This window comes from Cherax quadricarinatus, chromosome 2 (assembly GCF_038502225.1).
Source record: "Cherax quadricarinatus isolate ZL_2023a chromosome 2, ASM3850222v1, whole genome shotgun sequence".
Classification (NCBI taxonomy): domain Eukaryota; kingdom Metazoa; phylum Arthropoda; class Malacostraca; order Decapoda; family Parastacidae; genus Cherax; species Cherax quadricarinatus.
Genome location: NC_091293.1, coordinates 45,028,203 through 45,316,560, shown reverse-complemented (window position 1 = coordinate 45,316,560; position 288,358 = coordinate 45,028,203). Strand labels below are relative to the sequence as shown.

At 40.4% G+C, this 288,358-nt stretch overlaps 2 protein-coding genes across 5 annotated transcripts in view; both read left to right on the top strand.

Annotated features, from left to right (window-relative positions):
• Positions 1-46,039, top strand: part of wts (serine/threonine-protein kinase warts) — a 113,111-nt gene extending 67,072 nt beyond the window's left edge. Inside the window, exons 4-9 of the mRNA XM_053782175.2 lie at positions 3,349-5,539; positions 6,787-6,971; positions 7,858-7,955; positions 32,495-32,673; positions 32,837-33,117; positions 44,555-46,039. Of these exons, the coding sequence (XP_053638150.2) occupies positions 3,349-5,539; positions 6,787-6,971; positions 7,858-7,955; positions 32,495-32,673; positions 32,837-33,117; positions 44,555-44,971 (3,351 nt within the window). The 3' untranslated portion in view covers positions 44,972-46,039. The remainder of the gene's footprint in view (positions 1-3,348; positions 5,540-6,786; positions 6,972-7,857; positions 7,956-32,494; positions 32,674-32,836; positions 33,118-44,554) is intronic.
• Positions 46,040-112,797: 66,758 nt separating this feature from the next.
• eEF1gamma (elongation factor 1-gamma) lies at positions 112,798-276,499 on the top strand. Of its 4 annotated transcripts, XM_070088131.1 has the most exons (9): positions 112,798-112,938; positions 136,395-136,544; positions 161,259-161,394; positions 187,306-187,517; positions 187,628-187,813; positions 193,257-193,378; positions 248,181-248,300; positions 259,216-259,265; positions 276,327-276,499. In XM_070088131.1, the coding sequence occupies exons 1-9, from the start codon at positions 112,924-112,926 to the stop codon at positions 276,482-276,484; spliced, it is 1,149 nt and encodes a 382-aa protein (XP_069944232.1). In that variant the 5' UTR covers positions 112,798-112,923; the 3' UTR covers positions 276,485-276,499. The 4 variants fall into 4 exon arrangements, with proteins under 4 accessions (XP_069944232.1, XP_069944236.1, XP_069944235.1 ...); XM_070088135.1 differs by lacking the exons at positions 248,181-248,300; positions 259,216-259,265; positions 276,327-276,499 and adding exons at positions 219,563-219,653; positions 220,519-220,569; XM_070088134.1 differs by lacking the exons at positions 248,181-248,300; positions 259,216-259,265; positions 276,327-276,499 and adding exons at positions 219,563-219,662; positions 220,519-220,569.
• The last annotated feature ends 11,859 nt before the right edge of the window (positions 276,500-288,358 follow it).

Sequence of the window (288,358 nt, the reverse complement as noted above, 5' to 3'; positions counted from 1 at the left end):
AACCATAAAAGCCACTCAAAAATACACCACAAAGTCGCTGTTTTAAACTAGAAACACGGTCGCAGGTTTTTTCCTCATGCACTGCGTGCTGCAGGATTTTTTTTATGCAGTGCACACACTTTCTGCATACACCCATTCTCTCATATCTAGGCTCAAATTTACTGCTCACAGCTTATCTAGGTGAGCTGAGCTAATGGCTTAGTACTACGGGACCGACACTAGCTTCAAAGTCGTAGTACAACGGGACCAACACCAAAAGGGCTAATAGCTAGTAGATAATAGTAGTGATGTCTCTTTTTTCATGTTCAGAGTTAATTAATATTAGTTTTGTTTATCTGTTTAGAGAAAATTTATTATTATGGAAATGTATGGTATGACTAAACACCATTTATTGTTTGGTCACAGCTCCATTTTACCGATTGATTTAACTTTTGTATTTTTTGCATCTATTGGGATTTATCATGACTGGTGCTGGTCTTGGGTTTTCCTGTGGCTGGTATCTTAGAGTTGTTGCACCCTCAATTTGTTGTTGTTGTTGTTTTCTTCTAAATATTAACTTCTATTCATTTCCCAGTATAGACTAAGATTATTTTTTTGGCTGAGATATAACATCACAAAAGAATTTTCTTTGATTTTGCCTACGCTGTTGTATAATACTGCTCTATGCATCACCTAAGACCCATGAGGAAAACAGCAGGTCCTGGTACTTTTGATTCTATGCCCCTTATGTATTTGTTTTTAACTAATTTTCAGTAATGCATGTTAGTTTTTCCTTGTCAAGACTTACTAACCAATTTTTTTTTTTTTTGAAGGAAGCCATTCAACAAGAATTTAAAACAAAAAAAAATTAAACTGGAGCAAAAGATTGACAAAAGTGTTCCAACATATATTTTCTTCTGATATACAGTAAACCTTCTCATTATGCACAGGTTATGCTTTTTAAAATCAGAGCTTTATGGTAAATTGTATAATGTGAGGTGAAGAACGTATGGAAAAAACAGGGTTGTTCCAGACACCTCGTAATTTGCCAAATAACCTTTTAATATTGTTCTTGGGTAAAAATTACTACAGTTTATCTTGCATTACACTCTAGTGTCATTACTTGTTAACATGGAAGTGTGTGGAGAGGGTTGATATGGCCATACTGGGCTGTGAGGGGGATGCCTGCACTTCTTGTGTAGGTGTGGGTGTAGCGTTATCAGTAGTAGATGGTTGTACTGGAGTGCCCAAGTGTACTGTAATGCATCTCTGTTCTGTTTTATCCTGCAGTACTTACAGAGCTGACAAAAAGTGCATCATAGGTGCTTCAGAGCAATGCTTCTAGACATGTCATGATTCTTTTCAGTGAAAAAAAAAAAGTCAGCAACTTTTATCAGTAATATGAAATTGCTTATATAACTGTTGCAATGTTATGTTTATCTCCATGTTCTTCCTCATCCTCTACTTTTCTTTACCTCTCTTATTCCTGGGAATTGAGCTCCTCCAGCAATTCTTCTTCAGTTGTTTTTTTGTCATCTTCTAACAGTTCATTTATGTCTTCATGCATATCTTCAAAGCCCTCATGTTTCACAGTCCTTGCCAGAGTGACAAATTCCTGGACCTGACTCCTTACTGAGGGAAATCCAGAGAAATTATTCAATACAGAAGGCCATAATTGACTCCAGCCTACATTTATGGTTGTCTGGGGCACTTCATCCCATGACACCTTTACATGCGTAAGTGCATCTGCAAATTCCACGGCGTGTAGTACCCAGATTTTGCGTATAACTTGATACCATGCTGATTCACGCTTTATGGCACGTAATATCAAGATTTTTTTTTTAGCACGCTTTGAAATTTTGGTTGCACTTTTTTAATCGCATTGCAATAAAATTGCACTATGTGATGTCGAGTTATAGGAGGGTTTACTGTATTCAGATTACAAGTTCATTTATAACAAAACTATACCCATGCTGTTTTCTACCACACCCATGGAGGTTAAACTAGGGCATTCGTATTTTTTTCAGATTGCTTTTCTCTCAAATTTCACTGATTTTTTTTTTTTTTTACTGTAAATAAATTTCTTAGCTAAAGTTGGCAAGCCTCACCACCACCTCTCTTCTTTCTGATAATTCACTCAGTCTGACTAGTAAGGAATTAATACAACCTTGGACCTGAGGGTTGATTGAGGTAATAGGTGGCAGATGTGGGTGTTGTGAAGCTCTTCTTATAGATTTCTTGGTAATTTATAATTATTAATATTTGCTCAAATAATCATATTAGTAATGATTATTTTAGCAACATTAATTATACCTGAGGTCCTACAAATATACTTAGTCATATTTGCATACTTGAATCACAGCATGCAGCTTGGGTAATGTCAGCATTTGTGCTACATCAAATTTGCATGATTCGATTATCCAATGATTTTTTCATGGTGCCCATTTTATTTTGGCTTGGTGCATGACCCTTGAATTGAAAACCAAGCACATGGTGTTGTTTAAAGTGAGCTCGCTGAAATTTCCCACCCAAATACCCTTTATTTTCTTTGGATGTTATTACTGATAAGGTTAAAGTGATAAGGAACCTGAAACACAAAACTGAAGTGAAACTTATTATACAAACAGAATTTAGTGGTACTATGAAGATTTTTAATTCCCATAAGAATATATTTTACCAAATTTTTATTATTTTCTTTGATCGATACAATATACTATATACTGTATGCTACTTTTATTATTGTACTAAAGCTAACTTAGAAACCTAACCTAACCTTGCACTAAAGTTAATGTACAGTACATAATATAATACACTATACTTTACTCCAGTCCTGCCTATCTAAGTTAAGTCTAAGGTTTTGTGAGTTTTTACAACATTGAATTTATGCTCATCTTGTTTGGCACAATGAAGCTTGCTGAATTAGCCAAGTTGGTGGGTTTGGCTGTGAAGGCATTACATTATTTTAGTATAAACTGTGTTTCAGTTACAGCTTTTTGTTCCCTCCCTTTGCTCCCATATTAGTGCTGCTTTTTCTATTCCTGATTCCTTTTTTTTCTTCTTTCTATTTTGTTGATGTTCAGTCCGTTACCATTCTTCGACTCTCCAACACATTATTGTTTTTATTTTTTGTAAAGCAGTCGACAGTTACTCTGTTTGTGTTGGGTAAATCTCTCATCAATTTTTTTTAAAGGCTTAAATGTATTTTGTAAAGGACTTACGATTGGCACTGCTAGGTGATACGTACATATAAGAGTAGAAACAGTGTAATGATGGCAAAGGAATAATTTCTTATTTTGTTAAAGGATAATTTATGAGGCAAAATATTATTTATTGGATTCATAAATTCTAATGGAAATACTTTCTTTACAGGCTTTACATCAGATAAGAGCTTCTTTGCTGCCTTATGCTGCGGGCAGCATCCCTCGGGAGAGGCTTAGCCCCATCAGCCCGGGTGCTCCATGCCAGAGCTCTTTTAATCTTGGTCCCTCAGAGGAAGATATTCAGAAGGCATACAATGGATACCCCAAGCCTACTCATCAGGTTGAAGGCAGCAAGATTATACGTAAGTCCAGTTTTGACCGGGAGCTGAATTTACACAGAGGAAGTCCTGCACTGGAAAGTAGTAATGCAAGCACACGCTCAGACAGCCCAGGCATTGGGGGACAGATATATTATGCCAATAGTATGCCTGTCAGACAGTATGCAGAATGCCCTCAACCTAGACTTGGGAGTGGAGAACCACTCGTTGGAGATATAAACCATGCTGCTGTTTCCAGGCAGTACAGCAATTCATATCCAATAGCTCCAGAAGTACCCCCTCCACCCCCACCAAGAAGTCAGGGTGCAACTGCTCCCCCCCCAACCCCGCCACGAGGCACAACACCACCACCACCACCATACCCCTGTGCCACAAGCTGTGCTCCTACCATAGTAACCACTATTGGACAGAGACCACTGTTACTCTCAAGACTTTCTCCAGGTCCTAGCAAAAATAAATCTCAAGCAAATTATGTAAATATTAATAATGTGTCACAAAGCTCAACCCCTCAGAGGGGTACTAGTCCTGTTTCATTTGGTGGTCGACAACCAGTAGTGGTGCAGAGTAGTGCTCAGGTTCAGCAGCAGCTTACTCATCAGATGCAGGCCCTGTCTATAAATAATGGCAACAGCTATGGGAACCAACTGGACAGACCACCTCCATACCCAGTAGGATCAGCTTTAAAGCATGGAGCTGTAAAGTTGACTGCCCCTCCACCTTCATATAATGCAACTATGCAGAATAGACAAAGTCCTACACAAGACTGTAGAAAAAGCCCTCCGCAGTTAACTTTCCAGGGACAGAACCCTATTATGACCTCTCACCCTGTATCACCATCATCACTATCCCCTCCATCATCTATGTCTCCAGTATCGCTTCCACGTGGAGGTCAAACAGCTCGCCAAGCTAAAACTCCAACTCCTATCATAATGCAGAGTGTGAAGAGTACCCAGGTTCAAAAACCCATACTTCAGACAGCTGCAGCTCCAACATCTCCTCCAGTGTCAGCCCCACCTCCTTCTTATGCCACCTCAATCCAACAGAAACAGGCTCAGGCTGCTGCTGTTGCCCAGGATGTGCCTAGTATAGCTTTGGCACAAATGATTTCTCAGGATAGTGGGTCATCCTCTCCTGGGCTTCCCTCTTGTAATTATCAGCTAGCAGTAACGTGCAATAGTGGAGTAGTACCCACTACTGATCCTCCAAGTTATCATTCAACAATACAAGCAATGGCAGCTGCAGCTCGTGGGTATAGTCCTGGTTATTTATCTCAACCTGTTGCTAGTATACCTGTTCAAGAAACTCCAGTGCAAGAACTGGATTTGTCTTCCACTCCTTTGGCTCACATACCAATTACCCAAGTCAGCACAGTCGATTCTATTATTACAACACATCCGGCAAGTGGAGTAGAGACAGTCAGTAGCTGTTATGACTCTCAGTTAACACACATTAGCCACCCTCCACTACAGCGAAAATTTTCTCCTGTAATGGGGGATACTGCCTCTATAGCATCTCGATCTGAAAGTCCTGTTTCTTCTGTCAATTCCCATGATACACATGCGCTTTCACAATCTCCTGTGTCGTGCCTTTCTACTGCAACATCATCTCCATCTACACAATCAGATTTAACTTTAGAGTCTGGTTATTCTTCTGGTCAGTCATGTCGAGGTATGCCTCCACCACCACCTCCAACAGTGCAGAAGACTACTCATCATTCGCCTATACCAGAGAGAAAGAAATTAAGCACAGAAATGGAACTCCAGAGGTGCGAATCCAAAGTTCGAAATTTATCTCCTCAGGCCTTTAAATTTTACATGGAACAGCACATTGAAAATGTTATCAAGTCACGGGAAGAAAGAGAAAACCGAAGAATGCAGCTAGAAAAAGAGATGAAGAAGATAGGTTTATCTGACAAGGATCAGTCACAAATGCGGAAAATGCTGTCACAGAAAGAATCCAACTTCATTAGATTAAAAAGAGCAAAAATGGATAAACAGCTTTTCTGCAAAGTAAAAACAATAGGTGAGTTGATAATTGTTGGCAGTTTCAGACAGTCTTGAAATTTTATAGTACAGTCAACAGGGAATGTGTGATGTTACCATGGTTTAACACATTATTTATAGATGGGGTCATAAAAGAAGTGAATGCTAGGGTGTTAGTGGGAGGCTTAGGACTGAAAGATAGCAAATCGAGTATGGAGTGGGAGTTGTCACATTTACTTTTTGCCAGTAACTCAGTTTTTCAAGAGAGTCAAGAAGTTGCTAAGGTTGGGAGGGTTTATGAAAGAAGGAAATTAAAAGTAAACAAAAAAGAGCAATGTGATGAAAGTATCAGATAATATAGGTAATGAGAGGTTTGATGTTAGGTTGAAGGGAAAGAGTATGGAGGAAGGTTAATGTGTTCAGACATTTGGGAGGAACTAGTCGGCAGATGATTCTGTGAAAGATGAAGTGAACCATAGAATTGATGAAGGGGAAAAAGGTGGGTGGTATATTGAGGCATCTGTGGAGACAGAACTTTATCCATGGAGGCAGAAAAGGGAATGTTCCAGAGTGTAGTGATACAACATTGTTGAATGGGCGTGAAGCATGTGTTATGAATGTTGCAGAAAGGTGGAGGTTGGAGGCAGTCCAGATGTCATGTTTGAGGGCAATGTGAGGTGAATATTATGCAGAGAATTTGGAGTTTGGAGATTAGAAGGTGTGTGGAGTTTCCAAAAGTATTATTCAGAGGGGTTGCTGAACTAGTTTTGACATTTATAGAGGATGGAGAAAAATTAGATTGAATTGGAGGGCACATAAATCTAGGGTGGAGGGAAAGAGGGGTAGGGGTTATCCTAGGAAAGGGTGGAGGGAGGGAATAAAGGAGGTTTTAAGTGCTGAAGGCTTGAATATCCAACAGGCTTGTGTGAGTGTGTTAGATAGTGGAGGCAAGTGGTTTTATTATGATTTGACATGCTGTTGGAGTGTGAGCAAGATAACATTTATGAAAAGATTCAGTGAAACTGGTTAGCCAGACTTGAGTCTTGCAGGTGGAAATACAGTGCCTGCACTCTGAAGAAAGGATGGAGATGTTGCAGTTTGGAGGTATCTGAACTGTGATGTCAGCACCCTTTTAGCAGTACTGATTGAATGAGTGACAGTAAAAGTGTTTTCTTTTTGTTGGATCACCTTGCCTCCATGGGAGACAGTCAGTGCTAAAAAAAGAATATTAATTGCCATGTTTGTTTTTATACTCTCATCATCACCTCTTAACTTCTCCATTAACAGGTGTGGGAGCATTTGGTGAAGTTGCCTTGGTCTGCAAAATTGATACCCACCGATTATATGCTATGAAGACCTTGCGTAAAGCTGATGTCCTCAAGCGTAACCAGGTTGCTCATGTAAAGGCAGAGAGAGATATTTTAGCAGAAGCTGATAATGAATGGGTTGTTAAGCTGTATTATTCATTTCAGGTTGGTATTTTTTCTTGTGTTTTAATGTACTTATCAATTACATGCAATTTCATGCATTATATCTCTTGAAATATTTTGTCATGCTAAATCTAATTGAAAAATCAAGGAGTATAGTGGTACCAACACAGTTTTATGAATGTGAAGCATGAATTTTAAACATTGTAGTGAGGAGGAGGCTGGATGTAGTGCAGATGTGTTTGAGGGGAATGTGTGGTGTGAATATTAAACAAAAAATTCAGAGTCTGGAGATTTAAGAGGTGTGGGGGTTTACCAAAAGTATTATTCAGATGGCTGATGAAGAATTGAAGATTGAGACACTTATGCAACATATGGGAATCTTTATTAAAGAAACGTTTTGCCACACAGTAGCTTCATCAGTCTAATACAAAGCTTAAATGTGGAGGAGTTTGACGAAGAATTGTTGAGGTTGTTTGGGCATTTAGAGAGGGTGGGGAAAAATAGGATGACTAGAAGGGTCTGTAAGTCTTTGGTGGAGGGAAGGAGGGGTAAAGGTTATCCTAGGAAAGCTTGGTAGGAGGAGGGCTTGGGGTTTGGACATCCAGAAGGTTTGTGTTAGTTTGTTTGGAGTGAGTGGAGTGTTTTTATTTATTTATTTATTTATTTATTTAACTTGCTGTCATAGCTTGAGCAAGGTAACCTTTGAATAAAGGATTCAGGGAAGCTGGCTAGCTGGATTTGAGTCCTTAAGGTAGGAGGTACTGTGCTTGCACTGAAGGAAGGCAGGGATGTTGCAATTTGGAGAGCTGTCTGAGCTGTGATGTCAATGTGCTTGTGGCAAGACAGTGATTGAATGAATGACAGTGAGTGTATTTTCCTCTTTCTGTCTGAGTATCATTATTATCATCATTGTTTTGTTTTCTTACAGGATAAAGACAATCTTTACTTTGTTATGGACTACATACCAGGTGGTGATCTCATGTCTCTTCTAATAAAATTTGGTATATTTGAAGAAAAATTAGCAAGGTAAGCTCTCACAAAATATGTTGGGTATGCAAATTTGAGCAAAGTAATGAAGGTGGGCCTTTAAATATGAAGCAAAGAATAGCTAAATCATAGAAAAGGATTCAAGGCCTAGCGGTTGATTTATTCACTGCAAAAATACTTCAACAGTAGAAAGATTATGCAGATCAAATTTACTTTTAATATTTACAAATGAATGGTTTTTGGGACCTGACGAGCTGTTGGAGTGTGAGCAGGATAATATTTAGTAAAGGGATTCAGGGAAACCAGTTATTTTTATATAGCCTGACTTGAGTACAGGAAATGGGAAGTACAATGCCTGCACTTTAACCCTTTGACTGTTTTGGCTGTATATATACGTTTTACAAGCCAGTGTTTTGGACAAATTAATATGCCTAAGTTCTAGCGGCTTCAAATCAAGTGGGAGAAACCTGGTAGGCCCACATGTGAGAGAATGGGTCTGTGTGGTCAGTGTGTGCAGTATAAAAAAAATCCTGCAACACGCAGGGCATAATGAGAAAAAAAAACTCCGACTGTGCTTTTGGATTAAAACACCAACTTTGAGGTGTATTTTCGTATAGTATTTATGGTTGTGTTCTTGTTTTCTTGGTCTCGTTTGATAGAATGGAAGACATATTACAAAAATAGAGATGATTTTGATTAGTTTCATGATGAAAATGGCCTTGAAATTGAGCTCAAAGTAGCAGAAATGTTCGATTTTTGCCAATCTTCAAGAGTAAACAAATCACACTACGCATCCAATACACATCAAATGTTGAGTCTAATATTCTTTCACAAGTACACTGATGTTACTTATGCCATTTTTACAATAATGCAGTAGTATGCATAACAGTAAATCTTCTATTTTATGTGTGAATAAAAAATCAAAATAGAAAGCAAGAGTAATACAGTGGTCCCTCGATAATCGTCGGGCTCGATAGTCGTCCTTTTCAGAAATCGTTGCATTATTTTCGTCCAAATATTGGCTCACAAATGGTCAGTTGACTCGCTAATCATCGTTCGTCTTGGACGCGTACTCATGGCTCTGAGCCGCCTCAGCCTCCCTTCCCAGCCAGTGTGCCATTGTTTACCAGTGAGCAACGGTCCCCTCACTTGTTCATACAAAATATATCATAATATTCCATTCATTTTAGTGCTTGCAAGTGCTAAATAAGCTACCATGGCTCCAAAGAAAGCTCCTAGTGCCAAGCCTTTGGTAAAGAAGGTGAGAAATGCGATTGAATTTAAGAAAAACATCATTGAACAAGTTGAAGATTGAGACACTTATGCAGCATATGGGAATCTTTATTCAGGAAACTTTTCGCCACACAGTGGCTTCATCAGTCCAATACAAAGAGGAAGGCGTAAGGAGAGGAGGAGTATGAGGTAATCAGTCCCTCAGCCTGGAGTCGATGTGTTCAGTCCATCAATCTTGTAGAATGTACAGCATAGGGCCGTAGACGTGGCTTATATACTGTAGTGAGGTGAGGTGAAGCAGGCGGAGGCGGGGTCATAGTGGCACCATCCACTAGTCGAAGTAGGTCTTCGTCCAAAGGTTGAACAAGTGTTGAAGAATTCTTTGTAACAAGATCCCATGATGCTGCAGTGTCTGACAGTTGTGATGAATGGTTTGAAAAACTGACAAGTTGAAGATTGAGACACTTATGCAGCATATGGGAATCTTTATTCAGGAAACGTTTCGCCACACAGTGGCTTCATCAGTCCAATACAAAGAGGAAGGCGCAAGGAGAGGAGGAGTATGAGGTAATCAGTCCCTCAACCTGGAGTCGATGTGTTCAGTCCATCTACAAGATTGATGGACTGAACACATCGACTCCAGGCTGAGGGACTGATTACCTCATACTCCTCCTGATTACCTCCTCTCCTTACGCCTTCCTCTTTGTATTGGACTGATGAAGCCACTGTGTGGCGAAACGTTTCCTGAATAAAGATTCCCATATGCTGCATAAGTGTCTCAATCTTCAACTTGTCGGTTTTTCAAACCATTCATCACATCATTGAACAATATGAAAGTGGCGTATGTGTGGCCGAACTGGCCAGGATGTATAACAAACCCTATACAACCATATCTTCCATCGTGGCAAAGAAAAAGGAAATCAAGGAAGCTGTTGTTGCTTGGAGAAAATTGTGGCCAGATTGTGTCCACAAGAGGGATTTTGAAGGGTTTGTGGATGACCCTGATGAGCCTATGTCAGTTGTGAAATCTATTGTGGCATTGGGGAGTTCCATGGGGGTGGATGTGAGTTTGGAGGATGTGGAAGAGTTGGTGGAGGACCACAACGAAGAGCTAACCACTGAGGAGCTGCAAGAGCTTCAACAGGAACAGCAACAGATCGCAGCTCAGAATCTTGCTGCAGAGGAGGAGGAAGAGAGATGGAAGAAAGTGCCTTCTTCAGAAATTAAGGAGATTTTTGAAATGTGGGGTAGGATGGAAAGATTTATGGAAAAACATCACCCTGAGATGGATGTTGCAAGCCATATCAGCAACTTGTTCAGTGACAGAGTCTTGTCCCATTTTAGGGAAGTTTTAAAGAGACGCCAGAAACAGAGCTCTCTGGACACTTTTTTTGCGAGACAGAACTCCATTGACTCTCAAGCTGGTCCTAGTGGCATTAAGAAACAGAGAAGAGAAGTATGTAATCCCAGAAAAGGACTTGGTACCTGAGGTGTTGATGGAAGGGGATTCCCCTTCCAAACAGTAACTAATCCAGTCTCTCTCCTCCTCCAGTTTTCCATACACTAAGAAGAATCGCCAATAAAGGTAAGTGTTATGCTGTTAACCCTTTCAGGGTCCAGAGGCCAAATTTCAAAGTATGCACCAGGATCCAAGAATTTTCAAAAAATAATTTTGTTATTTGTTCTTATGAAATGGTAGAGCATTTTTTTCTGAAGGTAATAAAAGAAAAAGTACGAAATTTGATGGAAAATTTATGAAATTATGCTCTCGCGAATTTTTGTGTGTCGGTAATATTTACGCATCAGCGATTTTGCAGACTTTGACTCCCATTTTAAGGCAATTACAGTATTCCAGTCTACCAAATTCTTAGCTATTTAACTAATATTACTTCTGTTCTATTGATTGAGCACAAGAAATCGCCAAGTCAACTGTATCAACAACAAAATAAAGTGACTGGAAATTAGTAATTTGGCCAATTTAATGCAAAGTTCAAAATATTCCAATTTCAAAATAGGGTCCAGGATAAACAATGCAGGCATTCCTGGCACTAAACTAACATTTCCTCTGTTATTAGTTATGTTTTGAGGCTTTACAAATGAATTCCATTTTGATTTTTTATTCACATAATGAATTTTTATTCAAACCAAAAAATAGAAGATTTACTGTTATGCAATAGTGTAATAATTGTATAAATAATATCACCACATTTGTGAATGTATATTAGACCCACCAGCTGTCATGTATTAGACTTGTGAGGTCATTTATTTACTCTTGAACATTGGCAAAAATTTAACATTTCTGCTGCTTTGAGCTCAGTTTCAAGCCATTTCCAGTACTTAAACCAATCAAAATCATCTCTATTTCTCTAGTATATCTTCCATTCTATCAAATGAGACCAAGAAATTGTAAATACAACTATAGAAAACATACAAAAAAACACTGCAAAGTTGCTGTTTTAATCGAAAATTACGATTTCAGTTTTTTTTTCTCATGCACTGTGTGCTGCAGGATTTGTTTTATGTGGTGCACACATACCATGTAGATATATTCTCTCATATCTAGGCCCAAATTTACTGCTCACAGCTTATCAGAGTGAGCTGAGCTCATGGCGTAGATCTACGGTTTGGACCCTGAAAGGGTGAATGTTTCATTCATCGTGTCCCATTGTATTGTTTATGTAGTACATCTATATTTCATGTAAAAAAAATTTTTGTTTTAATACTTCTGGGTGTCAGGAACAGATTAATTATATTTACATTATTTCTTATGGGGAAAATTGATTCGAAAATCATCTATTTCATTAATCGTCACACTTCCAGGAACGGATTAACGATGATAAATGAGGAACCACTGTATAAGAGGGGACCTGGAGACATGACTAATGAACAGAGAAAATGTTATTTTAGTGCCAGGAATGTCTGCATTGTTTATTCTGGACCCTATTTTGAAATTGTCGTCTTTTTTAATTTGTATGAAATTGGCCAAATTGCCAATTTCTGACCACTTTATTGGGTAGATGAAATTGGTAAATGGGTGGTTTCTTGTACTCATTCGATAGAACAGATGGAGTTCTAAAGAAATAGCTATGAGTTTGGTCGACTGGAACAAGGAAATTGGCCAAAAATAGTGCTCAAATTCAGCAAAATCGCCGATGCGTACATATAATTGAGATCGCTAATTTCGCAAGAGCGTAATTCTGTAAGTTTTCCATCAAATTTTGTACTTTTGTTGCCATTACCATTCTCTATCATTTCATAAGATTTTTTTTTTTTTTTTTTTTTTTTTGAGTATTTTGCAACATAGAATGACAGTTTCAGAAATGGACTTGCAACAGTCAAAGGGTTAAAGGAGGGACTTAGGATAATGGCAGTTTGGAGGGGTATGTTTTATATGCTTCTAAACTGTTGTAACTGGGTCCCTCTGCAAAAAACAGTGATTTTGTGTGAGTGAGATGAAAGTGTTGAATGATGATGAAGTATTTTCTTTTTGGGAATTTTCTTTCTTTTTGGGTCGCCCTGCCTTGGTGGGAGACGGCCGACTTGTTGAAAAAAAAAGAAAATTGATACAGCTTAGGGTAGTGGGCGTGAAATGTTTTATTAATCCTTTTGGTAGAATTTTTCCAAATGATATGTAAGTTTTTTCATTTGTTATAATTGTAGGTACTATACTGGGATAGCCAGTAGCCAGAGTACTTGTGATTTTACAAATAAATCTGGCTTCGAGAGGAATTTTTGAGGGAAGCAAATTAAAAACTATCCCATCAAGGGTGGTTCCTTGATGAGGGGCTCTTGATCTAAGAAATTGGACTTGTCCTCCCCTTCCTTGGATTGAACCTAATTCCTTCCCATTTCTGAGGTGTTGTATGACCCCTATGGCATGAAGGTATTTTTCAAGTATGCATTAATAACAGCAGTGTGCAAAAGGTAATTAACCCTTTCAGGGTCGGCAGGCCCTCTCCTAAACTTGTTCTCAGGGTTAGAAATTTTTTGAAAAAAAAAAATTATTTTTTCTTATGAAATTTTAGAGAATCTTTTCCCGATCATAATGACACCAAAAGTATGAAATTTGATGGAAAACTTATGGAATTATGCTCTTGCAAAGTTAACGGTCTCAACGATGTTTACACATTGGCGATTTCACTCACTTTGAGCCCTATTTTCAGCCAGTTCCAATGTACCAGTCGACAAAAATCATAACTATTTCACTAGAACTCCATTTTTTTCTATCGAATGAATACAAGAAACCACCCATTTACCAATTTCAACTATCCACTAAAGTGGTCCAAAATTGGCAATTTTGCCAATTTCATACAAATTTCAAAAGATGCCAATTTCCAAATAGGGTCCAGAATAAACAAGACAGACATTCCTGGCACTAAAATACCATTTCCTCTGTTCATTAGTCATGTCCCCAGGCCTCTGTTACATTTCTTTTGCTTTCCACTTTGAATTTTTATTTTCACAAAAAATAGATTTACTGTTGTGCAGACTACTGCATTAGTGTAGAAATGGTACAAATAATATCAGCGCACTTGTGAAAGAATATTAGACTCACCAGTTGATGTACGTGTATTGGACGCATGGCTTGATTTATTTACTTTTGAGCTTTGGCAAAAATCGAACGTTTCTGCTACTTTGAGCTCAATTTCAAGGTACTTTTCATTGTGAAACCAATAAAAATCATCTCAATTTCCGTAATGTGTCTTCCATTCTATAAAATGAAACCAGGAAAACTAGAATGCAACCATAAATAGCATACAAAAATAAACTACAAAGTCGCTGTTTTAAACCAAAAACACGGTGTTTTTTTTTTCTCGTTATGCACTGTGTGCTGCAGGATTTTTTTTATACTGCACACACTGACCACACAGACCCATTCTTTCATATGTAGGCCCACCAGCTTTCTCTCGCTACATTTGAAGACGCTAGAATTTATGCTTACTAGTACGGCATGAACCCTGGCGTGCAAGCCGTACTAGTACGGCACCAACCCTGAAAGGGTTAATTAAAAGTAATACTTTGTTTTCTTTGTTGTTGTAATTAAACCAGTGAATCAACATTACATATGTAATGAATATAGTGATCTGTAAATGAGAATGTTATACAGAAGTAAAGCAGATGATAATGTAGAGCATATGGGTTACATTCTAAGTTATTAGTAGCTAATCTGAAGAACACGAGGGAATAACTGAGTTATGTTATGCAGATCTCAAAGGAACCGAACAGATTTTTATTCAAAACTAGCATAAAACTAGAACCTTTTAAACTTTTATCTTGCCTTTCATAGATGATGATTCTTGTTGACTTGGAAGTGTGTAGAGAGGGTTTATATGGCCCTACTAGACTTGAGATGTAAGACTTAGATTCTTGTGTTGATGTGGATGGCTGTGATTCTTGGTTGATTTGGATGAAGAGTTGTTGGCAGTTTATAGTTGTGCTGGAATCCTCAAATTCTGTAATGTGGATCTGCTTTGGTTTTTCCTGTAGTACTTTGTACAGGCAGTGATAAGGAGTCATCATCTGCTCCAGATCTTGTTCCACAGGAATGCTTGCAGATGTGTCAGGGACCGTTTCATTGAAAAAGTCTTGTTAGGTTAGCAATAACAATTTCTCGCATGCCTATAATGTTATCTGTTTATCTTCAAGTTGTTGTTCATCATCCTGTTATTTTATCTGCCTCTCTCTCCTAACTGAGATTTGGTCCTCCAGCATTTCTTCTGCAGATGCTTCATTGTCTTCTAATAGTTCATTTACATCTTCATACATATCTTAAAAGCCCTTACATGTCACAGTCCATGTGAGAGTTACAATTCCCTTGACATAACTACTTACTGAGGGGAAAAACCTATAAATTACTCACTACAGAATGACATAATTTACCCCAGCCTACTTTTTTGGTTGACTGGGACACTTCCATGCCATTTTTATGTAGACGAATGCATCTTCAGTGTTAAAGTGAGGTCCAAACTGTGGATTAAATGACACTTAAATGTCTTAATAACTCCTCAGTTCAGTGTCTGTATCAAAGATATTATATTAGGTAGTCAAAGCAACTTTGACACTTGGGTTGGCAGACTGCAACATTTGAGAATGACTGCATGAATTGGCAAGAGTGAGAACCTTAAACACAAGAATCCTTATGATCAGATACATCTTGACTGCAGATACAGAATAATGCTTGATCCACTTAATAGAGAGAACCTGTCTTTCATACAGGCAGACAGGACTTTTAATTAACCACCTCAGAGTCTGTGCCATTGTTCTTAGAGTTTACAGTCAGGGTCTGTGCTGTAGTTCTATGTCAAGAGCTCATCTCACTCAGGTAAGCTGTGAGCGGTAAATTTGAGCCTAGATATGAAAGAATAGGTCTGTGTGGTAAGTGTGCACCATATTAAAAAAAATTCTGCACCATTCAGTGCATAATGAGAAAAAGAACTGCCCTGTGTTTTTTTGAAAACAGCGACTTTGCAATGTGAAATTGATTGATAAATACATGATTCACGTCCATGAATGACTCTTCCACAAGGGTGGGTGGGTGACATTGTGAGGGGGAGGAGTGAAGTGGTGGGTGACAGTGTGGGAGGAGGAGGAGGGAGGTGGTGCTATGCCTCCTCTCAAAATGAAACTATTATTCTATTTACCAATAAATTCAGTTGGGCAGAGGGGGGGGGGGGCAAAAATCCAGTGTACACAAATGTATGCCTTGACTAATTCTTTCACACACTGCACCATGCTCAGTATTAACATGGTACATTAGACTACTGCATACAGTAGGGCCCCACTTTACGGTGTTCCGCTAATACGGACATTTCAGATTATGACTAAAACTCGCTATAAGGATCCTCTACCTGACTTTCAAATATGATCACCACACGCCACCCGGTTTGTTTACATTCTCAGTGAGCACGACTCTCCATTATGTCTGGAAACTTTCCAAATTTTCAAGTGTTTAAAGTTAATTTCATATTTTATATATACAGTGGTACCTCAAGTTTCGAACAGCTCCCAACTCGAACAATTATGTAAGTGTATTTTTGGGGGTCTGAAATGGACTAATCTAATTTGCATTATTCCTAATAGGAACAGATTTGTTCAGTATCGGCACTCGAACAGCCTTCTGGAACGAATTAAGTTCGTAACTCGAGGTTCCACTGTACACTGATAATTATACTTATGTGTACCTGTACCTAAATAAACTTACACACTATGCTGGCCTGCAGGTACACGTTAAAATCACAAAAAGTGTCTTATTAGTCTCAAAGAAGGCATATTAATAATAATAATAATTACTCTTAGGTGCATTACACTCAAGTTTAGTGTAGATAAATGCAAGATTCTGAAGACCGGGAGTGTCCATAACCCTAGTACTTATCAGTTAAATAACATAGAACCTAGCCATACAGATTGCGAAAAGGATTTGGGGGTTATGGTAAGCAGCAACCTTAAACCAAGACAGCAGTGCCTAAGCGTACGTAACAAAGCACTCAGATTACTGGGATTTATATCTAGAAGTGTAAGCAACAGAAGTCCAGCGGTTATTTTACAGCTTTATACATCATTAGAAAGGCTTCACCTAGATTATGCAGCTCAATTCTAGTCTCCATATTACAGAATGGATATAAATTTGCTAGAAAACATCCAGCATTAGAAATCTTCTGTACGAAGAACGATTGAAGACTCTTAAACTACATTCACTTGTAAGACGAAGAATGAGGGGAGACATGATAGAAGTTTATAAGTGGAAGATGGGTATTAACAAAGGGGATATAAATAAGGTTTTGAGGATATCCCTTCAAGAAAGAACCCACAATAATGGATTCAACTTAGATAAGTTCAGATTTCGAAAGGATATAGGAAAGTATTGGTTTGGAAATAAGGTAGTTGATGAGTGGAACAGTCTGCCTAATAGAGTTATTGAAGCTGAAATGTTGGGTAGTTTCAAATTTAGGTTAGATAAATGCATGAGTGAGAGGGGTTGGATTTGAGTGAGACTTGCATAATGAGTAAATAGAATCATCAAAACTTATTTCTTGGGTAGCATTGGAAATTGGGTTGGGCAAATATTAAGTTGATGGGAAGGATTGTAAAGGACCTGCTTAGTATTGGCCAACAGGCCTGCTGCAGTGCTCCTCCTTTCTTATGTTCTTATGTCATATACTGTATTAAGTTAATACGTACAGTGGAACCTCGGCTTATGAATTTAATCCGTTCTGTGACCTTGTTTGTCACGGAACTGGGACCACTTCTATGGTCGAAATGACACCTGTGCCAGGGATGGGGTTCATTTATCCAGGGCAGGTGTGGGTTTTCTTGCTAGCTCATTTAAGGGTGTTGTTAGGACTTTAAACTAGGACTAGTTAGAGGTATGGGTTTAGAAATGGAAAATAAAGAGTGTCAAAATAGGGACTTAGGCTTTGAAATTATAAATCTTAAAAATAACGAGGGCAGTAATAAGTATAGTGAAATAACAGAAAGGAGCAGGAAGGGTAAAGAGAAAGAAGGGTCCTTAAATATATACATACATTACACAAATAGTTGTAGTGCTAGGAATAAGATGGATGAGTTGAGATTAGTTGCTAGTGCAGGTAACATTGATGTATTTGCCTTAACTGAGACGTGGTTCAGTATGAAAAATCAGGACATGCCTGCTGAATGTCACATACAGGGTTTTAAATTGTTCCAAGTAGACAGAAGTATCGGGAAGGGGGGTGGGGTGGCACTGTATGTCCGAGATCGCTTGAACTGTTGCATAAAAATGGGTATAAAATCTGAAATAACACATAGAGCGTCTCTCTGGATAGAATTTTCAGAGGGGCATAAAAAATTGATTTTAGGTGTGATATACCGTCCCCCAAACTTAGGGACCAAGGGGGACTACTATGGGAGGAAATTGTTAAGGCCACAATGCATGATAATGTAGTATTTCTAGGGGACTTAACTTTAGTCAGATTGATTGGAATTTCTTGACTGGGAATTTACAATCTAATGATTTCTTAGAAGTAGTTCAGGATTATTTTTTGAAGCATTTTGCGACAGAACCTACAAGGGGAAATAACCTGCTTGATTTGGTTTTGGCAAACGTGGAAACCCTTGTTAATAATTTAGAAATTACAGAGGAACTCGGCGCAAGCGATCATAAATCAATTACCTTTAGCATTGAATGGAAGTATGATAGCAGGGATAACGCAGTAACGGTCCCAGATTTTTGCTTAGCAGATTACAGTGGGCTTAGAGAACACTTGTTATCTGTGGACTGGGATAACGAAGAGAGCTATGAATATGACAGTTTTCTGAACACTATACATGCTGCCCAAAGAACAGTTATCCCATTTAAAGAAATTAGGTTGAATAGAAATGACCCAAAATGGATGAATAATAGGCTCAAATATCTTTTAGGGCAGAAGAAAGGAATTTATAGGTATATGAAAAGAGGTGAGGGTCTTCTTATGAATCAGTATACAGGAGGGCCCCGCTTTACGGCGTTTCGCTTTACGGCGTTCCGCTAATACGGACATTTCAAATTATGACCAAAACTCGCTATACGGCTCCCCCCACCTGTCTTTCTAATACGGTCACAGCGGCCCACCGAGTTTATTTACATTCTCCCTGAGCACATCTCCTTATTATGTCTGGAAACTTTCCAAAATTTCAAGTGTTTTAAAGTTATTGTATATTTTATATGTATTGTACTTGATAATTAAACTTGTGTACACCTGTACCTAAATAAACTTACACACTGTGCTGGCATGTAGGTACACATTAAAATCACTAAGAGTCTCTCTACTCTTGATGCAGTAATAATAATAATAATAATAATAATAATAATAATAATAATAATAGTAATAATAATAATCTCTTGGGCACATTAATGTCGCATATTACGTTAATATAGACATTTCCCTTAATCTATCTATGATATTTTTTTCAAAATTATATAAGAAACACATTATGTAACACACAAACATGATACATGCACCCACAGTATAAAAATTTATACAAATATATATGAGATGTTTACCAAACGGTTTGTAGAAGTGTCGGAAGAATTACGTTTTCTCTAGCCCGTCACCTGTTACTAGGGATAACTGTAGAAAAATATTCCTTTCGTATGCCTTCACTTTATAGCTATAATTCTGTACTAACTTGTACACAGTGTAAGAGTATTTGTTTCGTGATTTAATTATTATAATAATAATAAAAATATTATAAGGTAAAAGTTTCACAAACTCTTACAAATGTACATGAATGAACTAAAACTGGACACGTATTAATACCGTCTATTTCACCTGACCGAGTGATCGTCCACAACCTGTTCAGTTTGTTTGTTTGTTTACGCTGTCTGAGCTCGGTGTATCATTAAATGTTGTATATTACGTTAATATACATATTTTCATTAATCCATCCGTGATATTTTTTCAAAATTATATAATAAACACGATACATAACATAAATACATAATAACATATGTGTAGAGAACCTAGGATAACCCAAAAAAGTCAGAATGACTTACTTCCATTGCCTTCACTCAGAGCATCATTTCTTCTCAAAATGATGTTACATGAGAATGGGAGTGTTCTTCTTTATTTATTCTACCGTATCAATGTAGAGACAACCTGTACACAATGTAACTTGTACACAAACCAGACGTGTACACTGTTTACAAAACTTACCTTCGCCTGGTTTGTTTACATAACTCTGCGCCTGTCCTCTCTCATGCACTCATTCTTTCTCTCTGGTATGGTAGCCTGGCTGACTACCATACATACCACACTTGATTTTTTACAATAAATACTACTCATCTCACCCTATATTTTAAGGTAAGTAATGAGTGAACTGTATATACATTTTATCGCTCTGGGATGCTTAAATATCATAGAATAGTATGTGTGGGTGGGTTGGCCTGGTATGGTAGCCTGGCTGACTACCATACATACCACACTTGATATTTTACAATAAATACTACTCATCTCACCCTATATTTTAAGGTAAGTAATGAGTGAACTGTATATACATTTTATCGCTCTGGGATGCTTAAATATCATAGAATAGTATGTGTGGGTGGGTTGGCCTGGTATGGTAGCCTGGCTGACTACCATACATACCACACTTGATTTCTTACAATAAATACTACTTGTCTCACCCTAGATTAAGACTATAAATATTTTAAGGTAAGTAATGAGTGCACTATGTGTGTATTGTACTTTTTTATTGTTTTTTGATGCCTGGTTCTATTGCTAACATAATATATGTTAGTGTAAACTTGTTATCTAGTGTTTGTATGCATTTGTAAGTGGAAAAAAAGGGTGTTCCACTTTACGGCGGTTTCCGCTTTACGGCGGTAGCCTGGAACCTAACCCGCCGTATAAGTGGGGCCCTCCTGTATTGATATTAAGAGGGACGTTAAAAAGGGGATAAGAAAAACTAAATGGGACTATGAAATTAAAGTTGCTAGGGATTCGAAATCTAACCCTAAAAGTTTTTTCCAGGTGTATGGAACAAAAGTTAGAGATAAGATAGGTCCCCTTAAAAATAACTATGGAGTTCTTACTGACAAAGAGAATGAAATGTGCTCTATTTTTAATAATTATTTTTCTCGGTTTTCACTCAGGAAGACGCTAATAATATCCCAATACTGTAATTAGGTATTTTAGTGAGCCTGAAGAAGCTAAATTATGTAATATCACAGTCACTAGCGAAATGGTTATCAGATAGATCGTTTGAAGCAAAATAAATTCCCAGGTCCTGATGAACTTTTTTCAAGGGTTCTTAACCCGTAAATGGTCCAAACGTATATATACGTTCACTACCGTACTGCCCCAACTTTTTTGAGAAAAAAAAACATTGTTGTTTTTTAATAGGAAAAAAGAGCATATGGTACCCAGGCATCCCCAAGTACAGTGGACCCCCGCTTAACGATCACCTCCCAATGCGACCAATTATGTAAGTGTATTTATGTAAGTACGTTTGTACGTGTATGTTTGGGGGTCTGAAATGAACTAATCTACTTCACAATATTCCTTATGGGAACAAATGCGGTCAGTACTGGCACCTGAACATACTTCTGGAATGAAAAAATATCATTAACCGGGGGTCCACTGTATTTTAATATGGTGCACAGTGAGTGCTCACACCCATTCTCACATGTCTAGGCGACTCAGGCTTATCGTGGCAATGTTAAATGTAGGACACATAAAACGTATACATATATACGTTTGGGGCACTAGCGGTAAAAACGTATATATACGTTTGGACCGTTTACGGGTTAAGGAATGCAAAATGGAACTCTGAAGAGAAGTTGCAGAGATTGGTGGATGAATTTGGTAGGGTGTGCAAAAGAAGAAAATTAAAAGTGAATACAGGAAAGAGTAAGGTTATGAGGATAACAAAAAGATTAGGTGATGAAAGATTGGATGTCAGATTGGAGGGAGAGAGTATGGAGGAGGTGAATGTATTCAGATATTTGGGAGTGGACGTGTCAGCGGATGGGTCTATGAAGGATGAGGTGAATCATAGAATTGATGAGGGGAAAAGGGCGAGTGGTGCACTTAGGAGTCTGTGGAGACAAAGAACTTTGTCCTTGGAGGCAAAAAGGGGAATGTATGAGAGTATAGTTTTACCAACACTCTTATATGGGTGTGAAGCATGGGTAATGAATGTTGCAGCGAGGAGAAGGCTGGAGGCAGTGGAGATGTCATGTCTGAGGGCAATGTGTGGTGTGAATATAATGCAGAGAATTCGTAGTTTGGAAGTTAGGAGGAGGTGCGGGATTACCAAAACTGTTGTTCAGAGGGCTGAGGAAGGGTTGTTGAGGTGGTTCGGACATGTAGAGAGAATGGAGCGAAACAGAATGACTTCAAGAGTGTATCAGTCTGTAGTAGAAGGAAGGCGGGGTAGGGGTCGGCCTAGGAAAGGTTGGAGGGAGGGGGTAAAGGAGGTTTTGTGTGTGAGGGACTTGGACTTCCATCAGGCGTGCGTGAGCGTGTTTGATAGGAGTGAATGGAGACAAATGTTTTTTAATACTTGACGTGCTGTTGGAGTGTGAGCAAAGTAACATTTATGAAGGGGTTCAGGGAAACCGGCAGGCCGGACTTGAGTCCTGGAGATGGGAAGTACAGTGCCTTCACTCTGAAGGAGGGGTGTTAATGTTGCAGTTTAAAAACTGTAGTGTAAAGCACCCTTCTGGCAAGACAGTGATGGAGTGAATGATGGTGAAAGTTTTTCTTTTTCGGGCCACCCTGCCTTGGTGGGAATCGGCCAGTGTGATAATAAAAAATTTTTTTTTATTATCACACTGGTGTAGTGCCTGATATGTGGAAGATAGCTAATGTAATTCCTATTTCTAAAGCAGGGGACAAGTCGTTACCGTCAAATTACCGCCCAATAAGCCTAACCTCAATTGTAGGCAAATTACTAGTCAATTATAGCTGATAATATAAGAAGTCGTCTCGATAGGTATAATTTGATTAATGATACTCAACATAGTCACCAGGGGCCACACCTGTCTAACTAATTTATTAACTTTCTTCAGTAGGGCTTTTGAGGCCATTGATCATGATAAAGAATTTGATATTGTTTATTTAGATTTTAGTAAGGCTTTTGATAGAGTACCACATCAGAGACTGTTGAAGAAAGTGGGTGCTCATGGCATTGGGGGAAAAGTGCTGTATTGGATTGAGTCATGGCTCACTAATAGGAAGCAGAGAGTGTGTGTAAATGGGGTTAAATCTGAGTGGGGATCTGTAACAAGTAGCATTCTGCAAGGATCAGTTTTAGGCCCATTGTTGTTTATAATATATATAAATGACCTTGATGAGGGAATTACTAGTGACATAAGAAAATTTGCTGATAACACGAAGATAGGTAGGATAATCAATTCAGACGTTGATGTCTCTTATGTTCTTATGTTCATATGAATGCACAAGGGGTGCGTCATTGTCAGTGTTCAGCATTTCTTCGATGTCAGCTTCCTGTAACTCCATTAGCACACAGTCAAGATGAGTAAATAGAATTGTCAATGATTATTGCTTAGGTATGTTTATTCTGTTAGTGGGTTGGATCTGTGAAGAACCTGCCTAGTATGGACCAACAGGCCTACTGCAGTGTTCCTCCTTTCTTATGTTATTATGTACCCACGACACCAATCATACCCAGCCCCTCCCACTCATATATTTGTCCAATCTTTTTAAAGCTACCCAAGGTTCTATCGAAGCTTAAACCTTGGGTAGTTTCAAATTTAGGTTGGATAAATACATGAGTGAGAGGGGTTGGATTTGAGTGGGACTTGGAGAATTTAATTATTAAAGCTTATTGCTTGGGTAGCGTTTATTCTGCTAGTGGGCTGAATTTGTGAAGGACCTACCAAGTATGGGCCAACAGGCCTGCTGCAGTGTTCCTCCGTTCTTATGTTGATGAGTGGAACAATCTGCCTAGTATGGTTATTGAGGCTAAAACCTTGGGTAGTTTCAAATTTGTGTTGGATAATTACGTGAGTGAGAGGGGTTGGATGTGAGTGGGACCTACACATGAGTAAATAGAATTGTCAAAGCTTATTGCTTGGGTAGCATTGAAAATTGAGTTGGGCATATATTCTGTTAGTGGGATGGATTGTGAAGGACAGGCCTAGTATGGGCCAACAGGCCTGCTGCAGTGTATTATTATTATTGGTATGTATAATAATAATAATTATAATTTTTTTTTTTCACAAACCGGCCGTATCCCACCAAGGCAGGGTGGCCCAAAAAGAAAAACGAAAGTTTCTCTTTTTAATTTAGTAATTTATACGGGAGAAGGGGTTACTAGCCCCTTGCTCCCGGCATTTTAGTCGCCTCTTACAACACGCATGGCTTACGGAGGAAGAATTCTGTTCCACTTCCCCATGGAGATGAGAGGAAATAAACAAGAACTAGAAAGAAAATAGAAGAAAACCCAGAGGGGTGTGTGTATATATATGCTTGTACATGTACACCTACCATCTGACTTACGACCTGCTCGACATACGTCCACTCAACTTACGACCATGCATCTGGCAGCTGGGCTGGACCGGCTGATGCACACCGCTGTACAATATTTGACAATACTCGCGGTGGCAATGTGTCATGCAGGCAGCATCTGTTTGAGTAACCCTGCCCTATCAGCAGCAGCAGCATCATACTGTATTAACTGTACTAACTGGACAGTAAATTTCACCATGGCCCCTAAGATGAAGTCTGAATCTTGCACTGGAGATTGTGGCAAGAAAGGCTCTTATTCTCGAACTCTCTATTTGTTTTCACTTTTGCACATAAACCTGTCTGTATCTGTCTGCCTGTACATCTGTCTGTATCTCTGCGTGTCTGTTTATCTGTCTGTCTACTAGTATGTCTTTGTCTACCTGTGTGTCTTTGTCTACCAGTGTGTTTTTATGTCTACCTGTGTGTCTTTGTCTACCTGTGTCTGTCTGTGTCTACCTGTGTGTCTGTCTGTCTACTTGTGTGTCTGTCTTTCTGTCTACCTGTGTGTCTGTCTTTGTCTGCTTGTCTGTCTCAAAGCCACTCATTAAGAGTGTACTTGGTCTTGAAGATGCCATATTAATAATGATAATAACAATAATAATCACTGATGCGCATTAAATGTGTATAAAACATTAATATAGACATTTTGCTTAATCCGTCTATGATTTTTTTTTTTCAAAATTATATAATAAACATGCTACATAACATATAAATTAACAAATATGAGATGTTTTTCTGGTCGGCTTGACAGTGAACAGGAATCATTCATGTCCGGGCTGGTAACAACAACAACGTTTGTTTACATAACTCGTGAACATTCTACATTCTCATTCTCTCTCTCATTTATTCATTTAATCTTGTTTACTCACCTCTCACTCTACATTAAAACTACAGATATTTTAAGGTAAGTAATGAGTGGACACGATTATTATATTATAGCTTAATAATATTATTAGTACATATGTATTATTGTAATAATAATGATTATTAATATTATTAAATATTACCCTGCTCACACTCCAACAGATCGTCAGGTCCCAAGTACCATTCGTCTCCATTCACTCCTATCTAACACGCTCACGCACGCTTGCTGGAAGTTCAAGCCCCTTGCCCACAAAACCTCCTGTACCCCCTCTCTCCAACCCTTTCGAGGACGACCCCTACCCTGCCTTCCTTCCCCTATAGATTTATATGCTTTCCATGTCATTCTACTTTGATCCATTCTCTCTAAATGACCAAAACACCTCAACAACCCCTCTTCTGCCCTCTGACTAATACTTTTATTAACTCCACACCTTTTCCTAATTTCCACACTCCGAATTTTCTGCATAATATTTACACCACACATTGCCCTTAGACAGAACATCTCCACTGCCTCCAACTGTCTCCTCGCTGCTGCATTTACCACCCAAGCTTCACACCCATATAAGAGTGTTGGTACTACTATACTCTCATACATTCCCTTCTTTGCCTCCATAGATAACGTTTTTTGACTCCACATATGCCTCAATGCACCACTCTCCTTTTTTCCCTCATCAGTTCTATGATTAACCTCATCCTTCATAAATCCATCCGCCGACATGTCAACTCCCAAGTATCTGAAAACATTCACTTCTTCCATACTCCTCCTCCCCAATTTGTTATTCAATTTTTCTTTATCTAAATCATTTGATACCCTCATCACCTTACTTTTTTCTATGTTCACTTTCAACTTTCTACCTTTACACACATTCCCAAACTCATCCACTAACCTTTGCAATTTTTCTTTAGAATCTCCCATAAGCACAGTATCATCAGCAAAAAGTAACTGTGTTAATTCCCATTTTGAATTTGATTCCCCATAATTTAATCCCACCCCTCTCCCGAACACCCTAGCATTTACTTCTTTTATAACCCCATCTATAAATATATTAAACAACCATGGTGACATTACACATCTCTGTCTAAGACCTACTTTTACCGGGAAGTAGTCTCCCTCTCTTCTACACACCCTAACCTGAGCCTCACTATCCTCATAAAAAATCTTTACAGCATTTAGTAACTTACCACCTTTTCCATATACTTGCAACATCTGCCACATTGCTCCCCTATCCACTCTATCATATGCCTTTTCTAAATCCATAAATGCAATATAAACTTCCCTACCTTTATCTAAATACTGTTCACATATATGCTTCAATGTAAACACTTGATCTAAACATCCCCTACCCACTCTGAAACCTCCTTGCTCATCCGCAATCCTACATTCTGTCTTCCCTCTAATTCTTTCAATTATAACCCTACCGTACACTTTTCCTGGTATACTCAATAAACTTATTCCTCTAATTTTTACAATCTCTTTTGTCCCCTTTCCCTTTATATAAAGGGACTATACATGCTCTCCGCCAATCCCTAGGTACCTTCCCCTCTTTCATACATTTATTAAACAAAAGTACCAACCACTCCAACACTATATCCCCCTTGCTTTTAACATTTCTGTCATGATCCCATCAGTTCCAGCTGCTTTACCCCCTTTCATTCTACGTACTGCCTCGCATACCTCCCCCACACTTACATTCTGCTCTTCTTCACTCCTAAAAGATGGTATACCTCCCTGACCAGTGCATGAAATTACCGCCTCCCTTTCTTCCTCAACATTTAAAAGTTCCTCAAAATATTCTCGCCATTTACCTAATACCTCCCTCTCCCCATCTACTAACTCCCCTACTCTGTTTTTAACTGACAAATCCATACTTTCCCTAGGCTTTCTTAACTTGTTTAACTCACTCCAAAATTTTTTCTTATTTTCATTAAAATTTCTTGACAGTGCCTCTCCCACTCTATTATCTGCTCTCCTTTTGCACTCTCTCACCACTTTCTTCACCTTTCTTTTACTATCCATATACAGTGGACCCCCGCATAACGATGGCATCGCATAGCGATTTTTCCGCATAACGATTACTTTTATCGCAAAATTTTTGCCCCGCATACCGATTAAAAACCCGCATACCGATTTTCGTCCGAGACGCGTCCAATGTGCCCTCACATGTGCCGGCCGTCCCATTGTTTACCAGCCAGCCTCCGCGGTAACATCCAAGCATACACTCGGAATATTTCGTATTATTACAGTGTTTTCGGTGGTGTTTCTGGAAAATAAGTGACCATGGGCCCCAAGAAAGCTTCTAGTGCCAACCCTGTGGTAAAAAGGGTGAGAATTAGTATGGAAATTAAGAAAGATTTTGAAGGGTTTGGGGCTAACCCTGAGAAGCCTATGCCAGTTGTGGAATCCATTGTGCCTACTTCAAAGATTAAGGAAATGTGTGCAGAGTGGTTTGAACTGCAAACCTTTATAGATGAAAATCACCCTGACACAGCTGTTGCAAGCCGTGCTTGTGACTATTTCAATGACAATGTTATGGCCCATTTTAGGAAAGTCTTGAAGAAACGGGAGGTACAGAGCTCTATGGACAGATTTGTTGTGCGACAGAGGTCCAGTGACTCTGAAGCTGGTCCTAGTGGCATTAAAAGAAGAAGGGAAGTAACCCCAGAAAAGGACTTGCTACCTCAAGTCCTAATGGAAGGGGATTCCCCTTCTAAACAGTAAGAAGATAATGCTCTCCCCTCCTCCCATCCCATCAATCATCACCAGATCTTCAATAAAAGTAAGTGTCATGTAATTGTGCATGCCTTTTTCAGTTTGTGTGTATTAAAATTAACATTTCATGTGGTAAAAAAAATTTTTTTTCATACTTTTGGGCGTCTTGCACGGATTAATTTTATTTCCATTATTTCTTATGGGGAAAATTAATTCGCATAACGATTATTTCGCATAACAATTACCCCTCTTGCACGGATTAAAATCGTTAACCGGGGGTCCACTGTACTCTGCTCTTCTTATAACACTTTTTCTTTGTAAAAACCTCTCATAAGCTAACTTTTTCTCTTTTATCACACCCTTTACTTCATCATTCCACCAATCACTCCTCTTTCCACCTGCCCCCACCCTCCTATAACCACAAACTTCTGCCCCACATTCTAATACTGCATTTTTAAAACTATTCCAACCCTCTGCAACCCCCCCACTACTCATCTTTGCACTAGCCCACCTTTCTGCCAACAGTCGCTTATATCTCCCCCGAACTTCCTCCTCCCTTAGTTTATACACTTTCACCTCCCTCTTACTTGTTGTTGCCACCTTCCTCTTTTCTCATCTACCTCTTACTCTAACTGTAGCTACAACTAAATAATGATCCGATATATCAGTTGCCCCTCTATAAACATGTACATCCTGGAGCCTACCCATCAACCTTTTATCCACCAATACATAATCTAACAAACTACTTTCTTTAAGTGCTACATCATACCTTGTATATTTATTTATCCTCTTTTTCATAAAATATGTATTACTTATTACCAAATCTCTTTCTACGCATAGCTCAATTAAAGGCTCCCCATTTACATTTACCCCTGGCACCCCAAATTTACCTACTACTCCCTCCATAACATTTTTACCCACTTTAGCATTGAAATCCCCAACCACCATTACTCTCACACTTGATTCAAAACTCCCCATGCATTCACTCAACATTTCCCAAAATCTCTCTCTCTCCTCTACACTTCTTTCTTCTCCAGGTGCATACACACTTACTATAACCCACTTTTCACATCCAATCTTTATTTTACTCCACATAATCCTTGAATTAATACATTTATAGTCCCTCTTTTCCTGCCATAGCTTATCCTTTAACATTATTGCTACTCCTTCTTTAGCTCTAACTCTGTTTGAAACCCCTGACCTAATCCCATTTATTCCTCTCCATTGAAACTCTCCCACCCCCTTCAGCTTTGTTTCACTTAAAGCCAAGACATCCAGCTTCTTCTCATTCATAACATCCACAATCATCTCTTTCTTATCATTTGCACAACATCCATGCACATTCAGACTTCCCACTTTGACAATTTTCTTCTTCTTATTCTTTTTAGTAATCTTTACAGGAAAAGGGGTTACTAGCCCATTGTTCCCGGCATTTTAGTTGACTTTTACAACACGCATGGCTTACGGAGGAAAGATTCTTATTCCACTTCCCCATGGATATAAAAGGAAAAGTAATAAGACCAAGAACTATTAAGATAAAATCAAAGAAAACTCAAATGAGTGTGTATAAATAAATGTGTACATGTATGTGTAGTGTGCCCTAAGTGTAAGTAGAAGTAGCAAGACATACCTGTAATCTTGCATACTTATGAGACAGACAAAAGACACCAGCAATCCTACCATCATGTAAAACAATTACAGGCTTTTGTTTTACATTCACTTGGCAGGACGGTAGTACCTCCCTGGGTGGTTGCTGTCTACCAACCTGCACTTTAAAGGAGGGGTTTGGGATATTGGCAGTTTGGAGGGATATGTTGTGTATCTTTATATGTATATGCTTCTAAACTGTTGTATTCTGAGCACCTCTGCAAAAACAGTGATTATGTGTGAGTGTGGTGAAAGTGTTGAATGATGATGAAAAGCATTTTCTTTTTGGGGATTTTCTTTCTTTTTTGGGTCACCCTGCCTCGGTGGGAGACGGCCGACTTGTTGAAAAAAAAAAATTAATATTATTATTAATTTAGGGCACTGGAGCACAGATCCACTGTATAGCACTTTGTCTGGATTTTTTAGGTTATCCTAGGTAATTTATAAGATGTATGATAAATTGACTTACGTGTACCAGTGAGAGAGATACAAAGACAGAGCCACATTCGGTCAGCCAGTCAGCCAACTACCCACCCACCCACCCAGCCACACTCACCCACCCATCCACCCACCCATCCACCCACCCACCCATCCACCCACCCACCCACCCACTCATCCAGCCACTCACCCACCCACCCACCCACCCACCCATCCATCCACCCACCCATCCATCCACCCATCCATCCATCCAGCCACCCACCCACCCCGCCAACCACAGACCCGGCCACCCAGCCGGATACATATTACACATGTTCCAGAGTTGTTTCTCTTTACTTAGGGTATAGGTTACACAACATTCTGGCAGGATGACACTACCAGTGGTATTCTCCCATTCCACTGTGTCGACAATACATAAAGATAATAGTAACATATGATACTCTATGCGATGTAAAATTTACAATACATATCACTACCATGTATACATTATATACAGTACATAAATAATTAAAATACAACAATAGAAGTAAATTATGGTAAAAAGAATGAAATAATGATTGTACATTACATTACAGCATTATGTAGGTAGTTTATACTATAGGAAAGTTTTGACATTATGCCCTACCTAATATGTCGGCAATTTTCTAAGGTTCGACTTACGACCGGTTGGTCGGAACCAAGCTTGGTCGTAAGTCGGATGGTAGGTGTATGTGTAGTGTGACCTAAGTGTAAGTAGAAGTAGCAAGACGTACCTGAAATCTTGCATGTTTATGAGACAGAAAAAAGGACACCAGCAATCCTACCATCGTGTAAAACAATTACAGGCTTTCGTTTTACACTCACTTGGCAGGACGGTATTACCTCCCTGGGCGGTTGCTGTCTACCAACCTACTACCTAGGAATAATTATAATTATTATTTATTATTATTTTCTTTCAACGTACCAGCCATATCCCACTGAGGTGGGGTGGCCCAAAAGGAAAAACGAAAGTTTCTTTTTTTAAATTTAGTAATATATAAAGGAGAATTATTATTAATTTAGGGAAGTGAAGCACAGATCCAATTCCCTTGATCAAGAACCCCTCACCAAGGAACCTCCCTTGAGGGGAAAGTTTGCATCCTGAAATATCGTTCATATCCAGAAGCAAAAAATCGATCGAGTGACATCATATCCTGAAAAATTCGCATGGTGGGGCATTCGTAAGCCATGTGAATTGTCATGAATATTATGTCAGATTTTTCATTCTTCATAACAGAACAGTAGGAAGGAATGATAATTTGTATATCATGTTTTATCATACACTTATGTGCCTGTCTTGGAAGTCCTAATGGAACCCACAGATTTACTGAGAAATACAGTGGAACCTCGGTTTTCATCATTAATTCGTTCCAGAAAGTCTGACAAAAACCAAATTTGATGATAACTGAAGCAATATTTCCCATAAGAAATAATGTAAATCTAATTAATCTGTTCCAGACACCCAAAAGTATTAACGAAAAATGCATTTTATAGAGAATAACTACAGTTTTACACACAGAAAACAATGATAAATAAATATAAAGGACTAGTGAAATGGATAAATGAACATTTAATATCACTTTTACCTTTATTGAAGACTCTTGTTGGTGTATGGCAGACACAAAGAGGGGAGAGGGAGGAGGAGAGGTTATTGGTTGGAAGGGGAATCCCCCTGCATAAAGACTTCAGGTATCAAGGTCCTATCCGGGGTTACTTCCCTTCTTTGTCTTTTATTGGCACTGGACCCCTGTCGCACAAAAAAACTGTCCAGAGAGGTCTGTTTCTGGCGTCTCTTTAAGATTTGCCTAAAATGAGACAAAACATTGTCATTGAACATGTTGCAGACACGACTTTGTTAGGGTGATAATTCTCCACAAAACTTTGCGACTCACTCCACTTTACACACATGTCCTTAATCACTGAAGAAGGCACATTCTCCTCTCTCTCTTCCTCCTCTGAAGCAATTTCCTCAGCTGTAATCTGTTGCTGTTCCAGTTGATGGTGTTGCATCTCTTCATTGATTAGCTTGTCCCTGTGGTCATCCACCAACTCTTCCACATCCTGGCCACTCACATCCAACCCATGGACTTCCCCTAATCCACAATAGATTACACAACAAGCATAGGGTTGTCAGGGTCAGCCTCAAACCCTTCAAAATCCTCCTCTCGGACACATTCTGGCCACAATTGAATTCTATCATGTTTCTCGCCTTCTTTATCAGAGGGCTGGCACTCAGAACTTTCTTTGGCCTCATGGTGGCTTATTTAGCAGTCACACTCAATAAACAAGCACAAAAAACAATGGATTATTACGAAATGTTTTTGGATGAACGTGTGGGGTAATGCTCACTCGATGAGAAACAAAGCCAGTCTGACTCAGAATGTGTGGGATGCTTTGTGTGGACATGTTCAGTACGGCAGACCGACGAAAACCGAGGTGATGAATGAAAACTGGGACAAAATTTTGACAAAAAAAGTCATTGAAAATCGAATTCAACAAAAATCAGGGCAGACAAAAACTGAGGTTCCACTGTAATTTCTTTACCATTACCATCACATACAGTACCAAATTTGTTCAACATATCATCACAGAGATATTGGCCATCAATTAATGACAGTATAATTGTACACATGTATTAATTTTTAATATTATGTAATATATTATTATCCACTTTCCAGATTCTATATTGGGGAACTAGTGTGTGCAATAGAAAGTGTTCACAAGATGGGTTTTATTCACCGCGATATAAAGCCAGACAACATCCTTATAGATAGAGATGGACACATTAAACTCACTGACTTCGGCCTCTGCACTGGTTTCAGATGGACTCATAATTCAAAATATTATCAAAGAGTTGGTGAGTATTAAACCTAACCTAATGTTTTTCCAGCTGTATGGTATAAATATTGATTTTATTTCTACATTTCATTTGAGTCTGATTATCCTTACCTAATGATAGATTGGAATGGATTTAAAGCCAATACATCAGAATTACATGTTATATCCTGTATTTTCCTCAGGTGACCATAATAGGCAAGATTCCATAGATCCTTGTGGAGATAATGACATTGTCTGTCACTGCAATGACCTTAAGCCACTAGAGAGAAGACGTAGACGACAACACTTACGCTGTCTGGCACACTCTCTGGTCGGTACTCCAAATTATATAGCACCTGAGGTGTTGTCACGTACAGGTTACACACAACTCTGTGACTGGTGGAGTGTGGGAGTGATCCTGTATGAAATGCTGGTAGGCCAGCCACCATTCCTTGCCAATACACCACCAGAAACCCAATATAAGGTGAGAACACTACTATTTTTATTATTAGTAGTAGTAGTGCACAATATTTGATATAGACTGTGTGTTGGTGGACAAAAGGTTGATGGGTAGACTTCTGGATGTGCATGTTTATAGAGGGGAGCAACAGATACATCAGATCATTAATTGTTGTAGTACAGTGAGAGTAAGAGGTAGATAGGATACAAGAAGAATAGCATCAGAGAGTAAGAGAGAGGTGAAAATTTATAAACTAAATGAGGGGTCACAGATATCAGATTACTTTTTAGTTGTAGCTAGTGAGAGTAAAAGGTAGATGGGATAAAAGGAGAATGGAAGTAGCAGGTAAAGGAGGCAGCTAAGGTAAGATATAAACAACTACTGAAGGATAGATGGGCTAGTGAGAGTATAGGCAATGAGGTTGAAGATGTATAGTGTGGGTTTAAGAATGTAGTGTTAAGAGTGTTCAGTGGAAGTTTGTGCTTACAGGAAAGTGGGTGTGGGAGGGAGGAAAAGTGATTGGTGGAATGATGCAGTAAAAGAGAAAAAGTTAGTATGTGAGAGATTTTTACAAAGTAGAAGTGATACCAGGAGGGAGGAATATATGGAGAGAAAAAGAGTGGTTAAGAGAATGGTGAAGGAATGTAAAAAGAAAGCAAATGAGAGAGTGGGTGAGATGTCAACAAATTTTGTTGAAAATAAGAAAAAGTTTTGGAGTGAGATTAATAAGTTGAGAAAGCCTAGGGAATGAGTGGATTTAACAGTTCAAGATAGGAGAGGGGAGTTGTTAGATGGAAAGGTGGAGGTATTGGGAAGATGGAGGGAATATTTTGAGGAATTGTTAAATGTTGATGAGAATAGAGAAGGTGCGATTTTGTGTATTGGGCAGGGAGGAATAACATCTTGTAGGAGTGAGGAAGAGCCAGTTATGAGTGTGAGGAAAGTGTGTGAGGCAGTGGGTAGAATGAAAGGGGGTAAAGCATCTGGGATTGATGGGATAAAAACAGAAATGTTAAAAGCAAGGGAGATACAGATTTGGAATGATTGATTCTTTTATTTAATACATGTATGGAAGAGGGTAATGTTCCTAGGGATTGGCAGAGAGCATATATAACTCTTTTGTATAAAAGCAAAGGGGACAAAAGAGAGTGTAAAAATTATAGGGGAATAATCCTGTTGAGTATACCTGGTAAAGATTATGGTACAGTTGTTATTGAAGGAATTAAGAGTAAGATGGAGAGCAGGGTAGCAGATAAACAAGGAGGCTTTAGGAAGGGTAGAGGGTGTGTACACCAAGTGTTTACAGTGAAACATATAGGTGAACCGTATTTAGATAGGGGTAAAGAGTTTTTGTGGCATTTATGGATTTGGAAAAGGCATATGACAGGGTGTATAGGGGGCAGTGTGGAAGATGTTGCAAATGTATGGAATAGGAGGTAGGTTACTGAAAGCAGTGAAAAGTTTTTACGAGGATAGTGAAGCTCAGGTTAGAGTATGTAGGAGAGGGAGGTTATTTCTCAGTAAAAGTAGGCCTTAGACAGGAATGTGTGATGTCACCATGGTTCTTCATTATATTTATAGATGCGGTTGTAAGAGAAGTGAATGCTCAGGTGTTGGCAAGAGGCGTGGGGTTAAAAGATAAAGAATCTAACACAAAGTAGGAATTATTACAGTTGTTCTCTGCTGATGAAACTGCTTTTGGGAGATTTTGAAGAGAAGTTGCAGAGACTCTTGGACGAGTTTGGTAGGGTATGTAAAAGAAGGAAATTAAAAGTGAATGTAGGAAAGAGTAAGGTGACGAGGATAACAAAAAATTAGGTAATGAAAGAATGGATATCAGATTGGAGGGATAGAGTATGGAGGCAGCGAATGTATTCAGATATTTGGTAGTGGATGTGTCAGCAGATAGGTCTGTGAAAGATGAGGTAAATCATAGAATTGAGGGGGAAAAGGTGAGTGGTGCACTGAGGAGTCTGTGGAGACAAAGAACATTATCCATGGAGGCAAAAAGGGGAATGGATTAGAGCATAGTTATACCAACACTCTTATATGGGTATGAAGCATGGGTGGTGAATATTGCAACAAGGAGAAGGCTGGAGGCAGTGGAGATATGTCTGAGGGCAATGTGTGGAGTGAATATAATGCAGAGAATTCATTGTTTGGAAATTAGGAGGAGGTGTGGGGTTACTGAAAGTATTACCCAGAGGGCTGAAGAGGGGTTGTTGAGGTGGTTTAGACATTTAGAGAGGTTGAAACGAAATAGAATGATAGATCTGTAGTGGAAGGAAGGTGAGGTAGGGGTTGGCCTAGGAAAGGTTGGAGGGAGGGGGTAAAGGAGGTTTTGGGTGTGAGGGGCTTGGACTTCCAGCAAGCATACATGTGCATGTTAGATAGGAGTGAGTGGAGACAAATGATTTTTAGGGCTTAACGTTTTGTTGGAATGTGAGCAAAGTAACATGAAGGGATTCAGGGAAACCAGCAGGCCAGACTTGAGTCCTGGAGATGGGAAGTACAGTGCCTGCACTCTGAAGGAGGGGTGTTAATGTTGCAGTTTTATAACTGTAGGGAGAGTGTGCCTCTGGCAAGACAGTGATGGAATGAATGATGATGAATGCTTTTCTTTTGTGGGCCACCCTGCCTTGGTGGGAAATGACTGATGTATTAATAAAAAAAAAAGATATAAGCAACTATTGGGAGAAAGATGGGCTAGTGAGAGTATAGGTAATGAGTTGGAGAGATATGGGGTAGATTTAAGAATGTAGTGTTAGAGTGTGCATCAGAAGTTTGAGGATATAGGAGATTGGGTGCAGGAGAGAAGAGGAGTGATTGGTGGAATGATAAGGTAAAGAGAGTGTTAAGGGAGAAAAAGTTAGCATTAGAGAGGTTTTTACAAAACAGAAGTAATATAAGAAAGAGTTCTACATGGAGAGTAAAAGAGAGGTTAAGAGAATGACGATGGAGTGTAAAAGGAGATCAAATGAAAGAGTGGGTGAGGTGCTGTCGACAAATTTTTGAGAATAAGAAAAGTTTTGGAGTGAGATTAATAGGTTGAGAAAGCCTAGGAAACAAATGGATTTGACAATTAAAAACAGAAGAGGGGAGTTATTAGATGAGAAGTTGAAGGTATTGGGAAGATGGTGGGAATATTTTGAGGAGCTGTTAAATGTTGAGGAAAACAGGGATGCTGTGATTTCATGCATTGGCCAGGAGGTATGACATCTTTTAGGAATGAGGAAGAGCCAGCTGTGAGAGTAGGGAAGAGGTGCATGAGGCATTGGGGAAAACAAAAAGGGGTAAGGCAGCTGGGATTGATGGGATTATGACAGAAATGTTGAAAGTAAGTGCAGATATAGTTTTGGAGTGGTTGGCACTTTTCTTCAATAAATGTATGAAAGAGAGGAAGGTACCTGGGAGCTGGCAGATAGCATGCATAGTTCCTTTGTATAAAGCAAAAGGGGATAAAAAGAGAGTGTAAAAAACTATAAGGATATAAGCCTGTTGAGCATACCAGGTAAAGCATATGATAGTTATTAACCCTTTGAGGGTCCGTCCCGTAGATCTACGGCTTTATGTTCAGGGTCCAAACCGTAGATCTAGGTCATGAGCTCAGCTCACTCTGATAAACTGTGAGTGGTACATTTGGGCCTAGATATGAGAGAATACATCTATGTGGTATGTGTGCACCACATAAAACAGATCCTGCAGCATGCTGTGTATAATGAGAGAAAAAAACTGAAATCATGATTTTTCGATTGAAACAGCGACTTTGCAGTGTTTTTTCGTATGTTTTTTATAGTTCTATTTGCGATTTCTTGGTCTCATTTGATAGAATGGAAGACATATTACAGAAATAGAGATGATTTTGATTGGTTTTCGCACTGGAAATGACTTGAAACTGAGCTCAAAGTAGCAAAAATGTTAAATTTTTGCCGATATTCAAGAGTAAACAAACGACCTCACACGTCTAATGCACGCCAGCTGGTGGGTCTAATATACATTCACAAATATGTTGATGATATTTATACAATTATTACAGTATTGCATAACAGTAAATCTTCTATTTTTTGGTGTGAATAAAAATTCATTATGTGAATAAAAAATCAAAATGGAATTTATTTGTAAAGCCTCAAAACATAACTAAAGAACAGAGGAAATGTTAGTTTAGTTTCAGGAATACCTACATTGTTTATTCTTGACCCTATTTTGAAATTGGAATATTTTGAACTTTGTGTTAAATTGGCCAAATTAACAATTTCTGATCACTTTAATTTGTAGTTGAAACAGATGACTTGGCAATTTCTTGTGCTCAATCGATAGAATAGAAGTAATACTAGTGAAATAGCTAAGAATTTGGTTGACTGGAATAATGTAATTGGCCTAAAATGGGAGTCAAAGTCGGCAAAATCGCCGATTCGTAAATATTGCTGACACATCAAAATTCGCGAGAGCATAATTTCGTCAATTTTCCATCAAATTTCGTACTTTTTGTTTTATTACCTTCACAAAAAGATTCTCTACCATTTCATAAGAAAAAAATAATTTTTTTTTTTTAAATTCTTGGACACTGGGGCACCACTTCAGATTTGGGCCTTGGACCCTGAAGGGGTTAAAGAAAGAATTAATTAAGGATCATAGATGAACAAGGAAGCTTTAGGAAAGGGAGATGTGTAGACTAAGTGTTTTCATTGAAGCTTATAGGTGAACAATATTATATAAAGGTATAAGAATAAGAAGAAGAAAATTGTCAAAGTGGGAAGTCTGAATGTGCGTGGATGTTGTGCAGATGATAAGAAAGAGATGATTGTGGATGTTATGAATGAGAAGAAGCTGGATGTCCTGGCTTTAAGTGAAACAAAGCTGAAGGGGGTGGGAGAGTTTCAGTGGAGAGGAATAAATGGGATTAGGTCAGGGGTTTCAAATAGAGTTAGAGCTAAAGAAGGAGTAGCAATAATGTTGAAGGATAAGCTATGGCAGGAAAAGAGGGACTATAAATGTATTAATTCAAGGATTATGTGGAGTAAAATAAAGATTGGATGTGAAAAGTGGGTTATAATAAGCGTGTATGCACCTGGAGAAGAGAGAAGTGTAGAGGAGAGAGAGAGATTTTGGGAAATGTTGAGTGAATGCGTGGGGAGTTTTGAATCAAGTGTGAGAGTAATGGTGGTTGGGGATTTTAATGCTAAAGTGGGTAAAAATGTTATGGAGGGAGTAGTAGGTAAATTTGGGGTGCCAGGGGTAAATGTAAATGGGGAGCCTTTAATTGAGCTATGTGTAGAAAGAAATTTGGTAATAAGTAATACATATTTTATGAAAAAGAGGATAAATAAATATACAAGGTATGATGTAGCACGTAATGAAAGTAGTTTATTAGATTATGTATTGGTGGATAAAAGGTTGATGGGTAGGCTCCAGGATGTACATGTTTATAGAGGGGCAACTGATATATCGGATCATTATTTAGTTGTAGCTACAGTTAGAGTAAGAGGTAGATGGGAAAAGAGGAAGGTGGCAACAACAAGTAAGAGGGAGGTGAAAGTGTATAAACTAAGGGAGGAGGAAGTTCGGGTGAGATATAAGCGACTATTGGCAGAAAGGTGGGCTAGTGCAAAGATGAGTAGTGGGGGGGTTGAAGAGGGTTGGAATAGTTTTAAAAATGCAGTATTAGAATGTGGGGCAGAAGTTTGTGGTTATAGGAGGGTGGGGGCAGGAGGAAAGAGGAGTGATTGGTGGAATGATGAAGTAAAGGGTGTGATAAAAGAGAAAAAGGTAGCTTATGAGAGGTTTTTACAAAGCAGAAGTGTTATAAGAAGAGCAGAGTATATGGAGAGTAAAAGAAAGGTAAAGAGAGTGGTGAGAGAGTGCAAAAGGAGAGCAGATGATAGAGTGGGAGAGGCACTGTCAAGAAATTTTAATGAAAATAAGAAAAAATTTTGGAGTGAGTTAAACAAGTTAAGAAAGCCTAGGGAAAATATGGATTTGTCAGTTAAAAACAGAGTAGGGGAGTTAGTAGATGGGGAGATGGAGGTATTGGGAAGATGGCGAGAATATTTTGAGGAACTTTTAAATGTTAAGGAAGAAACAGAGGCAGTAATTTCATGCACTGGTCAGGGAGGTATACCATCTTTTAGGAGTGAAGAAGAGCAGAATGTAAGTGTGGGGGAGGTACGTGAGGCATTACGTAAAATGAAAGGGGGTAAAGCAGCTGGAACTGATGGGATCATGACAGAAATGTTAAAAGCAGGGGGGGATATAGTGTTGGAGTGGTTGGTACTTTTGTTTAATAAATGTATGAAAGAGGGGAAGGTACCTAGGGATTGGCAGAGAGCATGTATAGTCCCTTTATATAAAGGGAAAGGGGACAAAAGAGACTGTAAAAATTATAGAGGAATAAGCTTACTGAGTATACCAGGAAAAGTGTACGGTAGGGTTATAATTGAAAGAATTAGAGGTAAGACAGAATGTAGGATTGCGGATGAGCAAGGAGGTTTTAGAGTGGGTAGGGGATGTGTAGATCAGGTGTTTACATTGAAGCATATATGTGAACAGTATTTAGATAAAGATAGGGAAGTTTTTATTGCATTTATGGATTTAGAAAAGGCATATGATAGAGTGGATAGAGGAGCAATGTGGCAGATGTTGCAAGTATATGGAATAGGTGGTAAGTTATTAAATGCTGTAAAGAGTTTTTATGAGGATAGTGAGGCTCAGGTTAGGGTGTGTAGAAGAGAGGGAGACTACTTCCCGGTAAAAGTAGGTCTTAGACAGGGATGTGTAATGTCACCATGGTTGTTTAATATATTTATAGATGGGGTTGTAAAGGAAGTAAATGCTAGGGTGTTTGGGAGAGGGGTGGGATTAAATTATGGGGAATCAAATTCAAAATGGGAATTGACACAGTTACTTTTTGCTGATGATACTGTGCTTATGGGAGATTCTAAAGAAAAATTGCAAAGGTTAGTGGATGAGTTTGGGAATGTGTGTAAAGGTAGAAAGTTGAAAGTGAACATAGAAAAGAGTAAGGTGATGAGGGTGTCAAATGATTTAGATAAAGAAAAATTGGATATCAAATTGGGGAGGAGGAGTATGGAAGAAGTGAATGTTTTCAGATACTTGGGAGTTGACGTGTCGGCGGATGGATTTATGAAGGATGAGGTTAATCATAGAATTGATGAGGGAAAAAAGGTGAGTGGTGCGTTGAGGTATATGTGGAGTCAAAAAACGTTATCTATGGAGGCAAAGAAGGGAATGTATGAAAGTATAGTAGTACCAACACTCTTATATGGGTGTGAAGCTTGGGTGGTAAATGCAGCAGCGAGGAGACGGTTGGAGGCAGCGGAGATGTCCTGTTTAAGGGCAATGTGTGGTGTAAATATTATGCAGAAAATTCGGAGTGTGGAAATTAGGAGAAGGTGTGGAGTTAATAAAAGTATTAGTCAGAGGGCAGAAGAGGGGTTGTTGAGGTGGTTTGGTCATTTAGAGAGAATGGATCACAGTAGAATGACATGGAAAGCATATAAATCTATAGGGGAAGGAAGGCGGGGTAGGGGTCGTCCTCGAAAGGGTTGGAGAGAGGGGGTAAAGGAGGTTTTGTGGGTAAGGGGCTTGGACTTCCAGCAAGCGTGCGTGAGCGTGTTAGATAGGAGTGAATGGAGACGAATGGTACTTGGGACCTGACGATCTGTTGGAGTGTGAGCAGGGTAATATTTAGTGAAGGGATTCAGGGAAACCGGTTATTTTCATATAGTCGGACTTGAGTCCTGGAAATGGGAAGTACAATGCCTGCACTTTAAAGGAGGGGTTTGGGATATTGGCAGTTTGGAGGGATATGTTGTGTATCTTTATATGTTTATGCTTCTAGACTGTTGTATTCTGAGCACCTCTGCAAAAACAGTGATAATGTGCGAGTGTGGTGAAAGTGTTGAATGATGATGAAAGTATTTTCTTTTTGGGGATTTTCTTTCTTTTTTGGGTCACCCTGCCTCGGTGGGAGACGGCCGACTTGTTGAAAAAAAAAAAAAAAAAAAAAAAAAAAAAAAAAAAAAAGGAAGTTTTCATTGCATTTATGTATTTAGAAAATGCATATGATAGGGTGGATTGGAGAGCAATGTGGCAGATGTTGGAAGTGAATGGCGGCATAAGTGGTAGAGTACTGAAAGCAGTTGAGGTTTTTTTATGAGGATAGTGAGGCTCAGGTTAGGGTATGAGGAGAGAAGGGGATTCCTTTCCAGTAAAAGAAGGAGTTAGACAGGAATGCATGATGTCACCATGGTTGTTTAACATAAAAGAGGGCCCTGCTTTACAGCATTTCTCTAATGCAACAGTTTTCAATTTTACTCATTCTTCATTTATTCAGACTTCCTACAATAAATATATTCACCACTCACTGTAAGCTAAGGATGAAAATATTTTAAGGTAGGTAATATGTGAACTGTATGTACATTTTTTTAGGCTAAGCTCTATTGCTCACTTAATGTATGAAAGTGTAAACGTGTTATCAGGCTTTTATATGCATTTGAAAGTGAAAAAAAGGCTGTTTCACTTTACAGTGATTTTTGCTTTACAGCAGCAGCCCAGAACCTAACCTTCTTTATAAGCAGGGCCCCTCCTGTATTTATAGATGGGGTTGTAGAAAAAGTGAATGCTAGGATGTTGGGGAGATGTATGGGATTAAAATGTTCAGAATCTAATACAAAGTGGGAATTGTCACAGTTGCCTTCTCCAGATGACACAGTGCTTCTGGGAAATTCTAAAGAGAAGTTGTAAAGGTTGATGGAAGAATTTGGGAGGGTGTGCAAAGGAAGAAAGTTGAAAGTGAACATAAATAAGAGTAAGGTGATGAGGATATCAAACAAGTTAGGTAAAGAAAAATTGGATATCACACTGGAGGGAGGGAGTATGGAAGTGAATGTGTTCATATATTTGGAAGTAGACTTATCAGTGGATTGGTTTATGAAGGAGGTTAACCATAGAAGTGATGAAGGAAAAAAGGTGGGTGGTGCTTGGAGGTGTCTGTGTAGACAAAAAACGTTATACATGGAGGTAAAGAAAGGAATGTACGAGAGTATAGTGGTACCAACACCCTTATATGGGTGTGAAGCTTGGGTTATAAATGCTGCAGCAAGGAGGAGGCTGGAGGCAGTGGAGATGTCATGTCTAAGGGCAATGTGTGGTGTGAATATTATGCGGAGAATTTGTAGTGTGGAAATTAGGAGGTGTGGAGTTACTAAAAGTATTCTTCAGAGGGCTGAAGAGGGGGTTGTTGAAGTGGTTTGGTCATTTAGAGAGGATAAAGTGAAATAAGATGACTTGGAGGGTGTATAAATTTGTAGTAGAGGGGAGGAAGGGTAGGGATCATCCTAGGAAAGGATGGAGAGAGGGAGGTCAAAGGTTTTGTGTGCAAGGGACTTAGACATGTAGCAGGCATGTGTGAGTGTGTTAGAAAGGAGTGAGTGGAGATGAATGGGTTTTTGGGGACCTGACAAGATGTTGGAATATGAACAGGGTACTATTTTGTGAAGGGAGTCAGGGAAACTGGTTAGCTGGACTTGAGTCCTGGAGGTGGGAAGTACAGTGCCTGCACTCTAAAGGAGGGGTTTGGTATATTTGCTGTTTAGAGTGACATGTAAACTGTCATATCTGCATGCCTTTGGCAAGACAGTGATAGTGTGAGTGATGGTGAAAGTTTACTTTTTTTGATCACCCTGTCTCAGTGGGAGATGGCCAGCATGTAAAAAAAAGAAAAAGCCATACTGTACCATGTCTTATGATATACCCCATGCCAGTAACTTTAATGTACACCATAATTCCTTATGTACTTGTGAGACTTAAAACATTTGAAGAATTATATAAACACAAACTGCATTTTGAGTACTTCAGAGCCATTTTGAGACATGAGTGGTAAGGGAGTGCCATCCCTAATGTCATCTTGCAGGTAAATGTCAGCAATAGATAAAGTGCTTACTTTCAACAGAGTTTGCTCATTTTTCTTTTAAGATATGAACATTATATAAATAGTACTTGACAATTCACATGGCAGTCTTGAAAATTTTGCTTTTTATGTAAAATACATGTTTTTAACATATACAGTATGTTTGAAAATTTTTGGCATCAGTCAAATTATTCTCTTTTTTTTTTTTTTTTTTTTTTAACAAGTCGGCCGTCTCCCACCGAGGCAGGGTGACCCAAAAAGAAAGAAGAAAAGAAGAAGAAACTTTTATCATCATTCAACTCACACATAATCACTGTTTTTGCAGAAGTGCTCATAACACAACAGTTTAGAAGCATATACGTGTAAAGATACACAACATATCCCTCCAAATTGCTAATATCCCGAAACCCCTCCTTTAGAGTGCAGGCATTGTACTTCCCATTTCCAGGACTCAAGTCCGGCTATATAAAAATAACCAGTTTCCCTGAATCCCTTCACTAAATATTACCCTGCTCACACTCCAATAGATCGTCAGGTCCCAAATACCATTCGTCTCCATTCACTCCTATCGAACATGCTCATGTACGCTTGCTGGAAGTCCAAGCCCCTCGCCCACAAAACTTCCCTTACCCCTTCCTTCCAACCTTTTCGAGGACGACCCCTACCCCGCCTTCCTTCCCCTACAGATTTAAATGCTCTCAATGTCATTCTACTTTGATCCATTCTCTCTAAATGACCAAACCATCTCAACAACCCCTCTTCAGCCCTCTGACTAATACTTTTATTAACTCCACACCTTCTCCTAATTTCCACACTCCGAATTTTCTGCATAATATTTACACCACACATTGCCCTTAGACAGGACATCTCCACTGCCTCCAACCGCCTCCTCGCTGCTGCATTCACAACCCAAGCTTCACACCCATATAAGAGTGTTGGTACTACTATACTTTCATACATTCCTTTCTTTGCCTCCATAGATAACGTTTTTTGTCTCCACATACACCTCAACGTACCACTCACCTTTTTTCCCTTATCAATTCTATGATTAACCTCATCCTTCATAAATCCATCCGCCGACATGTTAACTCCCAAGTATCTGAAAACATTCACTTCTTCCATACTCCATACTTCCATAATATCCAATTTTTCTTTATCTAAATCATTTGATACCCTCATCACCTTACTTTTTTCTATGTTCACTTTCAACTTTCTACCTTTACACACACTCCCAAATTCTTCCATCAACCTTTACAACTTCTCTTCAGAATTTCCCAGAAGCACGGTGTCATCTGGAGAAGGCAACTGTGACAATTCCCACTTTGTATTAGATTCTAACCTTTGCAATTTTTCTTTAGAATCTCCCAGAGGCACAGTATCATCAGCAAAAAGCAACTGTGTCAATTCTCATTTTGTATTTGATTTCATTGAAATTTTTTTTGCATCAGTCAAATTATTCAGAAAACTTTAATTAAAATATTCTTTGATGTATCAAGCATTTATGAAATATGTTATTTATATCTTCTTGACTAGGTCATCAACTGGGAGACAACTCTTCGGATACCCAAACAAGCTAAATTATCTCCAGAAGCAAAGGATTTGATACTAAATTTTTGTACACACCCTGAACAGCGGTTGGGACGCAATGGTGCTCAAGAGGTAAAAAGTCATCCCTTCCTTGAGTCACTAGACTTTGAGGGAGGACTGCGAAAACAGCAAGCACTCTATTTACCTACGATCAAACACCCAACAGATACCTCAAACTTTGATCCCATCGATCCAGACAAGCTACGGCCAAGCGAACCTAATGAAAGTGACTTAGAATGGGTCAACAACAGCAATCAGCCACTCCATGCATTCTTTGAGTTCACTTTTAGAAGATTCTTTGACAGCACACCAGGAGGCAGTGGAAATGATGAAAAGGATAGTCAGCACCCAGTCTATGTATGATAGGGTTAATGATGGCAGCTTTAGATGTGATAGAATCAGAGTTATTATTTTTATGAAAGCTATTTTGTTTCTGGTCATGGAAAAGGAGAATTTTTGTTAAACCTTTATATCAAAATATCTGATCACATCACAGTAACTGTGATGGTGGGAGATAGTGGTAGCATGCATTGTCACTGCAGGCCAACTTAAGCAGCATATTAATTTTAGCGTGCTTGTCATAGGAGCAGCTGTGTTTTACCTCAATCTACCACTCTCTCTCAGAATTTTAGGACATATATTGGCAGAAAGGAGTAGCAATCTCGTGTTGTTAAACCCAGTGCTGGGAAAAGCAAGCTGTGATTTTGTATATTTTTGAGTGTTAGATATGGTGATATATTTGAAAAGCAGGGTATGTATGATATGGGATTTGACGAACCAAAGACACACCAAGAAACAGATTGAATTTCAGCTAATAGGGACACATTCCCAGTATCTTTCCCAGAATGCTTTAAATAATAGTGAATAATTTGGTGCCTTCTGTAGTGTTTTATTGCTTAATATATTGGTGAATCATATAATGCTTTTATCAGGATTTAGTCACCCTTATTCTTCTTCTTATTGTGCAGTGATAGGAAGTAAAGAGTTAGGATGTGTCTCATATTTCCTCCGTCAAGGTATTGCTCTCACTTGTCTTAATTACTACAAGACCAAAGTCACAAAGTCCCAATTAGCAATGGTTTAATTTGTTTTATACTGTAATACACTTTACAGTGAATTATGAAATACTCGTATGTTTGTCATAGACAATTGTACATATATTTTTATATTGTATACTAAGGTCTTGAGTGGATGAACGATGTTCTTCATCTTAACAGAATGAGTGTCAGGGCCCTTGGAACACATTGAATTAAGGAATTACCTTCTCCACCTTAAACAATCATTGTCTTCCCATCTGGGATTGGGTCTTTCCTCAATTGTCTTCAATATTAGGTAGTTTTGCTACCAAAATATTTGTAAATTGTGTATAGCCTTATCTTATATGTTGTAAATGGCTGTATTGTTTTATGTAAATAATTGAACATACACAAATGTTTTCTTAACCCTTACAGTCTCTGTATTTGAACAGTACAAATAATATATGGGAATAGATTTGTCAGCAGATGAGTTTATGAAGGATGAGGTTAACCATAGAATTGATGAAGGAAAAAAGGTGAGTGATGTATTGAGGTATGTGTGGAAACAAAACACATTATCCCTGGAGGCAAAGAAGGGAATGTATGAGAGTATAATGGTACCAACACTCTTATATAGGTGTAAAGCATGGGTTGTAAATGCTTCAGCGAGGAGGAGGCTGGAGGAAGTGGAGATGTATCTAAGGGCAATGTGTGGTGTAAATATTATGAAGAGAATTCATAGCGTTGAAATAAGGAGGTGTGGAGTTACAAAAAGTATTACTCTGATGGCTGAAGAAGGGTTATTGAGGTGATTTGGTCATTTAGAGAGGATGGAGCAAAGTAGAATGACTTGGAGGGTGTATAAATTTGTAGTGGAGGGGAGGTGGGGTAGAGGCCATCCTAGGAAAGGATGGAGGGAGGGGGTAAAAGAAGTTCTGTGTGCACTGAGCCTGGACACGCAGCAGACGTGCGAGCATGTCAGATAGGAGTAAATGGAAATGAATGGTTTTTGGGACCCGACAAGTTGTTGCAATGTGAGCAGGGTAATATTTTGTGAAGGGATTCAGGGAAACCGCTTAGCCAGACTTGAGTTGTTGAGGTGGAAAATACAAAGTCTGCACTTTAAAGGAGGGGTTTGGAATATTAGCTGTTTGGAGTGACATCTAAGCTGTCATATCTCGGTGCCTCTGCAAAGACAGTGATCTTGTGTGAATGATGGTGAAAGTGTTTCTTATTTGGCCACCCTGCCTCTGTGGGAGACAGCTGTCATGATAAAAAAAAATAATAGTATATGCTGTACTATAGTTTTAGTTTATATTTTGTGACTGAAGCTTGAATTTAAGCTAAAGACCTGATTAGATAATCTTGTGAAATGAGGAATTGGTAGTTATATTCTAAGGTATAGAAAAGTAGATTTTTTTTTAATAAATTATGCCTCCTCTTGTATTTTAATATTTTGAGATTTAAGTAGCACTCTTATAGTGAATGAAAGCTTGGCAGTGTGATAAGAAGGAAGGCACTTGAAGGTAATAAATCTACAGTGCAGTGGAACCTCTACTTACAAGTTGTGGCATGCAAAGAGTACGTAACCTTTATTCGGCGCATGTACACACCCTCATTTACAGGCTATCTCCCCCAACCAGCGAACCAGGTTGCTAAGAGTTGATGATGGGGCCCCGTCGTTCAACTAGTGACCAGGTTCTAGCCAATAAGATGATGGTTTTGGCAATCGCAGAGGTTATGTGGGTACCGCTCTCCTGTCTGCCCTTGTCATTCCCATTCTAGAGCTGGTTGAAGCACGGTCTGCTATCTTGTGGCTTCTATTTCTGCTTTGCTTACCGTGGAGTGCACTATACTTATCACTGTACATAGTGTACATATTGCTGTTCTAAATTGGTGAAGGATAATATAAGTCTAAACTTTTTCTACTGTGTTTATTTGCTCCCATTACACCCGGGGTAACAGGCCATTTGGAATCCTGGGTTGTAATACTAGGCATTACCTTCACTAACCTAGGCATTACCTTCACTAACCTAGGCATTACCTTCACTAACCTAGGCATTACCTTCACTAACCTAGGCATTACCTTCACTAACCTAGGCATTACCTTCACTAACCTAGGCATTACCTTCACTAACCTAGGCATTACCTTCACTAACCTAGGCATCACCTTCACTAACCTAGGCATTACCTTCACTAACCTAGGCATCACCTTCACTAACCTAGGCATTACCTTCACTAACCTAGGCATCACCTTCAGAGGTTATGTGGGTACCGCTCTCCTGTCTGCCCTTGTCATTCCCATTCTAGAGCTGGTTGAAGCACGGTCTGCTATCTTGTGGCTTCTATTTCTGCTTTGCTTACCGTGGAGTGCACTATACTTATCACTGTACATAGTGTACATATTGCTGTTCTAAATTGGTGAAGGATAATATAAGTCTAAACTTTTTCTACTGTGTTTATTTGCTCCCATTACACCCGGGGTAACAGGCCATTTGGAATCCTGGGTTGTAATACTAGGCATTACCTTCACTAACCTAGGCATTACCTTCACTAACCTAGGCATTACCTTCACTAACCTAGGCATTACCTTCACTAACCTAGGCATTACCTTCACTAACCTAGGCATTACCTTCACTAACCTAGGCATTACCTTCACTAACCTAGGCATTACCTTCACTAACCTAGGCATTACCTTCACTAACCTAGGCATTACCTTCACTAACCTAGGCATTACCTTCACTAACCTAGGCATTACCTTCACTAACCTAGGCATTACCTTCACTAACCTAGGCATTACCTTCACTAACCTAGGCATTACCTTCACTAACCTAGGCATTACCTTCACTAACCTAGGCATTACCTTCACTAACCTAGGCATTACCTTCACTAACCTAGGCATTACCTTCACTAACCTAGGCATTACCTTCACTAACCTAGGCATTACCTTCACTAACCTAGGCATTACCTTCACTAACCTAGGCATTACCTTCACTAACCTAGGCATCACCTTCACTAACCTAGGCATTACCTTCACTAACCTAGGCATCACCTTCACTAACCTAGGCATTACCTTCACTAACCTAGGCATCACCTTCAGAGGTTATGTGGGTACCGCTCTCCTGTCTGCCCTTGTCATTCCCATTCTAGAGCTGGTTGAAGCACGGTCTGCTATCTTGTGGCTTCTATTTCTGCTTTGCTTACCGTGGAGTGCACTATACTTATCACTGTACATAGTGTACATATTGCTGTTCTAAATTGGTGAAGGATAATATAAGTCTAAACTTTTTCTACTGTGTTTATTTGCTCCCATTACACCCGGGGTAACAGGCCATTTGGAATCCTGGGTTGTAATACTAGGCATTACCTTCACTAACCTAGGCATTACCTTCACTAACCTAGGCATTACCTTCACTAACCTAGGCATTACCTTCACTAACCTAGGCATTACCTTCACTAACCTAGGCATTACCTTCACTAACCTAGGCATTACCTTCACTAACCTAGGCATTACCTTCACTAACCTAGGCATTACCTTCACTAACCTAGGCATTACCTTCACTAACCTAGGCATTACCTTCACTAACCTAGGCATTAAATTCACTAACCTAGGCATTACCTTCACTAACCTAGGCATCACCTTCAGAGGTTATGTGGGTACCGCTCTCCTGTCTGCCCTTGTCATTCCCATTCTAGAGCTGGTTGAAGCACGGTCTGCTATCTTGTGGCTTCTATTCTGCCTTGCTTACCGTGGAGTGCACTATACTTATCACTGTACATAGTGTACATATTGCTGTTCTAAATTGGTGAAGGATAATATAAGTCTAAACTTTTTCTGCTGTGTTTATTTTGCTCCCATTACACCCGGGATAACAGGCCATTTGGATTCCTGGGTTGTAATACAAGTGCATCCATGTGCAAGTTTTTCCAGATACGAGCAGACGCTTGGTCGATTTTTTGCTTCCAGATGCGAGCTGGCGTCAAGGGAGGTTCCTTGACGCTGGTGAGGGGCTCTTGCTCTTGAACCAGGGAACTGAATCTCAATTATTTGTTGGACTATCTTATTGAAACTTGGGCAATGTATGATGGAAAGATGCTTCTTAATGTACACCAAAAATGAAAGAAATCGGACCATAAAAAATGGAGTTCACTTCCCAGCCATTAGCCTCCCCTTAGCAGTATATTTTCATGTGGTTTTTATGGTTGTACTCTCTTTTTTTTTTAATCTCATTTTATAGAATGAAGATATACTACAGAAATAGATATGATTTTGATTGGTTTCACAATGAAAAGTACCTTGAAATTGAGCTCAAAGTAGCAGAAATGTTCGATTCTTTGGCAATGTTCAAGAGGAAACAAATGACGCCACCGTCCAATACCTGTCCGGTTGGCACTGCTCCTCAACCTTCATATATTGAAAAGCTCTTCAACACTCTAGCAAAAGTGGGAGCAGACATCATGAGGTAGCAGTGGCAGACAACATGAGGTAGCAGTGGCAGACAACATGAGGTAGCAGTGGCAGACAACATGAAGCAGCAGTGGCAGACTTTGTTGCACCCTATACTAGAAGTGAGTTTCCGAACGCCAACACAAGATGGCAGTATGTATCAAATCAACGCTCGGTCCACTCCACTCATGGCGGAGGGAATTCTCGTGTTTTCCTTACATTTCCTGCAGTTATTTTGCCAAATTTCTTGTTTCTATCCATGGGTCCTAAGAAAGCAAGTGCAAAGGACGGTGCTGAGAAGAAAAAGAGGATGATTTCCATGGAATTAAAGAAGGAAATCATTGATAAACAAACTGGGGGGAGGGTTAAGGACTCGGCCAGGCAGTACCAGCATGCCACTGTTACGATATGTACAATACTAAAGGAGGAGTAGTCAGTGACAAAGTGTAGCATCAAGAATGTAGCATTAAGAGTGTAGCAATTATAAGTCACTCTGACTTTTTTGGGTTATCCTAGGTTCTCTACACATGTAGTCAGGAGCATGAATGGCCGATGTGGTGGCCATATAAACCCCAACAACAATAATGGCTGCTGTCACCACCACTAGCCACATACATAATGACATGTATTTTAGTCATTCTAGTGTATATATCGTGTTTCTATATTAGGGAAATTATTGAAGTACAGTGGACCCCCGCTTAACGATCACCTCCAAATGCGACCAATTATGTAAGTGTATTTATGTAAGTGCGTTTGTACGTGTATGTTTGGGGGTCTGAAATGGACTAATCTACTTCACAATATTCCTTATGGGAAAAAATTCGGTCAGTACTGGCACCTGAACATACTACTGGAATGAAAAAAGTTCGTTAACCGGGGGTCCACTGTATTTTGTCGTGCTTGGAATTCCACTGGAACGAATTAATTACATTTCAGTTAATTTAAGTGAGGAAAATTGACTCTGCAAATGAGCAAATCCACATGCAAGCAAGGTCACAGAACGGATTAAACTCGTAAGTAGAGGTTCCACTGTATTTGGATTTTTGAAAGTGGATATATTAGTAGATGGATCTATGAAAGGCGAGGTAAGTCACAGAAAGAAAATTGTGGGAGTTTAAGAACCTCTTGAGTATAAAATTTTGCAAGACTTCTGGTTTAGAGTTTCTAAGTAGTGTCTTCACCTCTAACAAACTAGACCCAAAGAGTAATAGTCAATTGAAGTAAAATAAAAGGCCTACTTCATGAAGAGCATAGTAACTGTTCAATACTTTTTATATTCTCTTCCATCCTCACCCTTCAAGGGAGCTTCCTTGATGCTGATGAAGGGCTCTTGATCCAAGGAAATGGACTTTTCTTCCTCTTTCCTTGAACCAGGCACCATTTAACACCTATGGGTTTGGTGCTTGCCCCTAAATAATATATTCTTTCATCTTCATATCTGTCAAACAAGTGATTGTGCTGTATCAGGCTTCAACAAGACAGTTATCTGAAGAATAACTTTTTTTTTTTTTTCAACAAGTCGGCCGTCTCCCACCGAGGCAGGGTGACCCAAAAAACAAAGAAAATCCCCAAAAAGAAAATACTTTCATCATTCAACACCTTTCACCACACTCACACATTATCACTGTTTTTGCAGAAGTGCTCAGAATACAACAGTTTAGAAGCATATACGTATAAAGATGCACAACGTATCCCTCCAAACTGCCAAAAAATATTGAAAAATTATAACAAGCAGAAAAATATTGAAAACCAGTGATGAAGTCGGGGTAGATAAAAGGATGGTCAAGGCTGGGTACAGATGTGTGCTCTGAAAATTACCATCTTTGATATACTGGGAGAGGCAAGCATGTATGTAGAGAGAAAAAAAAAAACTTTTGAGGAGGTTAGTTAACTTTCCTTGGATCAAATATGATAAACTCTTGTACCCCAGATACTGTACATGATCTCAACAAGTTCAGAGCATATCCATGAATGTAATTATCTTGCTTAATGCCAGTGAAGGGCTCTTGATCTGGGATCAAACCTGGTTGCCTCCCATTCCTACACACTGACTTCACAGGCTTAGTACTTTCATATGAAAAAATCCTTGGATCAAACTTATTTAACTCCTATTTCAAAGGTGCTGTATAACATTTATTGGCTTAGCACCTCATGAACATAATAATATGAAGACCACAGAGATCAGCTGGAAGGTCAAATGTCACAGAAGTGTTTTACAAGCCTTAGGTCGAGATTATTATTAAATGTTATTAGCAGTAGCATGCTGCTGTTTCACCCAAAGGGGTCATACAGCTACATTGCTGCTGAAGCCACTGCAGATCCCTCAAAGGAGATGCTTTGATGCCAGATCATTGATTCAGATAATTGAAATATCTTTCCTTGTACCAAACTTGATTGTATTCCATTCTCCCAGGCACTGTATGACTCCTATGGATTTAGGCACTACCCCCAAAAAAAATAATAAATAATAATGAAATTGACCAAAAAGTATTGGACTTTGTAGCTCTCTTGCAAATAAATGATTATTACTGCTTTTTCTTAAAAATCTTGGAATTATTGTGGTTGAAGGGGAATCAAAGGCCTAGGTAACCCACATTTAGATTTTAGCCAGTGCTTTAACAAAATGACAGATCCCTCAAGTGAAAGTGTAAGTGATGTTATACATAAACAAGATGATGCAGAGGATTAAAGTTACTCTTCAATACTGTTATAGGAATACATTGATTGCTTTTACTTACCAATACTCAACAAATAAGAGAACAGTATGGTAGGAGATTATTAAATAACCTTTCAAAAGGAAATGCAGGTGCTCCTCACTTAACGACAGAGTTCCATTCCTAAGAGTAGGTCGGTAAGCGAATTGATTGTTAAGCAAGGAGCCACCCCTTACTGACATTTCAAGCATACTATAATGGTAGTGGGTTTGTGTCAGCCATTCTTCCCCAGCTGTGGAAATCTGCCATAGTTCTACCTTTTCGTAAACTAGGTACTAAAGGACATGTTGCCTCGCACTATTGTCTCATTGTTCCTACCAGTGCAGTTTGCAAGGTGATAGAACGTCTGGTAAATAGACATTTGATGTGGTATTTAGAGACACACGATAGTCTTTTTCCCTGTCATTATGGCTTTCGTAAGGGCCACTCTACTGTATTGACACCTTATTCCATTTAGATACTTATGTTCGTAATGCCTTTGCTAGTAACCACTCAGTTATAGTAGTCTTTTTTTTTTATCTTGAAAAGGCATATGACACTACTTGGAGGTATAACATCTTGGCCCAAACTCACTCCTTAGGCCTCCGAGGCAGTCTGCCATGTTTTCTTACTACTTCTTATCTGAGAGGAATTTCCATGTTTGGATTAATAATTATAATTTTCTTTCCCTGGACTTTGTCCAAGCTGAAGGTGTTCCTCAAAGATGTGTCCTTAGCACCACCCTTTTTCTCCTTTCTAAAATGATCTGACATCTGTTTTCCCATCACTCTATATTGATGATTTCATTATAGCTTGTGCAGTTGCTCAGCGCTGTATAGCCCTTGTGGCTTAGCGCTTCTTTTTTATTATAATAATAATAATAATAATAATGTGCAGTTGCTGTTGCCTAGTAGCAGCCTCATTCCAGTAATGCTGTCAACAGTGTTTCCTATTGAGCCACTACTCATGGGTTTAAATTTTCTAGTGATAAAACACAAACAATTACTTTACAAGATGTTCAATCGTCTCTGATACTCCATTGTACCTATATGGCTCACCAATTCCTGAATGTGATACAGTCAGATTTCTTGGCCTACTGTTTGATCACTGGTTGTCTTGGAAACCTCACATTACCTGCTGAAAGCAACTTGCCATAGCTGGCTGAACCTCCTTAAAACCCTCGCTCATCTTTCATGGGGGGCAGATTGTCGAACCCACCTTCGACTGCATACAGCCCTAATTTTATTGAAGCTAGATTATGGTGCCCAGATATATTCTGTGGCCTCTCCTGCAACTCTTTCTAAACTCAATCCCATCCATCATCAGGGATTACATTTATGTCTAGGTGCTTTTTGCTCCTCACCTGTCAGGAGTCTCTATGCAGAAGCAAATGTCCCATCCTTGAACAATCGTCATGATGCTCATTGCCTCTGCTATTTTGTCCACTCTCATGACCTTCACGATCCTTCTACATACGGGATAGTAACGAACATTAGCATTAGTCCATTTATTTGCCGTCCCTGTTTACTCTGTCCATTTTCTCTTCGTCTTCAATTGCTCTCGTCTTCTCTTCAGTTATTTTTTTTTTTATTAACACATCGGCTGATTCTCACCAAGGCAGGGTGGCCCGAAAAAGAAAAACTTTCATCATCATTCACTCCATCACTCTGTCTTGCCAGAGGGGTGCTTTACACTACAGTTGTGAAACTACAACATTAACACCCCTCCTTCAGAGTGCAGACACTGTACTTCCCATCTCCAGGACTCAAGTCCCGCCTGCCAGTTTCCCTGAATCCCTTCATAAATGTTACTTTGTTCACACTCCAACAGCACGTCAAGTATTAAAAACCATTTGCCTCCATTCACTTCTATCAAATTTGCTCACGCATGCTTGCTGGAAGTCCAAGCCCCTCGCACACAAAACCTCCTTTACCCCCTCCCTCCAACCTTTCCTAGGCCGACCCCTACCCCACTCCACTACAGATTTATACACTCTCAAAGTCATTCTGTTTTGTTCCATTCTCTCTACATGTCCGAACCACCTCAACAACCCCTCCACAGCCCTCTGGATAATAGTTTTGGTAATCCCGCACCTTCTAATTCCAAGCTATAAATTCTCTGCATTATATTCACACCACACATTGCCCTCAGACATGACATCTCCACTGCCTCCAACCTTCTCCTCGTTGCAACATTCATCACCCATGCTTCACACCCATATAGGAGTGTTGGTATAACTATACTCACATACATTCCCCTCTTTGCTTCCATGGACAAAGTTCTTTGTCTCCACAGACTCCTAAGTGCACTACTCACCCCTTTCCCCTCATCAATTTTATGACTCACCTCATCCCTCATAGACCCATCTGCTGACACGTCCACTCCTAAATATCTGAATACATTCACCTCCTCCATACTCTCTCCCTCCAAGCTGATATCCAATCTTTCATCATCTAATCTTTTTTGTTATCCTCATCACCTTACTCTTTCCTATATCCACTTTTAATTTTCTTCTTTTACATACCCTACCAAATTCCTCCACCAACCTCTGCAACTTCTCTTCAGAATCTCCCAAAAGCACAGTGTCATCAGCAAAGAGCAACTGTGACAACTCCCACTTTGTTTTTGATTCTTTATCTTTTAACTCCACACCTCTTGCCAAGACCCTCGCATTTACTTCTCTTACAACCCCATCTATAAATATATTAAACAACCACGGTGACATCACACATCCTTGTCTAAGGCCTACTTTTACTGGGAAATAATTTCCCTTTCCTATGTACTCTAACTTGAGCCTCACTATCCTCATAAAAACTCTTCACTGCTTTCAGTAACCTACCTCCTACACCATACACCTGCAACATCTGCCACATTGCCCCCCTATCCACCCTGTCATATGCCTTTTCCAAATCCATAAATGCCACAAAGACCTCTTTAGCCTTATCTAAATACTGTTCACTTATATGTTTCACTGTAAACACCTGGTCCACACACCCCCTACCTTTCCTAAAGCCTCCTTGTTCATCTGCTATCCTATTCTCCGTCTTACTCTTAATTCTTTCAATAATAACTCTACCATACACTTTGCCAGGTATACTCAACAGACTTATCCCCCTATAATTTTTGCACTCTCTTTTATCCCCTTTGCCTTTATACAAAGGAACTATGCATGCTCTCTGCCAATCCCTAGGTACCTTACCCTCTTCCATACATTTATTAAATAATTGCACCAACCACTCCAAAACTATATCCCCACCTGCTTTTAATATTTCTATCTTTATCCCATCAATCCCGGCTAACAATTCCTCAAAATATTCCCTCCATCTTCCCGATACCTCAAACTCCCCATTTAATAACTCTTCTCACCTATTTTTAACTGTCAAATCCATTTGCTCCATAGGCTTCCTCAACTTATTAATCTCACTCCAAAACTTTTTCTTATTTTCAACAAAATTTGTTGATAACATCTCACCCACTCTCGCATTTGCTGTCTTTTTACATTGCTTCACCACTCTCTTAACCTCTCTTTTTCTCTCCATATACTCTTCCCTACTTGCATCGCTTCTAATTTGTAAAAATCTCTCATATGCTAACTTTTTAAAACTCCCTTACTACTCTCTTTACATCATCATTCCACCAATCGCTCTTCCCTCCCGCACCCACTCTCCTGTAACTTCTGCTGAACACTCTAACACTACATTCTTAAACCTACCCTATACATCTTCAACCCCATTGCCTATACTCTCACTAGCCCATCTATCCTCCAATAGTTGTTTATATCTTACCCTAACTGCCTCCTCTTTTAGTTTATACATTTTCACCTCTCTCTTACTTGCTGCTTCTATTTTCCTTGTATCCCATCTACCTTTTACTCTCAGTGTAGCTACAACTAAAAAGTGATCTGATATATCTGTGGCCCTTCTATAAACATGTACATCCTGATGTCTACTCAACAGTCTTTTATCTACCAATACATAATCCAACAAACTACTGTCATTTCGCCCTACATCATATCTTGTATACTTATTTATCCTCTTTTTCTTGAAATACGTATTACCTATAACTAAACCCCTTTCTATACAAAGTTCAATCAAAGGCCCCCCATTATCGTTTACACCTGGCACCCCAAACATACCTACCACACCCTCTCTAAATTATTTCTCCTACTTTAGCATTTAGGTTCCCTACCACAATTACTCTCTCACTTGGTTCAAAGGCTCCTATACATTCACTTAACATCTCCCAAAATCTCTCTCTCTCCTCTACACTCCTCTCTTCTCCAGGTGCATACACACTTATTATGACCCACTTTTCACATCCAACCCTTATTTTAATCCATATAATTTTTGAATTTACACATTTGTATTCCCTCTTCTTCCATAACTGGTCCTTCAACATTATTGCTACCCTCTCCTTAGCTCCAACTCTCTCAGCTACTCCTGACTCAATCTCATTAATTTCTCCCCAATGAAACTCGCCTACCCCCTTCAGCTTTGTTTCACTTAGGGCCAGGACATCCAACTTGTTTTCATTCATAACATCTGCAATCATCTGTTTCTTATCATCCACACTACATCCACACACTTTCAAGTATCCCAGTTTTATAAAGTCTTTCTTCTGATTTTTAGTAAATGTGCACAGGAGAAGGGGTTACTAGCCCATTGCTCCCGGCATTTCAGTTGCCTCATACAACACGCATGGCTTACGGAGGAAAGATTCTTTCCCACTTCCCCATGGACAATAGAGGGAAAAAACAATAACAAGAGCTATTAAGAAAAAGAAGAAAAATCTAGATGTGTGTATGTATATATATGATGTGCATGCTTGTGTAGTGTGACGTAAGTGTAAGTAGGAGTAGCAAGATATACCTGTTATCCAGCATGTTAATGAGACAGAAAAAAGACACCAGCAATCCTACCATCATGTAAAACAGTTACAGGTTTCTGTTTCACAGTCACCTGGCAGGACGGTAGTACCTCCCTGGGTGGTTGCTGTCTACCAACCTACTGCCTCTTCAGTTGCCCCCTTTATATGTTCATCTAGCATCTAACTTTTCACTTTTCCCTTGGGAAGTTCCAACAGTTAGTATCTGTTCTTCCCCACGGCCGTGCGCGAAAGCCCAAATCCCTACAGCTGCTTCTCTCTCTCTTTTTCTAAATCACTTCCAACCTCATTTTCATGCCGTTGCAGTGTATACTGATGGTTCTAAATCCTCTGATAGTGTTGGGTTTGCAGCAGTGTTGCCTGACAGTGTGGTGCGAGGTTATTAGGCTCGGCTAGCATTTTTGCAGCTGAATTGTATGCCATTCTCATTGCAATTATCCGTATTGCATCTATGCCTACTTCAAGCCTCCGGATGCAACATCCCAGCAATTCCAGGAACAGCTGTTAAAAATTGACCACTGTCTGGAAAATCTTCCAGCTCCTGCACCCAACATCTTGCTCCTGGGGGATTTCAACTTAAGGCACCTAAAATGGAGGAATATAGCAAATAATATTGTTGCAGTAATAACACCAGGAGGCAGCTCTGATGAAAATTCACACTCACACGAGCTTTTAAATCTCTGCACAAAATTCAATTTAAACCAGCAAATAATAGAGCCTACTAGACTGGAGAATACACTAGACCTCATCTTCACTAACAATGATGATCTGATAAGAAATGTCACCATATCAAAAACAATATACTCGGATCACAACATAATTGAGGTTCAGACATGTATGCGTGGAGCCCCAGACCGACATAATGAGACTAGTCACGAAGGAGCATTCACCAAATTCAACTAAAATAACAAAAACATAAAGTGGGACCAAGTAAACCAAGTCCTAACCGATATAAGCTGGGAAGATATACTAAGCAACACAGACCCCAACTTATGCCTAGAACAGATTAACTCGGTGGCACTCGATGTATGCACAAGGCTTATTCCTCTAAGAAAAAGGAGGAGTAGATGTAAAATAGAAAGAGACAGGCACTCCCTTTACAGGCGACGGAAAAGAATAACAGAGCGGCTAAAAGAGGTCAATATATCTGAAATGCGTAGGGAGACACTGGTCAGAGAAATAGCAAGCATCGAACTCAAGCTAAAGGAATCTTATAGGAGTCAGGAATCGCGGGAAGAACTAAAAGCCATAAATGAAATCGAAAGAAACCCAAAGTATTTCTTCTCCTATGCCAAATCAAAGTCGAGAACAACGTCCAGTATTGGGCCCCTACTTAAACAAGATGGGTCCTACACAGATGACAGCAAGGAAATGAGTGAGCTACTCAAGTCCCAATATGAATCAGTTTTTAGCAAGCCGCTAACCAGACTGAGAGTCGAAGATCAAAATTAATTTTTTATGAGAGAGCCACAAAATTTGGTTAACACAAGCCTATCCGATGTTATCCTGACGCCAAATGACTTCGAACAGGCGATAAATGACATGCCCATGCACTCTGCCCCAGGGCCAGACTCATGGAACTCCGTGTTCATCAAGAACTGCAAGAAGCCCCTATCACGAGCCTTTTCCATCCTATGGAGAGGGAGCATGGACACGGGGGTCGTCCCACAGTTACTAAAAACAACAGACATAGCCCCACTCCACAAAGGGGGCAGTAAAGCAACAGCAAAGAACTACAGACCGATAGCACTAACATCCCATATCATAAAAATCTTTGAAAGGGTCCTAAGAAGCAAGATCACCACCCATCTAGAAACCCATCAGTTACACAACCCAGGGCAACATGGGTTTAGAACAGGTCGCTCCTGTCTGTCTCAACTATTGGATCACTACGACAAGGTCCTAAATGCACTAGAAGATAAAAAGAATGCAGATGTAATATATACAGACTTTGCAAAAGCCTTCGACAAGTGTGACCATGGCGTAATAGCGCACAAAATGCGTGCTAAAGGAATAACAGGAATAGTCGGTCGATGGATCTATAATTTCCTCACTAACAGAACACAAAGAGTAGTCGTCAACAGAGTAAAGTCCGAGGCAGCTACGGTGAAAAGCTCTGTTCCACAAGGCACAGTACTCGCTCCCATCTTGTTCCTCATCCTCATATCCGACATAGACAAGGATGTCAGCCACAGCACCGTGTCTTCCTTTGCAGATGACACCCGAATCTGCAAGACAGTGTCTTCCATTGCAGACACTGCAAGGCTTCAGGCGAACATCAACAGAATCTTTCAGTGGGCTGCAGAAAACAATATGAAGTTCAACGATGAGAAATTTCAATTACTCAGATATGGTAAACACGAGGAAATTAAATCTTCATCAGAGTACAAAACAAATTCTGGCCACAAAATAGAGCGAAACACCAACGTCAAAGACCTGGGAGTGATCATGTCGGAGGATCTCACCTTCAAGGACCATAACATTGTATCGATCGCATCTGCTAGAAAAATGACAGGATGGATAATGAGAACCTTCAAAACTAGGGAGGCCAAGCCCATGATGACACTCTTCAGGTCACTTGTTCTATCTAGGCTGGAATATTGCTGCACACTAACAGCACCTTTCAAGGCAGGTGAAATTGCCGACCTAGAAAATGTACAGAGAACCTTCACGGCGCGCATAACGGAGATAAAACACCTCAATTACTGGGAGCGCTTGAGGTTCCTAAAACTGTATTCCCTGGAACACAGGCGGGAGAGATACATGATTATGTACACCTGGAAAATCCTAGAGGGACTAGTACCGAACTTGCACACGAAAATCACTCACTACGAAAGCAAAAGACTTGGCAGACGATGCAACATCCTCCCAATGAAAAGCAGGGGTGTCACTAGCACGTTAAGAGACCATACAATAAGTGTCAGGGGCCCGAGACTGTTCAACTGCCTCCCAGCATACATAAGGGGGATTACCAATAGACCCCTGGCAGTCTTCAAGCTGGCACTGGACAAGCACCTAAAGTCGGTTCCTGACCACCCGGGCTGTGGCTCGTACGTTGGTTTGCGTGCAGCCAGCAGCAACAGCCTGGTTGATCAGGCTCTGATCCACCAGGAGGCCTGGTCACAGACCGGGCCGCGGGGGCGTTGACCCCCGGAACTCTCTCCAGGTAAACATCTGGACCAACACCATATCCCCTTTAAAATCAGGCATAAGTACAGATAATACCACAGACCACTACCCTACTTTCCTCATAACAACTCTTGGTAAATTACCCCAAGACACTACTAAAGTCACCTTCAGACTTCACAATGAGGCAGCCATTAATAACTTCACAACAGCAGTAACAAACATTGACTGGCACACTGAGCTAGAAATCTATACAGATATTGACGAATGTTTTGATAATTTTCTAAAAAAGACCCAATACCTCTATAACAAGCACTGCCCTAAAAAAACTAAACAGATGACAGCTAATAGACTGAACAGTCCCTGGCTAACACCCAGCATTCTCAAATCCATAAATACAAAACACCGATATGAAAAACAGTACAGAATGGGTCACATAACCAGAGACCAAACAAAACGTTACTCGTCAATCCTAACCAGCCTGATAAGAAGGGCAAAAAAAATTGTATTATGAGAACAGATTATCCAACTTACGAGGTGATATAAAAAAGACCTGGAAAACCCTATCAGAAATTCTGGGAACAAAAAAGATATCACGAAATAGCGAAATAAAATTAGCAAAATCAGATGAACCCCAACTCCCACCAACAGAAACAGCAAACAGACTCAATGATTTTTTCTCCACTATAGGACAAAACCTTGCCAATAAAATCCCAGAGTCACTTGTTTGCACAGAACTGCTTAATGCCTCAAATGATGTAGTGGAAGTTTTAGCAGTAAAGGTCGAGAACCAAAACCTAGTCATTGTGGTAGTCTACAAGCCTCCGGATGCAACATCCCAGCAATTCCAGGAACAGCTGTTAAAAATTGACCACTGTCTGGAAAATCTTCCAGCTCCTGCACCCAACATCTTGCTCCTGGGGGATTTCAACTTAAGGCACCTAAAATGGAGGAATATAGCAAATAATATTGTTGCAGTAATAACACCAGGAGGCAGCTCTAATGAAAACTCACACTCACACGAGCTTTTAAATCTCTGCACAAAATTCAATTTAAACCAGCAAATAATAGAGCCTACTAGACTGGAGAATACACCAGACCTCATCTTCACTAACAATGATGATCTGATAAGAAATGTCACCATATCAAAAACAATATACTCAGATCACAACATAATTGAGGTTCAGACATGTATGCGTGGAGCCCCAGATCGACAAAATGAGACTAGTCACGAGGGAGCATTCACCAAATTCAACTTCAATAACAAAAACAAAAAGTGGGACCAAGTAAACCAAGTCCTAACCGATATAAGCTGGGAAGATACACTAAGCAACACAGACCCCAACTTATGCCTAGAACAGATTAACTCGGTGGCACTCGATGTATGCACAAGGCTTATTCCTCTAAGAAAAAGGAGGAGTAGATGTAAAATAGAAAGAGACAGGCGCTCCCTTTACAGGCGACGGAAAAGAATAACAGAGCGGCTAAAAGAGGTCAATATATCTGAAATGCGTAGGGAGACACTGGTCAGAGAAATAGCAAGCATCGAACTTAAGCTAAAAGAATCCTTTAGGAGTCAGGAATCGCGGGAAGAACTAAAAGTCATAAATGAAATCGAAAGAAACCCAAAGTATTTCTTCTCCTATGCCAAATCAAAATCGAGAACAACGTCCAGTATTGGGCCCCTACTTAAACAAGATGGGTCCTACACAGATGACAGCAAGGAAATGAGTGAGCTACTCAAGTCCCAATATGACTCAGTTTTTAGCAAGCCGCTAACCAGACTGAGAGTCGAAGATCAAAATGAATTTTTTATGAGAGAGCCACAAAATTTGATTAACACAAGCCTATCCGATGTTATCCTGACGCCAAATGACTTCGAACAGGCGATAAATGACATGCCCATGCACTCTGCCCCAGGGCCAGACTCATGGAACTCCGTGTTCATCAAGAACTGCAAGAAGCCCCTATCACGAGCCTTTTCCATCCTATGGAGAGGGAGCATGGACACGGGGGTCGTCCCTCAGTTACTAAAAACAACAGACATAGCCCCACTCCACAAAGGGGGCAGTAAAGCAATAGCAAAGAACTACAGACCAATAGCACTAACATCCCATATCATAAAAATCTTTGAAAGGGTCCTAAGAAGCAAGATCACCACCCATCTAGAAACCCATCAGTTACACAACCCAGGGCAACATGGGTTTAGAACAGGTCGCTCCTGTCTGTCTCAACTATTGGATCACTACGACAAGGTCCTAAATGCACTAGAAGACAAAACGAATGCAGATGTAATATATACAGACTTTGCAAAAGCCTTCGACAAGTGTGACCATGGCGTAATAGCGCACAAAATGCGTGCTAAAGGAATAACAGGAAAAGTCGGTCGATGGATCTATAATTTCCTCACTAACAGAACACAGAGAGTAGTCGTCAACAGAGTAAAGTCCGAGGCAGCTACGGTGAAAAGCTCTGTTCCACAAGGCACAGTACTAGCTCCCATCTTGTTCCTCATCCTCATATCCGACAATGACAAGGATGTCAGCCACAGCACCGTGTCTTCCTTTGCAGATGACACCCGAATCTGCATGACAGTGTCTTCCATTGCAGACACTGCAAGGCTCCAGGCGGACATCAACCAAATCTTTCAGTGGGCTGCAGAAAACAATATGAAGTTCAACGATGAGAAATTTCAATTACTCAGATATGGTAAACATGAGGAAATTAAATCTTCATCAGAGTACAAAACAAATTCTGGCCACAAAATAGAGCGAAACACCAAAGTCAAAGACCTGGGAGTGATTATGTCGGAGGATCTCACCTTCAAGGACCATAACATTGTATCAATCGCATCTGCTAGAAAAATGACAGGATGGATAATGAGAACCTTCAAAACTAGGGAGGCCAAGCCCATGATGACACTCTTCAGGTCACTTGTTCTATCTAGGCTGGAATATTGCTGCACTCTAACAGCACCTTTCAAGGCAGGTGAAATTGCCGACCTAGAAAATGTACAGAGAACTTTCACGGCCCGCATAACGGAGATAAAACACCTCAATTACTGGGAGCGCTTGAGGTTTCTAAACCTGTATTCCCTGGAACGCAGGAGGGAGAGATACATGATTATATACACCTGGAAAATCCTAGAGGGACTAGTACCGAACTTGCACACGAAAATCACTCACTACGAAAGCAAAAGACTTGGCAGACGATGCACCATCCCCCCAATGAAAAGCAGGGGTGTCACTAGCACGTTAAGAGACCATACAATAAGTGTCAGGGGCCCGAGACTGTTCAACTGCCTCCCAGCATACATAAGGGGGATTACCAACAGACCCCTGGCAGTCTTCAAGCTGGCACTGGACAATCACCTAAAGTCAGTTCCTGATCAGCCAGGCTGTGGCTCGTACGTTGGTTTGCGTGCAGCCAGCAGCAACAGCCTGGTTGATCAGGGGCTGATCCACCAGGAGGCCTGGTCACAGACCGGGCCGCGGGGGCGTTGACCCCCGAAACTCTCTCCAGGTAAACTCCAGGTACCCCACCAAATGACTACCTCACTGGCAACTACCCGAACACACTGTTCCTAGCTCCGACTAACCCATACGAAGTCTCCCTTATTATCAACGCACTAAAAAACAAGGCAGGAGATTTAAATACCTTACCACCCTTTATATACAAAAAAGTGTCACAAGTGCTATCACCAATCATTGCAACACTCTTTAACAAATTCATTGAATCCTCCACCTTCCCTACAGTTCTCAAAATAGCAAGGGTCACCCCGATCCATAAAGGAGGAGACCAAACAGAGTTGAATAACTATAGGCCAAGAAGAAGACACTCCATCCAATTTACTCCCTCTCAAAAATCTTCGAAAAATTAATTCATAAACGAATCTTCTCCTACCTCATCTCCCAAAACATACTCAACCCCTGCCAATTTGGATTCAGGCCTAATAAAAATACTAATGATGCTATTATACACATGCTAGAACATATATACACTGCAATAGAGAAAAAAGAAGTCCCACTGGGGATCTTCATTGGCTTACGTAAAGCTTTTGATACAGTTGACCATGACTTGCTCCACGTAAAATTGTCACACTATGGTATAAGAGGGCACTCCCTCAACTACCTCAAGTCATACCTCAGCAACAGAAGCCAAATGTGTACGCAAATGGGGCAAGCTCTTCCGCACAGCCAATTACAGTTGGTGTCCCACAGGGAAGTGTCCTTGGCCCTCTTCTCTTTCTCCTATACATAAATGACCTACCAAATGCTTCGCAATTACTCAAACCCACACTATTTGCAGATGACACTACATACGTCTTCTCTCACCCGAGCCCAGTCACGCTAGCCAATACTGTAAATACCGAATTACAGAAAATATCTACCTGGATGAGGACTAACAAACTTACACTAAACATTGACAAAACCTACTTCATTCAGTTTGGTAACAGAGCTACAGATGTCCCTCTTAACATAATGATAAACGGATCACCTATCACAAAGCTAACAGAGGGAAAATTCTTAGGAATCCACCTTGATAATAGACTCAAATTTCATACACATATACAACAAATTTCTAAGAAAATTTCCAAGACTGTAGGCATACTATCGAAGATACGGTACTATGCTCCACAGTCAGCCCTCCTGGCCCTATATCACTCTCCTATTTACCCCTATCTCACCTATGGAATTTGTGCATGGGGCTCAACAACAATTAACCATCTCAGATCACTAATTACCTAACAAAAGGCTGCAGTTAGAATGATAACAAATTCTCACTACAGGCAGCACACTCCACCAATATTCAAAACATTCAACCTACTCACCATACAAAACATCCATACTTATTATTGCACCTATTACATACATAGAACACTTAACTCTGATATTAACCCTCCCCTCAAACATCTCCTTGCCAACCTCAACAGAACACATGATCATAACACAAGACACAGATCACTCTTTGATGTTCCTCGTGTCCATCTCACGCTATGCAAAAACTCAATGCACATAAAAGGCCCTAAAATCTGGAATTCATTACCTGTATACCTGGAGTTTACCTGGAGAGAGTTCCGGGGGTCAACGCCCCCGCGGCCCGGTCTGTGACCAGGCCTCCTGGTGGATCAGAGCCTGATCAACCAGGCTGTTGCTGCTGGCTGCACGCAAACCAACGTACGAGCCACAGCCCGGCTGATCAGGAACTGACTTTAGGTGCTTGTCCAGTGCCAGTTTGAAGACTGCCAGGGGTCTGTTGGTAATCCCCCTTATGTGTGCTGGGAGGCAGTTGAACAGTCTCGGGCCCCTGACACTTATTGTATGGTCTCTTAACGTGCTAGTGACACCCCTGCTTTTCATTGGGGGGATGGTGCATCGTCTGCCAAGTCTTTTGCTTTCGTAGTGAGTGATTTTCGTGTATATAATCATGTATCTCTCCCTCCTGCGTTCCAGGGAATACAGGTTTAGGAACCTCAAGCGCTCCCAGTAATTGAGGTGTTTTATCTCCGTTATGCGCGCCGTGAAAGTTCTCTGTACATTTTCTAGGTCGGCAATTTCACCTGCCTTGAAAGATGCTGTTAGTGTGCAGCAATATTCCAGCCTAGATAGAACAAGTGACCTGAAGAGTGTCATCATGGGCTTGGCCTCCCTAGTTTTGAAGGTTCTCATTATCCATCCTGTCATTTTTCTAGCAGATGCGATTGATACAATGTTATGGTCCTTGAAGGTGAGATCCTCCGACATGATCACTCCCAGGTCTTTGACGTTGGTGTTTCGCTCTATTTTGTGGCCAGAATTTGTTTTGTACTCTGATGAAGATTTAATTTCCTCATGTTTACCATATCTGAGTAATTGAAATTTCTCATCGTTGAACTTCATATTGTTTTCTGCAGCCCACTGAAAGATTTGGTTGATATCTGCCTGGAGCCTTGCAGTGTCTGCAATGGAAGACACTGTCATGCAGATTCGGGTGTCATCTGCGAAGGAAGATACGGTGCTGTGGCTGACATCCTTGTCTTTGTCGGATATGAGGATGAGGAACAAGATGGGAGCGAGTACTGTGCCTTGTGGAACAGAGCTTTTCACCGTAGCTGCCTCGGACTTTACTCTGTTGACGACTACTCTCTGTGTTCTGTTAGTGAGGAAATTATAGATCCATCGACCGACTTTTCCTGTTATTCCTTTAGCACGCATTTTGTGCGCTATTACGCCATGGTCACACTTGTCGAAGGCTTTTGCAAAGTCTGTATATATTACATCTGCATTCTTTTTGTCTTCTAGTGCATTTAGGACCTTGTCGTAGTGATCCAATAGTTGAGACAGACAGGAGCGACCTGTTCTAAACCCATGTTGCCCTGGGTTGTGTAACTGATGGGTTTCTAGATGGGTGGTGATCTTGCTTCTTAGGACCCTTTCAAAGATTTTTATGATATGGGATGTTAGTGCTATTGGTCTGTAGTTCTTTGCTGTTGCTTTACTGCCCCCTTTGTGGAGTGGGGCTATGTCTGTTGTTTTTAGTAACTGTGGGACGACCCCCGTGTCCATGCTCCCTCTCCATAGGATGGAAAAGGCTCGTGATAGGGGCTTCTTGCAGTTCTTGATGAACACAGAGTTCCATGAGTCTGGCCCTGGGGCAGAGTGCATGGGCATGTCATTTATCGCCTGTTCGAAGTCATTTAGCGTCAGGATAACATCGGATAGGCTTGTGTTAATCAAATTTTGGGGTTGGGATTTTTCAGGGACTCTGCACTCTTGTAGACACACAACATCAATGGGTTCGGTGGTTACTTTATGATGAAGGTCAGGAAGTCTTTTTCTAAGTGATGCAATGTTCCAGCTTAATATAGAAAGTTTATACGAGTTTTGATACATTATAGTAGTCCTGGGATCTTGTTGAGTTTCTCAGCATAATGAAAAAATTGTTCATATAAATAGCAGACCTTATCAATGTCAACAGTGCTACCCTTGTCCATGAGTTTTAAAAGTGCACTTCCAGTTGTAAGGCCTCGTGGGAGTCTTTGTATACCCAGAGCACGACGCTGTTTATGTGTGAATGTATGATAGGTGACACCACCACTCACATTCCCTCCTCCACTAACATTACACGCAACACTGTAACTGTCATCACCAACACCACTACCAACATTGTGTTCATTACATTTATCAACAGTATTGTATTCAACATTGTCTATGTGGTTAACCTCATCACACTCTGCACCACCACTTATATTACGCTCATCACTATTACTAACATTATAGACACCACCGCTCTCATCACACTCTTCACCATCACTTATATTACGCTCATCACTATTACTAACATTATCCCGAGGGAGAAAGGATTCTACAGTGATGCGATGCATGCTGCTCAAGCACTTTTCTGGTCAGCTCAACTGGTGCATCTCATAAGCGATAACGCCATATGTACTCCTAACTATGGACACTAGAGAGGAGGAGGATATGTCGTTATCACGGGTAACAGCTTGTCTGGTTCGTTGACTCCATGGTACACTAGTGTGGCCGCAGTCATCTCTGGGTCCTCTTCGGGAGGGAATATCACTCCTAGTTGCCTGCGGAGTGTCTCAGTAACTTCGCACTCCAGAAGATAGTGTGTTAGGGGCCGCTGGACAACGTGCTGACAGTACTGGCACATCTCCTCAGCCTTGTCTACCATCATCTTGGCTGTGGGAAAGCCCAAACGAAGCCGATGAATGGCGGTACACTGCGCTCTGGACCAGCTTCTATCATATGGAGGGGGTTCTCCCTGAGTCACTGCTCGGTACCACTGCTGAGATGGGGTATCACCTAAGACCTCCCCCATAAGTTTCATGGCTTTGGCGGCCACCAGTCTGGTCTGTCGCAGACTGATGGGGACAGTAATCCCAACATGTGGATAGTCTGTTGCTGCCTTGGCTGCATCATCTGCCGCCTCATTTCCCCGGATGCCAGCATGGCTGGGGATCCAGTTCAAGGTCGATCTGTTACCCTGAACTTCTAAGGCTGCCATTATGCTCAGGATCGATGTGATGAGGTGAACAGTGTCCTGTGGTTGAGGGTTGAGGATGGGAGAGGGTATTGATTGCAGAGGTGGAATCAACATGTATGACAGGTCGGAGTCGATGTCGTAGGGCATGTGACAATGCCTGCTGAATCGCCACCAGCTCAGCTTGAAGGATCGTGCAGTGGTCAGGGAGTCGCCAGCCTTGTGTGTGACCATTGTGGTACAGTCCAGCTGCTGCTCTCTTCCTGTCAGGGTCGACAGAACCATCTGTGAAATACACTGCACATGTGCCTCCCTCTGCCAGTGCCATGCTTGTCTCAGCATGATTGCTGAGGGTGTCTTGACTGCAGAGACGCTTAGAGATGGGTAGCTGCATGATGCAAACATTGGCTGGATCTGGGCGCCCAGGGAGGTGGTGGATGGTACCCAGCAACAGGAAGGTCACAACTCTTCTCAATGAGTAGTTGTATAGGCAGCAGCTTCCACCCAGCAGCACAAAACGAACAAATCCAGGAGTAGTCTGTGAAGAGTGTGGGATCTTGTGTCATGGTTGTCAATATCCGTCTCCTTAGTGGGGTACCTTGCTGCCGGTGCAGAATCGTGGCTACTTTGCAGGCGTTTATGTATCTTACTCTGTCAGCCAAGGAAGGAAGCCGCGCCTCAGATCTGAGACATACTGTGTTCGTCCAGATGGGGGCCCCAAGCATAGTTCTTATCGCCTGGTTTTGTACGACCTCCACCCTTTGCCTGCTCTACAGGAAGAGATGAGCTAACGCCGGTGCACCGTAGTCAATGAGCGAGCGTATAGCTTATATATAGTACAAGTGAAGTACATCTTTGCTTGCCCCTGCACAGTGCCTCATCATGGCTCTCATGGCGTTGAGTCTGAGTAGAGCACGGGACCTGACATACTCGGCCTGTTTCTGAAAGGTCAGCTTTTTATCAATGTAGATTCCCAAGTACAGGTAGGAGCCTGTCCACTCAAGTTCTATATCCTGAATACGTAATCTATTCACAGGATCTGGTCCCTTGAACATCATTGCAAGAGATTTCTCGGCCGAGATCTTGAGGCCTAGTTTCTTGCAAGACTGCATAATTAGGTCCAAAGCTCTCTGAGCCTGTCGCTCTAAATTACTTTTCCCATTCACTATGAGTGCAAGATCATCAGCATAGCTGAGGAGCTGTGTACCACTATGAAAGGGAAGGCTCACAAGTTCCTGCATAAGGATGTTAAATAGGGTAGGACTGAGGACTCCTCCTTGTGGCATACCATTTTCCAGGGTTTTAAAGGAAGAGTAGTGTCCCTGAAAGCTGACACAGGCCTGCCTGCCCCTATCCAGGCCAGGAGGCGTCCTTTGATTCCCTTCTGAGCTAGTATTGCCAGAATTGCTGTGGGGCTGGCTAGCTCAAATGCCTTTTCAAGGTCGAGGTAGACGACGATACTAGGTTTTTTGTTACTATCAGCAATCTGGCTTAGTAGAGTGGTTATGCACTCTTCTGTACCCACTCCTTTGGTGAAGCCAAATATGTGATGATGAGAGGGTCCAAGTTTCCATAGGAGACGGTTTAACACCATCCTCTCAGCAGTCTTGGCTAAGCAGCTGGTCAGCGATATGGGTCTCATACTGCCTGGGTCCTTGGGCTTTGGAATTGGTACGATGGTAGCTTTCTTCCAAGCTGCTAGGAGTGTCCTGGCCCTTCACGACTTGCTAACAACGTCTAGTATGGCCTCCCATCCACTCTGCCCAGCCCATGCAATCATGGAGTACGTAACACCATCGATGCCCGGGGCAGTGTCACCTGTGTTCTTAATGGCACGTCGGAGTTCCAAGTCCGTGAGGTCTTCATCAGTCACATCTTCCGACTCACATGCAGTTTGTATCGTTAGCTGATGCTGTGGCAGAAGATCCGTCTGTATATTCCGGATGTCCTGTGGGAGCTGAGTGGAGGCTCCCCTGGAAGTGAAAAGCTCCACTAGTTTCTCAGCTTCCTGGGATGGGTTTGGGTGTGCTGGTGGCCTCGGCTTGCTCTTGCCAGTTGCTATGTTGAGCTTGCCCCATATCTCAGATAAGGTGGTGTGATGCCCGAATGTTGAGCACCACTCCCGCCATTTCTCAGTTTTTACTCTGAGAGAGACTCTGCGGGCATGCTGCACAATGGCTCTCAGAGTATTCCTGTTCTCTGCCATAGGGTTACGCTGTATAGCTTCCTAAAAGAGTTGATGCAGTGGTTCTGCTCCCGCATCTCGTCGTTGTAGAACCACCAATCTCTTTTGTGAGTGTGTCCTATGGACTTCTTTGGAATTGCGCACTCTGCTGCCTGGATGAGAACAGTGATTAGCTCCTGTTCAGCCGTATCACAGTCTTCAGATAGAGAGTATATGGACCACCATTCATGAAGATAATCCTGGAACACCTTCCAGTTGGCCCTCTTTACGTCCCATCTAGGAGGCAGCACAACTGTGGAAGGCCTGTTGATGTTTAAGGTGGTGATCACTGCAACGTGGTCACTGACAAGGTGAGGATGAGTTTCCCATGTGGCTCCTGCTGCGAGTTGTCTTGACCCGAAGGTAAGGTCGAGGCAGCCACCCAACAGGTGTGTGGGGTTTCCATTGTTTAGCAACTTTACCTCTGGAATATCGTGTATGGGCATTGCTATGTGTCTGCCAGCAGCATTGGCTGCTGAGTGAGAGTGCAGCATTGGGTGATGTGCATTGAAATCTCCACCCATAATAATACACACATTGTCCTCATCGCCTCCGAGCCGTGTGGACGAGCTGCGCAGACGCTCCTGTTTGAGTTTGTTTTGCGCAGTTTACCTGATTGAGCTGCCCCTAGCGTTGGTTGGTGGAAACTTTATTTTCTCCAACATGGCGCTGAATAGCAGAAGAAGAATCAACACTGTCTGCATTGAGATGATCCGTGGTGCTGTCACAGGATCCAACATGGATTTATTATTACCAGCGATCATTCGCGATACCTATGGTATAGCAAATGAGGAGATATGTGGTGTCGCATTAAATGGAATGACAAGAATCTTCGTTAAGATGACGTCTGCACAAGTCTACGAGGCAGTGGTCGACAAGTATCAGGAGACCATCATACAGGTTAATACAGCTGTGTCGGTGAGACTTCATGATGTATCTCGACACTACACCTGGGTGAAAATCAGGAATGTGCCTTTTGAGGCGACTGATTTTGATATTACCAGTGAACTGCGTACTTATGGGACGGTTCACGTAGCCACAGCAGGGAGATGGGCAACTGGACCGTATGCAGGTGCGCTGGAAGGCGCGTATACAGTTAAAATGACTCTTCGGCACCCTATTCCTTCATATATTGTGTTGAAAGAATTAAGGACTCAAGTCTATGTAACGTATGCGGGGAAACAACGTACGTGTCGGCTATGTGGGTCATATGACCACATCGCGGCGCAGTGTGAGAAACGAAGTGGGTACCCGGCACAACAGCAACGGCAACAGCAGCAACAGCAGCAACAGCAACAGCAGCAACAGCAGCCAGTGGACGAGGTTGGCGATGAGCGAGAACAGTCTCTTGCTACACCGCCCCAACAACGGTTGTCATGGAGTGAGGAGGTAGACAAAGAAAAGGAGCTTGAATCGCCAGTTGTAACGCTACAAGGAGAATCTCAGTCATTGGACATACATAAGGTTTTTGAGGAGAGACTACCTAATATGGGTGAAGAAGTGGCGGCGTCTTTGGTAAAGGCGTTGGATGACTTGTTAGAGGAATCGGTCCTAGATCAGGTGGAAGACCCAGGCTCAGTTCTGGGGAAGGCTGTGAATGATGGTATGGCAGAAGATGATGGTTTGTCGACGAGAGAGTCTACAGGATTGAAGGTGCATGCAGTAGAGGTGGAGGTGCATCAGGAAGGTGCTTCAGATGTCAAAATGCAGGTGGAGGGAGGGACACGAAAGAGGACTGCAGCATCATCGGATTCTGATGATGTGCTAACTCCTGCCCAACGCCCTGGGAAAAAGTCTTGGGTGGAGGTACAGAAGAGAGGGAATGGTGAAACCAAGGATCAAGGGAATGCAAAGGTGATTCCCAACAAAGGGGGGAGGGACAGAGGTGTTGCAAAACGAACTGGGGTAAAGTCAATGCCGGGGACAAAAGGAAAACCCATTTGTTGAATTCAAGTGTTTTACTATAAATATTAACGGGTTGAGAGCTGAGAGGAAGCTTAAGTGGTTTAATGAGTATTTGGTGCGACTTGGCGTGGATGTGGTATTCTTACAGGAACATAATTTTAGGCCTGGTTATGAGTTGGATATGAGTGGTTATAATGTGTACATGGAACATGCGACACGTTTGAAAGGTGGGGCTGCCATTTTGGTAAAGGAAACTAGCCCGTTTATAGTAAGGCGTAGTGAAGGGGGGGAGGGGAGGGTAATTAGGGTGGATGGAACTTGGGGTAGGGTTCCCATTAGTTTAGTATGTGTATATGGCCCGGCTGAGGGTGACGTGAGTATTAAAACTAAATTTGTTCGGGACGTGCTGGTCTATTTTTTACGTGGTTTACCGAATGTTGCAATAATAGGCGGAGATTGGAATTGCGTGATACGTCATAAAGATGTGGAGCCCAGAGGTGCGGGGTGTTGTTTGGGTATATTGGGGGATATATTGACCGGGGTGGGGTTAAAGGATGTGTGTGGGGGGGGAGGGATGGTAGAGCATACCTTCATTAAACGAGGTTATGCGGCGAGGTTGGACCGAATGTACGTGCCTAGTGCGGTTACTGTGCGGAGGGTGGATGTGATAGATGTGGTTTTTTCGGATCATAGAGGAGTGGTAATAGATGTGGATATTGAGGGTGTGCCTCGGAGGGGTCCATCATTTTGGAAATTGAATGTAAAGTTATTAAAGGAAGAGGATAGTCTTTTGTCTTTTGGACATATGTGGGATCGTTTAGTGGTAGAAGCACCAGGGGATGGTGCCATGGTTAATTGGTGGGAAACAATAGCAAAAAAACGTATTAAGGAATATTATATTAATCGAGGGAAGAGATATAATCAGTTACAATACGGTTTTCAAAAATATTTAGAGGGGCAGTTGCGCGACTGTTATGCACAAATTAATGCTAATTATCCTGTTATTGAAATTGAAAGTTTGAAGGAAAATATCCGGAATTTACAAAATGAGAGGTTTGATGGGGAAAGGCTTAAGGGCGGGATTGAGGAGGTTTTGTGGGGAGATCGGCCGTCGGCGTGTGTGTTGCGGAGTCAACACACACGTCGCAAGGCAATGGAGTTAATGGGGTTGAATGTTCAGGTAGGTATGCAAGGGTATAAAGTGGACCAGGTGTTGACGACGACTGAGGGTATGAGTGGGTATATTGATGCTTGGGTTAAGTTGAAAACGCAAAGTGTGGGAATAAGTGAAATAGCATTACAGTCAATTGGAAGGTTTGTGCAGTGTGAGTTGACAGAGCATGATCGATTCGTTTTGGAAGGGCCGATAACGGAGTGCGAGACATGGGTAGCTTTATCCGGGGCGCAATTAGGAAAGGCACCAGGAATTGATGGGTTGCCCAGTGACTTTTATCTCCAAAATTGGAGCGTTTTAAAAGAATTTTTGGTAAGATTATTCAATATCATTAAGCGGGATCGGGTTTTAGGGGCACAGCAGCGGATGGCTGTGGTTGTTTTAGTGCCTAAAGGTGAGCCATTAACAGTTAAAGACTATCGTGCTATTTCGTTATTGTGTGGTGATTATAAGATTTTTGCAAGAATTTTAGCTAACAGAATAAAAAAGGTCCTGGGTAAAGTGATCGATAAGGGACAATATGGGGTGCCGGGAAGGTCTATGTATGACGGGCATGGTTTGATTAGAAGTTTTATTGAAGAAAGAGTAAAATTGGGAGTGGGGGGGGTGTTGGCTATAGATTGGGAGGCGGCATATGATAGTGTAGAAAGGGAAGCGTTATGGAAGATTATGAGATGGCAGGGGTTTGGAGAGGAAATTATATCATGGGCCAAATTAATGTATCAAGATGCATCCTTGCGGGTGCAGGTAAATGGAAGGTTAGGAGAACAAATTCAGATGAGCAGGGGTCTACGTCAAGGTTGTCCCCTTTCACAAATATTTTTTGCGTGTTTACAGGATCCCTTTTATAGAGGAATTAGGGCCTTATTGGCAGCAAATGGGGTTGGTGACGAAAGGGGTGGGGGGGCTGGCATTGTTGGATATGTTGATGACACAACGATTTTAGTAAGTGGTAACAGGGATTTGCCTCGGGTGGAAAAGTTAGTAAATGTTTTTGAAAAGGCTTCTGGCATGTCAATTAATAGGGAGAAAACGAAGTATATGGATCTTGGAGATAGGTTAAGTGAGGAATGTGAAGTAGTTGAAAGGTGGAAAAAGGTGGACCAATTACTGATATGTGGGATCGTTTATGTAAGTGATATCAAGTTAGCACAACAAATAAATTCAGTGCGTATTGTAGATGGTGTACTGAAGCGCCTCAGTGGTTTACGAGCTGCACACTTAACTTTGCATCAAAGAGTAATTACAACGAATGTCCTATTATATAGTAAACTTTGGCATGTAGCAGCAATATATCCGATACTTCGTAGTGAGATACAAAGGTTACAAAAGCGCGTTTTTAGATTCATTTGGGGTACTGGAAGCGAATGGTTAGGTAGAGCGGTTGTCACACTCCCGGTTGGCCGTGGAGGGCTGGGTCTTATAGCTGTTGAAAAGAGGATTATGAGTGTGTATTTGAAACGTAGTTATAAGCGGGAGGGGGGGGCGAGGGAAGGCGGACTTCATAAGATACGTCAGGATATGCAACGGTGGTGGGTGGGTAGGGAGTTCATAATAGGTGAGGCAATGTTACGGGTCATCATAAACATGAGCGATCCTTCACATATTAAATTGGGAAACCTTGATGGGGTGGAAGGTAAGGCAGTGGTAGCAGTGGTAGAAGGTGTTTATCCGATGTATGATTGGCGTAATATCTGGGGGCGTTTGAACAAATTACGTTTAAAACCTAAAGTACGAGAAGTAATGTATAGATTTTTACATGGGATCTTACCGTCTGGAATGGTTTTATTCCATAAGAGAATACGGGAGGATGGGATATGCAAGGCTTGTGGTGGATGGGAGACTGTTTTCCATATAGTGTATTTTTGCGAATGTATTGAACTAATAAGGGTTTGGTTGGGTAAGGTAATAAGGTTAGTGGGAGGGGGGGGTTTGCAGGTGTTGAGGGTTTTAAGCTTAGACATAGGTGGGGTGAATCAGATGGTAGAGAATGCGGTAGGGTATATAATTACGGATTATATTTATATGTCTTGGGCTATGAGAGGAGCGAACGTGTGTGAAAGAATTAATGCATTAACAGCAACTTTTTATAGGACAAAGTGTAGAAATAAGGAGGTGTATGGGGGGAGATGGGAGAGGGATTTAAGTGAGGGTTATAGGAATTTCACTTTACGGGATTTACGGGAGTTGAAAGGCAGGTAAGGGGGATGAAATGGGCTGGTTTCCTAGAATGGGCGGTAGCATGATGAGTTTGATGAATGTTATATGAGGTATGTCCGGGGTGCAATTTTAACATTATTTGTTCTGAGTGTTTCAAGTACAATACAGTTATATTTGGAATTATCGACTTATAACTATGTATGTGTGTATATATATGCATGTGTTGTATGTGTGTATTTGTGTATGTATGTGTATGTGTATGTATGTGTATATATATATGTATATGTATATATATATGTATATGTATGTATCTGTATGTATTGTATGTATGTTTACTTTCTTGTATATACCTTTAATGGTTTTTCTCATGAACATTTTCAATGATATACAATACATATTTTCTATGCGCATTTATGATTTTGATACAATGTGTAAATGTCAAAATGGCTTTTTATACCTGGAGTTTACCTGGAGAGAGTTTCGGGGGTCAACGCCCCCGCGGCCCGGTCTGTGACCAGGCCTCCTGGTGGATCAGCGCCTGATCAACCAGGCTGTTGCTGCTGGCTGCACGCAAACCAACGTACGAGCCACAGCCCGGCTGATCAGGAACTGTCTTTAGGTGCTTGTCCAGTGCCAGCTTGAAGACTGCCAGGGGTCTGTTGGTAATCCCCCTTATGTGTGCTGGGAGGCAGTTGAACAGTCTCGGGCCCCTGACACTTATTGTATGGTCTCTTAACGTGCTAGTGACACCCCTGCTTTTCATTGGGGGGATGGTGCATCGTCTGCCAAGTCTTTTGCTTTCGTAGTGAGTGATTTTCGTGTGCAAGTTTGGTACTAGTCCCTCTAGGATTTTCCAGGTGTATATAATCATGTATCTCTCCCTCCTGCGTTCCAGGGAATACAGGTTTAGAAACCTCAAGCGCTCCCAGTAATTGAGGTGTTTTATCTCCGTTATGCGCGCCGTGAAAGTTCTCTGTACATTTTCTAGGTCGGCAATTTCACCTGCCTTGAAAGGTGCTGTTAGAGTGCAGCAATATTCCAGCCTAGATAGAACAAGTGACCTGAAGAGTGTCATCATGGGCTTGGCCTCCCTAGTTTTGAAGGTTCTCATTATCCATCCTGTCATTTTTCTAGCAGATGCGATTGATACAATGTTATGGTCCTTGAAGGTGAGATCCTCCGACATAATCACTCCTAGGTCTTTGACGTTGGTGTTTCGCTCTATTTTGTGGCCAGAATTTGTTTTGTACTCTGATGAAGATTTAATTTCCTCATGTTTACCATATCTGAGTAATTGAAATTTCTCATCGTTGAACTTCATATTGTTTTCTGCAGCCCACTGAAAGATTTGGTTGATGTCCGCCTGGAGCCTTGCAGTGTCTGCAATGGAAGACACTGTCATGCAGATTCGGGTGTCATCTGCAAAGGAAGACACGGTGCTGTGGCTGACATCCTTGTCTATGTCGGATATGAGGATGAGGAACAAGATGGGAGCTAGTCCAGTTTAATTTACAATTGTATTTTTGTAAGCACAATTGATTTGGTGCCAATAGAAGTATGTAGTTTAAGAGTTTTACGAACCCTTGAAGTTGTAAGAATTTTTTTTTTTTTATATTTTTATTTAAAAGGACACAGTACAAGATATAAATAAATAAAAGAACACAATAATTAACCGTTTGGAAATCCAATGACCTACCATCAACCCCATAGCATACCACAAGTGTTACATTCATATTGTATTAAAGGATATACCATCACCGAACAATGAAACGAACAGGATAACACCTGCTCAGAAAAAACATCAACAAATTCTAAACCTACAAATCCTGCCTGTTATACAGTACAGTAAGACCTCCTTGCACAAAGTACACAGATGATATGATGCAGCATACGAAGGATACAATTATACATTACAATAATTAAACAAAGGCTAAACCTACAATAAAATTGCAAAGACATACCACATAATACTTCCCGCAAATAGCAGGAAACTCTTAACATAATAAAGAGCGAGAGAGCTCCAGCACCGAACAAAAAAATTAGCAAAAACCAAAAACTCAAAATTTTATGTCTGTGTCCACATAAATCCCCCACAACTCTGTACAATTAGACCCCTTGCACAAAGTGCACAATAAATATTATTTAACATACAAAAATTAAAATTATACAGAACATTAATTTAAACATTAGGCAAACCAAAGCCTACAATAAACATTACATTGGTACATATCACAATGAAACTCCCCACATAAACACTGGGCAGGAAACACCCTCGAGTAAAAGACATAACATTATATACGCAAGTACAACCCATACAACTAACAAAATCCTAACATAAGGTATCAAAACTGTCTAGTTACAGGACATAAAAACCTTATCTCCCTATTTGAAACACTAGTACATCATTGCTGATTTTTTTTTTTTTTTTTTTATATAAACAGTCTAAAAGATAATATATAAACAAATAATTAGCATATAATTATAATTCTCATTGCCTAAAGACTCGCCGCACTTACTTCGTGCCGGCACATACTACCCCCCCCCCCTTTTCCTATTATCAATGTTATTATACTGAGCATTATCATGGGAATAAAAATTCCTCATGCACATACAGTAGTCATAATTAAAAATATTGACATACAAGTTCGTACATGTTCCATCCTTGTTTTTTCCCCAATAACACCATTGAACAAAACCAGTTAACAATCTCACAGAAACCCCATTAAGGGCATCGCACAATAAAATTGTCCACTCCTAACCTAATACCTCACTATTCATTATAATTCATATATCATTACATAACATGATTAGGTACATAGAAAAAGGTGTCATTATATGTGATTATAAAATTGACTAAACCAAAGATCATGATTTCATATACATAACAGAAAATTTTTCCCACAAAGCAACTGTGCTGGGTCACAGCACTTCACAAACATAAGTTATACAACGATCAAGTTAACTTGTGTGCTTATCTTAACATCATTCTGCTCTAAACCCGAGATCCCAAGGTTTAGTCATCATGGTTTTTAAGGTTATCCTGTATGCAGTGAACATAACCATAGATTCCAAATCCTCATTCATCTCCCTTCCACTCTATTCATAACCCTCCCACCATCCACACTACAAAGAAGCCTAAACCAACCCACCCTCATGTATCCCCCGGTAGGAGACCAACCCTTTGCCCGCCCCCTGGGTTCATGAGGAGAAGGCCCCCCACAGTGAGATTCCGGTAACCCTCCGAAAAGCTAACTACCCACCTCCCACCATAGACTTGCCTATTCCTACACATAGTTCTATAAAATCTCGCTGCTAACGCTTTTATCCTCAACTCTCCCCTAACCTCCCTCATCCCCCAAGATACATGTAAATAATCCGTCATAACATACATTAAGGCTCTACCCACATCACCCGTCACCCCAGTTACATCCAACATTAAGGCCCGTAGGAATGGCCATTGCCCCCCCCCCCAAAAGTCTGATAACTCTCACCATCCATAACCTCACCCCCTCCAAAGAGGGACAAAAATATACCGCATGAAAAGCCGTTTCGATGTCCCCACAATGCAAGCATGAGTCCTCTCTCACAAGACCCATTTTATATAACACATCCCTAGAGGCTAATATTCCCATCAGAAAACGATATACTAACTCTCGTACCCTCGCTGTTATTCTAAGCAAGCCAAACTTCCTCCATATGCTTATCCAGTCATATGTTGGATATACAGCAAGTCCCTGTAAGACACCCTTGCCTACCACAGCACCCACCATTCGTTTGACCTTTAACGTGGACACCTGTTTAACATGTAATAAAACCCTCAACATATCCTCACAATACCGCAAATCCCTTCCACACCACCATCTTCGTGCATCCTCCATTACCCTACCTACCCTGACTCCTCTGTTCCCCCCAGTCCGGATATATCTTTGTTTAATATATAAAGCCATTACTCTATGACCCAATGACATCAGGCCAAGACCCCCACGTCTCCCCTCCGTCATCACCACGTCCTTGCTCAACCATGCCCTCCCAAACCCCCACACATACCTTAGAACCTTCCTCTGGATCTCTGCAATATCCTCTGCTCTTAAAGGGAACACCTCAGCCACTCCCCACACCTTACTGTAAACCAGAGAGTTGACCACTAAAACTCTGCTGTAATGTTACGTCCCTAGCCCTTAAGCCACCTAACCTACCCAAAACCCTGCTCGTAACTAATTCCGAATTTATCTTCCTACTCTCCTGCACTTCCGCCATGTACCATATTCCACAAACCTTAAGTCTGTCCACTACTGACCATCCCAAACCCTCCCCCAAGCCCCCTCCCACCCAATCCCCCACCTCTAATAGTCTGGACTTCATTAAATTAACTCTCATACCCGTGGCGTCCCCAAAAATCTGAATGATTCCACCAACTTTCCTTAGATCTTCCTCATGCCTTACCAGCACAGTAGTATCATCTACGTACCCCACAATCCCCCCCCCCCGCCCACCCCCCCTAATCCCATTTTCATTCATCACCTCATCCACCAGCCCATAAAATGGATTCTGTACGCAGGCAAACAATAACTGAGAGAGTGGACAGCCCTGCCTCAAACCTCTCTCCATCAGTACTGGGTCCCCCAACTTACCATTAACCTGTACCCTAATAACTGCTCCCTCATACAAGGTTTGCACCCATCTCACCACCTTCTCCCCCAAACCCAACTGTTCCAAACAAACTTTTAAGAAATCCCTATTCACACAATCATACGCATTAGCCCAATCTAATCCAAGTATTCCCCCTCCGGTGCAGTCCTCAATAAAATCCCTTATGTGACTATGCCCGTCCCTCATACTTCTTCCCGGAATGCCAAACTGTCCCCCATGTACCACTGATCCTAGAACCTTCTTCAGTCTATTGCCCAGAATTTTAGCAAAAATTTTATAATCTGCACACATTAAGGATATTGCTCTATAATCATTCAATACTTTCCCATCCTTCTTCTTCGGCACCAACACAACGATCCCTGTTTTCTGGGTCTTCCCCATCCTCCCACTGCTCCACATATGATTCAAGACTTCCACTAACCCATACCTAATGCATTCCCAATAAACTCTATAAAAATCATTCGGTATTCCATCAATGCCCGGCGTCTTACCCTGACTCATCCCGTAAACCGCCTCCCCCACCTCCTCCTCACTAATACTACCCTCCAGCATTTCCCGTTCCTCTTGTCCCAATACAATAGTATTCTGCATAACCCCAAATACCTCCTCACTGACAACTTCCTTGTTCCTCCTCCATTTCTCCCTAAACCAATAATCAGCATAACCACTAATATCATCTGTATCAGTAAGACCTTGACCCACCACATATCCTCCCCCCTCATCAGCGACCACTAGATGCGCTATGGTAGTCACCATCTGCCTTTCCCTAAATTTTCTCAGGACATAACCTGATGGTCGATCACCCTTTAACACCTCCTCTAATCCTGCCCTAACTCTAATCGCGTTAAACCTTTCATTATGCAATCCTTCAATCCTACTCCTTAAGCCATCCACCTCACCTCGCACATCTTCCCTTCCCCCCCCCCGTCGTAAACAGCATTCAGCTGTCCCTCCAGGTAGTTTTGCAAACCATATCTCCACCTTGCCTGTTCCTTTCCACGTATCCTAAAAAACTCTGCTATTGCTGTCTTTGCCCGCATCTCCCACCAGTCAAGCAAATCCATCCCACCATCCCTACCCTCCCAGCAATGTCTCCACCATTCCTCAAAGGATGAGCCTTCATCCCCCTCCTGCAGAAGCCTCACATTCAATTTCCAATACCCAGCATATATACATACTATACCATCCACCCGCAGATCAGCTATCACCGCCCTGTGATCCGAAAAACCGACATCAAAAGCCCTCACTCTCTCCACACCAATCCCCTGCATCACATATATCCTATCTAACCTCGCCCCATAATTCCCACGAATGAACGTGTGCTCCACCCCATACTCCCCCCTACCCACCACATCTACAACTCCTACATCCCTTAACACATCCCTTAGCGCACCTAAAACACATCCTGCCCCCCTCGGCGACACATCACCATACCTAATCACACAGTTCCAGTCACCTCCAAGTACAGTTATAGAAGGTAAACCTCGCAAATAATACATCAAAACATCACGTACAAAATCAACTTTGACTCTAACATTGTTACATGCCGGCATATATACACCAATGAAACATACTCTCCCCACCCCCCAGTGCCCATCTACCCTTACAACCCTCCCCCCTCCCCCCTCCTCCCAACCCATGACACGCAATGGGCTGGTCTCCTTTACAGCTACTGCTACCCCTCCTTTTAATTGCAAAGCATTACTGACAAACATTTTATAACCCCTCAAACTCAATTCACTCCCTAACCTATGGTTATGCTCCTGCAAAAAACATACATCCACATCAAACCTTCGTAAAAACCACTCTAACCAAACCCTTTTTACCTCTGATTTAAGCCCATTGACATTTATTGTGACACACTTGAATTTGCCAGAAGAGGGGGCTTACCCCTATGCCTCTGTATCTTACTCACTTCACCTTTCTCAGTACCTGTACCATTTTTATCCTTTTTTCTAACCTGTCCACCAGCCCCTCCTTGCCCCCCCCCCACTGATCTTCCCCGGTACACCCCCTCCCCTGCTTGCCTTTTCCCCTACAACTACCCATGACTTCTTCCCGGGTCTCTGCCCAGGTGTTAAAACCTCATCGAGGTCAAAAGCACCCGCAGTTCTTTTTCGTGAGCTCTCACTCACACACAAATCTACGTCCTGCACGTCCTCCTGATGGACTTCCACCACCACTTCCATGTCCTCTCTGTCATTCCTCGGACCCTTCACCTGTCCCTGCTGCTCAACCATCAGCTGTATCTCACTTGACTTCTCAGGACCATCCTCCCCGGCCACCTTCTCGTCGAAAAATTCCTGCAGAACCGCTTCCAGCAACTTCTCCTGGGTAGACTCTTCCACGTCCACCCGTCCCTCAGGCGATGGGGGCCCCTCCCCTGTCACCTCCGGGAGGGTAACACAGGTACCGACCGATACTTCCCGTTCTACTTCTTCACTCCATCTACCACTCGTCACTGCTTCCTCCTCTACCAACTCAGGCATCAACTCACATGGTCTCTGCTCCACTGCTAACGTACCAGGAGCCCTGGTAGGCTGCCTTCGAGGACACTGTGCTGCCATATGTTCATATGAGCTACATAGTCGACAGGTCTTTCTCTGGCCGGCATAGTGTACAAAGACTTGCGTCCTGGACTCCACCAGCATGACATAGGACGGTATAGGCCTAGCCAACGTCATTTTTAGGGTATAAGAGCCCTCAGGTCTTCCCTTATATGGCCCCTCTGTCCATACTCCCATCGTTGCCGAATGGACTTTTCCGTAGTTATGGAATACCTCCTGTATACTATACGCCGTCGCCTCGAAAGGGACATTTCTCACCTTCACCCACGTATAGTACCTGGATACGTCATGCAGAACAACCTCCACTGCCGAGTTCACTGTCACCTTCCTCTCCTGATACTCTTCAACAAGTCTGTCGTAGACGCCGGTATGATTCAGTTTCAGGAATACTCTGGTCATCCCATTTAAGGCAACACCATAAACTTCCTCGTTGGGGACACCATAGGCGTCCCTGATGATAGCAGGCAGCAATGTATGCATCGTTGTTCCAGTAAGTGTGCCACGTATCAGCTGTATACAAACAGTGTTAATTCGCTGTCCCACTCGGTACGCCATTTTGTCTTCTAGTTGCTAAAGGTCACCACCAGAGGGCAGGTGTAGCTACTAGGCGTGCGTCCTCTCTCCCCGGAGGTCGAGAGACGAATGTTGTAAGAATTGGATGAAGTTATTCATGGTTGAGTTGACGGAATATTATAACTGACGTTGTAAGTGATTGTGTTCAATTAGACAACATACTTTATATACTTATTTATATGTATGTACATGTATGGTAAATTGAAGTCTGATTTTAAAGGTGAAGAGTGGGTTTTCCTTTTTTGTTCTTTTTTTTTTCTCTTGATGGTAATACAAGGTTGTATCATGTACACCAACAAATATGGTAATACAAGGTTGTATCATGTACACCAACAAATATGGTTAGGGGAATGTGGTAAAATTTTCGTGTTGATTAGACATTTATAATATAGATGAAATACTAGGCTTAGGTTAGGGTAAATTTATGATAATTGTGGAATGTTCTTTGATTCAAACTGCTCTTTATTATACTTGTATTTTATTATTCTAGTGTAAATTAAGAGCAAGGATGATTAATTTGAGGAAGTTAATATAGGTTTGCATGTTTTTGCGAAAGTTACCTTATCCACATGTAGCTAGTATAGGACAATTTTAAGCTTCGGTATCTGATTTTATATGTAGGTAATAGTGGTCATATTTGTTATATTGTAATGTTATTCGTTAATGTTTCAATATCTAATGTAACGTTTTTTCAGTTATTTGTTCATATATTGTCATCTTTAGGGTTTTTCCTTTTGTCTATTGTCTATTGTTGGTTTTAAATAAAATATAAAAAAAATAATACACTCAGTGCATGCTAGTGCGAGGAGCTCTGCAATGTCGAGGGTGTGTCTTAGGTTCTTGTAAATGTTATAGATGGTAATGGATGCCCCAGGTATGTGCACAAGGATGGCCTGTACCTCGACATCCTCCCCACAGTCCACAGGGTTGGCTATAACCTCGTGAGGTATTGTATTGGATACAAATACAGCTGTGCCTCTGCAGTGAATGCCCGGGTCCATGTGCCGAAAATACCCAGCAAATCCGGGTAGTCTTGGGCACATAGTTGGGACAGTCAGAGTTTCTTGTAGCATGACGATGTCAACCCGATCCCGAATTACTGCCTCCAGCAAGAGATACTGTTTGCCCCTCAGGCCCTGAATGTTCCATTGTAGGACCTTGAGGGTGTGATTTGGTACCGAGGTTATTCCATCGCTGTTGTTTCCTGAGCTGGAGACTGAGTCCTGCCCGCTCTGAGAACCTGCAAATTCATGGCATCCACTGTCTCCTCCTCGGTCAGTAAGCACACTCTCAGGAGCGTACTGACCATCTGCCGGAATACACTCTGTTGTTTTGTGGAGTTGATTGTGTTGCAAATAAGATCTGTGAACACCTTGATGAGTGCTACGAGATCCTCCCTGGTGAGGGCCTACTTTGGGGTTGGGTTCGAAACAGTGGATATTGTCTGGGCTGTTGTGATCTGTAGGGACTGCTGAGGGTTGGATTTCTTTATTGTATGTCCCGTGGTCTGTTGCTGTATACCAGGTTGGGTAGCCGGGATCTGCTGGTGAAGTGCCAGTTGAGCCTGCAAAGTGCCTGCGCCGGGTAAGGAGTGCCTGCGTTGTCGTGCTATGGCCGGTGGGGGCTCGTTTAGTGCCACCTGCTGATTGCATTGACCAGATGTACCCTGTTGTTCCTCTTGTTTCTGTTTCTTCGTTGAGGTAGGGGTGCAGGAGGTTCTTGACTTTGATGCCTGGTTGAGGCTTTGAGGGTTGGGAATTCCTGGGCATTGACTTGGGTTAGCTGCTGAGAGATCTGCAGTATGGCAGGTGTTGCGGCCCCCTGCCAAACTAGCGGTTAAATAGTTAACCTGCCGGCCGGCAGTACCACTGGGTACGTCATCAAACCCAATGTGGGGACTGCTGAGCCGGCCTTAGATCAGTAAGTTCCTGAGTGCCTCACGGTGCACATCTAAGCAGTAGGTACCTGACCACCTAAGGGTACAGTCTACTGGCTTTAGTAACAGTATGTACCTGAGCGCCTCAGGATACGCACCTAAGCAGTAGGTACCTGAACACCTAAGGGTACACGTCTACTGGCTTCAGCAACGTTAAGTACCTGAACTCCTCAGGGTACACATCTACGTAGTAGGTACCTGACCACCTAATCGTACCTATCTACTGGCGTTAGAAGAACCGCTCACCGCAGCTCACTGAGTCTGTTGGCCTCAGTTACTTGACGGCCGCATTCAGTGAGCTTGCAGCATGGTGTTCGGCTAGCGGTGTGTCAACCGGCTTTGGAGAGGATTTACTGGACTACCGGTGATGTCTGTGGACTCACCGTCTACACTGATCAACTGTGGGCCGGAATCATCAGATGCTGTTTGGTGGGACATTACATGAAGAAAAGGTTGGAGTGTTACACTGAACTGGGCCAGGACCGTAGTGTGACACTTAGGAACATATGATGGAGTGGAACACTGAGATATGCACAGGACCGTAGTGGAACACTGAGATGAAAAGGGTGTCGTGGGACACTGAAGATGGCCTGGTTGTAGTGTACACTGAATAGTGTCATGTGACTGGCCTCGTGTCGTGAGAAGCAGTTGATTGTAATTTATTATTATACAAATGTTATTTATAATTTATTATTTTAGCATAGATATATATATATATATATATATATATTATATATATATATATATATAGATAGTGACACAGTAGTGTCAAGAAAGTTGTACCCTGTGTAGGGTTGTGAATTATTTATTTTAATAAAACGCTAATTATAATTTATTATAGTAACATGTACATATCATATGTTAGTTCAAATACCTCTAGACAAAAGATAGTTGATTTATATATATTAAAGAGTAATTGATTTTAATGTGTGTATTTATGTATCCCGAACTCTTTATTACAAAAGGAGTAAATCTTGCCATCTTTTAAAATTTTTTTTTTTGTAATAGCAGGGTTCTCTGTGCCCATCGTTTGCTGAGAGTGATGATCCGTCATAGCCTGTTGCCGAGTTTTTGGCGTCTTCCAGACTCCTTGAATTCTGGCAAGCCTCTCGGGGCATCAAGGATTCCAGGCATGGTGTTTCTGCCTGCAGTTCGGGCATTGTGGAGTGGATGGCGATGCATTTTTCAGCTTGGTGATGCATTCCTCGGTAGGGTGGTGCTGGCTGCAGACACCACAGATTACTCTGTTCGGACAGAGTGCACCCAGGTGTCCATAACGCTGACACTTGAAACAGTAAACTGGTTCTGCTGTGAAGGTTCTGACATCGTACCTGCCCCAAGAACCGAGGTCCAGCTGGGATGGCAGTGGTCCTACATGCTGAATGAGGACCTGTCAGGTTGGTGCGTTGCCTGCCATATTTGCCTTGAGACGTTGAGCTGACACCACACTGGGGTGAGCTGCTACTGCCTCGATGGGCATCATCAGCGGGTATCACATCACTACACCCTTGGTGATCTGCTGAGAGTCCAGTTCCTCCAGGGTGAATGAGTGATCTGTCTCCATGACTCTCTTCAAGGTGGTGTACATTTCCTTGTTGAGAGGAGTCAATATTGGTTCTCCCCTCAAGTTGAACCATATCTTGAACTTCAGGTTGTCATGATTCCAGGTATGAAAGAACGCCATAGTGGGTTCTGTGGGCCCTGTAAGACTTCACCTTGAATTTGCCAGGTTGGTTGAGCTGGTTTGCCTGCTCCTTGGATGGACAGCGCATCTTGTTGTTCACAGGGGTCCATCCCTCTTGGTTTTCGGGGGGTGGGGTGTTTATTTTCTCCCCTGTTCCCATATTTGCTGGCTCCATGGTTGGAACTGTCAGATCTGCTACAATGTGAGCAGGATCTTCCTTTTCCTCTGATGACACAGAGTGGTCTCGCAACTTCTTCGCTAGAATTGCGCCCCACATTTCCAAATCCGAGTCCTCTGTCGTGTTCATGGAGCATCGTAGCCTCTTCTTTTCGGCAGAAGCCATGTGCCTATCTTGTGATAAGGTAGTGAACTCTGTGAATTGAGTGTGTGAACTGAGGTCGAGGTTCGAGGTTCGAGGTTCTGACCAGAGCTTTGGTAAGAGGGGAGGAGGGAAGAAGGATGGGTAAGGATGGAATTTGGGAAAGGTTGGGGAGGGAGGAGGGGTAGGTGGGGTTATAAAAGGGTATTGGCTTATACACTTTGTTGTAATTTGAATATGCGTGTGTGCATATTGAGTAATTTATAAAGAGGTTGGTTTTATGAGTAGGGTATACCTCCTGCCCATCAATTTCACAATGCTATATTGTTGTTATACCAGTGCATCATTGAATTGGAAGGATGCATACTGCATACAATTGCTTGCCTTTTTTTTTTTTTGCAAGAGGTTGGTCAGGAGGGCTCAGCTGCAGGCGAAGGTTGCCGGGCATTCAATGGAGGTTGGTAGCTCACCTGGAGTCGGCCGGCAAGGCAGTGACTGAGGTGGTGTCCTGATGTATTGTAGTAGTAGGTGCAGCGAGGTCAGTTGTGAAGTGTTGGTTGATAGAAGTGGGTCACTCGGAGATGGGGAGTGCTAGTCCATGTTACTGGACATAGAATGGTTCCAGTGGTATCCATTCTTCGTCTGCGAGGAGGTCGCTTAAGATTTTGAGATGAGGGAAGTTCTCCTTGTGGATAAAGCATCGAACTCTTTGTTGGAGGGTCATTCTTTGGGATTTGTGGGGAGGGGTGGTGATGGTATAGTCGGTTGTGTTCACTGGTTGGGGGGATTCTCTCTGTCAGGCATGTAGAGTTCCTGCATGTCATATAGTTGTCTCTTAGTAAGTTTGTCTAATCGGACATTGATTGCGTGGATTCTCTGTTGTATGTGTAGGTCCTCTGATCTGATTCTGTCTGAGTCTGGTGTTCGTGATGAAGCGGAGGGCTTTGTTTTGGACTCTTTGGAGTTTTAGCATCTTGGTTTTGGTTGTGAGCGACATGGGTACACAGGGGTATTCCAGCAGAGGTCTGATCATCATCTTGTACAGGTGTAGTTTGATGTGGGGAGGAGCTGCTTTGAATCGATAAAGTTGGCCAAGGCGGGCTTTCGCTAGGTTTACTTTTTTGGTTATGTGGGTTGTAGAGTTGAGTAATCTGCTGATCTCGTATCCTAGGATCTTGTTTTGATTCCTTATAGCAATACGGGTACCTCTGATGGAAATGCCCCCTTTTGCTTCTATGGTTGATGGTAAGCACCCGATGGTGCTGATGAGGACTTTGTCAGGGTTGGTTGTGATTCTCCATTTCTTCTCCCACCTGGCAGTTCTTTTAGTTCTTCATTCATTTTCTCGATTGCTCTCCTATGCTTGTTTGCACCAGCTGTAGGGGTGGAGGAGATAACATGGATGACATCGTCTGCAAATTGGGTGATGATGGTGTCGGTATGTTCAGGTTGCGGGAGGTCGTTGATGTATATGTTGAAGAAGACAGGGCTGAGGCAGGAGCCTTGGGGTACTCCTGCTGTTGGTGTGAAGGGGGTTGATTCTGCTCCGTGGAAGGTGGGGATGATTTTTCTTCCTGGTAAGAAGTTGTAGATGAGCCTGAGAAAGGTCCAGTTGTGATCAGGGAGGTCTGCGAGTTTGTAAATGAGACCGTCGTGCCAAAGGCTGTCAAAGGCCTTGTGCACGTCCCTGGTGGCGATAAGGGCCAGGTTCCCTTGCTTCTTCAGGCTGGCCACAGCATCATAGATGATGTTTATGGCATGCTGAGTGCTGCGGCGGGACCTGAAGCCGAACTGCCTTTCAGAGAATAGGTGGTTGAACTCCATGTAATAGTTGAGTCTGTTGGAGATTATTTTTTCAAAGACTTTGCCCGTGACTTCGAGTAGGGAGATGGGTCTGTAGTTCTCGGGATTGCAGTTGTCCTTGTTTGGTTTGGTGATGAAGATCATCTTAGCTGTCTTGAAAGCCTCTGGGAAGTGACCAGATGCCAAGACAGCATTGTAGATATTCACCAGAGACATCTTGCAGTTACAGGGGAGGTACTTTAGTTGTTTAGCTCTTATGCCCTATGACTTGGGATACTTCTCTGAGCGTGATTGGTCTGGTGAAGGGATGTTTGTCTTCAAGGGTAGTTGTGTCAATTGATGGTATAGGATGAAAGTCTTCTAGGTTCTCGTCCTGCCATTGGTTGACCCACTTGTAGTGGGTGTTGTTAAATTTTCTGCTGTCATTGTGTGAGAGAATGTTCTCCCATACTTCACCCATCAGCTTGGCTTGGTCCAGTGGGTCGCCAAGTAGGGTAGTCACTACCTCACCGTCTTCGTCGTGCTCCAGAATTGGTCTGGGTGGCATTTGTACTGGTTAGCTTGGCACACCAGATAATCCCAAAGATCTCTTTTATGTTGGGTTATTAGGACGATTAGCTCTCTTCTCGATCTTAGTAGGGCTTCCCGGGAGGGTTGCCCTGTGAGGAAGTGTCTACTGCATTCTAATTGGTGCCTGTTCATTCTGTCCTTGATTTCCCTAGTTGGTTTGTATTGTTGGTAGATCTTGGACAATGTTAGTGTGCAGCAAGCTTGTGTGGCCTCTTTGATTCTGGCGTGAAGGGAGTTAATTGCCCCGTCTATTGCATTGCAGGGCTGGTCTTCGAGAGAGATGGTTTGATCATTACCTATGAAGGCTCTAAAGGGGTCGAAACCTAGCGTCTTCAGGTTGGGTTTGGGGGGGTGTATGGAACGGAGTGGACTGTAGCTTGATTACCACGGGGATGTGATCTGATCCGACGTTGCCACCTGGAGAGACTCTACAGTGGAACAAGTCGCAGTCTCTGCTGGTGAGGACTACGTCTGGGGTGCCTGGGTGGGGGCCCACGAATAACTTGAAGAATGGGCCTTGGAATTTGAGGTCTTTCGCGGCCATTATGTGGTATAGTTGTTTCCCTTTGTGGTCACCTTGGAGCAGGGTGGCTCCACAATTGAAGAGAGCAGGGTGGTGGGCATTGAAGTCCCCAGCTAGGACGGTGGGGATATTTCTATTGAGAAGTCGGTGTAAGGGAATGGATTCGATATTCGGTTGTCTGGGAGGGAAGTACCATGTGATTGCTAGGAGTCTTCCGTGTGATGTTGGCACTTCAACCGCTAGGACGTTGTCCTCGTCGACATGTATGTTGTGGAATTCATGCCCCTGCTTCACTAAGATGGCCACCCCACTGTTGGGTCCCCTGGATTTCTCGAGAGTTGAGTACCCACGTATCTTTATGTGCTGGTCAGGTCTGGTTGATGTTTCATTTAAGAGGATAATGTCTGGGTTGTGGTTGCAGAGTTTAAGTTCAAGGAGGTAACGATTGTTGAAGAAGTGATGGATGTTGATTTGCAGAATTGTGATCCCCATTATTATACATGTTTGGCGGAGTTGCTGTGCACAGCGGATGGGTGTTTGGAACTGAGGTTTACGTGTCCTCTGTGCCTATATATACCCCTCTGTGTCCATGTACAAACAGTACATGGACACAGAGGGTATATATAGGTTCAGAGCGAGGTGCAATACTAGTGGTAGTAGTAGTAGTAGTGAGATAAGTTGTATTAGTAGTAATACAATATGTAGAACAACTGACTCACACAAGAGTAAAAGGATATAAAAGCTATAACTTAGGTAACATAAAAATAGGTTAAACAAATATTTGTATTGGAGGCTGGATAGAGAAGGCCTGTTTCAATTTAATGTGATATGTGTATTGTTAACAGGAGAGACTATGTGATGGCAGGGTTTATTGTTTTCAGGAGGATTCTTGCTAAGACTTCAGAGATGGTGAAGCTGCCTTTGTTTTGTTTAATTGTATTAGAAACAGCTATTAGTGAAGATTCAAAACACTTGCGTTTGCAGAAATTGCCTTCTTTGATCACTAATTGGGCGTCCCTGAATTTCATGAGATGATTGGTGAAATTTCGGTGTTGTACACAGGCGTTGTTCAAGTTATCGTTCCTACATGCGTAAATGTGTTCATTGAGGCGGGTGTCGAGGTTTCTTGCTGTTTCACCTACATGAATCTTGTCACAGCCTCCACAGGGTATAGTGTAAACCCCTGCATTGACTGGTTAGTGGTGCTTGGATTTTGTTCTGGTTAGATCCTTTATTGAAGTGCTGGAAGCGATGGCGACTCTGGTGTTAGCTTGTGAAAGTACTTTAGAAACATTCAGTGCAACCTGGCTGTTGGGAAGAATTATAACTTTGTTAGGAGTGGTGTTGGTGCGTGGAGAATTAATGATCTGAAGAGCTCTTTTCTTGCAATCTTTGATGAAAAAGGAAGGAAAATGTAAATCAGTGAAGGTTTGGTGAATGTATGTACATTCCTCGTCAAGAAACTCAGGACTACAAATTCGGTATGCTCTCAGGAAAAATCCGATGATGATGCCTTTTTGGTCCTAGTATCTTGACTGTAATAGAAGTGTGTGAGATCATTTTTATTTGTAGGTTTCTGATAAACTTGAAATCTTAGGTTGTCTACTTTGTGGATTAGGACGTCTAGGAAAGGTAGCTCGTCATTGGACTCTTCGTCTAGTGTAAACTGGATCAACTGCATTGAGCCTTGCCTGAAGATTCCGTACATCAGCTTTTATATCCTTTTACACTTGTGCGAGTCAATTGTTCTACATATTGTATTACTACTACTACTACTACTACAACTTATCTCACTACTACTACTACTACCACTAGTATTGCACCTCACTCTGAGCCTATATATACCCTGTGTGTCTATTTACTGTTTGTAACGGCTTGATAAAACTCCTGGAGAGCGAAACGTTGCCACAATAAAAATGTCACATTAGTTGCACTTGTGTCCTTTTACTTTACAGCATACAATGGGTCCAGGGACTGTACCTCAACATAACATGAGTACATAATGAGTCCAGGGACTGTACCTCATCATATCTACTGGGATGTATACCAGTAAACTCAGTCTGATGTATACCAGTAAACAGGGCCGGATTACCGCATAGGCAAACGAGGCATTTGCCTAGGGCCCCGCACATTTGGGGGCCCCACGGTCCAAGGGGTTCAGGGGCTCATCCAAGACTGCGCACATGGTGCAAGTGCAAAGGGGTCCCTACCTAAAAAGTTCAAGTGTTTGGAGAGTAAAATTGATTTTTAAAAATTAATCAAAACAAAAATAAATAATGAAATAAAATAAAATAAATATAAATAAACCTAACCATAGATGGCAACACTCAACATGCCTTTGTTTACATCAGAACAGCTGTGTTTTCCCGCTAATGGGTGAGTATGGGAGATTCCTCTCCAATTATCTGTAGTAATTACACGTTATCTAGACTTGTACTGTGACAAATTAACTGAAGTGTTGTTGATAGACATTGATGTGTATGGATAAATGTTTGTTTTCGCCTCTAAATGTTAAGGGAGGTACCTGATAGGGTTACTTGACCAGTAAAGACGCATGGACCAGTAAAGACGCATTTTTGTTAAAAATACTATAAAGAAAAACCTAAAAACGCAAACTTACTTCCGTTTGTAGGTTTTAAAAGCACTTTGTCCTGTCTTTAAGTCTTTATCATTTCAATAACAGATCTCAATTGATTGATGTTCTACATCACTTCCGTCGCAAATGCTTAGTTTTCAAGTTGCGACGGAAGTGATGTAGAACATCAATTAATTTACTACATATTTCCCCAGAAACACATAAGCCACATCAGAAAATCGTTGGTTGGGTGAAACTGAAAATTGTCCCTGCATTCTTTAATTCTCATGTCCTTATCTATGGTGGTAGGCCATATATCATGCAAAACATAATGATTAGTTTAGTTATGAAAATGGTAATATATTTATTTATTTATTTATTAACAATTTGAGCATACATACAGAGGTACAAAAAAATACAGATAAGAGCAGCATGCCAGGGCCACTTATATAATATATAAATACCATTGTGCATTGTTCTTGGACTCTGTATGATTTCTGTTTAAGTAAATTGGAGATCAAGGAGGATGAATTAGTAAAATATTCGTAGCCCAAATCACTAACCTAATCTACCTGGAGTTTACCTGGAGAGAGTTTCGGGGGTCAACGCCCCCGCGGCCCGGTCTGTGACCAGGCCTCCTGGTGGATCAGCGCCTGATCAACCAGGCTGTTGCTGCTGGCTGCACGCAAACCAACGTACGAGCCACAGCCCGGCTGATCAGGAACTGACTTTAGGTGCTTGTCCAGTGCCAGCTTGAAGACTGCCAGGGGTCTGTTGGTAATCCCCCTTATGTGTGCTGGGAGGCAGTTGAACAGTCTCGGGCCCCTGACACTTATTGTATGGTCTCTTAACGTGCTAGTGACACCCCTGCTTTTCATTGGGGGGATGGTGCATCGTCTGCCAAGTCTTTTGCTTTCGTAGTGAGTGATTTTCGTGTGCAAGTTCGGTACTAGTCCCTCTAGGATTTTCCAGGTGTATATAATCATGTATCTCTCCCTCCTGCGTTCCAGGGAATACAGGTTTAGAAACCTCAAGCGCTCCCAGTAATTGAGGTGTTTTATCTCCGTTATGCGCGCCGTGAAAGTTCTCTGTACATTTTCTAGGTCGGCAATTTCACCTGCCTTGAAAGGTGCTGTTAGAGTGCAGCAATATTCCAGCCTAGATAGAACAAGTGACCTGAAGAGTGTCATCATGGGCTTGGCCTCCCTAGTTTTGAAGGTTCTCATTATCCATCCTGTCATTTTTCTAGCAGATGCAATTGATACAATGTTATGGTCCTTGAAGGTGAGATCCTCCGACATAATCACTCCCAGGTCTTTGACGTTGGTGTTTCGCTCTATTTTGTGGCCAGAATTTGTTTTGTACTCTGATGAAGATTTAATTTCCTCATGTTTACCATATCTGAGTAATTGAAATTTCTCATCGTTGAACTTCATATTGTTTTCTGCAGCCCACTGAAAGATTTGGTTGATGTCTGCCTGGAGCCTTGCAGTGTCTGCAATGGAAGACACTGTCATGCAGATTCGGGTGTCATCTGCAAAGGAAGACACGGTGCTGTGGCTGACATCCTTGTCTATGTCGGATATGAGGATGAGGAACAAGATGGGAGCTAGTACTGTGCCTTGTGGAACAGAGCTTTTCACCGTAGCTGCCTCGGACTTTACTCTGTTGACGACTACTCTCTGTGTTCTGTTAGTGAGGAAATTATAGATCCATCGACCGACTTTTCCTGTTATTCCTTTAGCGCGCATTTTGTGCGCTATTACGCCATGGTCACACTTGTCGAAGGCTTTTGCAAAGTCTGTATATATTACATCTGCATTCTTTTTGTCTTCTAGTGCATTTAGGACCTTGTCGTAGTGATCCAGTAGTTGAGACAGACAGGAGCGACCTGTTCTAAACCCATGTTGCCCTGGGTTGTGTAACTGATGGGTTTCTAGATGGGTGGTGATCTTGCTTCTTAGGACCCTTTCAAAGATTTTTATGATATGGGATGTTAGTGCTATTGGTCTGTAGTTCTTTGCTGTTGCTTTACTGCCCCCTTTGTGGAGTGGGGCTATGTCTGTTGTTTTTAGTAACTGAGGGACGACCCCCGTGTCCATGCTCCCTCTCCATAGGATGGAAAAGGCTCGTGATAGGGGCTTCTTGCAGTTCTTGATGAACACAGAGTTCCATGAGTCTGGCCCTGGGGCAGAGTGCATGGGCATGTCATTTATTGCCTGTTCGAAGTCATTTGGCGTCAGGATAACATCGGATAGGCTTGTGTTAATCAAATTTTGTGGCTCTCTCATAAAAAATTCATTTTGATCTTCGACTCTCAGTCTGGTTAGCGGCTTGCTAAAAACTGAGTCATATTGGGACTTGAGTAGCTCACTCATTTCCTTGTTGTCATCTGTGTAGGACCCATCTTGTTTAAGTAGGGGCCCAATACTGGACGTTGTTCTCGATTTTGATTTGGCATAGGAGAAGAAATACTTTGGGTTTCTTTCGATTTCATTTATGGCTTTTAGTTCTTCCCGCGATTCCTGACTCCTAAAGGATTCTTTTAGCTTAAGTTCGATGCTTGCTATTTCTCTGACCAGTGTCTCCCTGCGCATTTCAGATATATTGACCTCTTTTAGCCGCTCTGTTATTCTTTTCCGTCGCCTGTAAAGGGAGCGCCTGTCTCTTTCTATTTTACATCTACTCCTCCTTTTTCTTAGAGGAATAAGCCTTGTGCATACATCGAGTGCCACCGAGTTAATCTGTTCTAGGCATAAGTTTGGGTCTGTGTTGCTTAGTATATCTTCCCAGCTTATATCGGTTAGGACTTGGTTTACTTGGTCCCACTTTATGTTTTTGTTATTGAAGTTGAATTTGGTGAATGCTCCCTCGTGACTAGTCTCATTTTGTCGGTCTGGGGCTCCACGCATACATGTCTGAACCTCAATTATGTTGTGATCTGAGTATATTGTTTTTGATATGGTGACATTTCTTATCAGATCATCATTGTTAGTGAAGATGAGGTCTAGTGTATTCTCCAGTCTAGTAGGCTCTATTATTTGCTGGTTTAAATTGAATTTTGTGCAGAGATTTAAAAGCTCGTGTGAGTGTGAGTTTTCATCAGAGCTGCCTCCTGGTGTTATTACTGCAACAATATTATTTGCTATATTCCTCCATTTTAGGTGCCTTAAGTTGAAATCCCCCAGGAGCAAGATGTTGGGTGCAGGAGCTGGAAGATTTTCCAGACAGTGGTCAATTTTTAACAGCTGTTCCTGGAATTGCTGGGATGTTGCATCCGGAGGCTTGTAGACTACCACAATGACTAGGTTTTGGTTCTCGACCTTTACTGCTAAAACTTCCACTACGTCATTTGAGGCATTAAGCAGTTCTGTGCAAACAAGTGACTCTGCAATGTACAGGCCAACCCCCCCCTTTTGCCTGTTCACTCTGTCACATCTGTATAGGTTGTAACCTGGGATCCATATTTCGTTGTCCAAGTGATCCTTTATGTGGGTCTCAGTGAAAGCCGCGAACATTGCCTTTGCCTCTGCAAGCAGTCCACGGATGAAAGGTATTTTGTTGTTTGTTGCTGGCTTTAGACCCTGTATATTTGCAAAGAAGAATGTTATCGGACTGGTGGTATTGTTGGTACTGGGGGGGGATTTTTTTTCCGGCATTAGTATCTGTATCTGTTGGTTTGGAGTGGAGGCCATCGACTGTGGTTCCACTCCAGGAATGACTGGATTTGGTGTACGATTTCTGCCATTTCCTGCCAGTTTTTTTTCCTTCCTGGCACTAAAAAACCTCTCCCTCTTGAGTGGCTGTGGCTACCCAGGTTTTCCCATGGCCTGGATGTTTTGTATCTTTTTGTCCCCTTTAGATGGTATGCCTGGCAATTTAAGTTATAGCACAGTCTTTCCTGTACTGAAGAGGTACACATTTCAGGGTGAAAAAGCTTACAGGAAGGGAGTTTGCATTTTCCTGTTGTCATATGGGCATGACATTTTCTAGGGTGGTCATAGTTGCATGTCCCATCTGTTTTTCCAGATTTCCCATGCCAGCAGATACCAAGTGCATAGTATGTGCACAGGCTTGGTTTCCGTTTGCCTTGGGTTTCTGTGACTGTATTCCCTGTTGGTGCATGTTTCCCTGTCTTACTCCTATCCTCCCTAGCACCAACAATGGAGCTCCCACCAGTTGTTTTTGGTAATTTATCCTCACTATTGCTATTGGAGTCCTCTTGTTTGCTATTTCCTGCGGTATTTCTAGTTTGCAATATTGGTTTTATCTTATCTTTGACTACACTTGTTTCCCTACTATGGCTCCTGTCCTCTATGAGGTCATTTATATGTATTCCTTCCTGCGTATAATTCCCGACTACCTGGACAAAATCTCCAGCTTCACCATTACTGTCTCCCAGGACAGTATCTCCAGCTTCACCATTTCTGTCTCCCAGGACAGCACCTCCAGCTTCACCATTACTGTCTCCCAGGACAGCACTATCAGCCCCACATTTACTGACTACCAGGACATCACCTCCAGCCTTACAGTTTGTGACTACATGGCCAGTATCAAGGGCAGTACCATTCAGCCCAGACTTTTTATGTTCCCATCTGTTGTAGAAAGCTTCCAGGTTTTCTATGAAAGCAGCTTTGATGTTATCCTCTTTTAATACCCTTGTGATTTTAGTCCACAGATTTTCCTCATTTGGGCATACCCAAAAACACTTCTCTGTTTTAATACTGCTTGTAGCTAGTTCTGGGATATCTGCACAAGGAGCGTGACACCAATTTCCACAAAAATGACAATTTATCCATGTGGAAGCCCGTTTGTTTGACTGACCACAGACTACACACAGCTTCATAATGATTTGAATGGTTGATTTACTGCAATTCTACTAGCAACCTCTTGAATATTATATTAATAACCTTAAATGAAGCTCTAGCTATTTGTATTTCTGTTTCTAACTCTTTTTGTATATTGGACAGCTTACCGTCACGTTCCTGATTTTTAATGTTTGTGTTTATAAGGGCGCCTACAAACCCATCCGTTTACAGTCTGCTTTATTGTCCAACGAAACTGTTTGAAACCAGTCCCGGGTTCGGACCAGTCAAGGGTTCGGACCAGTCAAGGGTTCGGACCAGTCGATCTGCTCTGATCAGTGGGTCACTTATTTAAAACATACTGGTCGGTGATTTGAGCTAACACATGAAGGATCTACTGGAAATTATCTACCCGAGTAATATGTGATTTGACTGATACAAAAGTATAACTTGCGTGTTGAAGAGCCGGTGATATCTGGCAGCTCCTACAATGACGTACAGTCGACCTCTTTGTTTATCAATCGCTGTATCTGGCTTTTCTATTTTTGTTTTTTCCGTCTCCACCACAATAAATGCTATATTATCACTATAGTTGACTGGTGCAAATTTTGGAGGAAGGACGCTTTTTCTGTAGTAATAATTGCTTCTCGTTGTGTATATTGCGACCGCTGGTAACTACAGGTTATATGAAATTCACAGTAACGTCTGGTATTTCAAGAAAAAGAAACTAATGAAAGTCACTCCACTCCACTAAGTACCATTATAATACTGGTTAGTTGCTACTACAACACTGTATTCTGCTATTCACTGGTATCACTAGATTATATGCGAGTACACTAGCAGGCCAGGAAGATTATTAAAAACAGCTGACCTGTGGTAAGTTTCTGGCGACTTCTGGCACCTGCCTCTATAGGCTTATCACTTCATTTACAAATTCACCTGTTTTCAAATGACACTTTAGCCTTTATCATCAATATACTAGGGAGCCACTGTAGTATACACTATACACTATGTATACTCAATGCTTTCAGGGAGACTTTCTTTCCTCTTTCTTTCCTCTAAAAGTTCTGTATATGACTCCTTTCTGGTAACGTTTTGAATTTTTAGATGCGCAGCCAGAGGAAAGGGGGCTACAAGGGCCATATCCCCCCAATTGACAGAAAAAAAAATTTAATAATAATTAAAAAATTAATAATAATTGATAATGAAAAATTTGTATTTGCATGATTACAGACAGTGATACATCCTCATTATGGCATCTCGTGAACGTGATGTTGGACGTTCTTATGCGAGTGGGTCACAGAAAAGAAAGAAGAAAATTCAAGAAGAAGAACAGAAAAAGAAAGATGTAGGAAGCTGCAGAAAGATCACAGACATGCTCACGAAAACAGTTTCTGATGTTACCAGTACAGTTGAATCTGCAGATACGTCAGATCATACAGGAAGCCCTCCCTCCATTATTTCTCAGCCAGCATCTACTTCTTTTGTGTCTCCTTTCAATGTCTCAACGGACATTTCATCCACAGGATTTCTCTTAAAAGATCCTGCCTCATGGCCAAATGTAATCCCAGATTCTCTGCGTATTTCATTGCAGAAAACTTCAGTCAAACTCTGAACATTGACTTTAGGAAATCAGCAAGGATTTATGATGGTGGAAGTCGTCGTTGTTTAAAGTCATCTATGTTTTATAGGAAGCTTGCAAATTCAGAAACTGTGAAAAGATCATGGTTGGTATACTCTGAAAGCTCAGGAAAAGTGTACTGCTCAGCATGCAAGCTATTTTCTACCAAAGAAAATACCTTCACACAGGGGTTCAATGACTGGAAAAATTCCAAGCGTTTCGAGGAACATGAAAACAGCACCACTCACAGGAGCTGCATTTTAGCCAGTGTATTTCGTGCACAGAAAAAAGGGTTATTGGATTCTCATTTGGAAAATCAAACTGAAAAAGAGCGCACTTATTGGAGAAAAGTTCTAGAAAGAGTTGTTGCTGTTGTAAAATTCTTAGCTCTAAGAGGACTTGCTTTCCGTGGAGAAAATGAGGTTTTTGGTTCGGAAAACAATGGCAATTTCCTAGGGATCATAGAACTGTTAGCACAATTCGATTCATTCTTAGCAAATCATGTGTCACGCCTTGGGAATGCAGGAAGAGGCACTGTATCTTACATGTCATCTACTATATGCAATGAATTTATTGAATTGATGACTAAGAAGGTCCTCAATAACATCATAGCAGCTGTGAAAACTGCAAAATACTTTGCAATAAGTGTAGATTCAACACCAGATATTTCACATACAGATCAATTGACATTCATTGTTCGCTTTGTCGACTCCAGTGGTAAGCCTGTAGAGCGCTTTATAAAATTCATTCCTCTTTCAGGCCATGATGGAGAAACAATGATGAATGTAGTACTGGATACTCTGCTTGAACATGATCTCTCTATTATGGATTGCCGTGGCCAGAGCTACGACAATGCAAGTAACATGTCGGGCAAATATAATGGATTGCAAGCCCGTATCAAGCAAATCAACCCACTTGCTGAATATGTGCCCTGCTCAGCACATTCTCTTAAACTTGTTGGGTCATGTGCTGCGGAGTGTTGTGTCGCTGCAGTTTCATTTTTTGGACTTTTACAAGCACTCTTTAATTTTTTCTCTGCTTCAACGCATCGGTGGAGTATACTCAAGTCAACCATTCATGGAGATGTCATCAAATCATTATCAACAACAAGGTGGTCAGCGCAGCATGATGCAACACATGCTTTGAAAGACAGCTTTGCTGAAATACGTTCTGCTTTGATCCAAATAGCAGAGGATGAAGACCAGACAGCAACTACAAGAAGCGAAGCAGCCAGCTTAGCATCAATTTTTTTTATATATTTTATTTAAAACCAATACAGTTTAACATAAAAATAAAGAAACAGTATGGATCTCAATCAAATTAACTGACAAACGGATTGCACCTACATGCTCGCAAGATATTGCTGCCAAACATACAACAAGAACTTACGGCAAGAACATAGCTAAAAAAATTACATGTCACAGGGTCATGAATTGACATATATACACATTCATTGATGCAAAACCTTACATATATATAAATTGTACATATAACATGACATCTGACAAAGGCTCAATACACTTGAACATAAAATATACAGAGAAGTTATAGCAGTTAAATCCCATCCTTCGCATTAATCAAAAAACCAAAACCTAACATCATAATCTTACTAGAACATATACAAAACGCATCCCTAACAATACAGCTTTACATATACCAACATACGAATATACAGAAAAAGAAATACATCTTAGAACACAATCACTGAAGTGCTATACTTTTACAATAAACCCATATACATAATCTCAGACACAAATGGACTACGTCACTAAACTATCTAGATATGTCTGTATACCATACAGACTAAAACTTAACATCAAGAACTTAGCATTGACACCAAACCGGTATCAGGGTACAGACCATAATTATAAACTTTAAAAAGAATCGAATCATACATATATAAAGTATTACATAACGTCTGACCCATGACAAAGGCTCAATACAATAGAAAGGGATATATATATATATATATATATATATATATATATAAATATATAAATATATATATATATATATATATATATATATATATATATATATATACACACACACACACACACCCACACCCACACCCACACACCCACACCCACACCCACACACCCACACTACACATGTACACACAAAATTTTCACAAAATCACATTAATCAGATGCACTGTATGCACAAAGCAAAACAGTATATAAGTATATCTCATCATGCAAAAACCCAGCACGTAACATAAATACAAACTAAAACACACTTCATGTCGCAAATAACTTATTACTCAAGAATCATGTTATACAAGACTGATACACATCAAAATTATACATAAAAAAATCTACTATATTATACCTACATTCTGAAAAGTGTTATATCTAACATAACGAGACCTTGAGCTCTACATCCACACTTGGATGCCATAAAGTCTCAATGAAAACCAGGAAACCATTCCAAACCCACATTCACAACACTCTCACGACCCCCCCCCCCCCAAAAAAAAAAAAAAAAGGAGGCGAGCCCGCTGTGACCCCCTGACTCCCTCCAACCTTTGAAAACCCCTTCACTCATTCATTATCAATCACAGATTTATGAGAATCCCTAACGTTAGCATTCTATATCCCTCTGAGAAAGCCTGATCCCACCTCCTCCCATACAAATCATCTGTATAATCCTCCGGGTTTACGTTACACATCTTGCGATAGAACGTTACGGCAAGAACCTTCCTTCGCTCTTCACTATCCCCTCTCCCCCTCATCACCCACGACATATATATATAATCTACCATGATATAATCTAAAGCTCTTATGACACCCTCGTCTAACCCACCCATATCTAGACTTAAAGCACGCAAAACCGACACCCCACGGCCCCCCACCCTCTGTACCAACCTACTTAACCAGCACCTAACCTCCTCTAGCCCTTCACAAAAGTAAACTACATGGAACGCTGTCTCATCCCCTCCACAGATACCACACCCCCCACCCTCTACAACCTGTCTGTTTCGTAATATCTCACCAGACGGAAGGATCCCATGCAGAAAACGAAACATCACCTCACGCGCCCGAGGGTTTAACTTCATTTTACTAAATCTAAACCAAATACTCTTCCACGCATACATGGGGAACAAACCCTCAACTGGGACAACGCACCTACCTACAAGTAACCTACACAAAACCCTTATACGAACCTTTCTCAGTTCCCTAACCAACATCACAGCCCTCAAAACTATTTCACATTCCCTCAACTCCATTCCTCGATACCACATACCCAGCCTGTCGTGTATCCTTCCCAAACGCCCCGCGTTCACACCCTCACGCAACACTTCCCATTTAATAAACACACATTTAGCCCTCCGTCTCAAATCCATCAACCCCAACCCACCCTGACTTACAGGTAGCATTACAACTTCCCTCCATAACCAATCACAATGTGAACCCCACAAAAATTTGTACACCCGTCTTAGAATCCCCGCAATCGCTGTCCCTGTAATTGGGAACACAGCTGCAACATGCCAAACCTTACTATACAATAAAATGTTCACGACTATCACTCGCTGTATCAGAGTTAGGTGCTGGGGTCTCAGAACACCTAGACGCCCCACGATCCTTTCCAATAACCTATCCGAGTTTTCCTCCCGCGCCGCAACCATGTCATCCTTATAAATAATACCACAAATCTTTAAAGACACCGCCCATTCTTTAACAACATTACATCTCCCCCCCCACACCCCACACCCAAGAACCCAACCCCATGCACCTTGACTTCGCACTATTTACCTGCATACCCGTGGCACTTCCAAATAATTGCACCACCTCGTCCAACACTCCCATTGACATCCCTTCACGAATGAGAACAGTGGTGTCGTCAACATATCCAATTAAACCCGGCCAGGCCCTCCCACCCCCACACTTCCCTCACATGGCGTACATAAGCTACGGTCAACCATTCTATAAAAGGGGTCCTGGAAACACGCAAACAATATTTGGGACATGGGGCATCCCTGTCTAAGGCCTCTACCCATTGCAATTTCCCTCCCCATACACCCATTAATCTGTATCCTCATTTTCGCCCCCTTGTACAACGTATTTACCCACTCGACTATTTCCTCCCCAAAACCCTGTCTCCTAAGTATAACCTGCAAAGCTCCCCTTTCCACTCTATCATATGCTCCCTGCCAATCTAGAGCCAACAAAGCCGCCCCTCCACCCCCACCCTTAGCTTCCACAAAACTTCTCAGTATCCCATGTCCTTCAATCATCGACCTTCCCGGCAACCCAAACTGAGATTTTGACACCACCCTCCCCACAACACATTTGAACCTATTACCTAAAATTTTTGCAAACACCTTATAGTCTGCACACATCAGTGATATGGCTCGGTACTCCCGAAGGGTGGGCTGCCCCTTGACCTTCGGGACCAACACTACAACTACTGTTACCTGCTTCTCTCCCAACTTACCCTTCTCCTTCATACAATTAAATAACCTAACTATAAATTCCTTTATCAACGTCCAATGTTGTAAATAAAATTCTACCGGGAGACCGTCAATACCGGGAGCATTCCCCTTCCTCATTCCCCTTAACTCATTCTCTATTTCCTCTGCCGTAATAGTCCCACCTAAAGCCTTTCTATCACTATTTCCTAAATTACACGTCACATACGTACACACCTTGTCCAACGCCACGTCACCCACCCCCCCGCTGTTCCAGTACTTCTCGTACCAAGCCTCCGCATACGCACACATCCCCTTCGTGGTTCGTATTCCTGCCCTGCTCTATAATTCCCAACCATCTCCGTTACCTCTAAACATGGTATAGCTGTCACCGCCTGCCTTTGCTTTTGATGCCGCAAAACACACGCTGACGGCTTGTCGCCCCAAAGCACTTCTTCCACCCCTGCCTGCACCCTTACAGCTTGAAACCTTTCATTTTGCAACACCCTCAACCTTCCCTTTATTTCAGCTATTTCATCCATAGGAAAATTATTCCCACCCACCCCCCTCCCGAGAACAACGCCCAGTATTGGGCCCCTACTTAGATAAGATAAGATAAGAGAGATAAGATTTTGTTCGGATTTTTAACCCCGGAGGGTTAGCCACCCAGGATAACCCAAGAAAGTCAGTGCGTCATCGAGGACTGTCTAACTTATTTCCATTGGGGTCCTTAATCTTGTCCCCCAGGATGCGACCCACACCAGTCGACTAACACCCAGGTACCTATTTGCTGCTAGGTGAACAGGACAACAGGTGTAAGGAAACGTGTCGAAATGTTTCTACCCGCCGGGAATCGAACCCGGGCCCTCCGTGTGTGAAGCGGGAGCTTTAGCCACCAGGCCACCGGGCCACTTAAACAAGATGGGTCCTACACAGATGACAGCAAGGAAATGAGTGAGCTACTCAAGTCCCAATATGACTCAGTTTTTAGCAAGCCGCTAACCAGACTGAGAGTCGAAGATCAAAATGAATTTTTTATGAGAGAGCCACAAAATTTGATTAACACAAGCCTATCCGATGTTATCCTGACGCCAAATGGTGGCTAAAGCTCCCGCTTCACACACGGAGGGCCCGGGTTCGATTCCCGGCGGGTGGAAACATTTCGACAAGTTTCCTTACACCTGTTGTCCTGTTCACCTAGCAGCAAATAGGTACCTGGGTGTTAGTCGACTGGTGTGGGTCGCATCCTGGGGGACAAGATTAAGGACCCCAATGGAAATAAGTTAGACAGTCCTCGATGACGCACTGACTTTCTTGGGTTATCCTGGGTGGCTAACCCTCCGGGGTTAAAAATCCGAACGAAATCTTATCTTATCTTATCTTAACAGGCGATAAATGACATGCCCATGCACTCTGCCCCAGGGCCAGACTCATGGAACTCCGTGTTCATCAAGAACTGCAAGAAGCCCCTATCACGAGCCTTTTCCATCCTATGGAGAGGGAGCATGGACACGGGGGTCGTCCCTCAGTTACTAAAAACAACAGACATAGCCCCACTCCACAAAGGGGGCAGTAAAGCAACAGCAAAGAACTACAGACCAATAGCACTAACATCCCATATCATAAAAATCTTTGAAAGGGTCCTAAGAAGCAAGATCACCACCCATCTAGAAACCCATCAGTTACACAACCCAGGGCAACATGGGTTTAGAACAGGTCGCTCCTGTCTGTCTCAACTACTGGATCACTACGACAAGGTCCTAAATGCACTAGAAGACAAAAAGAATGCAGATGTAATATATACAGACTTTGCAAAAGCCTTCGACAAGTGTGACCATGGCGTAATAGCGCACAAAATGCGCGCTAAAGGAATAACAGGAAAAGTCGGTCGATGGATCTATAATTTCCTCACTAACAGAACACAGAGAGTAGTCGTCAACAGAGTAAAGTCCGAGGCAGCTACGGTGAAAAGCTCTGTTCCACAAGGCACAGTACTAGCTCCCATCTTGTTCCTCATCCTCATATCCGACATAGACAAGGATGTCAGCCACAGCACCGTGTCTTCCTTTGCAGATGACACCCGAATCTGCATGACAGTGTCTTCCATTGCAGACACTGCATGGCTCCAGGCGGACATCAACCAAATCTTTCAGTGGGCTGCAGAAAACAATATGAAGTTCAACGATGAGAAATTTCAATTACTCAGATATGGTAAACATGAGGAAATTAAATCTTCATCAGAGTACAAAACAAATTCTGGCCACAAAATAGAGCGAAACACCAACGTCAAAGACCTGGGAGTGATTATGTCGGAGGATCTCACCTTCAAGGACCATAACATTGTATCAATCGCATCTGCTAGAAAAATGACAGGATGGATAATGAGAACCTTCAAAACTAGGGAGGCCAAGCCCATGATGACACTCTTCAGGTCACTTGTTTTATCTAGGCTGGAATATTGCTGCACTCTAACAGCACCTTTCAAGGCAGGTGAAATTGCCGACCTAGAAAATGTACAGAGAACTTTCACGGCCCGCATAACGGAGATAAAACACCTCAATTACTGGGAGCGCTTGAGGTTTCTAAACCTGTATTCCCTGGAACGCAGGAGGGAGAGATACATGATTATATACACCTGGAAAATCCTAGAGGGACTAGTACCGAACTTGCACACGAAAATCACTCACTACGAAAGCAAAAGACTTGGCAGACGATGCACCATCCCCCCAATGAAAAGCAGGGGTGTCACTAGCACGTTAAGAGACCATACAATAAGTGTCAGGGGCCCGAGACTGTTCAACTGCCTCCCAGCACACATAAGGGGGATTACCAACAGACCCCTGGCAGTCTTCAAGTTGGCACTGGACAAGCACCTAAAGTCAGTTCCTGATCAGCCGGGCTGTGGCTCGTACGTTGGTTTGCGTGCAGCCAGCAGCAACAGCCTGGTTGATCAGGCGCTGATCCACCAGGAGGCCTGGTCACAGACCGGGCCGCGGGGGCGTTGACCCCCGAAACTCTCTCCAGGTAAACTCCCATAGCAACCTCTTAACCTATCCTCTAAATAGTTAGCCAGTCCGTATTTTAAATTATTAATATGTTTTCCCTCTCTCACATAAAACTTTCTAATCCTTTCCTTTGCAATACTATCCCACCATGTCACAATGTCATCCACTCCCTGTTCTTCCACACTAAGCTCCCTCCATAGGACTGAAAACCCCTCCAACCCCTCCTCATCACCTAACACACTTATATTAATTTCCAATAACTTCTATATATGTCCGCGAGCGTCCCCCACCCAACCTCCACCACCACTACCCTATGATCTGACATTGTAGCCTCAACAGTACTGAAAGATTTCACATCCACTCCCTGAGAAAGGTACACTCTAGTCTCGCAGCATATCCACTCCTAACAAACGTATATTCAGTCTCCCACACCGCCCCCCCAAAGGCATCACGTAACCTAACATCCCTTAATAAATCCCTAAGAGCCACAGACATATATCCAGCCCCTCTTGGGTCCACATCAGCCACTGTGATTACACTATTCCAGTCCCCACCAACTATCACCACCTCTGGCAGTGCACTTAAGAAAAACACAAGATCCTCACACACAAAATTATTCTTTACCTTTATGTTATTTTCAGCCGGCACATACACACTCACAAAAGACACACACTTACCCATCCACCACCCATCCACACGCAACACCCTCCCTCCCCCTCCTCCCTCGCTTCTCTGCAAAATAAACGGGCTCGTCTCCCTTATTAAAATTCCCACACCACCTTTTAGATGGGGAGATGGCAGGGTAACTACTCGAAATCCTGCCACCTCCAACACCCTACCCTCTTTAAAATTGTGCTCCTGCAGGAACACAACATCCACTCTAGATTTATTCAGAAAATTACGAAACCAATCTCTTCATACCGCTACATAACCCATTAACATTTACAGACATACATCTAAGGCCTATTAAAGTTTCCACCCCTGCTTCCGCTCATCACTCTTTACAACTCCAGAGCTTGAATTTAAGTTTGACACCTTCAGAGTGCTCTCTTTCCCTCCCCCTTTCTTCCGGTGCCTCCTATCATGGCTACCATCACCTACACCACTACCTTCGCACTTCACCTCAGTCTGTTTCCCAGGCCTTTGTGCAGGTGTAAGGACGTCATCAGAATCTGATGTAGCCGCCCTCTTTCTCGTGACAGTCATGTTACACATGTCTTGGTCAGATGTTACCTCTCGATGAACCTCCACCTCCACCTGAGAATGGTTTAATGATTCAATGGACGACTCCAAACCACCATCACGTCCCAAAATATCATGTCTCAGACTTTCTGGAAGCGACGATTCTCCGATGACACCACACTCAGATGTAACGTCCTTCTCTGGCGGTGACAAAGTCTTCAACACCTCCACCAATTCCTCCTCAATCTCAAGAACCTTCTCCTGCAATTGCTGCTCCTCCTTATCCACAGGAGACGACACCTGATCAGGCAGCTTGGGGCGGGACTCCAACTCACCGCCAGTCCTCTGTGCCCGATCCACTATCTCGCTCCACAAAACACCACGCCCTCCATCCGATGTTTGTTCCTCACCTGCCATCTTTGCAGCAGGGGCTGCGACGTCCACCACAGGTCCAGGCACATGTCTTCGCTTGTCACAGGTCGCCGCTATGTGATCATACTCACCACATAGGCGGCACGTACGTCGTTGTCCTGGGTACATTACCATTACCTGCGTCCTGAAATCTTGTAGATACACATAGGACGGTACTGGGTGCCTCAAAGTCATTTTGAGGTTGAAAGAACCCTCTGGAAAACCAGCATAGGCTCCTGCCGCCCACATACCATGTTGAGCATAATGCACCATCCCATACTTCTCGAAAACTTTCCTTATATCCGCCTCGTCTGCCTCAAAGGGAACGTTGCGTAACTTGATCCACGTATAATGCCGTGAAACATCTATCATTCTTACACTGACAGCTGGTGTGACGTTAAGACTCACGTCCTGAAACCAGGTGACTAACGATTCATAAACCGTTGCTGATAGCAGTTTGACGAAAATTCGTTGTCCTCCATTCAATGCTACACCATACAAGTCACTATCTTGTACGCCATATGTCTCCCGGATGATCTTTGGCAATAAGACTTGCGCAGAACTGGGCGTTATCGTTCCTTTAAGTAGCTCAATGCCTACAGTATTTATCCGTCGTCTCAGACTAACCGCCATCTTGACAATCACAGTGCACCTATGTTGTTAGCCGAGGTGTGACAGCACCACTTCTCACCACTGCAGCCAGGTAACTGACAAGGGAGCTCGCCTACAAACAGCAGAGGGGTGCAGAGCACAACCGCACTCTACCGTGGTCAGGCAGCGAATGCATCAAAATTGGAAGATTTTGAATTGGCCTTACTCTGTGTGCTTTGGGACTGTATACTGGAACGGTTAAATGCCACGAACAAGACACTTCAGAAAATTGAAATTGAAATGGCTACTTGTGCTAACCTCTATGCAGGCTTAGTGGAATTTGTAAGCTCACTTCGCAATGATGAAGCTTTTGAAATGTTTGAAGAGAAAGCTAAGCTGCTGGTGAAAGACTACAGTTACCGGGCTGATCATCAGCGGTCAAGGAAGAGGAAACGCAATTTTGAAGAGCCAGACAATGAAAATTGTGTTACTACCAAGGCAGAAATGTAAGACAGCTACATACTTCGTCATTCTGGATTCACTGATTACAGAATTGGTGAAAAGAAAAGAAATCTACCAGAATCTCAGTGACAAGTTTGGATTTCTGTTCAAAATTACTACTATGCCAGATGCAGAACTGAGAGAAGCTGCATTAAAGTTGCAACAACACCTTTCAGCAGATGTTCAGGACACATTTGTTGAAGAAATAGTTCATTTGTCTGGGTATATGAATCAGATTAAAGCTCCACCTGAAAAATGTGTGCCCTCAGCTGCTTTGAAACATTTAAGAAATGCAGGTATCTCAGAAACCTTCCCTAATGTTGACATAGTGTATCGCCTTTACCTAACACTTCCAGCTACTAACTGTGAAGGAGAACGTTCATTTTCTGTTTTGAAAAGAGTGAAAAACCAGCTCCGTTCAACAACGAGCCAAGACAAATTGTGTAATCTAGCCTTGTTGACCATTGAGTCTGATCTAACAACAAATATTGATTTTCAGAATATAATTGATGATTTTGCCAATATGAAATCCAGAAAAAAGTTTATTTAAGAAGTGCCTGTGAATATAAACAATTCTTTACTTTCTTGAGTTTATATGATTTGATAGTCTTATGCATGATGCAATGATAACAATAATGGTCAGTGATTTATAAAGGGAATAATAGTGCTGTAGTGGTTATGCTGAATATAATAGGTACATGATGTCACTACTTTAATAGCCTAATCTAGAAATACTATGCTGTCTTGAGTTTATTCTCTTTAAAATGCATGATTTAACAAGATAGTTATAATGGCTGTTGGTAAATGGTTTTGGTTGTCTTGATGTACTTTCCCTATTAAATTTAATCTAAATAGCCAGAATGTATTTAATTAGACCTTAAACAGGCCCGGTGGCCCGGTGGTCTGGTGGCTAAAGCTCCCGCTTCACACACGGAGGGCCCGGGTTCGATTCCCGGCGGGTGGAAATTCCGACACGTTTCCTTACACCTATTGTCCTGTTCACCTAGCAGCAAATAGGTACCTGGGTGTTAGTCGACTGGTGTGGGTCGCATCCTGGGGGACAAGATTAAGGACCCCAATGGAAATAAGTTAGACAGTCCTCGATGACGCACTGACTTTCTTGGGTTATCCTGGGTGGCTAACCCTCCGGGGTTAAAAATCCGAACAAAATCTTATCTTATCACACCGATCCCCCCCCCACCCCCACCCCCAAGCTGGAAGGGGTCCCTTCGCTTACCCGTAACTCAAAGGGGCCCCGCCAATCTGAATAGCCTAGGGCCCGGAGACTTCTTAATCCGGCCCTGCCAGTAAACTCAGACAAGATTTTCTACAAGATGTTTGGGAACAGAACCACAAATGTCCAGCTAAATATAACATTGTAAGACAAACCGAGGGATAATTCTTAAATTTGCACCTTGACAACAACTAAAAAATCAACAATCATATCCAGGACATAAGAGAGGTCTATGTACCTCAAACAGCATTACTTACATTATTTACTGCTCTCTTATCCACCATTACCTCACCTATTTGTGCCTGGGGATCTACTACACCAAATCACCTAAACACGAGAGGTCACCCACAACACACACCCCGACACCTCAAAAAAATAAAATTATTCATTGTACATATTTACTCATACTACTGTGCATTCTGTATATACAAGACAATAAATTCTAATATAAATTCTGTTCTGAAACTCTTCCCTGAGATCTACAATAGAACTCAGACGTAACGGAAGACAAAAAAATCTCATTGATATTCCCAGTATTCGACTCAACCTGTGTAAAAACTCAATCAAGTCTTATGAAAGATCTTAAAATCTTTAAGTATCTGCCTGAAACCTGCTGTTTTCATCAAGTTTTTTTGCTGTTCTTGTTTCATCTTTCCTCCAACTCGGGATGGAAATATAATCACTTAAGCAATATAATGTGATCCTTTTTTTGACAACGTTTCGCCCACACACTGGGCTTTATCAACTCCCATATTTTACTAGATAGGCTTAAACTATCTCGTTATATTTTGCACTGTAACATAAATAACTAGTACCACTATGCTTTCTGTTTTTTTTTTTTTTATAAATTAACATGAGATACAAGATAAATATTAAGTCCCTGCTAATACTGATATTTATACTCTTAGAGATAGCGCTTCTTTTTGATAATAATAATAATAATAGACTCTTAGAGAAACAAGAATAAACAAAAAGTGAGTAAATTTTAAGTAAAGTCTGAGATATGTCTGAGATGTTATATATCCCCTGGACTTCCTCACTATTATATCCAAGGTTGAGGGACTGATTACCTCATCTTCTGTATATAGTCCTACTGTCTAAAAGTTATGTCCTGGAATCTGTATTGATAAAGCCACTGGATGGCGAAACTTCTACAATAAAGATGCCCAGATGTTGCACATGTCTTAATTTCATACCCACAGGGTGTTCGAGGGGTCAACGCCCCCGAGGTCCGGTCCATGACAAGGCCTCTACCAACTTTGTAATATCTGTTACAAACTTTATAGCAAATTGTTTAGCTAAAACTTACAATAACTGGTTTTGCAAAAAAAAAAAAAAATAGTTATACGTAGTTGTAAGTTTATTTTAGGCTGGCGAGGAGCTCTGTACAACCAGGGGCTCTCTAAGTATATCAATAAGCGTATATCAATAACACCACTTTATGAATAAATTATAAGTAATACTTTTGTAGAAATAAACTTTATAATTTGTTATTTATCGTTAATCATAACCTATAGGTAAATATAATAAATATATTAGGTCCGTTGTAGCTGCAGTTAAGTTACAACGAATCTATTTATAGTTGTTTTGCTGATTTTTTAAAGTTGTGACATCACCGTATCAGTACAAAACGGTTAGTGATGAATAACGAACAAACTCAGTTATAAATATATTAGGTCCGTGGTGGCTGGTGTGGTGAGAGCGCGCATGCGCAATGGTGCTGAGATCCTCTCACAACAACCATGGCAGCCAACGGGGTGAGTTAGCAAATCTTTCAAATTATCGCGTTTTATTTATGTCATCGGTCAGTGTTGGGTGAAACTAACATACATATTAACTGTGGCAGGTGTTGCTGCACATACCTGCCGTACGGTACGTTGATGTTCCGTTTCAGTTTTTTTATTAGAGAGGTTGTTTGTGTTGCCGGTTTCGTGTTGTCTGGCAGAAAGTAACCATGCTCTGCCAGGCTGCCTGCCTGCCTGCCTGCCTGCCTGCCTGCCTGGCTGCCTGCCTGGCTGCCTGCCTGGCTGCCTGCCTGGCTGCCTGCCTGGCTGCCTGCCTGGCTGCCTGCCAGGCTGCCTGCCAGGCTGCCTGCCAGGCTGCCTGCCAGGCTGCCCAAGCCTCCTGTCTGCCTCTGAGATTCCCTTGTGCATTCTGATTTTTGAACGTAAATTGAAATACGTGATTGTCATACTAGATAAAATATGTGGTGTTATACCTTTTATATGGCTGCAGATGAATGGTTCATACAGGTCTAACTCACACCCACCCACATCTACTCATGTATTTATCCAACCTATTTTTAAAGCTACACAACGTTCTGGCCTCTATAACGGTACTTGGGAGTTTGTTCCACTCATCCACAACTCTATTACCAAACCAGTACTTTCCTATATCCCTCCTGAATCTGAATTTTTCCAACTTAAAACCATTGCTGCGAGTCCTGTCTAGGCTAGATATTTTCAGCACACTATTTACATCCCCTTTATTTATTCCTGTCTTCCACTTATAAACCTCAATCATATCCCCCCTAATTCTACGTCTTTCTAGAGAGTGCAGATTCAGGGCCCTTATATCCTCATAGGGAAGGTTTCTGATACATGGGATCATCTTTGTCATCCTCCTTTGTACATCCAGAGAATTTATATCCATTCTGTAATACGGTGACCAAAACTGTGCAGCATAATCTAAATGAGGCCTAACCAAGGATGTATAGAGTTCTGAGACTCCTATTATTTATGCTTCTTGATATGAAGCCAAGGATTCTATTAGCTTTATTGCGAACACTTATGCACTGTTGTCTTGGTTTCAGATTACTGCTAACCAGAACTCCTAAATCTTTTTCGCAATCCGTAATATTAAGATCTACATTATTTAGTTTATATGTGGCATGGTTATTGTCCTGTCCAACATTTAGAACTTTGCATTTGTCTATATTAAACTGCATCTGCCACTTCTCCGACCACTGCATCAGTCTATTCAAATCTTCCTGGAGTGCTCGAATGTCCTCGTCAGAATGAATTCGACGGCCTATTTTGGTGTCATCGGCAAACTTGCCGATGTCGCTCTTTATGCCCTCATCTATGTCGTTTATGTAGATTGTGAACAGCAGGGGGCCCAACACTGACCCCTGTGGAACACCGCTCGTGACGCTTCCCCACTCTGATTTCTCCCCATTTATGCAAACTCTCTGCTGCCTAGTTGTCAACCATGCCTCTATCCAGGAAAAAATTTCTCCTCCTATTCCATGTGCTTTAATTTTCCTCAATAGTCTCTGAACCCTGTCAAAAGCCTTACTGAAGTCCATATACACAATATCATATTCGTTACCATGATCTACCTCCTCAAATACCTTAGTGAAAAAAGTTAATAAATTCGTAAGGCAGGAACGTCCCTTTGATGCTGAGATTCGTTGATGCTTTTCAAGGTGGCTACGAACTGCCTCGGCAATTATTGACTATGGAGGTTAGCTTATTGACCTGTCACCTGTTTTGAAAATAGGTATCACATTTGCCATTTTCCACTTATCTGGCACCATGCCAGTTTGTAGTGATATGTTGATTAGCCAAAGGTGTGCTAAGCTCCTCTTTACATTCCTTTAGAACCCTTGCATACAGTTCATCCTGGGGATTTGTTATAATTTATCTATAAGGACCATGTCACTTGTGACCCTAATAGTGCACAGTTTATTATCGTCCTGTTCTACATAATTTATCATTACTGGAATATCACTGGTATCCTCCTGTGTAAAAACTGAGAGGAAGTATGTGTTAAAAATTCTACACATTTCCTTATCACTGTCAGTGAGCTGACCCGAGGAACTTTTGAGTGCTATCTTGTCCCTGATCTTACTTCTGTATCTGAAAGAATCCTTTTGGGTTAGTCTTCGATTCTCTTGGCTTTTCTAATTCCCTTTTTTATTTCTCTCTTTAACTGATCGATTTCTTAATTGCCCCTCTCCTCTTTTGATTTGACCAATCAGATATTTTAATCTATTGTTCATCCATTTAGGATCATTTTTGTTTGATCTGATTTCCCTATTTGGAACATAATAGTAATTAAGTAATTAAGCCCTGGTAATGACGGTGGCCACAGACTAGTGAGTTATTTGCGACAGTGAGAAGACTGGCCAGCCAGCCACTCCTATAATATATCCTAACTTTTTTCACATCTGTGTTCCTCTCTTGATTTAGGGAATTGGATCTGTGCTCCAGTTCCCCGAATTAAGCCTGAATGCCTTCCACATCCCCCCCCCAGGCGCTGTATAATCCTCCGGGTTTAGCGCTTCCCCCTTGATTATTATAATAATAATCACATGCTGCTTTGCTGTTTCTGTACTTTTTTATTTATTTATTTATTTATAAATTTTAGCATACATACAGAGGTACAAAAAAATACAGATAAGAGCAGCATGCCAAAGCCACTTATACTATGCATAGCATTACGGGCTGGCTTAAAATTAACTTAAGATTAACTAAGCAATGATGAAATCAGTGATAAGACATTATTGTAAACAGATAACTATAAAATACAAATGAGTATTACAAAGACAGGTCATATGGTTGCATGCATTGCTGTTCATTCAGGTAGTGTATTTGAAAAAAAAAAAAAAAAACTAAGAACCTAAGAAAGAAGGAACACTGCAGCAGGCCTACTGGCCCATGCGAAGCAGGTCTAAGTCTCCTACTAGCCTAAGCCAGTGCCCCAACCTAGTCAGTTCAGGTCACATTCACTTAAGGAAGGAACACGGCAACTGACCTAGTAGCACAAGCTAGTCAGGTCCAACTCTCACCCACCCACACCCATTCATGTATTTATCTAACCAATTTTTAAAGTTACACAACGTTTTAGCCTCTATAACTGTACTCGGGAGTTTGTTCCACTCATCCACAACTCTTATTACCAAACCAGTGCTTTCCTATATCCTTCCTGAATCTGAATTTTTCCAACTTAAAACCATTGCTGCAAGTCCTCTGTAGGCTAGATATTTTCAGCACACTGTTTACATCCCCTTTATTTATTCCTGTCTTCCATTTATACACCTGTCCAACATTTAGAACCTTGCATTTGTCTATATTAAACTGCATCTGCCACTTCTCCGACTAGTGCATCAGTCTATTCAAATCTTTCTGGAGTGCTCTAATGTCCTCGTCAGAATGAATTCGACGGCCTATTTTGGTGTCATCGGCAAACTTGCTTATGTCACTCTATGCCCTCATCAATGTCGTTTATGTAGATTGTGAACAACAGGGGGCCCAACACTGACCCCAGTGGAACACCGCTTAATGCTTCCCCACTCTGATTTCTCTCCATTTATGCAAACTCTCTGCTGCCTATTTGTCAACCATGCCTCTATCCAGGAAAAAATTTCTCCTATTCCATGTGCCTTAATTTTCCTCAATAGTCTCTGATGTGGGAGCCTGTCAAAAGCCTTACTGAAGTCCATATACACAATATCATATTCATTACCATGATCTACCTCTTCCATGAACTTTCCCACTATGGAGGTTAAGCTTATTGGTCTATAGTTCGAAGCTAAGGACCTGTCACCTGCTTTGAAAATAGGTATCACATTTGCCATTTTCCACTTATCTGGCATCATGCCAGTCTAGTGATATGTTGAAAAGATTAGCCAAAGGTTTGCTAAGCTCCTCTTTACATTCCTTTAGAATCCTTGCACACAGTTCATCAGGGCTTGGGGATTTGTTAGGTTTTAATTTATCTATTTACCTAAGGACCATGTCACTTGTAACCCTAATCGTGCATAGTTTATCATCATCTTGTTCTACATAATTTATTATTTCTGGAATATCGCTAGTATCTTCCTATCACTGTGAGCTGAACCGAGTAACTTTTGAGTGGGCCTATCTTGTCCCTGATCTTACTTCTGTATACCTGAAAGAATCCTTTTGGGTTAGTCTTCGATTCTCTTGCAACTTTAACTTCATAATCTCATTTTGCTCTTCTTATTCCCTTTTTATTTCTAACTGAATATATTGATAACTTAATTGCCCCTCTCCTCTTTTGATTAACCTATATATGCCTCTCTTTTGACCAGTGAGATGTTTTAATGTATTGTTCATCCATTTAGGATCATTTTTGTTTGATCTGATTTCCCTATTTGGAACATAAGTTGTCTGAGCAGTTAGAACTGTGCCCTGGAAAACGTCATATCGGCAGTCATCACCACCTACCTGACCCATAGTCAGGTCATTCCAGTTCAGCCCACCCAAGTAATTTTTCAGTCGTATGAAATCAGCCAAGCGGAAGTCAGGGACAGAGACTTGATTGCCATTATTAGGGGAATTCCATGATATATTAAAACTGAGTGATTTGTGATTACTTTCCCCAAGCTCATCATTAACCTCAAGATTATCAATTAGCATTTCCCTGCTGGCAAGAACCAAGTCAAGCAGGTTATTTCCTCTAGAGTGTAGTAGGATACAGACAGGATGTCAGCACAGCATATCTGTGGGACATGTAAAAAAATCCTTGGAAGGAAATCCAGAATCACATGCAGTCTCTGCTTTTCCAAACACCATATCTCTTGTACTAGACTAAATACAGCCTCAAAAAATGACATCGAACTAGCAAGGTGTTTCTGGTTGTGTAATAAAGATGTAGAACTTTGGACAGGTATCAGAAAGGTACTAAGGAGAGTAATAAATGATAAAAATAATCAAGAAAACAAAGATGACCTCTTGGATAGTCTACCAAAAATATGTATAACATGGGAGCAAGAGATAGTGTATCAAAAAATGCAGAATGCCCATACCACAACAGATGACTCGAAACTATCTAGCCACCCACATAGTGTTAAACCAGACCCATCCCCGAGTCATAGCACTAATACCCACAGTGCTGGTGCTGGCCCAGGCTCATCCCCCAGCCCCAGTGCTGACTCAGACCCAGCCCCCAGCCTTACTGCCAGCCCAGACTACTAGGGACCCTACCACAACCACCACTAAAACCGTAAATATACAACCATCATTGCACGAGACCGTGGCCCACAGTACAGATGTTGGAGAGGAGTCTCCTCCTTCCTCTACTGAGGAAAGTAGATGGAATCCAGGACGAGGTGGCCCAGGCTTGGATACTGAGGATTATAGTGCAGTCCCAGAACCTGCAGAAATTGACAACACACCTCCCAACAATTCTCAACCAAAGGTGAATTTGTGCAAATATTATGCTTGGGGCATCTGTAAGCATGGAATATCAGGAAAAAAAATGGGACATGCAACTTTGAGTATCCCAAAAAATGTAGTGACCTCCTGTCTAAAGGATTGTGTCGTTCTTCCTGTACTTTCTTTCACCCAAAAATGTGTCGCTCCTCGGTCCTCCAGAAGCAGTGTTACAACATCGACTGCCCTGCATTCCTTTTACACTTGTTGAAATATCTCTGAATACTGATTACTCCCCCTGCCATTCACTGGAGGTTTGATACACCATCTACCAAGTCTCTTGTGTTCACATACCATCTAAAAGGGACCAGGAGGCACAGACCCCACAAGACAAACAATAGTAGCTACGACAACCCAACTCCAGGTGATTTTTTAGTGGCAGGAAACGGAAAAAGAAAATGGAAGGAAATTACAAAAATAGTCCACCACCTTGGAGCCTTGTTGGACTGGAGGTGCAGCCAGTGGCCACCCATGACTCTCCAGAATTACAACTACTGATGCCAATAACAAAATCCCCCCAACAAACACAGAATACAACCTCGTTCATATTTGCTAATATACAGGGCCTTAAGCCATCCACCAACAACAAAATACCTTTCATCAGTGGACTTCTAGAGGAGTCTAATGCAATGTTTGCAGCCTTCATAGAGACTCTCACAAAAGATCACTTTGGCAGTGAAATATGGATAAGTGGTTACAACCTTTTTAGATGCAACAGAATGAACAGGCAACAAGGGGGGTTGGCCAGTATGTCAAAGTCCCTCATCTGCACGGAACTGCTGAACACCACAAATGAGGTAGTTTAAGTTCTGTCAATAAAGATCGAGAAACAAAACCTAGTCATTGTGGTTGCATATAAGCCACGAGATGCAACCTCACAACAGTTCAAGGAACAGCTACTGAAAATTTATTACTGTTTGGAAAACCTTCCAGCTCCATCCCCTAACATCTTACTGCTTGGTGATTTCAAAATGGAAGAATATAGCAAATAATGTTACAGCTGAAACAATCCCTGGGGGTAGTGCAGATGAAAGGTCACACACACATGAGCTACCAAGTCTCTGCAAAAACACACCTTAAGCCAGCAGATAGTGGAGCCAACAAGACTAGAAAACACACTTGACCTTATCTTCACAAATAATGAGGACCTGATAAGAGACATAAGAATATCAAAAACAACTAATTCCGATCACAACCTAATCGAAGTCCAGACGTACATGCATAGGGGTCCTGATCAGCAGAATGCATGTACCTGTGAAGGTGTGTTCACAAAATACAACTTCAACAACAAGAACATCACTGGGACCAGGTAAACCATGTCCTAAACGAAACATGTTGGGAGGATATCTTAAATGACATGGATCCAAACCAGTGCCTTGAAAGGATCAACTTCCTGGCAGCTGAAGCATGTTCTAAGAAAGAAGAAGAGCAGGAGTAAACTGGAGAGAGAGAGACGCTCCCTCTACAGAAGACGACGAGGAGTCACTGAGCTCCTCAGGAGTGCTAGAATATCTGATACACCAAAGGAGGTGCTGACCAGGGAAGTGGAAACTATCGAACTTAAGTTAAATGACTCTTACAGGAACCAGGAGAGACAGGAGGAGCTTAAAGTTATTAGTGAAATTGAAAGAAATTCAAAATATTTCTTTTCATATTCCAAAAACAAGGCAAATACCACATCTAGTATCGGGCCCTTACTCAGACAGGATGGGACTTACACACCTGGGAGTAGTAATGTCTGAGGATCTCACTTTCAAGGATCACAACAGTGCCACGATTGCACGTGCAAAGAGAATGACAGGATGGATAATGAGAACGTTCAAAACGAGAGATGCCAAGCCAATGATGATCCTTTTCAAATAATTTGTTCTCTCTAGGCTGGAATACTGCTGTACATTAACATCTCCATTCAAAGCAGGTGAAATCACAGATCTAGAGAGTGTACAGAGATCCTTTACTGCACGTTTTAGTTCTATCAAGCACCTTAACTACTGGGAATGCTTGGAAGCACTTGACTTGTACTCGTTGGAATGCAGGAGGGAGAGATATATCATAATCTACACTTGGAAAATCCTGGAAGGAATGATCCCAAATCTGCACACACAAATCACTCCCTACGAAAGTAAAAGACTGGGCAGGCGATGCAAAATACCCCATTGTACACTAAGGGAAAACGCCGTAAGTGTCCCGTGCCCAAGACTGTTCAACAGCCTCCCATCAAGCATTAGGGGAATTGCCAATAAACTCATGGCTGCCTTCAAGAGAGAGCTGGACAGATACCTAAAGTCAGTGCCGGATCAGCCGGGCTGTGGCTCGTACGTTGGACTGCGTGCGGCCAGCAATAACAGCCTAGTTGATCAGGCCCTGATCTATCGGGAGGCCTGGTCATAGACTGGGCCGCAGGGGCGTTGATCCCCGGAATAACCTCCAGGTAACCTCCAGTTGGTTTTGTCACAAACTGTTTTAAAAAACAATCCTGGATCATATCATGAAAGTCACTTAACTCTAAATTTCCTATCAATTTGCTCCATTCAATCTGTCTGTAATTGAAATCTCCCATTATCACAACATTTTCGTATGTAGATGCCTTACAATTTTCATCCCATAGAAGTTTACTGCACTCCCTATCAAGATTTGGGGCCCTGTAAATCACACCTAAAATTAGTTTTTCACAGCCCTCAAGAAGCTGTAACCAAACAGATTCAGTTGCTGACGCTTCTAATTTTATATCTTTTCTAACACAATTTAAATTGTCTCTGACATACATTGCTACTTCACCACCCTTCCTGTTGACCCTGTCAATGTGGAATAGTTTATAGCCTTGTATGTGACATTCAGAAGGCATCTCTCGCTTTCAGATTGAGCCAGGTCTGTGTTATAGCAATGATATCTGTTTCCTGTGCTTGCAGTTAAACTTAGCTCATCTATCTTATTCCTTACACTCCTGCTATTAGTATAGTAGACCTTAAGGGAGCTAGTCTCTTGCTCCCCTCTGCTGTCTCCCGTTGTTTGCTGACCTGATCTGTTGTCTTTATTTATAACTTCATGATGAATGTCTTTTATACATTTACTGTTTTCAACCCTACTGTTGCAACGTGACTTCCCCACACACACCCATACCTCTATCTTCTATCAGTTGAAAATCCTAGGCATTTCAGCATTGGCCCTCTCGATTGAGTTTGCAGGTGCTACCACCCCTGCCCCAGAGAGATGTACCCCATCCCTTGCATACATATCATGTTTGCCATAAAAGTTGTCCCAGTTGTCAATGAATGGGATTGCAAGTTCCTTGCAGTATCTGTCTAGCCAGCAATTTACACCAGTTGCCCTTGACAAACATTCATTGCCCACTCCCTTTCTAGGCAAGATGCTACATATGATTGGGACCCCTCCCTTAGACTTAATTAAATCTATAGCTGACCTGTACTTATCTAACAGCTCTTCTCTCCAACCCTTCCCAATATCATTTCCACCAGCACTGAGACAGATAATAGGCTTGTTCCCATTTCCTGACATATTATCCAACCTGTTGACTGTCACTAACACCAGCTCCAGGGAAGCACACACTATCTCATACCTTCTTATTCCTATTACAGAACGCACAGTCAATATATCTTACCTGCGAGTCACCAACCACAAGGATGCACTTGCCTCTATTTGCAGGGAAGTAGTACCTTTACCTTCACTGGCCACTGAAGTACGCTCATCTTGAAGAACAGAGAAGCTATATCCTACCTTCAAATCTTCTCTCTTAACTTTCTTTATTTTGATGCTCTTCCCATTACTGGGAACCACTTGCCACTTGTAGCAGGTGCTGGACTGCACCTCACTGCTGGTAGCCGTTACTACCTCCACACCTACAGTTTCCTTGCAGCGAGAGACAGACTGCACCTCGCTACTGGTAGCCTCATTCCCCTCCATTCTAGCCACATCACGCTCACTCCCAAACCCATTGAGGTGAACCTTCAGCCTCCTAATTTCCTCCTGGAGAAGCAAGACTTCCTCCTTCAACTCTCCAACCTCAATTTTTAAAACACTGCAAAAGCAAGCCATGCTTTGTAACCGTCCACACTAATCCCCAAAGCAGCTCAGGTCCTGTGACCTCACATGACAACACAAGTTTATACTGCTTATATATTGCACACAACAGGGAAAAATGTTAAAGTACTTACTTCAAGTATATATAAAAATAAGGAACACAACACAACAGACATAAAAATAAAGCACGAAAATTTAAATACTGAAGAAAAAAAAATATTGCAAACAGAATGTAATGAACACTGAGTCTAATCAGAAGTCACTGAATGTCACTGAGAAATCACTGAAAAAGAAATCACTGAGAACAAAAAAGTCTCAACACTCACCAATGTGTCTATAAAAAGCTTATTATCACTGGAGCGACGTCAGTGGAGAATGTGGGTGGTGGTGGAGTCTCATGGTTGTCGGCGTTCTCTACTTGGCGATTTCTCGAGGAATTTGTGCTTAAACTCGAGGAACCCATATAGCAAGGCTTTTTTTCGTTGGCGCACAGGTACGAGGAAACAATCTTTGGTCTTGACCCGCTATGCGAGTCGTAAAATGTGGTACACCTACCATCCGACTTATGACCGAGCTTGGTTCTGACCAACTGGTTTTAAGTCAAAATGGATGCAAGTCGAACCTTACTACTGAATATCAACATCACGCTTTTGTAATGACTTTGTTTTATTCTGGTGTATCATTTTTTACATTACTTTTTATGCTGTTAGTACTGTGTTTTATACTGTAAGGTTTAGGATAAACACTGTGTACATGACGAACAGTTGTTTATTTCCCAGAAATTTGGCATACAAAACATGGTCGTATGTCGAGCAGGTCGTAAGTCGGATGGTAGGTGTACTAGGACCCAATATAAGGGTGAAAACAATGGTGGTGGGTAGGTGTGGGTGAAGGCAGCGCACTGGGACACTGCGTGGTGGCTAGGCCGACTGATAAGTGGCGTAACCCATGTGCTCTGGGTACACCCACACTAGGCATGAAAATATTCTAAGCCATGCTGGCTTAAAAACCCACAAAATACCACAACACCACAGGGATGGTATAAGCACTCAAGATGGCTTGGAACTGGGAACACAAAGCGATGGTGAAGGCTGGAACTTGCGTGGCTTGCTTGAGTACTGGGTTTGGTCATCTGGGTTAGTTGGCTGGCTTGCTTGGCTTAACCCTTCACACAGACTGGCTTGAGAACTTGTAACGATGAGCACAGCAGGGGTGGAAAGCTGGCTAGCAGGCAAGGCTGGTACTTAAGACAGGCTGGATGGCTCAAAGTAGCAGAAATGATCGATTTTTGCCCAAGTTCAAAAGTAAACAAATCATGCCATGCGTCCAATACACGTCAACTGGTGAGTCTAATATTCTTTCACAAGTGCGTTGATGTTATTTATACCATTTCTACACTAATACAGTAGTCTGCATAACAGTAAATCTTTTATTTTTTGTGAGAAAAAAAAATTCAAAGTGGAAAGCAAAAGAGATGTAACAGAGGCCTGGGGATGTGACTAATAATGTTATTTTAGTGCCAGGAATGTCTGTCTTGTTTATTCTAGACCCTATTTGGAAATTGGCATCTTATGAAATTTGTCTGAAATTGGCAAAATTGCCAATTTCTGACTACTTTATTGGATAGTTGAAATCAGTAAATGGGTGATTTCTTGTACTCATTCGATAGAAAAAATGGAGTTCTAGTGAAATAGTTATCATTTTTGTCGACTGGTACATGGAATTGGCCTAAAATAGGGCTCAAATTGGACGAAATCGCCGATGTGTAAACATCGTCTACACCGCTAACTTCGTGAGAGCATAATTCCATAAGTTTTCCATCAATTTTCATACTTTTGGTGTCATTATGATCAGGAAAAAATTCTCTATCATTTCATAAGAAAAAATATGTATTTTTTTTTTTTTTCCAAAAAAATTTTCAACCCTGAGAACAAGTTAAGGAGAGGGCCTGCTGACCCTGAAAGGGTTAAAACTGAGTGATTTGTGGCAATGTTTTGCCACAGTAAAATGTCACATAAGTTGCACTGGTATCCTTATTGGTGCCCTAACATTCAATTCAAATTCAAAGTTTATTCTCTATAAAGATTACAATGTTGAATTTACAGAATTTGATTGTTGTGTGGTTTACATGTAGTTAAATAATGATTACAGAGTGTACCACTAGAACGCCTAGCATGGCTAGGCATTTCGGGCAGACTTAGTTTAATTCTTTATTTTAAAATATTACAAATTATGAGGTAAGTTGGTATTATGGCTAAGTGACTAAATACTAGTTTGTGAGTTTAGCAGTGTGAATGCTTTTGTTTTGGCACAGTACATAGTTTCAGTATTGGAGTATCATAGGATTCATTATTTTAAGATTGAGATTAATATTTCTGTTTGTGGTCAAATGGGTGAGTGAAAGTGTAAGTGTGAACCACCAGGTGGTATTCGTGTAGTTAGTTGATGGGGTTTATCAGGCAGATAAGATGTTTTCTAATGGTAGTTTTGAAGGTGATGAATGTGTCTGCAGTTCTAGAGTTCTCAGGTAGGGTGTTCCAGATTTTAGGGCCTTTGACATACATTGAATTTTTGTGAAGGTTTAGTCGGACATGGGGAATGTCGTAGAGATGTTTGTCTGGTGTTATGCCTGTGGGTTCTGTCACAACTATCAAAAAAGCATTTTAGGTCAAGGTTGATATTGGAGTTTAAGGTCCTGTAGATGTAGATTGCACAGTAGTAAGTGTGGATGTACTGAACAGGGAGTAAGTTTAGATCTATGAAGAGTGGGGGGGTGTGTTGCCAGGGATGGGATTTAGTGATTATTCTTACTGTATTACAAGTCTTCAAGTGCAATCATGTTATAATAGCACAAAAAAATATGTGCAAGAGGAATAAAAACAAAAGTGGGCAGATGGAGTTAAATAGCTTTATAACTGGTAGAATGGAAAGAGTAATGGTAGAGAGTTAAGAGGCTGCCACAATGAAGAGCTCACCTTTACTAGTATGCCTTGGAGCCAGCCTTCAGTAAACCATTCCAGAATGTGAATTGTTGGTTTACAGCAATGATTAACCAGCCTTGGGTAAGGCAATAATTGGCAATTTCAAGCTCTGAAAAGATGGCCCAGTTTGATAACAAATTTGCAGGGGTTCAGGGCAAGATGAAACAAGGTGGCAGTGATAAGGTAATGGTTTTTGGTATTTTATGAATAATTAGATTTTTCCTTTTGTTTTTTTAGGTATTAAATTAAATTTTTATTCTTTCCATGGAAATTATGATGCTAAACATTCCTTTTTAGTGTTTCTACCTGTTTTTCTTTCAGCGTAGTGTCAAAAAAAGGATAAAATAACTCCATTTACAGTTCCTCTCCCATTTGGGTTAGGGATGATAATGGGACAAAACTGAGTACAGTAGGGCCTCCATATCTGGGGGATAAGTTCCAAGGACCTGCCATGGATACCAAAACTGGATAGTAGCAAATCCTCTATATGCCCTATACATACCTATTATAAAGTTTGACTGATAAATTATGCCCAAGTGGACAGTTATCACTTTCTCACTGATAGGAAGCACTTCGTCTTTTTAGGCTTTTGAAGAACTGCCAGCTTTTCTACCTTTGCACTTTGGGGCCATTATTATGTAAAATTAAGAGGTATTTTTGGGCCACATTAAATTGTGGATAACTGAAACTGTGGACACCGAATCGGTGGATACGGGGTTTCTACTGTGTTGCATTGCCTCATACGTTCCCCTGCAGTATGTTTTGTAATATTTTAAGATTGAGTGATCGCTACCCATAATTTAACACTGATTGTCTCCTACTGAGGTAGTGAAACTGAATACACTTACTGTTGCTTGTTACATGACTCGTGCCAGGAGGACACCGGCATGAAAGTTCAGATGAGCTTCCTAACCCCAACATCCCTGTCCTCCTCCTACCTCCACGACTTGAGCCTAGCTAACTGGTTTTCCTTTCTTCCTTCATAAATATTACCTTGCTCTCACTCCAACAGCTTTTGAAATCATAAAAACTACTTTCCTCCACTTCTGTCAAACATGCTCACACAAGTCTGTTGGATGCCCAAACCCCTAGCACTTGCAACCTTTACGTCTTACTCCAACATTTCCTAGGATGACTTTTACCCCTATGCCTCCTTTCCTGCCCAGGTTTATATGCCTATTCATCCTATTCTCCATCCTCACTAAATGTCCAAACCACATCAGCAGTCCCTCTTCAGTCTTATGAATCTGCAGTCTCCTCTTTGCTGCAGCATTAAGAACCCATATTTTGCACCCATACAAGTGTTTGTACTACAGGTCCGCCATCACAAATCCGGCAGTCAGTTATTCGGTTCTTTCAGTTATTTGGCACTAATTTTGGCTAGCATAATTTAAAATTTCCAGGGTTGCCACACCAACATGCTGGTACTGTTAGGTGGCGCTACTTGCTACATAAGTCATTCCAATTTCTTTTTCTCCATTTATTGTTTTAACCTGCTTGCTTTTAGCCCTAGCCATGGTTCCAGTGAATAAAAGAAATGCTTCTCATTATGTAAAGCACCTACACAGTACATTATCCATTAAAGATAAGGTGGCTTTGAAGCCACTGTCAGTTGTCATGAGCTCAGTCTCATGAAGCAGGAGAATATGCTTTATTATTATGCTAATATCAACACTACAACTTATTTGCCTATCACAGTTGATCTAATATGACATAAGAAACAATATAAATAACATAAAACATGTTAAATACTCCAGAATGAATAATTGGCATAATACCGAGCAGTTCGACGGAGGTATGAAGTGGATATGGTATACAAATACCATTCTCCTACCTCTGTCTTGGGGGCTTATGTGATATACACTCGTACTGCACCATAAACCTGAAACAAAAACGTTATTTTCTCTCTCTAGATTATCACACATAGCAGCATATGTGTAGAGAACCTAGGATAACCCAATAAAAAGTCAACGTGGCTTATTTTTAGTACCTAGCTTGGGTTAGCCATATATGATTTTTGGTAAATATTCGATTTCCAGCCAGGGTAGAAACATTAGGCATGTTTATTTTCACCTGTTGTCTATGTTTACCTATCAGTAAATGGGTACCTGGGTGTTAGCTGACTAGTGTGGGTGTTATCCTGGGGCACTGACCTAATTTTCTTGAAATACTGTGCATAACAAGTGGCTTTCTATACAGTAGTATGTCACTGATGTCAGCTAGGCCTGTGTACCTTGTACATGTACGTGTAGTAAGTAAAGATATTATTATTATTATTACGTATATTATTACTATTTTCTCAGTTGTTTGTTGGGTTATCTTATTCAAACTTGGGCAATGTATGATGGAAAGATACTTCTTCACGTACACCAGAAATGAAAGAAATCAGACCATAAATAGCGGAGTTCACTTCTCGGCCATTAGCGGCGGCTTAGCGGTATATTTTTGTATGGTTGTTTTGGTTATATTCTCATTTTTTCGGTCTCATTTGATAGAATGAAAGATATATTACAGAAATAGATATGATTTTGATTGCTTTCATGACGAAAAGTACCTTGAAATTGCGCTCACAGTAGCGAAAATGTTCTATTCTTTAGCGAAGCTCATGAGTAAACAAATGACGTCACCGTCCAATACCTGTCCGCCTGCCAGTCCAATAAGGAGTCAAGAATGGCTTGACATTATTTGTACAATTATTACAATAATGCAGCAGTCTGCATAACAGTAAATCTTCTATTTTTTTTGTGAATAAAAATTCCAAATGAAAAGCAAGAGTAATATAAGAGGGACCTGTAGCCATGACTACTGAACAGAGAAAATGTTAGTTTAGTGCCAGGAATGTCTGCATTGTTTATTCTGGACCCTATTTTGAAATTGGCATCTGTTGAAATTTGTGTGAAATCGGCCAAATTGCCAATTTCTGACCACTTTATTGGGTAGCTGAAATAAGTGAATGGGCGGTTTCTTGTACTCAGTTGACAGACTAGAAGTAAATAAGTTTATTGAGGTACACACAAATACAGTTACATAGATTATCATACATAGCAGTGTATGTATAGAGAACCTAGGATAACCCAGAAAAGTCAGACAATGTGACTTATTTCCAGTACCTGGCTTGGGCTTGCCATATATGATATTTGGTAAATATTTTTTTTGCTCGGTTGTTTCTTGGGCTATCTCATTGAAACTTGGGCAATGTATGATGGAAAGATGCTTCTTAACGTATAACAAAAATAAAAAAGACGGACGATGAATAAGGGAGTTCACTTCTCAGCCATCAGCCGCCTCTTTGCAGTATATTTTCGTATGGTTTTTACGGTTGTATTCTCATTTTTTTGGACTCATTTGATAGAATGGAAGATATATTACAGAAATAGACACGATTTTGATTGCTTTCATGACGAAAAGTACCTTGAAATTGAGCTTGAAGTAACGGAAATGTTCGATTTTTGCCGATGTTCAATGAACTGTGTAAGTCAAGTTGGCTAATTTTATTAAGTGTATTCTAACCTAACCACTCTGTAATTCGGCAAACTCAGTAATCCGGCACGCTACAGGTCCCAATGATGCCGGATTTGTGATGGAGGACCTGTACTATACCTGGAGTTTACCTGGAGAGAGTTCCGGGGGTCAACGCCCCCGCGGCCCGGTCTGTGACCAGGCCTCCTGGTGGATCAGAGCCTGATCAACCAGGCTGTTGCTGCTGGCTGCACGCAAACCAACGTACGAGCCACAGCCCGGCTGATCAGGAACTGACTTTAGGTGCTTGTCCAGTGCCAGTTTGAAGACTGCCAGGGGTCTGTTGGTAATCCCCCTTATGTGTGCTGGGAGGCAGTTGAACAGTCTCGGGCCCCTGACACTTATTGTATGGTCTCTTAACGTGCTAGTGACACCCCTGCTTTTCATTGGGGGGATGTTGCATCGTCTGCCAAGTCTTTTGCTTTCGTAGTGAGTGATTTTCGTGTGCAAGTTCGGTACTAGTCCCTCTAGGATTTTCCAGGTGTATATAATCATGTATCTCTCCCTCCTGCGTTCCAGGGAATACAGGTTTAGGAACCTCAAGCGCTCCCAGTAATTGAGGTGTTTTATCTCCGTTATGCGCGCCGTGAAAGTTCTAAAGTTCTAAACATGACATGGAGGTAGAAAGGGTACATTCCCTTTTCTGCCTCCATGTCATGTTTGTAGATAAATTTTTTATGTTTTTAATAGGAAGTATTATATAAACCATCCTGTTCCCTGAATGTTTGCTTAACATATCCTGGCAATTTTGGCTCCTTGCCCCTAGTACTGCAACCCCTTGTTTTCCACACTTGAACCCTTACCTCCATTTTCTATCTGTTTAGCCCTCTGAGTCCAGACCTCTGATCTGAAACTTGTCCACAGGGTTGAAGAACTTTCAAAAAATATTTTTATTTTCTCTTATGAAATGGTAGAGAATCTTTTTCTGAAGGTAATAAAACAAAAAGTACAAAATTTGATGGAAAATTGACGAAGTTTTGCTGCATCGGCAATTTTGCCTGCATAGACTCCCTTTTTAGGCCAGTTACATTATTACTCTTGACCAGATTGTTACAGTGGAATCCCGGTTTTCGTCCGGTCCAATTATTGTATAATTCAGTTTTCGACCACTTCTTTCTGCAAAATTTTCCCCATTTTCATATTTCCGCTTGGAAATTGTCCGTACCAGACATGTCCGCCTGCCTGCGGGATGTGGCCGCTCATACGTTCGTGACTCGGTCTGCCTTTGTTACTCGTTCAGTGAGCATTACTCCACACGTTTATCTGAAACTTCGCTTTCATTTGGAACAGCAACAGACCTTAGCTGAGGAAATTGCTTCAGAGGAGTAGTAGTAGTAGGAAGAGAGAGGGGAGATTGTGCCTTCAGCAAGTAAGGACATTTGTGCAAAGTGGAGTGAGGTGCAAAGTTTTTTGGAGAAATATCATCCTAACAAAGCTGTTGAAAGCCGTGTCAGCGACATGTTCAATGACAATTCCATGTCCCATTTTAGGCAAATCTTAGAGATGACAGAAACAGGCCCCTCTGGACAGATTTTTTATGCGACAGGGGTCCAGTGACTCAAGCTGGTCCTAGTGCCAGTAAAAGACAAAGAAGGGAAGTTACCCCAGGTAGGGCTTTGATACCTGAAGTCCTTATGGAGGGGGATTCCCCTTCCAAACAATAAATTCTCCTCCCTCCCCCTTCATCGCTGTCTTCCATATACACCCCATCAACTAACTACACGAATACCACCTGGTGGTTCACACTTACACTCGCTCATCCATTTGACCATAAACAGAAATATTAATCTCAATCTTAAAATAATGAATCCTATGATACTCCAATACTGAAACTATGTACTGTGCCAAAACAAAAGCATTCACATTGCTAAACTCACAAACTAGTATTTAGTCACTTAGCCATAATACCAACTTACCTCATAATTTGTAATATTTTAAAATAAAGAATTAAACTAAGTCTGCCCGAAATGCCTAGCCATGCTAGGCGTTCTAGTGGTACACTCTGTAATCATTATTTAACTACATGTAAACCACACAACAATCAAATTCTGTAAATTCAACATTGTAATCTTTATAGAGAATAAACTTTGAATTTGAATATGCCTACAAGTGTCTTCAATAAAGGTAAAAGTGATATTTAATATTCATTTACCCATTTCATTAGTCACTTATATTTATTTCTCATTGTTTCTGTGTGTAAAACTAGTTTTTTCTCTAAAATGTATTTTTTGCTAATATTTTTGGGTGTCTGGAACAGATTAATTGAATTTACATTATTTTTTATGGGAAATATTGGTTTCTGTGCTTGTTTATTAAATGTGACTGAAATAAGCCATCATGGGCCCAAAGGAAGCTCCTAGTAAAGTTTCTTTGGTAACGAAAGTGAGAAACATGATGGAATTTAAGAGTGGTGTGTGCGCTCCAGCTTGCCAGGATGTATGGCAAAAACAAATCAACGATGACTTCTATCCTGGCAAGGAAAGAAGAATCAGGGAAGCTGATGTGGCAAAAGGGGGTAAACATGTTAACAAAGAAGAGATCACAAACGATGGAAGATGTGGAGTTGTGGATCAGTGAAAAACAGTTAGCAGGAGATAGTGTTTCAGAGACAATCATTTGTGGAGAGGCAAGGCAGTTGCATGCGAATCTAGTAAAAAAAAAAAATGCCTGGAACCGGTGCTGATGTTAGTGAATTTAAGGCCAGTGGAGGCTGATTTGACAGATTTAAGAAGTGTAGTGGCATACAGTGTTGTAAGACATGGTGAGGCTGCAAGTTCAGACAAACATGCAGCTGAAAAATTTGTGCAGGAATTCAAGGGGTACGTAGAGACTGAAGAATTCCACCCAATTGTGACGAAACAGGCCTCTTGGAAGAAAATGCCAAAGAAGACCTACATCACGAAGGAGGAAAAAGCACTGCCAGGACACAAGCCTATGAAGGATAGGCTAACTCTTGTTCTGTGCTAATGCTAGTGGGGATTTCAAAGTGAAGCCTTTACTGGTGTATCACTGAAAATTCCAGCGTGTTCATGAAAAACAGTCGTCAAGAGTAAATTGTGCGTGATGTGGAAAGCTAATAATAAGGCGTGGGTCACGAGGCAACTTTTCATTGACTGGGTCCATGAAGTGTTTGGCCCGGGTGTGAAAAAATACCTCTCAAGAAAATAAATTGCCACTCAAGTGCCTCCTGGAATGGACAATGCTCCTGCTCATCCTCCAAATTTGGTAGACCAATTGTCTTGGGATTTCAGTTTTATAACAGTGAAGTTCTTGCCTCCTAACACCACTCCTCTCATCCAGCCCATGGACCAGCAGGTCATTTCTAACTTCAAAAAACTCAACACAAAAGCAAGTGTTTTCAAAAGTGCTTTGAAGTGACCTTGGATACTGAATTGACCCCAAGAAAATTCTGGAGGAATCACTTCAGTATCTACTACTGCATAAGCCTTATAGGCAAGACTTAGCAGGGAGTGACTTCCAGGACTTTGAACTCTTCTTGGAGAAAATTGTGGCCAGAATGTCCTCGAGAAGGATTTTGAAGGGTTTGAGGCTGACCCTGATGACCCTCTGCTTGTTGTGTCTTTGGGGAAGTCCATGGGGTTGGATGTGAATGGTGATATGGAAGAGTTGGTGGAGGACCACAGGAATGAGCTAACCACTGAAGAGCTGCAACACTTTCAACTGGATCAGCAACAGACCACAGCTGAGGAACTTGCTTCAGAGGATGAGGAGGAAGAGAAAGGGAAGGAGGTGCCTTCTTCAGAGATTAATATTTGTGCAATGTAAGAACATAAGAAAGGAGGAACACTGCAGCAGGCCTGGAGTAGGGTGCAAGCTTTTGCTGAGAAATATCACCCTGACCAAGCTGAAAAAAATATCTGCAACATGTTCAGTGACAAAACCTTGGCCCACTTCAGGCAAATCTTAGAGGTGCCAGAAACAGACCTCTGGACTGTGTGTGTGTGTGTGTGTGTGTGTGTGTGTGTGTGTGTACGTACTCACCTAGTTGTACTCACCTAGTTGTACTCACCTAGTTGAGGTTGCGGGGGTCGAGTCCGAGCTCCTGGCCCCGCCTCTTCACTGATCGCTACTAGGTCACTCTCCCTGAACCGTGAGCTTTATCATACCTCTGCTTAAAGCTATGTATGGATCCTGCCTCCACTACATCGCTTCCCAAACTATTCCACTTACTGACTACTCTGTGGCTGAAGAAATACTTCCTAACATCCCTGTGATTCATCTGTGTCTTCAACTTCCAACTGCGTCCCCTTGTTACTGTGTCCAATCTCTGGAACATCCTGTCTTTGTCCACCTTGTCAATTCCTCTCAGTATTTTGTATGTCGTTATCATGTCCCCCCTATCTCTCCTGTCCTCCAGTGTCGTCAGGTTGATTTCCCTTAACCTCTCCTCGTAGGACATACCTCTTAGCTCTGGGACTAGTCTTGTTGCAAACCTTTGCACTTTCTCTAGTTTCTTTACGTGCTTGGCTAGATGTGGGTTCCAAACTGGTGCCGCATACTCCAATATGGGCCTAACGTACACGGTGTACAGGGTCCTGTGTGTGTGTGTGTGTGTGTGTGTGTGTGTGTGTGTCGGGTCCAGTGACTCAAGCTGGTCCTAGTGCTATTAACCCCTTTGGCTGTTACAACCCCAAATCCTGAGGTGTCTTCTGGTGCTGCAAAATATTTGAAAAAAAAAAAAATTCTTATGAAATGATAGAGAATCTTATCCCAATGGTAATGACACCAAAAGAACGATATTTGATGGAAAACTTAGGGAATTATGCTCTCGCGAAGTTGGCGACCTTGGTGATATTTACGAATCTGCGATTTCACCCACTTTGAGCCCTATTTTTGGCTAATTCCATTGTCCCAGTCAACCAAACTCATAGCTATTTCTTTAGAACTCCATTTGTTCTATCGATTGAGTACGAGAAACTGCCCATTTACTGATTTCAACTACCCAATAACATGGTCAGAAATTTTCAATTTGGCCAGTTTCACACAAATTAAAAAAATATGCCAATTTCAAAATAGGGTCCAGAATGAACAATGCAGACATTCCTGGCTCTAAAATAACATTTTCTTTGTTCATCAGTCATGTCTCCAGGCCCCTCTGATATTACTCTTGCTTTCTATTTTGAATTTTTATTCAAACAAAAAATAGAAGATTTACTGTCATGCAGACTTCTTCAATATTGTAATAATTGTATAAATAATGCCAACCCATTCATGACTGCATATTAGAATGGCTATTTGGACATGTATTGGACAATAACATTTGTTTACTTTTGAACATTGGCAAAAATCAAACATGTCCCCTACTTTGAGCTCCATTTCCAGGTTCTTTTCATAGTAAAACCAATCAAAATCACCTCTATTTCTATAATATGTTTTCCATTCTATCAAATGAGACCAAGAAAACGAGAATACAACCATAAATACAGTGGACCCCCGACCAACGATGAAAAACTTGACCAACATGATTCGTCCTTAACCTGTCTGTCCAGCCTGAGTGCCTCGGCTGCCCTGCCGTCAGCTAGTGTGCCATTGTTTACAAGCCAGGGTGGAGAGTTTCACGCATACATTCGATACATTTTGTATTCTATTATTTTTAGTGGTTGTAACTAAGTAAGCCACCATGGACCCAAAGAAATCTTCTAGTGCTAACCCAGTAGTAAAAAGGGTGAGAAATACTATCATACCACAGTTAGCTGCTGCTATACCATGGTCAGCTGCTACTAGAAGATGTGTAGTGGTGTTGGTGTGGCTTAATGAAAAACGATTACCGAGAGACAATTAACCACAGAGGGTTAGCCACCCAGGATAACCCAAGAAAGTCAATGCGTCATCGAGGACTGTCTAACTTATTTCCATTGGGGTCCTTAATCTTGTCCCCCAGGATGTGACCCACACCAGTTGACTAAGACCCAGGTGAACATGAAAAAATGCCAGGAACTAGTGCTCATATTGGTGAATTTAAGGGCAGCAAAGGTTGGTTTGAGATTTAAGAATTGTAGTGGCATACACAGTGTTATAAGGCATGGTGAATTTCATCCCCAACAAGTGTTCAATTGTGACAAAACAGGCCTGTTCTGGAAGAGCTCAATGGACAGATTTTTGGTGTGACAGAGGTCCAGTGACTCAAGTTGTTCCCAAATTAATACACCTCCATCACCCCTCCTCCCATCTCATCACTACATCTTCAGTAAAGGTGAGTGTCATTTATTCTTCATTTAGTACAGTACAGTATTTATTGTGCATGTATCCTTCTTTTTCTGTGTAGGAAAATGTATATTTCATGTGAAATTTTTTTTTTCATACTTTTGGGTGTTTAGACTGGATTAATTGGATTTCCATTATTTCTTATGGGGAAAATGAATTCGACTAACGACAAGCTCTCTGGAATGGATTAATATCGTTGGTTGAGGGTCCACTGTACTGTACGAAAATACACCACAAAGTCGGCGTTTTAATCCAAAAATGCGGTCTGAGTTTTTTTTTTTTTTCACATTATACACTGCGTGCTGCAGGATTTTTTTTGTATGGTGCACGCTGACCACACACTCATTCTCTCACATGTAGGTCTACCAGCTTTCTCCTGCTTGATTTGACGCTGCTAGAATTTTTGAGTATATATACATCAAACACAGTGGCTCGTAAGACGTATATATATGACCGAAACAGTCAAAGGGTTAACACTGCTGGGACAAGTATAAAAGTCTTCAAGAGGAAACTGGACAAGTATCTACCAGGTGCCAGATCAGGTACACTGTGATGGATGTGTGGGTCAGTGGGCCACCAGCAACAATAGCCTGGTTGACCAGGCAAGCTCCAGACAAGCCCAACCTTAGGCTGGGCTCTTGGAGTAGAAAAACTCTTGAGCTTATCGAAGGTAAAGTCATGTCCTCCAATAATCCCAACCCTCTTCCAATTATGATACACCTTTTTTTTTTTTATTAATGTTTGAAGCTGATTAGAGGAGGCTTTGTTAATCAGATGGAAACAAAATTTCAAGAATGGGCTCCATAATATTGACCAGAAAGCACCCATACATTTTTGAATAGTTGAAAGAATCTTTCCCCCCATTACTGTATATCAGTGTTGAAAATTTGATTGGAAGTGAAACTTTTGAGGGGACGAAGGAGGGGGGTAAGAAAAACATTGACAACCACATAATGGTACCTCTTCAGGGATCCCTGACGAGGTCTTACTAAAGATATACACCTCCATCCAAATCCCCCTAGTAATAAACACTTGGCTGCAGACAGGACATATAGGCAACCTCTGGTGACCACTGATCTGACAGCTAATAGTTTTGAAAGACTGATTTTTTTGAAGGTTCTAAATCTTAATTCATGCTCATTAATAAAAAAAAATTAATATGCAGAGATGTTATAACAAATGATGACTAATATCTTGTTTATATTTAATTGAAATTTACAGGTTATAGTCCTTAATTTTTTTCTCTGAACATTTCATTAAAAATTTCAGACACTGTATACATACCCAGAAAACTTTAGGGCATTCAAGGTCCTGATTTCTGCCCAGTACAGTGGGGCCAAGGTCACTGTTGACAGCAACTTCGTCTTTGGTGAAACCAACAAATCTGAGGCCTTTCTAAAGAAGTTCCCACTTGGCAAGGTAAGAACATGAAAAGTTTTTTCTTTAGTTTTTCTTACGTATCTGCTAATACTGGGGGTTTATATATGTTCATTTATTTATTTTTATTTTTATATTTAAAAAGATCGCTGTCAACAGGATTTGACCCCATGATTAGGTGGTATAGTTCCTACATGATGCCTTAGACAACTCAGCTACAGACGCTTCAAAACATTAGGTAGCCTGGTTACAAGCCATGTTTCTTCCAAGTTCCAGGTACACCAGTGAGTGTCAGTCATAGTTTCCAGCTATTTCATTCATCTGTATGTTCTGATCACATGAGCAATACTATATCAGTGCACTAAGAAACAAGCAGAGGTGTAAACAGAGAAAGTTTGCAATCAGCAGGATTCGAACCCACTCAGAAACTTAAGACATTCCCAGTATTTGAGGTCCTTAACTGAACTTGGGTGTGCAGTGAAGGTCCTCTGTACATTGTCGGATCTGCAATTTTGCGTGCTTTGAAGGATGCTATTAATGTACAGCAGTATTCCAGCATAAAACATTAGCCAACTGCTGGTCTTAATAATTTCTTTTTTGATTCAGTAGTTTTGTGAACAGATCTTATTTTCTCTACTAAAGGCCATAAGCCAGTAGATTTAACAGAGCAGTTAGATAATGAACTTGCATTTCTCATGAGCTTGAATGGTGAACATGATCTTCAAGAGGACCCTGGTCACTGGATGTACTTGTACCATTTTCATCCTCAAGGTGATTTTCTGAGTAGGTTTTCTTAGCCAGTTATTACAGTTTTTCAAGTGTTCTTAGTCTTCAAATTTATGAGCTGCTTTTATCACTGCAATATCATTTTTTGTTTCCTCAAACTCCTTCCAGTCTGTTACTTTATAACTGCCTTCGCTTGTCATAATGATTATGTTGACACCTTGACTGCCTAAGACTACCTATCTATATACTCACCCTCTTAATAGAGTATTTATGCTTTATTGCATTATGCTCCTTGAATTCTTGTAATCTGGATTTCGTCTCGTAGAGAGAGACAGTGGTACCTTGACTTAAGAGTGCCCCAACGTACGAGTTTTCTGAGTTACAAGCTGTTGCTCGGTTGATTTTTTGCTCTGAGTTATGAGCCAAAATCTGAGTTATGAGCAAGCTTCAGATACGCTGCCACTAGTTGGCGCAGTGAACGCCACAACAACTGCTCAGCAGTGCACGTGCTTACCTCGCTGTCTAAACGTCTCGTGTTGTGCTTGCATTTTGTGCTTTTTGTGCAGTTATTTTGCCAAATTTCTTTTTTCTAACCATGAGTCCTAAGAAAGTAAGTGCAATAGACACGCCCAGAGAAAGTTGAAACTAGTCGTGCGTCGGCACAATTTAATGACACTTGCCTAACTCATTTCTGAAACATTCTGAAAAGATGAATGAAACAAACTTCCTTGGACAGGTTTTTATTGAAACACCCTGCCAATTGTAGCAATTAAGTTCAGCAATAATGTGTAGCATTAAGAGTGTAGCAAGTAAGTTAAGCGATTAAGTGATAAAAAAAGCACGAAATGAAACTATCTCCTCCATCTCCTCTGCCTATCTTTTCCACCCTCCACCTCTGCTAGCATCTGTTCTTCGAGGTAAATACCAGTGGTGGACACAGCTAACCAGAAAGTTAGCTTTGCTAACCAGTAATCTGCTAACTAAAAATTAGCTCCGCTAATGCTAAACTGCTAAACGGCCGAAAAAATTAGCGGAAGCTAACGCTAACTTTTTCACACGAATTCAGATTCGGTTTAATCTTTTGATCTTTTACTTTTAAGACTTTCTAGAACACACCTAAAGAGCTTCCTAAAAAGTTATAGGATTCCAAGGTCATACGATGATCAAGTGCCGCTAGTGCGAAAATAGCGAGTTTAATTTTTTGATGAAACATGAACGTCCGACAAGGACATGCTTGTTGCTGTGCTGAAGCCCCATAGCACATGAACAGATTGGGTTAGCTTATTTGACTTTTTCGTTAGTTCCAGTTACTTATTGTATTCGTTGATTTTATTCTGTATATGTTCATGTTTGCATCTACGTAACAATTTAGATTTTGAACCCAATAAACTACAAACAAGTAGTAGTTGAAAATCATGCTTAAAGTTGAAACCTTGAGGCCAACTTATTGCTGCACCAGTGAATCAACCATACAGGTGCAAACAAATAGTTAATGAACAAATGAAATCAAACATCCGTTTAAATCCAACATACTCTTTATTTACTGTACAAATTGCATAGCATAGGTATCATGCCAAGATCAGATGATGGCTGGGCAGATTACTACTCTGGCTGGGCCTTCTCCATCACTTTGATGTGATGCTGGTTGCCCTTCATGAGCATCAGCCTCTCAAAGTTTCCATCTGACAGGGTGGCTCTCCTGTCCCCCAAAGTACCTTTGCCTATAGAGAATAGGCACTCAGCTGCAGCACTGGATGGGATGTCTGTTGTACTTTTGAATAGGTTGATCAAGACCTACTCACCCAAGAAGGGGATTTCACTCGCAACTTCCTTTGAGCCAGTCTCGAGCCAGGTCTTCACCATTCTCTGTGCCTTCAACTTCAGTGACCTGTATTTTCTGCTGTCCTGGAACCGAGGGATGCTGCTGAAGAAGAAATCACCTTCATTCTCATTAGTGGTGCTACTGCTTTCCTCATTGTTTTCCGACCACCAACAACGTGTGAATTTTTTTTTTTTGCGGATTCAGAGTTACCGGAACTTTATTTATTGAAAGCTAATTGGTCCGCTAATGGCTTCGGAAGTTAGCAGAAATGCTAAACCGCTAGAATTGTTAGTTCCGCTAATTAGCGGGTAGTGGAACTGTGGCCAACACTGGTAAATACCTACACTTTAGAAAACCAGTTTATTTCTTTACATTCTCTATTATGTTTTATTATGTTTATATACAATATTTCTTATTTATAAATACACTGTTTCAGTGTTTTCATTATGAAACATAAGAACATAGGAATGGAGGAACACTGCAGAAGGCCTACTGGCCCATACAAGGAAGGTCCTTATCAAAACGACCTCTACCCAAAGCTATGAAAGAATTGACTCCCGTACTCATGACACAAATCAAACCTAGCCACTCCCACTCGTTTATTTGTCCAATCTCTTTTTAAAGCTGCCTCTATCACCCTACTGGGAAGAGTGTTCCATGCATCACTAAATCCACATAAACAATATCATATTCTTTACCACTCTCTGCTGCCTCAAATGTTCTGTTGAAGAACGTCAGTAAATTTGTCAACCATTAACAACCTCTCATGAACCCATGCTGAGATTCATTAATCAAATTATGCTCTTCAAAGTGACTTCTAATAATGTCAGCTATAATTGATTCTAATAACTTGCCCACTATAGATGTCAGGCTTATTGGACAGTAATTTGGAGGAATGGACTTATCCCCTGATTTGAATATAGGAACCACATTAGCCATCTTCCACAACTCTGGCACAACACCAGTAAGGATGGACGCATTAAACACGCTCGTTAATGGCTGACGAAGTTCCGTTTTGCTTCAGTTTGTCTATCTGTTTGATAACCATGTCCCTCGTGACAGTAATACATATATTAGTTAATTTGAATTCATCTGGAACTGAATAACTGTTAATTTCTGGAATCTCATTTATGTCTTCCTGTGTAAAAACTGACAAAAAATAAGTCATTAAATAAGGAACGCATTTCCAGTTCGTTATCCGTCAGCTGTCCATTCCCAATTTTCAGAGGTCCTACTTTTTCCTTCACTTTCGTCCTATACACTTGAAAGAACCCCTTTGGATTGGTCTTTGATTCATTAGCAACTTTAATATCATCGTCATGTTTAACCTTTCTAAATCCCCATGTTTACTTCTCTTTAGCTTAACATATTAGTCAGTAAGGTTAACCTCTCCTCTTCTGATGCACCTTTAAATTCCCCTTTTCTTCCCTAATAGATGCTTCAACCTCCTGTTAACCCATTTGGGATCGTTATTATTACACCTAATTTCTCTCTGGGGAATGTATATACTCTGAGCACGGTGTACATCATTAAGAAAAAATTATAAATGGAGATCCCTTTGTAATCATAAGTATGATCGTCAATAAAATCATTAGCTAGACAACTCCAATCGAGATTTGACAGGTGTTCCCTAAGTCTACTATAATTGGGAGAACGAAAATCAGGGATTTTTACCGTATTATCATTATTCTTGTATTCCCATTTGACGCTAACAATGATTAATTTGTGATCACTTGCGCCAAGCTTTTCAGTGATCTCCAGATTATTTACGAGTGTTTCCTTATTTGATAAGTCTAGGTCAAGCAAATTATTACCCCTGGTAGGCTCTGTTACACACTGCTTCAAAAAACAGTCCTGAACTGTTTCCATAAAGTAACTGGACTCCAGATTACCGGTCAAAGAATTCCAGTCAATTTGACTAAAGTTAAAATCCCCTATTATCACTACGTTATTGTGTCTAGAAGCCCTAACAATTTCATCCCAAAGAAGTCTCCCTCTATCGTGATCCAAGCCTGGATGTAGTGCACCCCTCTGGCAAGACAGTGATGGAGTGAATGATGATGAAAGTTTTTCTTTTTCGGGCCACCCTGCCTTTGTGGGAATTGGCCGATGTGTTAAAAAAAAAGAAAAGTTTTTCTTGACCTTCTACAAACTCTACCCAAACAGATTCTGTTACTATTTCATCTATTTTTATACCTGTTTTTATGCAACAATTACTATTTTCTCGAACATATAATGCAACTCCTCCCCCTTCCCATTACATCTATCCACATGGAACAAGTTAAACCCTTTAATATTACACACTGCAATCATATCCCGATTCTTTAAATCATACCTCGTTTCAGTTTAAGAAATGACATCAAAGTTCCCAGCACACGCTACCAATCGTAGTTCATTAATCTTATTTCTTGCACTTCGACTGTTAGCATAAAATACCATCATATGTTTTTTCTTCTGCACATTTTTCCTATTCGCCTTTGCTTTTACACAATTTCTGCAATTATCATGACCCAGTGTTACTCCATGACTGTTATTATTAAGATTGATAATATCAAAGCCTAAGTCAATATATCCATTCTCATTATTTTTCATTTCTAAACCCATACCTCTAACTAGTCCTAGGCTAAAGTCCTAACAACCCCCTCAACTGAGCTAGCAAGAAAACTCACACCTGCCCTGGATAAGTGAACCCCATCCCTGGCATACAGGTCATTTTGGCCATAGAAGTGATCCCAGTTGTCAATGAATGGTACTGCATTATCCTTAGTGTTTGTTCAGTCAACAATTAACCCTTTGAGGGTCGACAGGCCCTCTCCGAAACTCGTTCTCAGGGTCGGCCAAATTTCAAAAAAAAAAAAAAAATTATTTTTTCTTATGAAAAAATAGTTTTTTTTTTTTCTAAACATTATAGGCTAAATAAAAAAATTTTACCGTCAATACTTACCGAGATATGGAGGCGTGAAATTTGCCAAAATTGAACAACATATGGTAACATCGCCGACTGCCATCACCCGGTATTTTTCTATTTACTTTTTTATGTACTATTTTCAATTATTTTTCAATTTTTCTTTTTCTGAGTAACTTTTATGGCCTCTGAGGCCAACATGATCAGTATTTTGTAAGTTATTTCTTTTTCAATACTACACAATAAGGGCATAAACACTGTTGTCATTATTTTGTTTACAGAAAATATTTACACAAACAAACGATATGAAATGTTGTTTATTACTATTTTTCTATATTTTATATACACATATACAGTCACAGGGAATGTTTCTAGAAGTTCTGCAGCCTGTGGAACTCTTGGAAACATGGTGTCATGCACAGTGGAGTTTTGCACTCCTCACACATAAAACGAGTGTCTCTGCGTTGTTGTGTGCATTTTTTTGTATGTGCACAGACGTAACACCTCTTCTGAGCCTTTTTCTTCAAAGCAGTAGCAGGCAGTTTTACCAGGAAGTGATCACCATGCTTCAGACGAGCAGGTAGTTGTTGATAATTTGGTGGGCGGTCAATTGCAGGTGCTGTTCCTTGGTACTTGAATACTATTTGTCTGATGACAGACAAACAGAATTTGCCGTACTGTGGCTTGTTTCTGGTGCTCATCTTATACATATTATAAGCATTGAGCATGGAAATGTCCAGAAGATGGAAAAACAGTTTGATGTACCACTTATAACTCTTGCGAACACAATCAGCAAACCCAATCTGCATGTCACATTTGTCCACTGAACGCATGTTGAAGGTGTAATCAATCACAGCTGCAGGTTTTAGAATGGGTTCATTTTTCTCTCTATGCTGCCTGCCACTGTCTGCCATTTCATTAGGGTGAATTGATGACAACAGTGTGACATCTCGTTTGTCATGCCTCCGAAATGCCATGATGTCATTGGCAGCAAACGCCTGCACCTCACCTCTACGAGTGCCAGCGTCAAACCTGGGCATATGTTTTCGATTTGCACGCACTGTGCCCCACACATCTGTCATGTTCACTCGCAAAAAATCACTGAGTGAGGGGCTTGTGTACCAGTTATCTGTATATAATATATGCCCCTTACCAAGGTATGGTTCTATCATTGTTCGAACCACATCACCTTAGATGCCCAATAACTTCCTGGTATTTTGCAATGTATAACTTAAAGTGTACACAATAATATCCAATACCAGACCACTGTAACAATCACAAAGCACAAACAACTTTATACCAAAGCGTTTCCTCTTGCTTGGTATGTACTGCTTGAAAGAGAGTCTTCCTTTGAACAGAATCAAAGACTCGTCAATTACAAGCTTCCTGAAGGGATAAAAATGCGTACTGAATTTCTGTTTCAGATACACAAACACATTCCTAATCTTATATAACCTGTCAGTTCTGTCAGGCCTGGTTTTATCTGAGAAGTGAAGCATACGTAACATTAGCACAAATCGATTCACTGGCATTATATCACTGTAACCTGGTGTTGCAATCAGGGGGTCTGTTGACCAGTATGATTTCACTTTGTGCTTATACACATGTGGCATAAGCATTATTGTGGCAAAGAAAAGATACATCTCAGCCACAGTTGCCTCCTTCCACTGGTGTAGACGTGATTTTGGTGAAAGTAATGTGTTTGCCATGGTGTACTCGTAGTATGTGTTGCTTTCCATGACAATACTTTTCATCAGTGGTTCGTCAAAGAATAACTCGAAACATTCCAGTTCAGTGGCATTGTTCCCAAGTGCACAAGATGGCCGTATTCCACTTTGGCTGTCATCAAACTGGTGGGGATTTGGAACAAAATTGACAGCTTCCTGCCAATCCCAGGTGCGGTCTGCTGGTGGGTACTGGACAATGACAGGTGGTGGAGGTTGTGGTTGTGGAGGCTGGTGTGGTGGGTGAGTGGGGGATGGTGGCCTTTGTTCTAGATCAGCTGAGGCAGCGGCGTGGGTGGCAGCATGGCCCACTGCTGGTGCCTCACTGCCGGCACCACTACCACCACGCACATTTTCCATCCCAATTGCAACAGTATCTTCGTCATTTTCACTGTCTGTTCCTGTTGTACAGCCACGGGATGTACTCCGAGATACACTCCTTCCCCTTGGTATAACATATGGCACACTACCAGAGCGCATATATCGTCGTATATACTGACGCTTCACTGGGGAATATTGCACTTCACTATCACTACTGGAACTAGTTTGAAGAGCTTGTAGTTCATATTCACTATCACTATCATCACCCATGCTCTCATCTGAGTCTGGGATTTGGGAAAATAGAAGTTTCCTCTTGGGTTCTGGAACAACTGAACGTGAACAAGAGGGCCCAGCACCAGAGGTGGAAGGCTGAGGGTCGTCTGGGTTTTCCTTACTATTACCGATATTATGGTCATTAGTTTCGGTCAAAACCTCACTAAAACCACGAAACTCATCTTCACTGGCACTTCCATCACTATTAGAACTGTCACTGGGGAACAAAAGTGTCCCAATTCGCCTAGGAGTGAGGAGCTTCTTACCGCGAGGCATGGTGGACGTTGTTTACTAAGAGGGCATTCCCACAATGCACCACTGGGTCCCAGATTTTTTTTTCTACCGCGCACACCGACCACGCAGACCCATTCTCTCACACCTAGGCCTACCAGCCTTTTCGCGCGAGATTTGAGGCCTCTAGAATTTATGCGTACTAGTACGTCAAAAAACCCTACGCGTATGACGTACTAGTACGACCAAAACCCTCAAAGGGTTAATACCAATTGCTCTGGACAACCATTAATTTCCAACACCATTTCTTGGCAAAATGCCACATGTAAATGGGTGCCCCCCCTTCTTCCTAATTATGTCTATGGCTGTCCTGAACCTTCTAACTAAATCCTCACTTCTACGCTTGCCTACATCATTGCCTCCAGCACTGAGGCAGATAATAAGATTAACCCCATTACCGTTCATGTTGTCAAGCTGGCTAACAGTATCCTCCATCCCAGCCCCAGGAAAGCAAACCCTCTGTCTCCTACTCCTATCCTTCAAGCAGAAGGTCCTGTCCATATACCTAACCTGGCTATCCCCAACAACAACATTTTTACCTTCTTTGGTGTTGTTCGTCGTGACATTCCCAGTAGTCGACTCACATTCGTCGGGTAGCATGGAGAATGCATTAGATATTTCCACAACAGTTTCCACAGCAGTCTCTTCATCGTTTCTACCTTTCCATTTGTCTTCTTGATCGTCAGCTTCGTTCCATGCTGTCCAGTCACTGTCCAGGTTCCCTTCTTGACCCGAGGACTCACAACAGGAGGACTATTACGAATCCTCTTGTTTTCCTCAGTCAGTTGTCGTATCTCTATCTTCGCTACCCTCAGTTCTCTGCGGACTGAACCAAGATGCCCTCCATCGAGCAGATTTCTGCGGACTGAACCAAGATGCCCTCCATTGAGCAACTTTACCAGCAGCTTAAGGAAGAATTGAGGGTGGCGAAGATGGAAATACGGCGATTGACTGAGGAAAACAAGAGGATTCGTAGTAGTCCTCCTGTTGTGAGTCCTCGGGTCAAGAAGGGAACCTGGACAGTGGCTGGACAGCATGGAACGAAGTTGACGATCAAGAAGACGAATGGAAAGGTAGAAACGATGAAGAAGAAAGAGACTGCTGTGGAAACTGTTGTGGAAACACATAATGCATTCTCCGTGCTACCCGACAAATGTGAGTCGACTACTGGGAACGTCACAACGAACGACACCAAGGAAGGTAAGAATGTTGTTGGGGATAGCCAGGTTAGGTACATGGATAGGGCCTTCTGCTTGAAGGACAGGAGTAGGAGACAGAGGGTTTCCTTAACTGGGGCTGGGATGGAGGATATTGTTAGCTGGCTTGACAACATCAAGAACAGTAATGGGAGCAATCCTATTATCTACCTCAGTGCTGGAGGCAATGATGTAGGCAAGCGTAGAAGTGGGGATTTAGTTAGAAGGTTCAGGACAGCAATAGACATAATTAGGAAGAAGGGGGCATGCCCTATTATATGTGGCATTTTGCCAAGAAATGGTGTTGGAAATGAATGGTTGTCCAGAGCAATTGGTATTGTTGGCTGGATAAACACTAAGGATAATGCAGTACCATTCATTGACAACTGGGACAACTTCTATGGCTGAAATGACATGTATGCCAGGGATGGAGTTCACTTATCCAGGGCAGGTGTGGGTTTTCTTGCTAGCTCAGTTGAGGGGGTTGTTAGGACTTTAAACTAGGACCAGTTAAAGGTATCGGTTTAGAAATGATAAATAATGAGTATGGATATATTGACTTATGCTCTGATATTAAGTAAGAGTAACTGCAGAAGTAATGCTAATTTCAGAAATTGTGTAAAAGCAAAGATGAATTGGAAAAATGTGCAAAAGAAAAAACATATGATGGTATTTTATGCTAACAGTCAAAGTGCAAGAAATAAGATTAACGAACTACGTTTGGTAGCATGTGCTGGGAACTTTGATGTCATTGCATTAACTGAAACATGGTATTACTTAAAGAGTCAGGATATGATTGCTGTGTGTAATATTCAAAGGTTGAAGATGTTCCATGTGGATAGATGTAATGGGAAGGGGGTGGGAGTTATATTATGTGTTTGAGAAAATATTAATTGTTCATAAAAACAGATATAAATATAGATGGAACAGTAACACAATCTGTATGGGTAGAGTTTGTAGGTCAAGAAAAACTAATTCTAGGTGTAATATACCGACCTCCAGGCTTGGATCACAATAGAGGGAGACTTCTTTGGGATGAAATTGTTAGGGCTTTTATACACAATAACATAGTGATAGTAGGGGATTTTAACTTTAGTCAAATTGACTAGAACTCTCTGACCGGTAATCTGGAGTCCAGTGACTTTATGGAAACAGTTCAGGACTGTTTTCTAAAGCAGTGTGTAACAGAGCCTACCAGGGGTAATAATTTGCTAGACCTGGTCTTGTCAAATAAGGAAACACTCGTAAATAATCTGGCGCAAGTGATCACAAGTCCATCACTTTTAGCATTAACTGGGAATACAAGAATAAAAATAATGAGGTAAAAATCCCTGATTTTCGTTCTCCCGATTATAGTGGACTTTGGGAACACTTGTCAAATCTCAATTGGGGTTGTCTAGCTAATGATTTTATTGACGATGATCATACTTATGATTACAAAGGGATCTCCATTTGTGATTTTTTTCTTAATAATGTACACCGTGCTCAGAATATATACATTCCCCAGAGAGAAATTAGATGTATTAATAATAATTCCAAATTGGTTAACAGGAGGCTGAAGCATCTATTAGGGGAGAAAAGGGGAATTCATAGGTGCATCAGAAGAGCAGAGGTTAACCTTACTGCCCAATATGTTCAGCTTAAAAGAGAAGTAAAAAAGCAGATTAGAAAGGCTAAATGTGAGTATGAAATTAGAGTTGCTAATTAATCAAAGACCAATCCAAAGGGGTTCTTTCAAGTGTATAGGACGAAGGTGAAGGAAGAAGTGAGACCTCTGAAAATTGGGAATGAACAGCTGACGGATAATGAACTGGAAATGTGTTTCATATTTAATGACTATTTTTTGTTCGTTTTTACACAGGAAGACATAAATGAGAGTCCAGAAATTAACAATTATTCAGTTCCTGACGAATTTAAATTGACTAATATTGCTTTCACAAGGGACATGGTTATCAAACAGATAGAGAAACTGAAGCAAAATGAGTCCCCGGGGACCGACGAATTGTTTTCCGGGGTACTTAAGGAATGCAAGATGGAACTTAGTCAGCCAGTAATGAGTGTGTTTAATGCGTCCATCGTTACTGGTGTTGTGCCAGAGTTGTGGAAGATGGCTAATGTGGCTCCTATATTCAAATCAGGGGATAAGTCCGTGTCTTCAAATTACTGTCCAATAAGCCTGACGTGTATAGTGGGCAAGTTACTAGAATCAATTATAGCTGACATTATTAGAAGTCACCTTGAAGATCCTAACTTGACAAATGAATCTCAGCATGGGTTCACGAGAGGTCGTTCCTGCCTGACAAATTTACTGACGTTCTTCAATAGAACATTTGAGGCATTAGACAATGATGAAGAATATGATATTGTTTATTTGTATTTTAGTAAAGCCTTCGATAGCGTACCTCACAAGAGAGACTTTAAAAAGTGGCAGCTCATGGTATAGGAGGTTAAAGTTCTAGCATGGATAGAGGCATGGCTTACCAGTAGAAAGCAGAGTTTTGATTAATAAGGTCAAATCTGAATGGGGATTAGTCATTAGTGGCATTCCACAAGGATCAGTTTTAGGCCCTCTCTTGTTCATAATTTACATTAATGACCTTGATGAAGGGATTACGAGTGACATGAGCAAATTTGCTGATGATACAAAGATAGGCTGTATGATTCATTCTGAGGAGGATAACAATGAACTCCAGGAGCTCATGGTATAGGAGGTAAAGTTCTAGCATGGATAGAGGCATGGCTTACCAGTAGAAAGCAGAGTTTCGATTAATGAGGTCAAATCTGAATGGGGATTAGTCATTAGTGGCATTCCACAAGGATCAGTTTTAGGCCCTCTCTTGTTCATAATTTACATTAATGACCTTGATGAAGGGATTACGAGTGACATGAGCAAATTTGCTGATGATACAAAGATAGGCTGTATGATTCATTCTGAGGAGGATAACAATGAACTCCAGGAGGATTTGGACAAATTAATGACTTGGTCTGAAAATGGTCTGAAAAATAGCACATGAAGTTCAATGTGGATAAGTGTAAGGTACTAGTTCTTGGTAATGAAAATAACCCTCGAAGCTATAAACTAGGTGTAGTAGAGCTTGATCATACAGAATGTGAAAAAGACTTGGGAGTCATGGTAAGCAGAAACCTAAAGCCAAGATAGCAGTGCCTTAGTGGGTGCAACAAGGCTAGCAGATTACTTGGATTTATCTCAAGAAGTATATGTAACAGAAGCCCAAAAGCTATTTTTCAGCTCTATACATCACTAGTGAGGCCTCATTTAGATTATATTGCTAAGTTTTGGTCTCCTTACTACAGGATGGATATAGACTCATTTGAGAACATACAGAGAAGAATGACTTGAATGATTTACTGTGTAAGGAATCTCCTGTATGAAGATAGACTTATCTCCACTCTCTGGAGAGACATAGATGAGGGGAGATATCACTGAAGTGTATAAGTGGATGATGGGCATAAACAAAGGAGATAATAATAAAGTACTGAGGGTGTTGAACCAGGTAAGAACCAGAAATAATGAATTTAAGTTGGATAAATTTATTTTCATATAGTCGGATTTGAGTCCTGGAAATGGGAAGTACAATGCCTGCACTTTAAAGGAGGGGTTTGGGATATTGGCAGTTTGGAGGGATATGTTGTGTATCTTTATACGTATATGCTTCTAAACTGTTGTATTCTCAGCACCTCTGCAAAAACAGTGATAATGTGTGAGTGTGGTGAAAGTGTTGAATGATGATGAAAGTATTTTCTTTTTGGGGATTTTTTCTTTTTTGGGTCACCCTGCCTCGGTGGGAGACGGCCGACTTGTTGGAAAAAAAAAATTAGATTTAGAAAGGACATAGGTATCTTCCCAGTAGGGTGATAGAGCCTAGGACCTTGGGTAGCTTTAAAAAGAGATTGGACAAATATATGAGTGGGAGGGGCTGGGTTTGATTGGTGTCATTGGGTGTGGGAGTTAATTCTTGGATAGCTTTGGGTAGAGGTCTTTTTGATAAGGACCTGCTTTGTATGGGCCAGTAGGTCTTCTGCAGTGTTCCTCCATTCTTATGTTCTTAAGCTGCTGGTAAAGTTGCTTGATGGAGGGCATCTTGGTTCACTCCAAGGAGAGTACACTAGACACATTCTCACTGATCTGTAGATTGCTAGTGATCTACAGGTCTCCCTCAATATTTGCAAGGTTTAAGGGACCAAGACTCTCGAGAATGTTGAAAAATCGTGAATGTTTGGTGCCCCATTATATTGTAAGGAAATGTAATACAATACTGCTTCCTTAACTATTGAACATGAATAATCATAAAATTCATGGTTACATTGTAAAATACATGTATATATACACATACTCCTCCCACTCATATATTTGCCCAATGTCTTTAAAGCTACCCAAGGTCCTATTGAAGCTGAAACCTTGGATAATTTCAAATTTAGGTTGGATAAATACAAGAGTGAGAGGGGTTGGATTTGAGTGGGACTTGCATGTGAATAAATAGAATTATTGAAACTTATTGCTTGGGTAGCATTTATTCTGTTAGTGGGTTGGACTTGTGAAGGACCTCCCACGTATAGGCGAACAGGATGTGGAAAAAGACATTTATGTACAGTTCAGGACATTTCGCCATGAGTGGCTTCTTCAGTCCTAATACAGAGAAAACTAAGAAAACACGTACATATAATGGCAGGAGTCAGGTGAAGTGTCGTGTGGGGTAGAGGTGGTGGTAGTAGTAGTGTAGTGGAACTAAGGAGGTGAGACAGATGGCTAGAGAGGGACCTGCTGACATCATGTAACAGCAGTTTCCAGAATGGGTAATATCCTGTTGATTAGCAATTTTGAGATACTGTAACTACCAGATTTTTGCTTTATAGTGTTACTGACAGCAATTAGTGCAGCTTTTGTGTGCTTTCTCCATCTTAAGTCATCATCTTTAATCACTAGTTTAGCTTCATTGAATTTCATGAGGTGTCCAACATCGTCCCTATGTTGAACACACGTGTTTTTGCGGTCATCATTTCTGCAAGCATTTTTGTGTTTGGAGATCCTAATGTCCAGAGATCTGGCTGTTTCCCTTACATATACTTTGTCACACCCTCTACATGGTATAGTGTAAATTCCTACACTTGTGCCAGAATCATGCTTGGGTTTTTATATCAGGTTCCTAATAGTAGTTGAAGAGCTTGTAGATATTTTAGCCAGTTTTCTGTCGAACATTTTTGAAACATTAGTGGCAACGTTGCTGATCGGTAAAACGATGTAACTTGGAGGCTTTTCTTCAACTTGATTGGTGTTGTCTTGTTGACGATGCATGTCGCATGTTTCCTGCAGTCACGTATGGATTGTAGGGGAAAGTGTAGTGAACTAAAAGAGTTGATGTATATGCATTCTTTGAGGAACTGCGGACTGGAAATTCTGTAGGCTCTCAGAAAGAAGCCAATAACAACCCCTCTTTTAGTTCTGGTGTCATGATGAGAGAAGAAATGTAGAAGATCGTTCTTGTAGGTAGGTTTCCGGTAGACTTTAAAAGAAAGTCTGTTTTCACCAGTGTGTAGGAGAACGTCGAGAAAAGGTAATTGGTTGTCCTTCTCCTCTAGTGTAAGTTTAATAGTAGGTTCCAGTGTGTTGATGGTGTTGAGGATGCCACGTATGTCTAGATTTTTGGGTACAATGACCAAAATACAGTGGACCCCCGGTTAACGATTTTAATCCGTGCAAGAGGGCTCATCGTTATGCGAAATAATCGTTATGCGAATGAATTTTCCCCATAAGAAATAATGGAAATAAAATTAATCCGTGCAAGACGCCCAAAAGTATGAAAAAAAATTTTTTTTACCACATGAAATGTTAATTTTAATACACACAAACTGAAAAAGGCATGCACAATTACATGACACTTACTTTTATTGAAGATCTGGTGATGATTGATGGGATGGGAGGAGGGGAGAGCATTATCTTCTTACTGTTTAGAAGGGGAATCCCCTTCCATTAGGACTTGAGGTAGCAAGTCCTTTTCTGGGGTTACTTCCCTTCTTCTTTTAATGCCACTAGGACCAGCTTGAGAGTCACTGGACCTCTGTCGCACAACAAATCTGTCCATAGAGCTCTGTACCTCCCGTTCCTTCAAGACTTTCCTAAAATGGGCCATAACATTGTCATTGAAATAGTCACCAGCACGGCTTGCAGCAGCTGTGTCAGGGTGATTTTCATCTATAAAGGTTTGCAGTTCAACCCACTGTGCACACATTTCCTTAATCTTTGAAGTAGGCACAATGGATTCCACAACTGGCATAGGCTTCTCAGGGTTAGCCCCAAACCCTTCAAAATCTTTCTTAATTTCCATACTAATTCTCACCCTTTTTACCACAGGGTTGGCACTAGAAGCTTTCTTGGGGCCCATGGTCACTTATTTTCCAGAAACAGCACCGAAAACACTGTAATAATACGAAATATTCCGAGTGTATGCTTGGATGTTACCGCGGAGGCTGGCTGGTAAACAATGGGACGGCCGGCACATGTGAGGGCACATTGGACGCGTCTCGGACGAAAATCGGTATGCGGGTTTTTAATCGGTATGCGCGGCAAAAATTTTGCGATAAAAGTAATCGTTATGCGGAAAAATCACTATGCGATGCCATCGTTATGCGGGGGTCCACTGTATCATCAACGTACCGCATCCATGTAACTGAACTAGGAATGTTACTGAGGATTCGTCTGGACTCCAGGTCCTCCATATATAAATTGGCAAGAACTGCACTAAGGGAGGATCCCATGGCTAGCCCGAAGAGTTGTTTGTACCTCTTGTCCTCAAGCCTAAAACAGTTATAACGAACACAAAGTTCGACAAGGCTCACAAAATCTTGGCGGGGTACAGGTAACTCTGTATCATCGTTAATCACCCTGCGAAGATGAACAATGGCTTGATCAACTGGGACATTGGTGAATAAGGCAGTCACGTCGAAACTTGACTGAAGAAGCCACTCGTGGCGAAAGGTTTCCTTTAATAAATATCCTGAACTGTACATAAGTGTCTTCTTCCACATCTTGTTGGTATCACCATACCATTTCCTCAGGCCAACAGGCCTACTGCAGTGGTCCTCCTTTCTTTTGCTGATAAGTGAAACAGTCTGCCTAGTATGGTTATAAGAACATAAAGGAGGAACACTGCAGTAGGCCTGTTGGCCTGAGGAAATGGTATGGTGATACCGGCAAGATGTGGAAAAAGACACTTATGTACAGTTCAGGATATTTATTAAAGGAAGCCTTTCGCCACGAGTGGCTTCTTCAGTCAAGTTTCGACGTGACTGCCTTATTCACCAATGTCCCAGTTGATCAAGCCATTGATCAATCCATCACACTAACAATATTTGCCCAACTCAATTTTCAGTGCTACCCAAGCAATAAGCTTTGATAATTCTATTTCCTCACGTGCAAGTCCCACTCAAATCCAACCCCTCTCACTTGTGTATTTATCCAACCTAAATTTGAAACTACCCAAGGTTTTAGCTTCAATAGGACCTTGTGTAAAGGGATGAGAACTGTAGTGGCAGGCTTCCTTGTGAAGAACATTGTGATGGGCAACTGAGACAGATTCTTCATATCTTCAGAGTTTTGTAGGGAAATATGCCTCTATCAATGTCATTCACCACCTTCAAAGCCCTCAACATAAATATGATTTGGCAGCTAGGAATTCGCGAATGTTCAAAGCACGCGAATGTTGAGGGAGACCTGTAGTGCAGTTAGCCTCACAAACACTGTTTTCTCTTGAAATAAAACCTCAGAAGGGGAAGCATGGGAAGGTATGGTGAAGGTGATAATTATTTTTACCTCGGGAGTGGCTACCACCACTCGTCACATAATGACATATTTTATTCATTCTAGAGTATACTGTATATCATGTTTCTATGTTATTTATATTGTTTATGTCATATTAGATAAATTTTGATAGATAAATAAGCCATAAAGTTGATATTAGTGTTATATTGAAGTATTTTCTCCTGCCTCCCGAGAACCAGGAATTCCGCTAGACGGATTAATGGCATTTCAATTAATTTCAATGAGGAAAATTGATTTGATATACGAGCAGATTGAGTTACGAGCTAGGTCACGGAATGGATTAAACTTATAAGTCAAGGTATCATTGTACCATGAAAGCATAAGTAATAGAGTACATAGGCCTGGTCAAGGACTGGGTTGCTGGAGGCTTTGATCCCCGGAACACCCTCCAGGTAAATTCCAGATATCATTCTTTGCAGAAGGCATGTGAAAGTACAGTACCCAGAACATCCTCCAGGTAGACTTCAGGTAGCATTCATTGTAGAAGACATATGAAAGTACAGTACAGAACTTAATACTGCATTGTGCAGCCAGTTGAATAATTCTGTTGATATAAGGTATGAAAAGACATTCACAATCTGTTGTAAAAGCATTGTATTAAGGAAAGTAAATAAAAACCTGAAAAGAAAGGATTTTTCCTTAAAAAAACAATCTAAAACTTTATATATATATATATATATATATATATATATATATATATATATATATATATATATATATATATATATATATATATATATATGTGTGTGTATGTATATATTTATATATGTGTATGTATATATATATATATATATATATTATATATACATACATATATATATATATATATATACATATATATATACATATATAAATATATATACATATATAAATACATATATATATATACATATATAAATACATATATATATACATATATAAATACATATATATATATATACACATTTTTTTTATTTATTATCACACCGGCCGATTCCCACCAAGGCAGGGTGGCCCGAAAAAGAAAAACTTTCACCATCATTCACTCCATCACTGTCTTGCCAGAAGGGTGCTTTACACTACAATTTTTAAACTGCAACATTAACACCCCTCCTTCAGAGTGCAGGCACTGTACTTCCCATCTCCAGGACTCAAGTCCGGCCTGCCGGTTTCCCTGAATCCCTTCATAAATGTTACTTTGCTCACACTCCAACAGCACGTCAAGTATTAAAAACCATTTGTCTCCATTCACTCCTATCAAACACGCTCACGCATGCCTGCTGGAAGTCCAAGCCCCTCGCACACAAAACCTCCTTTACCCCCTCCCTCCAACCCTTCCTAGGCCGACCCCTACCCCGCCTTCCTTCCACTACAGACTGATACACTCTTGAAGTCATTCTGTTTCGCTCCATTCTCTCTACATGTCCGAACCACCTCAACAACCCTTCCTCAGCCCTCTGGACAACAGTTTTGGTAATCCCGCACCTCCTCCTAACTTCCAAACTACGAATTCTCTGCATTATATTCACACCACACATTGCCCTCAGACATGACATCTCCACTGCCTCCAGCCTTCTCCTCGCTGCAACATTCATCACCCACGCTTCACACCCATATAAGAGCGTTGGTAAAACTATACTCTCATACATTCCCCTCTTTGCCTCCAAGGACAAAGTTCTTTGTCTCCACAGACTCCTAAGTGCACCACTCACTCTTTTTCCCTCATCAATTCTATGATTCACCTCATCTTTCATAGACCCATCCGCTGACACGTCCACTCCCAAATATCTGAATACGTTCACCTCCTCCATACTCTCTCCCTCCAATCTGATATTCAATCTTTCATCACCTAATCTTTTTGTTATCCTCATAACCTTACTCTTTCCTGTATTCACCTTTAATTTTCTTCTTTTGCACACCCTACCAAATTCATCCACCAATCTCTGCAACTTCTCTTCAGAATCTCCCAAGAGCACAGTGTCATCAGCAAAGAGCAGCTGTGACAACTCCCACTTTGTGTGTGATTCTTTATCTTTTAACTCCACGCCTCTTGCCAAGACCCTCGCATTTACTTCTCTTACAACCCCATCTATAAATATATTAAACAACCACGGTGACATCACACATCCTTGTCTAAGGCCTACTTTTACTGGGAAAAAATTTCCCTCTTTCCTACATACTCTAACTTGAGCCTCACTATCCTCGTAAAAACTCTTCACTGCTTTCAGTAACCTACCTCCTACACCATACACTTGCAACATCTGCCACATTGCCCCCCTATCCACCCTGTCATACGCCTTTTCCAAATCCATAAATGCCACAAAGACCTCTTTAGCCTTATCTAAATACTGTTCACTTATATGTTTCACTGTAAACACCTGGTCCACACACCCCCTACCTTTCCTAAAGCCTCCTTGTTCATCTGCTATCCTATTCTCCGTCTTACTCTTAATTCTTTCAATTATAACTCTACCATACACTTTACCAGGTACACTCAACAGACTTATCCCCCTATAATTTTTGCACTCTCTTTTATCCCCTTTGCCTTTATACAAAGGAACTATGCATGCTCTCTGCCAATCCCTAGGTACCTTACCCTCTTCCATACATTTATTAAATAATTGCACCAACCACTCCAAAACTATATCCCCACCTGCTTTTAACATTTCTATCTTTATCCCATCAATCCCGGCTGCCTTACCCCCTTTCATTTTACCTACTGCCTCACGAACTTCCCCCACACTCACAACTGGCTCTTCCTCACTCCTACAAGATGTTATTCCTCCTTGCCCTATACACGAAATCACAGCTTCCCTATCTTCATTAACATTTAACAATTCCTCAAAATATTCCTTCCATCTTCCCAATACCTCTAACTCTCCATTTAATAACTCTCCTCTCCTATTTTTAACTGACAAATCCATTTGTTCTCTAGGCTTTCTTAACTTGTTAATCTCACTCCAAAACTTTTTCTTATTTTCAACAAAATTTGTTGATAACATCTCATATATATATATATATATATATATATATATATATATATATATATATATATATATTTATATATATATATATATTATATATTATATATATATATATTTATATATATATATATATTATATATTATATATATATATATATATATATATATATATATATATATATATATATATATATGCAAAACAACCACTCTGAAAGAATAGAGAAATTCCAAGCGCTTTCGTGACTACTCACATTATCAAGGAAATATATATATATATATATATATATATATATATATATATATATATATATATATATATATATATATATATATATATATATATATATATATATATATATATATATATATATATATATTATATATATATTATATATATAAAGACCTAGGCAGAATGGGTTTTTGAACAAACTTCTTGTATAACTTTATAATTGTTTTCTAAGGAATTTAAACAAAAAACCTGTATTAGGTTTACTGGCACCCAAACTTTGTTCTTTGAGCCATTTTGAAAATGTTTCATTTTTAAGTTTTTCCCAGAAATACAGTCTTACCATTCTTTTTTTTTATATACTGCTCTTCAGATTTAAACTAGAGCTTGATTAGTTCATCATAGTAATTCTCATCCTTTATGTGCAGTTTTAACTTATTTTCCAAGTTATTTCTTAAATTGAGTTCTTTTTAATAGATTCTTGCATTATAAGGTATTTTGCAGTTTGATTAATCTTGTATTGGTTTGCTTTCATGTCTGTTTTCACTCTTGTACAGTGCTAGTCACGGCATTATGCCGCCCCTCCCCCACACACGTACCAAAACACAAACACGTACCATGAAAGATTATAATATATATATATTTGTACACTTACTGAGGTTTTAATACTTGGTGCTGCATCCTTTACGCTTAATCACGTCCCTCAACCGTGCAGGAAGACTCTTACACAAATTCTTGAGGGTTTGGAGAGGTATATTCCATGCCTCATGTAGAGCAGCCTCCAGCTGCAGGTTATAACTGATATCCTTGCCCAGTAAACTTCATTTCACTATTGACCAGAGGTTCTCAATAGGGTTTAGGTCTGGGGAATTGCCTGGCCAGTCATTCAAGATCCTCGCTTCACATTCCTTAAGCCACTGAACTACAGATTTAGCAGTATGACATGGTTCACCGTCCTGCATAAACACCGTAGCCCCACACTTGCCAAACGTCTCATGTAAATTGTGTCACAGTAACTCTCAGGTAATTACACTGGTTCATATACTGGTTTTTGGGAAGCACAATAAGTGATGAAAGATTGGATATCAGATTGGAGGGAGAGAGTATGGAGGAGGTGAATGTATTCAGATATTTGGGAGTGGACGTGTCAGCGGATGGGTCTATGAAAGATGAGGTGGATCATAGAATTGATGAGGGGAAAAGGGTGAGTGGTGTACTTAGGAGTCTGTGGAGACAAAGAACTTTGTCCTTGGAGGCAAAGAGGGGAATGTATGAGAGTATAGTTTTACCAACGCTCTTATATGGGTGTGAAGCATGGGTGATGAATGTTGCAGCGAGGAGAAGGCTGGAGGCAGTGGAGATGTCATGTCTGAGGGCAATGTGTGGTGTGAATATAATGCAGAGAATTTGTAGTTTAGAAGTTAGGAGGAGGTGCGGGATTACCAAAACTGTTGTCCAGAGGGCTGAGGAAGGGTTGTTGAGGTGGTTCGGACATGTAGAGAGAATGGAGCGAAACAGAATGACTTCAAGAGAGTATCAGTCTGTAGTGGAAGGAAGGCGGGGTAGGGGTCAGCCTAGGAAAGGTTGGAGGGAGGGGGTAAAGGAGGTTTTGTGTGCAAGGGGCTTGGACTTCCAGCAGGCATGCGTGAGCGTGTTTGATAGGAGTGAATGGAGACAAATGGTTTTTAATATTTGACGTGCTGTTGGAGTGTGAGCAAAGTAACATTTATGAAGGGGTTCAGGGAAACCGGCAGGCCGGACTTGAGTCCTGGAGATGGGAAGTACAGTGCCTGCACTCTGAAGGAGGGGTGTTAATGTTGCAGTTTAAAAACTGTAGTGTAAAGCACCCTTCTGGCAAGACAGTGATGGAGTGAATGATGGTGAAAGTTTTTCGTTTTCGGGCCACCCTGCCTTGATGGGAATCGGCCAGTGTGATAATAAAATAAAAAAAATAAGTTCACTGAAATACCCTCAAACCATGAGTGAGTCTGGATGTTTGGTGGTCCCATGGGTGTAGCATGGGTCTAGCGGGTCACTACCTCTGGGTCGGTACACGTCCCCCATGGTTACAGGTGACGGTGAAGGTTGCTTATCACTAGGTCAATTCATTGGCTTAAACTGGTGGGAGAAATGGACCTGCCTTGCAGGCCTGTTGCAGTGTTCCTTATGTTCTTTTGTTCTTATCACTCCAAAGTACTTCAGACCACTGTTGAGGATTCCAGTGAAGGTATATCTTTGCATAATCCAGCCTACATTTCTTCTGTGACTTGGAGAGGATCGGTTTCTTAACCTGGCGGTGACTACTGTAGCCCAGTTCTGACACACTTCTGTTAACAGTTCTTACAGACACCTCTGAGAGAAGATGTGGGTTGTTTTCTTTCAGTTCTGTAGCAGTTATCTTAGATGTACTCTAACTGCTTCTTTAACACAGTTAAGGTATGAGCTGATGTCTTCTTTGAGGGGCCAGGCCGAGGTTTGGCAGACGGTAACTCGACACCGCCACCAGCCTTAAAATGCTGCACCCAGTTCCTCACTGAACGCGCACACACACCAACATTCTCCACTATTTCTTTCCTCTGGTGCCCAGCTTTATGAAGCCCTATGATTTGAGCTACAGTTTCAGGTGTTGAAGACTTCCTTTTTACCCATAATCGAACATGTATAGCCCCAAAACCAAAGGGAACACCGGACAAAAGATGGGGCGGATGAGAAACAAAACTGCAACGGTTCCTCTCACCACTGCAACCGCGTGAGCACTGAGGAGTCACTGTGGAGTGTGGCGGCAGGCCGTGATGTTTTGGTAACGGCTGCTACCCGGCATAATGCACTGACGAAAAAAGACCCCCCCTGTATGGTAGGCCTTTGATTTTTCTCATGGCATTATGCCAGGGCGCTCGCTCGGCATAATGCCATGACTAGCACTATAGATGACAGCGAGGAAATGGAAGGGCTTCTAGGGGTAGGGTTCCTGGATGTATCTTTCGAGAAGAATCCCATGTGTATGTTTACCTGAACAAACTGACTGATGTGTTCGGCTGGCTGGCTGGCTTGCAGGCTGGCCAGCCTGTCTTTCAAGAAATATATACCAAGCAAACGTAATTGCTTGAATGACAGACAGAATTAAGGTACACATAAGTACAGTTATCATACATAGTGTAAATTACCAAAGATAACCCAAAAAAAGCCAGAGAAAAGCCTTTTTTTTTTTCCTATACTGTGCTTTTAGATACAAGGCATAAGCATTACTGTGGCAAGTAATAAACTTTTCGGCCACAGTTGTATCTTTCTACTTGTTCAGATGCAATGATTCTGCAACATGTAATTCCTGTTCGGCTAGTTTACGATCATTGATCCATACATACGTAGTCCAAACGATTCTCTGGTATGTGTTTGTTATTATTAGTTGATTCCTGAAGACCAGTTAATACATGCAGTGTTTACATGTGCTGCTATGTAAAATAATTTATTTAACTGTATTTGTGTATGTTTGCCTGAATAAACTTGACTTACTGTCTTACTGATTGGACAAACTTGACTGGACCGACTGGACTGGACTGACTATAGTTAGTGAATACCGACCATCTGAGGGAACGAGACTGCAATTGAGAAAGGGTGCCTGAAGATGAAATGCCTAACACCGAGATGTATTGCCGTTTCCATGACCAAAGTTTTCGTACAGCTCACAATACTGACTGGTCAGGGCTGGTTGTAAGTTTGTGCAGTTGTTAAACAGGTAGATCGTTAAGTGAGGAGTACCTGATGTATGTTCTTTAAGTCTGTTATGTAGTTTTCCGGAGGCTTCACCGACAAACCTTATGACGACCTCCACGTGGTATAGAGCATAGATGCTGTTCCCCTTTCTTGACGGTCTTTTATAGTTTTTAGTGTAATATTGGTTACTAATATTGCATTCAGCTAAGGTATTGGAAACATATCTAGTTTTGTTGATGGGGAGGACAGTGTATCTGCTGGGTGTAGTTTTGGAACTAGTTGCATAGTGTCTTGACTTTACTCATTTACTGCAAGGTCAGGACACTGAAATAGGGCACTGAAAATGCATACCCTCAACAGAAACCCCAAGAACCACCTTATGAACTTTGCCGAAACAAGACATCATGCAAAATAACTGCTGCAAGAGATTGTCTAGAATCCGTAGTAATAGCCACAAGCAATAGCATCAGTCAGAATTCACAATCATTCATTCATCTTGGAAGTTCTAGCAACTTGTTCTTCTAGTACCTGATACCACGATCACTTATCACTTAGCCGAATACTCACATGTGACTACATGACCTCAATCTTGTGTGTATTAATAGAGATCTTAGTGAATGAAATGTCTTCACAATAAAATGCCCTAATCATCATTTTCTTATTTACATGAGATTGTATTTTACACTTCATTGGTGATAATCACATGACTAAACTTCAAGCTTTATGGTTGAAAATCATTGTATTGCATTTTATACTTCATAGGTTCCTGCCTTTGAGACCAGTGATGGCAAGTACATCTTCGAGAGCAATGCCATTTCCTGGGCTGTTGCCAATGAACAGCTTCGTGGCAAGTGTGCCATGGACCAAGCTCAGGTTGTGGCATGGATGAGCTTTGCTGGTAAATTGATAAATGACAACTTGATTACTTTCGTCATACATGAGCGATTAACTTCAAAGTACAATAAAATTACAGTGAATCCTTAATTTAAGACCAATAGGTGTGAATGGATGGCCAGTAATGGCAATTGTGGAGGAAAGAGTTAAAATAGTTATGCCATGATTGTAACAAAAAGAAGATAAATCTTTAAGCAATGGACTTTGTTGCTTCTCACGTAAATAACCGGTATTTCCAAAGTCTGTTAATTAGAGGTCTGTTAAATCAAGGGTTTACTGTATATGAATAGGTTTTGAATGGATTTGATTGTTTTGGAGATTGTCAGCATGCTGTTTTCTTGGTATATACAGTAGCTATCATAAATATACACACCTATTTGCTTGACAGGTTCAAGAAGTGCCAGGGCAACTTTTGTATGGAAGACATTGCTCCTTGGAATGCTGTTAAAGACAAAAAGTGGTTAAATTGAGTTTTCTATACTCTGATGACTGGCCTGGAAACTCACTGGGCTTGAATCCAATAGAAAAATGTTTTGAAAATCGTTAAGCTTAAGCTTTGTGGCATGGACATATGCTTTAACACCAAAATCCTTCCTGAGTGCCATTAAGAAGGTATTGACTTCTCTGTTCTCCATAAGTTAGCTTTAATAGTGTCCAGGAGACTAACATCAAGATGAAGGGTAATCCTTCTAAATAATGATCTAGTATGTGAGGAACATGCGTTTCAGTATTGTATATTTATGTACAATGATAGGTTATGGTGAGCAGTCTTGTTTTCTGTGTGATGTGTTATGGGTGTGCATATTTATGATGCCAACTGTAGGTGATAAAGGAATAATTGGGACTTGTAGGAAGGGTATTAGTTTACTGCTTTGCTTTAAATTTTGATGGAAAGAGTTTGCAATCATTGCTTTATAAGAGCATAGTATTTGAACTAATATCAAATACCTTTTAACTTTTTTTTTTAAAGTAAAAGTGAATACTGGTAGAAAAGGATGGCAATTATGTTAGTGTAAATTTAGATTGGATTTTTTTTTTTTTGCTTTATATTCGAGAGCTTGTTATTGCTTATTAAATGAAGACGAACACCATTATTATGAGCATGTTTGTTGCACCAGCCTGTGTATTACATCTTAGTTTCCAAGGGTGAAGGTAGAATGTTTTCTCTTTTTCCATGCACCAGGTGTACCAAAGTATGTATTTTAACCCTTTGACTGTTTTCGACGTATAAATACGTCTTACGAGCCAATGTTTCTGACGTATGTATACTCAATAATTCTAGCGGCTTCAAATCAAGCAGGAGAAAGCTGGTAGGCCCACATGTGAGAGAATGGGTCTGCGTGGTCAGTGTGCACCACATAAAAAAAATCCTGCAGCACACATTGCGTAATGAGAAAAAAAAAGCTGATAGTTTTTTTTGGAATAAAACGCCGACTTTGAGGTGTATTTTCGTATAGTATTTATCGTTGTATTTGCGTTTTCATGGTCTTAGGTGATAAAATGGAAAACATATTACAGAAATAAAGATGATTTTCATTACTTTGACGATGAAAACGACCTTGAAACTGAGCTCAAAGTAGCAGAAATGTTAGATTTTTACCAATGTTCAGGAGTAAATAAATCACACCACACGTCCAATACACGTCAACTGGGGAGTCTAATATTCTTTCACTAGTGCACTGATATTATTTATACCATTTTTTACAATAATGCAGTAGTCTGCATAACAGTAAATTTTGTATTCTTTTGTATGAATAAAAAATCAAAATAGAAAGCAATAATATAAGAGGGGCCTAGAGATGTGACTAATGAACAGAGCATATGTTATTTTAGTGCCACGAATGTCTACCTTGTTTATTCTGGATCCTATTTTGAAATTGGCATCTTTTTCAGTTTGCATGAAATTGGCCAAATTGCCAATTTCTGACCACCATATTGGGTAGTCCAAATTAGTAAATGGGAGGTTTCTTGTACTCAGCTGATAGATAAAATGGAGTTCTAAAGAAATAGCTATGAGTTTGGTCAACTGGAACAATGGAATTGCCTGAAAATAGGGCTCAAAGTCGGCGAAATCGCCGATATGAATATGTCGCCGAGACCGCTAACTTCGCGGTAGCATAATTCCGTGAGTTTTCGACCAAATTTCGAACTTTGGTGTCATTACCATCAAGAAAAGATTCTCTATCATTTCATAAGAAAAAATAATTTTTTTTTTTTTTCAAAAAATTGAGCAACATAATGACAGTTTCAGAAGGGGCCTGAAACAGTCAAAGGGTTAATGGGTATCGACTGTTTTTCCTAGGTACACTGGTACCTCTAGATACGAACAGCTCAAAATTCGAACAGTTATGGAAGTGCTTTTGTAAGTGTATTTTTGGGGGTCTGAAACGTATTAATCTAATTTACATTATTTCTTACGGGAGCAAATTCGTTTGGTATCGGCACTCGAACAGTCTTCTGGAACGAATTAAGTTTGTATCCTGAGGTACCACTGTAGTAGGTTGGTACAGCAACTGCCCAGGGAGGCACCATCCTGCAAAGTGAGTGTAAAATGGAAGCCTGTAATTGTTTTATATTATAGTAGGATTGCTGATGTTTTTTTTTTCTGTCAGAAATACAAGGCTTGCTGCTTCGATTTACACTTAGGTCACACTGCACACACGTCTTCTTACAACAAACCGACCATATTCCAATGAGGCACGGTGTCTCCCCCCCCCCCCCCCAAAAAAAAAAAAAAAAAAAAAAAAAAAAGTTTCTCCTTGTAAATTTAGTAATTTGTATATACAGGAGTAGGGGTTACTAGCCCCCTTGCTCCCAACATTTTAGGTCTTTTATGACATGCATGGCTTAGAGGAAGAATTCTGTTCCAATTCCCCATTGAGACATGTTCATGTACAAACATATATATACATACCCCTTTGAGTTTTCTTCTACAGTAGGCCCCCACTTATATGACATGTTAGGTTCCAGGCTACTGCCAGAAAGCAGACATTGCCAGAAAGCAGAACACCATTTTTTCCACTTACAAATGCATATAAATCCCAGGTAACAAGCTTATACTAAAATATATTATGTTAGCAATAGAATTAGGCATTAAAAGCAATAAAAAGTAAACTACACAATTTGTAGGAAGTCAGGTTTAGGAGGTATGGTAGCCAGCCAGATCAGCCCACCCCACCCACACATAACATTTAACCCTATGACTGTCGCAACCCCAAATCCTGAAGTCTTTCCTGGTGTCGAAAAAAATTTTTGAAAAAAAAAAAAAAAAAAAACATTCTTATGAAATGATAGAAAATCTTTTCCCGATGGTAATGACACCAAAAGTACGAAATTTGATTGAAAAATTAGGAAATTACGCTCCTGTGAAGTTAGCAGTCTCGGCGATGTATATGCATCGGCGATTTTGCCGATTTTGAGCCCTATTTTCAGCCAATTCCATTGTTCCAGTCGACCAAACTCATAGCTATTTGTTTAGAACTCCATTTTTTCTATCAATTGAGTACAAGAAACCGCCCATTTACTGATTTCAACTACCCAATAAAGTGGTCAGAAATTGGCAATTTGGCCAATTTCATGCAAATTAAAAAAGATGCCAATTTCAAAATAGGGTCCAGAATAAACAATGCAGACATACTTGACACTAAAATAACATATTCTCTGTTCATTAGTCAAGTCTCCAGGTCCCTCTTATATTACTCTTGCTTTCTATTTTGTTTTTTATTCACACAAAAAATAGAAGATTTACTGTTATGCAGACTACTGCATTGTTGTAAAAATGGTATAAATAATATCAGTACACTAGTGAAAGAATATTACTCCCCAGTTGACGTGTATTGGACGTGTGGTGTGCTTTGCTTACTCTTGAACATTGATAAAAATCGAACATTTCCGCTATTTTGAGCTCAATTTCAAGGTCGTTTTCATCGTGAAACTAATCAAAATCATCTCTATTTCTGTAACATGGCATCTGTTGAAATTTGTTTGAAATCGGCCAAATTGCCAATTTCTGACCACTTTATTGGGTAGTTGAAATAAGTGAATGGGCGGTTTCTTGTACTCAGTTGACAGACTAGAAGTAAATAAGTTTATTCAGGTATACACAAATACAGTTACATAGATTATCATACATAGCAGTGTATGTATAGAGAACCTAGGATAACCCAGAAAAGTCAGTGGCTTATTTCCAGTACCTGGCTTGGGCTTGCCATATATGATTTTCGGTAAATTTTTTTTTTCTCGGTTGTTTGTTGGGCTATCTCATTGAAACTTGGGCAATATATGATGGAAAGATGCTTCTTAACGTACAACAAAAATAAAAAAGACGGACGATAAATAAAGGAGTTCACTTCTCAGCCATTAGCCGCCTCTTTGCAGTATATTTTCGTATGGTTTTTATGGTTGTATTCTCATTTTTTGGATTCATTTGATAGAATGGAAGATATATTACAGAAAGACATGATTTTGATTGCTTTCATGAGGAAGAGTACCTTGAAATTGAGCTCAAAGTAGCGGAAATGTTCGATTTTTGCCAATGTTCAATGAACTGTGTAAGTCAAGTTGGTTAATTTTATTAAGTGTATTCTAACCCAACCACTCTGTAATTCGGCAAACTCAGTAATCCGGCACACTACAGGTCCCAATGATGCCGGATTTGTGATGGAGGACCTGTACACATATACAGTCACAGGGAATGTTTCAAGAAGTGCATGGTGTTATGCACAGTGGTATTTTACACTCCTCACACATAAACTAGTGTGTCTGCGATGTTGTGGGCATTTTTTTTGTGTGTATGCACAGACATAACACCTCTTCTGAGCCTTTTTCTTGAAAGCAGTAGCAGGCAGTTTTACTACGAAGTGATCACCATCCTTCAGACAAGAAGGTAGTTGTTGATAATTTAGTGGGCGGTCTATTGCAGGTGTTGTTCCTTGGTACTTGAATACGATTTGTGTGATGACAGACAAAACAGAATTCGCCATATGATGGTTTGTTTCTGGTCCTCATCTTATATATATTATAAGAATTGAGCATGGAAATGTCCAGAAGATGGAAAAAGAGTTTTATGTACCACTTACAACTCTTGCGAACACAATCAGCAAAGCCAGTCTGCATGTCACATTTGCCCACTGAGCGCATATTGAGGGTGTAATCAATCACAGCTGCAGGTTTTAGAATGGGTTCATTGCTCTCTCTATGCTGCCTGCCAGTGTTTGTCATTTCGTTAGGGTGAACTGATGACAACAGTGTGACATCACGTTTGTCATGCCACCGAAATGCCATGATATCATGGCAGCAAACGCCTGAACCTCACCTGTACGAGTGCCAGCGTCAAACCTGGGCATATGTTTACGATTCGCACGCACTGTGCCACACACACCTGTCATGTTCACTCGCAAAAAAATCACTGAGTGAGGTGCTTGTGTACCAGTTATCAGTATATAATATATGCCCCTTACCAAGGTATGGTTCTATCATTGTTCTAACCACATCACCAGAGATGCTCAACAACTACCTGGTATTTTGCAATGTATAACTTCAGTGTACACAATAATATCCAATACCAGACCAGTAACAATCACAAAGCACAAACAACTTTATACCAAAGTGTTTCCTCTTGCTTGGTATGCACTGCTTGAAAGAGAATTTTCCTTTGAACATGATCAAAGACTCGTCAATTGCAAGCTTTCTGAAGGGATAAAAATACATATTGAATTTCTCTTTCTGATACACAAACACATTCCTAATCTTATATAACGTGTCATTTCTGTCAGGCCTGGTTTTGTCTGAGAAGTGAAGCATACGTAATAGTAGCACAAATCGATTCACTCCCATTATATCACTGAAACCTAGGGTTGAAATGAGGCGGTCTGTTGACCAGTATTTCACACTGTGCTTATACACATGTGGCATAAGCATTATTGTGGCAAAGAAAAGATACATCTCAGCCACAGTTGTCTCCTTCCACCTGTGTAGCCGTGAGCTTGGTGAAAGTACAGTAAGGCCCCACTTTACGGCGTTCCGCTAATACGGCGATGTCAAATTATGACCAAAAGTTGCTATATGGCAAGCAGTCTTTCAAATACGGCACCCCCCACCCGGTTTGTTTACATTTTCCATGACCACATCTATTATGTCAGGAAACTTGCCATAATTTCAAGTGTTTTAAAGTTACTGCATATTTTATATGTACTCTGATAATTATACTTATGTGTACCTGTACCTAAATATACTTCCACACTTTGCTGGTGTGCAGGTACACATTAAAACCTCTAAGTCTCTCTCTACTCATGACGCCAATACTGCGTAATAATAATCACTCTTGGGGACACTAAATGTCTTATTTTACATCAATATAGGCATTTTCATTAATCCATCTATGATATTTTCCTCAAAATTATATATGAAACCCATTACATAGCATATAAACATGATACATACACTCACAGAATAAAAATTTACGTAAATATGAGATTTGTTTACAAAGTAGCTGTGTAGGTAGTGTCGGAAGAATTATGTTTTCTCTAGTCAGACACTGGGGGGGGGTAACTGTAGAAAAATATTCTTTTCGTATGCCTTTATATATAGCAATTCACGACCCTTGTGGGTTTGCTGCTTTTTAACCCTTTATCGAGCGCGGCCAAAAAAATTCGGTATTAATTACGTGTTTTGGGGGCGTGTCATACTCCGTGCCCCGCGCGGCCAGCTTCCCGTTCTTTAGTTCCAACCAATCACAAGCCTTCCCTGAGTCTCTTCAGCTAAGTACAGTTCGCTTCTGCCGCCTTCCCATTGGTTGAGAGATCAAAATATAAACACTGGTGGCTTGGCTCCGCCCACACACGCATTTTTCCCTCCACCCTTACTAATCTACTCTTGGATTATACATTCTACAATGTCGGTAAGTACTGATTGTTGTGTTTAGTGCTTACATGAATAGTTTAGGCATATTTTGATATATACCTAAAGTCCGTGTGAAGCATAATATGAGTGTAGCATGCAGTTGAAAAAAGTGCAAGCATTTTATACCGAATTATTTTGGTCTTGCCCGAGTTTCCGGGAATGTCCAATTTTAGTCAAATAAATATTTATAAAAAAATTTCAATTGCATATATGAACTCTGTAGTGGTCTGAATCTATACAGGAGGTTTCTATTGTCCTTCCAGATCAATGAGAAGTTGTTTTATGGGGAGCAGTCCACCAGCAGGTCGAGGTATGTCTGCGTTTCTGAAGAGTGATTCAGAAGCAGAGGTACATGAACCAGAATTGCTGGATAGTGGTGATGAATACTTGCCACCGGATGCACAGGTGTCAAGTGATGATGAGGAGGAAGAAAGGCCAGCCAAAAAACAGAAATTAGTGAAGAAAAAGTAAGGTATTACGATTGCAACTATTGCAGCCACTCGAAGAAATTGGTCACATCCTCATTCCAGTGTTCTGTATGCAAAGTAAATCTGGATAAAGAGTGATAGAAATTGCTTCAGCGACTACCATACCATCAATTAGCAATATAGAATAATTGGTCATCCAAATGAATCTCAGGAATATAGGGATTGAAAGTTGCATCCCTTTGCAATTTGTCATTGTTGAGATTTGCTTCCTTTTTATATTTTTGTAACAATTAAAAAATGTTTTGATTCAAGTTCCATTTATGTTTTTTATATTGTCTGTTTGTATATTAAATTTAAAAAATTGTTTTGGTGTGTTTTATTAACAATTGCAAGTTTGCAACATAAAATTTTTTAATCCCTTTGTCGGGCCCAGCCGAATATTTTCGGTCTTCGGAGATTAGCAATTGCTCGAAAACTAACCATCAGAAATCAATTTATATGGGATCAGTGACCTTGTATTGAGTTACTCTATCCACCATAGGGAGTTCAGTTCGAATTTCAAATTTTCGGACCCCTTGCATGATAAAGGGTTAATAATAATAATAATAATAATAATAATAATAATAATTATTATTATTATCATCTTCATTCATTCTAAAAATGGTGTGTTGCTGTTTGTTTATTCTGAACTAACTTGTACACAATGTAAGAGTATTTGTATTTTGAGGTAATTATTATTATAATAAAATATTAAGGTAAATGTTTTACAAACGTACGTGAATGAACTAAAAGTAGACACACATTAATGCGCATTTATTTCACCTGACCAAGTGATCGCCCACTACCTGTTCAGTTCGTGTTCTTACGTTGTCTCAACTATGTATCTCATTCTCTCTCTCGTTTACTCTTTCGTTAACTAGTTGGCTCTCATTGACGATGGCGTCTAAGGTTAGCTGTGATAAAAAGAGAAGTCGTAAGCCTCTTGCTTTAAGTGCCAAGTTAGAGGATGATGGTGTGCCATTCTGATTTTATTCAATAAACACCCTGCCACTCACCTCTCTCACATTAATATTAATATTTTAAGGTAAGTAATAAGTGTACTCTGTGTGTATCTTACCTTTTATTATATTTTTAATGCATATTTCTATTGCTAACTTAATATAAGTTAGTGTAAACTTCTTGTCTGTCATTTATTGCATATTTTGTGTGCTCTGATAATAATACTTGTGGACTTGTGTGGTAGCTGGGTGGAGGGACAACATTACGTTTTCTCTGCTCAGCCATCAGAGAAAACTTGTATGAATCTGCGCTTGGCCCAGCCACTCCCTCACTCCGCTTTCCTTTACAATTTTCGGCATGAATTATTCATTACTTCTACCTTCGCTTATGATGGCATCTAAAGGTAGTCGTTAGAAATGATTAAATTCAGTGAACAAGACATGTCAGTGTTAATAATATGGCTCTTGCCCACAGTGTAGGTAGCCAGTAGGTGTAGCCCAGGCGGGCTACACCTACCGGCTACCTACACTGACTTCTTACAAATAAATATTACTTGCCTCTCTTCCTATATTAAGACCACATATTTTAAGATAAATAATGAGTGTACTGTATGTGTATTTTACCTCTGGGATGTTTTAAATATTGTATATTAAGTATGAGACGGGGAGCCAGTGCTACCTGCACCTGGGCTACCTGCACCTGACTTCCTACAAATAAGTACTACTCACCTCTCTCCCTACATTAAGATTACAAATACTTCAAGATAAGTAATGAATTTACTGTGAATGTATTTTACTTTGTGTGTTTTTAATGCCTAGTTCTATTACTAACTTAATATAATTTAGTGTAAACTTGTTGTCTGGCATTTATATGCATTTATATATGGAAAAAAATGGCGTTCTGCCTACCGGCAATGTCTGTTTTCCGGCGACAGCCTGGAACCTAACCCGCCGTATCAGTGGGGCCCTACTGTATTGTTTGCTATGGTGTACTCATAGTATCTGTTGCTTTCCCTGACAGTTTCCATCAGGGGTTCGTCAAAGAATAACTCGAAACATTCCAGTTCAGTGGCATTGTTCCCCAGTGTACAACATGGCTGTATTCCACTTTGGCTTTAATCAAACTGGTGGGGATTTGGAACAAAATTGACAGCTTCCTGCCAATACCAGGTGCAGTCTGCTGGTGGGTACTTGACAAAGACAGGTGGCTGTGGTTGTGAAGGCTGGTGTGGTAGGTGGGTTTGGGATGGTAGCCTTTGTTGTAGATCAGCTGAGGCAGCGGCATGGGTGGCAGCATGACTGACTGCTGGTGCCTCACTGCCGGCACCACCACTACCACCACCATGCACATTTTCCATCCCAATTGCAACACTATTGTCGTCATTTTCACTGTCTGTTCCTGTTGTACAGCCACGGGATGTACTCCGAGATGTACTCCTTCCCCTTGGAATAGCATATGGCACACTACCAGAGCGCATATATCGTCGTATATACTGACGCTTCACTGGAGAATATTGCACTTCACTATCACTACTGGAACTGGTTTCAAGAGCTTGTAGTTCATATTCACTATCACTATCATCTCCTATGCTCACATCTGAGTTGGGGATTTGGGAAAATATGAGTTTCCTCTTTGATTCTGGTACAACTGAACGTGAACAAGATGGCCCAGCAGCAGAGGTGGAAGGCTGAGGGTTGTCTGGGTTTTCCTCACTATTACCGATATTATGGTCATTAGTTTCGGTCAAAACCTCGCGAAAACCTAGAAACTCATCTTCACTGGCACTTCCATCTGTATTAGAACTGTTACTGGGGAACAAAAGTGTCCCAATTTGCCGAGGAGTGAGGAGCTTCTTATCGCAAGGCATGGCGAACAACGTCTACTAAAATGGCGTTCCCACAATACGCCACTGGGTCCCAGATTTTTTTTTCTACCGCCCACACCGACCCCACACACCCATTCTCTCACACCTAGGCCTACCAGCCTTTTCCCCGCGAGATTTGAAGGCGCTAGAATGTGTGTGTATGTACTAGTACGTCAAGGACCCTGGCGCATAAGCCGTACTAGTACGGCCGAAACCCTGAAAGGGTTAATTAAAGTTCCCCAGAGTGATAAAATATATGTACAGTACATTCATTAATTACCTTAAAATATTTGTAGTCTTAATGTAGGGCGAGAGGTGAGTTTCATTTGTAGGAAGTCAGGTTTGGGAAGTATGGTAACTAGCCAGGGCAGCCCTTCCTACCCCACCCACACCTAACATACTACATTTAATTAAAGCTCCCCAGAGCGATAAAATATGTATACAGTACATTAATTACCTTAAAATATTTGTAGTCTTGATGTAGGGTGAGAGGCGAGTTTCATTTGTAAGAAGTCAGGTTTGGGAAATATGGAATCTAGCCAGGGAAGCCCTCCCCACCCCACCCACACGTAATGTAAACAAACCAGGCGAACACACGTCGTTTTCATCACTTTACATTGTGTACAAGTTGTCTCCACGTTGATACAGTAGAATATATAGAGAGACTCCCATTCTCATGTAACACCTTTTTAGAAGTAATGCCCTGAGTGAAGGCATACTTAGGTACAGGTACTCATCAGTATAATTATCAGTTATAATAATAATAATGTAAGTATGTAGTCCGCCTGGGCTATATACCTACACCTATCTACATAGCTAAACGATATTTAATGTGGCCCAGAGCCATACTATTACCATCGACATACCATGTTCACTGAGTTTAATCGTTTCTAACAACTACCTTTAGATGCCATTATAAACAAAGGGAGAAGTAATGAATAATTCGTGCCAAGAATTGTAAACGAAAGCGTTACGTATTAAGGGGAGTGACGTAATGTTTTCCCTCCACACCTCCATGCTATATAAACAAAATGTTTATTTGCTATGTAATGTGTTTCTTGTATAATTTTGCTGTATAGTCCTTGTGGCTTAGAGCTTCTTTTTGATTATAATAATAATTGTATAATTTTGAAGAAAATATCATAGATGGATTAATGAAAATGTCTATATTGAAGTAAAATTAGACACTTAACCCTTTGACTACAGTGGACCCCCGCATAACGATGGCATCGCATAGCGATTTTTCCGCATAACGATTACTTTTATCGCAAAATTTTTGCCCCGCATACCGATTAAAAACCCGCATACCGATTTTCGTCCGAGACGCGTCCAATGTGCCCTCACATGTGCCGGCCGTCCCATTGTTTACCAGCCAGCCTCCGCGGTAACATCCAAGCATACACTCGGAATATTTCGTATTATTACAGTGTTTTCGGTGGTGTTTCTGGAAAATAAGTGACCATGGGCCCCAAGAAAGCTTCTAGTGCCAACCCTGTGGTAAAAAGGGTGAGAATTAGTATGGAAATTAAGAAAGATTTTGAAGGGTTTGGGGCTAACCCTGAGAAGCCTATGCCAGTTGTGGAATCCATTGTGCCTACTTCAAAGATTAAGGAAATGTGTGCAGAGTGGTTTGAACTGCAAACCTTTATAGATGAAAATCACCCTGACACAGCTGTTGCAAGCCGTGCTTGTGACTATTTCAATGACAATGTTATGGCCCATTTTAGGAAAGTCTTGAAGAAACGGGAGGTACAGAGCTCTATGGACAGATTTGTTGTGCGACAGAGGTCCAGTGACTCTGAAGCTGGTCCTAGTGGCATTAAAAGAAGAAGGGAAGTAACCCCAGAAAAGGACTTGCTACCTCAAGTCCTAATGGAAGGGGATTCCCCTTCTAAACAGTAAGAAGATAATGCTCTCCCCTCCTCCCATCCCATCAATCATCACCAGATCTTCAATAAAAGTAAGTGTCATGTAATTGTGCATGCCTTTTTCAGTTTGTGTGTATTAAAATTAACATTTCATGTGGTAAAAAAAATTTTTTTTCATACTTTTGGGCGTCTTGCACGGATTAATTTTATTTCCATTATTTCTTATGGGGAAAATTAATTCGCATAACGATTATTTCGCATAACGATGAGCCCTCTTGCACGGATTAAAATCGTTAACCGGGGGTCCACTGTATTTTGGTCGTATACATACGTCTAACAAGCCAATGTGTTCGACATATATAAAGAAATTCTAGTGGTTTCAAATCAAGCAGGAGAAAGCTGGTAGGCCCACACGTGAGAGAATGGGTTTGTGTGGTCAGTGTGTACTGTATAAAAAAAATCCTGCAGCACGTAGTGCATAATGAGAAAAAAACTCCCATGTTTTTGGATTAAAACGCTGACTTTGATGTGTATTTTCGTATAGTTTTTATGGTTGTGTTCTCGTTTTCGTAGTCCGATTTGATAGAATGGAAAACACATTATAGAAGTAGAGGTGATTTTGATTGGTTTTACTATGAAAAGAACCTTGAAATGGAGCTCTAAGTAGGGGAAATGTTTGATTTTTGCTGATGTTCAAGAGTAAACAAATGTCATTGTACAGTGAATGTCCGACTAGCCATTCTAATATGCAGTCATGAATGGGTTGACATTATTTATACAATTATTACAATATTGTAGTAGTCTGCATAACAATAAATCTATTTTTTGTGTGAATAAAAATTCAAAATAGAAAGCAAGAGTAATATCAGAGGGGCCTGGAGATGTGATTGATGAACAAAGAAAATGTTATTTTAGAGCCAGTAATGTCTGCAGTGTTCATTCTGAACCCTATATTGAAATTGGTCTGTTTTTTTAATTTGCGTGAAATTGGCCAAATTTCCAATTTCTGACCACTTTATTGGGTAGTTGAAATTAGTAAATGGACAGTTTCTTGTGCTCAATCGATAGAACCAATGTAGTTCTAAAGAAATAGTTATGAGTTTGGTTGACTGGAACAATGGAATTAACCAAAAATAGGACTCAAAGTGGGTGAAATTGCCGATTCATAAATATTGCTGAGGTTGCTAACTTTGTGAGAGCGTAATTCTGTAAGTTTTCCATCAAATTTTGTACTTTAGGTGTCATTACCATTGGGAAAAGATTCTCTATCATTTCATTAGAATTTTTTTTTTTCAAATATGTTGCAACACCAGGAGACACTTCAGGATTTGGGGTTGCGACAGTCAAAGGGTTAATGTGCCCAAGAGTGATTATTATAATAGAGAAATGTGCTAATGGAGAATGTAAACAAACGAGTTGGCACGCGCCATATTTAAAAAACCGCTTGCCGTATAGAAAGTTTTGGTCACAATTTGAGATCACCGTATTAGTGGAATGCCATAAGGCGAAATGCTGAAAGGTGGGGCCCTACTGTACTTTCTTAATAGTTCTTGTTCTTGTTTATTTCCTCTTATCTCCATGGGGAAGTGGAACAGAATTCATCCTCCGTAAGCAATGTGTCATAAGAGGTGACTAGAAGGCCAGAAGCAAGGGGCTAGTAACCCCTTTTCCTGTATACATTACTAAAGTTAGAAAAGAGAAATTTTTGTTGAAAGATGAAGATTGACTATTTTTATGGCATTGGCATCTGTGAGAAAACTGTCAATACTGGATAAGCTAATATTACACATGTACAGTAGGGCCCAGCTTTACGGCGTTTTGCTTTACGGCCTTCCGCTAATGCTGACATTGCAAATTGTAACAAAAACTCACTATACACTCCCCCCCACCTCTCTGATATGGTCACCAAACCCCACCTGGTTTGTTTACATTCACTCATTACTTGCCTTAAAATATTTCTAGTCTTAATGTACGGTGAGAAGTGAGTACACGAGATAAAACTAATAAATGAGAGAGATGGGGGGAGGGGTTGAGAGAGAGAGAGGGGAGGGGTTGAGAGAGAGGGGGGGAGGAGGGAGGGGCCAGAGGTGTGGAGTACATAAACAAACAGATGAACACATCTGGTTTTGGCTCATAGTAATTAAGTTTATTCAGGTATATACTAATACAGTTACCTAGATTATTTTACATAGCAGCATGTGTAGAGAACCCAAGATAACCCAAAAAAAAAAAGTGACTTATACCCCAGTGGAAATAAGTCACTGTCTGATCTTTTTGGGTTATCCTAGGTTCTCTACACATATGCTGCTATATATAATAATCTATGTAACTGCATTTGTGTATACTTGAATAAACTTACTAGGAACCAAAACCAGACATGTGCGTCTATTTGTATACTCTGCGTCTCTGGCTTCTCTCGTTTGCTTATTCTTTCATTTATTCGTTTTATCTCGTTTACTCACCTCTCACCCTACATTAAGACTTCAAATATTTTAAGGTAAGTAATGAGTGAACTGTGTATGCATTTTATCACTCTTGGACGCTTTAAATATCGTAGTTTATGATGAGTAGGTGGGGTGGCCTGGCTTGGCTGGCTACCTCCCACACCTGACGTCCTACAAATAAATACAGTGGAACCTCAGTTTTTGTGATTAGCTTGTTCCAGAAAGTGACAAAAGCCGAATTATACGATAACTGAAGCAATATTTCCCACAAGAAATAACGTTAATCCAATTAATCCGTTCCAGACACCCAAGAATATTAACAAAAGATGCATTTTACAAGTTGTAAAAGAAGTAAATGCTAGGGTGTTGGGGAGAAGGGTGGGATTTAATTATAGGGAATGAAATACAAAATGGGAGCTGATGCAGTGACTCTGCTGATGATTGTGCTTTTGGGTGACTAAAAGAAAAGTTGCAAAGGTTAGTGGACAAGTTTGGGAGGGTGTGTAAAGGTAGAAATTAGAAAGTGAACATACATAAGAGTGAGGTGATGAGGGTATCAAATGATTTAGATAAAGGAAAATCAGATATCACATTGGTGAGAAGTAGTATGGAAGAAGTGAATGTTTTTAGGTATTTGGGAGTTGTGTCAGCGGATGGGTTTATGAAGGATGAGGTTACCCATAGAATTGAGGAGGGGAAAAAGGTGAGGGGTGCATTGAGGTATATGTGGAGACAAAAAACTTTATCAGTGGAGGCAAACAAAGGAACGTATGATAGTACAGTGGCACCAACTCTTATATGGGTGTGAAGCTTGGGTTGTAAATGCTGCAGTGAGGAGACGGTTGGAGGCAGTGGAGATGTCCTGTCTAAGGGCAATGTGTGGTGTAAATATTATGCAGAGAATTTGAAGTATGGAAATTAGGAGAAGGTGTGGAGTTAATAAAAAGCATTAGTGAGGGCTGAAGAGGGGTTATTGAGGCGGTGTAGTTATTTAGAGAGAATGGATCAAAGTAGAATGACATGGAGAGCGTATAAATCTGTAGGGGAAGGAGAGCGGGGTAGCGGTCGTCCTCGAAAAGGTTGGCGGGAGGGGGGTAAAGGAGGTTTTGTGGGTGAGGGGCTTGGACTTTTAGCAAGCATGCATGAGCGTGTTAGATAGGAGTGAATGGAGACGAATGGTTTTTGGGACCTGACGAGCTGTTGGAGTGTGAGCAGGGTAATATTTAGTGAAGGGATTCAGGAGAACCAGTTAGTTTTATATAGCCGGACTTGAGTTCTGGAAATGGTAAGTACAATGCCTGCACTCTAAAGGAGGGATTTGGGGTATTGGCAGTTTGGAGGGATGTGTAATAGGATTGTATGTATATAATTGTGCCCTGATATTATATTCTATATGGAGTTTATTATATTATTTCAGGCCACTTTTTATAGTGTATCTTTATATATGCTTCTAAACTGTTGTATCTGGATGCCTCTGCAAAAACAGTGATTATGTATGAGTGAGGTGAAAGTTTTTTTTTTCTCAACAAGTCGGCCGTCTCCCACCGAGGCAGGGTGACCCAAAAAGAAAGAAAATCCCCAAAAAGAAAATAGTTTCATCATCATTTAACACTTTCACCTCACTCACACATAATCACTGTTTTTGCAGAGGTGCCCAGAATACAATAGTTCAGAAGTATATACGTATAAAAATACACAATATATCCCTCCAAACTGCCAATATCTCAAGCCCCCTCCTTTAGAGTGCAGGCATTGTACTTACCATTTCCAGGACTCAAGTCTGGTTATATAAAATAACCGGTTTCCCTGAATCCCTTCACTAAATATTACCTTGCTCACACTCCAACAGCTCGTCAGGTCCCAAATACCATTTGTCTCCATTCACTTCTATCTAACACGCTCATGCACGCTCATGCACGCAAGCCACTTTGCGCACATTTCCTTAATTTCAATAGTCATTAGCACCCTTGGTCTCAATGGGTTGGCACTAGAAGCTTTCTTGGGGCCGATGGTGACTTACTTTGCAGAAACAAGCACTAAAAACAGTGATAATATGGATAATATAGAATGTACTGAATGTATCCTTAGATGCGCGCACACTGGCTGGCTTGTAAACACTGGACATGTCTTGTACGAATCGTATCGCATACCAGGTTTTGTAACTGGAACCGAGGCAAATTTTTTGCGATATAATGCTTCGGATACCGGATTTATCGGATACTGAAGGCTTCGCAAACCGGGGGTCCTCTGTATCTGAGAACATTCACTTCTTCCATACTCCTCCTCCCTGATTTGATATCCAACTTTTCTTTATCTAAATCATTTGATACTCTCATCACCTTACTCTTTTCTATGTTCACTTTCAACTTTCTACCTTTACTCACACTTCCAAATTCATCCACTAACCTTTGCAATTTTTCTTTAGAATCTCCCATAAGCACAGTATCATCAGCAAAAAGTAACTGTGTCACTTCCCATTTTGTATTTAATTCCCCGTAATTTAATCCCACCCCTGTCCCGAACACCTTACATTCTTTTGCTTTTCATTTTGAATTTTTATTCTCACAAAAAATAGAAGATTTACTGTTATGCAGACTAATGCATTAGTGTAAAAATGGTATAAATAATATCGGCGCACTTGTAAAAGAATATTAGACTTACCAGTTGATGTGTATTGGACGCTTAGCATGATTTGTTTACTTTTGAACTTTGGTAAAAATATAACATTTCTGCTACTTTGAGCTCAGTTTCAAGGTACTTTTCATTGTAAACCAGTCAAAATCATCTCAATTTCTGTAATATGTCTTCCATTCTATCAAATGAGACCAGGAAAACTAGAACACAACAATAAATACCATACGAAAATACAGTGCAAATTTGCTGTTTTAATCCCAAAACACGGTCAAAGTTTTTTTTCTTTCATTACGCACTGTGTGCTGCAGGATTCTTTTTATACTGCGCACACTGACCACACAGACCCATTCTTTCATATGTCGGCCTACCAGCTGTCTCTCACTAGATTTGAAGGCGCTAGAATTTATGAGTACTAGTACATCAAGGACCCTGGCACATAAGCTGTACTAGTACGGCCGAAACCCTGAAAGGGTTAAATGTCGACGAAGAAAGGGAGGTGGTAATTTCATGCACTGGCCAGGGAGGTATACCATCTTTTAGGAGTGAAGAAGAGCAGGATGTGAGTGTGGGGGAGGTGCGTGAGGCATTACGTAGAATGAAATGGGGTAAAGCAGCTGAAACTGACGGGATCATGACAGATGTTAAAAGCAGGGGGGATATAGTGTTGGAGTGGTTGGTATTTTTGTTTAATAAATGTACGAAAGAGGGGAAGGTACCTAGGGATTGGTGGAGAGCACGTATAGCCCCTTTATATAAAGGGAAGGGGGACAAAAGAGATTGTAAAAATTATAGAGTATTAAGTTTACTGAGTATACCAGGAAAAGTGTACGGTAGGGTCATTATTGAAAAAATTTGAGGTAAGACAGAATGTAGGATTGCGGATGAGCAAGGAGGGTAGCGAATGTGTAGATCAAGTGTTTACATTGAAGCATATATGTGAACAGTATTTAGATAAAGGTAGGGAAGTTTTTATTGCCTTCATGGATTTAGAAAAGGCATGTGATAAGAGTGGATAGGTGAGCAATGTGGTAGATGTTGGAACTGTTGATGGAATAGGTGGTAAGTTACTAAATGCTGTCGAGTTTTTATGAGGATAGTGTGGCTTAGGTTAGGGTGTTGTAGAAGAGAGGGAGACTACTTCCCGGTAAAAGTAGGTCTTAGACAGGGATGTGTAATGTCACCATGGTTGTTTAATATATTTATAGATGGGGTTGTAAAAGAAGTAAATGCTAGGGTGTTCGGGAGAGGGATGGGATTAACTTATGGGGAATCAAATACAAAATGGGAATTGACAAGTTACTTTTTGCTGATACTACTGTGCTTATGGGAGATTCTAAAGAAAAATTGCAAAGGTTAGTGGACGAGTTTGGGAGTGTGTGTAAGGGTAGAAAGTTGAAAGTAAATATAGAAAAGAGTAAGGTGATGAGGGTATCAAATGATTTAGATAAAGAAAAATTGGATATCAAATTGGGGAGGAGTAGTATAGAAGATGTGAATGTTTTCAGATATTTGGGAGTTGATGTGTCAGCAGATGGATTAATAAAGGATGAGGTTAATCATAGAATTGATGAAGAAAAAAAGGCGAGTGGTGCATTGAGGTGTATGTGGAGACAAACATTATCTATGAAGGCAAAGAAGGGAATGTATGAAAGTATAGTAGTACCAACACTCTTACATGAGTGTGAAGCTGTCCTGTCTAAGGGCAATGTATGGTGTAAACATTATGGACAAAATTTAGAGTGTTGAAATTAGGAGAAGGTGTGGAATTAATAAAAGTATTAATCAGAGGGCTGAAGACGGGTTGTTGAGGTGGTTTGGTCATTTAGAGAGAATGGATTAAAGTAGAATGACATGGACAGCATATAAATCTGTATGGGAAGGAAGGTGGGGTAGGGGTCATCCTCGAAAAGGTTGGAGGGAGGGGGTAAAGAAGGTTTTGTGAGCGAGGGGCTTGGACTTCCAGCAAGTGTGCGTGAGCATCTTAGATAGGAGTGAATGGAGATGAATGGTATTTAGGACATGATGAGCTGTTGGAGTGTGAGCAGGGTAATATTTAGTGAAGGGATTCAGGGAAACCGGTTATTTTTATATAGTCAGACTTGAGTCCTGGAAATGGGTAGTATAGTGCATGCACTTTAAAATAGGGGTTTGGGATATTGGCAGTTTGGAGGGATATGTTGTGTATCTTTGTGTATATGCTTCTGAACTGTTGTATTCTGAGCACCTCTGGGAAAAGTGATTGTGCGAGTGAGGTGAAAGTGTTGAATGATAATGAAAGTATTTTCTTTTTGGGTCACCCTGCCTTGGTGGGAGACGGCCAACTTGTTAAAGAAAAAAAAAAGACATAAGAAGATACATTGCAACAGGCCTACTGGCCTATGCGAGGCTGGTCCAGTTCTCCCACCGTCTTACGTCACTGGCCTAGTGAAGTCAGACACGTCACTTAAGGGAGGACTGAAATTGAGATGATTTTGACTGGTTTTACAATGAAAGGTGCCTTGAAATTGAGCTCAAAGTAGCAGAAATGTTCGATTTTTACCAAACTTCAAAAGTAAACAAATCGTGCCAAGCGTGCAATACACGTCAACTGGTGAGTCTAATATTCTTTCACAAGTGCACCAATAATATTTATACCATTTTTTACACTAATGCAGTAGTCTGCATAACAGTAAATCTTATATTTTTTGTGAGAATAAAAATTCAAAGTGGAAAGCAAAAGAATATAAGAGGGGCCTTGAGACGTGACTAATGACTAGAGGAAATGTCATTTTAGTGCCAGGAATGTCTTTCTTGTTTATTCTGGACCCTATTCGGAAATTGGCATCTTTTGAAATTTGTGTGAAATTGGCAAAATTGCTAAATTCTGACCACTGTACTGGATAGTTGAATTTATAAATGGGTGGTTTCTTGCACCCATTCGATAGAAAAAATGGAGTTCTAGCGAAATATTCATGTTTTTTGTCGACTAGTACAGTGAAATTGGCCGAAAATGGGGCTCAAAGTGGGCAAAATCGCCGATGCGTAAACATCGCCGAGACCGCTAACTTTGCGAGAGCATAATTCCGTAAGTTTTCTATCAAATTTCAAACGTTTGGTGTCGTTATGATCGGGAAAAGATTCTCTATCTTTTCATAAGAGAAAATAATTTTTTTTTTTTTTTTTAAATTTGGCCGACCCTGAGAACGAGTTTCGGAGAGGGCCTGTCGACCCTCAAAGGGTTAAAGGAGGGGTTTGGGATATTGGCAGTTTGGAGGGATATGTTGTGTATCTTTTTGTGTATATGCTTCTGAACTGTTGTATTCTGAGCACCTCTGCAAAAAGTGATTGTGTGAGTGAGGTGAAAGTGTTGAATGATAATGAAAGTATTTTCTTTTTGGGGATTTTCTTTCTTTTTGGGTCACCCTGCCTTGGTGGGAGACGGCCGACTTGTTAAAAAAAAAAAAAAAGACATAAGAAGATACATTGCTTACCATTTGGAATTTTTATTCACAAAAAAAAAAAAATAAAGATTTACTGTTATGCAGACTGCTGCATTATTGTAATAATTGTATAAATAATGTCAAGCCATTCTTGACTCTGTACTCGAATTTGGACTGGCCGCTGGACAGGTATTGGACGGTGACGTCATTTGTTTACTCTTGAGCTTCGCTAAAGAATACAACATTTTCGCTACTGTAGTGCAATTTCAAGGTACTTTTTGTCATGAAAGCAATCAAAATCATATCTATTTCTGTAATATATCTTTCATTCTATCAAATGAGACCGAAAAAATGAGAATATAACCATAACAACCGTACAAAAATATACCGCTAAGCAGCCGCTAATGGCTGAGAAGTGAACTCCACTATTTATGGTCTTATTTCTTTCATTTTTGGTGTACATGAAGAAGTATCTTTCCATCACACATTGCCGAAGTTTGAATAAGATAACCCAACAAACTGAGAAAATAATATAATAATAATAATAATGTTTATTTACTACACGTACATGTACAAGGTATACAGGCCTAGCTGACATCAGTGACATACTACTATATAGAAAGCCGCTTGTTATGCAGAGTATTTCAAGAAAATTAGGTCAGTGTCTCAGGATAACACCCACACTAGTCGACTAACACCCACGTACCCATTTACTGATGGGTAAACATAGACAACAGGTGTAAAGAAACACGCCTAATGTTTCTACCCTGGCTGGGAGTCGAATATTTACCAAAAATCATATATGGCTAATCCAAGCCAGGTATTAAAAATAATCTACGTTGACTTTTTTTGGGTTATCCTAGGTTCTCTACACATATGATGCTATGTGTGATAATCTATATAGAGAAAATAACTTTTGTTTCATGTTTATGGTGGAGTACGAGTGTATATCACAGTTAGCCCTGTGCTACATTCCGTTTTCTCTAATATAAGCCCCCAAGACAGGGATAGGAGAATGGCATTTGTATACCATATCCTCTTCATACCTCCGTCGAACTGCTCGATGTTATGCCAAATATTATTCGTTCTGGAGTATTTAACATGTTTAATGTTATTTATATTGTTTCTTATGTTGTATTAGATCAATTGTGATAGGCAAATAAGCTGTAGTGTTGATATTAGCGTAATAATAAAGCATATTCTCCTGCTTCATGAGACTGAGTTCATGACAACTGACAGTGGCTTCAAAGCCACCTTATCTTTAATGGATAATGTGCTGTGTAGGTGCTTTACATAATGAGCATTTCTTTTATTCACTGGAACCATGGCTAGGGCTAAAAGTAAGCAGGTTAAAACAATAAAGGGAGAAAAAGAAATTGGAATGACTTATGCAGCAAGTAGCGCCACCTAACATTACCAGCAGGTTGGTGTGGCGACCTTGGAAATTTGAAATTATGCTAGCCAAAATTAGTGCCGAATAACTGAAGGAACCAAATAACTGATTGCCGGATTTGTGATTGTGGACCTGTTTTAGATATTTTTAGCACGCTATTTACATCCCCTGTTTACCATTCATACACCTCAGTCATATCCCCCTAATTCTACACTTTTCTAGAGCGCAGATTTAGGGCCCTCAGTCTGTCCTCATAGGGAAGATTTCTGATACATGGGATCAACTTTGTCATTGTCCTTTGTATGTTTTCCAGTGCATTTATATCCATTCTGTAATATGGTGACCAAAAATGCGCAGCATAATCTAAATGAGGCCTAACCAAAGATATGTAGAGTTAAAGAACAACCTGAGAACTTTTATTATTTATACTTCTTGCTATGAAGCCAAGGATTCTGTTGGCTTTATTGTGACATTTATGCACTGTTGTCTTGGTTTCAGCCATTATTAGTCTTAGGTTTACTGAACGATGGCACTCACAATGGCCTGCACATATCCACACACCCTGGATTTTTTTTTTAATTAGGAGGCACGAAATAGTGAGGCCTGAAATGGAAGTGTGTGGAAAATTTGAGGCCTAGAACAATTGTGCACATTAGTATGTCAGCACACCTGTGTCCTTTGTGTACTAGTATTATGTTGGACACATTCAAGAGGTTAATATATGTAGGAGTAAATAGCTGACACAAGAGACAATTGTAAGGATCATTGGATTACATTTGACAGGTCATCAAATAAAGGAAAATAGTAAGTCTGATGTGAGGGTGGAGGGTGAGGACCTGTTGTGTCGGTTCCCTGAGGACTGTGTTGATACGCTGGCACATCCATAGATGCCTCAGGATGTTCTCACCAATGTTATATGTAATAATCGCTCTGGTATCATTTGACCGAATCTTTCATACAGTGTTGCAAGTTTTTATGTGAGGCAGTACTCCCTGCCACACCACAAAATCTGTTGTTCTTTGGTTTCGTGCCTGTGAGGTACCCTCTGCGATGATTGGCCAAGGTATTCCCCAGGTTTGAACCCCATTGAAAACATCTGGGCCAAATTAGGTTTACTAGAGAAAGCATATTGACCCAGTATCACTACTTTAGGACACCATCCATGAGTCATGGGGAATTTACTCTGTGAAACCCCAAAGAATGTAAGTTAATCACTTTCTAGATGGTTGAAGGATGTCCAGAAGTGCAAGGGATGATCTACTTTATGGGCATGGGTTTTAAGGGGGGGTCTGCATCATACTTTAACACTTTGTGGCCGTTACGTAGAGCATTTGTGAACGCATATTAAACCAACCAGTTAGATATGTATTAGACAAATGAGGCGATTTGTTTACGCTGGAATATTGGCAAAATTTGAATATTTCTGCTACTTTGAGCTCATTTTCAAACTATTTTCAGTCCTCAAACCAGTCAGAATCCTCTGTCTGTAATATATATTCCATTTTATCAAATGAGACCAAGAAACCTTAAGTACAGCCATAAAAACCACATGGAAATACACCACGAAGTTACTGTTTAACCCTTAAACTGTCCAAATGTAGATCTACGTTTTTTCAACATTTGAAAGTATGTAAGAAAAGTAAATCTTTTCTTTTTTTTACATTTGAAAACATGTAAAAAAAACTTTGATCTACGTTTTTTTTTTTGTTATATTTGAAAATACGTAAAAAAAAAAAAAAGTAGATCTACTTTTGGAGCACTATACATGTGAACATAGATCTACTTGGACAGTTTAAGGGTTAAAACCAAAAACACGATCGCAGTTTTTTTCTCATGCACTGCTTGCTGCAGGATTTTTTTTTTATATGGTATACACTTACTGCATAGACCTATTATGTTTAGACCCAGATTTACCTCTGACAGCTTATGAGTGAGGTGAGCTCATGGAGTATTACTACTGCACGGACATTGGTGTCAATGCCATAGAACAGCGGCATGGACACCGAGAAGGTTAAGTAGCAGAAATATTAGATTTTTTCCAGTACTTTTGAGGATGGTAAAGGTTTCCTTACACCCTAATGTTTTATAATAGGTCGTATTCTGTTACTGGGATGCCATAAACCATGACCAATCATACCTGGTTTTATTTTATTTTATTTGAGAAAGTGTAAATCTTGCATTTTTTGTGTGATTACAAATTCAAAATGGAAGGTAAGTGTAATACAGGACAGGCCTGAGGATGTGACTAATGAACAGAGAAAAGGTTTTAGTGCCAGGAATGTCTACATTGTGTATTTTGCACTATTTTTAAATTAGTATTTTTTAATTTTGTGTAAAGCTGGCTGAATTACTGACTAATGTGCATTTTATAGGGTAGTTGTAATAGTTGAATGGGTGGTTTCTTGTGCTCAATTGATAGATCAGAGGGCATATTAGCAAAATAGCTGAGAATTTGGTCAAGTGTAACATTGGATTTCTTAAAATAGGACACAAAGCGGGCAAAATCACTGTTGTGTAAATTGTGCCCAGATCACTAACTTTGTGCCTCTGTAATTCCATAAGTTTTCCATCAAACTTCATAGTTTTGGTGTCATTACCTTCAGAAAAAGATTCTCTGCCATTTTTGTTTTAATGTGGAACTGGTAACGATATTAATTTTGCGGGGTCAACACTGGAAGTGTTAATGACTAGTATTGTATGTACTTCAAACCTTCAACGCTGATAACTTGTAGAGTGCAAGTTCTGAACTTCATACTTTGTGTCGGTGTGTTTTGGGATATTTGTCCTGGAGACAATTGAAGAATGTCTGTTCTGATTTAGCTTTGGGCTTTTAAAGTGAACGTTTCTTGGTAGGTTCAAATTAGTTTTCCATTGTTATTGAAGTTGGGATATTAATTTCCCTGTAGTAACTTATTGTTTTACACAGATATTTATCTGCAGTAGAAATTTGCATGTATTACAGTAAAGATGCATTGATTTAAGCCAACTTGCATGCTGTGTCAATTTCAATCATTCATGTGTAAAGACTAAAGAACATTGATATTATATACTTTATTTACATACCATATAGACTTTAGAAGATTCACTGTACACCTACCATCCGACTTACGACCGAGTTCGGTTCCGAGAAACCGGTCGTAAGTCAAAATGGTCGTATGTCGAACTTTACTACTGAATATCAACAAAACGTTTTTGTAATGACTTTATTTTTTTGTTTTATTTTTGTATTTCATGTTTTACTTTACTTTTTATGTTGTTAGTACTGTATTTTATACTGTAAGGTTTAGGATAAACAATGTGTACAACACAAATAGTTGTTTATTTCCCAGAAATTTGGCATAAAAAACACGGTCGTAAATCGAGCAGGTCGTAAGTTGGATGGTAGGTGTACTTAGTTTTCTAGTAGATTGTGTGAATGATGGTGAAGGTGTTTGTCTATTTTAGGTCACTCTGCCTCAGTGGGAGACAGCCGACATGTTAAAAAAAAAAAATTGTGGTTACAGCAGTTTTTGTTATATGCCAGATATAGTTTTCTCAGAATGCCTTTTGTGCTAATGTACTGTTTTTTTGTTTTTAAGTGAAATGCTTCTAATATTTAACATGTTTTGCTTGGATACAAATGTGTGGCAAATTTTATTTTCATTCTTAGTTAAAGCTATAAAATCTGTTCTTAAAAATCCAGGGTCTGGCAACTTCTGCACACAGGTTGCTGAGATGGAGATGTTACTGTACTTTGCAGTCATTTGTAGAGGAAAATTACCTAAATGTAAATTACCTAAAATGCCCTGTATCAGAAGATCATTGCTAAACCAAGAATCCTGCACTATTGGCTCAAGTTCTGTGCTAATACAAATATAAAATTTACTTTCTAATTTATAAAACTGGAAAAGTTAAGTCATGTTAAGAATATTTTATTTAATATCAATTCTCATTATTGCTAGAAATGAATACGTAATTTTCTTGCAGATAATGAAATTCTTCCTGCATCATGTACTTGGGTCTTTCCATGCTTGGGTATCATGCAGTTCAACAAGGGTAATACTGAGCGGGCCAAGGAAGATATCAAAAAGGCACTAGGTGCATTAAACACTCATCTTCTTACCCGTACTTTCTTGGTTGGAGAACGCATTTCCCTAGCAGATATCTCTGTCTGCTGCACTTTGCTTCACCTTTACCAGGTAAAGAATTTTCTGTATATTGTCCTAAATCCACTGGCAGCTTCATCTATACATGATATAAGTAGTCCATTTTCTATGAATACTGGGTTTATGACTTAAATTTATTGCAGTATGCCTTGGAACCGGCCTTCCGTAAGCCCTTCCAGAATGTGAATCGTTGGTTTACAACTATGATTAACCAGCCTCAGGTAAAGGCAATAATTGGTGATTTCAAGCTCTGTGAAAAGATGGCCCAGTTTGATAACAAGAAATTTGCAGAAGTTCAGGGCAAGATGAAACAAGGTGGCAGTGATAAGGTAATGGTTCTGGTATTTCATGATTAAGTAAAAAATATGCCTTTTGTTTTTGTTAATTTTTTTGTTTTTGATTTATTAAATTCTTATTCTTTCCATAGAAATTGTTGTAATGAACATTCCTTTTTAGTGTTTCTACCTGTTTTTCTTTCAGTGTAGTGTCAAAAAAAGGATAAAGTAACTCCATTTATTTATAGTTCCTCTCCCGTTTGGGTTAGGGATAATGAAATAATGGGACAAAACTGAGTACAGAAGGACCTCCATATCTGTAGGGGATAAGTTCCAAGGACCTACCATGAATACCAAAACTGTGGATAGTGGCAAACCCTGTATATAAGTCCTGTACATACCTATTACAATGTTTGACATAAATTATGCACACTAAGTGGACAATTATCACTTTCGCTGACGAGAAGCACTATGCCTTCTTAGGCTTTGTAGAACTGCTAGCCTTTCTACTTTTGCACTTTGGGCTCATTATTATGTAAAATTAAGACGTATTTTTGGGCCACATTAAACTGTGGATACCTAATCAGTGGATACGGGGGTTCTACTGTTTTACATTGCCTAATATGTGCCACTGCAGTATCTTTGGTAATATTTTAAGACTGAGTGATCTCTACCCATAATTTAACACCAATTGTCTCCCACCAAGGTAGGGTGACATTAAATACTCTTACTGTCACTCATTAGATCACTGTCATGCCAGAAGGACACCGGCATGAAAGCTCAGATGACCTTCGTGACCCCAACATCCCTACCTTCAGAGTGCAGGCACTGTACTTCCCACCTCCTTTTCTCAAGTCTGGCTAACTGATTTCCCTTAATTCCTTGATAATTACTTCCTTGATCACACTTCATCAGCATGTCGAATCATAAAAACTAATTGCTTCCACTTCTATCTAACATGCTCTCAAGCCTGTTGGATGACCAAACCCCTAGCACTTAAAACCTTTACTCCTCCCTCCAACCTTTCCTGGGATGATTCCTACCCCTCCTTCCATACCCAGGTTTTTATGCCCTATTCATCCTATTTTTCTCCTCATCCTTACCTGGAGTATACCTAGAGAGACAGTTTCGAGGGCCAGTGCCCCTGCGGCCCGGTCTGTGACCAGGCCTCGCTGTGAATCAGGGCCCAATTAACCATGCTGTTCCTGCTGGCTTCACGCAACTGATGTATGAACCACAGCCCGGCTGATTAGGTACTGACTTTAGGTGCCTGTCCAGTGCCTTTTTGAAGACAGCCAGGGGTCTATTAGTAATCCCCCTTATGTATACTGGGAGGCAGTTGAACAGACTTGGACCCCTGACATGCATTGTGTTGTCTCTTAGCGTACTCGTGGTGCCCCTGCTTTTTATTGGGGGGATATTGCATCTCCTGCCATGTCTTTTGCTATTGTAGGGAGTGATTTTCGTGGGCAGGTTTGGTACTAATCCCTCTAGGATTTTCCAAGTGTATATTATCATGTATCTTTCTTGCTTACATTCCAGGGAATACAAATCAAGGGACTTCAACTATTCCCAGTAATTTAGGTGCTTTATCGTATGTATATGTGCCATGAAAGTTCTGTGTACACTCTCCAGGTCAGCAATTTTGCATTTTGCCTGCCTTGAAGGGGGCAGTTAGTGTATAGCAGTATTCCAGCCTAGAGTGAACAAGTGATTTGAAGAAAATCATCAATGGCTTGAGGTCCTTGGTTTTGAAGCTTCTCATTATCGATCCTATCATTTTTCTAGCAGATGAGGTAGATACATTGTTGTGGTCTTTGAAGGTGAGATCCACCTCCTGAATGATATTTTCGGTAACTCCATACCTCTTCATCTCCAACCCATGAATTTTCTGCATAATAACCCCACCACACATTGTCCTCAAACATGGCATGTGTACTGTCTCCAGCTTCTTCCTTACTGCAACATTCAGAACCCATGTTTTACACCCATACAAGTGTTTATACCACCATACTCTAGTACATTCCCTTTTCTGCCTCCATGGACCCCCCTCCCCCTCTCCCCATAAGTTCTTTGGTTCACCTCATCTTTCATAGAAGCATCTGCTGATAGATCCACTTGTAAATACCTGAACACATTTATTTCCTCATTACTCCCTCTGACCTAATATTCAATCTCTTGTTGCCTATTTTTTTTTATATATACTTTAATCACCTTCCTCTTTCCTCTGTTGACTTGTAATTTTCTTCTCTTAAATAATTTCCCAATTCATTTACCAACCTTTTCAACTTCTCTTCTGAATCTTCCAAAAGAATTCGTTGGCAAAAAGCAACTGTAACAATCTCTGCTTTGTACCTGGTTCACTATCTTTCACTCTCATGGCTCTGCCCTTCTCTTTTACAACCCCATCTATAAAAATAAGAATGTATGAAAGGAGCAGCACTGCAGCAGGGCTACTGGCCCATGCTAGGAGGGTCCAAGTCACATCCACTCGTATACCTGTCTAACTTACTTTTAAAGCTACACAACGTTTTTACATCAGTGAATGCAATTCAGGAGTTTATTCAACTCATCCACTGTTGTTATTACATGGAGTTTACCTGGAGAGAGTTCCGGAGGTCAATGCCCCCGCGGCCCGGTCTATGACCAGGCCTCCTGGTGGATCAGAGCCTGATCAACCAGGTTATGAAACCTGGTTATGAAACCAGTACCTTCCTATATCCTTTCTAAATCTAAATTTTTCCAATTTGAACCCATGACTCACAAAATCATAATGACACGATTGCAAACAAACCATACCATGGATTGGGATTGAACTCAGGGTGAATGAGTCAGCCATGCTGCTGGGAGATTCATCTGTAAAAACTTGTATTTGTGGTCACAGTGGAGCTTGTGCTAACTCTGTGGTGCATAAATATACCTAGTTGGATGACTTAATTGTAGCCAACTGGCCCAGTGGCTTGGAGTTTAATGACTTGCTTGCCACAAGTTCAATCCCTGCCCATGGTATGATTTAACTTGAAACTCATTGTTGAGAGTCCTGTCCTGGTTAGCTAATTTTAGCATGTTATTGACCCCCCCCCTCCCCTTTATTCCTGTTTTTCCATTTATACTCCTCAGTCACATCTACCTAATTCTGTGCCTTTCTAGAGAGGGCAGATTCAGTGCTCAATCTATCCTTGGGATCAACTTTGTCATCCTTCTCTTTACTTTTTAGTGCATTTGTGCCTATTCTGTAATATGGTGACCAGAACTGTGCAACATAATGTAAATTGAGGCCTAACCAATGATATATAGAATGGAAGAATAACCTGTAGACTCCTGTTATTTATACTTCTTGATATTAAGCCAAGAATTTTATTCGCTTTATTGGGAACATTTACACACTTTGCTCCCCTATCCACTGTATCATATGCCTTTTCTAAATCCTTGAGTTCAGTGAAGACTTTACCTTTATCTGTGTATTGTTCACTTGTATGCTTAAATGTAAACACTTGGTCTTCACATCCCCTACCCTTCCTATGGCCTCCCTGTTATCTGCAATTCTGATCTTTGTTTTTTTAACATATTGGCTGATTCCCACCAAGGCAGGGTGGCCCAAAAAAGAAAAACTTTCATCATCATTCACTCCATCACTGTCTTGTCAGAGCAGTGCTTTACACTACAGTCATAAAACTTCAACATTAACACCCCTCCTTCAGAGTGCAGACACTGTACTTCCCATCTCCAGGACTCGAGTCCAGCCTGCTGGTTTCCCTGAATCCCTTCATAAATGTTACTTTGCTCACACTCCAACAGCACGTCAAGTATTAAAAACTATTTGTCTCCATTCACTCCTATCAAATACCCTCACGCATGCTTTCTGGAAGTTTAAGCCCCTCGCACACAAAACCTCTTTTACCCCCTCCCTCCAACCCTTCCTAGGTCGACCCCTACCCCGGCTTCCCTCCCTTACAGATTTATACACTCACAAGGTTATTCTGTTTTGTTTCATTCTCTCTACATGTCCGAACCACCTCAACAACCCCTCCTCAGCCCTCTGGATAATAGTTTTGGTAATCCCACACCTTCTCCTCAGGCATGAAATCTCCACTGCCTCCAGCCTTCTCGTTGCAACATTCATCACCCATGCTTCACACCCATGCAAGTGTTGATACAGCTATACTCTCATACATTTCCCTCTTTGCTTTCATGGACAAAGTTCTTTGTCTCCACAGACTCCTAAGTGCACCACTCGCCCTTTTCCCCTCATCAATTCTATGGTTCAGCTCATTCTTCATAGACTCATCTGCTGACATGTCCACTCCTAAATATCTGAATACATTCACCTCCTCCATACTCTCTCCCTCCAATCTGATATCCAATCTTTTGTCACCTAATCTTTTTGTTATCATCATCACTTTACTCTTTCCTATATTCACTTATAATTTTCTTCTTTTACATACCCTACCAAATTCATCTACCAACTTTTGCAACTTCTCTTCAGAATCTCCCAAAAGCACAGTGTCATCAGCAAAGAGCAACTGTGACAACTCCCACTTTGTGTTTGATTCTTTATCTTTTAATTCTACACCTCTTGCCAAGACCCTTGCATTCACTTCCCTTACAACCCCATCTATAAATATATTGAACAGCCACTGTGACATTACACATCCTTGTCTAAGTCCTACTTTTACTGGGAATTAATCTCCCTCTCTCCTACATACTCTAACTTGAGCCTCACTATCCTCATAAAAACTCTTCACTGATCTTCATTCTGCATGTAATTCTTTCAATAATAATTACCATACACTTTACCTGGTATACTCAACATGCTTTTTACCTATTTTTTTTGCACTCCCCCCCCCCCCTGACATTTTTTTATACACAGGAACACGAAGCATGCTTTCTGACAATCCCTAGGTACCTTTCCCTCTTTCATACATACATGGAACAGATGTCCCATCCCCCTCCAAAGTTATAACTCCACCTAGTTTTAACATTTCTATCGTGATCCTATCAGTCCCAGTTGCTTTACCCCATTTTCTTTTTACCTGTTGCCCCCTCACACCTCTGTTATCCACATAAGCTCTTTACAACATCTGCCTCATTGCTCCCTTAATCCACCCATTCAAATGCCTTTTCTAAATCCATAAATACAAATGAAAGTTCCTGTCCTTTATTGTTCACTTATGTGCTGAATTGTAAAAGCTTGGTCTACATTTGCCCTACTCTTCCTAAAAGCACCTTATTCCTTTGCAATCCTACCATGTCTTATCCCTAATTCTTTCAATAATAGCTCTACCATACGCTTTACCCAGTGTACTCGACAGGTTTCTTTCCCTATAATTCTTTCTCTTTTATTACCTTTTCCATACACAAAGGAACTATGCATGCTCTCTGCCAATCCCTAGGTTCTTTATCCTCTTCCTATCCATGATATTGTTTTGATTCATTTGTATGCTGCTACTTGCAACAAAGGAAATACTGGGAACTCAGGACCATTTCTTCTCCACAGGAGAAGAAGACAAAGAAGGAGCAGCCTAAGAAGGAACAGCCAAAGAAAGAAAAAGAAGCTGCAGTAGCAGCAGAACCTCCTGCACCAAAGCCCAAAGATCCACTTGATGCTCTCCCAGGGGGGTAAGTGCAGATAAAAAGAGGCAATAAAATTGTATAGTTACCACATTTTGTCTTGTGAGATGCACCCTGATCCTGAAGTGTTGCCACATGAGCCAATGTTCCCATCTTTAAAATTAACAAATCATCCATTACCTTGTGATCTATTATTAGGCTTTTACCATTATTTAGTGATCTGTTAATAGGCATCCACCATTAACCAGGGATCTATTATTAGGCAACTACCATTTTCTGGTAGTCTGTTATAATTAGTGTTACAAGGACCCCCCCCCCCCCAAGTCCACTTAAAGGACTTAAAAAGTCCACTTTAAAACTTTCAGGGTCCATCCTGTAGTTCTACAGCTTTGAGCCAGGGTCAAAACCGTAGAATGGCTTGAAACTGAGCTCAAAGTACCGGAAGTGTTCCATTTTTGCTGATGTTCGAGTAAACAAATAATGCCATGCGTCCAATACGCGTCAGCTGGTGGGTCTAATGTGCGTTCATGAATGCTCTGATATTATTTATACAATTATTACAATATTGCGTAACAGTAACGCGACGGGCTGGAGTTTTGGGACTCTATGACTGCGGGTTCAATCCCAGCCGGGGGTATGGTTTGTTTGCAATCGTGTCATTACGATTTCTTGAGTCAGTAAATCTTCTATTTTTTGGTGTGAATAAAAATTTATTGTGAATAAAAAATTAAAATGAAATTCAATTGTAAAACCTGGAAATGTAACTAATAAACAGAGGAAATGTTATTTTAGTCCCAGGAATGCCTGCATTGTTTATTCTAGACCCTATTTTGATATTGGAATATTTTAAACTTTTTGTGAAATTGGCCAAATTACCAATTTCTGATCACTTTATTGGGTAGTTGAAATAGTAGATTGGATAATTTCTTGTGCTCAGTTGATAGAAATAATACTTAAAAAATAGCTAAGAATTTGGTTGACTGGAATAATGTAATTGGCCTAAAATGGGAATCGGTGGGCAAAAATCGCTGACACAGCAAAATTCGCAAGACCGTAATTTTGTCAGTTTTCCTTCAAATTTCATACTTTGTTTTATTACCTTCAAAAAAAAGATTACCATTTCATAAGAAAAAATTCTTGGATCCTGTGGAGAAGTTTCAGATTGGGGGTCTGGACACTGACAGGGTAAAAGGAAAATATTATTTTCTTCTGAAATGGTAGAAAATCTTTTTATGAGGGGGAAAAAAAAAACTGGAAATTTGATTGAAAACTAGCAGAATTATGCAGGCACAAAGTTAGCGGTCTTAGTGCGATTTGTACATCGCCGATTTCGTGATAAATGAATCTTAAAATTAATTACGTTGCTCCATTTAACCAGTTTTTTTGCCATTTTACTAGTATGCCCTCTGTTCTAGTGACTGGGCACAAAAAAAAAAAACATTAAACTTGGTACAACTACTGTGTTAACCCTTTCACTGCCGGTCTTGTAATATTACAGCTTGCAAGCCAGTGTCTGTCCTGTAATACTGCACCAAAATTCTAACGGCTTCCAATCTTGCAGGAGACAGCTGGTAGGCCTACATATGATAGAATGAGTTTGAGTGGTCAGTGTGTGCAGTATAAAAAAAAGATCCTGCCGCATGCAGTGCTTAATGAGAAAAAAAGTTCCGACTTTATTTGAAAACATTGATTTTGTTGTGTATTTTCGTATGAGATTTATGGTTGTATTCTCGTTTTCTTGGCCTCATTTGATAGAGGTGATTTTGAATGGTTTACACACTAAAAGCACCTCGAAATTGAGCTCAAAGTAGAGGAAATGTTCGATTTTTGCTGATGTTCGAGTAAAGAAATCACGTGTCCAATACTCGTCAACTGTTAGGTCTAATATGCTTTCAGAAATGTGCTGATATTATTTATACCATTTTTACAATAATGCAGTAATCTGCATAACAGTTAATCTTCTATTTTTTGAGTGAATTAAAATTCAAAATGGAAAGCAAGCATACTGTAAGAGGGGTCTGGAGAAGTGACTGATGAACAGAGAAAATTTTATTTTCGTGCTAGTTATGTTTGCATTGTTAATTCTGGACCCTATGTTGAAATTGGCCTTCCTTGGATTGTGTATGAAATTGGCCAAATTACCAATTTCTGATCACTTTATTGGGTAGTTGAAATTGGTAAATGGGCGGTTTCTTGTACTCAATCGATAGAACAATAGGAGTTCTAGCAAAATAGCTATGAGTTTGGTCAACTGGAACAGAGTTGGCCAAAGAATAGGGCTCAGTGGGTGAAATTGGTGATGCATATGTATCGTCGAGACCGCTAACTTCGCAAGAGCATAATTCCGTAAGTTTTCCATGAGATTTTGAACTTTGGTGTCATTACCATCGGGAAAAGATTCTCTTATTATTTCATGAGAATTTTTTTTTTAAATTCTTTGACTCTGAGAGCAAGTTTGTGAGTAGGAATCTTGTCAGCAAAAGGGTTAAGTGCCCAGAAGTTGGTAATTTAGTCACTTTTACACAAAATTAAAAAAAAAATGTATTTAAAAATATTGCAGAATATATAATGTAGATATTCCTGGTGCTAAAGCACCCTCTGTTCATTAACCCTTTGAGTGTCACGATCCCTACTCGCAAACTTGTTCCCAGGGTCGATGAATTAAAAAAAAAAATTCTTACGAAATAAGATAATTTTTTCTGAAGGTAGTGAAACCAAAAGTACAAAATTTGATAGAAATCTTGAGGAATTACGCTCTTGCAAAGTTAGCAGTCTCAGCGATATTTATGCATCAGCAGTTTTGCCCACTTTGAGCTCTATTTTAAGCCAATTCCATTGTTCCAGTTGACCAAACTCGTAGCTGTTTCACTAGTACTCTTTTTATTCTGTCAACTGAGTACAAGAAACTGCCCATTTACCTATTTTATCTACCCAGTAAAGCGATCAGAAATTAGTAATTTGGCCAATTTCACACAAAATTCAAGAAAGGCCAATTTCAAAATAGGGTCCAGAGTAAACAATGCAGACATTCCTGGCTCTAAAATATCATTTTCTCTGTTCATCAGTCACATCTCTAGGTCCCTCTTATATTACACTTGCTTTTCATTTTATTTTATTCACACAAAATCAGATGATTTACTGTTATGAAGCCTACTGCATTATTGTAATAATTTTATAACCAATGCCAGCACATTCGAGAATGCATATTAGACCCACCAGTTGATGTGCATTGGACGCGTGATGTGATTTGTTTACTCTTGAACATTGGCAAAAATCGAACATTTCCGCTTCTTTGAGCTCAATTTCAAGCAACTTTTATTCTGTAAATCGTTCAAAATCATCTCATATTTCTGTAATATATCTCCCATTCTATCAATTGAGATCAAGCAAACGAGAATACAACAATAAATACCTTACGAAAATACACAGCAATGTCGTTGTTTTAAACCAAAAACATGGTAAGTTTTCTTTCTCATTATGCATTGCATGCTGCAGGTTTTTTTTTATACTGTGTACTCTGACCACTCAGACCCATTCTCTCATGTGTAGGCCTACCAGCTATGCCCCGCAAAATTGGAAGTCGCTAGAATTTTTGCGTAGTATTATGGGACCGACACTGGCTCCAAACGCGCAATATTACAGGACCGACAGTGAAAGGATGGCATACCTAGAAATTAAAACGTGTGTGTGGGGTGGGTGTTGAGAGTGGCAAGATTTAAAAAAAAAAATGCAAATTGATAGTGCATTTTTTAAACTAACACTAAAATGAGTGGAATATGATAAATACTTAACCCTTTCAGGGTCAAGACCCTTGATCTCAATCTTGTTGTGAGGGTCAAAGAACTTAAAAAAAAAAAAAAATGTAAAAAGAATTTCTTATGAAATGATAGAAAATCTATTTGAAGGTAATGAAACCGAAAATACAATATTTGATAGGAAAATTTAGGGAATTATGCTCTTGCAAAGTTAGCAGTCTCAGTGATATTTATGCACTGGCGATTTTGCCCACTTTGAGCCCTATTTTCGACCAATTCCATCGTTCCAGTCAACCAAACTTGTCTATTTTGCTAGTATTCCTCCTATCGATTGAATACAAGAAACTACCCAATAAAGTGATCAGAAATTGGTAATTTGGCAAATTTCACACAAAATTAAAAAATTGCCAATTTAAGGGGCACGTAAGTTCCCCTTTAACCCTTTGAGGGTTTTCGTCGTACTAGTACGTCTTACGCGTAGGGTTTTTTGACGTACTAGTACTCATAAATTCTAGCGGCCTCAAATCTAGTGGGAGAAAGCTGGTAGGCCTTCATATGAAAGAATGGGTCTATGTGGTCAGTGTGCACAGTCTAAAAAAAATCCTGCAGCACACAGTGCATAATGAGAAAAAAAAACTTTGACCATTTTTTTTTAATAAATCAGCGACTTTGCAGTGTATTTTCGTATGGTATTTATTGTTGTATTCTAGTTTTCTTGGTCTCATTTTATAGAATGGAAGACATATTACAGAAATTGAGATGATTTTGACTGGTTTTACAAAGAAAGGTGCCTTGAAATTGAGCTCAAAGTAGCAGAAATGTTCGATTTTTACCAAAATTCAAAAGTAAACAAATTGTGCAAAGCGTGCAATACACGTCAACTGGTGAGTCTAATATTCTTTCACAAGTGCACCAATAATATTTATACCATTTTTTACACTAATGCAGAACTCTGCATAACAGTAAATCTTATATTTTTTGTGAAAATAAAAATTCAAAGTGGAAAGCAAAAGAATATAAGAGGGGCCTTGAGACATGACTAATGACTAGAGGAAATGTCATTTTAGTGCCAGGAACGTCTTTCTTGTTTATTCTGGACCCTATTTGGAAATTGGCATCTTTTGAAATTTGTGTGAAATTCGCAAAATTGCTAAATTCTGACCACTGTACTGGATAGTTGAATTTCATAAATGAGTGGTTTCTTGCACCCATTCGATAGAAAAAATGGAGTTCTAGCAAAATATTCATGTTTTTTGTCGACTAGCACAGTGAAATTGGCCGAAAATGGGGCTCAAAGTGGGCAACCGCTAACTTTGCGAGAGCATAATTCCGTAAGTTTTCTATCAAATTTCAAACTTTTGGTGTCTTTATGATCGGGAAAAGATTCTCTATATTTTCATAAGAGAAAATAATTTTTTTTTTTTTTAAATTTGGCCGACCCTGAGAACGAGTTTCGGAGAGGGCCTGTCGACCCTCAAAGGGTTAAAAATAGGGTCCAGAATAGTGTACATATTCCTGGCACTAAAATAACATTTCCTCTCCTTATTAGATGCATCCCCAGGTCTCATATATTACGATTGCTTTCCATTTTGAATTTGTGTACTCTGGAATATTGGCAAAAATAGAAAATTTCTACTATTTTTGAGCTCAATTTCAAGCTACTTTGTCTTGAAACCAGTTAAAATCATATTTTTTTCTGTATTACAGTGGACTCCCGGTATTCGATATTAATCCGTTCCTGAGAGCTCATCGAATACCGATAATATCGAAAACCGAATCAATTTCCCTCGTAAGAAATAATGGAAATCAAATTAATCCATGCAAGACACCCAAAAGTATGAAAAAAAAATTTTACTACATGAAATATTAAGTTTAATACAATAGAATAATTACAATAACAATAAAATAATTGACACTTACCTTTAATGAAGATCTGGTGATGATTGATGGGATGGGAGGAGGGGAGAGGTGTTAGTGTTTAGAAGGGGAATCCCCTTCCATTAGGACTTGATTGAGGTAGTAAATCCTTTTCCGGGGTTACTTCCCTTCTTCTTTTAATGCCACTAGGACCAGCTTGAGAGTCACTGGACCTCTGTCGCACAACAAATCTGTCCATAGAGCTCTGTACCTCACGTTCCTTTACGATTTGTCTAAAATGGGCCACAACATTGTCATTGTAATAGTCACCAGCACGGCTTGCAATAGCTGTGTTAGGGTGATTTTCATCCATAAAGGTTTGCACTTCAACCCACTCTGCACACATTTCCTTAATTTTTGAAGTAGGCACAATGGATTCCACAACTGGCATAGGCTTCTCAGGGTTAGCCCCAAACCCTTCAAAATCTTTCTTAATTTCATACTAATTCTCACCCTTTTTACCACAGGGTTGGCACTAGAAGCTTTCTTGGGGCCCATGGTGACTTATTTTGCAGAAACAAGCACAAAACACAGTGATAATATGGATAATGTGGAATGTACCGAATGTATCCCTAGATGCGCGCACACTGGCTGGCTTGTAAACACTGGCACACATGGCAGTTCAGGCCACATGTGGACAGGTCTCGTACGAATCGTATCGAATACCGGATTTTCAATCGAACACCGAGGAAAATTTTTTGTGGTGCATCGAATACCCGATTTATCGAATACCGATGCCATTGAATACCGGGGGTCCACTGTATATCTTCCTTTCTATCAAATGAAACCAAGAAACCAAAATTACAACCTTAACCCTTTCAGGGTCCGTGCCGTAGATCTACGGCTTTACATTCAGGGTCCAAACCATAGATCTACGCCAAAATTCTAGCGGTGTCAAATTTAGCACAAAAACGCTGGTAGGCCTACATGTGAGAGAACGGGTCTGCGTGGTGTGTGCGCGCCATAAACAAAAATTCTAGATGCCCACATAGCATTGTGGGAACGCCGGCTCATTTACCTTTGTTTACCATGCCTCATCGCAAGGCAGCTCTCGATCCAAGGAAAATTGGGACTCTCCTCTTCCTATCTGATAGTTCTGACTGATGGAAGTGGAAATGAAGACAAATTCTTTGGCTTTGATCAGTTAGTGACTGAAAGGAATGACCAGGATATCGATAATAGTGCAGAAAACCCTGACGATCCTCTACCTTCTACCTCTGGTGTGGGCACTCCTTAGTCACGGTCAGTTGTACCTCATTGCAAGAGAAAACTATTATTTTCGCGTGGCCAGGCCTCTGACTTTACCAATGATGATGATAGTGATGTGGATTGTGATTTTATTGCTCTTGACGATCATTCGAGTAGTGATAGTGAGGAAACACATTCACCAGTGAAGCATCGGTATATACGCCGCCGCATGCGCTTGGGTAGTGTTTCCTATGCAGTGCCCAGGGGATGGAGTACATACCATGGCCCTACACCAGGAATAGACAGTCAAAGTGAGGATGATGTGGCTACACTTGGCATGGATAGACCACAGGCATCAGTAGGTTGTGGTAGTGGTGATGGTAGTGCCACGGCCATGCGTGACTCGCCAACCCAGGCTGGAACCCACGCTGCTGACTCCTCAGTTCAAGGACAAAGCGGAGCGTCAGCCACCAGCCCACCACAACCACAACTATCAGCACAACCAGCCTATGATGTCCAGTATCCACCAGCAAGCCGTATCTGGGATTGGCAGCAAAATCCCGATTTTGTTCCCAAGCCCCACCACTTTGATGACTCTCAGTGGAATTCTACCTACTTGTCCCCTTGGAACCACTGCCAATGAACTGGAATTTTTTGAACTATTCTTTGACCAGCCCTTGATGGAAACTATTGTCTGGGAAAGTAACAAGTATTTTGAGGACACCACGGCAAATATGATGATATCACCACAGTCAAGAATACACCGGAGGAAAGAGACGACTGTTGCAGGAATGTATTTGCTTTTTGCAACAATAACGCTTATGCCTCATGTCTATAAGCATAATATAAAAGCATACTGGTCCACAGATCGGCTAATTTCTACCCCGGTCTTCAGTGAAATCATCCCAGTGAACAGGTTTATCTTACTGTTACGTATGTTGCACTTCTCTGACAAAACCAGGTCTGACAGAAGTGACAGGTTATACAAGATTAGAAATGCTTTTATGTATCTGAAAGAAAAGTTCAACATGTACTTTTATCCATTCAAGAATCTTGTACTTTATGAATCTTTGATTTTGTTCAAAGGTAGACTGTCATTCAAACAGTATATACCGAGCAAGAGGAAACGCTTTGGTATAAAACTGTTGGTACTCTGTGACTGTGACAGTAGCCTGGTATTGGATATTGTTGTATACACGGGAAGTAAAACATTGAAAGATACCAGGATGTTATTGGGTATCTCAGGTGACGTAGTGAGAAGCATGATGGCACCTTATCTTGGTAAGGAGCATACATATACTGATAACTGGTACACAAGCCCTTTACTCAGTGATTTCTTGCGAGTGAACAAGACAGATGTGTGTGGCACAGTGCGTTCTAATCGTAAATATATGCCCAGGTTCAACGCAGGTGCTCGTGATGAGGTGCAGTTGTCTGCCAGTAACATCATGGCATGACAAACGAGATGTCACATTGTTGACAATCATTCACTGTAACGAAATGCAAGATAGTGGCAAAGTTGATAGAATGACTAATGAACATATTCGAAAACCAGTGACAGTGATTGATTATACACAAAACGTGCGCTTGGTTGACAAATGTGACATGCAGATTGGCTTTGTTGATTGTGTTCATAAGAGTTACAAGTGGTACATGAAACTTTTCTTCCATCTCATGGACATTTCAATGCTCAATGCATATAATATGTACCAAGTGAAGACTGGCAACAGACCACCGTATGGTGAATTTTGTTTCTGTTGTCAGACAACTCATAATGAAATATCAGGTAACAACACCTGCTATACAAAACTGTCCTTGAACTCCTCAGGATATACCCAAGCTTTTGATGAGGGAAGGTGATCACTTCATAATTAATGCATCTCAAGAGAGATGCATTGTCTGTGCACAAACAAAACAACAGCAACAAAGACGCAAAGACACTCGGTTTATGTGCGAGGAATGTAAGGTACCTCTGTGCATCGTGCCTTGTTTGAAGGATTTACACAAGGTCCAGCAGTTCTAGAAACATGTCCAATGATTGTAAATATATGATAGAACATTAGTATTATACAAGATTTGTGCATGTTTATTGTAATAAATAAAAGTGGTAAAGAATAATATGATAACTTTAGTGCTGTTATTGTGTTCAATACAGAGAGTTTATATATATACATTATATACAGTATTGGTCTCTCAGGCCCCAAATGTTAGTAGGAAAAGACAAAATTTAGAAAAGAAAAGAAAAAAAAAACTATAAAAATGTAAAATAAAGTAATGTGCGTATGTGGAAATCGTCGATGTTGCCGCCACCCGGTCATTTTGGGTCGACTTCTCAGCACTGTATCTCGGTAAGTACTGGTCAGAATTTTTTTTTATTACCTTCACAAAAATATACTCTTTAATTCTGTAAGTTTTTTTTTTTTTTTTTTTTTTTTTTTTTTTTTTTTTTTTTTTTTTTTTTTTTTTTTTTTTTTTTTTTCAAAATTTCTTGGACACTGGGGCACCCCTTTCAATTTTGGCCTTGGACCCTGAAAGGGTTAAAAATCATAAAAAAATATACTGCAAATTTGCTGTAGGATTTTTTTTATGGTGCACACTTACCGTGTAGACCCATTCTCTCGTATCTAGGCTCATATTTATTGCTCATCTTATCTGAGTGAGCTGAACTCAGTGTAGTACCGTGTGACAGACCTACACTTCAAAACCATAGTACAATGGGACCCACCCCACAAGGGTTGAGATTTTATTAAAAAAAAAAAAAGGCCTCAAAAAACGGCAGCATAAATATGCCTTCTGTATTAAGTTTTACAATTTATCTAAATTTTGATTTGTTTTTAGTTTTTTATTGGTTTAATGTTCAACACTGTACACTACTTATTAAATGTGTTTCAATTACTTTTAGTATGTGCTTCAAACATGTAAAATGCATAACGCATTGAATATGCACATAGAATATGCAGTATAAATTAGAACGAAGAATTCTTTTTTTTTTTTTTTTTTTTTACTGTTTTGGTGTTCTGGCACAAGGAATACCTATGATATTAAACACTTCAAGGTGCAATACTAGTCAAAATTTGGAAATAAGTCATTGTTTAACTGTACAGTAGCCCCCCACTTATACGGCAGGTTAGTTACAGGCTACCGTTGTAAATCGGAAATCACCGTAAAGTGAGACACTTTTTTTCCCCCCACTTATAAATGCATAGAAATATTAGATAACAAGTTTACACAAACATATATTAAGTTAGCAATAGACCTAGGCATTATAAAACAATAAAAAGTAAAATACATATATACACTCATTACTTACCTTAGGGTGAGATTAGTAGTATTTATTGTAAGAAATCAAGTGTAGTATGTATGGTAGACATCCAGGCTACCATACCAGGCCACCCCACATTTAAGCGTCCCAGAGCGATAAAATGCACACAGTTCACTCATTACTTAAAATATTTATAGTCTTAATGTAGGGTCAGATTTGAGTAAACGAGATAAAACGAGTAAATGAGAGAGAGAGAGTGTGAGAGTATGAGAGAGAGTGTAAGAATGGGTGAGAGTGTGTGTGTGTGTGTGCTTACCTATTTGTACTCACCTATTTGTGGTTGCAGGGGTCGAGTCATAGCTCCTGGGCCCGCCTCTTCGCTGATTGCTACTAGGTCCTCTCTCTCTCTCTCCCTGCCCCATGAGCTTTATCATACCTCGCCTTAAAACTATGTATGGTTCCCGCCTCCACTACGTCACTTTCTAGGCTCTTCCACGGCCTGACTACTCTATGACTGAAGAAATACTTCCTAACATCCCTTTGATTCATCTGAGTCTTCAACTTCCAATTGTGACCACTTGTGTCTGTGTCCCTTCTCTGGAACATCCCGTCTTTGTCCACCTTGTCTATTCCGCGCAGTATTTTATATGTCGTTATCATGTCTCCCCTGACCCTCCTGTCCTCCAGTGTCATCAGGCCGATTTCCCTCAACCTTTCTTCGTAGGACAATCCCTGTAACTCTGGGACTAGTCTTGTTGCAAACCTTTGCACTTTCTCTATTTTCTTGACGTGCTTGACAAGGTGTGGATTCCAAACTGGTGCTGCATACTCCAGCATGGGCCTGATGTAAATGGTATACAGAGTCTTGAACGAATCCTTACTGAGGTATCGTAACGCTATCTGTAGGTTTGCCAGGCACCCGTGTGCTGCAGCAGTTATCTGATTGATGTGCGCCTCAGGAGATATGCTCAGTGTTATACTCACCCCCAGATCTTTTTCCTTGAGTGAGGTTTGCAGTCTTTGGCCATCTAAACTATATTGTGTCTGCGGTCTTCTTTGCCCTTCCCCAATCTTCATGACTTTGCATTTGGCAGGGTTAAACTCAAGGAGCCAAGTTGCTGGACCAGGCTCGTAGCCTGTCCAGGCCTCTTTGTAGTCCTGCCTGATCCTCATCCAATTTGATTCTTCTCATAAACTTCACATCGTCTGCAAACAAGGACACTTCTGAGACTATCCCTTCCGTTATGTCATTCACATATACCAAGAACAGCACAGGTCCTAGGACTGACCCCTGTGGAACCCCGCTTGTCACAGGCGCCCACTCTGACACCTCGTCACGTACCATGACTCGTTGTTGCCTCCCTGTCAGGTATTCTCTGATCCATTGCAGTGCCTTTCCTGTTATGTGTGCCTGATCCTCTAGCTTTTGCAGTAACCTCTTGTGAGGAACTATGTCGAAGGCGTTGCAGTCCAAAAAAATGCAGTCGATCCACCCCTCTCTCGTCTTACTTCTGTCACCTTGTCATAAAACTCTAGTAGGTTTGTGACACAGGATTTTCCTTCCCTGAAACCGTGCTGTTTGTCAATTATACACTTGTTTCTTTCAAGGTGTTCCACCACTCTCCTCCTGATGATCTTCTCCATGACCTTGCATACTATACACGTTAGTGATACACGTCTAGTTTGGTGCCTCATGTCTGTCTCCCTTTTTAAAAATTGGGACTACATTTGCCATCTTCCATACCTCATGGAGTTGCCCAGTTTCAATTGATGTGTTGAAGATCTTTGTTAATGGCACACACAGTATCTCTGCTCCCTCTTTAAGGACCCACGGAGATATGTTGTCTGGTCCCACCGCCTTTGAGGTGTCAAGTTCGCATAGCAGCTTCTTCACCTCCTCCTTGGTTATATGTACCTCTTCCAACTTGCTGGTGTACTCCCCTGTTCTGATTTCCTGGAGTCCTACTGGTTTCCACTGTAAATACTTCTTTAAATCTCGTGTTGAGCTCCTGACATACCTCTCGGTCGTTTCTTGTGAACTCCCCATCACCCTTCCTCAGTCTGATTACCTGGTCCTTGACTGTTGTTTTCCTCCTGATGTGGCTGTACAACAGCTTCGGGTTAGACTTGACTTTCGATGCTATGTCATTTTCATATTGTCGCTGAGCTTCCCTTCTTTTTTTTTTTTTTTTTTTTTAACAAGTTGGTTGTCTCCCACCGAGGCAGGGTGACCCAAAAAAGAAAGAAAATCCCCAAAAAGAAAATACTTTCATCATCATTCAACACTTTCACCACACTCACACATTATCACTGCTTTTGCAGAGGTGCTCAGAATACAACAGTTCAGAAGCATATACGTATAAAGATACACAACATATCCCTCCAAACTGCCAATATCCCAAACCCCTCCTTTAAAGTGCAGGCATTGTACTTCCCATTTCCAGGACTCAAGTCCGACTATAAGAAAATAACCGGTTTCCCTGAATCCCTTCACTAAATATTACCCTGCTCACACTCCAACAGATCGTCAGGTCCCAAGTATCATTCGTCTCCAGTCACTCCTATCTAACACGCTCATGCACGCTTGCTGGAAGTCCAAGCCCCTCGCCCACAAAACCTCCTTTACCCCCTCTTTCCAACCCTTTCGAGGACGACCCCTACCCCTCTTTCCTTCCCCTATAGATTTATATGCTTTCCATGTCATTCTACTTTGATCCATCCCCTCTAAATGACCAAACCACCTCAACAACCCCTCTTCTGCCCTCTGACTAATGCTTTTATTAACTCCACACCTTCTAATTTCCACACTCCGAATTTTCTGCATAATATTTACACCACACATTGCCCTTAGACAGGACATCTCCACTGCCTCCAACCATCTCCTCGCTGCTGCATTTACCACCCAAGATTCACATCCATACAAGAGTGTTGGTACTACTATACTTTCATACATTCCCTTCTTTGCCTCCATAGATAACGTTTTTTGACTCCACATATACCTCAACGCACCACTCGCCTTTCTTCCCTCATCAATTCTATGATTAACCTCATCCTTCATAAATCCATCCGCCAACACGTCAACTCCCAAGTATCTGAAAACATTCGCTTCTTCCATACTCCTCCTCCCCAATTTGATATCCAATTTTTCTTTAAATCATTTGATACCCTCATCACCTTACTCTTTTCTATGTTCACTTTCAGCTTTCTACCATTACACACATTCTCAAATTCATCCACTAACCTTTGCAATTTTTCTTTAGAATCTCCCATAAGCACAGTATCATCAGCAAAAAGTAACTCTGTCAATTCCCATTTTGAATTTGATTCCCCATAATTTAATCCCACCCCTCTCCCGAACACCCTAGCATTTACTTCTTTTACAACCCCATCTATAAATATATTAAACAACCATGGTGACATTACACATCCCTGTCTAAGACCTACTTTTACCGGGAAGTATTCTCCCTCTCTTCTACACACCCTAACCTGAGCCTCACTATCCTCATAAAAGCTCTTTACAGCATTTAGTAACTTACCACCTATTCCATAAACTTGCAACATCTGCCACATTGCTCCTCTATCCACTCTATCATATGCCTTTTCTAAATCCATAAATGAAATAAAAACTTCCCTACCTTTATCTAAATACTGTTCACATATATGCTTCAATGTAAACACTTGATCTACGCATCCCCTACCCACTCTGAAGCCTCCTTGCTCATCTGCAATTCTACATTCTGTCTTACCTCTAATTCTTTCAATTATAACTCTACCGTATACTTTTCCTGGTATACTCGGTAAACTTATTCCTCTATAATTTTTACAATCTCTTTTGTCCCCTTTCCCTTTATATAAAGGGACTATACATGCTCTCTGCCAATCCCTAGGTACCTTCCCCTCTTTCATACATTTATTAAACAAAAGTACCAACCACTCCACTTCCCTTCTTATCTGTGCATATTCGTTTCTGGCTCTTCAGCTAATCTCTTTATTTTCCTGAGTTCTCTGTCTTCTGTACCTTTTCCATTCTCTAGTACACCTAGTTTTTGCCTCCCTACACCCTTGGGTGAACCAAGGACTCGTTCTGTTCTTCCCATTATTTCTGTTTCCCTTGGGAACAAACCTCTCCTCTGCTTCCTTGTATTTTGTTGCCACATAGTCCATTTTTTTGTACTGGTTTTCCTGTTGGTTCCCTCTCCCACTGAATGTCTTGCAGGAAGTTCCTCATGCCTGAGTAGTTCCCCCTTTTGTGGTTTGGTTTTTCCCAACCTAGTCCTGCTACTCTCTCCACTTGGAGCTCAACTATGTAGTCGAAGCACAGAACCACATGATCACTAGCTCCCAGGGGCCTTTCGTAAATGATATCCTCGATGTCCGAACTACTCAAGGTGAATACAAGGTCCAGTCTTGCTGGTTCATCCTCTCCTCTCCTCTCCTCTCTGGTAGTGTGTCTAAGATGTTGATGCATGAGGTTTTCCAGTACCACGTCCATCATCTTGGCTCTCCATGTTTTGGGACCCCCTTGGGGCTCCAGGTTTTCCCAGTCAATCTTGTGATTGAAATCACCCATAACTAGTAACTTTGCTCCCCCCATGTGTGCTCTCCTGGCCACCTCGGCTTTGTGTGTGTGTGTGTGTGTGTGTGTGTTTTTGAGAGAGTGAGTGAGTGCATGAGAAAGGACAGGCACGGAGTTATGTAAACAAACCAGGCGGATGCGAGTTTTGTAAATAAACCAGGCATACGTGTCTGGTTTGTGTACTGATTACGTTGTGTACAAGTTGTCTATGTTGATAAGGTTGAATATATAAAGACAAACACTCCCATTCTCATGTAGCACCATTTTTAGAAGAAATGATGCTCTGAGTGAAGGCATATGAAAGAAATAATTTTCTACAGTTAACCCCAGGAACACATTTTCTCTTATGTTGGACTAGAGAAAGTGTTATTCTTGCCGTCACTCGTACAAATCGTCTGGCTACCACATCTCATATTTGTTTATATCTTCTACTGTGGGGTGTATTTATCATCTGTATATGTTATGTATCGTGTTTGTTATATAATTTTGAAAAAAATATAGATGGATTGATGAAAATGTGTATATTAATGTAATATATGACATTTAATGAGACTGATTATTATTGATTATTATAATTATCATTACTAACATGGCATCTCGAGACATAAGACACTCTTAGTGTCTTATGTCTCGAGATGCTGTGCTGGCGTGCAGGTACGCCAGCACAGCATCTCCACAGCACACACAAATTAGCCTTGAGGATATTCTTTTGCCTGAATGCTCTGGGAGTTTGAGTGATACACCAATAAAGGCTTCACTTTGCAATCGCCACTAGTATTGGCACACATCAGAAGAGTAATACACAAATAACCCGCACATAAAGAGAGAAGCTTATGACGACGTTTCGGTCCGACTTGGACCATTGACAAAGTGTGACTTTGTCAATGGTATTGTGCCTTTTTTTGTTATCAGAAGAGTAAGCCTGTCTTTCATAGGCTTATGCCCTGGGAGTGCCTTTTCCTCCTGAGTAATGTAGGTCCTGCTTGGCAATTTCTTCCGAAACAGGCCTGTTTCGTTGCAATTAAACACTTGTTCAGGTTTCAAGTCTTCACTGTCTATGTAATCCTTGAATTCCTTCACATATTTTTCAGCTGCTTTTTGGTCTGAACTGGCAGCCTCACCATGCCTAATCACACTATGTATGCCACTACGATTCTTAAATCTTTCAAACCTACCTTTGCTGGCCTTAAATTCACTCACATCAGCACTAGTTGCAGGCAATTTCTTTACCAAATCATCATGCAACTGCCTAGCCTTTTCACAAATGATCGTTTGAGAGATGCTATCTCCTGCTATCTGTTTTTCATTTATCCACACCAATAACAGTCTCTCAACATCTTCTAACACTTGCGGTCGCTGTTTCGTAATCACAGTTGCACCTTTTGCAACAACAGCTTTCTTGATTGCCTTGATTGCCATTTTCCTGGTCACTATAGTAGCGATGGTTGATTGGGGTTTTGTACTTTGCAATTATCTCTTTCTTCACTTCAGTAGTCATTAACACCCTTTTTCTTGAAGGGTTGGCACTAGAAGCTTTCTTGGGGCCCATGGTGACTTATTTTGCAGAAACAAGCACCAAAAACAGTGATAATATGGAATGTACCGAATGTATCCTTAGATGTGCGTGCACTGGCTGGCTTGTAAACACTGGCACACACGGGGCAGTTCAGGCCACACGTGGACACGTCTCGGACGAATCGCGTATACCGGGTTTTTTAACGTTAAAATGTATCGAATACCGGATTTATCGGATACCGATGCCATCGCAAACCGGGGGTCCACTGTACAGTGGAACCCCGAATATCGGCCGTAATCCGTTTCAGAAGGTCGGCTTAAATTCAAAGCGGTATTTCCCATAAGAATTATGTAAATACAATAAATCTGTTCCAGACATCCAAAAATATTAACAAAAAATATTAGATTAATTATAGTTTTACATGCACAAAACAATGAGAAATAAATAAATGAACATTTAAATCACTATTACTTACCTTTATTGAAGACTCTTGTTGGCTTATGGAAGACAGGGAGTGGGAGAGAGGGAGGACTGATTATTGTTTGGAAGGGGAATCCCCCTCCATAAGGACTTCAGGTATCAAAGCCCTCTCTGGGGTTACTTCCCTCCCTGCCTGCTACATTCTTGCCTCTCTTCCACACTCCCTGCCTCCCTGCTACACTCCCTGCCCCTCTCCACATGTTCCATTGTTTGTGATCTCTTTTTTTTGTTAACATATTTACCCCTTTTGCCACATCAGCTTCCTTGATTTGTTCTTTCTTTGTCAGGATAGAAGTGATTGTTGATTTGGATTTCCCATACATCCGGGCAAGTTCTAGCACTCGAACACAACACCACTCATATTTTTCAATAACTTCTTCTTAAATTCCATTGTGTTTACCACTTTCTTTACCAAAGGAACTTTAGTAGGAACTTTCTTTGGGCCCATGGTGGCTTATTTCACAGTCGCACTTAATAAACAAGCACAAATGCCAATGGATTTTAAGTAAATGTTTGGACGAATGTGTGGAGAATATGCTCATTCACCGAGAAACACAAGGAGACTGACTCGCCTATGCAGCGGCGTCTTGGCAGGAAGCGGGCTGATGTGTATAATACGGGCAATTTGTGAGGCACCGGCTTATGTACGATTTGGCCGATAAACGCAGCGGCTGATATTTGGGGTTCCATTGTATAAATAAATATGAAATAACTTTTAAAAATACTTTAAATTTTGGCATTTCCAGACATAATGGAGAGATGTGCTTACGGAGCTCACGGAGAAAGTAAACAAACTGGGTGGGGCGCGGTGACCGTATTAGAAAGTCAGGTGGGGGGAGCCGTATAGCGAGTTTTGGTCATAATTTGAAATGTCTGTATTAGCGGAACACCGTAAAGCGGGGCCCTACTGTATTGGGTTATCCTAGGTTGTACACTGAGTGGCCACTACATTAGGTACACCCTTCTAGTACTTGGTAGGGTCCTCCCTTTGCCCCCAAAACAGCCTGAATTCTTAGTGGCATTGATTCATCAAGGTGCTGAAGACATTCCTTAGATTCTGGGCGATGTTGACGTGATAGCAGTATGTAGTTGCTGGACATTCATGTGAATCTCTTGCTCCACCACATCTCAAAGGTGTTCTAATAGATTGAGATCTGGTGACTGGAGGCCACTGGAGTGGAACCAGCTTAGGATAACATGCTTTGTGACAAGATGCATTATCCTGCTGGAAGAAGCCATTGGGAGATAGGTGGACTGTAGACATTGATGGATGCACATGGTTAACAATATTCAAATAGGCTTTGGCATTTAAATGATGCTCTTGGTATTATGGGTTCTAATGTGTGTTGGGAAAGCATTAGCCACACCATTACACCAACCCCAGTTGTTGACACGAAGTAAGATGGATCCCTGGATTCCTGTTTAAGCCAAATTCTGACCCTTCCATCTGCCTGTTGCAGCAGAAATTATTCATCCAAACTAGGCAACATTTTTCTAATCTCTTAACTGTTCAGTTTTAGTGAGCCTATAGCCTCAGTTTCCTGTTCTAAGCTGACAGGAGTGGAACCTGGTGTGATTTTCTGCTGCTGTATTCCATCCACTTCAGAGTTTGACATGTTGTATGTTCAGAGATTCTCTTCTGCATACCTTTGTTGTAACGCATGGTTATCTGAGTTACTGTCACCTTCCTGTCAGCTTGAAGCAGTATGTACATTCTACTCTTGACACCTTCTTTCAGCAAACTGGCCATATCCCACCGAGGCAGGGTGGCCCAAAAAGAAAAATGAAGGTTTCTCTCTTAAAATTTAGTAATTTATACAGGAGAAGGAGTTACTAGCCCCTTGTTCCCGGCATTTTAGTCACCTCTTACAACACGCATGACTTAGAGGAAGAATTCTGTTCCACTTCTCCATGAAGATAAGAGGAAATAAACAAGAACTAGTAAGAAAATACAGTAGGGCCCTGCTTTACGGCTTTCTGCTAATACAGTCATTTCAAATTATGACCAAAACTCGCTATACGGCTCCCCCCACCTGACTTTCTAATACGGTCACCGTGCCCCACCTGGTTTGTTTACATTCTCCGAGATCCGTAAGCACTAAGTCTCTCCATTATGTTTTTAAAAGTTATATCATATTTTATATGTACTCTGATAATTATACTTATGTATACCTGTACCTAAATAAACTTACACACTGTGCTGGCATGCAGGTACACATTAAAATCAGTAAGAGTGTCTTATGTCTCCAGACATCATATTAGTAATGATAATAATAATCACCCAGTCTCATTTAAATGTCGTATATTACGTTAATATACACATTTTCATTAATCCATCTATATTTTTTCAAAATTATATAATAAACATGATGCACAACATATAAATATGATCAATACACCCTGCAGTAGAATAAACATAAATATGAGATGTGGTAGTAGACGACTTGCACAAGTGACGCCATATTAGAAATAATAATAATAATAATGATCACCGAGTCTCATTAAATATCGTATATTACGTTAATATACACATTTTCATTAATCCATCCATGATATTTTTTTCAAAATTATATAATAAACATGATACATAACATATAAAGATGATAAATACACCCCACAATAGAATAAATAAACATAAATATGAGATGTGGTAGCCAGATAACTTGTACAAGTGATGGCAAGATTAACATTTTCTCTAATCTAACACAAGAGAAAATGTGTTACTAGGGGTAACTGTAGAAAATTATTCTTTTCGTATGTATGTTAGTTTATTCAGGCATACACAAATAGTTACACAGATTATCATAAATAACAGCATATGTGTAGAGAACCCAGGATAACCCAAAAAAGTCACAGTGACTTATTTCCATTGCCTTCACTCATAGCATCATTTCTTCTCAAAATGATATTACATGAGAATGGGAGTGTTCTTCTTTATTTATTCTACCGTATCAATGTAGAGACAACCTGTACACAATGTAACTTGTACACAAACCAGACGTGTACACTTTGTTTGTTTACAAAACTTACCTTCCCTGGTTTGTTTACATAACTCTGCGCCTGTCCTCTCTCATGCACTCATTCTTTCTCTTTCTCATTTATTTGTTTTATTTCATTTACTTCTGACCCTACATTAAGACAACAAATATTTTAAGGTAAGTAATGAGTGAACTGTATATACATTTTATTGCTCTGGGATGCTTAAATATCATAGAATATATGTGTGGGTGGGTTGGCCTGGTATGGTAGCCTGGCTGACTACCATACATTCCACACTTGATTTTTTACAACAAATACTACTCATCTCACCCTAGATTAAGACTACAAATATTTTAAGGTAAGTAATGAGTAAACTGTATATGGATTTTATCGCTCTGGGATGCTTAACCCTTTCAGGGTCCGTCCCGTAGATCTACGGCTTTGCGTTCAGTGTCCAAACCGTAGATCTACGTCATGAGCTCAGCTCACTCTGATAAACTGTGAGTGGTACACTTGGGTCTAGATATGAGAGAATACATCTATGTGGTATGTGTGCACCACATAAAACAAATCCTGCAGCACACTGTGTATAATGAGAGAAAAAAACTGAAACCAAGATTTTCGATTAAAACAGCAACTTTGCAGTGTTTTTTCGTATGTTTTTTATAGTTGTATTTGCAATTTCTTGGTCTCATTTGATAGAATGGAAGACATATTACAGAAATAGAGATGATTTTGATTGGTTTTAGCACTGGAAATGGCTTGAAACTGAGCTCAAAGTAGCGGAAATGTTAAATTTTTGTCGATGTTCAAGAGTAAACAAACGACCTCACACGTCTAATACACGCCAGCTGGTGGATCTAATACACATTCACAAATGTGGTGATGATATTTATACAATTATTACAATATTGCATAACAGTAAATCTTCTATTTTTTGGTGTGAATAAAAATTCATTATGTAAATAAAAAATAAAAATGGGATTTATTTGTAAAGCCTCAAAACGTAACTAATGAACCGAGGAAAAGTTAGTTTAGTGCCAGGAATGCCTACATTGTTTATTCTGGATGCTATTTTGAAATTGGAATATTTTGAACTTTGTGTTAAATTGGCCAAATTACCAATTTCCAATCACTTTATTTTGTAGTTGAACCAGTTGACTTGGCGATTTCTTGTGCTCAATCGATAGAATAGAAGTAATACTAGTAAAATAGCTAAGAATTTGGTTGACTGGAATGATGTAATTGGCCTAAAATGGAAGTCAAAGTCGGCAAAATCGCCGATTCGTAAATATCGCTGACACATCAAAATTCGCGAGAGCATAATTTCGTCAGTTTTCCATCAAATTTCGTACTTTTTGTTTTATTACCTTCGCAAAAAGATTCTCTACCATTTCATCAGAAAAAATAAATTTTTTTTTTTTTTTTTGAAAATTCTTGGACACTGGGGCACCACTTCAGATTTGGGCCTTGGACCCTGAAGGGGTTAAATGTAATAGAATATTATGTGTAGGTGGGGTGGCCTAGTATGGTAGCCCGGCTGACTACCATACATACCACACTTGATTTCTTACAATAAATACTACTTGTCTCACCCTAGATTAAGACTATAAATATTTTAAGGTAAGTAATGAGTGCACTGTGTGTGTATTGTACTTTTTTATTGTTTTTTGATACCTAGTTCTATTGCTAACTTAATATATGTTAGTGTAAACTTATCTAGTATTTGTATACATTTATAAGTGGAAAAAAAGGGTGTTCCACTTTACGGCGATTTCCGCTTTATGGCGGTAGCCTGGAACCTAACCTGCCGTATAAGTGGGGCCCTACTGTACGTAGAAGGAAACCCAGAGGGGGGAGGTGTATATATATGCTTGTACAGTAGGGCCCCACTTATATGGCGGGTTAGGTTCCAGGCTGTCCCCGGAAAGCAGACATCGCCGGAAGGCAGAACGCCATTTTTTTCCCATTTATAAATGCATATAAATGCCAGACAACAAGTTTACACTAAATTATATTAGGTTAGTAATAGAACTAGGCATTAAAAACACACAAAGTAAAATACATTCACAGTAAATTCATTACTTAAAGTATTTGTAATCTTAATGTAGGGAGAGAGGTGAGTAGTACTTATTTGTAGGAAGTCAGGTGCAGATAGCCCTGGCTCCCCGTCTCATACTTAATATACAATATTTAAAACATCCCAGAGAGGTAAAATACACATACAGTACACTCATTATTTACCTTAAAATATGTGTAGGCTTAATAAAGGAAGAGAGGTGAGTAGTATTTATTTGTAGGAAGTCAGTGTAGGTAGCCGGTAGGTGTAGTCTGCCTGGGCTACACCTACCGGCTACCTACACTGTGGCCCAGAGCCATATTATTAACATCGACATACTGTGTTGACTGAATTTAATAATTTCTAACGACTACCTTTAGATGCCATCATAAACGAAGGTAGAATTAATGAATAATTCATGCCGAAAATTGTAAACAAAAGCGGAGTGGGGGAGTGGTTGGGCCAAACGCAGATTCATACGTTTTCTCTGATGGCTGAGCAGAGAAAACATAATGTTGTCCCTCCACCTGGCTACCACACAGGTGCACAAGTATTATTATCAGAGCACACAAAATATGCAATAAATGCCAGACAACAAGTTTACACTAACTTATATTAAGTTAGCAATAGAAATAGGCATTAAAAACACAATATAAGGTAAGATACACACAGAGTACACTTATTACTTACCTTAAAATATTAATATTAATGTGTGAGAGGTGAGTGGTAGGGTGTTTATTGAATAAAATCAGAATGGCACACGATCATCCTCTAACTTGGCACTTAAAGCAAGAGGCTTACGACTTCTCTTTTTATCACATCTAACCTTAGACACCATCGTCATTGAGAGCCAACTAGTTAACGAAAGAGTAAACGAGAGAGAGAACGAGATACAGAGTTGAGACAATGTAAGAACACCAGCTGAACAGGTAGTGGGCGATCACTTGGTCAGGCGAAATAAATGTGTATTAATGTGTGTGTACTTTTAGTTCATTCATGTACGTTTGTGAGTTTGTAAAACATTTACCTCAATATTTTTTTTATTATAATAATAACTACCTCACAATACAAATACTCTTACATTGTGTACAAGTTGTAACAAACAGCAACACACCATTTTTAGAGTGAATGAAGATATCATTATTATTAATATTAATAATAATTATAATATTATTATTATAATAAAAAGCACTAAACCCACAAGGGTCATGAATTGCTATATATAGAGTAAAGGCATACGAAAAGAATATTTTTCTACAGTTACCCCCCGGTGTTTGACTAGAGAAAACGTAATTCTTCTGACACTACCTCTCACAGCTGCTTTGTAAACAAATCTCAGATTTACATCATTTTTAGTCTGTGAGTGTATGTATCATGTTTATATGCTATGTAATGGGTTTCATATATAATTTTGAGGAAAATATCATAGATGGATTAATGAAAATTAATTGATGTAAAATTGATGTAAAATAAGACATTGTGTGCCCAAGAGTGATTATTATTACGCAGTATTGGGGCGTCATGAGTAGAGAGACTTAGCGATTTTAATGTGTACCTGCACACCAGCACAGTGTGTAAGTATATTTAGGTACAGGTACACATAAGTATAATTATCAGAGTACGTATAAAATATGCAGTAACTTTAAAACTTGAAATTTTGGCAAGTTTCCTGACATAATAGATGTCACGGAAAATGTAAACAAACCGGGTGGGGGGGCGCCGTATTTGAAAGACCGCTTGCCGTATAGCAAATTTTGGTCATAATTTGACATCGCCATATTAGCTGAACGCCGTAAGGCGAAACGCCGTAAAGCGGGGCCTTATTGTATATGTATGTATAGTGTGACCTAAGCGGAAGCATAGGTAGCAAGATGTACCTGAAGTGTTGCTTGCTTGAGACAGAAAAGACACCAGCAATCATGTAAAACAAGTACAGGCTTCCATTTTACACTTGGCAGGATGTTAGTACCTCCCTGAGTCGTTGCTGTCTACCAACCTAGTACCTAGAACTCTTGACACCTATCATTAACTAAGGTGGTTTTTCCCAGAGAACTGCTTCTCACTGGATATATTTTTAGTCCATTCTCTGTAACCCTTAGAGACTGTTGTGCATGAAAATCCCAGATCAGCAGTTTTTGTTATGCTCAAATGCCCCATCTGGCACCACAGTCATTCCACTGTCACTTCGATCATATTTCTAACCCATTCTGATGTTTGGTCTGAACAAAAACAACCCTTTGACCATGTCTGCATGGTCATTTAATAGCCGATTTGATATTTTTATAAATGAGCAGATGCATGTAATAAAGTGGCTGCTGAGTGCAAACATAATGTAAATTTTGTCCATAACACGTGTATGCCTTCCTAACATTAAAATGTATTTACAAGGGAATCTTGTATTAAAATTGTTTCATGGTGTAATATTTATGAAAAAAAAAATGAATTTTATTGCATTGGATTATCATTGGCTAACTGATTGATTATTGGATTTATGGATGAAGTCTAATGTTAGTATCATTAAATTCTAATAAATTTGAAATAAAAGAGGCATCTTCCTGGCAGTTCCTAACCCTGTTTCCTGTTAGGGAAACTGGTGGCGGGGGCTGGGTTCTGGATTCATTTACTTATACTGGTTAGGCAGTGTTACTCCATGATGGCACTGCAAGGACCTTCCTGGTCTTAATTTTTTCCCTATGGCATGAGAAGGTTGTAGAAGATCCAGACAGTTGAACTGAGGTCAGCAATATTGGAAGGTGGTGTATTTGAAGGCACAAAATTTTTTTGACTAATACTTCACAGTCATCACATGTGTGCTAGTACATTGGACATAGTTAAAAGGTTAAGACTTTCATGTGATTTATGGGTGGAATGGTAACGTTTTGGAAAGATGGAGAGTAAAAATTTAGATGGTATAATTATGTTGAATATGATGTAGTATATACAATGAATTTGAGGTAAAGAGGTAAGCTGAGGGCAATTATGAATGTGGAGTGTGTATAAGAACGAAAATTTAAACTGGGTGAAGCTGTTGTGGGAATGAATCATAAAATTAGGATAAGTAACTTGTTCATTGTTCATGAAATGACTGAAATACTTAAATGATTTTGATGTTCTAAAGTATTAGTACTTGTTTTTTTTTCTTGCCAGTTTGTATAAAGATAGGTATTGATTTGTCATAATGTTGATATAATTATTTTGATTGAAAATATACTGGGAAGGGAGGTAATGTCATGGGGAAAAGCTGATGTAGGGTATGGTTAAATCGGTGGACAGTGTGAGGTTTTTATTTATTGGCATTTTGCTCTTGGTGTAGCTTTATCAAGTGTAGAAACAATCATTAATGCTACCTTCTATACTCCAAGAAACAAGATAGTTTTTTTTCCTCTGATATGAACATCGTAAAGTCATGCTGGCAGGTTGTCAGATTGCCAGCATAGGTACAGCTTACCTTTTCACTCATCCCCATTAAGCAGGTCATTTCTTTTCCATGGGGGGTTTCTAGCAACACAAATCTTCCTCTTTACTAACCATTTAGACACGGCTATTAGATCCTCATGAGTGCAGTACTGGCCAATGTTTACCTTTAAATGCCTAGAGATGGATTATTGGCTTTTTCCTCAAAGCCCTTGGGATTTGTAGCTGGGATTACCTTGATGACAAGTATAATGCTTTTACCTCTGAATTTTTACCATTTTTTTTTTTTTTTTCAAATTTAATGTTCTTACCATGTATGAAAGCTCAGGGGATAATAGCCAGACTGATGCATCATTCTCTTAGCTGTACCCATAGCACATGGTTATTTCAGTTTGATACTCTGCAAAGCTGTCCTTGGGGTGGGTATGCTAACCATTAGAACAGATAGTAAGCAAAGTCTGCAACACAGCTGTGATAGCATCAGTTGTTTACAATATTCCATGCTGTTGCTATAATAAATTCTGTTGGCGAGACAGCCTACAGTATTCTAACAAGCCTATAGGAAGATAAATATTCATGCAGGATAGATGAGGCTAACAGTGCCTGTGTTTCATCAGAGCCTTCATTCACACAGTATCATTTGGGGTATAAATTAGTAATCCAGGAAAGTACCAGGTGGTGCCTCAAAACAGGCATTATCTATCTTAGCAACCCTGGCAGACCTCAGTCCATGTTATCCTTGACCAGCAAAGAAAACATTTCAACCAAATACTTACCACAGGTCATTTCTCACCAGTTATGGTATGACTATGACTTGTCCTGATTCTGTGTGCCTTAAAGGGTAGCATTCGTGGATTTATTTCTGTACTTGACGAAGCTCCGCAGAGTGAAACAAAAGGCTTGCCCTGTCTGTATCGGTCACTTTCTAGGCTTCTTACCAAGTTGCCAGGATGTGGCAGTCCAGTTTATTTTGTATTTAATTTTATCAGTTAATGATAACCTTGCAGGCAAATAAGAGTGTTTAATGCATTATTTATGAGGAAAGTTTTTATTGGGAAAGTTTCTTAGAAATATATTGTGTTTTAGGTTGAATGAGAATAGTGCCCAGCTTGGGGATGGACAGCCCAGCCTAGATGGAAGTGGGTTGACTCCAGATCACACTTTGGTTCCTTCACTGGTAGAGAAGGTCTTGTTGAAGCATATAGAAAATGTATTTCATTTGGTGTTTTTTGATATTGAAAGTACTGGATTTGAAAGGGATTGTGACATAGTCCAGCTGTCAGCTGTGATGGGGAACAAGCACTTCAATCAATATGTTTTGCCCTTTAAGCCTGTTGCTTGGCATGCCACTCAAATCACAGGGTTGACCTACAAATCTGGATCATTATATCAGCATGATAAGAAAGTTGAAACTGTAAATCCAGAGAAGGTGCTAGAACTGTTCTTCACATGGTTAAAACCTGTAGCACCTGTTACACTAGTAGCACACAATTGTTTCAGATTTGATTCACGAAAACTTTTGAATGTTGTCAAGAGATATAGACTAGAAAATACACTGAAAGAGTTAGTAGTGGGGTTTGTAGACACACTTCCATTGTTCAGAAGAATCTACCCAGATCTTGAAAATCACAAGCAAGAGACATTAGTGTCCAAAATTTTAATGGAATCCTATGATGCTCATAATGCTCTAGCAGATGTACAAGCCTTGCAAAAGTTAGTAACTAAAGCTCAAAATAGTTCAGATTTTAATATAAAGGATTATTCTTTTACCTGTCAGTCATTTGTTGAGCTTATAGAATATGAAGACAAAGGAAGAATAAATTCAGAGACACTGGCTCCCCTTGTTACCTCAAATAATTTGTCCAGTAGCATGGCTGAAACTATAGGCAGGTCAGGACTGACCCTCGGCCATTTAAAGGCTGCATATTCTCAAGGGGGAAAAGAGCTATTGGAGCAAATATTAAGTCAACAAAATCAGTTTGGGAAACCTCGAGTTACAAGGAGAAAATCTGTAATAGATAAAATATGTGTTTTCTTTTCAGATAAGGTTTCAGAAGTGCCAATTAACTGAGAGGTAGAGTTCAGTTGATAAAGCACATTTATTTATACTAATACATATATAATTTGTGATTATATGTATGTATAATTAATTTGTAGTTATACATATGTATGTGTAGTATATATATTACAGTGGAACCTTGAAAATCGAACGTACCAATTATCGAATGTTTTGAAAATAAGACCATTTTTTCGGACAAACTGTGTACCAAAAATCGAACGCGTTTCAAATTTTGGACCACCGGGTACAGGACCTGTCCGCTGGCCCGCTCTGTCCACATCCCTGCGCAGGCGCCGTGAGCAGTCGAGCTTTGTTTATGCTTGAGTGAACACTAACCTGCACTCTCATTCACACATTTTACGATTATTTCGTTGTGTTTAGTGCTTTGGGACTGTGAAATAAGCTGCCATGGGCCCAAAGAAACTTGCTAGTGGTACCTCTGTGGTAAAGAAAGTGAGAAACACCATAGATGTGAATTTTTATTTTTTTTTATCATCACACTGGCCGATTCCCACCAAGGCAGGGTGGCCCGAAAAAGAAAAACTTCCACCATCTTTCACTCCATCACTGTCTTGCCAGAAGGGTGCTTTACACTACAGTTTTTAAACTGCAACATCAACACCCCTCCTTCAGAGTGCAGGCACTGTACTTCCCATCTCCAGGACTCAAGTCCGGCCTGCCGGTTTCCCTGAACCCCTTCATAAATGTTACTTTGCTCACACTCCAACAGCACGTCAAGTGTTAAAAACCATTTGTCTCCATTCACTCCTATCAAACACGCTCACGCATGCCTGCTGGAAGTCCAAGCCCCTCGCACACAAAACCGAGGGACTTGGACTTCCAGCAGGAATGCGTGAGCGTGTTTGATAGGAGTGAATGGAGACAAATGGTTTTTAATACTTGACGTGTAATAAAGTTGGTAGAATTACCGACAATATGTAAAGTAAAAGGACACAAGTGCAACTAATGTGACATTTATTGTGGCAACGTTTCTCTCTCCAGGAGCTTTATTGTTTGTAATGGCTTGATAAAGCTCCTGGAGAGCGAAACGTTGCCACAATAAATGTCACATTAGTTGCACTTGTGTCCTTTTACTTTACAATACTTGACGTGCTGTTGGAGTGTGAGCAAAGTAAGATTTATGAAGAAGGAAATAATACAGAAGTATGAGAGTGGTGTGAGACTTGTTGAGCTTGCCAGGATGTATGGGAAAAACAAGTCGACCATCGGTTCTATCCTGGCAAAGAAAGAACAAATCAAGGAAGCTGATGTTGCGAAAGGTGTTAATATGCTAACCAAAAAAGGACCACAAATAGTTGAAGAGGTTGAGAAGTTGTTGCTGGTGTGCTAAGTGGAATGATGTCCAAATGTTTGTGCAGAAGTACCACCCTGAGCAAGCTGAAACAAGCCATCTTTGCAACTAGTTCAGTGACAGAACCATGTCCCATTTTAGGGAAATGTTAAAGAGGTGCCAGAAACAGAGGACTGTGGACAGTTATTTTGTGAGACAGGGGTCCAGTGACACGCAAGCTAGTCCTAGTGGCATTAAAAGACAGAGAAGGGAAGTAACCCCAGAGAGGGCTTTACCTGAAGTCCTCATGGAGGGGGATTCTCCTTCCAAACACTAACCCCAACTCCCTCTCTCCTCCTCCCTATCTTCCAGATGCCATCACCAATCTTCAATAAAGGTAAGTAAAAATGTTATTTTATATTATATGTATGTATTGTATTATTTTATATGTATGTTATTTTGTATGTCAAACTGTAATTAATCTCTATAAAATGTATTTTTTGTGTGAATATTTTTGGGTTTCTGAAACGGATTAATTGTATTTCCATTATTTCTTATGGGAAATATTGATTCGAATTTCAGACTTTTCGAAATTAGAACTAGCTCCTGGAACTGATTAAGTTCGATTTTTGAGGTTCCACTGTATATGCTAAATTTTATTGTAAAATATAAATCTAACAGTGTACAGTTCAGATCTGTCAGTTTGCTAGTTTACATTTTGCGGTATGCAACTAAATAGCATCTTCACTTAATAGATATTGTAGAATAAATCCTAATGTAATGCTTAATTTTAGGCACGTTGTTAGTAGCGAAAGATTCCTGTAAATATTAATTTCCTATATATTATAGACGTAGGCTTTCCTGTAGTTTAACCCTTTCACTGTCGATCCCATATTAGTATACCAAGATTCTAGCTGCTTCAAATCTTGCGGGGAAAAAGCTGGTAGGCCTACATACGACAGAATGAGTCTTGAGTGGTCATTGTACACAGTATAAAAAAATCCTGCAGCATGCTGTTCATAATAAAAAAAAAAACTGACGTGTTTTTTGTTTAAAGCAGGCTGTGGTGTATTTTCGTGTGGTATTTATGGTTGTATTCTCCATTTCTTGGTTTCATTTGATAGAATGGAAGATATGTTACAGAACTAGTAATCATTTTGAATGGTTTACGGACTAAAAATACCTCGATATTGAGCTCAAAGTAGTGGAAGTGTTCAATTTTTGCAGATGTTCAAGAGTAAAGAAATCACATTGTGTCCACTACACGTCAACTGGTGGGTCTGACATGCTTTCACAAATGCGCTGATATTATTTATACCATTTGTACAATAATGCAGCAGTCTGCATAACAGTAAATCTTCTATGATCTGTGAATAAAAATTCAAAATGGAAAGCAACTGTAATAAAAGAGGGGCCTGGAGACATGACTAATGAAGAGAAAATGATAGCGCCAAGAATGTTTGCATTGTTAATTCTCAACCCTCTGTTGAAATTGGCCTTCCTTGAATTGTGTATGAAATTAGCCGAATTACAAATTTCTGATCACTTTTTGTAGTTGTGGTTTCTCGTACTCGGTCGATATAAGAAAAGGAGTTCTAGTGAAATAGCTACGAGTTTCGTCAACTGGAACAATGGGATTGGCTGAAAATAGGGCTCAAAGTGGGCAGAATTATCAATGCGTAAATATTGCCAAGACCACTAACTTTGCGAGAGAGTAATTCCATAAGTTTTCCATCAAATTTCGTACTTTTGTTGTCATTACCATCAGGAAAAGATTCTCTTATCGTGCCATAAGAATTTTTTTTTAAATTCTTCGACACTGAGAGCAAGTTTGTGAGCAGGGGACTCAACAGTGAAAGGGTTAATGTTACTAATTCATTCTAAAGTCATCTTAGAATATTTCTTATTAGACTCTTGACTTAGTTATGGTATAAATTTCTTAGTACATATACAATTTAATATTTACATTACAGAAAAAATAATAAGCTAGTAGTTCTCTCATGATAATTTCAGTTAAGTTTGTTAAAATTAGATTTTTTGCTTTGTTGACATCTGAGATGATCATACTGTTTATAGTATATTCTCTACTGTAAATAATTTTGTACATAAGTTTCTTGAGGAAATTTGCTGCATTCACTGCCGAGAACCCTGTTCACAAACTTGCTTCTGGTGTCGAAGACTTTAAAAAAAAAGAAATCCTAATGAAATGGAGAATCTTTTCCCGGTGGTAATGACACCAAAAGTACGAAATTTGATGGAAAACTTGCGGAATTGCGCTCTCACAAAGTTAGCGGTCTTGGCGATATATACACATCGGTGATTTTGCCCACTTTGAGCCCAATTTTCAGCCAATTCCATTGTTTCAGTTGACCAAATTCATAGCTATTTCTCTAGAACTCCATTTGTTCTTTCAATTGAGTACAATTGAGCATTTACCAATTTCAATTACCCAATAAAGTGGCCAGAAATTGGCAATTTGGCCAATTTCTCACAAATTTCAAAAGATGCCAATTTCAAAATAGGGTCCAGAATAAACAATGCAGACATTACTGGTACTAAAGTAACATTTTCTCTGTTCATTAGTCGTATCTCCAGGCCCCTCATATTACTCTTGCTTTCCATTTTGAATTTTTATTCACAAAAAATAGAAGATTTATGGTTATGCAGACTACTGCATTATTGTAATGATATAAATAATGTCAACCCATTTGTGACTACGTATTAGACTGGCCAATTGGACACGTATTGGATGAGCATAAGAAAGTAGGAACACTGCAACAGGTCTACTTGCCTATGCAAGGCAAGTCCAATTCTCCCAAGGGCTTAAGCCAGTGCCTTGACCTAGTCAGGTCAGTCACATCACTTAAGGGAGGAGCACAGCATCTGACCTAGTAGCACAAGCTAGTCAGGTCCAACTCACACCCACTCCTGTATTTATCCAACTTATTTTTAAAACTACACAACGTCTTAGCTTCTATAACGGTACTCGGGAGTTTGTTTCACTCATCCACAACTCTATTACCAAACCAGTGCTTTCCTGTATCCTTCCTGAATCTGAATTTTTCCAACTTGAAACCATTGCTGTGAGTCCTGTCTTGGCTGGAAATTTTCAGCACTCTATTTACACTCCCCTTTATTCCTGTCTTCCATTTATACACCTTGATCATATCCCCCCTAATTCTACGCCTTTCGAGAGAGTGCAGATTTAGGACCCTCAGTCTATCTTCATGGGGAAGATTTCTGATGCAATGAATTTATTTCCATTTTGTAATGCGGTGACCAAAACTGCACAGCATAATGTAAATGAGGCCTAACCAAAGATACATAGTTGAATCTGAGGACTTTTATTATTTATACTTGTATTATTTAGGGGCTCTGGTGGCTAAAGCTCACTTCACATGGCGAGGGTTTTGGTTTCATTCCCAGCCAGGGTAGAAACATTGGGTACCTGGGTGTTTGTCGACTGGTGTAGGTTGCATCCTGGGACACTGTCCAAATTTGCCTGAAATGCTCAGCATAACAGGGGGCTTTCTATATAGTAGTATGTCATTGATATCAGCTAGGCCTGTATACCATGTTCATGTAGTAAATAATGATATTATTATTATTGTTATTATTGCTGTGAAGCCAAGGATTCTGTTAGCTTTATTGCAAACACTTGTGCACTGTTGTCATGGTTTCAGATTACTGCTAAGCAGGACTCCCAAATCCTTTTTGCACTCCGTAATATTAAGATCTACATTATTTGTCCCCATTTATGCAAGTTCTCTGCTGCCTATTTGTCAACCATGCTTCTACCCAGGAAAAAATTTATCCTTGTATTCTGTGTGCCTCAAGTTTTCTCGACAGCCTCTGATGTGGAACTCTGTCAAAAGCCTTACTGAAGTCCATATACACAATATATTCAATACCATGATCTACCTCCTCAAATACCTGAGTGAAGAAAGTTAGTAAATTCGTAGGATAGGAATGCCCCTTTGTAAGACCATGCTGAAGCTCATTAATAAATTTATGCCTTTCAAGATGGCTACAAATTGCTTCGGCAGTTATTGATTCCATAAATTTACTAACTATGGAGGTAAGGCTTATTGGTCTATAGTTCGGAGCTAAGGACCTGTCACCTGCCTTATAAATAGATATTACATTTGCCATTTTCCACTAGTCTGGCACTATGCCAGTTTGTAGTGATACATTGAAAAGATTAGCCAAAGGTATGCTAAGTTCATTACATTCCTTTAAAACCCTTGTAAACAGTTCATCAGGGCCTAGGGATTTGTTAGGTTTTAATTTCTCTATTTGCCTGAGGACCATGTCACTAGCTACCCTAATTGTGCATAGTTTATTATCCTCCTGTTTACATCATTTATTATTTCTGGAATTTTGCTAGTATCTTCCAGAGTAAAAACTGAGAGGAAGTAGGTATTGAAAAGTTCACACGTTTCCTCATCACTGTCAATGATCTGACCTGAGTTACTCTTAAGTGGGCCTATCTTGTCCCTAATCTTACTAATGTATACCTGAAAGAACCCTTTTGGGTTGGGCTTCGAATCCCTTGCGACTTTAGCCTCATGATCCCCTTTTGCTTTTGTTATTCCTTTTTTTTATTTCTCTTTAATTGAATATATTAATTTCTTAACTACCCTTTCCCTCTTTTGATATGCCTATATATGCCTCTCTTTTGACCAGTGAGATGTTTTAATCTATTGTTTATCCATTTGGGATCATCGTTGTTAGATCTAATTTCCCTACATGGGACAGAAGTCGTCTGGGCAGCCAGCACTATGCTCTGAAATGCGTCATACTGGCAACCGACACCAGCTACCTGACACATAGTAAGGTCATCCCAATTTTGCTCACCCAGGTAATTTCTCATACCCATGAAGTCGGCCAAGTGGAAATCTGGGACAGCGACTTGATAGCAGTTATCTGGGTAATTCCATGATATATTGAAACTAAGTGATTTGTGATCACTTTCCCCTAGCTCATCACTAACCTCTAGATTATTAACTAGTGATTCTTTGTTGGCAAGAACCAAGTCAAGCAGATTGTTTCCTCTAGTTGGTTGTGTTACAAACTGTATCAAGACAGTCACTAGACACGAGATTTCCTGTCACATTGTTCTAATCAATTTGTCTCAAGTTAAAATCTCCCATTAACACAAAATTTTCATATCTAGATGCCTTATGAATTTTGTCCCATAGCAGCCTACCACACTCCCTATCGATGTTTGGGGGCCTATAAATCACACCCAAAATTAATTTTTCACGGCCTTTTAGAAACTGTAGCCAAACAGATTGTGTCCGATGTTTCTAATTTTACATCGTGTCTTAACACTAATTTAAATTACCTCTGACATACATAGCCACTCCACCACCCTTCCTGTTGACCCAATCAGTGTGGAATAATTTATAACCCTGTATGTTGCATTCAGGAGGCATTTCTCTTCTTTCAAGTTGAACCAGGTCTCAGTTATAGCAATAATATCTATATTACCTGCATTTGCAAGTAATCTTAGCTCATATATCTTATTAGACTCCTCCTATTTGTATAGTTAACCTTAAGGGAGCTAGTCACTCGTTGCCCTCTACTATCTCTCTTTGTTTGCTAAGCAATTGCTTGGCTTTTACTAGCAACTTTATTTTGAATATTGTCTTACACTTAGGTCACACTACACATACATGTACACATTTATTTATAAACACTCATCTGAGTTTTCTTTGATTTTATCTTAATAGTTCTTGGTCTTATTACTTTTCCTTTTATATCCATGGGGAAGTGGAATAAGAATCTTTCCTCCGTAAATATGCGTGTTGTAAAAGTCAACTAAAATGCCGGGAACAATGGGCTAGTAACCCCTTTTCCTGTAAAGATTACTAAAAATAATAATAAGAAAATTGTCAAAGTGGGAAGTCTGAATGTGTGTGGATGTTGTGCAAATGATAAGAAAGATATGATTGTGGATGTTATGAATGAGAAGAAGCTGGATGTCCTGGCTTTAAGTGAAACAAAGCTGAAGGGGGTGGGAGAGTTTCAATGGAGAGGAATAAATGGGATTAGGTCAGGGGTTTCAAATAGAGTTAGAGCTAAAGGAGGAGTAGCAATAATGTTAAAGGATAAGCTATGGCAGGAAAAGAGGGACTATGAATGTATTAATTCAAGGATTATGTGGAGTAAAATAAAGATTGGATGTGAAAAGTGGGTTATAATAAGCATGTATGCACCTGAAGAAGAGAGAAGTGTAGAGGAGAGAGAGAGATTTTGGGAAATGTTGAGTGAATGCGTGGGGAGTTTTGAATCAAGTGTGAGAGTAATGGTGGTTGGGGATTTCAATGCTAGAGTGGGTAAAAATGTTATGGAGGGAGTAGTAGGTAAATTTGGGGTGCCAGGGGTAAATGTAAATGGGGAGCCTTTAATTGAGTTGTGTAGAAAGAGATTTGGTAATAAGTAATACATATTTAATGAAAAAGAGGATAAATAAATATACAAGGTATGATATAGCACGTAATGAAAGTAGTTTATTAGATTATGTATTGGTGGATAAAAGGTTGATGGGTAGGCTCCAGGATGTACATGTTTATAGAGGGGCAACTGATATATCGGATCATTATTTAGTTGTAGCTACAGTTAGAGTAAGAGGTAGATGGGAAAAGAGGAAGGTGGCAACAACAAGTAAGAGGGAGGTGAAAGTGTATAAACTTAGGGAGGAGGAAGTTCAGGTGAGATATAAGCGACTATTGGCAGAAAGGTGGGCTAGTGCAAAGATGAGTAGTGGGGGGGTTGAAGAGGGTTGGAATAGTTTTAAAAATGCAGTATTAGAATGTGGGGTAGAAGTTTGTGGTTATAGGAGGGTGGGGGCAGGAGGAAAGAGGAGTGATTGGTGGAATGATGAAGTAAAGGGTGTGATAAAAGAGAAAAAGGTAGCTTATGAGAGGTTTTTACAAAGCAGAAGTGTTATAAGAAGAGCAGAGTATATGGAGAGTAAAAGAAAGGTAAAGAGAGTGGTGAGAGAGTGCAAAAGGAGAGCAGATGAAAGAGTGGGAGAGGCACTGTCAAGAAATTTTAATGAAAATAAGAAAAAAATTTGGAGTGAGTTAAACAAGTTAAGAAAGCCTAGGGAAAGTATGGATTTGTCAGTTAAAAACAGAGTAGGGGAGTTAGTAGATGGGGAGATGGAGGTATTAGGTAGATGGCGAGAATATTTTGAGGAACTTTTAAATGTTAAGGAAGAAAGAGAGGCAGTAATTTCATGCACTGGTCAGGGAGGTATACCATCTTATAGGAGTGAAGAAGACCAGAATGTAAGTGTGGGGGAGGTACGTGAGGCATTATGTAGAATGAAAGGGGGTAAAGCAGCTGGAACTGATGGGATCATGACAGAAATGTTAAAAGCAGGGGGGATATAGTGTTGGAAAAGGTTGGTACTTTTGTTTAATAAATGTATGAAAGAGGGGAAGGTACCTAGGGATTGGCGGAGAGCATGTATAACCCCTTTATATAAAGGGAAAGGGGACAAAAGAGACTGTAAAAATTATAGAGGAATAAGTTTACTGAGTATACCAGGAAAAGTGTACGGTAGGGTTATAATTGAAAGAATTAGAGGTAAGACAGAATGTAGGATTGCGGATGAGCAAGGAAGTTTCAGAGTGGGTAGGGGATGTGTAGATCAAGTGTTTGCATTGAAGCATATATGTGAACAGTATTTAGATAAAGGTAGGGAAGTTTTCATTGCATTTATGGATTTAGAAAAGGCATATGATAGAGTGGATAGAGGAGCAATGTGGCAGATGTTGCAAGTATATGGAATAGGTGGTAAGTTATTAAATGCTGTAAAGAGTTTTTATGAGGATAGTGAGGCTCAGGTTAGGGTGTGTAGAAGAGAGGGAGACTACTTCCCGGTAAAAGTAGGTCTTAGACAGGGATGTGTAATGTCACCATGGTTGTTTAATATATTTATAGATGGGGTTGTAAAGGAAGTAAATGCTAGGGTGTTCGGGAGAGGGGTGGGATTAAATTTTGGGGAATCAAATTCAAAATGGGAATTGACAGTTACTTTTTGCTGATGATACTGTGCTTATGGGAGATTCTAAAGAAAAATTGCAAAGGTTAGTGGATGAGTTTGGGAATGTGTGTAAAGGTAGAAAGTTGAAAGTGAACATAGGGTATCAAATGATTTAGATAAAGAAAAATTGGATATTAAATTGGGGAGGAGGAGTATGGAAGAAGTGAATGTTTTCAGATACTTGGGAGTTGACGTGTCGGCGGATGGATTTATGAAGGATGAGGCTAATCATAGAATTGATGAGGGAAAAAAGGTGAGTGGTGCGTTGAGGTATATGTGGAGTCAAAAAACGTTATCTATGGAGGCAAAGAAGGGAATGTATGAAAGTATAGTAGTACCAACACTCTTATATGGGTGTGAAGCTTGGGTGGTAAATGCAGCAGCGAGGAGACGGTTGGAGGCAGTGGAGATGTCCTGTTTAAGGGCAATGTGTGGTGTAAATATTATGCAGAAAATTCGGAGTGTGGAAATTAGGAAAAGGTGTGGAGTTAATAAAAGTATTAGAGGGTAGAAGAGGGGTTGTTGAGGTTGTTTGGTCATTTAGTCATTTAGTGAGAATGGATCAAAGTAGAATGACATGGAAAGCATATAAATCTATAGGGGAAGGAAGGCGGGGTAGGGGTTGTCCTCGAAAGGGTTGGAGAGAGGGGGTAAAGGAGGTTCAGTGGGCGAGGGGCTTGGACTTCCAGCAAGCGTGCGTGAGCGTGTTAGATAGGAGTGAATGGAGACGAATGGTACTTGGGACCTGACGATCTGTTGGAGTGTGAGCAGGGTAATATTTAGTGAAGGGATTCAGGGAAACCGGTTATTTTCATATAGTCGGACTTGAGTCCTGGATATGGGAAGTACAATGCCTGCACTTTAAGGAGGGGTTTGGGATATTGGCCGTTTGGAGGGATATGTTGTGTATCTTTATATGTGTATGCTTCTAAACTGTTGTATTCTGAGCACCTCTGCAAAAACAGTGATAATGTGTGAGTGTGGTGAAAGTGTTGAATGATGATGAAAGTATTTTCTTTTTGGGGATTTTTTCTTTTTTGGGTCACCCTGCCTCGATGGGAGACAGCCGAATTGTTGAAAAAAAAAAAATTGTCTTTTAAACATATCCCTGGGGTATCCTGGTAATATCTGATGTTTTCAACCTAATTCTGCAGCCTGATTGTTTCCCACAAACTCCCATACCTCTATAATCTATCAGTTTAAATTCCTAGACAATTCATCAATGACCCCCTCAATCGAATTTGCTAAAGCAGCCACTCGAACCCCAGAGAGATGAACCCCATCCCTTGCATACATATCATGCTTGCCATAGAATTTGTCCGTTATCAATGAATGGGATTGCAAGTTCCTTGCAGTACCTGTCTAGCCAGCAATTTATTCCATTTGCCCTAGACATCAATTCATTACCTACTCCCATTATAGGCAAAATGCTACATATGATTAGGATCCCTCCCTTAGACCTGACAACTTCTATGGCTGACCTGTACTTATCCAGCAGTTCTTGTCTCCTGCCCTTCCTGATGTCATTTGCACCAGCACTAAGATAATGGGCTTGTTCCCATTACCTGACATAATATTATCCAACCTGCTGACTGTCACCAACACCAGCTCCTGGGAGGCATACCCTGTCTGACCTTCCTATCTCTGTTACAAAAAGCACTGTCCATATATCTTACCTGAGAATCTCCTACAATTAGAACATACCTTGATTAGCAGGGGAATCAGTGGTACCTTTAACCTCACTAACCACAGAAGTACACTCATCTTGGAGAACAGAGAATAGATTTCCCACCTTCACATTTTCTCTTAACCTTCCTTATCTTACTTCTAACTGAACTGTGAACCACTTGGCACTTACAGTGGCTGCAACTCTTTAGCTCACTGCTGGTATCCTTTTACTCACCAGCTCTCACCATATCACACTCGCTCCCAAACCCATCTAGGCAAAGCTTCAGCCTCCTATTTACCTCCTGAAGTAGAACCACCTCCTTCAACACTTTAACCTGAGATTCCAAAACACAACAACAGGCCATGGTGCTCAGTAACACCCCACACTCATTCCCAGACAGCTTAGGACAATGACCACACGTGTCTGACCACAGTGTACATGGTGACATCATTTATCTAGTCTTGAACATCGGCAAAAATTGAACATTTCTGCTACTTTGAGCTCAATTTCTAGGTCCTTTTCATCATAAAAACAATCAAAAACATCTCCTTTTCTGTAATATAACTTCCATTCTGTCAAATGAGAGCAAGGAAACAAGAATACAACTGTAAATACTATGCAAAAATACACCTCAAAGTCGGCGTTTTAAATCGGAGAAACTTTTTTTTTTTTTTATTCAAAGCTTGCTGCAGGATTTTTTTTTTATACTGCGCACACTAACCACACAGACCCATTCTCTCCCATGTAGGTCTACCAGCTTTCTCCTGTTAGATTTAAAGTCGCTAGAATCTTGGCGTATTAATACGGCACCAACACTGGATTATGAGCCATACTAATGCAACACCAACAGTGAAAGGGTTAGATGTTTAGTGGTGTAATTAATGATCTCATTGTACTAGGCAATTCTGCAATATATCATGTATGTTTTGAACATGATGCTGTTCTTTCCCTACCTCCTCCCCAGTTAAGTTATTGATAAACCTGTATACACAAATGAATGTGCACAAAGAGCCCCATACTGTTCATGCTGTTTGTAAACGAGTGATACAGGAGTTCACTCGTATGGCTTTGTGGGCAGACTATGCATAACTAATGAATACAAATGGGAGAGAAAAGAAGATTGCAAGGAAACCTGGATAGGTTAAAGAAACGGTCGAATAGGTGATTACTTGACTCTGTAGTTAAAGTAGTTATGAAGTTGAGAGACATAATGCTACCATCTAGGAAGGTGTTGAAGCTTACAGAAACAGACCTGGGAATGACAATTACCCTAAACCTGTCTCCTGAAGTATCTAAAAACAGAATGGCAGCATAGGCCAAACAAGCTAATTAAGTGAATTTTTTTTTGTCTTGTTACTTGCTTAAAATAGGCTGTGCTTTATACCTCTTAATGCATTTCATTCTGAACAAGCAGTGCCAGTATGCAGACCATGCCTAGTAATACAAGTGAAAATATCAAGTTATGAAGAAAGAATGAAAACTGGGCCTGATCTCACTGGTGCAAAGAAGAGGGAATATAATTACCACAAAAAATACTGACAAGGGTGATCTTCTTATCAGAGATACAGGAAAAGCATGGGGGGGGGGTCTTGGTTGGAAATACTCACAGGGATATTAGAAGTATTTCTTAGTGTAAGAGTGGCATAAAGTAGAATAAATTTAAACAATGACAGTGGAAGAGAACCCCATACAGGGTTTCAGAATCAATATAAGAAGGCTCAGTCATGTTAGTCGATTGAAAGATAAGAGACTGGACCATAAAATCAAGCTTTTCTAACTCAGACAGGTAATATTCATTCATTCATTAAAGATTTGCCGGTACTTCCGGCCCAGGTCTTCTCCAGATAGTGACCCGGCGGTAATAACACTATTCTTGTGCATCTCCCCAGGTGTCACAACTAGTGCTGGTATATTGAATAATTTAACTCCCGTTCTACAACAGTAATGCAAGCTTTATAAAGCTCAACATTGCAGAATTTTTCTTAAATTTGTACTTCTACTTGACAGTATCTTCAACACATTTAGGATAATTCATCATTTTAGATAGCAGCCTAGTAGAAATGAAAATATTTTTGATTGGATCTTCACAAACAAGAAAGAAATGAAAAGTGATAACAGTCTTATATATATATACTGTACAATTACATGGTATACAGGATACTAATCCTGTATCATTTGAAAAGAAATAGAATACATGTCTACACATGGAACACCTAGGCTGGATTCATGAATTTCCTCATTTATAAAGAAGTGCAAGGTACCACTAGCATAAGCACTTGGTATCCTTTTCAGAAAGAGCTTAGTTGAGGTGAAATACCAGAAACCTTAAAAAGAGTGCAGATGTAGTGTGAGGAAGTCTGTAAGATCAGTAAATTAAGATCAGTAAATTAAAATACATAAGAGTCATTAGTGTGGAATGAATCTGGAAAGAGTTAGTGAACAAAAAATTAAGTGCAGAGGAAATATGGTACTCGTCCACCCTGAGGAGGATGAGTTCTAGTTGCTGTTATTGTATTTGTTGTTGTCGTTGTTTTAGTAGTTCATTTCTTTTTCTTTTTCTTTTCTTTTTGTTTTTTTTTTTTACTTGTGGGAAAGTGCTAGTTCCCTGGACGCAGGAGGAGGGTGGCTCTGGCTCGGCTACTAAGGATTGTAGTGCAGTCCTAGAAACTGCACAAATTGAGAACACACCTACCACAAATTCTACCCAACCAAAAGTGAAATGGTGCAAATTCTTAGTTTGGGGCATCTGTAAGCATGGAATATTAGGAAAAACAAATGGGACATGCAATTTTGAGCATCTCAAAAATGTCGCGACCTTGTGTCTAAACGAGTGTGTCGTTCTACCTCCTGCAAATTCTTTCACCTAGAAATATGCCAGTCTTAGCCCTCCAAAAAAAGTGCTACAACACCAGCTGCTCTGCATACCGTCTGAAGAGACCAGGAGGTACAGACCTCATAAGACGAACAATAGTAGTTATGACAACCCCACTCCAAGTGATTTTTTGGCAACAGGAAACGAAGAAAGAAAATGGAAAGAAATAACAAAAATAGTCCACCACATTGCAGTCTTGTTGGACTGAAGGTAAAACCAGTGGCCTCCCATGGCCCTCCAGAACCTTTACATGCCAACAACAAAATCCCCCAAGCAAACGCAGAATACGACCTCGTTTGTATTTGTTAATAGTATACAGGGCCTTAAGCCATCCGCCAACAACAAAATACCTTTCATTAGTGGACTTCTGGAGGAGTCAAATGCAATGTTTGCAGCCTTCACAGAGACCCACACAAAAGTCACTTTGACAGCAAAATGTGGATCAATGGGTACAACCTTTTTAGATGCGACAAAGAACAGCCATCAATGGGGGTTGGCCCGTATGTCAGTCTCTCATCTGTGCAGAGATGCTGAACACCACAAATGATGTAGTTGAAGTTCTAACAATAAAGATTGAGAACCAAAACCCTAGTCATTGTGGTTGTATTTAAACCACCAGATGCAACCTCCCAGCAGTTTTAAGGAACAGTTACTCAAAATTGATTACTGTCTGGAAAGCCTTCCAGCTCCATCCCCAAACATCTCTTATTTCTTGGTGATTTCAACCTGAGGCATGCAGAATGGAAGAATGTAGCAAATAATGTAATAAAAACAATCCCTGGTGGTAGTGCTGATGAAAAGTCACACATGTGCTACTAAATCTCTGCCATAAACACACCCTAAGTCAGCAGATAGTGGAGGCAACTAGACTGGAAAATGCACTTCACCTTATCTTCACAAATAATGAGGATGTGGTAAGAAACATAATAACAAAAACAACTAATTCCGATCACAATCTAATCAAAGTTCAGACTTGCATGCACAAGGGTCCTGATCAGCAAAATGCATGTAGCTGTGAAGGTGTCTTCACCAAATACAATTTCAACAAGAGCATCAACTGGGATCAGGTGAGCCATGTCTTAAATGAAACATGTTGGGAAGATATCTTAAATAACATGGATCCAAACCAGTGCCTTGAAAGGATCAATTTCCTGGCAGCTAAAGTATGTTCAAGGCATATTCCCCTAAGAAAGAAGAAGTAACTGGAAAGAGAAAGAAGCTTCCTCTACAGAAGAAGACAAAGAATCACTGAGCTCAAGAACACTAGATTATCTGATACACGTAAGGAAGTGCTGACCAGGGAAGTGGAAAGTTTCGAACTTAAGTTAAAGGGTTCATACAGGATCCAGGAGAGACAGGAGCTAAAAGTGATCAGTAAAACTGAAAGAAATTTGAAATATTTATTTTCATATGCAAAAAACAAGGCTGTTACATCTGGTATCAGGTTCTTGCTCATACAAGATGGGACTTACACAGATAAAGAAATGAGCGAGATACTGAAATCCCAGTATGACTGTGTTTAGCGAGCCAATGATCAGTCTAAAGATTGACAATCCAAATGCTTTTTTCATGAATGAGCCTCAAAACTCCATGTATGTATGCCAAATTTCTGACATTACCCAAACTCCAGTAGACTTAGAGAAAGTCATTGACAACATACCCATGCACTCAGCCCCAGGCCCAGGCTCGTGCAACTGTGTTCATTAAGAACTGTAAGAAACCTCTTTTGCGTGGTCTAAGTATACTATTGAGAGGGAGCTTAGACATGGGTGAAATTCCAGTCACTAAAATAAACTGATATAACCCCACTCCATAAAGGTGGCAGCAAAGCATTAGCTAAGAACTACAACATAAAAATCTTCAAAAGAGTGCTAAGAAGCATGATTGCAAACTACCTGGATTGGCAAAAACTGCACAATCCAGGGCAACATAGGTTCAAAGCAGGTCGCCGCTGCCTCTCGCAACCGCTGGATCACTATGATATGATCTTGGATGCACTGGAAGAAAAACAGAATACAGACTTTGCAAAAGCCTTTGACAAGTAGAATCATGGTATAATAGTGCACAAAAATGCATGCTAAAGGAATAACTGGTAAAGTGGGAATGTGGATCTTCAGCTGTCTAACCAATTGAACACAAAGAGTAGTGGTAAACAGAGTTAAATCAGAAGTTGCCAGAGTAAAAAGCTCTATTCCAGAATGCACAGTACTTGCCCCCAGCACAGTGTCATCCTTTGTAGACGATACTAAGATTTGAATGAGCCTGTCATCTATTGGGGACACAGTTAACCTCCAAGAAGATATAAACCAAGTTTTCCAGTGGGCAACAGAAAACAATATGATGTTCATTGAAGACAAATTCCAACTACTCCATTATGGGAAACCAGAGAGAGATAATTAGAACTGAGTATACTACAAACTAATCATACAATAGAGCAAAAAAAATAAAAAGTGAGGGACCTGGGAGTGGTAATGTCTGAGGATCTCGCTTTCCAGGATCAGAACGGTGCCATGATCACAACTGTGAAGGAAATGATAGGATGGATAATGAGAACATTTAAAACGAGATGCCAAGCCAGTGATGGTCCTTTTCAAATCACTTTTTCTATCTAGGCTAGAATACTGTTGTACATTAACATCTCTGTTCAAAGCGGGTGAAATTGCAGATCTAGAGAATGTACAGAGAGCCTGTACTGCACATATCAGTTCTATCAAACGCCTTAGCTACTGGGAATGCTCGGAAGCACTTGGCTTGTACTTGCTGGAAGGGATGGTCCTGAATCTGCACAAAGAAATCACTCCCAACGAAAGTAAAAGACTGGGCATGCAATGCAAAATACAGTGGACCCTCGGGTAACAGCATTAATCTGTTCCAGAGAGCTTGCCTTTAACCGATTATGCCGTTAGCTGAATTAATTTTCCCCATAAGAAATAATGGAAATCCAATTAATATGTTTTAGACAGTCAAAAGTATTAACAAAAAATACTTTTTTTAAAGATTAAATATAGATATACATACAGAAAACAATGACAAATAAGTATAAAGCGCTAATAAAATGGATAAATGAACAATTAACATCACACTTACCTTTATTGACTCTTATTGGTGTATGGAAGACAGGTAAGAGGCGAGAGGGAGAAGAGTTTATTATGCTTCAATATGACGCTAATATCATCTTTATGGCTTATCTGTCTCTCACAATTCATCTAATATGATAAACAATACTAATAATAACAGAAACATGATATATACGTACTCTAGAATGAATAAAATGTCATAATGTATGTGAGGAGTAAGTGGTGGAAGGTTGTTGGGTTTATAAGGGCCACATTTCTGGTCTTAGTTATTTCAACAACTCTCTCTGTTCCTTAGACATCAAACTTACTTTTCACCAGACTAACACACTTCGCACCAATGTAGTTCATATCTCTCCTCCCTCTATAGATGCTCCTGGTGTCTACTCTATTTCTTGTTCCTCCTGTCCTCTTCAGTACTTTGGAGAAACTAGCCGATCTCTTTCTGACAGACTTACGGAGCACAAAAATAGTGTTAGGCTTGCCGACACCAATAATGCTCTTTTCTGTCATGCCATAGATCATGGCCATCCTATTGACTGGTCTTCTGCTAAAACTGTCCACCCTACGTCTAACTTTCACAGTTGCCATTTGGTTGAATCCTCCCTTATACACAGCTTTCCTTGTTTGAATCTTAGTCCTAGCTTTTTCTCTGTAGATGCCTTCCTTTCCCATTACATTGTACAATGCTCCAAACTTCAGAACACAAGTGCAACTAATGTGACATTTTATTGTGGCAACGTTTCGCTCTCCAGGAGCTTTATCAAGCCATTACAAACAATACATGGACACAGAGGGTATATAAAGGCTCAGAGTGAGGTGCAATACTAGTGAGGTACCATTTCGATGTTCACTAGTGGTAGTAGTAGTAGTAGTGACAAAAATAATACAATATGGTAGAGCAATTAATTCGTACATGAGTAAAAGGATATAAAAGCTATTACTTGGGTAACATAAAAATAGGTTGGACAAATATAGACTGGAAAGAGGCAGGTTGTTTCAGTGTTCACTCTCTGTAATTTGATTTGTGTAGTATAACAGGAGAGACTATGTGATGGCAGGGTTTACTGTTTTCACGACGATTCTTGCTAAGACTTCGGAGATAGTGAAGCTGCCGTTGTTTTGTTTAATTGTATTCGAAACAGCGATCATTGCTGATTCGAGGCACTTGCGTCTGCGGAAATTAGTTTCTTTGATCACTAATTGGGCGTCTCTGAATTTCATGAGATGATTGGTGGAATTTCGGTGTTGTACACAGGCGTTGTTCAAGTTATCGTTCCTACATGCGTAAATGTGTTCATTGAGGCGGGTGCCGAGGTTTCTTGCTGTTTCACCTACGTAGATCTTGTCACAGCCTCCACAGGGTATAGTGTAAACTCCTGCATTGACTGGTTCGTGGTGCTTGGATTTTGTCCTGGTTAGATCCTTTATTGAAGTGCTAGAAGCGATGGCGACTCTGGTGTTAGCTTGTGAAAGTACTTTTGAGATGTTTAGTGCAACCTGGCTGTTGGGAAGAATTATAACTTTGTTGGGAGCGGTGTTGATGCGTGGAGAATTAATGATCTGAAGAGCTCTTTTCTTGCAGTCTTTGATGAAAAAAGGAGGAAAATGTAATTCAGTGAATGTTTGGTGAATGTATGTACATTCCTCGTCAAGAAACTCAGGACTACAAATTCGGTATGCTCTTAGGAAAAACCCGATGATGATGCCTCTTTTGGTCTTGGTATCTTGACTGGAATAGAAGTGTGTGAGATCATTTTTATTGGTGGGTTTCCGATGAACTTGAAATCTTAGGTTGTTGTCTACTTTGTGAATGAGGACGTCGAGGAAAGGTAGCTTGTCATTGGACTCTTCTTCTAGTGTAAACTGGATCGCCGGTTCAACTGCGTTGAGCCTTGCCTGAAGATTCCGTACATCAAAACGTTTGGGAGTTATTACGAGGACGTTGTCCACGTAACGTAACCAAGTGACGCTTGAAGGGATGATGTTGGCGAAGTGTTTGGACTCTAGGTGTTCCATGTATAAGTTGGCTAGGATGGCACTGATGGGGGACCCCATTCCCATGCCGTAGGTTTGTTTGTAGAGCTTGTTATTGAAAGAAAAACAGTTGAAATTAACACAGAGTTCAATCAAGTCAACAAAATCTCCGGGAGGTAGAGGAAGATTAAGGTCCTGATTGACTTTACGTCGTAGAACCTCGATGGCTTTCTTGGTAGGTACTTTTGTGAAGAGGGAAGTCACATCCAAACTGCTTAGTTTCTTGTTACGGATGGAGAGGTTTCGGATGCGGTTGAGAAGGTCGCATGAGTGTTTAAGATGAGCGGGGCTGATGGTCCCCAGAAGGCAGGAAAGATGTTTGGCAAGAACTCCGGCTAGTTTGTGTGGAGCACTGCCTATTCCTGACGTGATTGGTCTGAGAGGAATATTGTGTTCATGGGTCTTGGGTAAACCATACATGTGTGCTGGTTTAGGGTTGCTTGGTAACAAGTACAGAAGTTTCTTCCCTTCTCTAGTGCGTTTGAGTATTTGTCTGGTTTTGTATAGAAAATCTTTGGTGAGCGTCTCCCACTGTTGAATGCTGATGGGTTCGTATGTAGCTTGATCTTCTTCTAATCTTCCTAGACGATACATCACTGCCCTTAAGAACCTCGCCAACGACCCCAACATTATCGTCACCACCGCCGACAAAGGAGGTGGAGTCGTCATGCTCAACACCAGTGACTACAACACTAAAATGATGGACCTTTTGAATGATCAAGCTACATACGAACCCATCAGCACTCAACAGTGGGAGACGCTCACCAAAGATTTTCTATACAAAACCAGACAAATACTCAAATGCACTAGAGAAGGGAAGAAACTTCTGTACTTGTTACCAAGCAACCCTAAACCAGCACACATGTATGGTTTACCCAAGACCCATGAACACAATATTCCTCTCAGACCAATCGCGTCAGGAATAGGCAGTGCTCCACACAAACTAGCCGGAGTTCTTGCCAAACATCTTTCCTGCCTTCTGGGGACCATCAGCCACGCTCATCTTAAACACTCGGGCGACCTTCTCAACCGCATCCGAAACCTCTCCATCCGTAACAAGAAACTAAGCAGTTTGGATGTGACTTCCCTCTTCACAAAAGTACCTACCAAGAAAGCCATCGAGGTTCTACGACGTAAAGTCAATCAGGACCTTAATCTTCCTCTACCTCCCGGAGATTTTGTTGACTTGATTGAACTCTGTGTTAATTTCAACTGTTTTTCTTTCAATAACAAGCTCTACAAACAAACCTACGGCATGGGAATGGGGTCCCCCATCAGTGCCATCCTAGCCAACTTATACATGGAACACCTAGAGTCCAAACACTTCGCCAACATCATCCCTTCAAGCGTCACTTGGTTACGTTACGTGGACAACGTCCTCGTAATAACTCCCAAACGTTTTGATGTACGGAATCTTCAGGCAAGGCTCAACGCAGTTGAACCGGCGATCCAGTTTACACTAGAAGAAGAGTCCAATGACAAGCTACCTTTCCTCGATGTCCTCATTCACAAAGTAGACAACAACCTAAGATTTCAAGTTTATCGGAAACCCACCAATAAAAATGATCTCTCACACTTCTATTCCAGTCAAGATACCAAGACCAAAAGAGGCATCATCATCGGGTTTTTCCTAAGAGCATACCGAATTTGTAGTCCTGAGTTTCTTGACGAGGAATGTACATACATTCACCAAACATTCACTGAGTTACATTTTCCTCCTTTTTTCATCAAAGACTGCAAGAAAAGAGCTCTTCAGATCATTAATTCTCCACACATCAACACCGCTCCCAACAAAGTTATAATTCTTCCCAACAGCCAGGTTGCACTAAACATCTCAAAAGTACTTTCACAAGCTAACACCAGAGTCGCCATCGCTTCTAGCACTTCAATAAAGGATCTAACCAGGACAAAATCCAAGCACCACGAACCAGTCAATGCAGGAGTTTACGCTATACCCTGTGGAGGCTGTGACAAGATCTACGTAGGTGAAACAGCAAGAAACCTCGACACCTGCCTCAATGAACACATTTACGCATGTAGGAACGATAACTTGAACAACGCCTGTGTACAACACCGAAATTCCACCAATCATCTCATGAAATTCAGAGACGCCCAATTAGTGATCAAAGAAACTAATTTCTGCAGACGCAAGTGCCTCGAATCAGCAATGATCGCTGTTTCGAATACAATTAAACAAAACAACGGCAGCTTCACCATCTCCGAAGTCTTAGCAAGAATCGTCATGAAAACAGTAAACCCTGCCATCACATAGTCTCTCCTGTTATACTACACAAATCAAATTACAGAGAGTGAACACTGAAACAACCTGCCTCTTTCCAGTCTATATTTGTCCAACCTATTTTTATGTTACCCAAGTAATAGCTTTTATATCCTTTTACTCATGTACGAATTAATTGCTCTACCATATTGTATTATTTTTGTCACTACAGTGGTCCCTCAATAATCGTCCGGCCTGAAAGTCGTCCATTTCGGAAATAGTCCTGTTTTTTTCGTCAAAATATTGACTCGGAAATGGTCCGGTAACTCGCTAATAGTCCTTTGTTCCGGAGGCGTACTCACGGTCTGAGCCACCTCCAGCCGCCTTGGCCTTTCCTTCCCAGCCAGTGTGCCATTGTTTACCAGTGAGCGACGGTCCCCTCACGTGCTCCAGCGAAATATTTCATATTTCATTTATTTTAGTGCTTGTTATTTGAGTGCTAAATAAGCTACCATGGCTCCAAAGAAAGCTCCTAGTGCCAAGCCTTTGGTAAAGAAGATGAGAAATACGATTGAATTTAAGAAAAACATAATTGAACAATATGATAGTGGTGTACATGTGGGCGAACTGGCCAGGATGTATAACAAATCCCATACATAATAGCCAAGAAAAAGGAAATCATGGATGCTGTTGTTGCAAAGGGGGTATATATGCTGACAAAAATGAGATCACCAGTACTCGAAGATGTTGAGAAGTTATTGGTGTGGATAAATGAGAAACAATTAGCAGGAGATAGTCTTATGACGTCGCTTATTTGTGAAAAGGCTAGGCAGTTGCATGACGATTTGGTAAAGAAATTGCCTGCAACTAGTGATGATGTGAGTGAATTTAAGGCCACAAAGGCTGGTTTGAGAGATTTAAGAAACGTACTGGCATACACAGTGTGGTATGGCATGGTGAGGCTGCCAGTTCGGACCACAAGGCGGCTGAAAAATATGTGCATGAATTCCAGGAGTACACAGAGGCTGAAGGACTGAAACCTGAACAAGTGTTCAATTGTGATGAAACAGGCCTCTTTTGGAAGAAAATGCCAAAGAGGACCTACATTACTCAGGAAGAAAAGGCGCTGCCAGGACACAGGCCTATGAAAGACAGGCTGACGCTCATGTTCTGTGCTAATGCTAGTGGGGATTTCAAAGTGAAGCCATTACTAGTGTACCATTCTGAAAATCCCAGAGTGTTCAGGAAAAACAATGTTATGAAGAGTAAATTGTGTGTGTTTTGGAAATCTAATAGTAAGGCATGGGTCACGAGGGAAATTTTCGTTGAGTGGTTCAATGAAGTGTTTGGCCCTAGTGTGAAGAATTACCTCCTGGAAAAGAAATTGGATCTCAAGTGCCTCCTAGTAATGAACAGTGCACCTGCTCATCCTCCAAACTTGGATGACCTAATTCTGAAGGAGTTTGGGTTCATCACAGTAAAGTTCTTGCCCTCGAATACCACTCCTCTCCTCCAGCCCATGGACCAGCAGGTCATTGCAAGCTTTAAAAAACTCTACACCAAAGCATTGTTTGAAAAGTGCTTGAATGTGACCTCAGACACTCACTTGACCCTACGAGATTTTTGGAAAGAACATTTCAGTATTCTCCATTGCATAAACCTTATAGGTAAGGCTTGGGAGGGAGTGACTACCAGGACTTTGAACAATGCTTGGAGAAAATTGTGGCCAGATTGTGTCGACAAGAGGGATTTTGAAGGGTTTGGGGCTGACCCTGATGAGCCTATGTCAGTTGTTAAATCCACTGTGGCACTGGGGACTTCCATGGGGTTGGATGTGAGTTTGGAGGATGAGGAAGAGTTGGTGGAGGACCACAACGAAGAGCTAACCACTGAGGAGCTGCAAGAGCTTCAGCAGGAACAGCAACAGATCGCAGCTCAGAATCTTGCTGCAGAGGAGGAGGAAGAGAGATGGAGGAAGGTGCCTTCTTCAGAATTTAAGGAGATTTTTGAAATGTGGGGTAGGATGGAAAGATTTATGGAGAAACATCACCCAGAGAAGGATGTTGCAAGCCATATCGGCAACTTGTACAGTGACAGAGTCTTGGCCCATTTTAGGGAAGTTTTAAAGAGACGCCAGAAACAGAGCTCTCTGGACAGTTTTTTTGCGAGACAGGACTCCAGTGACTCTCAAGGTGGTCCTAGTGGCATTAAGAAACAGAGAAGAGAAGTAACCCCAGAAAAGCAATTGGTACCCGAGGTGTTGATGGAAGGGGATTCCCCTTCCAAACAGTAATTCATCCAATCAGTCTCCTTCTCCAGTCTTCCATACACAAAGAAGAATCGCCAATAAAGGTAAGTGTTATTCTGTTAATGTTCAATTCATCATGTGCCACTGTATTGTTTATGTATTATATCTATATTTCATGTAAAAAAATTTTTTTGTTTTAATACTTCTGGGTGTCAGGAACAGATTAATGGAATTTACATTATTTCTTATGGGGAAAACTGATTCGTAAATCGTCCATTTCGATAATAGTCCCACTTCCAGGAACGGATTATGGACGATTATTGAGGGACCTACTACTACTGCTGCTGCTGCTGCTGCTGCTGCTGCTGCTGCTGCTGCTGCTGCTGCTGCTGCTGCTGCTGCTGCTGCTGCTGCTGCTGCTGCTGCTGCTGCTGCTGCTGCTGCTGCTGCTGCTGCTGCTGCTGCTGCTGCTGCTGCTGCTGCTGCTGCTGCTGCTGCTGCTGCTGCTGCTGCTGCTGCTGCTGCTGCTGCTGCTGCTGCTGCTGCTGCTGCTGCTGCTGCTGCTGCTGCTGCTGCTGCTGCTGCTGCTGCTGCTGCTGCTGCTGCTGCTGCTGCTGCTGCTGCTGCTGCTGCTGCTGCTGCTGCTGCTGCTGCTGCTGCTGCTGCTGCTGCTGCTGCTGCTGCTGCTGCTGCTGCTGCTGCTGCTGCTGCTGCTGCTGCTGCTGCTGCTGCTGCTGCTGCTGCTGCTGCTGCTGCTGCTGCTGCTGCTGCTGCTGCTGCTGCTGCTGCTGCTGCTGCTGCTGCTGCTGCTGCTGCTGCTGCTGCTGCTGCTGCTGCTGCTGCTGCTGCTGCTGCTGCTGCTGCTGCTGCTGCTGCTGCTGCTGCTGCTGCTGCTGCTGCTGCTGCTGCTGCTGCTGCTGCTGCTGCTGCTGCTGCTGCTGCTGCTGCTGCTGCTGCTGCTGCTGCTGCTGCTGCTGCTGCTGCTGCTGCTGCTGCTGCTGCTGCTGCTGCTGCTGCTGCTGCTGCTGCTGCTGCTGCTGCTGCTGCTGCTGCTGCTGCTGCTGCTGCTGCTGCTGCTGCTGCTGCTGCTGCTGCTGCTGCTGCTGCTGCTGCTGCTGCTGCTGCTGCTGAACATCGAAATGGTACCTCACTAGTATTGCACCTCTGAGCCTTTATATACCCTCTGTGTCCATGTATTGTTTGTAATGGCTTGATAAAGATCTTGGAGAGCGAAACGTTTCCACAATAAAATGTCACATTAGTTGCACTTGTGTCCTTTTACTTTACATATTGTCGGTAATTCTACCAACTTTATTACAAACTTCAGAACACCTGTGACTTAACCTGATTATTTTTTTTCCTTTCTCCCTCTCTCTTTCGCCTTTACTTTTTTCTTTGGGTTTTCTTTCTTTTGCCATAGGTATTTGTTCTTTCATTATTTCCCCCACCCCTCTGTGTTCTTGCAACTACCCACTGTGGGCCCCTAGCTCTCTTGCAGTGCTCCTTTTTCTTAGTATTTGACTGACTACTACTGCTGCCTCCCTCCTCCTCCTCCTCCTCCTGCTTCTCCCTCCCCCCTCCTCCCTGCTTCTCCCTCCACCCCTCCCTCCTCCCCCTCCCCCCCCTCCCTCCTCCCCCTCCCTCCTCCCCCTCCCTCCTCCTTCCTCCCCCTCCCTCCTCCCCCTCCCTCCTCCCCCTCCCTCCTCCCCCTCCCTCCTCCCCCTCCCTCCTCCCCCTCCCTCCTCCCCCTCCCTCCTCCCGCTCCCTCCCCCCTCCTCCCCCCTCCCCCTCCCTCCTCCCCCTCCCTCCTCCCTCTCCCTCCTCCCCCTCCCTCCTCCCCCTCCCTCCTCCCCCTCCCTCCTCCTCCTCTTCCCTTCTCCTCCTCTTCCCTTCTCCTCCTCTTCCCATCTCATCCTCTTCCCTTCTCCTCCTCTTCCCTTCTCCTCCTCTTCCCTCCTCTTCCCTCCTCTTCCCTCCTCTTCCCTCCTCTCCTCCTCTCTCCTCCTCTCTCCTCCTCCCTTTTGTTAGTGTGACTTTGTAAATGGTCTAAGTTGGACCAAAACGTCATCGTAAGCTCCTCTCTTCTATGTGCTGGTAATTTGTGTATTGTTCCAGTATGGTATTGTGGCCTTTTTGTTATTTAAACCTTGAATAAGACTGAGAAAACCTTGAACAACAAAGAAAACTAAAATTGCACGAGTCCATTCTAGACCCCTGTGAGCCGTTTGCTGTAAACAGGTTTTTTTTCTCGAAGCACAGAAAAAATAACCAAAGTTTGAAAAATCCTTAATTATACAAAATAATACATAGTTTAATAGAGAAAAACCTTAAATAACAGAAAAAAAACATACCGTAATCAAGAAAGCAAAATGAATTAAAAAAACACACGAAATGCAACACAAGGAGTTCACAGTGAATGAACTCACGTCTGGCCGAGACTGACTGCAAAGTGAGGGTCTTTGTTAGGGGTACACAACAGGAAGTGAGGAAAACTGGTGTGTGAAAAAAATGGTGCGGAATGTGAAAATTGGCATGCTGGGCGAACTTTTTGGTCGTGAACTGATTTGTTTGCGTTCGGAAGTGTTCGTGACTAGAGGTTCCACTGTACACGCAGATATAAAATATGAAGTGATAGGTATAGAAGGAAGTATAAAATAAATCTAGTGAAAATACGGGTAGCACGGGTATGATGAGAGAACACTCAGCATCTTCATATGAGCCCATACTGTTCAACATTCTACGAGAAAATATTGATAATACTGCTGGAACAAGTGTAGCCTGATACAAGAAGCTTAGTTCTGCCAAGTGCCAGATCAACCAGGCTGTGATAGATATGTGGGTTGGTGGACTGCCAGCAGCAACAACCTAGTTGACCAGGCAAGTACCAGATAAGCCTAGCTGGGGCCAGGCTATAGGAGTAGGGAAATTCTTAAAACTAGTTGGAGCTACCTTTTGGTGTTGTGCACTAGGTAGGGCAAGAGGTGTTTCCAGGGAACAGCAGTACCACCTGCAGTTGGTGACTATGGTTCATGGTGGGTACATAATATCTTTCTGTTCATTCTTGGAACTGACCACTTTGTTTGCTTGGACAAAAGTGACACAGCCTAATTCTTCTGGATCCTTGGTGACAGTGATAGCCTTGACTGAGTCCTGCATGGCCATAAACTTATCAGAACCTAATATTGCTTTCTGGTAATCTGCAATACTGGCATCCTGCCTATTCCTTGGGGTACCTCTGAACAGTCCTACTGACCATGGAACCTGCCTTCACTGTAGCAGTGATTCATGGATCATTCATGTGTCGCTGGGCAAAGGGGCTTGAAGCTGTCAGCCAAGAGATAACAATGATACTGGCATAGCACATACCATAACCACACCACTTGGGAAGCACTCTTGACTGATACAAATCTTTTGAGCAAGACATTGAACAAGATATTTTTAACTGCAGTAAAGAAACCCAATTCATATTCGATTGACTATATATGAGAACTCCTGACATAAATTAGCCAAGATGTTTACTGCAATGTAAAAAGTGGGATGTCCATTATTAGAGTTGATGCTAACCAGGCCAGTAAACTTAACTCAGCAGCTCCACACCATTGGCAGGATCACAGTGACTATATCACTCCTCCTGCAACTCATGCTGTGGAATGGTTTCTATATCTCACCTGGTTATGCACCTAGACTACAGACTGCTTTAGACAAAATAACAATCTTAACCTGTTAAATGTGTTCAATGGAATCATATGCAAGCGAAGTCAATGTATCAGATTTAGTAGTGCGCACAATTTTTGTAGACATCAGATTTACCGTGCACTGTCAGAATTGCTGTGTAGATCTAACAGTTTCCCATATATTAATATACTGCCTATGTCAAAGCATATAGGATTCACTTTTGTCATCTTTAATGCTCTGATTCAATAATTCTTGCCCTCGTTGCCAAAGTCCCTCTTGATTTTCCTTATGATTCTTGTACACAAACTAACATATTGCACCAACTGTAACTTACCTTTACACAGTCAATAACCCTCAGCTCCACTCTTCACTATCCTTACAACTGTATCCACTATTGTGTGCTATTACCAGTACAGGGTTAACCCTTGTTTTTAGATATAACAATAATGAATTGACTTTTGTGTGTGTATATATATATACGTATATTGTTTTTTCTTTGTAGGAACTTTGACATGGATGATTTCAAGAGGTTTTACTCAAATAATGATGAAGAAAAATCTGTGCCTTACTTCTGGGAGAAGTTTGATCCAGAACACTACTCTATCTGGTATTGTGAATATAAGTAAGTAGGCATGTTATAATGTCTTTATAAATTCTTTTTTACTATCATGTTATAGTTTAATTAAAAATGGTAAACAATGCTGCTTATGGTGAATGATTTCCATTACATAATGACTTATTAAACCTTTCACTATCCAGACCTTTGAAATTAATATGGCTGTCCTGTCACAATTTAAAACAAAATCTGAAGTGGTAGAGAATCTTTTTCTGAAGGTAGTAACACTAAAAGTATAAAATATGATAAAGAACTTATGGAATTGCACAGGCACAAGATCAGTGATCTGGTAACTATTTACCCACTTTGAGTCTTTTGTTTAGCCAATTCTGTTGCTTCATTTGACCAAATTCTTAGCTATTTTACTAGCATGCTTTCAAATCTATCAACTGAGTAAAAGGAACCACTGACTCGACTATCAGAGCCACTTCATAAAGTGCACATTATTTGGTATTAGCCATTAACACAAAATAAGAAAATCAAATTTAAGTCCAAAATGTAGACTTTTCAGGCACTAAAGCATTTCCTCAGGAATATTGGTCATGGGTTATGGTGTCCCAATAATTGAATCAGACCTATTAAAAACCAACGAAGCATACCAAGAAATGTAGGGGGCCATACCCATCCTCAGGAAAATCAGCAAAAATAAAATATTTCCTCTATTTTGAGTCCAGTTTCAAGCTGCTAATGGTCCTGAAACCAACCAAGATCATCATCTCCTCAGTAGGTCATGTATTCTATCATTTGATACCAATAAAATGCCAATAAACTCAAAAAACATCCTAGAAAGCCTCACCAGCTGTTTTAAACCAAACAAGTTCAGTTTTGTTTTTCCTATCATGCACCACATGGGGCAGGATATTTTTTATACTGTGCTCTCGGTGCGCAGACTCATTCTCTCGTATCTAGACCATAATTTACCGCTTGCAGCTTATCTGAGGGAGTTGTGCTCAAAACATTGATGTATGCCAGGAACCCTGGCATCAAAAACGTAGATCTACGTGATGGCCACTGAAATGGTTTAGTTGCAGGGTGTATGAAGAATGAAGTCAAAGAGTATTCTATAATGTCAAAGCTTTGGATGATAATAGTTCTTAATGCAGCCCAAAATGTTGTAGTAATTTTAATGAATTTGTTCTAACCCTCAAATCGGTTTCCTGTCTATAGTATTATGTGGGACAGGAGTCAAAGGGAAGAGCACTGTGATTTGTTCTCCCTTTTAAGTTGGCTAATGAGTAACTAAAGGAAGTGACAGATTATTGCAATTTTCATAATTTTAGAGGAAACTTCTGTTTGATAAGTTTTTTTTTTTTTTTTTTTAACCAACTGGCTATCTATCACCGAGGCAGGGTAACCCCAAAATGAAACACTTCACCACCATTCATATCATCACTGTCTTGCCAGAGGCCGATACCAATACTTCGATAGATGATAGATTTGAAAGGAGGAAAGAGGAGTGATTGGTGGAATGATGAAGTAAAGGGTGTGATAAAAGAGAAAAAGGTAGCTTACGAGAGGTTTTTACAAAGCAGAAGTGTTATAAGAAGAGCAGAGTATATGGAGAGTAAAAGAAAGGTGAAGAGAGTGGTGAGAGAGTGCAAAAGGAGAGCAGATGAAAGAGTGGGAGAGGCACTGTCAAGAAATTTTAATGAAAATAAGAAAAAATTTTGGAGTGAGTTAAACAAGTTAAGAAAGCCTAGGGAAAGTATGGATTTGTCAGTTAAAAACAGAGTAGGGGAGTTAGTAGATGGGGAGAGGGAGGTATTAGGTAGATGGCGAGAATATTTTGAGGAACTTTTAAATGTTAAGGAAGAAAGGGAGGCGGTAATTTCATGCACTGGCCAGGGAGGTATACCATCTTTTAGGAGTGAAGAAGAGCAGACTGTAAGTGTGGTGGAGGTACGTGAGGCATTACGTAGAATGAAAGGGGGTAAAGCAGCTGGAACTGATGGGATCATGACAGAAATGTTAAAAGCAGGGGGGGATATAGTGTTGGAGTGGTTGGTACTTTTGTTTAACAAATGTATGAAAGAGGGGAAGGTACCTAGGGATTGGCGGAGAGCATGTATAGTCCCTTTATATAAAGGGAAAGGGGACAAAAGAGATTGTAAAAATTATAGAGGAATAAGTTTACTGAGTATACCAGGAAAAGTATACGGTAGGGTTATAATTGAAAGAATTAGAGGTAAGACAGAATGTAGAATTGCGGACGAACAAGGAGGTTTCAGAGTGGGTAGGGGATGTGTAGATCAAGTGTTTACATTGAAGCATATATGTGAACAGTATTTAGATAAAGGTAGGGAAGTTTTTATTGCATTTATGGATTTAGAAAAGGCATATGATAGAGTGGATAGAGGAGCAATGTGGCAGATGTTGCAAGTTTATGGAATAGGTGGTAAGTTACTAAATGCTGTAAAGAGCTTTTATGAGGATAGTGAGGCCCAGGTTAGGGTGTGTAGAAGAGAGGGAGAATACTTCCCGGTAAAAGTAGGTCTTAGACAGGGATGTGTAATGTCACCATGGTTGTTTAATATATTTATAGATGGGGTTGTAAAAGAAGTAAATGCTAGGGTGTTCGGGAGAGGGGTGGGATTAAATTATGGGGAATCAAATTCAAAATGGGAATTGACACAGTTACTTTTTGCTGATGATACTGTGCTTATGGGAGATTCTAAAGAAAAATTGCAAAGGTTAGTGGATGAGTTTGAGAATGTGTGTAAAGGTAGAAAGTTGAAAGTGAACATAGAAAAGAGTAAGGTGATGAGGGTATCAAATGATTTAGATAAAGAAAAATTGGATATCAAATTGGGGAGGAGGAGTATGGAAGAAGTGAATGTTTTCAGATACTTGGGAGTTGACGTGTCAGCGGATGGATTTATGAAGGATGAGGTGAATCATAGAATTGATGAGGGAAAAAAGGTGAGTGGTGCGTTGAGGTATATGTGGAGTCAAAAAACGTTATCTATGGAGGCAAAGAAGGGAATGTATGAAAGTATAGTAGTACCAACACTCTTATATGGATGTGAAGCTTGGGTGGTAAATGCAGCAGCGAGGAGACGGTTGGAGGCAGTGGAGATGTCCTGTCTAAGGGCAATGTGCGGTGTAAATATTATGCAGAAAATTCGGAGTGTGGAAATTAGGAGAAGGTGTGGAGTTAATAAAAGCATTAGTCAGAGGGCAGAAGAGGGGTTGTTGAGGTGGTTTGGTCATTTAGAGAGAATGAATCAAAGTAGAATGACATGGAAAGCATATAAATCTATAGGGGAAGGAAAGAGGGGTAGGGGTCGTCCTCGAAAGGGTTGGAAAGAGGGGGTAAAGGAGGTTTTGTGGGTGAGGGGCTTGGACTTCCAGCAAGCGTGCATGAGCGTGTTAGATAGGAGTGAATGGAGACGAATGATACTTGGGACCTGACGATCTGTTGGAGTGTGAGCAGGGTAATATTTAGTGAAGGGATTCAGGGAAACCGGTTATTTTCATATAGTCGGACTTGAGTCCTGGAAATGGGAAGTACAATGCCTGCACTTTAAAGGAGGGGTTTGGGATATTGGCAGTTTGGAGGGATATGTTGTGTATCTCTATACGTATATACTTCTAAACTGTTATATTCTGAGCACCTCTGCAAAAGCAGTGATAATGTGTGAGTGTGGTGAAAGTGTTGAATGATGATGAAAGTATTTTCTTTTTGGGGATTTTCTTTCTTTTTTGTGGGTCACCCTGCCTCGGTGGGAGACGACCGACTTGTTGAAAAAAAAAAAAAAAAAAAAAAAAATATATATATATATATATATATATATATATATTATATTTTTTAAATTTGATTGAAGTTTGAGGTAGTGTATGACCTATTATGGCCTCTCTTACTGACATACTCGTTTACCAACAACATGGCTGGAACATGTGTAGGAGCCTTCAAGAGGAAACTGGACAATTATCTTCAGCGGGTACCAGATCAACCAGGCGGTGATGGATATGTGGGGAAAATTTGGAGCATCGCCCGCAGGATACTTGTTATAATGAAGGAAGGAAGGCCTATAAAAGACTATGTTTAGCACAGCCTGGTTTCACAACTTTAAGTTGCATAATAAGTTACATAATATTAAGCTTTCTGGTGAAAGTGCTTCAGCTGATCATACAGCAGCAAGTAATTTCCCTGCTGAATTGCAGGAAATTATTTCTGAGGGTGGTCATGAGCCACATCAAGTGTTTAATGCCTACGAGCCAAGTGTTTTTGGAAGAAAATGCCAACAAGAACTTATGTCAGTCAGCAAGAGAAAAGTGCACCGGGCTTCAAGGAAGCAAAGGATCGCTTCATCTTGCTCCTTTGTGGTAATGCATCAGGTGATTTCATGTGTAAGCCCTTGGTTATTTACCACTCTAAGAATCCTCATGCTTTGAATGGTGTAGATTAAAATACCTTACCAGTAATTTGCTGGTCAAACCAATCAGCATGGATGACAGAGGAAATATTTATTGACTGGTTTAAGCATCCCTTATTTCTGAAGTCAAGTTTTACCTGCACGGCAAGAACCTTGCATTCAAGGCTCTCTTCATTCTTGATACAGTAGACCGTTGTTTAACACGGTAGTTACATTTCTGAAAACGCCGTGTTAGACAAAACGGTGTAAAACAAACTGAAGAACTTTTGGGAGAAATAAGGTTACGTTCCTGGGAGCCCCCCAAAAAGCCAAACAACTTTTCTTTAGACCTCCAGATCTTACAAAAATAAAAGGAATATGTAATTGTAGTTCATTGTCATGATGTATTATGTTGCTTTTACTGCTTAACCCTTAAACGGTCCAAACGTATGTATACGTTCACGTGCGTAGCGCCCCAAACGTGTATATATACGATAAGCCTGAGTCACCTAGACATGAGAGAATGGGTGTACGCACTCACTGTGTGCCATATTAAAAATAATTGGGGATGCCTGGGTACCATATGCTCTTTTTTCCTTTTAAAAAAAATTATTTTTTTTTTCTCAAAAAATTTGGGGCACTACGCGAGTGAACGTATATATACATTTGGACCGTTTAAGGGTTAAGACTATAAATGCAACAGAAATAATATTACTTAGTTTAAATTGTGAATGCTGGAGTTTGTCTATGATTGTGGAGAGTTATGCTGTGGCCCTACTTGGCTGAGGTGGATGGTAGAGGTTCTGGTACTGAAGTCGATGGTTGTACTGGAGTGTGCATGAATCAGTCAGTCAGTCAGTCAAGTCTGTAAGTTAAGTCAGTAGGGGTGGGGGTGGCTGATGCTGGCAGGGGATGGCTGTAACCCATCCCACCCAGCGGGCGACCGCACATTGGCTGGCTGGCTGGCTGCATGGCAGCCAGCTGTGGGGCTGGCCGGCTGCTGGCGGCCTGGCTCTATCTCCAGTTGTCTGTCTGTCTCTATCTCTGTCCATCTTTGTCTCTGTCTGTCTCACAGGCACACATAAATACAAGTATACATAGTGTAAATTACCTAGGATAACCCAAAAAATCCAGACAAAGTGCTATACTCTGCTTGAAGATGTGAGTAAACGTGATGACGCAGTCTTGTGGCTCTCTGGGACAGAGCTAGACGGATAGACAGATAATCGGGGAGCTTGACAGACAGACAAATACACATGTTTGTGTACCAGCGAAAACAAAGGCCCTAATTTTTTCTTATCAAGTCTTATCACTGCACCTTTGCGAATGCTTATCAAATGTTATTTCATCTTAACACGTCACTGTCAGGGGTGGACTTTGTTTTTCATGTTTCAAGGGAACGTATTATTTTATTATTATTAAGTATCCTCCTCCTCCTGCTCCTCATTATCATTATATATTTCCACATATCCAAAACATTGCTGGGACCTATAAATACTTTGTATATATTCCAAGACAATAGTAGTAAATGGCCAAGGCAGTTGTAAATATCCACCTGTCAATATGTTTGTGCAATGTGAGTACAATTTCAGTACCTAATACTAGTGTCAGAACAAAGATTAGTTATGAAATGACAAGAACTACTATAAATTGTAATTATCAGAACATAAAAATTCTTTCTTTCAACACACCGGCTGTATCCCACCGAGGCGGGGTGGCCCAAAAGGAAAAACGAAAGTTTCTCCTTTTACATTTAGCAATATATATACAGGAGAAGGGGATACTAGCCCCTTGCTCCCGGCATTTTAGTCGCCTCTTACAACACGCATGGCTTATGGAGGAAGAATTCTGTTCCACTTCCCCATGGAGGTAAGAGGAAATAAACAAGAACAAGAACTAGAAAGAAAATAGAAGAAAACCCAAAGGGGTGTGTATATATATATGCTTGTACATGTATGTGTAGTGTGACCTAAGTGTAAGTAGAAGTAGCAAGACGTACCTGAAATCTTGCATGTGTATGAGACAGAAAAAAAAAAACACTAGCAATCCTACCATCGTGTAAAACAATTACAGGCTTCAGTTTTACACTCACTTGGCAGAACGGTAGTACCTCCCTGGGCGGTTGCTGTCTACCAACCTACTACCTAGGAACATTAAAATTATATAAAATATGAAAAATGGAAAAAAAAAGATATATCGGCAACACTTCTGCAAGTGGCAGCGCCCCATGTTGCCGCCTGGTGATCTCCAAGTGCTAACTTTGCAGCCTCATATCTCGGTAAATACTGACCCTAAATTTTTTTATCCTATAACTCTTGAAAAATGTGTGTTTTTTTTTTTTTTTTTTTTTTTTTTTCAAAATATTCTGGGCACTAAGGTAGTGAACCTATATACACGTTTGGACTGTTTACAAGTTAAACAACGGTCTACTGTAATTCCTGTACTCATCCACAAGCTTTGTTGGATGTGAGCCCACATGTAATAAATAGTTATATTTTTGCCTCCAAATACAACATCAAGTGTAACTACACAAAGAAAGTTATGAAAAACTAGTTGCATCATTGGACTTGACTCCAACCTGGTAGTACCAAATTTCTGGAATAAATTTAGCATTGCAGATGCCATCAGCTATGCTAGAAGTTCATGGAATGAAGTTCCCCCAATAAGCATTAAATGCAGGTTGGGGAAAATTATGGCCTTCTGTAGTTAATTCTTTGGCTGGTTTTCCCTAGCTTGAGAGTCAGGTTCAGGAAATTGTTCAGCTGGTAAGGAGATTACCAGGCCATGGTTTTGAAGATATGAATGAAGATGTGAATGATGAAGACAGGAGTCCAGAGAAAATGTTGGCACAGCTTGATACACAGATATGAGGGAGCCACATAGCAGAAGAAGAAGAAGAAGAAGAACCTGAAGAAAAACGGTTAACATTGCAGCAGTTTGTGAGCAGTTCCACATTATTGGTAAAGTTGCAGACTTAAACTGAAGAGGACCCTGATAAATCTAGAAGCAGTGCTTTGAAACGGGGTCTATACCAGCTGATAATGCCTTACCGTCAGCTGTATAATGTACTGCAGGGTAAAAGAGCCAAGAGATCCATTACAGAATTTATGCACAGTCCAATACAACCATCGACTTCAGTATCAGAACCTTTACCATCCACTTCTGTCAGCAACCATACACCTCAGCCCAGTAGGGCCAAACCATGCATCTCCACTCTCTTCACAATCATCCAAAAACACCAGCACCCACAATTTAAGGTAAGAAATACTATTATTTCTGCTGAATTTGTAGGCTTAAGAGGTAAAAACATATTATATCACGACAGTGAACTACGGTTACATATTCACTTTTATTTTTGTAAGATATGTTGGTCTAAAAAAAAAAGTTGTTTGGCTTTTTTTGTGGGCTCCCAGAAATGTAACCCTATTTTTCCCATAAGTTCTTCAGTTTATCTAACAGGGTTTTACCTAACGTGGCATTTTCAGGAATGTAACTACCGTGTAATGTAACTGTCTGCTGTATTAGTGAGGGGTGATTCCTCAATTAGTGACAAATTCGTTTACCGATGTGGTCTTAGAAACGGAACTCCGTCGGTAAGTGAGGAGAGGCTTTATTTCATTAACCCTTTCAGGGTTTCCGATGTACTAGCACGTCTAATGCACCAGGGTTATCGATGTACTAGTATGCGTAAATTCTAGCACCTTCAAACTAGCGAGAGAAAGCTGGTAGGCCTACATATGAAAGAATGGGTCTGTGGTCAGTGTGCACAGTATAAAAAAAATCCTGCAGCACAGAGTGCATAATGAGAAAAAAAAAATGACAGTGTTTTTGGTTTACAAACAGCTACTTTGCACTGTTTTTCGTATAGTATTTATGGTTGTGTTCTAGTTTTCCTGGTCTCATTTTGTAGAATGGAAGACATATTACAGAAATTGAGATGATTTTGATTGGTTTCACAATGAAAAGTAGTACAGTGGACCCTCGACCAGCGATATTAATCCGTTCCTGAGAGCTCATCGTTAGTCAAGTTAATTTTCCCCATAAGAAATAATGGAAATCAAATTAATCCGCGCAAGACACCCAAAAGTATTGAAAAAAAAATTTTTTTACCACATGAAATATTAATTTTAATACACACACGACTAACTCTTCCACATCCTCCCCACTAACCTCCAACCCCAAGGACTTCCCCAATGCCACAATGGATTCCTCAACTGGCATAGGATTCTCAGGGTTAGCCTCAAACCCTTCAAAATCCCTTTTGTCTACACATTCTGGCCACAGTTTTTTCCAAGCAGAGTTCAATGTCCTCTTAGTCACTTCCTCCCAAGCCTTGCCTATAATGTTTACACAATTGAGGATGGTAAAATGATCTTTCCAAAACTCTCTTAGAGTCAGTTGAGTTTCTGAGGTCACTACAAAGCACCTTTCAAACATAGCTTTTGTGTACAGTTTCTTGAAGTTGGAAATAACCTGCTGGTCCATGGGCTGCAGGAGAGGAGTGGTATTAGGAGGCAAAAACTTCACCTTAATGAAGCTCATGTCCCTAGAAAGTCGCTCTGCCAAGTCTGAAGGATGACCAGGAGCATTGTCTAATACCAGGAGGCACTTAAGGTCTAATTTCTTTTCAATTAGGTAATTTTTCACATTGGGGGCAAATGCATGATGTAACCAGTCATAGAAAAAGTCCCGAGTGACCCATGCCTTACTGTTTGCCCTCCACAGCACACACAGATTAGCCTTGAGGACATTGTTTTTCCTGAACACTCTGGGAGTTTCAGTGATACAACAATAAAGGCTTCACTTTGCAATCACCACTAGCATTGGCACACATCAACAGAGTAAGCCTGTCTTTCATAGGCTTATGTCCTGGGAGTGCCTTTTCCTCCTGAGTAATGTACGTCCTGCTTGGCATTTTCTTCCAAAACAGGCCTGTTTCGTCACTGTTTCCTTCACTGTCTATGTACTCCTTGAAGTCCTGCACATATTTTTCAGCTGATTTGTGGTCCGAACTGGCAGCCTCACCATGCCTTATCACATTATGAATGCCACTACGCTTCTTAAATCTCTCAAACCAACCTTTGCTGGCCTTAAATTCACTCGCATCACTAGTTGCTGGCATTTTTCTAATTAAATCGTCATGCAACTTCCTAGCCTTTTCACATATGATCGCTTGAGAGATGCTGTCTCCTGCTATCTGTTTCTCGTTTATCCACACCAATAAAAGTCTCTCAACATCTTCTATCACTTGCGATCTCAGTTTCGAAAAATAGTTGCACCTTTGGCAAGAACAGCTTCCTTGATTGCCGTTTTCTTGCCCACAATAGTAGCGATGGGTGATTGGGGTTTATTATACAACCTGACCAGCTCAGAGATACGCACTCCACTTTCATATTTATCAATGATCTCTTCCTTCATCTCCATAGTAATTCTCACTCTTTTTGCTGTAGGGTTGACACTAGAAGCTTTCTTGGGGCCCATGGTGACTTATTTTGCAGGTGCAATCACTAAAAAGGCTGTGATAATATGAAATGTTCCAGTTGTATGTTTGGAAGCGACTGCGGGGGCTGGCTGGTTTGTAAACACTGGCACCAAAGGGACACGTGAGGTGTGCTCAGGCCAAAGTGGACGCGTATGGTACGGAACGAATAGCGCTGGTCGGGTTTTTAAGCGCTAGTCGAGGCAAAATTTTTGCGTTAAAATGTATCGCTAGTCAGATTTATCGTTAATCGATGCCATCGTTGGTTGAGGGTTCACTGTATTTTGAAATTGAGCTCAAAGTAGCAGAAATGTTCGATTTTTGCCAAAGTTCAAAAGTAAACAAATCGTGCCACGCGTTCAATACATGTCAACTGGTGAGTCTAATATTCTTTCACAAGTGCACTGATATTATTTATACCATTTCTACACTAATGCAGTAGTCTGCATAACAGTATATCTTGTATTTTTTTTTTTTTTTTTTTTTTTTTGAGAGAAAATGTAACAGAGGCCTGGGAATGTGACTGATGAACAGAGAAAATGTTATTTTAGTGCCAGGAATGTTTGTCTTGCTTATTCTGGACCCCATTTGGAAATTGGCATATTTTGAAATTGGCAAAATTGTCAATTTCTGATCACTTTACTGGATAGTTGAAATTGGTAAATGGGTGGTTTCTTGTACTCATTCGATAGAAAAAATGGAGTTCTAGCGAAATAGTTATGAATTTTGTTGACTAGTACACTGGAATTGACCGAAAATAGGGCTCAACGTGGGCGAAATCGCCGATGTGTAAACATCATCTAGATCGCTAATTTCGCAAGAGCATAATTCTGTAAGTTTTCCATCAAATTACATACATGTGGTGTCATTATGATCGGGAAAAGATTCTCTTATTTCATAAGAAAAATAAATTTTTTCCCCAAAAATTTTCAACCCTGAGAACAAGTTTAGGAGAGGGCCTCTAGACCCTGAAAGGGTTAATGAGTTACTTAGATATATTTCTTGGGTAAGGCCTGAAAGTGAAAAACTAATTGTAGACTGCAGTTGTATGTGCTTTTAATATTAATGATTTTTTCTATTTTGGTAGATATGCTGAAGACCTTTCCAAAACCTTCATGACCTGCAATTTGATTAGCGGTAAGTATCAAATGTCTTTTTTTTTTTTTTTTTTTTTTTTTTTTTTTTTTTTTTTTTTTTTTTTTTTTTTTTTTTTTTTTTTTTTTTTTGAGATGTCAGTATTTTGGCCAATACAGATACCTCTCCTATAATTTTTTAAAATTATAAGGGTATGCTTATTTCACAATTAGTATTAAATAACACAGGTTATTTATACAATGTAATTTGTTTGAGGTGATATTGTCATTACTCATTACTTGTGTTAGTTACCTGTTAGAAGCCCTTGTTGATAGTGTGTTTGTGTGTGCATGAGTAACTCTTAAAATCATAAGGTAGTGTGTTAATATTGATACTTTTAAGTACACATGTAATATTAATTTTTTAACAAGTGTCGGATTTTTTTTTAATACCGTTACCCTGAAAATGGCCAGTGCCGATACTTTTATTAATCCTTAACCCTTAAACTGTTAAAACTTAGATCGACATTGTTACCGCTAGCGCTCCAAATATAGATCAGTGTTTTATTTTTCCTTCCTCCAAATTTGGCACGATTGGCCAGAAATGCCTGGTCAGTATAGAATGGGTCTTAGCACTCGGTGTGTGCAGTATTAAAAATATCTGGGACCACTTAGTAACGTGGGAGCACCAGTTTAATTGAGTACCAGCTAGAGCAAACAGTGTAGCAAACACCAGGGATTCACTGATGCCATGTTGTATTAACACTCCCCTTTTAAGAGGAAAGTTATATTGACCCTGAGTTTAGTAGCTTTGAGAAGGATGTTGCCACAAGTGGTTGAGGAAATATCAGAAACCTCGATAATAACCCTTGTGCAACATTCTCTCAATTTCGATACCACTGGTAGTGTCATCCTGCCAGAATGTCCTATAACCTATGCCCTAAGTAAAGAGAAATGATTGTGGACCATGTGTAATACATGTTTGGCTGGCTGGCTGGCTGATTGACTTTGGCTGTCTGTCTCCATCTGTCTGTATCTCACAGGTACACATAAGTACAGTTATTATACGTAATGTAAGTTACAGTATGCCCCCGCTTTACGGCGTTCCACTAATATGGTTTGTTAACATTCGCCACGAGCAAATTTGGAAACTTTCCAAAATTTTAAGTGTTCGGAAGTTTTCGTATTTTATATATACTCTGATAATTATATCTATACTTAAGTAAACAGAGTAGAGGAAATCTGCTCTAATATACATTAGGTATGCATACTGATCAGAGGCTGTCGTAAGTCTGAGTCGTTGATAAACGAGTATGTCGCTTAGTGAGGAGAGACTGTATTATGTTAATACGGTGGAACCCCAGATATCGGGCGTAATCCATTCCAGAAGGTTGGCCTAAATTTGAAGCAATATTTCCCATACGAATTAATGTAAAAACAAGTTTCATTCCAGACACCCAAAAATATTAAAAAAAAAAAATATGTTTTTTAAAGATGAATTATAGTTTTACATACACAAAGCAATGAGAACTAAATAAAATAAATAAAATGAACTTTTAAATCACTGTTACATGCCTTTATTGAAGACACTTGTTGGCTTATGGAAGACAGGGAGGAGGAGAGAGGCACTGATTGTTTGGAAGGGGAGTCCCCCTCCATAATGACATCAGGTAACAAAGCCCCTTCTGGGGTTGCTTCTCTGTATGCCTGCTACAATCCCTGCCTCCCTGCTACACTCCCAGCCTCTCTGCACATCTTCCATTGGGCCCATGGTGGCTTATTTCACAGTCACACTTAATAAACAAGAACAAAAACTGATGAATTTTAAGGAAATGTTTAGATGAATGGGCAGAGTATATGCTTATTCACCGAGATACAGGGAGACTGATTCACCCATGTGCAGTGTCCTGGCGGGCTAACGCGTACAATACGGCTGATTTTTCAAGGCACCAGCTGAAATACAGAGCAGAATTTCCGCCCAAAAATCGACCTAAATACAATTCACCCGATAAATGGAGCGGCCGATATTCGGGGTTCCACTTTGTAAACATTTTCATTGATCCATCCATGATATTTTTTTTTTAAATTATATAATAAATGTGCTACATAACATATAAATATGATATACACCCCACAGTAGAATAAATTAACATAAATATGAGATATTTTTCCAATTGTTTTGTCGAAGTGTTGGCCTACTTTTACTGGGAAAAAATTTCCCTCTTTCCTACATACTCTAATTTGAGCCTCACTATCCTCGTAAAAACTCTTCACTGCTTTCAGTAACCTACCTCCTACACCATACACTTGCAACATCTGCCACATTGCCCCCCTATCCACCCTGTCATACGCCTTTTCCAAATCCATAAATGCCACAAAGACCTCTTTAGCCTTATCTAAATACTGTTCACTTATATGTTTCACTGTAAACACCTGGTCCACACACCCCCTACCTTTCCTAAAGCCTCCTTGTTCATCTGCTATCCTATTCTCCGTCTTACTCTTAATTCTTTCAATTATAACTCTACCATACACTTTACCAGGTACACTCAACAGACTTATCCCCCTATAATTTTTGCACTCTCTTTTATCCCCTTTGCCTTTATACAAAGGAACTATGCATGCTCTCTGCCAATCCCTAGGTACCTTACCCTCTTCCATACATTTATTAAATAATTGCACCAACCACTCCAAAACTATATCCCCACCTGCTTTTAACATTTCTATCTTTATCCCATCAATCCCGGCTGCCTTACCCCCTTTCATTTTACCTACTGCCTCACGAACTTCCCCCACACTCACAACTGGCTCTTCCTCACTCCTACAAGATGTTATTCCTCCTTGCCCTATACACGAAATCACAGCTTCCCTATCTTCATCAACATTTAACAATTCCTCAAAATATTCCTTCCATCTTCCCAATACCTCTAACTCTCCATTTAATAACTCTCCTCTCCTATTTTTAACTGACAAATCCATTTGTTCTCTAGGCTTTCTTAACTTGTTAATCTCACTCCAAAACTTTTTCTTATTTTCAACAAAATTTGTTGATAACATCTCACCCACTCTCTCATTTGCTCTCTTTTTACATTGCTTCACCACTCTCTTAACTTCTCTCTTTTTCTCCATATACTCTTCCCTCCTTGCATCACTTCTACTTTGTAAAAACTTCTCATATGCTAACTTTTTCTCGGAAAGAATTAAGTCTTGTATAGGTCAGCATCAAAGAAAATATGTACACAGTATTACTAGGGGTTAACTATAGAAAATTATTCCTTTTGTATTCTTTCACTCAGCATGTCAAATCTTCTAAAAATGTTACATGAGAATGGGAGTGCTTATTTTACTGTACCAATGTGGAAACAACTTGTACACAATATAGGGTGTTTGTATTATGGTATAAGCCTCACAAACATGGAAAAAAGTTACTCTGGCTTTTTTGGGTTATTCTAGGTAATCTACACTTTTTTTTTTTAACAAGTCGGCCGTCTCCCACCGAGGCAGGGTGACCCAAAAAGAAAGAGGATCCCCCCAAAAAAATACTTTCATCATCATTCAACACTTTCACCTCACTGTTTTTGCAGAGGTGCTCAGAACACAACAGTTCAGAAGCATATACGTATAAAGATACACAACATATCCCTCCAAACTGCTAATATCCCGAACCCCTCCTCTAGTGCAGGCATTGTACTTCCCATTTCCAGGACTCAAGTCTGGCTATATAAAAATAACCGGTTTCCCTGAATCCCTTCACTAAATATTACCCTGCTCACACTCCAACAGATTGTCAGGTCCCAAATACCATTCGTCTCCATTCACTTCTATCGAACATGCTCATGCATGCCTGCTTGAAGTCCAAGCCCCTCGCCCACAAAACCTCCCTTACTCCTTCCTTCCAACCTTCCAAGGACGACCCCTACCCCGCCTTCCTTCCCCTATAGATTTATACACTCTCTATGTCATTCTACTTTGATCCATTCTCTCTAAATGACCAAACCACCTCATCAACCCCTCTTCAGCCCTCTGATACTTTTTTTTACTCCACACCTCCTAATTTCCACACTCCGAATTTTCTGCATAATATTTACACCACACATTGACCTTAGACAGGACATTTCCACTGCCTCCAACCGCCTCCTCGCTGCTGCATTCACAACCCAAGCTTCACACCCATATAAGAGTGTTGGTACTACTATACACAAATTTATTGTTGGTACTACTATACTTTCATACATTCCCTTCTTTGCCTCCATAGATAACGTTTTTGTCTCCACATATACCTCAACGCACCACTCACCTTTTTTCCCTCATCAATTCTATGATTAACCTCATCCTTCATAAATCCATCCGCCGACACGTCAACTCCCAAGTATCTGAAAACATTCACTTCCATACTCCTCCCCAATTTCATATTCAATTTTTCTTTATCTAAATCATTTGATACCCTCATCACCTTTCACTTTTCTATGTTTACTATCAGCTTTCTGCCTTTACACACACTCCCAAACTCATCCACTAACCTTAGTAGTTTTTCTTTAGAATCTCCCATAAGCAAAGTATCAGCAGCAAAAAGCAACTGTGTCAATTCCTATTTTGTGTTTGATTCCCCATAATTTAATCCCACCCCTCTCCCTAACACCCTAGCATTTACTTCTTACAACCCCATCTATTTATTTTTTAATTTATTAACACACTGGCTGATTCCCACCAAGGCAGGGTGGCCCATCAATATATTAAACAACCTTGGTGACATTACACATCCCTCTCTTCTACACACCCTAACCTGAGCCTCACTATCCTCATAAAAATTCCTCACAGCATTTAGTAACTTACCACATATTCCATATACATAACATCTGCCACATTGCTCCCTTTCCACTCTATCATATGCCTTTTCTAAATTCATAAATGCAATAAAAACTTCCCTACCTTTATCTAAATACTATTCACATATATGCTTCAATGTAAACACTTGATCTACACATCCCCTACCCACTCTAAAACCTCCTTGCTCATCCGCAATCATACATTCTGTCTTGCCTCTAATTCTTTCAGTAATAACCCTACCGTACACTTTTCCTAGTATACTCAGTAAACGTGTTCCTCTATAATTTTTACAATCTCTTTTTGTCCCCCTTCAATTTATATAAAGATATTGTAGGTAATATATATTTAAAAAAAAAAAAAAGAGGATAAATAAGTATACAAGATATGATGTAGGGCATAATGACAGTTTGTTGGACTATGTATTGGTAGATAAGACTGTTGAGTAGATTTCAGGATGTGCATGTTTATAGAGGGGCCACTAATATATCAGATCAGTTTCTAGTTGTAGCTGCAGTGAGGGTAAAAGGTAGATGGGATACAAGGAAGATTAAAAGCAGCAAGTAAGAGAGAGGTGAAGGTGTTTAAACTAAAAGAGGTGGCAGTTAAGGTAAGATGTAAACAACTATTAGAGGATAGATGGGCTAGTGAGAGTATAGGCAATGGGGTCGATGTATGGGGTTGGTTTAAGAATGTAGTGTTAGTGTTCAATAGAAGTTTGTGGTTACAGGAAAGTAGATGCAGGAGGGAAGAAGAGTGATTGGTGGAATAATGATGTAAAGAGAGTAGTAAGCGAGAAAAAATTAGCATATGAGAGGGTTTTTTCGAAGTAGAAGTGATGCAAGGAGGGAAGAGTATATTGAGGAAAAAAGAGAGGTTAAGAGAGTGAAGCAATGTAAAAAGAGAAAATGAGAGAGTGGGTGAGATGTTATCAACAAATTTTGTTGAAAATGAGAAAAAGTTTTGAAGCGAGACTAATAAGTTGAGGAAACCTAAGGAGCACACGGATTTGACAGTTAAAAATAGGAGAGGAGAGTTATTAAATGGAGAGTTAGAGGTGTTGGGAAGATGGAGGGAATATTTTGAGGAATTGTTAAATGTTGCTGAAGATAGGGAAGCTGTGATTTCGTGTATAGGGCAAGGAGGAATAACATCTTGTAGGAGTGAGGAAGAGCCAATTGTGAGTGTGGGGGAAGCTCGTGAGGTAGTAGGTAAAATGAAAAGGGGTAAGGCAGCCGGGGTTGATGGGATAAAGATAGAAATATTAAAATCAGGTGGGGATATAGTTTTGGAGTGGTTGCTGTTAAAATTATTTAATAAATGTATGGAAGATGGTAAGGTACCTAGGGATTGGCAGAGAGCATGCATAGTTGCTTTGTATAAAGGCAAAGGGGATAAAAAAAAGAGTGCAAAAACTATAGGGGAATAAGTCTGTTGAGTATACCTGGTAAAGTGTATGATAGTTACTATTGAAAGAATTAAGAGTAAGATAGAGAGTAGGATAGCAGATTGAACAAGGAGGCTTCAGGAAAGGTAGTGGGTGTGTAGACCAAGTGTTTACAGTGAAACAGGTGAACAGTATTTAGATAAGTGTAAAGAGGTTTTTGTGGCATTTATGGATTTGGAAAAGGCATATGACAGGGTAGATAGGGGGGCAATGTGGCAGATGTTGCAGGTGTAAGGTATGGGAGGTAGGTTACTGAAAGCAGTGAAGAGTTTTTACAAGGATAGTGAGGCTCAGGTTAGAGTATGTAGGAGAGAGGGAGATAATTTCCCAGTAAAAGTAGGCCTTAGACAAGGATGTGTGATGTCACTGTGGTTGTTCAATATATTTATAGATGGGATTGTAAGAGAAGTGAATGTGAGGGTCTTGGCAAGAGGTGTGGAGTTAAAAGATAAAGAATCAAACACGAAGTGGAAGTTGTCACAGTTGCTCTTTGCTGATGACACTGTGCTTTTGGGAGATTCTGAAGAGAAATTGCAGAGGTTGGTGGATGAATTTGGTGGGATATGTAAGAGAAGAAAATTAAAAGTGAATATGGGAAAGAGTAAGGTTATGAGGATAACAAAAAGATAGTGGTGAAAGATTGGATGTCAAATTGGAGGGAGAGGGTATGGAGGAAGTGAAAAATATTCAGATATTTAGGAGTGAACATGTCAGCAGATGGGTCTATGAAGGACGCGGTGAATCATATTGATGAGGGGAAAATGGTAAGTGGTGCACTTAGGAGTCTGTGGAGACAAAGAACTTTGTCCGTGGAAGCAAAGAGGGGAATATATGAGAGTATAGTTGTACCAACACTCTTGTATGGGTGTGAAGCTTGGGTGATGAATGTTGCAATGAGGAGAAGGCTGGAGGCAGTGGAGATATCATGTCTGAGGGCAATGTGTGGTGTGAATATAATGCAGAAAATTCGTGGTTTGGAAATTAGGAGAACATGTGGGGTTACCAAAACTACTGTCCAGAGGGCTGATGAGGGCTTGAGGTGGTTTGGACATGCAGAGAGAATGGAACAAAACAGAATGACTTCAAGAGTGTATAAATGTGTAGTGGAGGGAAGGCAGGGTAGGGGTTGGCCTAGAAAGGGTTGGAGGGAGGGGGTAAAGGAGGTTTTGGCTTGGACTTCCAGCAAGCATGCGTGAGCTTACATGATACGAGTGAATTCAGACGAATGGGTTTTTAATACTTGACGTGCTGTTGGAGTGTGAGCAAAGTAACATTTATGAAGGGATTCGGGGAAACCAGCTGGAGTCCTGGAGATGGGAAGTACAGTGTCTACACTCTTAAGGAGGGGTGTTAATGTTGCAGTTTTATAACTGTAGCATAAAGCACCCCTGTGGCAAGACAGTGATGGAGTGAATGATGATGAAAGTTTTTCTTTTTCGGGCTACCCTGCCTTGGTGGGAATCGGCTGATGTGTTAATTAATAAATAAATGATAAAAATACGTAATAATTATTATAACGTTAGAGCTTCAGTTTCTTAAAGAAAATGAAAAGTTGAACAAAACAAATTGTATCATTTAAGTGATAAAAGAAATTGTACGAGTTAAGTTCAGCAATGAAACAAAACATTGTTGTTGTTGAAGGTTTACAGGGCCACTAATATCATACACCGCACTGTGAGTCTCCCACCCTCAACCTCCCCTACGCTCAACTTCCCCGACACTCGACCTCCGCCACCATCTATGCTCCAAGTGTTTAAGTACATACTATATACTTTCTATAACCAGTTTATTATTTCTTTATCTTCTGTAGTGTATTATGATTTATTGTGTTTATATACGATATTTTCAGTGTTTTCCTTAGAAAACTACTGATATACTGCAGTTAGCCTCAAAAATACTCCATTTTCTCTTACAATAAGAGCATGGGAAGATACTATATAGTCAAAGTTGGACAGAAAATGACAGAGACTTCTGCTGCTGCCTCTGCCACCATATTATGACCTATTTTATTCATTCTAGAGTACATATCATGTTTCTGTGTTAATTATATTGTTTATGATGTCAGATGAATTGTGATAGATAAATAAGCTCTACAGTTGATAATGACGTCATATTCAAGTATTTTTTTTCCGTCTCTCCAGAGTGCAGGAATGATTTAATGGCTTTTCATTTAATTTAAGTGAGCAAAATTAATTTGATATACAAGTAAATTGAGTTACGAGCTAGCTCGTGGAACGGATTAAACTCGTAAGTCAAGGTTCCAGTGTATTAGACCAACCAGATACATACATACATACATACATACATACATACATACATACATACATACATACATACATACATACATACATACATACATACAGAGGTACAAAAAAAAATACAGGTAAGAGCAGCATGCCAAAGCCACTTACATATATGCATAGTATTACGGGCTGGCTTAAAATTAACTTAAGATTAACTAAGCAATGATGAAATCAGTGATAAGACATTATTGTAAACAGATAACTATAAAGCACAAATGAGTATTACAAAGACAGGTCATATGGTTGCATGCATTGCTGTTCATTCAGTAGAATGGAGTATTCTGTTAGGTAGTGTATTTAAAAAAATAACAAAGTTAGATTGGGTCCTAGGTTTAACATTTATGTGATATAATTGTGAGTAACATTTTGGATATACAATTTATAAGGTTCAGTTATTCAGTATTTATTTTGTTTTGAGTGAGTAAGTGAACTTTGAGAAGAGACTTGAATTTGTAAACAGGTAGTGTTTCTTTTATATTTACAGGTAATGAATTCCAGATTTTAGGGCCTTTTATGTGCATTGAGTTTTTGCATAGCGTGAGATGGACACGAGGAACATCAAAGAGTGATCTGTGCCTTGTGTTATGGTCATGTGTTCTGTTGAGGGTAGGGTTAATATCAGAGTTAAGTGTTCTATGTATGTAATAGGTGCAATAATAAGTATGGATGTTTTGTATGGTGAGTAGGTTGAGTGTTTTGAATATTGGTGGAGTGTGTTGCCTGTAGTGAGAATTTGTTATTCTAACTGCAGCCTTTTGTTGGGTAATTAGTGGTCTGACATGGTTAATTGTTGTTGAGCCCCATGCACAAATTCCATAGGTGAGATAGGGGTAAATAAGAGAATGATAAAGGGCCAGGAGGGCTGACTGTGGAACATAGTACCGTATCTTCGATAGTATGCCTACAGTCTTGGAAATTTTCTTAGAAATTTGTTGTACATGTGTATGAAATTTGAGTCTATTATCGAGGTGGATTCCTAAGAATTTTCCCTCTTGTTAGCTTTGTGATAGGTGATCCGTTTATCGTTATGTTAAGAGGTACATCTGTAGCTCTGTTACCAAACTGAATGAAGTAGGTTTTGTCAATGTTTAGTGTAAGTTTGTTAGTCCTCATCCAGGTAGATATTTTCTGTAATTTGGTGTTTACAGTATTGGCTAGCGTGACTGGGCTCGGGTGAGAGAAGACGTATGTAGTGTCATCTGCAAAAAGTGTGGGTTTGAGTAATTGCGAAGCATTTGGTAGGTCATTTATGTATAGGAGAAAGAGAAGAGGGCCAAGGACACTTCCCTGTGGGACACCAACTGTAATTGGTTGTGCGGAAGAGCTTGCCCCATTTGCGTACACATATTGGCTTCTGTTGCTGAGGTAAGACTTGAGGTAGTTGAGGGAGTGCCCTCTAATACCATAGTGTGACAATTTTACGTGGAGCAAGTCATGGTCAACTGTATCAAAAGCTTTACGTAAGTCAATGAAGATCCCCAGTGGGACTTCTTTTTTCTCTGTTGCATTGTATATATGTTCTAGCATGTGTATAATAGCATCATTAGTATTTTTATTAGGCCTGAATCCAAATTGGCAGGGGTTGAGAATGTTTTGGGAGATGAGGTAGGAGTAGATTCGTTTATGAATTAATTTTTCGAAGATTTTTGAGAGAGGGTGTAAATTGGATATTGGCCTATAGTTATTCAACTCTGTTTGGTCTCCTCCTTTATGGATCGGGGTGACCCTTGCTATTTTGAGAACTGTAGGGAAGGTGGAGGATTCAATGGATTTGTTAAAGAGTGTTGCAATGATTGGTGATAGTACTTGTGACGCTTTTTTGTATATAAAGGGTGGTAAGGTATTTAAATCTCCTGCCTTGTTTTTCAGTGCGTTGATAATAAGGGAGACTTTGTATGGGTTAGTCGGAGCTAGGAACAGTGTGTTTGGGTAATTGCCAGTGAGGTAGTCATTTGGTGGGGTATCTGAGCTTGGGATTTTATTGGCAAGGTTTTGACCTATAGTGGAGAAGAAATCATTGAGTCTGTTTGCTGTTTCTGTTGGTGGGAGTTGGGATTCATCTGATTTTGCTAATTTTATTTCGCTATGTTGTGATATCTTTTTTGTTCCCAGAATTATCACCTCGTAAGTTGGATAATCTGTTCTCATAATACAATTTTTTTGCCCTTCTTATCAGGCTGGTTAGGATTGACGAGTAACGTTTTGTTTGGTCTCTGGTGATGTGACCCATTCTGTACTGTTTTTCATATCGGTGTTTTGTATTTATGGATTTGAGAATGCTGGGTGTTAGCCAGGGACTGTTCAGTCTCTTAGCTGTCATCTGTTTAGTTTTTTTAGGGCAGTGCTTGTTATAAAGGTATTGGGTCTTTTTTAGAAAATTATTAAAACATTCGTCAATATCTGTATAGATTTCTAGCTCAGTGTGCCAGTCAATGTTTGTTACTGCTGTTGTGAAGTTATTAATGGCTGCCTCATTGTGAAGTCTGAAGGTGACTTTAGTAGTGTCTTGGGGTATTTTACCAAGAGTTGTTATGAGGAAAGTAGGGTAGTGGTCTGTGGTATTATCTGTAATTATGCCTGATTTTAAAGGGGATATGGTGTTGGTCCAGATGTGGTCAAGTAGGGAAACACTAGTCTCTGTAACTCTTGTAGGTTTTGTTACTGTTGGTAGCAACATGCAGTTACTCATTGTGTTTGTGAAATCAGTAATGTGTGGGTCCTGGTCTTGAAGGAGATTTATATTGAAGTCACCTGAGAGTAGTAAGTGATCTTTGTTCATGCGTGCATCAGTTATCATACTTCCTAGGTTTTGACTAAATTGGCTAATGTTTGATTGTGGAACTCTGTAGATGTTTATCACTGTGAGAGGTTTTTGTAGGTATTTGGATTTGAATTTAGCTATTATATATTCCCCATGTTCATCCCTTGTGCAAGTATTAGTGATACATTCTAGTTGGTCTGAGTAGTATATAGCAGTGCCACCCCCTTGTTGGTCTGGCCTACAGTTGTGTATGGCTGTGTAACCAGGAATGGCATAGACATCTGTAGTATCAGGCTTTAGCCAGGTTTCAGTTAGTGTAATGATGGACATATTGGCATGCAAGGAATTTAGTAATGCTAGGAGGACATCATAATGCTTGCTTAAAGATCTGATATTGTAGTTAAAGATAGTTATGTTGTTGTTGGCTCTGAGAAGTGCCTTTGATTGTTTTGCTGTGTAGTAATTACAGTAACTGTTTGAATCATTTAAGTCATTAAATAAGAGGTTGGTATCAGGATCAATGCTTGTAATCATAAGATTTGTAGTGAATCTATAGTTAGAATTAAGTAAAAAATTAAGTAAATATTCTAAAGCTAAAAAAAAAATTAGCACCTGAATTATTTAACATATGTAAAAATAATGAGCTAAGGTAGTTTTTTAAAGCTGAAATAAAGGAGACAATATAAAAGGGACTAAAATAATTTGTGGTGAACAAATAAAGTGATGATCAAATAATGGAGCTTGGGAATATGATAGTAGGTAGTACTTTAAAGGTTTAGAATTTAAAGTTAGAATTATAATATAAAAGGGACTAATATAAGTTGTGGTGAACAATAAAGTGATGCTTGTACTCCGGAATATTGGTAAAAATGAAACATTTCTGCTATTTTGAGCTCAATTTCAAGTTACTTTGTCCTGAAACCAATCAAAATCATCTCTATTTCTGTAAGATATCTTCCATTCTGTAAAATGAGATGAAGAAGCTTAAACTATAACCACAAAAATTATGCAAAAATACACTGCAAAGTTGATGTTTTAAACTAAAAACAGTCACAGTTTCTTTTATTCCCATTATGCACTGCTTGCTGCAGGATTTTTTTTATATTGTGCACACTTAATGCATAGATCCCTTCTCTCATATCTAGGTCCAAATTTACTACTCACAGCTTATCTGAATGAGCTGAGCTCATGGCGCAGAACTATGGGACTGACTTGGGCTTCAAAGCCATAGTACAATGGGACCTACCCTTAGAGTTAGTGTGTAAAAGTTATTAAAAATATACTTAGGGAACCGTATGAAGTTAAGAGCCATCTGTGTGCCAGAGATTTCCTTTTGTCAGCTGATTATTTCATCAGTGTCATTATGCTACTGACTGGTTCTTCTCTTTCCTCTCTCCTTTCTCCCTTCCTCTCCCCCTCTCCTCCATCTTTCTATTTCCTTTCTCCGTCTTCCTTTTTTTTTTTTTTTCTCCACAGGGTTTGACAAGGTTAAGGATCCCTAGCTTTATTGACAAGCTATTTACAGGTTAAGGATTCCTAACTTTATTGGCAAGCTAAGAGCTGTTATCAACATCAGCTCATTTGAAAGCATTTTTATTGTTATGAGGCATAAAAGTAGGGAACAGGATGAAGTTGGAGCCATCTGTGGGCCAGCATTTTCATTTGATCAACTGACTTTATCTCGTTGACATCATTATGCTGTACGAATGTGTTCCATACTCGAGTCATCCTTGGTATATATGATCTCAGATGGAGTGAAGTTCTGGAGAAGGGTACAGCCAGAGTGAAGTTGCTGCTTTCTGCCCGTCTTGTGGCATAAAAGCTTGTTTCACGCTGTCCTCGAAGTGGATCCAAGTGTGGTATTTTGACAATACAGTGGACCCCCGGTTAACGATTTTAATCCGTGCAAGAGGGGTAATTGTTATGCGAAATAATCGTTATGCGAATGAATTTTCCCCATAAGAAATAATGGAAATAAAATTAATCCGTGCAAGACGCCCAAAAGTATGAAAAAAAATTTTTTTTACCACATGAAATGTTAATTTTAATACACACAAACTGAAAAAGGCATGCACAATTAAATGACACTTACTTTTATTGAAGATCTGGTGATGATTGATGGGATGGGAGGAGGGGAGAGAGTGTGTTAGTGTTTAGAAGGGGAATCCCCTTCCATTAGGACTTGAGGTAGTAAGTCCTTTTCTGGGGTTACTTCCCTTCTTCTTTTAATGCCACTAGGGCCAGCTTCAGAGTCACTGGACTTCTTTCGCACAAGATATCTGTCCATAGTGGCCTGTACCTCTCGTTCCTTTATGACTTGCCTAAAGTGTTTCACAACATTGTCAGTGTAATAATCACCAGCACGGCTTGCAATAGCTGTGTGAGGGTGATTTTCATCCATGAAGGTTTGCACTTCAAGCCACTTAGCACAGATTTCCTTTATCTTTGTAGTAGGCAACTTCTTCAATTTCTCTCTCCCCTCCTCTGAACCAGTTTCCTCAGGTCTGGCCTCTTGCTCTTGAAGTTGATCTATCAGCTCATCAGTGGTTAGTTCTTCATTGTCCTCCTCCACCAACTCTTCCACATCCTCCCCACTAACCTCCAACCCCAAGGACTTTCCCAATGCCACAATGGATTCCTCAACTGGCACAGGATTCTCAGGGTTAGCCTCAAACCCTTCAAAATCCCTTTTGTCTACACATTCTGGCCACAGTTTCTTCCAAGCAGAGTTCAAGGTCCTCTTTGTCACTTCCTCCCAAGCCTTACCTATAAGGTTTACACAATTGAGGATATTAAAGTGATCTCTCCAAAACTCTCTTAGAGTCAGTTGAGTTTCTGAGGTCATTACAAAGCACCTTTCAAACAGAGCTTTTGTGTACAGTTTCTTGAAGTTGGAAATAACCTGCTGGTCCATGGGCTGCAGGAGAGGAGTGGTATTAGGAGGCAAAAACTTCACCTTAATGAAGCTCATGTCCCCATAAAGTCGCTCTGCCACGTCTGTAGGATGACCAGGGGCATTGTCTAACACCAGGAGGCACTTAAGTTCTAATTTCTTTTCAGTTAGGTAATTTTTCACATTGGGGGCAAATGCATGGCGTAACCAGTTATAGAAAAATTCCCTAGTGACCCATGCCTTACTGTTTGCCCTCCACAGCACACACAAATTATCCTTGAGGACATTCTTTTGCCTGAACGCTCTGGGAGTTTCAGAGTGATACACTAATAAAGGCTTCACTTTGCAATCACCAGTAGCATTGGCACACATCAACAAAGTAAGCCTGTCTTTCATAGGCTTATGTCCTGGGAGTGCCTTTTCCTCCTGAGTAATGTAGGTCCTGCTTGGCATTTTCTTCCAGAACAGGCCTGTTTCATCACAATTAAACACTTGTTCAGGTTTCAGTCCTTCAGTTTCTATGTACTCCTTGAATTCCTGCACATATTTTTCAGCCGCTTTGTGGTCCGAACTGGCAGCCTCACCATGCCTTATCACACTATGGATGCCACTACGCTTCTTAAATCTCTCAAACCAACCTTTGCTGGCCTTAAATTCACTCACATCATCACTAGTTGCAGGCATTTTTTTAATTAAATCCTCATGCAACTTCCTAGCCTTTTCACATATGATCGCTTGAGAGACGCTATCTCCTGCTATCTGTTTTTCATTTATCCACACCAATAAGAGTCTCTCAACATCTTCCATCACTTGCGATCTTTGTTTCGAAAACACAGTTGAACCTTTGGCAAGAACAGCTTCCTTGATTGTCTTTCTGGTGCCCACAATAGTAGCGATGGTTGATTGGGGTTTCTTGTACAGCTTGACTAGGTCGGCTATACGCACTCCACTTTCATACTTATCAATTATCTCTTTCTTCATCTCTATAGTAATTCTTACCCTTTGAGGTGTAGGGTTGGCACTAGAAGCTTTCTTGGGGCCCATGGTCACTTATTTTCCAGAAACAGCACCGAAAATACTGTAATAATACGAAATATTCCGAGTGTATGCTTGGATGTTACCGCGGAGGCTGGCTGGTAAACAATGGGACGGGGCGGCACATGTGAGGCTGGCTGAGGGCACATTGGACGCGTCTCGGACGAAAATCGGTATGCGGGTTTTTAATCGGTATGCGCGGCAAAAATTTTGCGATAAAAGTAATCGTTATGCGGAAAAATCGCTATGTGATGCCATCGTTATGCGGGGGTCCACTGTATTGGCCATGTACATAACAGTAAGGCCACCCACATCCCTCCTATGTTGAAGGCTCTGCTGAAATGACAGATCTATCCAGGATGGGTCCAGGCGAGAGATGAGACGTCTTGCTCTGTTCTCTACTCTGTCAAGCAGTCACAGATGAGAGGGGGGGCAGGCAAACCAAGAAAGTGGAGCATACTCGAGGTGCGAGTGTACTTGTGCCTCGTACAGAATCTTGCAACCCCTACTGTCAAGTAGGTGCGAGATACGGCGAAGTGCTGTAAGCTTCCTGGCTGCCTTGTTTGCAAGATATACAACATGGTTCTTCATGGTTAGCTTGGAGTCAAATTTCACCCCAAGGATATCAACTTCTTCTTCAGGTGCCAACACCCTCCCATTCATCCTTACTACTGCACCAGCATTACCATCATGGTGCCTAGAGATGATCATCATTTGTGTTTTCTCAGGTGCAAATGTTATTTGCCATCTATTTCCCCAAGCTGATATAGCTCTCAGCTGGTGATTGATGTAGCTTAGAGCAGCTGGCATTTCTTCTCTTGGATAAGTGAATGTCAGTGTGCAGTCGTCTATATGCATGTGATTCTGGGATGAGATGAAGAAGGTCGTTGAAGTAGACATTCCATAACAATGGTCCCAGCACGCTTCCTTGTGGAACACTTGCCCCAGTAGGATGTCTTGCAGATTCCGTTCCATTGAGAACTACACTTAGTGATCTACCATGAAGGTAATCACTGAGGAGACATAGCGTAGAGCCTGCAATTCCCAGTGCTTGAAGTTTTGCTAAGAGGCCCTGGTGCCATACCCGGTCGAAAGCGCCAGCAATGTCCAGTGCTATCACACAGCTGACTTTGGATTCATCCAATGACTGGTGCCACTTGGTGGAGAGGTTTAACAACAGATCAGCAGCAGAGTAACTTTTCCTGAAGCCATATTGACGATCACAAAGTAGTGAGTGATAGTCAAAAAACTCTGTAATTTGTCTTGAGATTATTGTCTCTCGTCTTTGCTTTCCCTCTCTTCTGTCTTCCCTTTTCTCTCTCCTGTTTTCCCTTTCCCCTCTTCTGTCTTCCGCTTGTCCCATTTTCCCCCTCTTCACCCTTCCTCTCCTCTTCCCTTTCACCTTTTCCTCCTCCCCCTTTCTCTCTCTTCCTCTCTTCTCCCTCTTCATTATCCCCCCTTCCTCCCCACCTCTCCTCCCCCCCTTTTCTTTTTTTTACAAAGGGTTTTATGGGGTTAGGTTAAGTGTTTCTGCCTTTATATATAAGCTAAGAGCTGTGTCCTATTTCAGCTCATTTGAAAGCCTTTTTACTGTTAAGAGACACTCAAATAGGAAATAGGATGAAGTTGAAGCCATCTGTAGGTCAGTAATTTCACTTGGTCAACTGACTTTTATTTTTATCGGTGTCATTGTGTTGTGTGAATGTGCTTCAGACTCGAGTCATCCTAGGTATAAAGGATTTCAGATGAAGTAGTGTTATTCTCTCTCCCTTCTTCCCCTCTGCCTCTTTCCTTTGGGCTTTTCCCTCCACTCTCCCCTTAGATCAAACTCAAGCAACTGCACAGTACATTCATATTTACAGGTATGTTCCAGCGTGTTGACAAACTTCGTAAGAATGCCTTTGCCTCCATGTGTGTGTTTGGTGAAGATGGAGCTAACAACATATCTGGTATATGGGTCTGGAGGGGGCAAGAACTGGCTTTCCCGGTAAGTTTAATGGTCTTTATAAAATGTTTTTAGTTAATAGATGATGGTTGAGGTTTCTATATAACTGATGTACAGGTCACACTAGTTACATGAAACGTGTTATGCACAAAGCTATAGAAAGAATATTTTTGTGATGTAACTCAGGCGTGGGGAATTTACTTACGTTGTGGGAGGGGCTCTTGTTAAGAAGCTGTTATGATTTTGTTTTTCCAGAATGCACTTCAGCATTTTTGTTCTCGGATTATCATTATCAGTATAATTTTTATGAACATGGCTTAGTTTTTTTTTTTTTTTAATAATAATAAATGCACTTTCTACTAGTTTCAGTTTTGCTATTCTTAGCCCATACAATGTATTTTAAACATTCCCATTTTTTATTGAGGCAGAATGAATAAAAGGCAGCTTTATTCACCCAAATACTTCCTACCGTTGAAGTGCAGGCACTATATTTTCCACCTCCAGACTTACAGTTTGCTAACCAGTTTTCTTGAGTCCTTCCACAATCACAGTAGATCATTTATCTCCCCTTTTCATGGGGAAAAGGTGTACAAGTTTCCCCTCACTTTATGCAGATTGATTTTATGAATTTGCTTATATGCCACAAAACTATTTCTCCTAGTAATTTGAGATATAAATTTGCTTTTTGGCAATTGCCCAAGCCTTGCACCTGGATTTTTTGACTATTTATATATTACTCTAAACGTATTTAAAATTGAAATTCGTAAGAAAGGCTTGGGAGGTCCAGAACTGGCATTAACAAACCATCTTTCAACAACTGGCCGTATCCCACTGAGGCAGGGTGGCCCAAAAGGAAAAACAAAAGTTTCTCCTTTTAAATTTAGTAATATATACAGGACAAGGGGTAACTAGTCTCTGCTTCTGGCATTTTAGTTGCCTCATATGACACGCATGGCTTACAGAGGAAGAATTGTGTTTCACTTCTCCATGGAGATGAGAGGAAATAGGCAAGAACAAGAACTAGTCAGAAAATAGAAGAAAACCCAGAGGGGTGTGTGTACATACAACCTCTCCTTGCTTAACGACGGAGTTCCGTTCCTAAGACAACATCAGTAACGAATTCATCACTAAGTGAGGAGCATACTCGGGTGGTAGTAGGTTTGTGTCAACCATCTTTGATATTGTTTTAATGTCACTTTTGCACCATTTATAACATTTCTGGTATATATATTTTTTTTTTTTTATCAAGTTTGCCGTCTCCCACCTAGGCAGGGTGACCCAAAAAGAAAGAAAATCCCTAAAACGAAAATACTTTCATCATCATTCAAAATTTTCACCTCACTCATACATAATCACCATTTTTGCAGAGGTGCCCAGATACAACAGTTTAGAAGCATATATAAAGATACAATATAAAAAGTGACCTGAAATAATATAATAAACTCCATATAGAATATAATATCAGGGCCCCATTTATATATATACCGTCCTATTACACATCTCTCCAAACTGCCAATATTCCAAACCCCTCCTTTTACCCTTAAACTGTCCAAACGTTGATACACGTTGATGTGTGGCAGGCTACAAACATAGATCTCCGTGTTATTTTTACATGCTTTCAGATGGGGAAAATCAAGCTCGGAGCGCTACGCACGTGAACATAGATTTACGTTTGGACAGTTAAAGGGTTCAAGTGCAGGCATTTACTTCCCATTTCCAGTACTCAGATCCGCATATATCAAAATAACCGGTTTTTCTGAATCCCTTCACTAAATATTACCCTGCTCACACTCCAACAGATCGTGGGGTCCCAAAAACCATTCATTCACATTCACTCTTGTCTAACACGCTCACGCACACTTGCTGGAAGTCCAGGCCATCTCCCACAAAACCTCCTTTACTCCCTCCCTCCAGCCTTTTCGAGGGCAATCCATATCCTGCCTTCATTTCCCTACAGATTTATACGCTCTCCATGTCATTCTGCTTTGATCCATTCTCTCTGAATGACCAAACCACCTTAACAACCCCACTTCAGCCCTCTGACTAATGCTTGTATTAACTCCACACTTTCTAATTTCCACACTTCGAATTCTCTGCATAACATTTACACCACACATTGCCCTTATACAGGACATCTCCACTGCCTCCAGCCGCCTCCTCGCTGCTGCATTTACAACCCAAGCTTCACACCCATATAAGAGTGTTGGTACCACTATAGTTTCACACATTCCTTTCTTTGCCTCCATCGATAGCGTTTTTTGTTTCCACATATACCTCAACGCACCACTTGCCTTTTTTTCCCACATCAATTCTATGATCTGCAATATGTCGTAAGTCCGAGTCGTTGTGAAATGAGTATGTCGCTAAGTGAGGAGAGGTCGTATGCGCTTGTACGTGCATGTATAGTGTGACCTAAGTGTAAGTAAAAGTAGCAAGATGTACCCGATATCTTGCCTGTTTGAGACGAGAGAGATCAGCAATCCTACCATTGTGTAAAACAATTAAGGCTGGGTGGTTGCACATTGACAAATTTTTTTTTTTTTCAACAAGTTGGCCGTCTCCCACCGAGGCAGGGTGACCCAAAAAAGAAAGAAAATCGCCAAAAAGAAAATGCTTTCATCATCATTCAACACTTTCACCACACTCACACATAATCACTGTTTTTGCAGAGGTGCTCAGAATACAACAGTTTAGAAGCATATATGTATAAAGATACACAACATATCCCTCCAAACTGCCAATATCCCAAACCCCTCCTTTAAAGTGCAGGCATTGTACTTCCCATTTCCAGGACTCAAGTCCGACTATATGAAAATAACTGGTTTCCCTGAATCCCTTCACTAAATATTACCCTGCTCACACTCCAACAGATCGTCAGGTCCCAAGTATCTTTCGTCTCCATTCACTCCTATCTAACACGCTCATGCACGCTTGCTGGAAGTCCAAGCCCCTCACCCACAAAACCTCCTTTACCCCCTCTTTCCAACCCTTTCGAGTACGACCCCTACCCCTCTTTCCTTCCCCTATAGATTTATATGCTTTCCATGTCATTCTACTTTGATCCATTCTCTCTAAATGACCAAACCACCTCAACCCCTCTTCTGCCCTTTGACTAATGCTTTTATTAACTCCACACCTTCTCCTAATTTCCACACTCCGAATTTTCTGCATAATATTTACACCACACATTGCCCTTAGACAGGACATCTCCACTGCCTCCAACCGTCTCCTCGCTGCTGCATTTACCACCCAAGCTTCACATCCATATAAGAGTGTTGGTACTACTATACTTTCATACATTCCCTTCTTTGCCTCCATAGATAACGTTTTTTGACTCCACATATACCTCAACGCACCACTCACCTTTTTTCCCTCATCAATTCTATGATTAACCTCATCCTTCATAAATCCATCCGCCGACACGTCAACTCCCAAGTATCTGAAAACATTCACTTCTTCCATACTCCTCCTCCCCAATTTGATATCCAATTTTTCTTTATCTAAATCATTTGATACCCTCATCACCTTACTCTTTTCTATGTTCACTTTCAACTTTCTACCTTTACACACATTCTCAAACTCATCCACTAACCTTTGCAATTTTTCTTTAGAATCTCCCATAAGCACTGTATCATCAGCAAAAAGTAACTGTGTCAATTCCCATTTTGAATTTGATTCCCCATAATTTAATCCCACCCCTCTCCCGAACACCCTAGCATTTACTTCTTTTACAACCCCATCTATAAATATATTAAACAACCATGGTGACATTACACATCCCTGTCTAAGACCTACTTTTACCGGGAAGTATTCTCCCTCTCTTCTACACACCCTAACCTGAGCCTCACTATCCTCATAAAAGCTCTTTACAGCATTTAGTAACTTACCACCTATTCCATATACTTGCAACATTTGCCACATTGCTCCTCTATCCACTCTATCATATGCCTTTTCTAAATCCATAAATGCAATAAAAACTTCCCTACCTTTATCTAAATACTGTTCACATATATGCTTCAATGTAAACACTTGATCTACACATCCCCTACCCACTCTGAAGCCTCCTTGCTCGTCCGCAATTCTACATTCTGTCTTACCTCTAATTCTTTCAATTATAACCCTACCGTATACTTTTCCTGGTATACTCAGTAAACTTATTCCTCTATAATTTTTACAATCTCTTTTGTCCCCTCTCCCTTTATATAAAGGGACTATACATGCTCTCTGCCAATCCCTAGGTACCTTCCCCTCTTTCATACATTTATTAAACAAAAGTACCAACCACTCCAACACTATATCCCCCCCTGCTTTTAACATTTCTGTCATGATCCCATCAGTTCCAGCTGCTTTACCCCCTTTCATTCTACGTAATGCCTCACGTACCTCCACCACACTTACATTCTGCTCTTCTTCACTCCTAAAAGATGGTATACCTCCCTGGCCAGTGCATGAAATTACCGCCTCCCTTTCTTCCTTAACATTTAAAAGTTCCTCAAAATATTCTCGCCATCTACCTAATACCTCCCTCTCCCCATCTACTAACTCCCCTACTCTGTTTTTAACTGACAAATCCATACTTTCCCTAGGCTTTCTTAACTTGTTTAACTCACTCCAAAATTTTTTCTTATTTTCAGCAAAATTTCTTGACAGTGCCTCTCCCACTCTTTCATGTGCTCTCCTTTTGCACTCTCACCACACTTCAATTTTTTTGTATTCTCCATATACTTTGCTCTTCTTACAACACTTCTGCTTTGTAAAAACCTCTCATAAGCTACCTTTTTCTCTTTTATCACACCCTTTACTTCATCATTCCACCAATCACTCCTCTTTCCTCCTGCCCCCACCCTCCTATAACCACAAACTTCTGCCCCACATTCTAATACTGCATTTTTAAAACTATTCCAACCCTCTTCAACCCCATCCCCCCCACCCACTAATCATCTTTGCACTAACCCACCTTTCTGCCAATAGTGGCTTATATCTCACCTGAACTTCCTCCTCCCTTAGTTTATACACTTTCACTTCCCTCCTACTTGTTGCCACCTTCCTCTTGTCCCATCTACCTCTTACTCAAACTGTAGCTACCACTAAATAATGATCCGATATATCATTTGCCCCTCTATAAACATGTACATCCTGGAGCCTACCCATTAACCTTTTATCCACCAATACATAATCTAACAAACTAATTTCATTACGTGCTACATCATACCTTGTATATTTATTTATCCTCTTTTTCATAAAATATGTATTACTTATTACCAAATCTCTTTTTACACATAGCTCAATTAAAGGCTCCCCATTTACATTTACCTCTTGCACCCCAAATTTACCTACTACTCCCTCCACAACATTTTTACCCACTTTAGCATTGAAATCCCCAGGCACAAGTACTCTCACACTTGGTTCAAAACTCCCCACCCATATATGCTTACTATAACCCACTTTTCACATCCAACCTTTATTTTACTCCACATAATCCTTGAATTAATACATTTGTAGTCCCTCTTTTCCTGCCATATCTTATCCTTCAACATTATTGCTACTCCTTCTTTAGCTCACTCTATTTGAAACCCCTGACCTAATCCTATTTATTCCTCTCCACTGAAACTCTCCCACCCCTGTCAGCTTTGTTTCACTAAAAGCCAGGACATCCAGCTTCTTCTCAATTATAACATCCAAAATCATCTCTCTGAAGGAGGGGTGTTGCAGTTTAAAAACTGTAGTGTAAAGCACCCTTCTGGCAAGACAGTGATGGAGTGAATGATGGTGAAAATTTTTCTTTTTCGGGCCACCCTGCCTTGGTGGGAATCGGCCAGTGTGATAATAAAAATAAAAAATAAAAAAAGTTATCATTTGCACAACATCCACGCACATTCAGACTTCCCACTTTGACAATTTTCTTCTTATTCTTTTTAGTAATCTTTACAGGAAAAGAGGTTACTAGCCCATTGTTCCTGGCATTTTAGTTGACTTTTACAACACGCATGACTTGCGGAGGATACATATATATACGACCAAAACAGTCAAAGGGTTAAAAGAAAAATATTTTGATTTTGGGTAAATTAGAGCTTATTTTGACAAAAACTATATGATTTTCAGTTTCAAGTGTCTGGCACAGTCAGAAGAAAATGGATACCTGACCAGTTAAAGTTGACCACAAAAGAATGAAGTGGAGGGAGGGAAGAAAGTAGGAACTAATAAGGGGGATATTTATTAACAGGTTCATTACATTACACTTCAGTCCAAGCAGATTAGCTGATTGGTTGGAGGAAGAGTTGACTAAATTCCGTGTGTAATTTTTTTTCACTATATAACATAAGCATGACTACTATGCTTATCTTTATGGTTTGTTAACCCTTTCAGGGTCGGTGCTGTACTTGTACGGCTTGAGAGCCAGGGTTGGTGTCGTACTTGAGCGCTTAAATTCTATCGCGAGAGAAAGCACGTAGGCCTACGTGTGAAAGAATGGGTCTGCATGGTCAGTGTGCTCAGTATAAAAAGATCCTGCAGCACACAGTGCATGAGAAAAAAACTCCGCCTGTGTTTTTGGTTTAAAACCGAATTTGCGGTGTATTTTCGTAGGGTGTTTATGGTTGTATTCTTCTTTTCTTGGTCTCGTTTGATAGAATGGATGATATATTACAGAAATGGAGATGATTTTGATTGGTTTCATGATGATAAGTACCTTGAAATTGAGCTCTAAATAGCGAAAATGTTTGATTTTTGTTATGTTCAAGAGTAATCAAATCATGCCACGCATCCAGTACACGTCAGCTGGCGAGTCTAATATTCCTTCACAAGTGCGCTGATATTATTTATACCAGTTTTTTTTTTTTTTTTTTTTTACAATAATGCAGTGGTCTGCATAACAGTAAATCTTCTATTTTTTTGTGAGAATAAAAATTCAAAATGGAAATCAAGAGTAATATGAGAGGGGCCTGGAGACGTGACGAATGAACAGAGAAAATTTTTATTTTAGAGCCAGGAATGTCTTGCTGTTTCTGGGAGACTATTTTGAAATTGGCATAGTTTTGAAATGTGTGTGAAATTGGCCAAATTGCCAATTTCTGACCACTATTGAACAGTTGAAATCAGTAAATGGGTGTTTTTTTGTGCTTAGTCGATAGAACAAGCAGAGTTCTAGCGAAGTAGTTACAATTTTAGTTGGCTGGAATTGGCTGAAAATAGGGCTGAAATTGTTCATAATTGCCGATGCGTATATATCGTCGAGACCGTTAACTTCACAAGAGCATAATTTCATAAGTTTTCCACACTTTGGTGTCATTACCATCGGGAAAATGTTCTCTTATCATTTCATGAGAATTTTTTTTTTTAAATTTTTCGACCCTGAGAACGAGTTAAGGATCAGGGGTCTCGACCTTGAAAGGGTTAATGAAAGTTAAAAAAAAAAAAAAATATGCATAGCAACTTGAAGTAGTTTGATACTGTCTGGCAGTGGTTAGGATAAGGTTCCAGAAAATATGAGCTATATATGTAATCCTTAATATGTATGAAATTAGAAATTGATTGAGGAAGGGTTGGTTGGTTGGATACTGGTTCCCCTACCTTTAAATACTTCACACACACCCCATCTACCCCATATAAATACCCCCTATTTTGTTGCTGTGTGTCCTACATGAACGAACAATTTCAACAGTCCCTCTACCCAAACAAGCAAATGGACCAACTTCCATTTTTTATATCAGATTCATTTTCTTTCACAAATTCTTCCTTAACCCTTTGAGGGTCGACAGGCCCTCTCCGAAACTCATTCTCAGGGTCGGCCAAATTTAAAAAAAAAAAATATTTATTTTTTCTTGTGAAAAAAGTTTTTTTTTTCTGAACATTATAGGCTAAACAAAAAAAATTTAACGTCAATACTTACCGAGATATGGAGGCGTGAAATTTGCCAAAATTTAACAACATATGGTAACATCGCCGACTGCCGTCACCCGGTATTTTTCTATTTACTTTTTTATGTACTATTTTCAATTATTTTTCAATTTTTCTTTTTCTGAGTAACTTTTATGGCCTCTGAGGCCAACATGATCAGTATTTTGTAAGTTATTTCTTTTTCAATACTACACAATAAGGGCGTAAACACTGTTGTCATTATTTTGTTTACAGAAAATATTTACACAAACAAACGATATGAAATGTTGTTTATTACTATTTTTCTATATTTTATATACACATATACAGTCACAGGGAATGTTTCTAGAAGTTCTGAAGCCTTGTGGAACTCTTTGAAACATGGTGTCATGCACAGTGGAGTTTTACATTCCTCACACATAAAACGAGTGTCTCTGCGTTGTTGTGTGCGTTTTTTTGTATGTGCACAGACGTAACACCTCTTCTGAGCCTTTTTCTTCAAAGCAGTAGCAGGCAGTTTTACCAGGAAGTGATCACCATGCTTCAGACGAGCAGGTAGTTGTTGAAAATTTGGTGGGCGGTCAATTGCAGGTGCTGTTCCTTGGTACTTGAATACTATTTGTCTGATGACAGACAAACAGAATTCGCTGTACTGTGGTTTGTTTCTGGTGCTCATCTTATACATATTATAAGCATTGAGCATGGAAATGTCCAGAAGATGGAAAAACAGTTTGATGTACCACTTATAACTCTTGCGAACACAATCAGCAAACCCAATCTGCATGTCACATTTGTCCACTGAACGCATGTTGAAGGTGTAATCAATCACAGCTGCAGGTTTTAGAATGGGTTCATTTCTCTCTCTATGCTGCCTGCCACTGTCTGCCATTTCATTAGGGTGAATTGATGACAACAGTGTGACATCTCGTTTGTCATGCCACCGAAATGCCATGATGTCATTGGCAGCAAACGCCTGCACCTCACCTCTACGAGTGCCAGCGTCAAACCTGGGCGTATGTTTCCGATTTGCACGCACTGTGCCACACACATCTGTCATGTTCACTCGCAAAAAATCACTGAGTGAGGGGCTTGTGTACCAGTTATCTGTATATAATATATGCCCCTTACCAAGGTATGGTTCTATCATTGTTCGAACCACATCACCTGAGATGCCCAATAACTTCCTGGTATTTTGCAATGTATAACTTCCAGTGTACACAGTAATATCCAATACCAGACCACTGTAACAATCACAAAGCACAAACAACTTTATACCAAAGCGTTTCCTCTTGCTTGGTATGTACTGCTTGAAAGAGAGTCTTCCTTTGAACAGAATCAAAGACTCGTCAATTACAAGCTTCCTGAAGGGATAAAAATGCGTACTGAATTTCTGTTTCAGATACACAAACACATTCCTAATCTTATATAACCTGTCAGTTCTGTCAGGCCTGGTTTTATCTGGGAAGTGAAGCATACGTAACATTAGCACAAATCGATTCACTGGCATTATATCACTGAAACCTGGTGTTGCAATCAGGGGGTCTGTTGACCAGTATGATTTCACTTTGTGCTTATACACATGTGGCATAAGCATTATTGTGGCAAAGAAAAGATACATCTCAGCCACAGTTGCCTCCTTCCACTGGTGTAGACGTGATTTTGGTGAAAGTAATGTGTTTGCCATGGTGTACTCGTAGTATGTGTTGCTTTCCATGACAATACTTTTCATCAGTGGTTCGTCAAAGAATAACTCGAAACATTCCAGTTCAGTGGCATTGTTCCCAAGTGCACAAGATGGCCGTATTCCACTTTGGCTGTCATCAAACTGGTGGGGATTTGGAACAAAATTGACAGCTTCCTGCCAATCCCAGGTGCGGTCTGCTGGTGGGTACTGGACAATGACTTGTGGTTGTGGAGGCTGGTGTGGTGGGTGAGTGGGGGATGGTGGCCTTTGTTCTAGATCAGCTGAGGCAGCGGCGTGGGTGGCAGCATGGCCCACTGCTGGTGCCTCACCGCCGGCACCACTACCACCACGCACATTTTCCATCCCAATTGCAACAGTATCTTCGTCATTTTCACTGTCTGTTCCTGTTGTACAGCCACGGGATGTACTCCGAGATACACTCCTTCCCCTTGGTATAACATGTGGCACACTACCAGAGCGCATATATCGTCGTATATACTGACGCTTCACTGGGGAATATTGCACTTCGCTATCACTACTGGAACTAGTTTGAAGAGCTTGTAGTTCATATTCACTATCACTATCATCACCCATGCTCTCATCTGAGTCTGGGATTTGGGAAAATAGAAGTTTCCTCTTGGGTTCTGGAACAACTGAACGTGAACAAGAGGGCCCAGCACCAGAGGTGGAAGGCTGAGGGTCGTCTGGGTTTTCCTCACTATTACCGATATTATGGTCATTAGTTTCAGTCAAAACCTCACTAAAACCACGAAACTCATCTTCACTGGCACTTCCATCACTATTAGAACTGTCACTGGGGAACAAAAGTGTCCCAATTCGCCGAGGAGTGAGGACCTTCTTACCGCGAGGCATGGTGGACATTGTTTACTAAGAGGGCATTCCCACAATGCACCACTGGGTCCCAGATTTTTTTTTCTATCGCGCACACCGACCACGCAGACCCATTCTCTCTCACCTAGGCCTACCAGCCTTTTCGCGCGAGATTTGAGGCCGCTAGAATTTATGCGTACTAGTACGTCAAAAACCCCTACGCGTAAGACGTACTAGTACGACCAAAACCCTCAAAGGGTTAACCCAGCCTATGAATGCATTTCAAACAGAAGTGTTGCACATGTCACTTTTACTGGAAAGCTGTCTTTCCTTCTTTTTCCCTTTAAGGGTTGGGACCCCTGCTCTCAAACTTGCTCTCGGGGTTGGAAAATTAAAAAAAAAAAAAACTTATAGAAAGGCAGAGAATTATTTTCAGAAGGTGATAAAAAGTACAAAATTTGATGGAAAACTGACGAAATTACGCTTTTGTGAATTTTGCTGTCAGCGATATTTAAGCATTGGCGATTTTGTCCGATTTTAGGCCAGTTCCTTTGTTCCAGTTGTCCTCTATTCTGTCAATTGAGTACAAGAAACTGCCCTTGCAATTATTTAAACTACTCAGTAGAAAGTGCTCAGAAATCGCTAATTTGGCCAATTTCACACAAAATTCAAGAAATGCCAATTTCAAAATAGGGTCCAGAATAAACAATGCAGACATTCCTGGCACTGAAATAATTTCTCTGTTCATTAGTCATGTCCCCAGGCCTCTCCTATATTACACTTGCTTTCCATTTTCAATTTTTATTCACACAAGAAATAGAATACACCTACCATCTGACTTAGGACCTGCTCGACTTACGACCACTCGACTTACGACCATGTTTTTTATGCCAAATTTCTGGGAAATAAACAACTATTTGTTTTGTACACAGTGTTTATCCTAAACCTTACAGTATAAAATACAGTACTAACAGCATAAAAAGTAAAGTAAAACATGAAATACCAAAATAAAGCAATAAAATAGTCATTACAAAAATGTTTTGTTGATATTCAGTAGTCAAGTTCGGCTTACGTCCATTTCGACTTAGGACCAGTTTCTCGGAACCGAACTCGGTTGTAAGTCAGATGGTAGGTGTATTTCTGTTGTGCAGACTACTCCATTATTGTAATAATTGTATAAATAATGGGATATTGGCAGTTTGGAGGGATATGTTGTGTATCTTTATATGTGTATGCTTCTAGACTGTTGTATTCTGAGCACCTCTGCAAAAACAGTGATAATGTGCGAGTGTGGTGAAAGTGTTGAATGATGATGAAAGTATTTTCTTTTTGGGGATTTTCTTTCTTTTTTGGGTCACCCTGCCTCGGTGGAAGACAGCCGACTTGTTGAAAAAAAAAAAAAATGTCAGTGCATTCGTAAATGTCTATTAGTGACCAGATGGACATGTTGTGTACTCTGGAATATCAGCAGAAACCAAATATATCTGCTACTTTAAGCCCAATTTCAAGCTACTTTCGGTTCTGTAACCAATCAAAATTATCTCTGTTTCTGTAAGATA

What these genes read in the sequence shown, in the direction of transcription:
- eEF1gamma (XM_070088131.1), top strand. An exon ending in GGCATGGATGAGCTTTGCTG is followed by an intron (nt 161,395 to 187,305) that starts GTAAATTGATAA and finishes ATTTTCTTGCAG; the next exon opens with ATAATGAAATTCTTCCTGCA. An exon ending in GACCTGCAATTTGATTAGCG is followed by an intron (nt 259,266 to 276,326) that starts GTAAGTATCAAA and finishes TCATATTTACAG; the next exon opens with GTATGTTCCAGCGTGTTGAC.